The following is a 252,539-nucleotide window of genomic DNA, read 5'->3' on the forward strand; positions in this document are numbered from 1 at the left end:
GCGGTTTTCGGCGGCAGTTAAACATGCCCGATGTGTCCCGCTGTGTCTCTCATGCCGCCGCTGATCTCGGCTCGACGTCAGAAGGTGCGCAGCAGTGCAGCACAGCGCCTGCATTAGGCGAGCGGAGCTCAAGCACAAAGCTCTCACCTCCTGCGATCCGCGCTGAATTACGCGACTCGTAGTGGATCTCCAATATCCTTCTCGTTGCTCTCTTGCAGGCTGCTCGCGCATGGATTTCACCCGGATTTGTGCCGCCTGACATGGATGGCCCGCCGCTCGCCGAGTCGGAAGCCTGGTCCTTGGTGCAGTGAGAAGGAAGGACACGCGGCGCTTTTCTCGAAACGGATGCGGGACGCGAGCGCGCGACTCCTCCGTGACCATGCCGTGATCTCTGAGCGCTGGCCTTCACCCCTCCTAGACGACTAAAGAACAAATTTGCGGGGAGTTTTTGCAATCCAAAGGAATTAAACGCTGTACATTGCAGGCATCATGAAGATTACCTCCCCGCTGATAACTCATGCGAGGTTCAGGCGATCCGTCAAGATCCTACTGCTGCTTGTGTTATGTGTGGGATACTCTCGCGGGATGCCACACGTTTTAAGATTCGGTAAGAGCATGCTTCTGTGAGTAAATACTCTACACGACGGCGATTTGTTTTGGTCGCCATAGTTTTGCGCTGCTTCCCAGTTCACGTGTTGCTGTGCCACTCACATAATATTATTGTAACAGGTTGGCTTTGTGTGCCATGTTCAACTGCATTTCTCTTATCTCTTATTTATATCGATACATTTTACACACTCCATCTTCAGCTACTTCGCATGTACTTTGACGGTATTCAAGTGAATGGCAGTACTTTCTTCGGACACACACACACACACACACACACACACACACACACACACACAAACAGAGTTTATTCTCTTATTATATTATCACTCTGTTAGCAGTTATACCACTGATAACCTTCAGTGCCTTTAAGTGAAATTCTAAATCATAAAAAAGAAATTAAGATAATTTCATATAATTCTCATAGATTTATTGTAGAATTACAATGTTGTACATAATTGTTGACAGCCGTTTCAAAGTGGGGTCTGTTTCTTCATAGTATACCGTTATGTGCCATCTTTTCAAGTGTTATAGCAGTGTATTACCTGATCTTGGAGTAGTGTGTGTAAGCTCTGAGCAGAACCTCTGAAGTGCAGTCTTTATACAGCAGCTTTTCCTCTCGCATGTTGCTATTAGCAACCCCTTCAAGGCATGCTTTGTTCCTGCTCATGCGTTACCATTAGCGCTCACACACAGGAAGTTGGATTACAAACAGGCTTAGACTAAAAAAAAATAGACTTACAATGATATTCCAGTTAGAAAAGCTAATATTATGTAGCTTAACCTAAACGATTGGGACACTGCAAAGAAATATTCTATGACCATGCAGTGTAAATGGAGCTGCTGTAGCTCTTAGGGCTAGGCCTGGGTGTGAAGTTCTCCTATTTTTGGTTCTCACTCAGTACAATCATTTTTCTGTCAAACACACCCAGGGGAATTTAGCAGCGCAGCCTGTGGTTTGCTTTAATTATGTGCCGTGTCAAAGTGATCAGCCTATAGCACCAGCTTTAAGGCTTTGCTAATTTAAGAAGCACAACAGCCAGAGCAGGCTGATGCTGGACTGGACACAGCCTCCCAGTCTGATTTCTCTTGCAATTTCACAGAGGGAGAGTATAGCTACAATCTTAGAAAAATACTTTCTTCAAGAGTTTTTTTTAAAGGTTTATTTAATAATTAACCCTTGTATTTTTGCTACTTAGCAATGGCTGTATTGTTCATGAGTCATCTTGACTTTTAGTAGCTGAGATATGTTTTTTTGGGGAAGAGTAAAGACACACAAAAGTCCCTCTCATGTCTGGGGATGCTACCAGCAAGTGTGTAATCAGGCACGAGTGCAAATAAGACACGGTGGTTATGTAACAAAGAATGAATTCACTCATTTGTGTCATTTTTTGTGTCGATTGAATTTTTTGGGGTCAATTGATATTTTACCGCTTCTTGTAATCTGCTTTTATTCTTGGGTCGATAACCTGTGTAATAAAAATCGTAAAGAGGTGGAGTTGGGTGTATCCTATATCAGATGCAGCAGAAGCTGGCCAAGCACATCATTTTTCATGTCTAAAAAAGTGTATGGTCCTTCAGTATATAACATTTTAAAACAGGTCAGATTGACCTGAAAAGAGCATAGTGTACTCTTGGAGCTACATGGAACTACCTTGTTTTGGGCTTTTATGTAGTGCTTGTAAGGGCTCTCCCAGAGAGACAGCACAAGAAGTCTTTACCACTTCTAAACAGTAAACAGTGGCCTAGCTAATCTCTCGACTGTAGTGTCATTTTGAACAGATAAAGCATTAGATCTACTCACATCACCTTTCACACATCAGTGTAAATGTAACTCGGTTCAAATCAAACCCTTATTTAAACTCAGAGCATCTTGAGGGATAACCCTCATTTGCAATGCAGGCTCATAATGTAACTCTCAGCCAACCTGATCCAACTCATGAATTATTTGTTCATTAGCAGAAAAGAACTGAGCAGAGAAGTGGATCTCCAGTGCTGGAGTTGAGGTTCTTAAATCATTCAAACCTCAACAATCAAACTGTTATCTATCACTGCAAGTTTAAAACAACCGGCCTACACCAAGATACATTACTAGATTACTAGACTTTATAACAATAAAATGATCATCATATTTTAACCACTACCTAGTTGGGCACTGTTGTTTCCCTTTTTGCTATCTCGTGATTACAGCTGTTCCAGTGAGGCACTGGAACTCAGAAGCTCACCAGACCATAGCAGAGACAGATCCTTAAGGGTTCTTAGATTTCTGAAGCACTCTGTTGCAGAGTTTGATGTAGAATCTTTAAGGGCTCTCCCAGACTTCTTTGGTCCAGTTGAAGAACCTGTTAGTGTTCTTGATTTACACAGACTACTTAGACAACTTCCTTTGAGATTTTGACCATTTCACATCATCAGACACAGAAATCCGAGTGACTCATAGTGCAGTGATGTAAATAATCAAGCTAATTATTGAGTAATGTGCGAACATTTTTGTCTGTTAATCTATAGTATGAGATCAGAACATGTCTAATAATCTATAATATGAGCTCATGTCTCAGTTTAATGTAAGTTGTTGAACATAAATACCAGTTGTATCAATGGAATGATCCATTTGAAAGATTTTAGGCCACTGCTGCTCAACTATTTATTGCAAGAGTACTTTTCAAATGTTACATAAGCATATACTTCTATTTTATATATGTATTAGTATAACATGTTTTTTTTTGTAATAACAAATAGGTATAGTTATTAGATAATGTCTCAAATGTCCTGGTAGTTTTACATTAAAATGCACAAATATGTTGTGGTGACTTATTACCCTTAGCTGAGCTACTAGTGGAATCTCATGGCATTTAACCACATACCGTAAGAAACCAAAAGAAACCATTCTAGGAGGGAATTTAAATCCTTTGCACTATTTAACCTTTCTACTCACTACACACACACACACACACACACGTTCTATGTTGCCAATGTCATTTTATCCAAACTGACTTATTTTTTTCCAAATCCTATTGAAACTGAAATGGTTGAAACGTCAGCCCTCCAAAGAAGATGTACATATTTCATGATGAAAGGCATAAAATATAACACTGAATTGAAATATGTATTTGCGTGTGTAAAGGGGGTAAAAAAGTGATTTAATGGCTTTGGAGATATTTTCAGCCATCACCTGCCCCAAACATGGTGTGTAAATAAGAAGATTTACAGAGAATTAAAGCTACTTAGAGACAAGGTGTGGATAAGCGGATCATAGAGCCACGGACTTGGATACGAAATCAGAATGATAAAGAAGGGAATGTCTGTATTTTACAAGCTCAGTTAATCTGTTTACCCTGATCGATCACATTAAGATCATGAGTATTGATGAGATGCTGAGATCATATTTTTTTTTAAGTAAAGAAGGTACTTATTAGATAAGAATGTGAAAGCACTGGAAAGTGAATTGCATTAGAAACCACTATTTTCTTCCCCGCAATCATACAATGCTTTAGATAAAAAAATCTAATAAACTCTATTAAATTAAATGCTGTATTTACTGGACAGAATATTTCTTTTGGTAAACCTCTGTTGCTTGACAGGTCAAAAGAGTACAGGGGCATGGGACAGTGGATGAGAGAATGTCATTTTTTTCTGTCGTTGAGTTTCATCTGTCCTCTGTAGTGCTGACCATTCATTTGGAACGCCAATGACCTTGTGACTCCTTTCTCAGTATAGGCCTGCTTCAACTTCTACATCAATGAGCTGTGTGTTTGTGTGTGTGTGTGTGTGTGTGTTTAGTCGTTTTTAGTTACTTGCCTACGCATGAGGTTTACATAGCGCTTAATTCTTTGTCTTTGTCCAAAAGGGAATTTTGACTCAAAGAAGCTTTCTCAAACCAAATCATTGTGATTTTATTATTTAGATGTTTCAAATGGTAATCAGATATACACATGGAAAGAAGTGTGTTTTCCCTGAGTAGAGATCACGGTTGAAAAAATAAGTAAGGATAAATTCATTATACTTCGTCTGTGAAGAAATGTAAGACATTCTAATATAGACCTCATTATTACCTAAGTATCTATACATCTTCATCATTTTCCTTTGTTTACTTGCACTATATAATTTCCAGAGTTTCTCTGTGCCAACTTTCTCTGGATTATGTGCTTATACAATTTCTCAAAGGAAGAAAAAAAAAATCGTTCAGTTAATTCAGTTAATTGACTTTTTGCTTAGTGCTGCCAGTGTAAATGATCAGCTCTCTCAAATAGACTTTTTTGGGGGGGTAGAAGGTTTTTGTGTGCATTACACCCTGTCCTGGCCTGGAGCCGGATAACTCCGAGTCAATATAGCTATTTAAATCACCAGTAAGCTGCTTAAAGTAGTCATTTCCACTTTAAGCTAGTTTAAAGAAATGTGAATTTCTCCCTAACTTTGATATTAGTTTTATACTTGAAAAAATGGTTCTATTTTTAGAAACAAAAAGAGTAAGCAGTGATGCTGGAGTAAAAGACTTGCACAAAAAAGACATAGAGTGAGTGACAGAGGAAGAGAGAGAAAGAGTTCTGATAATGATGGATTTGTCTATCCAGCATTAAGGATTGTGTCTTTTTCAATGACCTTAATTCTTTGATGCGTGAAGCAATTTAATGTGCTTTTCTGAATGATTACTCTAATACGTCTCTCTCTGATGTGAAATGGAACTACACCTCTATGCTAGAAGAGATCTACTAGTAACAGTTAGAGGTATTTGTTTTAACCACAGCGCAGGAGTGGCTCCGTGGACTCAGGTCTATCAGTCACTGGATTAGCAGTGGCTCAGTGGGCAAAGAATTGCGGGTGCCAATCTGCCAATCATGGACACGGATCTGTCGGATGTGGAATTCATACCGAATGACTGCAGAATGTAATGTTCCTGGCCTTCCTCTGACCCTGCCATTATGCCCGTGAATAAGACAAGTTGTTCTTGGCTGCCTTAACATAACACCCTTGTCACTACACTTTCCTTCACCCCAAGGGCTTGCTTGTAAATGACGATATGTTTTCAATGGGCTGTCGAAGTAAAGCACACTGCTATAGCCTTGCAAAGATGGTCACTGGGCTTAATTGAATTTTGAAATGGCCCATGGGATTTTAAGAAGGTCATGCTTCTTTTACAGCATTTGTTAAGCTTTAGCGCTCTTTTTGAGAGGCCCTCTTTTTTTAATTTCTTTCCAAACAGAGCAGACGTTTCTTTTTTTAGCATGTGCATTAAATCATCACCGTGACTCTGTTATCTTACTCAATTTTAAATCCGCTGGCTGTTGCATTGATCAAATGCAAATGCAAGCTTTATACCAAGCTTTATATATTGACCACTGGAGTATGTTATAATTCAATCAGCAGCTAATGTGATTGATATTGATACAGGCATCACCATATGATATTCCCACAGAATAAAATTCAACACTCGCACCAAATTGAAGGATACACCACCAATTAAAGCAGGCATACACAGTTTTCATATACAAATAACGCAGCACATCAGTCTATAGAGAAATATCACTTTTTTCCCCAAATGGATTAACCGTTTTTGGTTTCTAAAGAATCTTTTAATATTTTTGCTGGTGCAACAGAGACCTAAAATTCCTAGCATACATTTTACTATTAACATGGAAAAATGGTTATGTTGGAAACTGATTCTTTTTTTTGAAGCCTAAAGGGTAATGGCTAAAGGATCATGGGATAGGATCGCTCTCTCTTTCTCTGGGTTTGTGTGTGTGTGTGTGTATATCATGTATTGGTTGGAATGGATGTTAGTCTTTCCAAATTTACGTAATCTTATTCCTAATAATGTTAAAAAATCTGTAATCACATTGGAATAATTTTGGGATGTCTCTCTCTGTAGATAAAATAACCATAACAGTAACCTTAATAGCAACCACAATGTGATCATGGTAGTGAATAGACATATTTAAACAGAAAGCACAGATTTTCTGATCTTTCCATTTATTTCTTGAAAATGTTTCACCTCTTACAGCTTCCACATTACACACAGTGCATTTCAGCATACCTGGAAGCTTGAGAGGAGTTCACACTTTGTATCCACCCACACATTTTACACTTTAAAGAGGATCTGGTGTCGGTAGAAGTATAGTAGCGCAGCTCAATTTGTCCTGTAATAACATAAAGGCTTAGTGATCAAACTGCATACTATAGAGTTAATAACTGACATGAAACTTATTCTTTTTATGTCTATAGTACGATTAGAATAGATTACATGCTTATACAGAAAGATATCAAGATAAATCTTGCAAGAAATTGGCAACAGTTAGTTATTTGTTAGTGTAATACTCAGTAATTGAATTGGCTTGAGAAGTGTATGAGAGAACCAGTGGCATGCTTCAGGCTGATATGACGTACTGCATTGTTAGACACACTAGTGAAGCTGCTGTACTGGGCATCGTTGAAGAGGTTTTGGCACATGATCATCCATGATCTGATTGACCTCTCCTGACCTTTAATCCCAAGCAACAAGGGGGATGCTATGGATCACAGCATGCCATTCTTTCCCTGCAAACTGCAAAAACCGAATCTGGATTTTATTGAGATATGATTAAAACTCACATTTAGAGACACAATGGCTTTTGAAGCATGAGTGCACAGGCAGCGTTGATGACAAAAGTTGCTGATATATAAGTGCCGAAGGACTATTTGTTGTAATTGCTTTTCCTGGTGTGTTATTTTCTTTAACTTATAATCATATTCATGTACTCCTGAGTGCTGCATCAAAAAGAGCTCACTCTATTGTCAAAAGATCGTGCGTTTTAATCCGGAATAGTCCGTAGCCATCTGTGGTCCAAAAATCCAAAATTGGCTGTGCTCTCTGGGTGGGAGAGATGACATATCCATGTCATCTGACAGTAAACGATCGTGGGCATCTGTGAGCTCATGTATGCAGAAGAGGGCAGGTATTGCTTTTCTCTAAGTGTGTTCAGCATGAGCAACAGTCCTAATCTGGTACTTGCCTCCATGGGAATTGAGAAATGACCAAAACTGATTTGAAACAAGCTGTTATATAACCTGTTAAGGCTGGAAATTGTATTTCCTTTTTTAAATTAAGTTTTTTTAAAAACATTTAATCAATACCATTTTTTCCTAGTATTTAAATGATTTGTTTCCTTACAATCACGACCCTATAAAACCAGACACATAGGTGTTTAGTATTTTGATTGGAATAGTATACATTTTATATTTTTTTTAGTGTACAATTTAATGAAATGCATATTAAGTAAAGTAGTCTCAGATAGCCTGCAAAGCAGAGATATCACATTTCCATAGCCATGCTTAAAAAAATTAAACATAAAGTCTTATTGTAGTGACTAGGACCTTCAGAAGCTTTATAGGGTTTTTGCAGAGTAAACAGTGTGTGTGTGTGTGAGAGAGAGAGAGAGAGAGAAAGAGAGAGAGAGAACATTGCTTGTGACTTGGCTAGCCATCACAATCATCTCTATTCAGTTTACGAGAAGCTGAGAGAGGAAGGAGAGGAGGCAGGACAAGGTCTCAGCCCCCATCACACCCTGCCATGGGGCATCCCTGAGTCAATAACTCATTTGGAGGGTTATGAATTAGAATGATCTGGCTCAGGGGAAGGTAGGTTCTGGACCGTATCCCACCTCTAGTCCCACAAGAAATCTAAATAATAATCTACTCAGGAAAAAAAAATCGAAGTTGAATACAATGCCAAATTGGACAGATATCAGAAGTCCTATTCTCTATTATTTGGTCCAACCAACCAAATGAGCAAATTTCTGCTGAAGTGGTCTTCAAATTCAATTTTGAAAAGTCATTAAAAACTATATTATATCATTTAGGTTGGTTTGAGTGTTCAGAGTGACAGCTGTTCTCTTGGGGCCAAAGATTATGCAGCATGTCTATTTCAGTCTAGCTTGCAGGACTTTCTTTTAGTATGGTACTTCTAGTGAAGTATTGCTTTATTAAATACAAACACTAAAGAAAGACAGACAGACAGACAGACAAATAGACAGATAGATAGATAGATAGATAGATAGATAGATAGATAGATAGATAGATAGATAGATAGATAGATAGATAGATAGATAGATAGATAGATAGATAGATATTGTGTGTGTTTTGGAGGGCGAGGTGGGGGAAATTATTTAATCCTTTCTTTATTTGCTTCATCCTCAATTTTTCTATTGTACTCTCTTCTACCTCTGCAGTTATCAGTGACTATGGCCCAATCAATAGCTGTGCAGAACTCTAAGTTGGGCTTGTCCTGCTCCCTGTCTCCAAAGGAAAATCATTAATAGTGCTCTCCAGCAGATGGAAGAGAGGTCAGGGTGCTTATTAAATGCCAGCTCAGCTGGGCCAACAGTCGTCCGCTGAAAATTTCAGCTAATTTTACTGAAACATTGAGACAAGGAGAGCAGTTCAGGAGGAAGGAAGAAGGGAAGGAGGTGAAAAGATGTGTAGTGTGTTTTCCTTTCCTTGTCCATCACTCATGGTGTGAGCTATTCTGGCTCTAGCATGTGTGAGTTTTGTTTATTGACCATTCTTTCATTATGAGTGACCAAATGGCTACAATTTGAATGCTATTCTTTTAGTGCTTTGAGTTAAACTCAGACCGTGTGCCACACACAGCAAGAAGGTAGAGCAATTGTAATGGTTGCTTGTCTGAGCATTTAAATTCAAGTCCTGTATGATCACAGGAAACTGTATGACTCCATCAACTGACCAATAAATTGGCAACTTTTATAATAAACACTCATACTCTATAATGTCATGAATTATTTGTTTGTTTGTTGCGTATGGGGCTGCATAGCCGCAGACCAGTCAGGGTGCCCATGCTGACCCCTGTGCACTACTAAAAGTGCCAACAATGGGCATGTGAGCATCAGAACTGAACCATGGAGCAATGGAAGAAGGTGGCCTGATGTCTGTGTCCTCTGTCAGCAGGATAATGCGCCGTGCCACAAAGTAAAATGGTTCAGAAATGGTTTGATGAGCACAACAACAAGTTTGAGGTTTTGACTTGGCCTCCAAATTCCCCAGATCTCAATCCAATTGAGCATCTGTGGGATGTGCTAGACAAACAAGTCTGATCCATGGAGGCACCACCTCGTAATTTACAGGAATGAATTGGATCTGCTGCTAACATCTTGGTGCCGGATATCACAGCACACCGTCAGGGATCTAGCAGAGTCCATACCTTGACGGGTCAGGGCTGATTTGGCAGCAAAAGGGGGACCAACACAATATTAGGAAGGTGGTCATAATGTCAAGTTATGGCTGATCAGCGTACATTGTCTGGATGAAATGTGGGAACTTTAAAACCATGAGCTTTAATATAGAGTTGTTCCCTGCTTTGCTTCTATAATAACCTCCACTCCAAGTGAGAAGGCCTGGTGTGCAGTCAGTGTTCCAGTCCATCCCAAAAGTGTTCAGGGGGGTTGAGGTCAGGGCTGTATGCAGGCCACTTGAGTTCTTCCTACTCAATCTTGGCATGGCATTTCTTAATGGACCTCACCTTGTGCACAGGGGTGTTGTCATGATGAAACTGCTTTGCGCCCGTTAGAGCCAGTGAAGGCTTCAGCTCAGAGGCAGCAGTTTGGGGAAGGCTGACATGTTGTTGTTATAGTCAGGTGTCCACACAGAATTGGTAATATAGCATATATTACAAGGTATGGTTCTGCACTCACCAAAATCTGAGGCATTGACTACATGTCTACAAAATTTTTTGAAATTGTATTTTTTACCCTAATTAAAATAAAGCAGTGAATAAAAATGATATAAAATAATAAAATAACAGTCCTGTTCATGTACAGCAATGAACAGAAAAAAATGTCTCTGTCCACATTCAAAAAACAAAACAAAACTGGTATTTCATGACCTAGAACATCAGATGTATTTAAAAATGTAACATTAATATCTGAGATTATTATGATTAATAACTGGGCAATAGTGAAGATGATATATGGGAAAAAAACAACATGCCTCTGCATGAGGTTGGAATAATAAAGCGAAGTGAATTTATATTGCAAAGGTACATTCATAACACATGAAAACTGCATTGGGCAGATCGATGCTTTGAAGTCAGTATTTTTCAGTGATCAAAATGGCATTGTCATATACTGGAGGCCAAAAATGCAAAGAAAAAAAACCCTAGTCTTTCAAAAATACCCAGATGCAAATGACATGCAGATGAGGGCTGAACTGGTATCTATCTGTATGTGTGATTGTGTGCATGTGTGTGATTGTGTTTTTAGAGCTGATGGGTGGTGGGTGGTTGAGAGTGTACAGTCAAGTGTGTCTGCCTCTGCACTAGATGCTTGTCATGCCTTTAAAAAAAAAAAACTCCCAGGGTCCTATCTGATTTCCATGGTAGCCCGTGGAGAATGCTATCAGACGCAGAGAGGCAGAACTCAATATGACTCCTCTGGTGTAAGGGCCAGGACTGGGAGGATTCGAGGGATTTGTGTGTGTGTGTGTGTTTGCCTCTGCCTTTACCATAAGGGAGGGGTAAAGCTTTGATTTCCTCCTATGTCACAGTCGGGCTTCATCAGTTCTTTTTAGAAGATGACTAGGATAGAGAGAAAAAAACCGACAGAGAGTGAAACAGAGTAGAAAAGATAGAGATAAAAAGAGAAATAAATAAAGCATGTTTCCCTTGAATTAAACATGATGTTAAAATGCTCTGAGAGACGATAGTGACTCTGTTCTTTTTTGGCTAGAGAGCATCCCGGCAGTAAGCTGCTGCCTCAAGTGCTTTGGATTATTGAGGAAGATGAACTGATGTGTGGTGTGTTGGAGTGTGTGTGTAATGGAAGTGAAGAATGTTTGTGGGATGTAAATAAGTGGTGTGTTCTGTAGGGAATATGCTAGAGAAAATGTGAAAGATTAGATCACAGAAGCACAAGAAGGCCCCTTGATGATTCGAGAAACACATGCTCTGCACAGATAGAAAGCCTTGCTGCGTCTGATGAATTCAACTAATCTACACTAGCAGTGGAACAATAGCAAGGGGAAAACTGGGAAAAATTGCAATAAACAAATATCCTTTTTTTCTGGGTATCACTCCTGATAATATTTCCATTTAATGAGAACTCAATTGTAAAATAAGCTGAAAATACTCTGTTGTGCCGTGCAGAACATTTCCAGTTGATGACTTGATTGGTATTTGTTTAAAAAAGGCTTATGTTTATTGTAAACATTAATTGGCCTTTGTTCCTTATTAGCAGAAATTGTTATTATAGGGACATGGTTTAACATTCGCAAATGTATAGCAATTTACATGACCAAGCAATATGAAAATATGCAAAGGTTAATCTTAGGGGATGAGCTACAGTAGTGGTCTTTTAGATCATTTTCAAGTGTTTTATCCTGGTCAGGGATCCAGAAATGATCCTTGGACGCATCCTGGGTGCAAGACAGTGAAGCTTTATGAGAGGCTAGAGTCTGTGTAATGTAATGCCTTGCAAAAGTATTTGTATTTTTCCATATTTTGGAGTGCTATCAACTATTAACTAGAACTTAACTGGTATTATATATTACTACCAGGGTGTATTCCTGCCTCGCACACAGTTTTCCTAGAAGAGCCTCTGGATTTACCATAAGCCTAATCAGGATATATTGGTTACTGGAGATAAATGAATGACACTACATAAAATCCTCTACAAGTATTAACCTCTATTGCTGTGCAGCACCTAAATAAGTTCTAGAGAAATCAGTTACTGTCAGAGGTAACATCATTGTTGAATGGTGTTAACCTGTAAACTTGCAAATTGTTACATCTGGAAATCATGAAATCCAAGAAGCTATAAAACAAGTTCTGGAAAAGGGCTGGGTTATAAAAACACCCCAAACTTTTAACATCTTGTAAAAACAACATTAAATCCACTAAAAATAAATAGAAAGAACATGGCGCAGTCACGAGGAACCTCCCAGAAGTTAGGGCTTCATGGAAGAGTGATGAGTCTTATAAAAATCCAACTGGAGTTTAACAAACTGCATGCTAAAGACTCAGCAAATGTGTGGGGAAAGATTCTCTGTTCTGAAAAGACCAAGTGCTATGTTTGGCAGAATCCTAGTACTGCTCATCACTCAGAGAGTACCATACCCAGAGTGAAGCATGGTGGTGGAAGCATCATATTTTCATCAGCAGGGTCTGTGAAACTGGTCAGCATTGAGGGCAAAGTGGATGGAGCCAAATACAGGCCAATCCAAGAAGAAAATCTGTTCTGGTCTCAAAAAACTTAAGAATGGGCCTCAGAGTCACCTTCCAGCAGGACATCAGCCCTATACAGACTGCCAAAGCTACACTGGAGTGGCTTAAATCCAAGATTTTGAATGTGTTAAAATTGCTCTGTTAAAGCTCAGACCTCAATCTGGTTGAGAATCTGTAGCAAGACCTTAAAGTTTCTGTTCATCAACAGGTCCTCTTAAATGAAACAGTGTGATTTTGTGGAGAAGAATGGCCAAAAATATGAGCCTCTAAATATGAAAAGCTGCTAGATAAGTCACAGATGACTTAAAGCTGCTAAAAAATCCTAGTTAAGACCATTGCAATTCCAGGTTGCTTCACATTATTGCCTATACTTTGTACAGCAACTTGAATATATGTTATGATACTACCCAAAGTAATAAAATTTAACTTCTGCAAGTCTGTGAGGCAAATTTCCTAAGCTTATTAAAATAAAGAAATTCCTTTTGTACCTGAAATAGAATATTTTTGAGTTGATTTTTATGAGTAACAATACATCACAACATGTCAGAAAGATCTATTTAATAGTTAATATCTTGTTTCTCATAAGGTAAAATAATAGGAGATGTATGGTGCTGTAAAAGGCTTGTCTGTAAATTCATGGAGAGCTAATCAAGGTAAAAAATGTTTGTTCATTTCCCGTGATATGAAGTGCCCTTTAGTCATGACATTATTTTTGACAATAAACATTGCTCAGTGGCTGTTAAGTCACTCTTTCTGTCTCTCTCTCTCTCTCTCTCTCTCTCTCTCTATATATATATATATATATATATATATATATATATATATTTCAAAAATCCAGCAAGACTTCCACTAGCTCCACACGGTTGACCTGTCAAATTCACTAGAAGAAGAGATCGATAGAAGTATGTCAAAGCATCACTGAATCAAATGAGTTTGACTTCATTGCTTTCAGAGACTGAGGATAAAACCTAACATGGTCTTTAGGGTCAGTAAAACCTTTTATGAGTATTTTCGAAAATCTTTTCTCTTAAGGATTTTCACATTATTTACAAAAGCCAAAGTTTTCGGAGTATGCTGGCCGTGTCGAGAGAAAAAGCAAGTAAACTCTCTATTTGTCTAAAATGCTTGTACTTTTCCTCTCTCGCTATCTATTCAGTGACCTATCTTCCTTCCTCTTCTCATCACTGAACTCTTTTCCTTTATTTTCTTTTCACATTTTATACCCAGTACCTCTTGAGTGCTTGCGCAACACCATCTTTTAGTTGTTTCATAATGTGTCAAGATTCAGGAACCACTCCATGAAATCATCTTTTCACTTACTTTGAATTTTAACATAGGTCTAGTTGAATGTCGACTGTCAAAAATAATAGGTTAGTGAGGTAATTCTCTCTCCATTAATTTCGTTTTATTTTCACTTAATGGCTAGCCTTAGGACATGTGTTCAGGGCTTTTTAAAAATATATTTTTATATCTTTGGGGAAAAAGTAGAAAAATTCAATCAGAAATTTTATTTAATGGGGCTTAAGTTGAATTTCTATAACTATTTCGCACAGTACACGTAAGTTTAAATGGGACATGTTTGCAAGCTGTGCAAGCAACATCTTCAAAATATAAAAAAAAAACAAACCAAAAGACAATGAGTAGGTACATCAGTGGTTTGTTTTAGTTAAAACAGCACTATGTTGTATATATGTCAATGTACAACTATGTGAATGCTATGGAGCTCTGAAGAGGCCATAAAACACCTGTTTAAGCAGGTGTAGATCAAGTGTCTGCTATGGGAATGCATGTTTTTTTAATTAAAGCATACTTTGGCATTAAGATGCCATATGGAGACACAGTGCCAGTGAATCTCGTGGCCTTATTATGAGTAAGAGTACTCTAACGAGGATATTACACATGCATGAGTTTCACCATCATTAATATTTTGATTCAGATGAGGATTTGACTTTATTAAAGTTCAGTTAAAGTAAGAGAAGATCATACGCCTACAGTACAGTGTACACAGTCCACCCTTACCCTGTCTAGCAGTGGAATGGGATCACTATGAGAACACCACTGAGCTAATATTTTTTGGCAGTGGATCATTCTCAGCATAGTAATGAGACTGACATTGTAGTTGCATGTTATTGGTGTTGCTCTGGTCAGTTATTGCCAGTGTGGTTTGTTGAATTTAGACTTTTAGAAATCTGGGCAATGTTTGGTTTTTAATAACATTTATTTTACATTTTTGTGAAATTAATCTGAATTGTGATTGCAACTTCCAGACCACAGAATCTGGCTCCTACAATAGAAAGATCTACACAACTCCTGCTATAACATATTACATTTTATCCTACAAAGAAACTTCCAAACACATATATGCAAAATACAACATAATTTCACTCTCATCAGACAGAATAATTGTAATTTTAAGGCAAAGGAACATATTCAGTAATCCATTCCACTGAAGAAATTTAATAGAATATCTTTTGTGGTTTCATCTATTTAGTTACATCTAAATGTTAGGCCTGTTGAACTTTGGAAGGAGGGATTTGGGGTTCTTACAGTGCTGCTAGATAATTTGAAAATCTCTTGAAAGTAAATATTAGAAGGAATCTGAGCCTAAATATGATCAGATCTCCCAAGTCATAAAGTAAGTAGGTAAAGGAAATCCAATATAGCAAACAGCACAAAATTACACAGCTCCATTTTGAATTTTTAGAACAAACAGTTATTAAATGTTTTGGGTTGCCATTTGAGCTTGGTTGGAGTGTTTGAATATTCTCCCTGTGTCCATGTGTGTTTCCTCCAGGTTCTCAGATTCCATCCCACTTTCCAAAAACATACCAGTATGTGGATTGGCTCTAATTTTACATTTCATTTACATTTCATTTCTGCCATTTGGCAAACACTCTTATCCAGAGCGGCATACAAAAGTGCTTTGAAGTCTCTATGAGTACATAAATACATTAACACTGGTTCAACAGGTCACAGACTTAAGATAATATCAGCCTAAAATCTCTGTTGGGAATTTTTACAACATAAAACAATACATAAAACAAAGTCACTTCAGCCAGTGACTCGGCTGTATGGACATCTAGCGGAAGTTCATTCCACCACCTCTGAGCCAGAACAGAGAATTTAGATGTATACCTATCTTGTACCCTGAGAGGTGGTGGGACCAGTCGAGCAATTTAAATTCATCTTATGTGTGATGAATGAGCGTGTGAATGTGTGTACATGCATGGTGTTCTGTGATTTGGAGTTCAGCCTCATGCCCAGCATTCACAAAGCAGGCTCTGGATCCATCTGACCCTGAATGATGAATGAAAGAATTAATGATTAAATGTCTTCATCAGGCAAAAAAAGTATGTGTACCGCTGGGATCATCAGTTCAATTAAGCAGATAATTAGAGTCAGGATTTTCAATCAATAGAATGGCAGTGAAGTGTGAGTGGTCTTGTCCTATTTAAATCTGAATATAAATTTGAATCCTTGAAACAAAGTGTGGGCTTCACCACTCAGGTTTGGGAACACATGCCCTATCTAAATGAAATGATTTTTTGACAGTGTTAAAAAATGACTATCGAGGACATTGGTAACAGGAGTTACAAATCATGTTTTAAATAAATTTTGGGCTTGAAAGTTCACTGTCAAAAAAAAAATATTAGAAATGGAGATTCAACACTATTGACATTCCAGAAAGAGATCATGTAGTTAAAGAAAGACAGCCACAAAAAAACTCAAAGACATACAATGTTCAGATAGACCATAGCGTAACATCTAAGACATAATAAAGCATTCTAACGTAAGAATGATTCTGATTTTGTGGTATTGCTGGAACTATGAATTCTGGGTGTCTCTCCATAGACTCCCACTCAACAGACAGTGTGATTTGAAGCAATCTGCCTCTTAACACACATCAGCAAGAAATTTTACATTTTGAAATGAGGTTTAGATTTTAAGTGAATAAAATGTTTTTCTTTACTGGGGGTTAGTGAAAAAAAAGATTACTGGGGGCCAAATGTGTGAGACAGAAAAAGAGATGTTGTCTGTGTGATGGACAGCAACTATCTATCTTATTACTTGCTTCATTTTAATATTTTTCCATTGAGTTTAATTATATCCTCAGCACCGGCTCTCTGTTGGAGCCCCTAAATAATGGATGCCAGCAAACATTAAACTCTTTAGCACAGGAATTAGCATTTGACCTTTTATGTTCGGAAGTAGATAATGTCTGACTAGTGACCAAGAAGAGAAGATGTTGCTGAAAGGGTAGATATTAAAGTCGTTGCAGCAGAGGAAGGGTGGGAGGAAGAAAGGAGGTGGAAGAGTCCTGTATCTACTTCTTATTATAAAACACTAACCTTTCTTTGTCTGAAAGATATCTCTCACAGGGGCCTTACTGTTAAGACCAATGGTTTCAGTAGTTCATCAGACGCACTCATAATATCTCTGATAATATTATAAGATATAAATCAGAGAGATAGCCGAGAAACAGTCCCTTAGAAATACCAGCTTCTGACATGTGGTAAAAGTATGGGAACATAAACTCAAATAGTGCAAGAGTGGGGAAATATGCTGTGGAAAGAGAGCTGCAATGAAGGATAAAAGAAGAGAAAATGAATTTAGAGTGAGGGGAGGGGATGAGAGCGGAGAAAACAGGTGGCTTTTATCGGCCCACACGGCCTTTGTGTTAGGATTGCTTCTTTCAATGCTTCTGTACTTCTATACTCCTGCTACACTCAAACAACCATGTAAGGTTCTGTACTGTGATACTTTTATGTAGAGCACAGGGAATAGCGCTGTTTCATTTGCTGAATAAATAATAATACACAAAGGAAGAAAAATACAGAGGAAGACTAAAGCTGGGACAGGGAAGCATGTTAACTGAAATATGGAAAGAAAGTTTATAAAAACAGTGAAAAGTAAGAGGATGAAAAGCAATTTTCCCCCCAAGGAGTTTATGCTGAAGGTGCTAAGTAAAAATATGTGCAACAAATTTTAATGAAGCCTTAGTGCGATATTGATATTTATTAAAAAGCTCAATTCAATCGTTTTGTTTATTGTTCACCAAATTGTAACCTTAATTGAGTTGACTGGAATAGCAGAAATGCAGAATTCTGTTTTTTTCGTGCATGTAATGGGGCTAAATAGAGCTAACTTGTGTAGATCTGTAAGACTCTTGGCTCTTGTGTTCAAGCTGAGTGCCTGTTTTGGAAGTAGAGTGTGTACTCCATATGGCCTGGGCAACATCCCTGCAAGCTTGTCCTTTGCCTCATTTGCATTCTGTCTGCCATAGCAAATTAGCAGCGCTAGCACTTGTTTAAGCCTAATAAAAAATCAGTTTAGTGAAAGCACGATGATGAGGTCACCATCTGTCACCTGCCCACACCATTCCACTTGCATTAACACTTAAGAAGAAAGGAGAACATAACTTTCCTCTCGCTTTCCATAATTCCTCCATAAATTTTTTCACTACTGTATATAAACACATGCACATACTCAATCTCATGCAGAGAGCTCCCAAGGCGAAATACAGAAGGATGTGATTGATTTTCCTTTCTGGTTATAGTTGCAGGGTGAAGACGGGCCTGTCATATTTTTCAGTGCTTTGTGTTTTAATATTGCATACAAAAGAGAGCATTTTTCATATTGGCTTGTGGCAGTTATAGTAGCTGCATTGAAACAAGGTCATACGTGAATGAGAGATGTCTGTGTGGCATCTATTGGCCCTGCTAATAAATGCAGTTAAAAACCCAACCATGATTATTGCAATCACATGGGTGCCATTTCTTTTTATTAATTTTTTTTCCAAAACCTGTTTTTTTTTCTGTAATATTAAGCAGCAGTAGAATGTTAAAATTTTAAAAATGAGCATGACATGGAAAAAGCAAGCCAATAAACCAAGAAAAAAGGACTCACAGAGGAACCCAAAGCACTTTGGATGCTTGGTACTGTAGAAGTGAATATAGAGACTGTCTGTGATATTGATTGAAGATCTTCAGGTTTGTTTTTTTAATACCTGCTGTCTGTCAGAAAGGTTCTGTGGGGCGTCGCTCATCTGTGACTCAGAACACAATATGAAGAGCGTAGCATAGAGGCTCCATTAAACATGGGGAAAACGTTGTTTTCTTTGTGATGCAGTACTAGAAAGTCATAATGTGTAGAACAGCATGTGCAGAACAAATTCATTTCAACAATGTAATGTTCCTAGAAGAGGAAAACAACAAACTAACAAACAGAATGGTCAGTAGCACATGGCTAACCACCATTTTTATTTTTATTTTCTTTACTGACACATTATGGCTAAAATTCACACTCAATTTACACTTATATAAAACATTCCATCTGCAGCGTGGACCTAATTATTATAAAGTAAAATGTGCATGTAAAACATGATGAATTTAGGACAGTGGATGTTAGTGTAGCTGTACTTAGAATAAATTTCACTTAAATATGTGTTATTAAGTGGTTTTTTTGTGTTTAGTGCTAACACAATACATCTACAAACTAATACAATCATGGAACTGTTATATATGATGACTTGTCAGTACATAAACAGTACAAGTGTGGAATTTATAATGTATCATTATGGCCATAAATGCACAAAGTGGAAATCAAACATAGCGTGACATGACAGTTCATTTGTTCCAGTTTATGCTCATTGTATGGTATTATATCCAGTTTATTCAACTGCAAAGAAAGCATGTTTAGTACTAGCTCTTCTTCTCAGAATGATTCACATGGTCAGTACGGCACCCTGTATTCAATCATGAGCATTTCTTCCTTGCATGAATACACCAGGCATTCACAATAGGCATCAACACAATTTCCAAAAATTGTTTTGTTCACTTCTCAACCAGACTTTAGCAAAACTGTGTAGTTCCATAGCTAAATTGAAAACAAACTCGTTTTCAGCTTATTGAGTCACAGTTGCTGTATTGGATAACAAGCAAAGCCCCAAAACAGTTCATTTTCATTGACATCTTACACATCTGCTGTATAATACAGTAAAAATGTCACATCTGGAGGTACTTAGTGAATTTCTTCATATACATTAAAAATGTGCATTTTTGGACCAATCAAAGAATAATAAACTAATTAAAATATAAAACATGCCACATTATTTACTACTGGACAAAACTTGAGTTTAGGTAAGATAGTGGATGTTCGTTAATTACGACAGTTTTTAACATTTCTTAGGTAATTAAAAAGTATTCTTGTTACAAGGATATTAAAGCAGTGTCTGTGCTGTTGTGATTACTGAGTTCACAAAATGAACTGTTGTGCCAAACAGTGTTTTTCTGTAGAGAGGTGTGTGAAATGCTGTCCCACAAATCCTTGTTAGCAGTTGTAAAAAAAAACAACCTGTGAACACATTTTTATTTAAAAAGCAAACAAACGAACAAACTCAAACACAAATCATACACTAGTATCAATTTTATTGGCCCCCTTAACAATTCTTTTTTTTTAACATATGCCCTGGAGAGAATACTGTAGTTTCAGTACTTAACAGAAAGATACAATGCAACGTGTGACTTGTGAGACGCTTGTAGAGGTCCACTTGTTGTCCAGTTCTCCATGCAGAATATTCTAGTCTCATCTAGTCTCATTCTAGTCTCTGTTTCTCTTCTTTTTTAAAGCTGCTTTGAGACAATGTCTATTGTGAAAGGCGCTATACAAAAAAATTGAATTGAATTGAAAAAAATGTATATAGTATGCTTAGGTTTGGGTGTGTGAACTTCCTTCTTCAATTTAGACCAGAGGTTTTCAGCAGGGTTCAAATCCAGAGACTAAAGTGTTTAAACAAGCTGGTTAAACATGGATTTGTGTTTCTTTAACCATTTCTGTATAGACGTCAAAGTTTGCTTGATTTTATCTTGGTGAACTCTCTATGTATGGCCATGTCTGAATCTACTGGCAGAGGCATCTAGGATTTTGGCTGAAATATTTGGTTCTTAACAGAATTCTTGATGATTCTTTCGTAGCCATCAGCTACAAAAGAGTTCCCCCCGTCGTCTTCCTCTTTCCACACCGTCTTAATTGCTCTCTACCTCTCCCTTCTCTCTGTCACCTTTTAGCTCTTTGCCATTTCTGCAAACATAGCAAAGAGCTCAGCTGACTTCCTTTATATATGTATTCAAAGTGTAATACTTTAGAGCTAGGTGTGAACGGTTAAGCTTGTTAGTGCTTATTTCATCGCAGCTGTGTGTTATTTGAGGTTCAGTGTAGTGACTGAAGTGTTGTGGATTTTCAGCATGACAGCATAAGGTTAAATGTGTTTTGTGGTGCAAATTGATGTTTAAGGTTCATGGATTTGATGTTCAAGCTGTTGGGATTTGTGTGAAGATTGCTGGAATAAACAGCTTTAGCTAAATTGTCAATTTGTTTCTTTGGCTATAGGCACGGGTAAAGCAAAGCATCGGGGGCTTATAAGAAGTGTTGGCACCTAAATACAGCACTGTATAGAGTACTAGCCCACACTTTAAACCTTAAAATAAACCATTTGTAATGTTATCATTTATTAGCTTTTTGGGGGTTCTTGCTTTGATGAAGAACAGATGACATTTTGAGTGAAATTTTTGCATGATTTTAAAGGGTTCACAAACTTTTAAGCACCACTGTAGGGTTGTATTAGAGCCTGTGACTCTAGCCTGAGCTGCTGTTTATTATGCAGATTTGCATAATCATTCCATTCAACATTAAGTGGCACTTCTCCAGATTACAGGCTTGACTGAACCTGTGTATTTTTACAGCATCTACAGAAGGAGGCCATAGAGCCTGCAATATTGACACAACACAGGTTTCACAAGATAGCAGACTGCAGATTGTGCACTAGCACACCTTGCATATGTTATTTTCATTACAAAGTTCAGGCTTGTCATTTCCTGTTTTTAATGCTACAAAATCAGCAATGCTTTTCATCAGGTGACACAATACATATATTTACAAATCTAGATTTTGAACAGAAAAAAGGCATACTATAGATCTCAATGCTGAAAATGCTACAACTATACAAATTCATTAGCCTCTAGGATTAATTAAAATTGATAGGCTATATCAGGATTTGATTAACACTGAGAATTAAGATTCTTAATTGTGAATAAATTACATTTCATTTTATTATCCTGTGATAATGAAGCCATCTGTGACATTATACTTTCGTGTAAGACCATGCTTTTAGATGGGAGTAAAGTAATGTGCTCATATTGCCATAGACTTCATTGGCTTTTTTTCTTCCAATGTCTTATAGTCATGTTATTCTGCTTGATATCAGATGTCCTGGAGGGCTACAGTATATTCCAGCAGTGTAGGGATTTCCCTGCTCAAACACGTCCTATATGTATGATATTCAGGTTAAAATGAGATTTAAACTAGAAAATCACAAAATTCGTAAAAGACATGAGACACATAAAACATTTGCTAACTAACATCGTACATAATTCTATTCTTAGGTCAGATCTTAAAGATAGATTAACTATATTTGCCTCATATGTCCTGAGTGGTTAAATGATTGTTCAACAAAAATCAATTGACATTTGTAGTCCTTCCAAATGACACTTGAACTTCATTAGGGCTTCTTTTAGGATTCTGGAGGCAGAAAGAACCCTGAAACATCTTCCGACATCATCAGACTACTGAATTTTATTATTTTAGTAGGAAAGGATAGAAAGTACACTATAATAGATTTTAAATGCTTAATAATGGTCCCAATGCTTTTGCTTTGGACAGGACAGGACAGGACAGGACAGGAAAGGAAAGAAGGTAGAGAAAGAAATAGAATATAAAGGAGTGTAATGATCTCAATGATCTTGAAAGCATAGGAAAGGAAAGGAAAAGAAAGTGAAAGAAAGGCAGGGAAAAATACAGATGGGGTAAAATTTCTGTTTATATTTAAGAAAAACATATTGCCAAAAAGGCATAATTTTTTATTTCTTTAAAAGTAAATTTAGATTTATTATCATTATCTTAGAAAATAGTTTAGAAGCTAGCTTTAAAAAGCTGGTTACAGTATACTCACTAACATGAAACATACTCATGTCATACTTTGTAATGTTACAAGCAAGACACACATGCTGCTAGTTTGTGGTGCTTCGGATGCCAAATGCCAAAAGTTAACGCCACAATACATTCCTATAAATGGGTGATGGTTTCAGAGCTCTCTATCTCTGCACAGTGAAAGGTTGCAAACAAATATGACACATACAAAAATATCAGCCACACATAGGAAAGGTAAATTAATTAGAATGTGATTAGTGATAAAATGCAAAACTTTTTCTTGCATGGCTGAACCCAAAACCCTAGAGCATTGTTCCAAGGTTAGGGTGTGTTGCGAAGCTAATCACAGAACATGTTGCAGTTGGTCCAAAGCTGCACCCTCATTAACCTACAGATTGTACAGCAGGAAAGAATGACAATCGTCTGATTAAGCGCGGTCTTCCTGTTGCCTGCTGTTTTCGCTGCTCATTTTAACACCTTGTTGCATTCATTCTTGCTTAGAACATTTGCTTCCAAACAATATGCCTCTGGGACAAATGGTACCAGGTGCAATGTTTTCAACCAGAGGTCATTCTCTATACCTCTGTCTAACTTACTTTATTTTCATCTGTCTGTCTCTTTTTCTCTCCATCTCTCAGTGTGGTGCAGTGCCTGGGCTGTAATCGCCTGCTGAATTGTGATGGCTCTGTCAATTGCAGAGTCCTGCTGCTTTCTTCTTATGCCTTAGGCTTTGCTAGATGCATTTCGGCAGGACAAAGCATGGTTTACATCACTCTAAGTGCATATGACATAAAGACTGCTCAAACTATGGACTGCATTTACATTTGACACATTTGCACAAGGCTTTTGACAGGATTTGCTCAATTATTCATTTGCTCTATTGGATTTCCATGGCTTTGACTTGCCTTGCTTTACTAGTGAAAGCTATTGGTTTTTCGAAAGGGTAGAAGGGCATCACTGCTAGAGGGAAATGTCCAGCAAACCTGTAGACGTCTCTCTTCATTACCTGACTGTAGGATCAGATTTCTTTAGCAAGATGCCATTATACTGATGTCTGTCTACAAAACGTGATTAAAGGGTGCAAAAGAACACGGATATGCGGCCAGTTATCCAGCAAGATTTGGTGAAAGCAACACCTTTCAATGTGGTTTTACTGTGTGGTAGCATTGTTTGATCGTTTCCTCTTATTATGTGTTTTGTATGTTATTTTACTTAAGAAGTATTGAAAGCAGTTGTAGACATTGTAGATTTCCCTCCCTTTACCTCCCCCTGAACTCGCAGGCCAAAGCTGACTTGATTCTCATTCTTTTCAATTTTGTAGGGAAATTGGTTTCTTGTTGAAATATTAATCCAGTCTCTCTGATTCTAAATCCAGTTTCCTAATCTGTGCTTCATTAAAAATACATTGCATCACATGCTTTATTTCAATGGAAGGGAAGCATGACAAGGGCACATGTGTAGGCAGTCTGGAAGGAGAAGCCAGCTTGATCCAGTCTGAGATGGTGGATTAACATGAGTTTGAAAAATGTTGACTTTTAAGAAAAGAATTTCTTTAAAAAATACCCTTTATGAATGTTAGATTTATAGAGAATCCTAGAATTTTCTTTTTCTTTCAATATGCCTATACTGTTCCTTTAACTAACATCACTCACTACATTACTTAACAGCAGCAAAACATAACTTTTAGCAATAATTAACTGCATTATTGTTACATTTCCATAAATTGCCTGCTGACAAACATTTGGTTCATTTAAGCATGTGCAATCTGTCTTGGAAAGTCTTAACACCTTTTCCCTCTTCGTTTTTGCCTGTGAGAAGAGAAATATGTCCCTACACAGAGGTGAAAGGTTACCAGATAGTGGTAGATGAGTGGTTATTGACTTACAAGGTGAATAATGAATCGACTCTCTGTATTGATTAATGTAACAGCTTGTGGATGGAACGTGTGATTGAACTGGGCAGTCCGCACTCAACACTGGTTAGAGTAGAAGGCAAAGTCATGGAAGTGGATAATCAATATTGAGAATATGAGAGCTCTGAACAGGCATTTCTTTAGGCGGACAGCCTAGAGTGCAGTCCATCTCTTTTCTTAGTTTCAGCTCTTTCTTTAGCTACAATCTTAAATCAGACAGCTCTCATCGCCCTTTAGGCTTCACATGCCCTGATTTATCAAAGTGTGCTCTTTCTTATGGTATCTTCACACCTTCACTATGGTTTAGGAAACATTTAGAAAGGTTAGGCTGCATTGTCTGGATGAACCATCAACATTCTGCCTCATTTTTGAGGTAAAAGTCACCCGCGGCATTTAATCACACGTCATTGTCGTCTTTCCACTGGACTGACCTCTGTCTGCTTGTAGATGAGTGCAGAAAAAATCTTTAATTAATTTAGCCAGATTTTATTACCTGTATTTCTTGCCTTTTTATTAGGTCATATGTACATTTTGACCACTTTATGACCACTAGGTCATATGTACATTTTGACCACTTTATGACCACTAGGTCATATGTACATGACCACTAGGTCATATGTACATTTTGACTGCAGTCATGTATACAGAGCATTTAAAATTCTTCTTGTGACAGAAAATCTGAATGATATTTTCACTTTTGACCCATTTAAGTTTTCCAAATGGTCTCAGATCCATAACTTTATTGTGCATATGTGACATAACAAATGAACCCAGACCCATCTAAAGTGACCCACAAGTGATGTATACTCAGACCATCTGAGTAGAGTTTATTCCTAGTTTATTTTGTGGGCCACTTCATCTGAGCATTGTGAAAACAAAGTGGTCTCAGTTTGCTTCAGAATTTGATGTATTTATATAGAATATAGAATTGAAAGTTGCTGTGTACACAGAGCTAACAGAAAAACAACATAAATGTCTTTCCATGAGGTCATTTAGGCCCAAAACAAGGTCAGCAGTGTTTGGTAGCAAAATGACAGATAAACTATTAGAGTAACTGTGGCACTAGCAGTCAAACTATAGAGCTTAAGTTGTCAGGCTGCAGTAATAATAATAATATTCTGTCAGTGACGGAAACAATATTTATTGTATACAGTATGTGTGTAAAATATGTAGTGTATGCATGTATTTTGCCTACTCCTGCCACTCACATCAGCTACCACTATAATCAGTAGCTCTATGACACAAGTATATTTTTTTGATGGTTCAGTGTCAGAAATGTTCCTAGTATTTCTCTTCAAATCTCTTTCTGTCTGCTCTGTCAAATAATAGCATTTCAGCCAAATGATAGTATCACGTAAAGCAATCATTTTGAATGTCACTATTCCATGCTACACATATTGGCTATAAAACTATGGGAAAGGAGATGTGGTCTGAGATCTCATCAATGCTCAAATTTCCAGAAAGTCCCCTCTGGAGCCCACTTGTAATGTGAACACCCAACATACAGGCCATTTGCAGTTAGTTCCCTTTTGGGATCACTTTAACAGGACTGAGTATGCTTAATTTAACAAGAACTATATGTGAAAACACCCTAAGGGTTTTGCTATGGCCCAGAGAGCTAGAAATTTGATCAAAGCATGAAATTCATCATGTGAGAAAATCAAACACTGGAATCAAGATTTTAGACAGCTTTAGTCAGACTGACTGTATTTATCACTGTATTTGTTAAACCTGCTTATCCAACATGATCTTTTCAGGCAGACACCAAGGCAAGGTTTGAAAGTAAAATTATTTCTAGCATCATACTAATGCACTGTTCTATACCATTTTGTAGTATAAACAGAGTGAAACAGTGAAAATACCAAGAAAAAGAAGTCCAATTCAAGTGTGAGCATTAGAGGGGCGAGGCAACAAGATGCTGATGCTGGATGAGATGACACTCCATTGGACAAGACATCTTCCAAATGTCTGATCAATGTTTGAAAAATTCCCCATATGCTGCTAAAGCTAGTGGCATTGCATTACATGATTTATGTGACGTGATTTGCCATCAACCGAGAAATGGTTTATACTTCTGTTAGTGTTCCATTTGAGATGATATCACCCTTCTAAAATTTGTACACTAGATGCTATAGTGCATACTGCATAGTTTATGTGTATATTTTGTAGTAATTCATTTGGTACGCAGTTTATGTCATTTTATATATCATAATATATATATATGTATATATTTTTTTTTAAGTTGAGATGTCAAAGTATATTTATAGAAGAATGCTTAATCTTCCATCATTTCCCAGAATTTCTGACAGGTTTTCCCTTTTTTCATCCAAGTATATATAAACACTGAATATCTACAACTCTTTTTATGATAGTCTTTTAACAGAAAGAGTAGTTATTGTCATTTAGCAGTACAGCCATAAAGTGTCCATGATCTAAAAGAGATGGCAGATGATTGTCTACTACAGTAGCTAGTTGCCTCATATAAAGTATGTTATTAGGTCCATGTAATGTCAAATTCGCCAACACATTGTGACAGTCTGTCACAGACACTCTGCCTTTCCATGGTGAGACATGATGCCACAGCGAATGTGTTCACAGCCTGACAGCACTGTGCTTATGAGAGACCCAAATCTACAAACACATATTATTATCTTATGTGGGTGAGGTGGCATAGCAGCTCATACAGGGTTGTTATTACACTGTCTGGGCCTGCAATGCTAAGAATCTCCTCCTGCACCTCCTGCAGTCTGTGTGTGTTTCTCAGTTTGGGTTCATGCTTGGATAGAATGTGTTTGTATTTCAGCTCTCAATTATGTGTGTGTTTGTGTGTGTGGGTAGCGGAGGTGGTGTCAGGAACAGCTTTAAACCCAAACAGGTGGAGACGAGATTGTGTAGGAGGTTTGAACTTGCACCATGCTGAGGACTTGGTGGCTGCTGGTGACTGTGTGGGTTGTGGTGTAACATGGCTTTAGATTTGACTCAAAAAGTCCTCTGGGCAAGAGAAGAGGTACCAATGAGTGTGTGTGTGTGTGTGGATTATAAAGCTTTTTATAAAGCATAACTGATAAGATGAAAGTGAATGAGACATTGACATGACATTACATATATATGTGTGTCTGTGTGTGTGTGTATTGTAGATATGCTCTGTAGATATGCTTAGATTTTGATCTCACTCCCACTGTGAGTGTGACCCTTAATTGCGGGCTGGTGATCTTCAGTTTCCGAATGAATTAGCACCCATAATATGCCTATGTGACTGTGAGACTCATTTATTTACAGCCTTACACACAGATGCCACTTAGAGGCTTCATGCCACTTAGGGGCTTCCCACCTCCATTTACAAACCCCAAACATTAAAGCGTTTTCTGTGCCACACACTCCACTCTTCTGTCTCTGAAGCTCACTGATTCCACACAAACACGACTCACGCAGCAAATTTTCCCCACACGCCCAAGCATTTTGAATAAATAGGCAACATTATGCAGAACACTGAAAGTGATTACCTGCTTTTAAGAGCCTTTATGAATATTTATAAAGGACTACCGTCACTACGTGTTTCCGAGGGGTTTTTTTTTGTCATCAGGCTCAGGTCTCTTAACATTCTTTGAGCAAATCTTTGATGTTTTGTCTTAAACATTAAGACAAATCTGGGGTTGACAAAGGCTGGGTGATATCACTGAACACTGAGAGAGAGAGAGAGAGAGAGAGAGAGAGAGAGAGAGATTCAGATGTATTTAGACTTTGTGTAGATTTCCATGGGGAAGTTGTCATGGCTGGTTAAAAGATTTGTTTATTTCTTGGTCTACACCCAAGGCTTTTTGATGCCTTGATGATGAGAACCAAACTATTCAAGATCTGTCAAAATGAAAATCACAGCCCCTGGCGTATTCTGAGGGGAAATATTATTACATCTGTAAAGAAGTAATAAGAACAGCTTTATTCCTTGAGTTATATACAGTGACAAGGCTTAGTTGTTTATGCGTCTTTTTCAAAAGTCAGTGCAGCATCCTCTCTGCATAAAGAAAAGTCTGAGGATCTATGAGATGTGAATGGTTTCTGCAGTTCATGCTTTTCATCATGGCCACATGAACTAGGGTACTCTGTTCTACCTGTGCATAAAAAAGGCTATTTGAGGCTACATGAGGATACATGAGGCTACAGGGAACAGAGGCCTAACTATGGCAGTCATCAGTCTTTTAAAAAAAATCGGAGGAAACGAGTTCATTACTGCTGTCCTTTTACTGCATCCATCTTGAAGATTCCCAAAGAAGCAGCTAAATGAAAGTGGAGATGGGGGGTTGGAGTGTCAGTTTGCTATGGCCTGCCCACCCGTGCAAAGACCTGCAAAGGTTCCTCTGTTGCCATGGAATCCACCTGCCCATGACCTTGCAGCTGATATGTAGTTCATTAGTTAAAATGAGCAGCCGTAGTCCATTCAGTCAGCCAGGGCCGAGCAACCAGCACAGAAAGCCATGACCCTTGTCTTGTTATGAAGGAAATGTGTGAGGAAACATGCAGTGCACATTCTCACAGACACACACACATACACACACACACACACACACACAGGCAAGTCCAGCATGTTGGTGAACACAGCTGGAAAGAAACAATGATATCTGCATATTCTACTGAGAAATCATGCTTGACGTTTTGTATTTGATCATGCCACAGAAAAGAGCCTTCGGTACTTCAGCCATGTTGGCCTGACATTATAATTCAGCACACACACTGATGTTTCTGTTTTCTCTACCAGAAAATAGAATTTCTGTCAATTTGATTTGCTACCCTTTGTTTTCTCATTATCTCTCATCCAAACACACCAGCGACAATTTTATAAAAAAAAAGGGAAAATATTCATTCTGGATTTATAACCAAAACCCATTGCTCTCATATCTTGACACACACACCCACACACACCCACCCACCCACACACACACACACACACACAAAAACGCATCGGCTCAATTTTATCCAGGTACCTTTAGAAATTTTCAAACGGATAAATAGGGTCCTGGCCCCAATTCACAGGGAAATGTATTCTGAACAAGATGACAAATGTGCTGGGAATAATTCTCGACATGATGATGGAAGCACTTCCCTTTAAATAGGGTATGTCTTTGTAATGCTAACCCTCTTTTTCTTCCAGGCTTACAAAAAATAGATCTCTCTGCTTCTTGGGACTAGAATAGCTCTTACCTGTCCAATTGTTCCGAGCTGTGGATCGCAGTCATGGGAATCACAGAGGCTTCTTTGTAACTGTGAAAACCAACACCACTTGTTTTTTCCCCGGGAAAAAGAAACAATTTAAAAAATATATAAAACAGGTAAAACAGTCTGTGGTCCAGGATTTTCTGTTTATCCTTTTATCTTGCTGTTCCTTGCTGTTTAAGAGTTGACCCTTGAGGCTAAGCTTCAGTAAGTGTTCAGAAGGGAGCCTATGTACAGATACACTATTGATCTACTCCTGGCCTATGAGCCCCTTATGGATGATTTTGAATGCAAAGATGTACAACTAGATTAATCTTCACCACCAAGAGATAGTGTGATCATTTACCCAGACTCCCACATGAAGATGATGAGCCTCATGAGACACATATTCATATCTCATTAGATTTAAGGCTGATCTTATCCTGGACAAGGATTATCACACGGTCCTGTGTCAGGGACTAAACCATCTAAGAAATGAGTGAAAATGATATCTGGGCACTTCTTCCCAATCATATCTCTATCCATGCTGCTGAGATCATATCACACACTTGACTGCGAGTGGAAAATCAATAAGCTACGGCCAAGTTCAAAAAGAATGCTCATTAAAAAAGAAGAAGAAAAAGGCAGCATTTTCGAGACGCTCGTGGAGTTGATCCAAAGTGGGGGAGTCAAGCTGGAAGAAGTCGTAGCATTGTTAGGCAAATCGATAGGCTGAGGGGAGGCATGAAGAGGAAGAGAAATAATAGGATTTATGCTGAAGTCTATTCACAAAGTGGTACCATCCAAAGACAGAAATGAAAGAGCATACGGCCAGAGCGACTAATTGCTCACCTCAGCAGGTAAGAAATTAGCTGTGTTAACACAGTATGTTCTGGTGTGCTCTCAGCCATTTTGTCAGCTTTGTTGCTGAGGATCCTGAGCTTTACTCCCTGGTGGATTCACAACTGTCTAAAGAGCACTTTAAGCTAGAATTCCCATTAATCTACGGGTCAGATACATTCTTTAGAATCAGCTTTTCAACACGTGGGCAACAGATTCATTTTTTTTTGTGTGTTTAGTTTTTTGGTTAGTCACACTCTGCAGGCTTTCTGAGATCTGACCTGAGACCTTTTGTTCATAACCATCTGTGGGAAAAAGATTTTTTTTTTCATAATTGAAGTCAAAAAGCCAGTCTTGCTGTGAAGTTTTATTTTACTATGAAGCTTGTCAGTTGAGGAGAAAACGAAACTCCATAAACTTACTGTATTTCATTTGTTTAAAGGGTTGTCTCGCAGAAACAGATGGTGAGATGGTGGTCGGTTTTTAAGGTCTCACTTCGGAAAGGTTTGCTATTAAAACAGTTTCAGAAAAAAAAAGGATAAAATGGAGATTGCATCAGTGAATCGCCAAGTGTCACATTGCTCCAAATGGTACTTAATGTTTGTGGTATACACTAGTGCATCTTTTCACTTATCCAAAAGCACCACATTAAAAATAATTAAAAAGTATTATTGATTAAAGTGGTTGCTAATGTGGGGTCTGTGAAACATTTTGTTACAGTGGTGGAAATCATAACCCATAGTTGAATAGTTGCGCTGAACGTGGCAAAGGATGTTGTCTCCCATCAGCCACTGCATTTCACTTGTGTTTTACACAGAACTCTAGCTTTTGTCTTTTTGTCTACTGTTTGTGTTGTTGCACCTAATAATTCCTGTCATATTCATATTTTTGCCTTACTTCGCTAATCCTTGATTGTATCTGGGCCTTTTGTTTCATATTTTGTAACTATTAATAAACTTCAAGTTCAGGAACATCTCTTTAGCTTCAATAAATAGGCAACATTTAACTGTGTGCCTTTATATAATAAATGTAATATTACAATGGTTAGATTATGTTCAAATTATGATCTGTGGAATTAATTTTACAGGATCCCTGGCTGCAAAAAGTTATAGAACCTCTGATTAAAAGCTTTGGAGATGAATGACTTGGTGATTGTAAAGTGAACAAGTAGGTTAGGTTGTATTTTGGATGGGACATCAGTCCTCTGACTATATTTATCCTCTGAATTTGTGTCCTTAGTGTTTCAAGACTTTTTCTAGTATTTAGGGGAGTCAAATGAATACCATATAAATTTTCTGCAAGAACAAAGGAAAATAGATTGGGAATGGATTCAGGTTAATGTTTTAACCTTTGAGAACTACTTGCAGGAGTCGGGAAAAGGAAGTGCATTAGTGTAAGTCTACTAATCTCTAGGTTTGGTCAATATTGAGGTCTAATAAAAGCCAGTATTGGCACGGGCACCAGGTTTCCTCACATCCTTCAGCCTGCTTCCTGTCTCCTGCATCACAGCCTCAGCTGTGATAAAGATGGAATGTGTCCTATAAGCTGGTTACACTACGCTATGCTTCTCGTTACGCTGGGCAGACACTATGACACTGATAGCCATCAAGCTGTCACTATCAGGGAAAAAGAAAGAGGCAATGAGAATATCCTATTTTCCACATAAATAAGCTCTAAAGTAACATCAAGCAGAAACTAGCACTGTAATTAATTTCTCTGGGGATTTTTTTTGCCTTCAAAACAAATTGAGATGGATTATACTTCATTTTTGAATCTCTGCCTAGTCACTATGATAGACAGATGCAGAGATTACCTATGCATGTCGTGCATGCTAAAAAATACTGAAAAACAATAGATTAGAGAGTTCCCATCCTCCTCATGACAAACATACTGTACATTTTGAGGAAAAGGAAAATGTGGAACAAGTTTTCCATGAACTTTAGATGCTGCAGCCCATAAGTAATTTGTGCATGAGCAGTTTATGGAGCTACTGAGTAATTATTAATGTTTCACACTCAGCTGAGATCACTTCTATGTGGTGTCTTATTAGGGTTAAAGTTAGTTCTTGGAAAGCCATCACAGTCTCTTATGTTGTGTGGAGAGGAGCTAACTCATATAAACAGCTATTAGCAGTTAAGAGGAGGATATGTATATATATAGATGTAAAATGTGTAATGCTAATAGCAAAGATCCTATAGTGAGCAGCCATCATTATGATATTTGCGAGACATTTGGCAAGAAGATGAAGATTGGATCGGATCAGATATCCACGTATTAATCGCATTCAGAAGATCAATAGAGGATCCTAGTCATCATCAGTCAATCTGTGCATTTGCCCTTGAACAGGGCTTTTAAACTGGGTAAGAAGCTAAGGAAGAGAGGGATGCGTGATGAGTGAGACAGTTTCCTTAGACATGATGTCCTTGATTTGGAACAAACACAATATTGTTGAATTCATCATTGCTTTTCCTTCACACTAAGCTATTATATGAGAAAATACTATATGTGGGCTAGTGTAGGAGGCTGCCTGCCAAGAGACAGGTTTTCTAAAAGCTAGGCACATATAGTGGAGAAATGAACATACAGTAGAATCTAACTGGAAGTATACATGTATGTGGGAGTACATGTAAAAAAAAAATCATCATCATAATAATCTTTAAATTCTCCTTTTGGTACACCCCCAAGGAGAATCACTACAGCAAACATATATTCTATCTCTAAAAAATCTGTACTGATACAGACTATTCCAGTGTCCATTCATTTATACCAGCATTGTCAGAATAAGCCTCATAGCCAACTGAAATCTGTGTTCAAAGCTCTGTGTGTGAGACAGACATACAATATTTATAACATTAACATTATGGAAAAAAGAGAAGGGGATCTAACAGTTACAGTGTTGCTAGAGATATTTCGTTTGGCATAGGGTTTTATTAGATGTGAAGTATAATTACACATTAATAAAATATATAGCAATAAAGAAGGAAGTGTTGTGTGAAAATTCTAGAACAAGCAAGTTGATATAAAAGATTATTTATCAATCATTGGTCTTATTTAGCTATCTAGGCTATGGCTCTGAGTATCTGTTTTCTCAACAGTGCTCTCCATGTCATGACTATTACCAGCAGTATGTTGCTGAATATTTCATTTATTTTTCATCACTTTTCCTGCATTTGAGAGCAAAAGCTTTTACCTGTTTCTGTGCTTCCTCTCCATTGTTGCCTTATGTACATGCATACACAAATGTCTTAGTGATGGGGTGATGACCGTCTACATTGTGTATGTGTGTGTGTGTGTTTGTGTGTTAGAGAAAGAGAGACAGAAAGAGAGAGAGATATGAGAGGAAAATGCAGTGTGCATCTTAACCCAATGCGAAAATTCCCAAACTTCCTTGTGGCCTCCTTGTCTGGACATGAAAAAGTGCCTTCTTAACTGGACAACACTTGGTCTAAGGACAGCTTTTTTATTGTAGGCTATATTTTGAGTGCAGGACAGTACATTCTCTTCACCTCATTGAGCAAATAAATACCCCTAATATTCATTGGTCACTAAATCTGGATGGTACAGTTTCCTGCAAAGACAGTATGGTCCTATATTTTAGAAAACAAGGATAAAATGACTACCAGTGGCCTCATTACCACATTCTTTATATTCTACAGGTTTGCTGAGTTTATGTGAACTAGTCTTATACTTTATGTGAAAGATTGTGCTGGGTAGCTCTGACCCTGTTTCAATTATATATAACTGCTTACAGCTATTTTCTGGCACATAGCCCATTGAGACAGAGGTCATGCTGGTGATCTCTCTTTAGTTTATAGTGGTTCCCAGTATAACTTGTGGCTCTGTGTTATTTTAGGTCATTTTGAAACTGCACAGCTTTTGTACATATGTGAGCAGCCCTTTGTTTTTCAGTTCCAGACACATGGTAAGCCAGAGTGTGAAGTGTTATGCTAGAATATTCACATAGACACCACAGTTTTACTAATTTTCTTTCAACTTTTACGGTGTGAAGCTAAACCACTCTGAAACCCTTAGTGCTATGCATCTCAGTTTCACTGCTCAAATAAAGTGGTAACCCACAATCAAAGCTATTATAGTTTGCTCAACGGCATTAAAACCTCCCGATTGACTGGATTACTGAATATATTCATCAAAGGTAGCCTCCCTAGCCTTTTATAGTGAAGAGCAGACATGCCAAGATAGCAGCAAGTGCATCTATTGATTCCTGAGGAGCGTGTGGAATCTTAACATGAGGAAAAGAGAGAGAGAGAGAGAGAGAGAGAGAGAGACTGAAAGACAAATGGATACTAAAGATAGAAGGCCCATAGTGCCCATAGTGCTTTAGCATTAAGTAATAATGATGCTTCCACTAATGATGTTTCCCTGTCCACTAAAGACAGATGCACAGTAACTCAGTGTCTATTAGGAAAGTCACTTGGTAATTCATAATGAAATATAGAGATAGCTTCTTAAGTACCACATTGTTAATTATCCTAAATGTGTCCGAGTCAGATTTGCAAATGTAATCTTAACTTCTTTAACTTTATCACCTGGAGCTTAAGCTGTGCACACAGTAGAATATAAGCCTAAACTGGGAGTCTCACACTTTAGCCTATAAATGCTTTTTTTTGGAGAGTGAGTGTATGTAAATGGCTAATCAACTAAACCATTTAATTCTCTGTGAATTGTAGTATAAGAGTCTCTAAAATAGCACAATTGCCTCTTCTTTGTGGGTGAGAAGAATCACTTTATTTCCCCTTTTCCTCTGTCAATTACAGCTACACTGGCCAAATCCCTGTTGTCTATTTGTTCACATAAACCAACCACATTCCAGGCTCAGACACTATAAGCAGTAGTTCAAAATAAAGAGGCTCAACATCTCAAGTCATCAACCTCCTGGATTACTCCTGGATCTGGTGTAAAGGCCTAGAAAATGAGATGGGACTAAATTGGTAGAAAATTCAATGTCATGAGTGAAACAAAATGCTTATTAAGCTATTTAAACAAAAAATAGTCATCTAAAAAATCAGAACTGGAGCAGACATCAGTTATTTGTGCATATTGTCAGATATCTGTTTGGCTGGAGAGGTCATGGCAGAGATATTTGTGTGTAAAGGAAACATTTGGAGTGTTAATAATAATGTAACATTACACATTTTGTAAGAAATGTATTCATTATTGATTCTTAGTGGGAGAAGATCCTTCTGCAACTCCTGTCTTACAGTAATTGAGTAATTGAGTTTTCTTTGTGTTGTGTCAATAGTAATTTCTCTAAAGTATATTTACTCAAATAAGTCAAATTGCTGCTTTATTAAGGCTTAGTGGTTAGCGTGTTTGCCTCATACCTCCAGGGTTGGGGGTTCAATTCCCTCCTCCGCCATATGTGTGTAGAGTTTGCATGCTCAGTGCCTTGAGGGTTTCCTCCTGGTACTCTGGCTTCCTCCCCCAGTCCAAACACATGCGTTGTAGGCTGACTGGCATTTCTAATTTGTCCATGGTGTGTAAATTGGTGTGTGATTTGCGCCCTGCAATTGACTGGCATTCTGTTCAGGAAGTACCCTGCATCGTGCCCCGAGTCTCTCCAAGTTCCAGGTACCCAGTAGGATAAGCAGTGTAGAGAACAAATTGCTGGATGGTTGGATAGATGAAGTTTTTGTTTAATCCTAGGGCCTTTGCTGGTTTAATAAGCCTTGTGTGCTTCTTATGTTATTGTATGTTATTGCTATTCTAGCAGTAATTCAGTGGTAAGCGGTTTTAGATCATAAATAAGCTAAAAGAAATCTGACGTATTGTTTTATTAACAGTGGCATGAAAAGACAGTGGAAAAGCTAAGAGTTGCAGAAAAAATGTCTGTAGTATTTATCAAAATGGGTATAAATATAATGCTTAGTTCCTGCCTTCCACTTCAGCTGTAAAATTTGATACTCAAGGCGTTCAAGTATTGATCAGTTTTCAGTGTGATCTAAGCATGATCATAACAGATTGATCATCTGTTAAAATGATGATTGCTTTCACACTGGCTTTCAAGTTTATTGCTCTTTATTGTTGCAGTGGAAATATCCAATTGAAGACCCTTTTATCCTTTTTTATGAAGAAAATCGCTGCTTTTCCTTATTCCTTTGCCTGCTGCTATGTGAAATATAAACACTGGGAAATCGGTGCCTCTTTTAAGTAAGTGTTTCCATTCAATGCAGAAATGAGTCTATTGTGCTATTATTGATTGTGTCGCTGCTGTGGTTGAGAAGAATATGTCACGGCTGCTGAGTGTACTATTGAACGCCGTGTCACACATGGGTTTGACACATGCTGCGGGCGGACACAGGGCATTGCTCACAAGACTGGTGCCCAGCCGAACCAGATCAGTCATTGCTGGCCTTCAGGCTAGAGGATACCAGGGCAGTCAAATAGAAGCTCAACTGTGAGACTATAATGAGCAAAGGTATAATATTAAGCACACATGAAACACATTACAATGGATGGTGTTTTTTTGTTGTTATTTTGGTTGAGCTTCAAAGCTACAGCTTAGAGACATTTAGAGGTTATTGATTAATGAAGGCATGTTATGTCATGTCTTTTGGTGACCTCTGAATTGTTAGTGATATTAGGGTGAAGTATATGTATGTTCATGTCCTTATGAATGACATAGAAGCTATATAGTAATCACTAAGAGTAAAAGAAGTTACCCACATAACATTAGTAGATACCTATCCTCATGTATTTACATAAGATGAATAGCATGGCACATTAATTCTTAGGGTAGCGAACACAGTTAAATTTCTAAGACCTTCAGAAATAGTTTCTTTATAAAGGATTCCTAAAGACTTACATTTTCTCTTCACAATAAGCATAATCGATCATAATAATAATAAAAAACAATAATCGAGTGGTGCCACTTGTAGTTGGAGGAAAAGTTGGCTATGCCCTCTAACTTGTAGGACCAGGTATGTGGAAAAGGGCAGAAAGCTCTTTTCTCTGAATGTGTTAAACTCTGCTGTTATGCAGACGGTAGCTGCCTTTACATGTCTTGAAGGAAGCATGTGTTATCCTTCACTGTCCCTGGTTGTTAGCTGTCATATGAGATGGGAGAGCTGGCTGGTGGAAATGGGGAAATTCTAAACAACAACAACAACAACTCAAAACAAAATCAAAAACAGTGAAAAAATATTCCAAGTTGATGTTGTGGTGGGTGAAATTGTAATTAAATGCTTAATCGCTCATTGTTAAGCAGGTGTTATGTTTATATGAACCCAAATCCTAAAACAATGGGAAAGTAGATGTTAATGATCATGGCATAGGATTGTTATTTTTATAGTGTTTTGAGGATTAAAGCCCTAAAAGAGAAAGAGAGAGAGAGATTAAAAGAGACATCTCTTTAAAAGTCGGTCTAGAATCTTCAACATGAGTCTACTTCACTTCAGTACTCATCCAGCTTCATACTCCTCTAGTCATTTACTAGATCCGTTTTACTGCTCTTTTCACTTTCACTAATGTTTCCTCTACTTGTCTGCATTATCACACTGCATTATCATTTCATTGGAGCCAGAGGAAGGACTTTAGCCACAAATGTGCTCCTTCTGTGTGAAAAGATGGTTCCAAATGCAGGCTTCCAATTATAGAACATCCCTCTTAACTGATAGTTATTAATTCCTTCAAACTCATTATGCCATGCAAAATAGGCTTCCCCCATGGGAGGAATATTAATGAAGGAGAAACTTTGCCACATTCTTGTTACCATCACAGACCTTCTCTGTTTCTTTACACTCTGTGTTACTATATAGATAGAAAATATTATGAGATATTATTTAAAAGGGGAGTAATATATAGTATAACTGTATATTACTTGGCTGTGAAATCCACATATGAGCATATTTCCTGTCTATTCCATACACATCTGAGCCAACTAAATGTTAAGCTGTCCTTGTTTTTGTGGAGAAAATAGGTTGCCTACTAGAAAGGAGAAGATATTGCAGTATGGTATGAAATGTATATGGGAGCACTGGACAAAATTTGTGCGTGACAACTTACTATGAAAGCTAATAAATTAATTTGATACATTTATTGGGAAAAATCTGCATTCACAGAAAGAAAACACAGAGCAGCTGTATTGTACAACTAGAACAATGCAACATTTGTCAGATTGCACTCTGTTGGTGATTCATTAACCGATTATTCTGCATAGCAGCCCTTAAGATCTAGTTGTGTTTTTTTATCAAATAAATTTTGAAACTTTACATATCACATCAAGAAATGTGGTTTCATGGGGATGCAGTGGGATGTGTTTTGCCTCACAGCTCTGGGAATCATGGTTTGATTTTGGGCTTGAATTACTGTCTCTATGGAGTTTCATGTGTTTCAAGTTTGTGTAGGTTTTTTTCCACCACCCAGGATCAAGGTGTGAATGTGTGTGCGAATGATGCCCTGTAGTGGAACAGCATCCCATTCAGGGTATATTCCCACCTCATACCTAGTATTCCCTGGACAAGACATAAAGGATAAAGTGGTGAAGGAACGAATTAATGAATGGTTGAAATGAATGAAATTACCTCAAGAGTTCCCTCTAAGTAGTGCAAATAAAAATGGAGTTCAGCTTTGCACTTACTTTACACTGAGCAAACAGGGGTAAATCACAGGCTGATCCCAATAAAACACTTCAGTCTCTACTGGTCATGTCTTTCTGCTCCCTGAGACCTGAGCCACTGGCCAATCAGGTCCCATTGATTTAAGAGTCTCCAATATGGCCAAGATCAAGTCATCTATTTTCTGTCAAAACAATTCTCAAGACAATGGCAGTGGTGTAGATGACTCTCTTGAAATGATGTACAAAAAAAATATGCATTATAATATATTTTCACCTTTTTGTAATGGCTCTATTTCTGTACCCTGTAATATATATATATATGTATATATATATATATATATATATATATATATATATATATATATTTTTTTTTTATTTTTTTTTTTAAATATATATTATTTTATTTATTTATTTATTTATTTTTTGAACAACAAAAAAAATCCTTGTTTAATAAAGGAATCATTAAGCATAATGCCTAAATGTGAAATTAAACCAGTTTTCTCTCTTTTTTTCTCTTTCATTCTAGGAGGAATATTTGAATCCATTGAAAGTGGACCATCTGGTGCTGAGGAGCTAGCCTTTAAGTTTGCTTTAAATACAATCAACAGAAACAGAACCCTACTGCCAAACACAACACTAACATATGACATCCAAAGGATAAACATCCATGACAGTTTTGAGGCTTCCAGAAAAGGTATGCCACTCAGGATATTTGTACTCAGTGAATCACACTCATAAAACCCACCCACCCGAGCAGACTTGTGCACTTTATAATAAGCCTTGTTAATAGGCAATACATTGCTGGTGACTTAGCAGATAAACAAGATAATTGGAGATAATGGAAAAGGTTATTACAGTTTCCACACCAGAGATAAAAAGTGTATTATTGTTAACATTATACAGTACAAATTATTTTTATATTGATGTATAATTACATAATAGGGAAGTTTTGTTTGTTCGTTTCAGTTAAACTAGTACAAAAATATATAATAGAACTGTGAACTTCATGTTACATATATTATAGAGTTGGTAGATTTATCTTAAGTAATGGTAGATTGTTATTAATGGTAGGGTGCTGTTAAATATTAGGTTTATTTATTTTATATTTGACCCTTTAAAGTGTTGTATTCCTTCCCTAGCCTGTGATCAACTCTCTCTGGGAGTGGCAGCCATTTTTGGCCCCTCTCATAGTTCTTCAGCCAATGCAGTCCAGTCCATCTGCAACGCACTGGGGGTGCCACACATCCAGACCAAATGGAAGCACCAAGTGTCAGACAACCGTGACTCATTCTACGTCAGCCTCTACCCTGACTTCTCCTCCCTCAGCAGGGCCATCCTAGACCTGGTGCACTTTTTCAAGTGGAGGATGGTCACTGTGGTGTACGATGACAGCACAGGTGAGAATTTGCTTGTTGGCATCCTATAGTAGCCCTTGTCCTCTACAGGCTCTTAAGCAGCTTTATCTTTCCCAAACCTGAATCTGAGTTATAGCATGGGATTTTAAACGATTTTTGTCTGATCTTTGGAGTAGCCAAAGCCCCAGGATGACAGGTTCTGTTATAACAGCAGGTGCACATACCTCAGCAGTCAGGCTACATATGCCATATGCCAGGGTTCAGCTTAGTAGCCAGCAGACAGGACATCTTGCCAGCTTTCCTGGAGTGTATATACAGGATTTCTTCAAGCTCCCTGTAGCCTACAGCCATTCTGCAATTCATCGCTCTTATTTTATATTCACTTTACAGTAGGCCTGCTTGCACAACATTGTTCTATGCCATGGACAATGCAACACTGTTCTATGCAATGATAACATGCTAGCAGACTTGTCTAGAGCAGGAAATGTAAGGTCACATTGCCTATGGCATTGAGTTTTGCTGCAGGCACTGAGGTCTCCTGGCAGAGTCTGAACTTCAAGATAGAATTGATCACTGTGTTTTTTCAATGCTTAGATTAATTAAGGGATAAATGGACATGGCCAACTTTCACCGGGGTTAATAGTGCCTTGATTTTCTGTCACAAGTCCTGGATATGTGAGTGTAACACCAGCTGAGGACCAAGAGCCACTTGTGCAGATATGCTGCACAACATGCAAGAGCCTTTCATTGTGAGAGGGAAGTAATAAAGATGTGCCTTGCTAGTTGCATGGATGAGTCCACCTGTAATTAGAATTCATGAATTAGCTATGTTTGCTGCTAGATTAATAGCTCATTCAAGCATAATGGTTAACCATGAACAAACACCTAAACAAGCAGATCAATAGACATTACTGCATTCATCTAATGTCTTAACTTTATATATTGGAGAAGCAGAGCAGGCAGGACTAGTCTCAACCTGCCATCCTAAAGCTCTGTCCTCCATGAGAGATTGCTGAATGTAAAATTATTCATACGAGGGATAGGCCGGTATGCGGACTGTCTAGAAGCAGAAAGAAACGACCCTTTTCATCTCGTCTGTTCTTATCATGGCAGTACAGAGTGACACTTCCCAAACCAAACATAAGCCCTGTTTGAGACCTTTGAAACTGGAAACATGACTTTAAAATTTGCCTTTGAAATGCTCCCTTTTTTCCCCTTGTATTAAGCTGAGGTTCCCTCTGAGAGGGAGCATATAACTACAGGCCAGAACAATAAAATGGAATTGGCTATACACACTGCACTGTGGCATACTTTTTTCCTTAGCAGAAAGGTAATTTACTGTGTCCCCAAAGCATGTAATTCATTTATATGTGTGTTTGACCCACATCAATTACTTTTTTCTCTGCTAAATTGCGTAAAGGTCAGTATAGACTACAGACTAACAGTAAGGCTGACTGAAGACAGAGCTTGATTGTGTGGCTGAAGGTGTAATAGACTTGCAGTATAAAGTTATCCTGGATGATTAGATGCACTAGGAGTTTACACTTACAACATGGTACAGTATATGGTACATAATATATTTCAAATAAATACTGTAAAATGAGTATCACAATCATGTACATATTAAAACACCTTAAAGCAAATTATAATCGTATCATGGTTGTGTTTACATTTAGGTGTCTGTGATGACTGGATTTGCTTTACTGATTGGTTAGGTCTACGTTATGTAATATATATATTCATTATATATATATATATATATATATATATATATATATATATATATATATATATAATAATGCATGAATAGCTTTATTTAGTTCAACGACAATACCATTACATATATACAAAGTTACAACAATGACAATATATTTATATGTGTGTGTGTGTGTGTGTGTGTGTGTGCTTACATAGGCTAAAGCTGAGTGTTTGAAATATACTTCAAGCTTGAGGCAAGAGCTTGAATTGAGACAAGCGCTGCTGGAGTGCACCCAATGTCTCCTAGGACCCCTTCAGTAATCTGTTTCAATTTGATCTGTGTGAGTGCACCAAACCAGCGGTGCCATTCACAGTAATGAAGGAGCTAGCCCATCATATGCTTGGCTAGTGTTCCCTAGATTGTTTAGAGTGTCACGCTGCCATTTTTCCTAAGTGGCATTGTAATTTAAGGCTTCTGCATTTGTGCCCTAATAAGTGCTTTGATGATTTCATCTCTATAAAAGAGCCATTTTCACGAATACTCGTAATGACATTTTAATGAACATTTCCACAATTTGCGGTTCTTCCGTCTCGCTTGTTAAATACAGCCTTGCCGTAGTTTGTTCTAAATCAGCGTTTTACCAAAAATAAAATGATGCCAATTTTAATTACTGCTAAAAGCCCATGCTAAAGCAAAATGTCCTTGAAAGACTTACTTTGGTGTAAAGATGCTCTAATAAGGTGTTGACATCTTAGATTAAAAAAAAAGACAGCGCCTTATGGTATAACCAGCAGAGTGTCTATGTGGTACGTTGACAAGATGTTTAAGTATACACCAGGCATGACACTGTGGTGCAGATGTTCTTCTAGACTCGCTAAACGTCTTGTGGATATGCTCACCACTCCAGCCAAGGCAGCAGTTTGGTGGAAATTCTCTCTTCACCCTCTCGTTCGCCGACATTGCCGACTGCTTATTTTCAACTCTACTGCTGCTGAATGTGAAAATGGGAATGAAAAATTACTGAGAGAATGCATGCATGCATGTGTGTAATTTCCACAAAGTAGAATGCCTCTGCCCTTCATACTGCCTATTAAAACCTGTGACCGGAAACTTGCTTTAATCTGCCTGCAATTTGTTCAACACGTTTAATTGAACTTAAATAAGGCTGCCCATGCAGCAAGGGGGCTACCTTCATGTCTGACCTGTATATCTGCAGCTGGCATTCACTTTTCTTTTTGTTTCTTAAATATTTAAGACTGTAACACTGCAGTGTTGTTGACAGCAGAATCTTTTGCTTAATCTGCATCCATTAAGGTACATTCACTGTGTTTCAGGCAGTGTTTTTAAATGGTTTGGGAGGGAACATTTAGACAATGTTGCCTTCTCACATACATTTCACATCAAAAGCTTTTATGTTTCTTACTCAAGAGCCTTCTAATAAACAAGGGAAGAAATGTCCACTGTGAGTTAAATATGGAGCTTAGAGCAGGCTTCTTAATACAGATCAGTGGTGACAACGGATCTTTTCCTTTGTGCTCCTGCCATGTTTTCTGTGAGCATCTACGTGTACTGTTTTACCCTGACAGGGCAGAGAGAATGAGGAGGCATGACAGGATAGCAACAAAAAAAAACAAAGATACCCAGACCAAAAGAAACTGATTATTTTAGTGAATTGGTGTCATAGGAGGTGACAAAGCTACGACTTAACTAAGTGCAGTACAGTGATCTCTGCAGTATCTGGGGTGCACCTCTATATATCTTACATAGCATAAATCAATGACTGGACCTCAGAGCACTTCCAGCACATGCCGGACTTATGTGTTTAGTATTAGAGAAATGTTGGCTGCTCAGCATTAAACAATGGCATCTATTAGCACATTTTTGTGTACAATGTACACCTGTGAAAATGTCATTGCATTCATTTGCTGCCATGACTGACAGCTCGATTCAGGAAACCGGTGTCACCTTTAATTATTACAGAGGCCAAAAAATGAAATTTGCACCTGTTCTGTTGTTCCCGTGTTCAACATTGAATTACTGGTGATTAATGTCTCATATGAAAGTAGACACTCAGGGCATTTCATAAGTTTAATTTTTTATAAGTATTTCTGTTATTACCCAGCCTACTAGGGGGAATTTTTTTTAATAAAATATAAATAATATAGGATATAGAAAATATTCAAACAAATATTTATATCTTTAAAATGGTGATATCAAACCCATTTCTATTTTTTTTCCAACCACCAAAATTATTTTTGAGACAAAAAAACATCTCAAAGCCAGCAGTGTCCTGACTAATTTTATATCAGACTTGCAGCGGTAAAGTAATTCGCTTGTTTATATTGATTGAAAATGTCTGATAAGTCAATTTCAATTCCGCTGGTGGAATGGAAGGCCTGTGTACTGCTAAAAAAGGGTTAATGTAATGTTTAAGATTTTTGTACAATGGTACATGTTCACGGCTTTACAAGATACTGTATGTTTCCATCATCTGTGTAATAGACTACCATGGCTGAACAGTCGTAAAAGAGTAAAAGACTGACCATAATCTTCAAGGGCTACACTGAGTCCTGATGGGAATATCACATCTCTTGAGTTAGTCTCAGCTCATGATTTGGCTCAGCTTGTCAATAAAAGTTGACACTTTCAGCTCCTAAATGACTCAGTTTTTCTTCTTTTTTTATTTCTAAACCAGATGACATTTCACAATATTATGACTGGTGTTTTTTTCTATGGCTGAAATTCTTTCATGTAATCTTACTCTAACTTGAATTTAATACAAGAATCCTTTCACTACCTTTATTGTGCTTGCTGTAGCTGGGCTTTGTTAAAAAAATTAATCTATATTTTCTCCAATAACTGCTTGTGTCCCATCATAACCACGTACATCTTTGCCTGATACACACAGTCAAACACACACCTTACCATTCACACTGTTTAGCTGTTGAAAGAGGTTTCCATGTTAGAATTTAGACTAAACTGCACTGCAAGAGTAACATGGGCAACAGGTTAATGAGTTGGATCACTTTAGTTGGATAGCTAATGTTATACTGTAGCATTAAAGTAAATTTAGCATAAAACATTAATGCACCTTGCCATAGATTCTGCAAGTATCTGAGTCTCTCAAGAACTGGTCTCTCTAATCCAAAAATCTATAGACAGGAATCGTTTGTAATCAAAGATCAGTCCAGAAAACACTAAGATCAGGATTACATTAGTGTAGGAAAAAAAATAGGCAGAAACAGAGAGCAATGGACAATGATGAAGAGTGAGAGTATAGCAGTCTGGAAATTTCAGAGAGGGATGAATTTCATTAAAATTAAACTCATCCATCCATTCATAAGGGCTTCCTTATCTTCTTCTAATTAAAGTGGAGGGAATCAAATGAATGCAGAGTATAATTTCAATTATTCTAGATCCATACTTGTAATGTGTATGTTGAAACTCTGAGCCAACTCTCTGAATGATAGTAAAATTGTGCAAGTTATGCATTTACAAAATCTCATTTCTCTCAGACTTTGTTAGTAACAGTGTTACTAATGATCTCTCTCTCTCTCTCTCTCTCTCTCTCTCTCTCTCTCTCCTTCTTTATCTCTCTCTGGCTCTGTTCCATTCTGTCTCCTTTTCTTTCAGGTCTTATCCGGTTACAGGAGCTCATTAAGGCACCCTCTCGTTACAATATCCGGTTAAAAATCCGACAGCTGCCAGCAGAGACAAAAGATACCAAGCCACTTCTTAAGGAGATGAAGCGAGGGAAAGAGTTCCATGTGATCTTTGATTGTGGCCATGAGATGGCTGCCACCATTCTCAAACAGGTGAGCTTCAAATGTAAAGTACAAGCATAAAAACAATCTTGCTCATTAGTCCAATATTGCAAAAATTTTTCATTTTTTATACACATTAATACTGAAAATGGACCTTTTTAATCCAAAGCTTCAGTATCAGACAAAACAAGACTTAATCATTCAAACCCAGCTAAATGTTGTCATGTTTTAGAAGAGATCATTAAATATTAAAGATATCATGATTCACTCTTACAGCAAGATTTCTAATCCATTATCTGAATATAAGAAGTGTAATAAAGGTCAAATGTGCTCATCCAAGCCATTTGTATTTCTAACAAGAAACATCATAGTGTCCTAGTTTCCTCTATACAATTTCTAGGCAACTATTTATCTATTTTTGTTTTCCACTGTGAGACTGTGGGATTGCTGACAGTAAGTATTACTTATGCTATGATTAATATGCTTCTGAATGAGGCTCAGTCCTCCTCTAAGTCACTCTACTGGCCACGTGGTATGGTGAAGCCCCTTGGCACTGGAAGCCCCTTGGCATGCTTGGAGGCCAAGAAAACAAAACTGGCATCAGGAGGTGAAGGGCTTTTGCCATCCAACGTTTAAAATGAGGATGTGGCCAGTTGTTTTCTCTCTGAGACCCTGCTCACAGATGGCACACAGTCAGAATTAGGCATAGCTAAGCAAGTGTGTTAAACACGTGAGACAAATATGGGGCAATAATATGCCTTATATGACTTTCTGGTGATTCTTGCACTTCTTGTTTTCCTTTGCAAGAGAATTTTAAATATGCTTCGACTGCTGAACTATTGTCCCAAAGCCATATGGCTTAAAGGGTGAGGATGCACAGTCTTAGACACTGTAAGAGACACTGTTATCATCAAGTCCATTGTAATGATCAACTGTAAGAAAATTCTAGTAGTTAAGACAAATCTAGTATTTATCAGAATTTGCTGATTTTAGTTTTAATCATGTTTAAAATATAGGATGCATAAAATAAGATACTGGAGCAGTTTGTTTCTATTAAACACCACGTTGATTGTTTTATTGGGCTTTTAAATATCATTGGTAATTTGGGAGGTGTGAAGTGTGTTAGGAGTGCCACTCAGACACTGATTTACTAATGCTTTGTGTGTAAAAACATTTTTTTGTAAAAAAGCCTTTTTGTTCAGAGGTTTGCACCTAGCATATTTGTATAATAGCATATCTTGTCCATTTTGTTTGCTTGCTATAATGTGCAATATATATGTGCAATGTATATGCAATTTGGAGCGTTTCTGATTACAACTGCAAAATACGGGTCGTATTGATGCAAATTAGTTTATTTTTACACCGACACAGTGGGAAGTCAAGAATGAGAAGTAAAATGGCCAACGGGCAGGTATTAAATTTGTGGAAACCTTTTTCTGCCAGTTGAGGTTGAATAAAACTTTTATTAATTTGTGGAAACTTTGTCCCAGTATCTTAACAATAGCTTAATGTTAATGTAAAAGTGGTTTCATATTAGGTAAATATTAGTTACATGTACACATGTCAATCCCATTAGCATGTGCAAATTAGTATGAGGAAACACCCCACTGTAACATTTTGGGATAATCTTCCATTGTTAAATCTTCCATTTACTTATGCTTTAAGAACAGAAAGCACACACCTGTCTACACTCTTTTATTTTGCATTCATATTGTATATTTTGAAGTCTACAGCTATTATACATCACACAGTTGTGTATAATAAATGTGTGGCAGGTTTCAGTCTTCTCAAAGTCTCTGAGATGTGAACATGCAGCACATGCAAAAGCTTGATTTCCATACTGGGCAACACTTCATATAACATGTTTGTGAATTCACTAATGAATAATTCTTTAATAGTATATACACACATTCCTAATGACATGCTCTATCATAAAAAAAACATTTAATAATGCTTAAATTCTGAATATGTAATGATTTATTAAAGTCTATTATTGTCATGTATTGATGATTATTTGAAATGTTACAGTGGATTGTTTCCTCACACTTTGTGCATGTAGACATTTATGCAGTTATACCTGCAACATCAACTGGGGGTGTGGTAGCTTAGTGTTTAATGCACTGGACTACTGATGGTAAGGTTATGAGTTTGAATCCCAGGTCCAACAAGCTACCACTGCTGTGCCCCTGAGCAAGGCCCTTAATGCTTAACTGCTCAGTTAAGTATAAAACGCGATAAAAATGTAAGTTGCTTTGGATAAGGGAGTCCTGCTAAATGACCGAATTGTAAATGTAAACTATACACACAGCTTTGTCAGATTAGTGATCTTTAATTGAGATTTTTGTAAATCAGAAGACATACGAGAATTTGCCAAATTAACGCTTGAGTTGTGAGGCTGTAAGATACAGTATTCATTTGTGCCCAGCTGAAATTAAATGAACCGTTGTTGGTGTTTACTCAACATGTGAGTGTCAGTCCAACACTGGGGATTTTGCTGTGTACACCGCTGATATGAATGCAGCTTTCTGTATATGAAAGGGTCCCCTCCATCAGCCACAATTGTCTCCTGGAGTTTTTGCAGTCCACCTGGACACTTAGCCGCCTGACACAAGCTGCAATTACTGTCCTGACCCTGAGCCATTCTATTCGCCCTCGCCTTTTCCTCGCTATAATAATAATCTGTGATTCATAATCTGTTCAGCGCTCTGTTCTGCTGTAGCACTCACCTGCTCATCTACAAGTGCTGGTTTATGCTGCATGGCACACAGCCAGACTGGCTAATGGCAGCCCTACACCAACGCAGTCCAGAATTGCACCCACTGTAATGCCAACAGCGATGAGTGCACCACTAACATTTCCATTTGCGTTGGTACAAAAGCAGGAGGGCAGCTTTAGCCTACTTGTGTGTGTATTGCTGCCGTTCCAGCCAGCTGCTCTTTCTGAGTGGAGCCTCCTGAATTTTTCATGCCGCCCCCAAGAGGCACGCTGATGAACTGAATGATTGGAACAGATCAGACACTTAAGCTCGCCGATTGTTGCTGTATCGTTCCGCAGCACAACAGCTTGGACCACAAGCTAATTAGCATTATGGATTGAGCCATCTATCTGTCTGTGAGGGATGCTAGCAAAATGCAGGTTTGGGTTGGAGAGTAAACCTGAGAGCTCGTTATCATTATGGAGACATACTGAAGAAGAGCCAAATCAAATCCCATCTGCTCGGTTGTTAGATTACTCAGTCCCAGAACCCGCTGGCTGTAAACAGGAAATCCACACTCATACCTCATGCATTTCAGCAGCTCTACTCTGTAAATGAAAAAAAAAAAAGCAAACTGTAGTTATTAAGTGCAGGTGACTGTTCTAGAGGGACAGAAAGGAGGGGGTGTGCTTCAGAGGATAGAGGACAGACATTATTTAATTCGACTCTGGCTTAATTCATATTTCAATTCATAAACAATACTGCAGTACAGAAAAAATGCAGTATTTTCCATTGTGATTTCCATATAATGATTTGTTTCAGATTTATACCATAGCAGCAATATTGCTGCTGTAAATTTTATACATATACACAGACCGGCCATAACATAAAAACCACATACCTAATATTGTGTAGGTCTCCTTTGTGTAACTAAAACAGCTCTGACTTGTTTAGGTTCAAACTCTGCAAGACCTCTGCAGGTGTGGCAGCAGATCCTTTAAGTCCTGTAAACTGTGAGGTAGGTCTCTATAGGTCAGACTTGTTTGTCCAGCACATCCCTCAATGTTTGCAGGGCGCATTATCCTGCTGAAAGAGGCCTCTGACATTAGGGAATACCATGAAAGAGTGTACTGCAACAATGTTTAGGTAGGTGGTATGTGGAAAAGTAACATCCGCATGAATGCCAGGACTTAAGGTTTTGCAACAGAACATTGCCAAGAGCATCACACTGCCTCCACCAGCTTCTTGCCTTCTTATCATAGTGCATACTGGTACCATTTCTCCCCCAGGTAAGCAACACACAAACACACACACACACACACACACAGACATGGCCATGCACTTGATGTAAAAGAAAGCATGACTCATCAGACCAGGCCAGCTTCCTCCGTTGTTTCATGGTCCAATTCGGATGCTCATTGTTGGTGCTTTCAGCAGTGGACACAAGTCATCATGGGCACTCTGACCGATCTGCAGCTACACAGCTCTGTACACACCAGACAGTAATGCACTGTGTTCTGACATATTTCTATCACAGCCAGCATCAGCATTAGCTCTTCTGTGGGATCGGACCAGATGGGTCTGCCTTCACTCTCCGTGCACATCAGTGAGCCTTGGGAGCTCATGAACCTGTCATCAGTTCAAAGGTTCTCCTTCCCTGCACCACTTTTGATAGATACTAATTCTGCATACCAGGAACACCCGAAAAGACATGCTGTTTTGGAGATGCTCTGACCTAGTTGTCTAGCCATTACAATTTGGACCTTGTCAAAGTCACTCAGATCTTTTTACTTGCCCATTTGTGTTTCTTCCAAGACATCAACTTTGAGAACTGACTGTTCACTTTCTGTGTAATGTATTCCAATCCTTGACAGGTGCCATTATAACGAGATAATCAATGTTATTCTCTTCACCTGTGAGTGGATTTAATGTTATAGGTGATTGGTGTAATCTCTCTCTCTCTCTCTCTCTCTCTCTCTCACTCTCTCTGTGTTTTCAGGCTCTTGCTATGGGGATGATGACAGAGTACTATCACTATATTTTTACTACACTGGTAAGAAGCAGTCTGTTCACTCAATGCAATTTATCCATGTGTTTAACAATATTCATGTTTACACTTCTGGTCAAAAGCTTGGAAACTGCTGGTTATAGAATGTCTTAATTTTTTTTTTTTTTTTACAATTTTCTACTAATTTTAAATGATGATGTACTGTAGATTATCAATCATAGAATTAAAACTATTTATCATTTAAATTCTTAACATTATTCCAAATGAAGCTTTACACATTCTTGGCATCTTCTTAACTAGACTCGTGAACGTGTCTCACCTTGAAGGCTTTTATTAAAGCTGCCAAAGAGCTATTTTTTCGAACACGTTAAGAAATATATCAAGAAATATATTTATACACAGTCTTTAATTTCTATTTACTTTTTCAGAAATTAATGTTAGATGTAAGAGATGATCAAAATGTGTGTCTAAAAGTTTGATTGCTAGTTTGTTTTTATTTAAAAGACAGGCAGCAACTTGAAGAGAAACAAAATATTATTAAGAAAGATGAAAATCTTTTTAAAATATATATATGGGTCAAGAGATCATAATATACATCATAAATATTCATGATCATATCTGGCAAAAAGGAAAGGGTAATATTGGGTAAGATTAAAATGAGAACAATAATAATAAACATTAAAGCGATCCCATCCTGAGCAGGACTAGTGTGATGTGAAAATGAACGATGTGTCCGTGTTTCTCAAGTGAAGTTCACGTCAACACCAGCTACCTGTTCAGTTACAAACCACATTCCGTCTAAAAAAGGAACCTTTTTGACAAATGATCAAGCTGCAATATTTTTATATGCATTATAAATGAATGAGCAATAAAAAAGTGCATCCTGTTTAGAAGATTATGTCTGAGAATCTCCAAGTCCTGATGATTCCTATTATCCGTGTCTGAATGAGGCACAGTTATGAAACTGAGAAAGCGAGCCACAAACTGCATTCATCAGGCTTCTCTATTAGTATCTAATGACAAAAATCATAACAGATCATGTATATTGTCTTGGAAGGATTTGGGAATGACAGCGCATAGAGAGTTTAAATGTGTGAATTGCATTTTGGTGGAAAAAAAGAACAATGTTGAAACCCATATCAACATTTGGAAAAAAAAAAGAGAAGAAGATAGAAATATATAGCTATAGCAAAGTTATAGGGATGTTCTGTAGAAATCAGAGTTTCAAGAACTGTTTGTGTACAAATGAACGAGACATCTGTGTGGATTTACAGGGCAAACTAGCGTTACATAAAATGTTTTTTTGCTAATTTCTTTATGATGTGCATTCTCATTACTGTTTATTGTGCAAAATTATAAGACATCTGTAATGTTACTATAAACTCAATATAAAAACAGCTGCTATCTTAATGGTCAGGAACGATCTCCTGTTCACTAAAAGAGTTATTAGCCCTTCCAAGCTCCTGAATGCCTACTGGATTAAAAATACACTATTTGGCCAAAAGCATGTGGACCATCGCACTCATATGTGGGTTTTTCCCCAAATGGAAAAAATGGAATATGGCATGCTGTGGAAATTTGCCGAAAGTAGCACACTGTTAGGAACGGGCAAGAGTAAAAAGGTTATTTGTGCTGTTGCACAACAGGGCCCAATGTTCTTCGTGAAACATGACAATTCGCACAGACTCTGGTCACAAACAACTTCTAGTCACGCACACAGAAGGCCAGAACTTCACAAACAACTTCCCCTTGTAAAATTTTCCATCACAGGGGTCAGTCAGACATAAGAGAACATACTGTTTCATTGACATGATTTCAAAACAAAATGTGATTTAAACTTCATTTAAACAAGTTTATAATTACTAGACAGAATGTAGAGTGAGTGTGGCATTAATGTAAACCACATACTCAGGTGGTCTGCACAATGTCCTGACCTCGACTCCACTGAACACCTTTGGGATAAAATGGAACGCCAACTATGCCCCAGGCCTTCGTGTCCAACATCAGAGCCTGACCTCAGTAATGCTCTTGTGGATGAATGAGCAAATCCCCACAGCCACGCTCAAAAATCTAGTGGAAAGCCTTCTGAAAGTGGAGACTGGTTTAGCAGTAAAGCAAGGACAAAGTCCATATTAATGCTAATGAATTTTTTCTTTCAATGTTTAATAAGTGCATGTGGTTGTGATGGTCAAATGTGTACATATACTTTTGGCTATATATAGTGCAATGTAAAAAGCCATCAGTATAAGGTTTCGTTTTCGACATCCACATAAGGTCATTTGCTGTAATAAAGTGGATTTTTCCGGATTTTTGTGTAATCAAGTGCAGCAGCACCACCAATGGTCATTACACAGAATGATATGAAGACGATTTCTTTCGAGTTCAGACCGTAGATTCTGGCACATTTATCAGGTGACATGCCCCATAGATTTTCTGTGCATTTGGGCTGATATTTTTCACAGCTCATGCTGCTGACAAATGTGTAACATGATTAGCCGTGATTGAGTGGGAACACATGAACTACATTAGATGTAACAAAGTGGATTATTTCCCCTATCATCCTTTCCCTCTGCTAAAATTCTTCTAGAGAAGAACTGTAAATGTAAGATGCCTGAGAATGTCTATGTTGTCCAATGAAGGACAAATTGCACAATAGGACAGACTGAGCTGTAATATTACTGTTTTATTTTTTTTTTAATAAAAAGGTTACAGCTTTTTTGTTTATTAAATTTTGTTTTCAGAGGAAACATAGTGTGATCCCTGCAGGGCATGATGGTCTTTAAATGCTTCAAAAATTAGAAATTGCTACTGCAGCTAGCTGTCTGTCTTTATGCGTGTGTGTATGTGTGTGTGTGTGTGTGTGTGTAAAATAGTTTTCCTTACATCATAGTTTAAATTTTCAAGCTTGTCATAATTATTATGGTTTAGTCCTCCCATTTAATATTTAAACCAATACTGTAATGGTGTTCAGTTGTTCACCAGTGTAACTTTTGGTTTTAAAAAGAGACTGAAGCCACTGATGAGAAGTAGCTACAAAGACAGAGAGAAAGAGAGATTAAAGAGAACTATGCTGACACTCAGTGCTTGTGTAACTGACAAGGCCCTTGGCCCAGTTCAGAGGGCTCTTCCCTTCCTGAATATTTTTTTTCCCTCTCCTGAAATTTGACAAGTATTCTTGCTCCCGGTCTCCATCTCCCCATCTTCTCTCTACGCTTCTCTCCTTCCTTTCCCCTTCTGCCCTATTTTCATGACTTAGACATTATTAAAATTAAATTTTGATTAAGGCCATATCTCACATATATCAGTCAGAAGCCTGCCCTTCCGTTTCTCTGTGCTGCCCGGCAAATTAAAACCCTCCAAGCCCTCTGACTTACACTGATTATGAAATCTATCCTCAGGAAAAGCAACAATACATTTACCTGCTACGAGAGTGACATTTTTCTTTCATTTTATTAAAATAAACACAAGATAAAAAGAAAATGTAATTGATACACATGGACAGTCATATTTGAAAAATTAAAACAGAAGAGGGATGTGACTGATGATTGAACGTGTCTGACAGCCGAATAATTAGTTTTGCCAATAGAGAGCTTGGCAGATAGAAAATGCAGAACTGTGAGCTTAATTCACCCAACAGAGTGAACAACCGTGCTCCGGAGAAGCTGCATATGGACTCCATTTTCTGCCAGATTTTCTTCCCCTAACTGCTATCAGTTCCCCGTCTGTGCGTGCGAGAGTGTAAGACGGGCAGAGAGAGAGAACGAGAGAGAGAGAGAGAGAGAGAGAGAGAGAGAAGAGACCAGACCATGGTGAAGTAGTAAATAATAAGGTCACATAGCAGCACATCTACTTTCGGATTCTTTTTTCTGTGCATCATCTATACCAACAAGCTGTAGTATAATAAGTGAGCACCACGATGCCACTATCAGTATCCTTAACAGTTTAGTCCTCCAAATATTCATATCTCTATCTCATACCTCAAAGTGGGCATAGACATTTTTAAAAATAGAGATATGCATCCGACTATATTTTTACACTTCCACAGTTATTGTTTTTGTTTGTATATTCAGCAGCATTTTCTAACAAGTGTATTTGGAAAGTACAAACCTTCTGCTTGTGTGACTTTTTTGTTCTCTGCAAGATCCCATTGCCAATACACACCTCTAGTCTCAACCAGATGCTCTATGGACATTTCTGGCAAAACAACAACAAAAACAAACAAAAAAAATGCACAAAACAAAAAATTACTGCCGAAAAGACCTACAACAGTCAGCCTTCTATTCTTATATGTATTAATCTGTTTAAAAGACATTATTTGTACATTCCAAACAACACATTTATATTTAATCTTCATTTATCCATATAACATACTGTATATGTGTATTAATGATGACAGCTGAGTCTAATTTGCGCGAGTATATTGCTAAGTCTTGTTTTCTCTTTTCCTGCAGGATCTCTTTGCGCTAGACGTGGAGCCGTATCGCTACAGTGGTGTGAACATGTCAGGGTTTCGTATTTTGAACACAGAGAACAGCCAAGTGTCCTCCATCATTGAAAAGTGGTCCATGGAGCGCCTGCAAGCACCCCCTAAACCCGACTCTGGCTTATTAGATGGCTTTATGACGGTAAGGCAGAGGTTGTCATGTTTTTTTGTTAATTAAAAAAAAGTAAACAAGCAAAAGATTTTCATACTCAGGGCAAACTTCATTATATTCTCTAGCATTTGCATTGTCAGATCTTATTCTTTAAATGGCTACTGCAGTTGGATGTTAAGGGAAATCAATTGAGGAAATAGTAGAAGTCTTTATTGTATAATTGATGCTGAGGCCTCTGATGCAATAAGCGGTTTTGCCGTGAAACACAGCATTTCCCTGAGGACTCGAATGCGCAACCTCCGGGGGTGTGCTGAATTCTGAACCTCGTGTGATAAGCAGGGCCTCTGCCTCAATGATCTAAACGCTGTCTGATAGCGGCATGCTGGCAATAATGACTTCTCCACAGCTCTCACTCAACACTGCCTCTCTGATCTGGGAACAGCGCCAAACCCTGAACTCACCAGAGACACCGAGAGAGGAAAAACATAGAAAATCTGCCAACACAACTGCTGTAGGTTATAAAACAGTGACATGGCTTACAGAAGTATGGAGGACCTTTGAGTTTGGATTGCGCTTGTTCATCTAAATTGATAAGTCTTTGATTGTAATGCTTTGATTTTGACACAGTGAGAGATAGCAGTATTGAGATTTAACAACTGAGAGTTGCAATGAAGTAAATTTTCTCTTGGCATTTTTAAACACAGTCAATTAACAGCTGAAAGAGTATGGATTAGCTGAGTCAGTCCTCAGTCAACACACGCACACGCACACACACACACACACACACTTGTCTTACTATCTGTCTGAGAACCTTCAACTGCCATCACTTTTAATGCAGCTATGTTAATGTTATGCCAGACCATAAATCTAAATCTAACAAAGGAAATATATTTGAATACTATTGTTTTGTACATAAAGTCTGCAGTTTTTAGAAATTAAAAAAAAATTCTCATGGGGATCAACCAAATGTCCCCACTAGCCAAAACTGTCAGATATTCCCATGTTAGTGAGGACATTTGGTCCCCACTGAAATTTGGAAATGTGTCATATACACACACACACACCCACACACACACCTTTTTGAGTAATTAGTCTTTACTTGTCTATATAGAGGGAAAGCAACATCACTAAAGATGATCTCTCACTTAGATCTGTTTTTTTTTTTATCACAACGTTGGCTTGATTTTTAATTATTAATTTTTTTTACCTTCTGTGGTTTCTGTGCAAGAGCTATTAGGGAAATAATGGTATGTGCAGTTGAAGGTGAGAATTGATTAATTAAACAAATGACAGTCAGGCAGTGGCTAATGCATATCGACATACAGAAAGGTTCTGTAAACATTTGATTGACAGCTTCATTTGCTTGCAGTATTTATAGTCCTGTATGCTTGAGTACTGGCGTGCTGCAGTGTAATGTATGGTCCAGAGATAATGACTTATCACTCCAATGGAAACAAAGAGTCAGGAATTTTGAGATGGATTCATTTCTACATGAGAGTACAGTAAACAGTTCTGTGAGCCATTGTGACCCAAGGAGAGATCCTGCAATGCAGACTTTTCCATGCTGCCCACCTGGTGTGGCACATTTGTCATTTATTTACCCACAGGTTTATTTGTCTCTCTATGCTCAGAGTAACTCACAATTCTGCAACTTGTTTTTTTTTTTGTTTTGTTTAAGGCAGAGAGATTTTTGTGGCCGATAGGACTGTTTCCAAGAGTTGCTTGCTAGCACTGCTTATGAAATCCATTTCTCCACCTTTTTTCATTGTACATAATTAATCTTCCTTTGGAGAAACCCTGCCCCAAGTCAAGGCTTAACATGCATAATGAAAATGACCTAACAAGCTCCTCAGGCTTATTAGCATAATTTCTCTCTTTACTAATTACTTTAGCTTCTGTTTGATTTACTTGGAGAGAGTTAATCTTTGGCAGATTTGGAAAACACTCAGGGATGGAGTCCCCAGTCTCATTTTTAAGAGGCCCTTTTGGGAAAGAGGGGAAAAAACAAGAAAGATTTTAAGGATGAAAATATTTTTTGGGAATATGGAATTCTTTGGAATATGGATGCTAATTATAGGTGACACGCTATTATAATTACAAATTAGTAATTAGTAACAAATTAGTTTTTTCTCTAAATGGTTTATTCATTTAGTTGCTTTATTATTCTGTTTATTGGGGTCTGTCAAACATCAGAATGGCAGAAAAGTGTGATTTCTGTGACTTGGTATTGATGTGGTAGCAGATGTGCTGGTTGATTTTCTGGGATTTTCACACACGACAGTTTCTAGAGTTAATTATACAGAATGATGTGAAAAACAAACAAAAAAAAACGTCATGAGAGATTTTGTAGGTGAGAATTTTGTAGGTGATCACACCTTCAGAAACAGAAATCTGAAGCTATTATGGGCACAGGCTCAAAACAAACTGGACAGTTAAAGATTAGAAAAAAATATCATGTGGTCTTTTTTCAATTGTCTAGTTTGGGAGTGTCTATACCCATGATGGTCCAAATTCTTGTTTTTGGCTGCAATCTGGTCTTCTCCTGTTGTAGCTCATCCACAAAGCTTTGACATGCAGTGCATTCTGAGATGCTTTTCTGCTCACCATGATTGTAAAGAGTGCTTATTTGAGACTTTCTGTCAGCTCAGAGCTATCTGGTCATTCTCCTCTGATCTCTCTCATCGAGAGGATGATTTTTTTTTGCTTTGTTTTTTGCACTACTGTGTGTAAACCCTAGAGACTAGAGACTGTTATGTGTGAAAATCCCATGAGAACAGCAATTCTGCAGAAATACCCTGGCACCAACAACCATGCTGAACTGAAGCTCATGGCTTGCTTGTGCCAAATGATTAGATTGCAGTAATGTGCATGTGTACATGTGTTCCTAATGATGTGGAGGGTTAGTATGTAGATAGATAGATAGATAGATAGATAGATAGATAGATAGATAGATAGATAGATAGATAGATAGATTAGATTAGATTAGATAAAGTGCAGTGGATGGATGAACATGCAGAGAGGACGTGAGGGAGATAAAATTGCTGTAAGATTGAGAGATGGATATGGAACTGCACTTCCAGTCTGTAAAATCCTCAGCTCAGGCTGATGTTGATGGACCTGACTAGAGTGTCTCACAGGAGAACTCTGTGAATGGCAGCGCTTGGTAGGGAGCAAGCACCACACTGCAGGGTAAGCAGTGACCCTCAGCACAACCAGCATGACTTCCTCTTGAAGCTAACCCTACTGCATGACCCTCCCCCTTTTTTCCTGAACCCAACTTGAGTTCTCTGGATTTTTTTTTTGTGTGTGTGTGTGTTAGCTAAACTGTCAGAATGAAAACAGATGGCCATATTAACTGCTTCTGCCATCCCTTAATATTATCTCCTCTCATCATAACACCTCTGCTGCACTGTTGAACTGATGTTTAATCACAGTCTCTGGAACCAGAGATCACATTAAGCATGAAATAAATTCCACAGCCCTCCTCAGTACAGATTTATTGCGTGAGCATTATTTAAATTTCTACAGCACTACAGTATTTTGTATTTTGTCGGTTTATTAGAGCCGTAGAGCTTTTTATTCCTGAACTTTCTACTGACAGAACACATTAGGTTCAATTTAATTTTATTTATATACCTACTTGTTATTGGATTAAATTGGGTTTTGTTTGATATATTTGTTAGGAACTCAGTAATAAATCTAATTATTGATCAGTGTGCACAACTGTAACTTCTGCAATGTGCAGTTAGTGAAGGATGGATTCAAGTGTGAAATACAACAAAAACCAGGAACCATTTAATACAGAGATTGGATGTAATGGGACAAATGGACATAGATGGACATAAAAGTTCAATACAGGACAAAATAATCAAAGGCTTAACACAGAACAGGAGAGAGAGATTCATGACACTCACTGATACCTGAGTGTTCCTAGACCCCACTTAGAGAACCAACAAACTGAAAGGCCTTGGCTTTCTTTCCCCAAGCAAATCTATAGTGGTTAAGATTAAGGTGTGTATGACAGCATCTGCAATATTCTAATTCAGAGTTGCACATGACGTCTGATGAACACTCCAGAGTGAGTGGGTGATAGCGTGCTGTGTCACTTTTGGCTAAGAGTTTTCTCTGTAGTCACTTGGCTACATCTCATGCCAGATCTTGGGTATGTGAAGAAAGCTCCCTAGCTGTTGCTCTGCATGCAAAGCCCATTTAATCCCTTGTCCGCTTGCCTGTTCCTCAGTTTGGAGGCTGAAGTGGTCTGATTTGGAAGGGGGGACTGAGCTTTGGCACTTATTCAACCCACATGCTATGGGAGGTATTTGGGCACGTCTGTTACTGAAGCACTATTCCAGCAGCTTGGTTGGCAGGAACATAGCCTGGGGTGTGCTGTACCAGTCCTTCACAGGCCAGGCCAGAGCATTTTGCCATCGGGCTGACCCACAGCTAAAGCCCTGGTGCTCGGCTCTCCAACAATCTGCCAAAGGTCTCATGACACCGCTTTTTGAGTGCAAATGCAACAAACATTTTGGTGCTTTAAATGACCTGATTGCACTCCATTTCATTACAGTTGTCAATATGCGTGCCTTCTGTTAGCCTTGATTGCATGTTAGGTCAGAGTGCATCTTCCATGTTTAAGTGTTTTGAAGCGCATTCAAAATGATATGATTCTATGATGCCAAAGTGACACAAACAAAATGGAAATGACAGTAATATATGTCCCAGTGTGGTTATGTTCAGCTGTAATTATGTTTTTTCCTGATTATGGCATTACAGTGCCGCACAGATAAGTGTTGTCACATGGTGAGCAAGCAGACACATGAGGCACGATTAATGACTCTCAGCCCTCCAGTCTCGCCCAAAGGTAGCTGGCAAGGCAGGTGTCCCTGGAGAAGAGTTAGCCTGCAGACAGAAGCCATCATGTTGATTTTGGGAGCAGAGCTAGCGTGGTGCCACCCACCTCCTTCATTTCATTCTCTCTTGTTCCTCTTTTTTTCTTAGTTTTATAGGCTGCTCCCTAGAGACGATGCTGTGTTCTGATGCACTTCCACACTCAAATCTTTTAGCAACAGTGTCTCTTTACCAGAAAAACCAAGCAGCCTGTAGTTAAGTTTCAGAACAGAGATTCTGATTCAGCCAAATTTAATCATTTGTAATTTATCATGAATGAAGTTTTTATGAGGCAATTGTTTTTCTATCCATTTTCCATTTTTTTTCTATCCATCTTCTGAAAAACATTCATTGAATAGCCCAGTGTCAAGGCGGCTTGAAGAAAGTAGGACATGGTGTCAACAAGAAATCTGGCCGGGCTCCATTCAGTCAGTGCCATCAGACATCATTAGATTGGTTATCCTCTCTGAATGGCTGGAAGGTTTATCTTGCTGCTGTTCTGTCTCCACACAGACAGTTTTTACTAGTCTGACGCATGCCAGCTCACTGATCCTGCAGGCACACACACAAAAAACACACATACACACACACACACACAATCATGTATGCATGTATGTGTGTATATATATATAAGAATAGGGCATGGTGCAGTGGTGAAGGGGGACTGTATTGTCAAGAGAATCACTGTTCCATATCACTGCACTGAGACTGAGCCGTCTTATTGCAGCACTATTTTATTATCGCCATGACATTTGAAACAGAAGCAAAGAAACAGGTAGAAATGTCCATCGCTCAATTTCAGACCACATAGCCTGAAAGTTGGGTAAGAACATATGTTTGATCTGCATGATATATGACATGTCACAAAAACCTCACTAGTCACTGAACACCATGGGCCACTCAGAATTGAGTTACATGCATGTAGTGAGGATCTAATACCAAAATTGCACATTGTCTTTATCTTTGTTACGCACAAGTGTGACCTTGAAGTTAGCAATTTTGTGTGCATACAGGAATGAACAAAAATCTGCTACATTTATATGTTTGAATGCATTGTTCTAGACACTATTAATAAAAAAGACACCTCTGAAAAAAATTCAAACCTTAGAGACTAAATGGAGAATCTAGAAAATCTATTTCAGCACACAGGTTTTCCTCAGGAAATGACATTTAAACAACGTATATGTCTCCACCTCTGAATACTGAATATCTAAATAGTTTTATTAATGTCCTTTGAAATGCAGCTCATATTGTCCAGTGTGCAGATTCCTTCATTTTCTTCATTATATGACTTTGGGATGAAGAGCAGTGGGGAGTTGGGGAAGCATCAGATGCAGCAGAGTGTTTAAGGCTATTAGTCCTTCTGACACAGCATCTTAGTCACGCTACTGTGGTTTCAGCTAGTTAAGCACTCTGGTAAAGGCTCCATTCAAGTCCTGACCACCCATGCAAGCAAGCACACAGTAAAAAGCACGGCCATTTATATGCCTGACAGAGTGTGGGCCTTTTTTTAATTGGAAAAGCTACCTTTAAGTCCTAAACTCATTTGTGTCTCCTAGAGTGAGATCAAACAGTAAACTGAGAGCATCTGATCAGCTAGGCTTGGCCTGTCATATTCTCTCAGTGATGGGAGACTCAGAAACAAAGATTTGGATGTAGGTTGTGGTAAAATGTATTGTGGCACCTCACTGTTAATTCCATCCCCAATGTGTGTAATAAGGTTGTATTGGTTGTATGACTAATGCAAAAAATGAATGACCTTTGTATGACCTTTATCTGCGGTGTGCTCATGCAGAGCGTGTCGTAAAGTTGTCTACTTGATAGGTGGCTCAAACCTGCTTCATATAAGAGTTGGTTAATTTTTTAAATATTAAACCATGTTTTCTTCCACTTCTTTGTAACAGATGTAGAGTGTCTCAGTAATCAGGAAACAGGATGCGGTACATGATGCAATAACAACATTAGAGAGTTGGAGCTGAATGAGCAGATGCAGGTAGCATGTCTCACTGCTGTTCACAGCAATTGTAAGTACAACTACCTGAGAAGGCTGCCATGTCGGACCGCGGCATCTGCATGGCATAACTGTCTCCACTAGCCCATTTCAATACCACTTTCTTCATCTTTTTCAACGAAATCTTGTTACAAAATCACAAATGCCATACAATTTGCAACAAAACGAGCCATTATATTTTTTAAAGACAGAAGTGTGTGAGAAATTCCTTTATCACTCTGATTTTGAGAGTCAAATGGCTTCCCATTTACAAAAGAATGCAGGAAACCACAGCGGCTCATTTCTATGTGAATGCCACATCGTATAAAACAATAACCCCAAATGTTTACTACCAAAGATGAATATCGGATTCAGAGAGAAAAGGATTAGACTTTTTCATATCCAGACCCCTCCAGATGGATCACAGGAAAACAAATAGTGCAGTTGTGTTTGTTCTCTGGTCCTGCTTTAGATTAAGGGCGAGGGACTGAAAAATGGAATTCTGGGTTATATTGTTTGTGGTTTGATGCTAGAAAAGAGTTGCACAATGTAATATACGTAAAAATAAAAAAAATAAACCTATAATAAATCAGTTCTAAAGAAGAAAGAAAACCATAAAGGGAAATGAAATCATCAGGAAAGAATGAACAGGCTAAAAGAGCTTATAGGTGTAGAATTTCTTGCCTCAGTCTCATAACACCTTGTTTGCACTGCACAGATCCTCATAACAAGAGGAATTCAATTAAGCAAATTAACCATTTACTCGCACTTAAGGTATAATGATACTCAGTGGAAACATTGGAAATTTCAAGTGTGTGTGTGTGTGTGTGTGTCTGGGTGTAGGGGAGTTTGGGCTTTATGGGGGGTGACAGAGAGACAAGAGCAGACATGGACTGTTTTTACACACACACACACACACAACAACACAAATACACTGCAAAACATGTATGAGTGAAATTCCCAACATAAAATACTCACTTTTTTACATAGTCAGTCTTATCAGAACATTTCACACAAAAACTTGTTTAATTCCCTGTGCCGTTTAAGCTCACTGTAATCGGAGCCTCTTGCTCCCTGTTCTGTCTTTAGATGATACAAGAGAAGTGCCAGGCTGACAACACAGTGAAGTGAAAAGGTTTTGCTAAGCCAGAGGCTATCTCTCATGGAAACAACCTGACAGCAGTTGTTGGAAATGTACAGGATTTCTTTTTCCTTTGGTGGTTTTCTTTTTTCTTACTGTGATATTTTTTCAAACAAAAGTGGATATACAGTGTATTAAAAACACATTTTAAGAATACTGCTATGGGGGGAAAAAATCTGATAATGACATTCCAAGAGTTCAAAAGTTTATTAAGACTTCAGATGATGAAATTATTAGATTATCTAATCCGTGTGTGTATAATTAGTGAATACAGCAGTCATTTAGTAACATAAACATCTAGTTATTGCTTTATTTAGCCTTAAATTGTGGTAGGTCTTTTTTTTCTGCTTGTCCTTAAAACTGCTGATTTTGGAATTGTTACAGTTGAAGCATTCAAATTAATTCCAGTAATGTAAGGTGATATTAACCAGTACTGAAATCAGTCTGAATATTCAGTTGACACACTACATTTTCACTAGTGTCTCTTTTAATAGTTGTGCATGTGAGAAACTTTCATTTAATTATTGAATTTCAAGAAAAGAATCCAGTACTGTGCTTTGTGAAACCTTCCAAAGCATACATTTCCTATTTTTTATGTCGTGTTGTGACAGTGTTTTAAAAGCACAATTATCATTACAGTTGCTTTACTAATCAGCAAATTCACACTGCTTTCTTTTTAAAACCTGTAATTCTGAGGGACAAACACAAAATTAATGTGTTTAAATGCTTAACATGCTGAAGTGTTACACTACTATTGCTTGTTTGATTAGTTATATGAATCAGTGAGTTAATGCCTAATCTGGATTTTATTATGCGTGTGATGGTGGTGGTGGAATCTGCTGTTATATCTCAATGCAATCCTCTTGCTGGGAAAAGGTGTGTGTCTGTGGTGTCCAGGTAGGATGACCACTTCAGATGCGGCAGCCTATTGTAAACACAGGTAGATTAGATAACACTGAGCCCTTGCAATAACACTGGGTCTATTGTGTGTACATATATATATATATATATATATATATATATATATATATATATATATATATATATATATATATATATATATATATGTGTGTGTGTGTGTGTGTGTGTGTGTGTGTGCGTGCGTGCGTGTGTGTGTGTGCGTGTGTGTGCATCTAAGTGCATATAAGGAGGGCAATGACATTAAAGCAGTGGCAGGAAACTGACAATTTCCCATTTAACACCTCATTGAGTTCTGGGTTATTCCATGTCGTAGCTAGAACCAAGATGGTTGCAGTACCTCACCCATTTCACAATAATGCCCCTCCTTCTTTCTCCACAATGGAGTTGGGGAGAATAGACATGCTGCGCCATGATGGGAAAAGCCATCTTGCCCTCGTTCTTGAGAACTAACAGTGATCTACTTCCAAGCCTACTGGCATTATGTAATGAAGAGAGCAGCATCTATACAGCAAACTCAAACCACCAGACATTTTGATTATCAGTGTGGTAAAATGTCTGGGATATTTTTTTCCTTCCAGGCAACAGTATCATCATTTGTGTGAAAATCTGCTTCGAAGGAGAAAGATAAGAAATCAGAGAAAGAGATGTTGAAAAAATATCAAGATAATTATTATAAATAGAAACAGTATCTGGCCTAGACCTGTTTGCCAAACAAAGAACTGGCAAACTCAATTAAAGGGCCGATTTCCCTCAGGAAGCAAGGCGATGTGAAATTATCCCTGCCTGTTAAACCTGTCACTTCATTTCACTCTAATTATTCCTTCTGATCCCAGGGACCTTTTAGCTAATTGTTTTTCCTCCTTCTACTTTATCATGTTTGATGTCAGAAAAAAAGCTGCTGTGTCACATTAAACATGTACACACTTTAATAAAATAGGGCTTTTCAAGGCTTCTTTGAGGTTTCAGTAAATAAAGAAAGTTTCTTCTGCTCTGAAAAAGGTTTTTGATGAACCAAGTACTAAAACTGGTGTCTTCTGCTTTTGTCTATTCTGCTTTTTATGCATTTGACAATTTTCATGTAACAATAACCATTTTATTTAAATATTCTTTGTAATATTTATTTATATGTTACTGTCGGATGATCACATGACATAGCAGAAGATATGCTCCAGTGTATAAAAGTAAAGCACTTTCCCAGCTCAGTGGCTGCTCTGAGCCTCCATTAGTCACTATATAACTGTAGTGTCTGAATACTGATGAGGTTTTCTTCAGCTCCCATCAGCCTGCTCACCCTGAGGAAATATGGGCTTTCGGATTAGCCTTTTTTTTTAATTCAAGAATTGAAACTCAAATCATTGTTTCCGAATTTAGCCCTGGCCTTGTTCTTAAACTGCCAAGAAAAACTGCTTGGAAAAGATGGAAGAAGGAAAATGTGTTCAGGGGGGAAATGATTAAAAGTAATATTTTATTTGTATCTGTTAACATGCCCTCGTAATCTCCCAAAAGAAAGGTGTGAAAGGCTTTCATTGAATTTAGCATTGTGCATTACACAGTGGCAATTTAATTTAGAGCATAACTGAGGTCCCTCAGGTGCTCATTGCCAGATGTGCATTGGTGTGTTTAGAGCCTCCACATGATTTTATTGTTTCAGTAGGAGACATTGTATCAAAGCAGAATGCTGTGTCTTGAATTGTGGAACCTTCAGTTCTGTCAAGTCATTGCCGGTGCTTTACGTTGATTAATCATTTTGTAAATCACCTTGCTGATTTAGGGCATTAACGTGCTTAGGGAGGAATTCCAGATTGAATTCTTACTCTTCTACAGTGGATGGTGAAACTTCAACACCCATTTACAGTCATGAGAGTGAATCACAGGGATCTAAGCTACGTAGACACTGTTCCTGAGTGCTGCTCTGGGTCAAAGCATTGTGTGTTTATGTAGGAGAGAGAAAGAAGGAGGGTAATGCAGCAGTGCAGTGTGTTCTCCTTGTGTTTGCATGGGTTTCCTCCGGGTTCACCTGTTCATCACTTAGAAACATGTTACGGGGTTGATTGTCAATGCTAAATTGCCTATAGGTGTGAATGAGTGCATGTGTGGTACTTTGCATTGAACTGGCATCCCATCAGGGGTAAATTCTCTCTCCTTTATTCAAGTGTTGCTGGGATATTCTTCACTGTGACCACTGATCACGATGAAGTGCTTACTGCAGATGACTAAATGAGTGAAAGAGGAATATGGATAAATTGTATGCGCTGTTTTTATTAATGTTATGGATGCCTTTGATAGTTCATTTATTTTCTCTTTTCTCAAGCATTAGGTTTGTGAGATATTGATTTTCCCAAAACACAATTTACTGATTTAAATAATCTTGATTAATGATTTCATCATTTGGAACATCAAGATTAATGTAAAATCCTGTTTTTATGTAGTGTTTCCACCTCTGGCTGCTTCTATCATGCCTTGTAGCATTAGAATAGGTCAGGGACTGCTTGCTGGCAGAGACAATCATGAAAACTCAGCTGGATGGTGAATTTTTAGGTGACTGAGTAGACAGAGAGGTAGACAGTCGATGGTAGTGTTACTATGTTTTGTAATGACTGCATGTCACTTCTTTCAGATTGACTGATTGGCCCTTTTCAGTGGGTCTGCAAGCTCGAAGCATGACAAGTTTCCTTTCACACAAGATCTACCATTTTCTGCCTTTTTGTTTTCACAGAGTGAAAGTTTTATGTGTAGCTAGATTAATTGTGGTTTTGTCTAAGTTAACCCCAGCCAATTACAGTCACCATTTATGGGTCCAAAATGAGGTCACAATGGTGAATGTATTATGTGCAGTGGTTTATGGGTGCTGTAGTCCACTGCCATATCAGCTATGACATGACAAGTAGTGAATGTAAAACTAACAAGAGACAAATTAAATTGAATGCAAAATCTCTTTTACAATGCACTCTTGCAATTTATAAAGAGCAAATTTAAAAAGCTTTTATTGTTATTTCAACCATATATAGTGGTGCAGTATTTAGTTAAATGAAATAAGGGACTAGGGACTAAGAACTATTACACAGTTCTATATAAAGTGCATATGTGGAAACTTGTGCAAGACAGAAGACAGTGCAAGACAATACACTATTAAATGGCAAAACTGCACAATTATTAATTTAATTAAATTATATCACATGAGTAAGTCACACATACATGACTCTGAGAGCTGACCCCTGACTGATTTGTCACCCACTTCCATCGACCTTCTGCTCTCTCTCCATCTCTCTGTCCCATAGCCTTACCCCAAAAAGTCATTCCCTGTACTCCATCTCCCTCTATCACTGTATTTCTTCAGGGATCATTTCCCTCTATCGTTTTTCAGACAAGCATGGTGATGAGGTGCATGGAAAGCGTATTGTCATTACAACGGAAAGCCAGCCATAATAATACGTTTTACACAGTCAATTTCCTTCCCCATCGAGCAGTGTCCTCGTGAAACATTTTAAAACCCTAATGGCGAGGTGCGCCGGTCTTTTGCATCTTTCCATACTCTTTAATACTCTTGATAACGTCTTCCATCTCGAAAACTCGGAACGACTTTGGGTTTAAGACAGGCATTTGTGTTTTAAGAGGCGTAGAGGAACCAGGAGGTGGCAGAGGCAGTGGGAGCCATGGGAGAGATTGCAGTGAATGCGTTCATTCTAGCAAAAGAAAAGAGTGCAACGCTCTATCTGGAAGATTGCCTCTGGCAGAATCAGACAAACAAACAACAGCCTGAAGGTAGTCCTCTTTGGTTAGACGTACACAGGCAACACACTTGTTTGTGTCTATTTATGCTTTCCTTTATCTGCTATCTGGTTTTCATTATATGGAGTAAAATGTACAGGCAATTAAACAGTTTATTTATAATAATCATCCCCATTGACATGTTCAGATAGTAACCATACTGTCAGGCAGATCCACTGGTAAATAAAGCGATCAATCTGTCAATCCCAGCATGAGCCTGGATTCTCTATATGCAGGTGCTTGATTGACAAGTGAGTGAGTATTATTTTGTGAGCGCAGCATCCTGGCTGTCACCTTCACTCCCACCAGGCAGCCACAGCGCCATAACAAACTCATTACAGGGAGCACAAGCCTGTTATAACACCCAGAGCCTAGGCAATTTTATGATTCATTTAGTTCAATAAAGGACATTTATTAAAGTTTACTTAGTTATCAATAATGGCTTCTCTATTTTTAGACTTTGAACTGAGGACTGAAGTGGATTGCAACTGATTGGTGAAGATGGAGATGTAAATGAGTATGACGGAAGGGGTGGGGGGTGGGGGGGGCTGGGATGCAGCAAGGCAGATTGAGAAAAGAAGAGCCACAGATCTTTGATGATTCAGAGGAAAGAGAGTTGAAGCTCTGCCATCTTATACCACCTCTTATATTATCATTTCAGAAGAATATGTAACAAATGTCCTGTGGAATGTAGACAACGGAGAATCAGAGAAATGTCACTCTCTTTTTTCTCTTTCTGGGCGTGTGTGTGAGAGAGAGAGTGCGAGAGAGAGAGAGAGAGAGAGAGAGAGAGAGAGATCAGCTCCTGAAAATGGCATGTGTGTTTGTAGAGCTCTGCTGTCACACTGGGCAGAGCTGGAGTGAGATTAAAGAATGAACAAACACACTCCTTGGATTAAAAGCTGTGAGCTGTTCTGATCACCCAGCCAGGAGAACAAGTGGCATCAATGCCCAGGCATGAAGACCCCCCCAAATACACACACACACACACATGCCCTTTTTTAGGAGATGACATATGTCTAAGATGCATTTTTCACATTAATTCTATAGCAAATTAAACGTTAAAGAAAAATAGTGTTAGCTAGTGAAGAAGATAATATTACATAATAGAATAAACAATGAAGGATGGCTATCAGGGATTTCCTGCAAAAACACAGAAGAAAGGGTGACAGTCAAAGTCTGCAGTAGAACTGTGGTAGAGTCTGCAAGATGCTCAGAAATGTACCAGCCATGGCCCATATAAAACTGAAGAAAAACTGCTGATGCTATTTTTTTTTTTTTTTTAAGAAAAGGTTGTCACAACAAATATTGACTCTATTGACTTCTGTGCTGTTTACTGGACTTTATAGTAGATTTTGTTATGTACAGGTGTATAATTGTCATTATTTTCTAAAGTATCTTCACTTTACATCATTTCTTTACACACCCCTAGAACCTTTGCACTGTTCTGTATATATTGAATAAATATCTCCTGTTTTTTTCTGGATTTTCTAAATAGTCATGACATTTCAGTCCTGAGAATTCATAAAATAGCACACACTCAGTGCCAGTAATACATTACCATCCACTCAGCTGCTGTCTTAATCTGCCTCTACCTAGCTCATTAAAGAAATTAACTGAGGGGATTAATGATAAACTCCTTCTCTTCTCACCCACTTTCTCTTCTTCTCCCAACACTTTTCACTGACTCATATTAGAGCTCATATTAGAGCTCTTTAATCAAACATAAGGATCTCTCTCACACAATGATGTAATCTAAGGTGGATCTTTTTATTCCTAGTGCAGAAACTTGTAATATATTCTATTGTCTTTGTGTACAACAGTAATTGTGGGATTTACCAATAATAAATAGACAGACAGACAGACAGACAAACAAAGAAACAAACAAACAAATATAATAATATGATTTGGCACAGGTTTTACGCCGGATGCCCTTCCTGTCCAAACCTTCCCATTTTTATCTGGGGTTGTAACCAGCACTGAGAGTTAACTCTTCAGTGGCTGGGTTAGCGCCCTGCCCGGGAATTGAACCTGGGCCGTGGAAATAAGAGCGTGCAATCCTGCTGCTGGACTACAAGGTGGCCAAATACATAAAAATAAATAAATAAATAAATAAATAAATAAATAAATAAGTAAATAAGTAAATAAGTAAATAAGTAAATAAATAAATAAATAAATAAATAAATAAATAAATAAATAAAGGGAATTAATACAGAGAAAAAATCCAAACACTATTAATGCATTAAATTGAGTTGTAGAGTCTCCATGTGATATAGATATAAATTTTATTATATTTATTGTTATATTTATAGTTGAGCTACAAATATAAGTTGCTACCAGGTTGTTGATAAATGCACAATGCACACACACACACACACACATACATACATAAATACAGACGTACATACAGAGGTCTGGCTATGATTCCCATAATCAGGCCTTCTCTGTACAGACGTTCTCTGGTAGTGCAGCCGTGGGTGACAGCAGCATTGATGCACAGTGAGCTGAGGGCTCTCAGAGGGAAAGTTTCCGTTTGTGTGCGTCTGGATGCTATTGATCAACCAGTCACTCTGGGCGTGGCGTTCAATACGTTTGCGTAGCCTGAGCATCAGATGTGATTAAAGAAACGGGGAGTGACTGTCTGCATGTTGAGCTACTCTCTATTCATCAGCACACAAATCTCTCCCTCATGTTTCTGCAGCTGCTGTATCTCCTAATCACTCGCTGATCGCTTCACACCAGAAAGACGCACTGTTGCCCTCTGAAGATTCTGCTCATTTATGCACAGGGCTAGAATAAGCAGGTGTATTAACTTAGGACAGCATTTGGTGTATTTGATGCATGCATATCTCTCTCTCTTTCTCTCTCTCTCTCTCTCTCTCTCTCTGTAGTTTTTTTTTATCTTTTGTCAGCACTTGGTTTAGAACAGAGGATCTTTCAGATTAAATGTGCTCATAGATCTGCTGGAGTATTCTCCTTGACTAATCCAAAAGCTCAGCACAATTATTTCATTGTATTTATGAAAAATAGCAGCAAGGTCTTCTTGAAGACAAATGAGCAAATCTATGATGTGTATTGAGAACTGCAGTGGACTTTGATTATTGTTTGCAAGGCTGAAACCAAACAGTCACCCGTTATCTTTGAAAGAATGCAAATGTGTGTGGTGAGGGTTCTAGTCACCACTGACCAGTCCCCACATCAGCACATTTAATTGCACAGCTGCTATTTTGTTATATCAGTGTATTTCTGCATTATGGTGGTCATATTTCTTATTTCGCTCTGTTTCTCTTGTATATTTGCATTTATTATCTACATATTTTAGGTTCATTTATTAAAGGTTACAGATCAGTGCACAGCAAAATGAAAGCAAAGCACACAGTTCTCTGCTTTCTTAGTTTGCTCAGTATAAGCCTGTTATATTCCAGAAATTTATGCCCATTTCCTGATGCCTTACTTCCATATGACAACCAGCGACCACCTGTCAGTTTAAAAAACAACAACAAAAAAAATACCCTTGCTGATTTCTGCATAGCTTCTCGATCATACAAGAATTACCAGCTAGGAAGAAAACTAACACATGGTTCCTCTGAGAGGATGTGACACCAGTAAGCCACATCTTTTTGAACTGCTGCTCAGGCTGAAACACAGGACAGTGTTACACACTGGGAGGAAAGAAAGTGCTATGTGCGCTCTTCCACACACATGAGCTCACAGACACTCAAGATTGTCTGGTGTTGCTGTAATTGACAGGGAGAGAGTATCCCATCCCTCCTACACAGAAAGCCCAGACAATTTTGCTCCCTTGACTCCAGGTCAGGAATAGTCTCCAAACAATAGGGCAAATGTTTTTTTGTGCTGCGTCACTTCAGGAGCTGTGATACTGGCGCTTCAACACTAATTATATTTTATCAAAATGTTGTGGATTTTTAATATTGATTTCTTTTGGTATATTGTGCTATTTACCTGTTAACCTTGCCTAGGATAGCTGACTACAATATTAAAATGTTTTGAACACTTTGATCCTGTAGGCAAAATGCTAGGATCCTGTAGGCAAATATCATCAGACAGATATCATCCATCCATCCATCCGTGGGGATCCACACAGGGTCACAGGGAGTCTGGATTCTATCCCAGGGGACTTAGGGTACAAGGCAGGAGACACCCTAGACCCTGAGGTGTTAACCCATTACAGAACACAATCACAGACATCCATTCACACACTACAGACAATTTAGAGATGCCAATCAGCTTACAACACATGTCTTTGGACTGGGGGAGGAAACTGGAGCACCCAGAGGAAACTGCTGAAGCATTGGGAAAACATGCAAAATCCACACACACAGGAGGGAGGCAGGAATCAAACACCCAACCCCGGAGGTGCGAGGCAAGCGTAACCACTAAGCCCCGGAAAACAGAAATGTCTAACCAATTAAGTTTATGAAAAGTATAAATTGGTATCAAATTATCCACGATGCACATGCTCTGTTGCTAACGCAGCAAAGATGGCAGCAGAAAAACATCCATTTCATATCAAATCACAAATATCCTCAAATCAGGAACAGAACAGAAGTGTCTGAACTAATCCATAATTATTTCACCACTGATGTAAAAGCAGACGGTGATCAGTGGAGTGAAAAGACAGCATCCCATATGCTTCAAATGCCATGAGTGACTTTTATCTCAGATGATGAGAGAGACCGTTGTGGAGAATGCTGATAATCAAAATGATTACTCGTATTAAAGATACATTTTCTGATAAAGTAACACTAATGTGACACTAAAGCAGTTTGCTCTAAGCAACTAAATAGTAGGTGTAGAGAAATAAATGCAGTGATAATACAGCGATGACAGCAGTAATCAAATTTATGATGCAAATACTTTTAAACCATTGCTTTTTATTTAGATATAATAAAGGATGCTATTATTAAACATGGAATGATTATTGGTTTTATGAAGAGCCTGGCAGTTTGTGACTGCAGTCTATGAGTAAAGGCTGTTATAAAGACAGGCTTTTAGACATTTTATTATTAACCTTATTCATTACATGTGGAATTAAACTAATATAAATATAATTATCACTTGCCTTCGAGTCTTTAAGTTGATTCAAATCATGTAAATTCATTAAATGTTTACATACAATTTTTATTTCAGACTGAAATCAACCTCAAAAAGAAGCTGAATGAGGGCTTGGGACTGTTTCCATCAGTGAACAGTTAATAACTTCAACAAGATAGATGTCATTTATAAATAGATTTCATTTCCTGTGTATGCAATTGTACTTTATGGTCATATATTACACAGTTATTGATGAGAAATTATTCCACTATTCATGGTCACCCAGATCTACTGTACATAAGAAAACTGAACTGAATTGAATTAGGTTCTAAAATTAAATGTAGTGTCACCATTTGAAGGTTTTGTGATGTATTGCAGTTTTAGCAGGTACTGTGAAGTGCTTGCAAATTAAAGTTTGGATAAATATGCAACAAAGTGTTTATTTGTAGTGTTTAGCTGTCAGTACACTCAATCTTCTGCTTATTCTTAATGTAATAAGAATTGTCTCAGATTCATTAATTACATATTAATAACACATTAATAAAATTGCCAACTTTGATTCCATACAGCGGGGGTTGTGTAGACTGTGGTAATGATTGTGGGCAGCAACACACACGGGTCAGACCTCTGAATGTGGGTCTGCTGCAAGAGACTTGCTGTTAAGATTATTCTGTGTTTTCTGTGTGTGTGTGTGTGTGTGTGTGTGTGTTGTTTTTTTTAATTCCACTGGGCTGGCCGTAATGGCATTTCAGCAGAGCCTGTGGCAAGCTGGAGTGTTCCTTCTCATTGCTTCAGAGTGCATCTACTTTTTCAGGGTGTTTATGTTTCTTTATGTTTCAATCAAAGGAGTCAAAGCAGTGTGACTGTGAGCAAGCTGTGAGCGAGCAGTGCAGCCCCTACTCACAAATAAATTCTGCCCTGTTACACAGACTTAGTGTGGCTGCCTATATACTGAGATAGCTCTAGACTCAGGGGAACACTAGCCTACTTTATGGTACTATAACCTGAAATGCATGTTGCTGAAAGGGCGACAGAGATTTCTTTCCATTTTCTAACCCACACAAGCCGCTATGGTTCGGCTTTACTGCTTAGCTTGAGCTACTTAAATCAACATGCACAAGGAAAAGGAAAAGGCCAGAGCTTTGACAGTGAACAGATTGCAAAGATGAATATCAGGTTTTTAATTCAGTTCAGTTGGGTTTTATTTGTGTAGTGCTTATAACAATGGACATTGACTCAAATGAGCTTTATAGGAAAATAAAAATTCAGAATAAAGTTTAAAATTAAAATGTACATGCATCCCTATCAATTTATCCCCCATCCCTTTTTTTTTCAACCTATAATGTCCTCCTGGATTATTTGGCATGCTTGAGCACAAGTGATTGTATAAAATAAACATTAAACCCTATAATTCAATTCTTCCACTAAAGCAAGAAAAAAGAAACCTTTATATGCATTCTAGTAAGTCATTCTCATTAGTAATATTTTTTAAAGAATATGTTCTCTCAGAAATAAATGTACCAAGGAATATTTTCAATTAATGCTAATTGTTTGAAATCCTGGGCTTTCTCTAGGATAGAAATACTACGTTACTCTCATGTAAAATCCCATTTTCTGACTGAAGTATTATGGCAAATACCACACAACTTTAACTTTAAGCCAGATAAGGGATAAATAAAATTCATAAACAGCACTAACAACATAAAAAAATACTTTCATGCACTATTAGGGCCTAACAGAAAGGTTTTTTTAGACATGAGCATGTTGTCTTGCAGAAAATATTACTTGCTGATCATTTTGAAGTAAGTGTTTGGTAGGAATCATAGTACTCAAAAGAAAACAAAAAACATGTAAATACATTTATATTTAGGTCAAAACAGCAATGATTCTTTTTATATATGGAAGATTGTCAGTTATTCTGGAGGGCATATTTAAAAGTAATGATTGTGTTTTATTTATTCAGAGTATGTTATTTAATCAATATGGCTGCAATCAGCTCAGTGAAAAATAAGCACGTCATGTTCATCGTATTTCTACAGCCGTTTAGGTCATAGTTACCACCTGTAACATGCTGTAGTTAGAGGCAGAATGCAAGTGTATGTGCACCGTCATCATCTATCAACTCCCCTCTCCTCACGCAGCAGTTGACAAGCTGGGAAATCTGAATCCTCCACTTCAGACACCAGCATTTTAACAATTCATAATAGTGTTAAATCCAGCTGAAGCTGGGAGATTTATTAAATCTATCGTAGCGGCATGGAAAAGTAAGCAAGCGTGAGGAGTAAAAAGGCATAAAAAAAGGGAACTCGGTAGGGGTAATACTTACATCGGCTGACACATTTATCTTTAATTTCATTCAGGAGTGACATAATTGATTTTAATGAGATGTTTATAGATTGAAGTGGCGGTGTTGCTAAATCATTTGCCAGTCTGCCTGTTGGGCTCTGCTGAGCATTACGCTGGGGAAATGAACAGCACACTCCAGCTCGTACAGCCCAGATTCACTAATATCTGCTCTCGCTGTCGTTCTCTCCCATCTTTCTGTTTATCTATCTATACAGCAGTGCAACACCACCATATATAACAAAGTTATCTTCCACTGACTGGCTTAATTCATTTTAGAAAATAATATAGTTCTGCTCACAGTTGTGTTTTTATCAAACTTTTTGTTTCAATACTTTGAAAATCACATCTTAGGAGGTGGATTTCCTTTAACAGATATATGAGATGATAATGTGGCAGTCATATTAATCTATAGCATGCTGATGTTATGTGTATCTCAGATCCCAGATGCAGTAGATTTAAAAGCGTAGGCTACAATGCGAGAGAATATGTGAGTCAGGAACCAACTATTCCACTGATGCCTGACACACAGTAATACACAATCAAACAAACAAATAAATAAAAACACACACACACACACACACACACACACATATATATATATATATATATATATATATATATATATATATATATATATATATATATATATATATATATATATATAATTTGAACATATCTAAGCTTAGCTAAGTTATTTAAATAAGCTGAAGTGCCACCTGTTTAGGCCATTAATACAGTAAATTTATTTATCTCATCATTATCAAATCAGATTTATTCATACATACCTCTTTCACTGAGCGCTTGAATTGAAATTTTGAGAAGCACTGCATTAATTATCCAGTGTTCAGCGAGGTGAAATCAGTTCAAACTGAATGACTTTCAAACTTATTAGAGTCTTAACTAAAGTTTAGATTAGGTGCATGTTTGTTTTATATGGAAAAAATACAACAGTATCTTGCTGGTTTGTCACATGTATGTTATTTTGCTGTTATAAAAAGGAAAATGAAAATAATTTGTGATCCATGGTTACTTAAGGGGAAAAACATGCAAACAAATAAAAACATACACACATACTGTACATACATGCACACATACATACGTGCATACACATCCAATGTTGTTACAATGTGTTGTTGTGCCAGTTTGTCTTTATAATAGTTTATAACCCCACCCCAAATATTCAGAAACATGCAAAGACATTTTTAAAATGCAAGGGATGGGCTTTCATCCCGCTCCCTTTTCTGTTAGTGATCCCCAGTGATCAATATGTAGTTCTATCCCTCTGTCTGTCTTTTGGCCTGCTATTCTGTCTGGGTGTTATATGTTTTAAAGACATTATGAAATATATTCAACACGTTGAAAACACAACAAAGCTTGCCTCCCAGAAGAGATTGTATGCACCATGAAGGCTTTGATGATACACCACTGTTCTACACTGGTAGAAGTCACAGAGGAGAGAATGACGGTGTTCGCTCAGTATTCAGTAGGAGGCCTTGTCTCCTGCTCCTCTGGTGTTATTACTTATTTATTATTCATGATGCGCGTGCGGCTCTCATCGACTTTTTGCTGTGACTGAGTGTGACGTGTGCTTTCTGCAGATGGGCAGCTATGCCTCTGAGAGCTAGTGCCGTCTCGTCTGACAGGCCAGCATACACGTCTCCCCAGGGACCCTTTGGTGTGATGGTCACTGAGGGTTAGATGAGGTGGTGGATGAATAAAGTCTAGGGTGAAATCATGGCCTCTGACGTTATCTTCGTCTTATCCCAGACTCTTTCTCAGACTAGCAGCTGCCACTTACAATCCAATCTAACTTTGATTGATTGAGAGGCTTGACATCGCAAACAAATGTATAAGACACTGCAGTCTGTATTAGTGAGAGGCAGCTCATTCATGTCCTTTCACACTCACGTTCACAAGCACTCACATCGCACAGCTTCAGTCATTCTGACCTGCAATTGTTAAGAAATGGTCTTCCAGGCTCTGCTTTAGGGGGTGTGTCTTCAACCCCAGCTGTTTTACATCTGCTCTATTTCATCAACACATCTCATAGGCATTATGATTAATACCACATCTTCCAACCTGCTCCAAGTCTCACCCTCAGGCTAAATGAGTGCGACGGGGCCTTCAGAAACATTTCATTAGGCAAAATGTCTATGATAACTGTCTCAAAACATGTCCACTTTCTCAAAGACCTTCAAGATGTGAAATTCTTTCATGATCACTCTGTTTACCTGACCTGTTCTGTTGGAAGATGTTGGTGTACTCTCAGACCTGATTTGTTGCTAGTTTCCTATTTGGGGACAGTTTGACTCACAGTGCTTTATGGAGGCCCAGGTTCAGATGTGCTTTTGGTAAGGGGAAGCAGTTTGCTCTAATAATGGGGCTGCCCAAAGAGACTGATGAGCTTTCAGCCAATATATCCTCAGCCATCCTGATTGTTCTTTGATTGATATCAGCACAAACACAGAAACATCCCCCAAGTGATTCTCCCATATTATTGCAGCAGAGCTGTCTTTAGTCCTAATGCTTGCGGGCAGACAATCAGAGAGAAAAAGCTAGAAATGACAGGTTTGGCCATGATTTATTCAACAGGATAGTGATTTCTGACACACCCCTAGGCATGATTTCCATACCAACAAATGTTGAGAGCTGAGGTGATTGCTTTCCAATCATCTGAGACAAACACTAATTAGATTTTTTTCACGTTTTTTTTTGTCCTATGAAATGACAGTTTTACAATATTAGATGCATACAAGCATGTCTGACATTGAACTGTCAGATACTTGCACCTACAGCTCTTGCCAATCTGCTAATGTCATTATTTCCCTTGGAGTGACTTTTTTTTACAACCTCAATTAACATGAGAAGTGATGGATTAATTTTAACAGAACAGAACAGGACTGATATTGGTGTGTATGAGTGATCTGGATGTGTGTCTTTTATCCCTCCAGACGGATGCAGCACTGATGTATGATGCAGTGCATGTGGTGGCTGTAGCAGTCCAGCAGTCTCCTCAGATCACAGTCAGCTCTCTACAGTGTAACCGGCACAAACCCTGGCGCTTTGGTAACCGCTTCATGACGCTCATCAAAGAGGTCTGTACCTTCACCACATTTAACACTTATTTAAAGTATTTACTGTGAAACGTAAGACTGTATGTGACTGTTTCTTCCAACAGATGTAAGTCTTAACTTTACCTGCTGCTCCGTAAGACAGCTCTCCCACTGAAAATGAATCTTAATTGTCCATAATTACTCTTCTACATGTCAGTTTAAGAAAAAAAAAAACAAACAGGTTGCTAAATCTGAACCCTGGCTGTCAGTGTAGGATTCTAGAGTTTATATTTAGTCTGGCTAAGTCTCTGGGCTTTCTGTGTATGATATCAAAGGTTGGCTTAGACCACTGCACTGCATAGGATTCTAACACACTAAAGCACAAAGAACAGCTGCAGCACAGATCAGTTCAAATCTCTCTACTTGGGCCTAACCCCAGTGCACTCTCAGCTCTTCTGGCCTCTTTTCAATCCTTTTGTGCTTGATCTAGAAGCATAGCCATGAACAGTGTGCTGGAGTAGAGCTGCGAAAAGAAGTGCTTTTTAGCTATGTACACCTGAACACTAAATACACATGGAATCTGTGTAAATAGCTGGTATTAAGACAGTGTATTACTGAAACTGCACGATTCAATTTAAGGGGTTGAAAGGAGTTCATGTTACCCCGGTTTAAACAAACAACTATAAATGTTTCCTTTGTATAACTGTTGCACTCTTTTGAATTCATCTTTAATGCCATCCATATTTAAGATTTACACAGCAAATTCCCGTGGATGCTATTAGCAAGCTGACTAGCTACAGAGCAAAATATTGGACTGGTTCAAATAAGATTACCAGATAAATTATGTTAAAAAATAGACCTATAAATAATCTGAAAAGCATTGCTAGCTGCATTTGGAGTGTGTATAGTCTGTAGCAATATTCATTTATATAAATTCAGGAGAATAATTTAACACCACTGTAGCATGAATTCTGATGAAATTCATACTAAATGAAAACCCAAAATCTCCCCTCACACAAAGCCCCTTGAATTTTTTCAAACAATTTGATAACTGGTGAACCGTATGAATCAAATTTAGTATCTAACCAATTTTTCAAATATTTATATAAGCAGCAAAGCAATGAAATGAAAAAAAAAAAAAATCCATCAGCATGGCAGTACAAAGACACTGGAACATTAAATTGCTATAATTCTCACAAGAACACTAAAACACAGTAGGAGCAAATTGATCTCTTATCTGTTCCTAGATCTTTTTCTATGTTTAGAAATAAGCCTACACTCAGAAAAGTCCTAGAAAAACAATCCTAAAAGTCTCTTTGTCTCCGTCTGTGTGTGTGGACTATTGTGCTTGATCTCTATGTGTGACTGTGAGAGCTGTTTCTGCTTTTGCGGCCTGCTTGAAGGTGAGCTGTGTGTTTCAATGAATTATGAATTTTTCCCGTTTTTGCCAAAGAGGGATGGAGTCGTCTTATCCGGTGCTGCCTGGTAACGATGAATATTTCTCTCACACCCGCAGGCCCACTGGGATGGTTTGACCGGACGGATAAATTTCAACAAAACCAATGGCTTAAGGACAGATTTCGATCTGGATGTGATCAGCCTGAAGGAGGAAGGACTGGAAAAGGTAACAGGGTTTAACTGGAACATCATTGGAAGGAGCACATATTACACATTTGCACACACACATATACATACCCACACTCACAGTCTGACAAGAGTTTCCCTCTCAGCTGCCTGTGACCTCCCATCTCACTGGCGCATGTCTCGGCACCTCCATGAATAATTTACTCGATTAATAAAAGAGCTTCAGAAGCCCTCCAGTGTCATAAAACCTGAATTAAAGAGTTGATTTGCAATTACAAACTACAGCTTAGACATTTTCTGAAGACATCTGAAGCACTTTGTTTTTGAATTGGTGAGAGTGTGTGGCCCCTCTGTGCTCTCTCTGTGGAGTGTACAACCCTCAAGTGCATCTTCAGGATTAATTGTGCCAGGCTTAAGAGAGAACGCAGTGTGGTTCTGTCTCTCTCTCTCTCTTTGGACAAGTTTACGTCAGCCATCATTTCCTGCAGCCATTATTGCCAGTAATGACTTTAACATTGCAATATTTTCTAAAGCTTAGCGCTACATATAATACAGAAAAAAATCAATGTAACATTCCATAAATGTTTATAACATTTGTAACACATGTAACAGTTTAGTATTACATGGCCACAATTCTTAGTGACATTTATGCGGATTATATCATATTATCAAATCTGCCAGGCTCTCCACCAATTATCACTCACACACTGTATGTACCAAAAAAACAGTCTATTTCTCCCCAACAAAACTGGAGCTGAGCCACCCCATATTTTGTTTTGCACTCTCTGATATCTCACACCACACAGAGGACACTTTTGCTTTCTGTAAAGGCAAATGAATCAATTTAGCTAATATTCAGTATATATGTAGTAAACATCATTTGGATTTCTCCTGAAAAATGTGAGCTGAAATGGTCAAAAACAGAACTTTTCATGTTTGCCCGAAAGAGATAAAAGGTACAAAATAAATGACTAAATGGATTTATTAGGCTTACACTGAAGTGTCAGATCTAACATGTTACAGATATTGCTAATAGTGAAGTGATTAGATAAGCTTGTTGCATTTTTTTTTTTTTTGTTTGCTCTCTTGTGGCAGTCAGCATTTAGGTGTATTTAACACATTGATTAGCAGCACGAACAGAGAAACAATGGATGTTGGACAATAAATTTGTAAAATAATTATATAATATAATGTGTATTACCGTAGAAAGACCTATAAATCCAGTTGAGTTTTTGCAATTGCAGCCAGCATTGCTACACTAAGATTACTACACCCTTTCCAACTTTTCTTAGGATGGAAAGGCTTCTTTTTCTTCAATTCTGAGCGTGTGTTTGTCACAGTGGTTTATTTAATGGTAAATTGTGAGCAGAGAAAGAAACACAAGGCCAGCTATAATAATGTCACTGTATTAATGTCTGGTATGATTTTTTATTTTTGCAGATTGGCACATGGGACCCTGTAAGTGGCCTGAACATGACTGAAAATCAGAAGGGAAAGATGGCGAACATCACAGACTCACTCACCAACAGGACGCTATATGTGTCTACAATACTGGTAAGTATAGCATTATATTTTGGAGGAGCACATTAATGCCTGTTTAAACTTGAAATGAATCACAGCCAAAATAAAAACAATTAAAACTTCAAGTAAATAATAATTTTACCCTGTAGCAATTTAAGATGTTCTATCAGTGTGTTTTAAATGGAGAATGATTTTTGGGGGAGTTTTTGCACACTCTCTGGAAAATGACTGTCCCAGTCAGGAGGCAGCTTCCCACTGTGGTTCCTGTTTTTTTGGCTAAATTGGAAAACAGCATTGTAAGTACCTATCTCAGTGTACCAATCCCACTGGGCTTCTATGCAGGTTTGGGGAAACATGGCAAACAAAACTGTCTCACTGATGAAGCATATGTTTTTGCAAATGTCATTTATTGGCTTGTTTTACAGATAACTAACATTTATTTCATGTTTTATTAACTGAAACAGCAGTCACTTGTGTTTGTTAAATTGTCAGAAGTACATACTTCAGTTTTAGTGTGGACTAGCAAATTTTGACATGTTGCTGTCTTATGTGTGCAATTCGTGATTAATTTCAGCAACAGTAATGCTTGTTGACATTTTAGTTAACATTCTGCACAGTGAGGCAGCTACATTTAAAGAATGGATTCATCTGATTCAGGCTGGAATATATGTTATTTCTGTATGTTTATACTTTACAGAAAGAAAGGAATGAATGAATAAATGAACTGATGAATGAATGAGTGAATGAATGGATGGATGGATGGATGGATGGATGGATGAAAGAAAGAAAGAAAGAAAGAAAGAAAGAAAGAAAGAAAGAAAGAAAGAAAGAAAGAAAGAAAGAAAGAAAGAAAGAAAGAATGAATGAATGGTTGAATGAATGAATGAAATAATGGATGGATGGTTAAATGAATGAATGAATGAATGAATGAATGAATGAATGAATGAAAATAGAGAGCTTAGTGAATATCAAAATTAACCCATGGACCCATATAAAGCTTTCCCCAAAATATGAAATTATTTCAAAAAGCCTTTCGAAATTTCTGCACTGTTGCATCACTTTCAGCATTTTACTGCAAAGGCTGGTTCTAGCTTTTATGGCCTCTATGAGGTTCTGTTAGAAATAATGTGAAGGTTTTAAAATGATAACATTAACAGCTACATAGCAGCACATGGACTACATAATAAGTGCATGAGTATTGGGGAGTGTGGATTCAAAACAGGAGTTTACCTGAAGGTTTTCTGTAGTTTTCTGTACACTATATATTCAGCAAGGCCACTTCTCTACTATCCAGCTCTCAATCCTGGATAGTTAGGAGGCAAAAAGATATTCATGATTCTACATTTGTCACCCACACAGTTATAAACAGTATACAACTTGCAGTGAAATGAAAATTCAGCCACTCCACCTAGACTGTAAATAAAAATAAACTACATTTAGGAACTATGTAAAAAAAGAATGAATAGAAATAATAAGAAATGGGAAGCAGTAGTGGAATGTGATGTGCGATATATTAAAGGTAGCTGCATGATGGGCTTTAAGGAATGGAAAGTGATATATTTAACTTGCTGAAGTGTTACATCCAGTAGGAGAAAAGTGTAGGGTGAAGAATTTTAATGGATATCTGGACTTTGCTGTTTTTAATTGATAGCCTTAGCCATGGTTGCCATGTTGTTCCATTTTTCAGCTTCATTTATGCAAACCAAAAGAAATGGAAACTGCTTGAATATAGACATTAGTGTTGGCTGATTGTTCACTGGTACTGGTATGATGTTGTGTTGTCAGGAAAAGGAGGAGTATTTAGCAAGCACACTCCACAACAACACATCAATGTGATCCTACAGTCTGCTCTTTCTCCCAGTAGGACTTGCATCATGTGTCCTAAACAAGAGAAACATTTAATTCAAAACTGAATCCACTATGTGGTGTCTTATTTACTCTGTGTACACAATGTTTAGATGGCCGATCAGAATGAATTAAGCACTACAAATCCCCGGTTTTGAAAGGTGTCTAAGGTTTAGAGGCATTTCAGATGAGCAAAAGAGGAAAAAAGAGACAAATGCAGGGAGAGGAAGGTAAAAGGGGCGAGGGCTAAGCGATAAAAGTGAGCGTTTTCATAAAATTTTAATGCGCTTGGGTTTGCTAGAGCTTCCACTGTGTAGTTCCTTTGTAGAAAGTGTTTTAATGGGCTGCTAGTGAATGCAAACGATCTGGAGCTCTGGATGTGTCATGATCAAAAAGACTTTCCCAGTGCAGAAGAAAAAAAAAATCATATTCTTGTTAGGTGAAAATAATAACACAAAAATAATACAGAATAATAATAATACACATAGTTTTGCTTAATATTCATGGTTATTTGCAAAACAAATTAAAACCAGAGACTTTTTATTTCTATTATAAGTTAATATGCTATAGCTGATTAATGTAATGTATTTCTATACTCTACAGTATATGTAGGAAATCCAGATGACCAGCCAGATTGTCACTATTCGTTACACTAAATCTTTCGTCTTTTGAAGGTGTTAAGCTGTGACTCAGACAATAATGGCTTTGAATTCAGTTTATTTTCTGATGACACAGTAACAGCATTGAGCATGGGGACTGATCTGGGATACACCCTTCAAGCCCCAATAGTTATGAATCTGTATTTAGTATCTTGTATATTATATTTTTCTTATTAAAATCCCCCAAATGCATTCAAACAACCCCGCAATCAGAAGCCAGTGGCTTATTCTTGTTAATTTTAAGTGCAAGAGGGCTATCGATGAGCAACACACACAGGCGTGTTGGCACATGATCAGTGAACCTAAACTCAGTGTCTTAAAATGGCTCAAATGAACCATTATAATTTGTTCTTATTTAGACACAAAATCCATTTCCTGTCTATCTTTGGGGGTCATGGAATTTTAACATTCACAAGTACCTTTGTCACTTTCTGCATTCCTTGTAGCTCAGGGAAAAAATGAAAGAGAAAACAGAAAGTGAAATGAACTGAATTTACTTCATGAAATAGCAGAGAGTCATGTACCAAATTTTAGATGTGTAGAATTAAATATGCATCTGCTCAGTTGAAGATCAGAAAAAGACCAAGCAACATTTTTCTGATCTTTATCTAGGTAGATTTGGTGAGCCAGTGCCCACTATAGAGCAGATTCCTGTTCTTTCTCTGACAGGTTGCTGTTGTAGCCAATCAATATTGTGTATATGTGCATTCAGAGATGCTTTTCTGCTCACTACAGTTTTAGAAATTGTTTTTTTGAGTTACCATAGCCTACCTTCTCATCAATGAGGCATTTTCACCCACAGACTGCTGCTCACTGTGTGTTTTTACTAGTTTTCTTTTTTTTTCTTGCATCATTTTGTGTAAAATCATGAGATCAGCAGTTTTTGAAATACTCAACCCAGCCCATATGGCACTAACAACTATTCTACGGTCAGAGTCATCAAGATCATTCTGATGTTTGATGTAAAGCTCTTGACCTGTATCTACATGATCGTATGCATTGCACTACTGCCAGATGATTGGTTGAGAGGATAAAAGCATGAATGTATAGGCAATCCTATTAAAGTGACCAGTATGTCATTGTTTAGCCTGCTAGCCCTATGTCAAAACACCAAGAACATCTAATATTACAGCTGGGTCTGAATTATCAAGAATTGTAAAGTAAGTCTCTCATTACCACTGAGATTTTTTTTTGGTCTACACTTACATATGAGATTATTCATTATTTTAAAGCAGCCATGTATAATGTGTCTAATGGATCCTGGCTTAAGGCTAAAGTGTAGAAATAGCATGAGAAATGACAAGTTTTGTGAAGGTCCTTCTGGCACTCTTGAATACTTGAAAATGGAATCTTTTTCCTCCTATTGCTATTTTTAGCTCTACGCTCACAATCAGTTTTTGCAATGTACGCAAGCTTTGTCGGATATAATGCTGATATCAACCCTCTGTCCTTCTGAACGTTAAACACAGAGTCGCACAGCTGTTTTATGACTGCCCTTAACTACTACACAAATCTGCATTCACACAGTGTCCTCTTCTTTCTGCCAGCTTACAATTCACAAACACATCCTTGCAGTACATGTATAAATATGAGAAAGATGGATATTTCAAAAAGAATATTTCAGCCTGCATCTCTTGGGTCTGCATCTCCTTCTCTCTGAAGGGTTTGAGTTATTCAGGAGGCAATTGAGAGACAATCTGCAGTCATATTTTCAGCGCTTACTTCAACGGCATGGTGAAGAGTCCTCTATGTTTTTAACACCGTGTGGCATTCTGAATGCCCTAAATGAGAATGTTTCTCCCACCGCTCATTTCTGTTGCATTGACAGGTAGGCCTTCTGAAGCTGACTCGGTTCAACCTTGGCAATTGAAATCATGAATAGAAGACTCATTTTTTGGTTTGCCTTTTTTTTTTTTTTTTTTAATAACTGCAGCATCCACACACAATTGAGCTCAGTTCATGGTGCATCCTCTTTTCAGCTCCAGAGATGAGTCACTATATGATGTGTGTTTAAAAAAACCTTCAACCACAGTGATTTATTGCTGCCGCGCGTCTCACTCAGTGCCGTGAGACACACACTCGACTGCGGCTTTGTTACCATGGCGATATACACATGTGCAAACAGAGCTTGCTGACACACAGAGCACAGGGGGGACATTTGACAGTGCTTTAGGACATGGAAAATCATATCTGTTGCTGTATTAGAGACAAGATGCCCATGGGAATAGGAAGCTAGCATTTATAAACAAAAGGCCATTCAGACTGTACCTTAGAGGCCCCCAAGCTCACAGCAAAGCTGCCATATAGAGGAAAAGGTTAATACCAGCTCCACTTTAATAGACAGGCCCTAGGTACATATTGCAAAAGAGCATAGTGGCACTATGACCTCAATAAAGAGGAATTGCAGTAAAGAAGTAAAATTGGTAACATGCAATTAGCAGTTTACTTTAGATCTGTTTTTTAGCCCTTGAGACACTAGTAATTCATGGAATTTTGGGGGGGTAAAGACCTAAGTAATCGCTGTATATCCTGGTGGATTAGCACTAGCCTTGCTTAACACTTACCTTATTCATCATTCATCATGTTGGTATCTACAGTAGCTGCGTTTTTATGCATGCAAATATTACTGATTGTACAAATATACAACATTATGAATAAAACCCTACATAGCTCTTTAAAATTCTCAGCATCAGTGCTGGTTGTAATTTAAATCACAAGTTTATTATTACCTCCTCATTTTAATACGTCATTTAATATGCATTAAACTCATTCACAGGTATGTGTGTGACAGATGCTCCACATTAGCTGAGATTAGTAATACACATATAAACTGTTCTCCTGTAAGGAGAATGTTTATTTAACATTTGTGAACAGAGTTTTAACTGAGGTGTAGGTACACTGTATAGTAAACAACAATCTTAGTCGTAGTTGTATTTTTACAGGTGGCGTAATATAACATGGTTTCATTTTCTGCAACATTAACTATAACTTAACACACAAAACATATGATGTGTCTTTTGCTAGTTAATAAATAAAAGAAGTTAATTTTGAGTTAAGTTAAATGTGGAGTAGAATTTCCTACTGTAGGCAAGAATGATAAAGGAAACTAAACGGTTATCTATCAGAAGTAAAAGGAAAAAAATAATAATTTTCAGATCATTTTGCCCATTTTCATCTGATAGTTTCTAACATAATTTGTATCTAAACATACCATCTAATGCCAGTAACAGCATAGGAGGCCAGCGATTGCACTGGCTTTCAGTGTATCTGGTTCTGTTGTACAATATTGAAACAGGCAATTTTGTGTTTAGGGACCAATTCTAACCGCCTATATGACTACAGTACTGAGCTATCGCTTCATAAAGGGCTTTATAATCTTGTAACACAGGCCATTGGATCCAGAAATGTTCAGTTTGGCTTCAATCAGTTGCATTTCTTGCTGAAAAGTTGCTAACATCACCGGCTTATCTGTTGTCTCCATGATCTAAGTGAAAGATATCTCACTGTGCTGTATGCAGAAGTGGAAAGCATAAGCGAGAGATGCTGCTGTGCATTCATATTTGTAAATAATAAGTTCAGCTCTGCGATAGCTACTCATCATTGGTTCATCTTGGCTGTGGATATGTGGGAGCTGGGAGGGGTGAGTGCGGATGAATGCTTATCTCTCGTTTGACACGTTCCACTGGCACGACACACATCCCTGGAGCATCACACTGGGGGTGAAGGACTGCTTGCAGAGGCATCTGATAGCGTAAGCTAAATGCCTGCAGTCTCACTGGGAAATGTCGAATGCAATCCAAAACAGTGGGATTCACTGCAGTTATAAAAGAAACATGACCTAAGCTCTAATGGCCGAAGAGTATACATTTTTAATCATTCTTATGTAGCGCACAACACTTGCTACCCTTTCAGAAAAGTCCCATGAACTTACATGTGAAATTAACAAGTGGTTTTTAGACACATCACATGATATTTCACTCATTGTCATTTTTGTAAATGATTCATTGATTTGTTAGTTTTATATACAATTCACATGTGATTTTATATTTATATCATTTATGTGATTAATCTATTTTTACATATGAGTTTTAACATTTGATTCATTCAATTTTACATGTAATTTTCACATACTGTTTTACTTAATTCCTTGTTGAGTATTTCAGATGGTGCAGTCATTTTACAGACATGAATTTCTCACATAAATAATACCTTTTTTCCATGTGATTACATTTAGTTGAGTTCACACATACAATTCCAGAGCAAAATGTACCTTCACATGTGACCACATTATTATTCAAATAATCACATTTGTGAAAAGCTTATGATGAGGTATGATTTTCCTCCCAGAGTTGATGAATATGTTTACTGGTCTTAAACACTAATGGAGAGAGAGAGAGAGAGAGAGAGAGAGAGAGAGCCTCATAGCTGTTGATTCCTGAAAAAATCATCTGTATCCTGTGCTGTTCACCACAGTATCAGCACATCTTATCTTATTTTGAAAGCATCTGCTAGGACAGAACAGCTCTAAGGTGCACCTCTGGTCCTCATTGGGAAGTGAGTGGAAGAGTGGGTGGATTTATAGCCACTGTTTCCTGTTTTCTTTCTTTCTTTCTTTTTTTCACTGATACTGAGAGTGTGCAGCTGGGAATGTGTGTGTGTTTTTGTATGTATGTGTGTATACGAACATGTGTGTGCAGCTCCTTTAATAGCAGTGGGGTTCCATCCCTTCTGTGCCAGTGTAAGTTCATGCAAACAAACCTCAAAGCCCTGTCAGACACACATCAGCCTCTTCTCTCACATGGTGAGTAGAGCTCAGAGCTGCCTCTCACTATGCAGGAGGAGCCCTACGTGATGTTCAAGAAGTCAGACAAGCCTCTGCATGGTAACGATCGTTTCGAGGGATACTGCATCGACCTACTGCGGGAGCTCGCCAACATCCTGGGCTTCGTCTATGAGGTGCGTCTGGTTGAGGACGGCAAGTACGGAGCGCAGGAGGAGAGCACGGGCCAGTGGAATGGCCTGGTGCGCGAGCTCATGGACCATGTGAGTTTCATCTTTTGTTCAATACACAGCAGACACTTATTGACTTATCACATTGCAAGACTGTTGTAACTGTGAAGGAAATGCTTAATCTACTACCTTTAATGATTGTGCATGAACTGTATGTGAAATATAAGTGGAGTTGAGGATCTAGTAATGGGAGAAACTCTTGCACTGGCTGCAGACAGCATACCAAGTGAAGCTTCTGGCATGCATTTCCACCATAGAGCCACACACACACACACACACACACACACAAAATAAGCCCCAGATAAAAAAGAGCTCTACACAGGCAGAAAAATAACACTCTTAGCACACCCAATATCTAACAGCTGACCCCATTACCAACACACACCAGTCTTTCTGCTCATCTCATTGCATTTCAAGCAAGCACACAGTTCTTTTTGACAGCTGATCTATTGATCACATACTTATTGCATGCCACAAAAACAAAGACACAAAAGAGTAAAAAAAGCAAAGATGATCAGTTTTCCTTCATTTCCCCCTTTCCCTGTTTATCCAAGGATTTTTTTTAAATCATTTTTTTTCACATCTCTGCACGTCAAACGTCATAACTAACAGTCTAGGAGGGGTTGAAGTGGGCTCCTTGCCTGTGCGCTTCCTCTCCCCAGATAAGAGTATGACAGATTCTAACTGGCCCAGACAGGCTTCCAGCAGTCTGCAGTCTGCAATTTGCAGAGAAACAGAAAATGCATTGAAGTGTAGGATATTAAAAATATCCCGTCAAAGGAGTGACTGAAAAACAAGAGGTAGGGGGAAAAAAAGGAGCGAGACAGCTACCTGATTACACTTTGCATTAATTTACCTCCCATGAGAACAGTTACAGACAATCTAATTTACATTACACAGCCTAATTTTGGCTAAAAATATAATGATCTAAATGGTAAAAGAAATGAGCTGCTGTTTTGTTGTTGGAACTCATTTCATTTGGAATAACATATGGCAGTTTAGTGTTATGGTGTCTGTTTTGAGTTAGATAAAAGCTATTTATTTATTTATTTATTTATTATTTATATATTTATTTAATACAAGGTGTCCCATAACATTATCAAAGGAGACAAATTAAAAACTGTAAAACAAAAGCCTTTATTAACAGAACTGGCTTTGAATTCCTATGAATGGGATTATTTGGATCCATTTGTCCATGACTTATGCGACACCATATAGATTAATAAACGTCAACAGTGTAGAATCTCATCACTTGACCTTGGGTGAAGATAAGTATTATAAGCTTTAATTACTGCATTATGAAAATGGTGTTCAGTTCTACACAAAAGTTATCCACAAAATTGCCTGATATTTATTCCCATGTGGTGTTTGATACTACAGTTTAAACATGAGAGAAACTGTTTTTTTTCTTTGCCATGAGATTCTCGGTATGCTGAACACTTCACTAACTGCTGAGCCAGTAGCAGTTAAATCAAGCTTCGGAGAGAAAAGACTGAGAAAGAAAAAGGAGAACAGGAAGGAGGGAGGAGGGAGGGTTGGCTTTAAATTTAATCTTAAGTGCTATGGGACAGTTGGTGGGGTGTAAAGGATCTGTTTTCTTAATTTGATTGCCTCTAAATACTTCCTCTTGCCCTGATGGACTGCATATCACTCTTCTGCCATGTCTTTTGTATTGACAGAAAGCTGATCTTGCAGTGGCTCCCCTAGCCATCACCTACGTGCGGGAGAAAGTCATCGATTTCTCCAAGCCATTCATGACTCTGGGGATAAGTATTCTGTACCGCAAGCCCAACGGCACCAACCCGGGGGTGTTCTCCTTCCTCAACCCTCTCTCCCCTGACATCTGGATGTATATTCTGCTGGCTTACTTGGGTGTCAGTTGTGTGCTGTTTGTCATAGCCAGGTAACATGTCAGTTCTGCCAGTCTCAGCTACACATGCAGACATAACCCCCACATTTTAACTTCATTCCATTAATAGACTAATCTATGACTAAAAGCATCTTCCCTTGATCTATTACTATTACATTTTAAGCTTAAAACCCCACTCACTTTAGATAGAGCTTCACTTCACTGCCCTTGGCTGGCGATGAAAGAAAATGTTCAAATGCTGAAAGAACATTCTTCCAATGTTCACACTGATATGCACTATAAGAACAGGCCAAATCCACAGGGAGGAGCCTCCTCTGACAGAGCACAAGAGGAAGAAATCCGGCTACTGTGAATAGCACAAAAGAGAGAGGTGACTCCTCTGACCCAGTCTGAGAGAGAGAGTGAGCCGAGTCCTTTTTGGACAGTACACTGGGGGATGTTAAACGAATCCTTCACTTTCTCATTCTATTTATAACGACAAGCTGCTGCCTGTAATGCTTAGCAGCCAAAGCTCAATAGCACAAATCACACAAGAAAACATGTGCAATCAAAAAAGTGTGTATGAATGCAAGAGAGAGAGAGAGAGAGAGAGAGAGAATGGGAATACTTGAGTGTAGGTGTGAGTTCGAGTGTTTGGCATTTCCCGGTATGAATGGCAACCTCCCTCATCCCTCGCCGTTTCCTAGTGTCTCCAGCTTTTGTTTGCTTTTCTCTTTGGATGTTTCCACACTCTGCTTCAAATGTCCTTGGCCACGTCCTTTGTGATTACTGGAATGCATGTGTATTTCAAGCTGATAATCTTCACTCATGTTTCTGTGCTTGTATCCTAAAATACCGGAAATATGAACACATAAATAGAACAGAAATGATATTAGAAATCAATTATTGCTAACTACTCAGGGGTATTAAACAGGCATTGGTTTAATTGTGCATGCTGTCAAATACATTTTTAAACACAGATCCAGGTTTATGGTTTATGTACGTTTCTACTCTTAATAAAGCCATTATATGAGACAGCTCCAACACCAAACCTTGATGATGATATAATATATAAAGCCAACTATCATATGCTATCATTCCCAGCTTGGCACTAGAGGCATTCAGATGTATCAGCAGAAATACTCTTCTTCAAAGCGTCGCACAAATCTAACTTCTAAATAGCCTCTATGTTCAGACGGAAATTTGGAATGATGGAAGGAAATTTTGGTAGCACTTTCTTTGAAGCTCACAATGAAAAAGAAAAATCATTAGGATTGTGATTATACTTCTTTGTACGATGAGAATGATTCTTAGTGAGCATTTTCTTTTTGATCAAATAATGCCCCATAAACCTCTAATAATGTGCTGTAAATAATTTCTTGATAACTTTTGATCATGTACCACAGTTGTTATTATTCATTATAATGCAGTATAATGGTGTACTGTACAAGCTTTATAATGTATAGCTGTGTAATTAATCTAAAAAAAAACAAAACAAACATTTCTGTAGTGACAGTATGTGCTTTATTTTTGTAAAGTAACATGGAAACACTTCATTTTGGATTAATTACCAAAAAAAAAACCCCACACATATAGAGACATTGGCAGACTGAAAACATTATTATTATTATTATTATTATTATTATTATTATTATTATTATTATTATTATTATTATTATTGCTACTTTTATTATTATTATTTGAAGGTTTAGGAAGCATCAGTAGTGTCCATAAAATGCTTACAAATAATCATTATCGACTTATAGATTTCAAACAATAAGCACTCTTGCACGATCTACACAGTTATTAAAAACTACAAGCACATTTTTGTGCATGATAAACACATATGTATGAATATGAGCTTCATAGAATGTGTTACTGAAATGTTTCCACCTAAACAGCTATAACTAACTGATGTGTGAGATTAGAGAAAACCACGCCGGTCTGAAACAATGTGTAACAATGGCACACAAAACACATTTCTTCATATTTGCCTGTGGTCATCATTTGAAACATGGTGGAGAAAAACCAAATGAAAAAGCTTCAAGTTAACTCTAAAACTTCTGGGGTGGCTCAGTCATGCTCAGGTAGCCCAGGAGTTTTATGGTTAATGCACTTGTGTTTTCTAAATGTTACTGGCGATATGATCACATACAAGGATTACAAGCTACAACTGTCATCTAAGTTGGTTCAGAATATGCACCCATCACCATTACTGATTTAATTTTATGCTGGGTAAGTCAAAGAAGGTAATTTTTTTTCCCACATTGCTTTACACTCGTTTGAGAGAAATGCCAAGCTTAGGCGCATTAGTAAGTAGCATGTTAATCTAGCCGCGAAACCATTCTAGTCTTCACAAAACCTTAACACAAGAATGCGGGTTTATTGTATGTGTCTGTGTGTACACATTTATTTGTGTGCATGTGTTACTGCTTTATGTGTATGAGCTTTAAATATGGTGTGTGTGCGTGTGTGTGCGTGTGTGTGTGTGTGAAAGAGAGAGAGAGAGAGAGATAACAGGGTGACACAATGAGGCCTGGTTGAGGGCTTCCTAACACTTTATCCTTACCGTGAGGTATTTAGAGTGTATCCTTTTGGGTGCAGTATGAAAATCAGATATGTACCTACTCAACATGGTGTTTTTTGTTTCATAAAACCAGTCCCTTTCATTGCCACTGTTGTTGTTGTTTCCTCTTCTCACAAAGTTCCCCCTTTATTTCTCTGTGACACAGGGGATGAAACAGCTGAGTAAGTCTAACATGAATTTATCAAAGCGATAAGCCCCCTCGCTCCTGCCCTTATAACCCGAAGAAGTATTAGGCTGAGACTGTGAACGAGCACCAAAGGCAATATATACTTATGTCAAAATGCTGCACATCTTTTCTCACTTTGTCTCCCCAAAGAAACTGTGCATGATGTGTCAGTCTCATCAAAGGCAAACTCATCACCAAATTGAGCAATGCATTAATAAAAGCTACTCAGCTGGATACAGCAAATATAGTTTGATTTAGAAAGAAACTGTTGAAGCTGCACACAAAGTATTGAATGCCAAACAGTTTCATCTGACTATGTTCTCGGCTGGGTTCAATTTGCTATTATGGTTGCTGCAGTGCAAACATCTCAGGCATAAGAAACAAAAGTGTGAGTGCCTGGCTGGAAGAGTAATGTCCTCTGCTGAGCTGCTGCAGGCCCTTATCAGATCTCCTTCATGTCCAGGTGGAATATGCTATAAAACAGCTTGCAGTAGAAGGGATTTAACCGATCAAAACAGAAGGCACAGGGGATGCTAAACATAGGGCAACAAATGAACATTTTAACAGAAGATTAACGTTTCACCTGCAAAGTAATGCCTACGTTGTAAAAATATTTAGGCTGATGGCAGATGACTCTTTCATATATATATATATATATATATATATATATATATATATATATATATATATATATATATATATATATATATAGTAAACACTTCTATTTATTGGGAATGTAACATTAATTGGAATGAACAGATACTGTGATAAACTAATAGAAACACAAATCAGGGGTTTATTTTTTGTGGAAAGTTTGCCAAAACCACATCAAAAATGACAATAGTGGGAGATTTACAGTCTAAATCTGATGTAGCTAAGGTTGAGGGACTGTCAGAGCCAGAAGTCAGAGAGCCTACTGACAGTGCTGGCATTTCTCTGAAGTTATTTCACAGTGTTTCTGAGGGCATATTATTAAGCAATATCCTACAACATCCTTGAAGTTTAAGCCACACCCACTTTGGGTTCTGAATCCAGGTAGATACATGAAGCAGTAAATGGATAAAGATAGTGAGCCTGGTATACTGTAGAGTGTATATTAAGTCACTTTTAGTTATACTGAGCAATACTAATGAGAGCAATGGTGATGTGGTTGATTTTATGAGGTATAAATATTACACCAAGCTATAATCTTCATGCGCTTATTTTAATCTGCTTTATTTTGCTCCTTGTTAAGGCTGAGCCAAGGACCATTACTGGGACAGTTATCCATTCTACCTTATCGTAAAAATAAATTAATGTAAAATGTTATTTATTTTCAAGTGCGAAAGCATATGAGCAAAAAGTAATGACTCTTCTACTCGCTATTGTTATACATATTTGAGATCTCCTAGATTCCTTTCTTTAACATTTGAAATAATATCCATAAAGATGAAATTGATAATGGCAGCTCCATTTACCCTCAAATAATAAATACATTTATTTCTTACCAGGAAAAGCTTCAGTAACCCTTTCTAATTAATTTGCATGCATGCACTTTCTACACGAATTCTTGGAGTTGGTATTTAAATTGCTAAGGGAAAATGACTGTTTTTATGTTTGTTGAATCCTTGATCCCATGAAAGCAAGGTAAGCTACTAGAGGTTCTATGCATATCAAGCTGTCAGTCTTTGAAAGCTGTTTTAGCACATTGATTACTGCGGATTACTGAAGTCTTTGAACCAAGGTCATCCTTATTAAAATGTATAAATACAGCACATTAATATTGCTGCCTGAGTAGGACGGAATGATTATATTGGATTAAATAACAGAACTTCAGCAGTATTCTGCTCTTCAGTTTCTTCATCTAACAAGCCTGTGTCACTCTTCTTACTCTGCCATGAACATAAACAACTGTGCCATCAAACCAATTCTTGGAAACAGATAAAAATGCCGAGCATTGTCACCACCCAGCTGTGCGCATGTTTCCTCATTCATGGCTTATCTCTCTAGATTGACCTTGCTCAAAGTTTTTCCCTCAGAGGCTCAGATGACCTGAGATTACAGAAGGTCAGCGTAATTGGAACAGAGTGACAGCTAAATGGGCTTCGTTTCATGGGCAGGCTAAACTGCTAAACTCCATCGTTCTCAGATGCAGGCTGCTTAGGTGTATCCTGCCATCTGCAGATGACAGCCTCACTCATTCTTTCTGTTTTTTTTTCCCACTTCCTTTGGAGCTGTGGGCAGGTTGGTGGGAGGTAGCAGTCCGATTTATTGGAAAGGTCACAATTCATTTGCAAGTTGACAAACAAGCAAATCTACTGTGAACAGTAAAAGCACACAGTTTCATTTAAGGATCCCTTAAACACTGAACCATATGGACGTTTGTGTGTCCTTGAGAATTCACAAACGCGGTCACGCAGCAAATCAAATGAATGGGGTCGATCTTATGTCAGGAATAAAACATGATAGGAACTTTTATATGAAAATAATCAAGGTGGTATGAAGTTGATCTGTTTTTATAGCAGCACATCCCAAAGTGTTTTAATCTTCTTAAACCAAATCAACTACATTTTTATTAATTAGTTTAAGAATGGTACATTAAATAGGTTATTGTCACATTATGGAACAACTGCAGGACAAGTTACATGTTATAGTTAGATGTTATAGCAGTTACAAGCAGTCATTCCCTCACCAGCACGCTTTTAAAATAACGAACAACAAAAACAGCTTGTCAAGTAACTAGGAAACTGGAAAACTCCACAAACTCCTCTAACCTGAAGACTCTCCCATGGTGGAAAACTTCCTGCCCATTTCAAAGTGCTGACACAAGCATCTCCTTCCATAAATAATAAACAACTCCGTACAGAAAACTCCACCGTATAAAGATTGTACCTTTTCTTTGTTAAATAAAAGCACCATTTTTAAATCCATTCATTGTTAGTCTTTCAGTATTATTCAGCTTATTTTGTGTCATGTCCAGCATACTGCATCATCAAAATCCCTATGAATTAGCTGTTGATGTGATAACATATTACATCAAGCTCATTAATATAAACATTTGCCAGCTGGGACTATATTTGAGCTGCTGTGATAGGAAAGAATTAAAAAATTTCTGACCTTCAAGATTCAGGAATTCCAGACCACTGTGGTACACAGTTAGTTAAGCTGTTAATATAGTTTATAGGCAGTGAGCAGTAGCAATAATTTAGTTAGATAAACAACAGCAACTTCAGTGGTCTTAAGCAAATCTGTCCTTGGAAAGATAACTACATAGAATTCTTTATAGAATGTGTAGGTCTTACTTGAACAAAAGTTCAGTGCTTGTGTTTGTATTTATCATGGCAGACAAAAAGACATTGCATCCAAACCTGGTCTTGATTGCTTACTCTTGAGCTTGTGATTACTTACTCTTGTCTTGCTCTCAGGCTCAAGATTCCTTCTAATTCTAGCACTCCAGCACAAACCAAATCAGGTCATGATGCTTAATTGTAGCCCAATCAACCTTTACTAATGCAATGTCACTTTTGTTTAACATGAATAAATGGGAAATCTTTTTTTTTTCTCTGTGAAATGCAGAGAGAAAGAGAGAGTAGAGACCTGAGACGATGGGACAGACTCGTTTGATCTGCCACATTTTAATAAGCTTGTAAGATTATCTGGATTATTTGATTTTCATGTGGATAGAGTGATTCAGATGGCATCGATTAAATTACAGTGCCAACTGCCTTCGATGTGAAAGTGTCAACATGCACAATTCTCTGAGGAAATGAAGAAGAAGGGATTATGGTCAGACTAAATGGGTTGCTTATATTAATGTTTCACATCAAAGTACAACTTCTGCAGCAAAGGTCCTGCTTCATGCAACTCTAATGTATACTAAAGTACATCAAATTAATTTACATGTCATATGTCTAACATTTAAACCACCAAAACACTGAGCAGACTGATAATGATAGACTCTTAAAAGTAGTTATTTTTAACGAACAATTAATGTGAAAGGCCACTGTTGATACTAATCTGTGTCTCTTTCTTTATCTCTTTAGGAGGATCCTCCTTTGTTGAGTATTTTCTCTTTGTGTATTCTTTTTGACTAAAAAAAAAATTGTGTTCTCTGTTGATTGCCACAGGTTTAGCCCCTACGAATGGTATAACCCCCATCCGTGCAACCCCGACTCGGACGTGGTGGAAAACAATTTCACCCTGCTAAATAGTTTCTGGTTCGGAGTTGGAGCTCTCATGCAGCAAGGTAGACGCCTTTGCCTGCCCACCCTAAGCACATGTCCCACTCTTTTGCTGGGGGTCCAACTTGCTCTTGTCAGGCCCAGAACCCTGCATGGGTGCCTCTGTGCATGTAGCTAGATGCAGACCGGTTGCTGGTTCATGTTACTGAGGGATGGTTGTGTGAGTTAAAAGAAGTGGATGTGGATAGAGGAGCTAGGTGCATCTACTTTATGCATGATTTCCTATCATTATCACTGTTTCTTAAGGTCCTGAGGCAGGTAAGTCTAACAGCTCTGCCATAGTTTGCTGGAAAGCAAGAGCCAACACCCTGTGTTTTAGCCTGACCCTGCCTGTAGTTGTGTTTCTTCTTACTAAAGCCTGATGCCACATCTTTTTCCATTACCATATGCCATAAAGTGAGATTGAAAAAGAAATAAAATAGTCCTGATCTAAAAGTAAATGTGGTGATTTTGTTTGGCTATTACTTTACAAACAAACTACACGTCCTTTTGTTTTATTATAGAGCTTAATGTCTGTTTACTAGGGAAACGTAACATTCGAGATCATAAAAGAGTAATAGGCTCTATGGCCAAGCAGCATGGGGTGCATTCGCACTGCATTTGATCACTGGAACAAGGCACAGAAAGGGAAATCTGTATTCCTTTCTCATGAATGTTTGAGATTTTAGTTAAGTTATATGCAGCATCAAGTGCTTACTGTATGGAGAGAAGCTATAGCATGGGTATGTGTTGCATTTGAAGAAACAAGTTATAAAAGACTTTTATACGGGGGGCAATTGCTCATCCCCTATATATTTTGTGAGGGTGAGGGAAGTCTTTCTAAACAGGTAATTAAATAATCGAGCATGTTGCATTTCTAGATAGTAATGCACACTTATTTCTGTTTAAAAGCAGCAACTCATAATTCATAGTTCTATAGAATTTCATTGATATAGATAGATTTAGTGTTACAATGCTTTATTTTCTGTTCATTCTTAATCCATATTCTGTTAAAGTCTAAAATATATATTTTTGGTTTTGACATGTAGCTAATTGATAATGCTAGCTCTGTGCTTATCATCCAGGAGATGAGAGTGATGTTTTTGCTTGGTATATAAAAGATTACATTGAGCAGCAGGAATTCTGACCTTGCACATGAGGAACAAAAATTGGAAAACTGTCAAACAGGACATTGTCACCTACCATATAGAAAGACTTTAAAGAAAGTAAATGACCTTTTGAACATTGTGATATGATACAGAATTATACTTTCCTTATAATGCCAGCATGAAAAATCGGGTACACTGGAAACATTCTGATGTATGGTAATACCTGATAATGTTTTATAAAGAACCTTCATGAGCTGTGACAAAAGATACCCTGAGGGTAATGATAATTTAATGAGGTCATTTATTGACACTTAAAATAGCATTGTGCATGGGTTAGGGGACGTGTGTGTGTGTTGCATCAAAAGATGTGGTGTCAGGCTGAAGAGCAAGGTCAAGGCTTTACACTTTGTGCTACTCTGCATGAACATTTCCATACTGAGTGAGTAGCCCTACATTGTAGAGAGGCTCCCCTGCCCGCGGCTTGCCAGCCCCCAGAAAACTGTGGGATGAGGTGTTTGGACATGACGTTACCTTGGGTACATGACAGTCAGCCCCAACCAGGTTTTTTCTAGGTCAGGCCTCACTGTGGCCTGTTAGGATCAGAGTGGCCCCTAAAGTCCAGTGGGGCAAAGACAAAAAGAAATGTGACCCCTTTCTCTGACCTGTGGGTCCCTGTGTGTGTGTCCCTTGTGTCTGTTCTTTTTATGTGACTGTCTGTTTGTCTGAGCCATTTTGCCAGTAAGCAGTGTGGACTGCAGGGCACCTTTTAAAAGGTGATGATGTGATTTGCTGAATCATGTCTAACTGTGCACTGACCTGAGTAAAAGCGTTGTGTAGTGTAGGCATGTGCTGATAATCAGTTAGAACATATAGCATGATAGTATCTTCATTTTGAGGTTATAGAGAACACCTCAAATACTGTTACTGTTGATCATGTGTACTGTGTACATGTGTAAATATCATAATCTCTGATAAAAGTTATATCAGCACATGCCTACAAATCCAGAGAGGCCAGAGAGGCTATAACTTAGTATTCTTAGTATTAATATTGATATTAGTATTTGCTCAGTTCTTTCACAACCATGAGTCAGTTTCCTTTAGGGAACAGTGAGATCACAGCTATTAAAAGAGAAACTGTGTAATTGTGTAATTCAGCATGCAGACACTATGTGGGCAGGGGTCTGGACCTGGATTCGCTGTCATGTCCAAACTCTGGGCTTGAATGATGGGTCTGTGAGAAAGTCCAAGTGGAGCCTGATTGAATCACAGACAAAGCTCAGCCCTGATTCACAGGAAGCACATCTTTCCCACAGTCCATTACTTATTGACTTTACTGAATGCACAAAACCAAAGCTTACGGTTGCTTTTTAATGCTTGAGAATAAGTGCTCTCTTACCTTTCCTACTCTTCAGCTATAAAGACCTTTTCTTTCCCTTTCCTAACCCTCTTTTGACATATCCCACTTCCTATGCATGCGACTTTAAAGAAAGCAATGAGGCTAATGTTTAAATAATATTGTGTAAGAGAAGTTAAACCGTGAAAATAGCATTTGATTTAATCTTTATATTAGGCTAGTCATTGTTCCAAAATAACACTCTAGAATATTAAGGAATGCAGACCCAGTGTTAGATAAACACAAGAAAACTTCTTTCATGTCTTTTTGGACCAGTCCAGAGCAAGTACACAGTTAGCATGGTTGTTTCTCCCAGACTATGATGTTCTGTGAATTAGCAGTCGTATCCTTGCCCTGCAGCTCTACTCTGCTCTGCAGCGGGGTGCTCAGACAAGACCACGTCTGGTTCCTCACAGGCAGACCCTCTCTAACCCTGATGTTGATATTTCTCTGACTACTCTCTCTACTCCTCTCTACTAGGATCTGAGCTCATGCCCAAAGCCCTTTCTACCAGGATAGTAGGGGGTATCTGGTGGTTTTTCACCCTCATCATCATCTCCTCCTACACAGCTAACTTGGCCGCTTTCCTCACAGTGGAGAGGATGGAGTCTCCCATCGATTCAGCTGATGACCTGGCCAAACAGACCAAAATTGAGTATGGTGTAGTGGAGGACGGCTCCACAATGACCTTCTTCAAAGTAAGTCCAAATGTGTTAAACTTTCAACCAAACAGTACCAAGAATAAAATTTGACAGTGAAGGTTGCTGAATGAACATCACGGTGAAATTTCAAAAATTCCATTTCCCTACATTTTTTGCTTGTAGAGATATAATATAATGGATTTGGAACAGTTATAAATCTTAAATTTGTTATAAAGTGAGCTTTTCTCTTTATAATGCATCTATGTATGGTTACAGCATGCAACTATACCTAAGTGACTTTCTCAACTGCAGTATATTAGAAAATAATGTAGCCCTGATTGTACCATAGTGTGCAGCTCCCTGGTTCAATCCTGTGCTCAGGTGGTGTTTAAGTGCATGTTCTTCCTGTTTCTGTGTAGGTTTGCTCTGCTGTCCTTCCACTATCCAAAAAACCTTGCTGGCACTGAATTAGCAACTCTAAATTGCCCCATGAGAGAATGAATTTGCGCTTATGATATCTTAAAATGTTCTGGCTTCTCAACTTAACTGTATCATGCCCAATATTCCTGTCTAAAGCCTAATATATCTGCCTCATGCCTAATATTCCTGGGATATAGGACCTGATCAGGATACAGCAGTTACTGAATGTGAATGAATAATTCTGACCCTGATTTACTAAGATTAAAAATTTGCTTGTGCAGTGGGAAAAATTGCACGGTTAAATAAGGGGAATGCTGCAGGTGATTTACAGAAAATAATTAAGCGCATTAAATGTTCTCAGTAGGCATGGTAATTTCAGGTGTCAGAGACTCTCGGTGTACTATGGAGTGAATTATTGGATGAAGGAGTGGTGAAAAGATGGATCTTAAATGTGTTGGGATAACTGAATATGGAAGCATTTGGTCCTGTGGTGTTTTAAAGAGCAAAGTCTAAAATAAAATAAATCTGTACATTCAGTTTTACAAAAAAAAAAATCACCCAAACAAATGATAGAGATATAAGAATGCTTATAAGCAACCTAAGCTAATTAGTCAGGTTTTTTTTTTTTATTCACAATGGTCTGTTGCCAAGCATAATGCAGTACGTTTTGTTCAGCTGAACGCAGTGTTAAGTTCTGTATAGTATTTGGGCCACATGCTAGACTTGCATGTAATCCCAGAATGTGAGATGTTCACTGCTATGCATAAATGATTATCACAATGGCAGTATTTTAGCTGACAGACCGCTGTTTGGAGATCATGCCTGCTGTGGGTTTGAAATTACTCATTACCGGCTCACATCCGCTAAAGGAGAGAGATGAAACACATGGCCAGCTCTATGCCAGCAGGGAAATCTTGCCTATCTGCAAGGTCTTGTGTCCTTTCCTATCCCATTCTCCTTTACTCTCTACAAAAATTGAGTGACTTTAAGGTTCATGTGCTTATAAAAAAAGAACGCTGCAGCCATCAAACACTGCAGAAGACATTTTGCCTTGGCATAAGTTTAGAATACTTTCATAAAATGGGAATGGGCATAACTTCAAGGCTACACTTTACATGCAGGGTACGCTATGTCTGATGAAATTCTTCCCAGTTGCTAGAAACCTACATTTTCTCTTTTAACCTGGTCATGATGTAGCCACACTGTAGCACTTATTGACACAGCGGCAGTAAATGTGATGAGAGCTTTTCCCGAAGCATGGCCACTTCTGCAGGTGCTGATTTATTGATGAATTGATAGCCTGGGAGACTGATTGACAGCTGGATGAACTGGCTAATAAACCAGTAAATTGAGCTGAGAGTATTGAGTGAACATATTGCACTGTTGATTTACAGCCAGTCAGTGCTTCCCTGAGTGAAAATAACTTTTAGGGCTAAAAGAAACTTATATACCAAATGGAACAACAACAGAAATCCCTGTAGTTCATGTAATTACTGTGTTAGGTTTACTCAACAAAAACAGATGACTAATGATACCTGATTATGTAAATGTCAGCATGGGATATACTGTGAAACTGAAAATGAGGTGCCATACACACATACACACACACACACACACCACACACACACCACACACACGTACACCAGCCAGTTTGAACTCCCAATCCAAAAACTATGAATTATTCAGGTGAAGAATCTCTGGTGTACTATTATTGGATCTAGCTTGTGAGATGTCATTGTATGGCTACTGCGAGAGGAAAGGTCTTATGCCAACAGATGAGAGAATTTCGTGTTGTGATAGACCCTGATTATTACAGTCATTTTACTTCTCTTACTCAATAGCGTTTGAACCTGACAAGTGTGTGCCTTGGGTCCCTCATTGTTTATTCACAGAGCAAGTGGAAATAAACAGACCGACTTTCTGTTTACTGTGGTTCCTCTATTGATCAGGTAAAAAATCAATACAAATATCTTGCACATTTTAGATCATCTTTGCTGTTTGCTGTTCTAAAAAAGAAAACAAGGCAGTCTGACTTCAATGAATAGTGAGGCACTGATATGAGAAACGTCATGTCCATCATACCCAGCCACCCTGTCAGTAAGGTGTATGTATTTAGCAGAGATGCTGTCTAAACTCTATTAAGCCTTTTAAAATGTTTCATTTTTTAAAACATCACAGATGAATTCTTTCTCACAAAACTCACTCATATTGTACATTTAATAGATTAAATAAACTATATACCAAAGAATAATGTATAAATATAATAAAATCAATCCCAAGAAATGGAAATATATGTAAAGAGTTCAAAATATGTTTAATCCAATGCCAGTGACATAATAAGAAAATAAATATTTAATATATTGTAGCATACACAATATCTTATAATGTCTGGAATATTGTCAAATATTATGTAAAACATTATAGACAATAACCATGTTATGCACAATAATCGTTATTCTGATATAATGTTATGCATTATAACATACATTTTGGTAAGTGACAATAAAAGTGTTTTCAATTTATACCTTAATATACAGAATTTCTAATTAAAAATGTATATTAAAACGTTAGCATTTAAACATATTAAAATCACATGTCTAATTGTGTAGGTCCTTTTTGTGCTGCCACAACAGCTTTAACCCTGTCGAAGCCTAGACTCCACAAGACCTCTGTAGGTGTGCTCTGGTATCTGGCAATAAGACATTAGCAACAGATCCTTTAGGTCCTGTAAGATTCGAGGTGGGGTCTCCATGGATTATCCATCACATCCCACAGATGCTCGATTCAGATTGAGATCTTGGGAATTTGGAGGCCAAATCAAGACTTTGAAGTCTTTGTCATGTTCCTCAAATCATTCCTGAACAATTTTTGCAGTGTGTCAGAGAGCATTATCCTGCTGAAAGAGGCCACTGCCATTAGGGAATACCATTGTCATGGAATGTACATGGTCTGCAACAATGTTTAGGTAGATGGTACGTGTCAAAATAATATCCCAGTGAATGCCAGGACCCAAGATTTCCCAGCAGACCTTTATCCAGAGCATCACACTATCTCTGCCAGCTTGCCTTCTTACCATACTGATGCATCAGACCAGGATATTTTCATCCATTGCTCCATGGTCCAGTTCTAATGCTCACATGCCCATTGTATTTGCTTTCAGTTGTGGACAGGGTTACACAGCTCCATATGCTTCAAGCTATGATGCACTGTGTGTTCTGACACCTTTATATCATAGCCAGCATTAAACTTTTACAGCAATTTGCGCTGCAGTAGCTCTTCAATGGGATCGGACCAGGTGGGCTAGCCTCCACTCAGTGAGCCTTAAAAGATCATGACCCTGTCCCCAGTTCACCAATTGTCCTTCCTTGCATCACTTTTGGTAGATACTAACCACTGGGACATACCTGGAACCCCCCACAAGACATGCTGTTTTGGAGATGTTCTGACCCAGTCGTCTAGCCATCACAATTTGGCCTTTGTCAAAGTCACTCAGATCTTTTCATTTGCCAATTTGTCTTGAGTCGAACACATCAACGTCGAGAACTGACTGTTCACTTTCTGTGTAATATATTTCATTCCATGACAGGTGCCATTGTAATGAGATAATCAATGTTATTCACTTCACCTGCGAGTGCTTTTAACATTATGGCTGATGGGTGTATGTATGCCTGAGAACATTATAAATTATTTAAAGAATGGAAGGAATGAGTTATCCAATAAGTGCAATCAGCTTATAAAATAGTCAATATGTTTAATCTGGTGTCCTTCAGTCATCACCTGCTAAAGAGGTGCACCTCCTCTTACCCTCCTCCTAGAGGGAGAAATCCTGCCTCCTCTTGCTCCACTCCTCCTGCTGCTGTCAACACTACACTAATTTGTTGCAGAGGATTTCACACAATCAGATAAAACCTCTTTGCTCTCTTACACACACAATATACCCCCCATACACTCCCCCCAACACACACACACACACCTTTTCTTTTCACACTCACTCATGCGGATGCATCTGTGTATTTTCAACATTCACATATTTTCTCGCAGTGTTCTTCTTATCAGGCTTCAGTGCACCTTATTTTGCCATGGCCCATGAGGTGGATCCCTGCAGGACTGCTAGTGCTCAGCACTGAGTTTATAAGCTGTGATAGAGAGTGGAGCTGAATCACTGCCACTGATGCAATCTGGCCAGCAGGCATGGAGAGCAGCTACAGCCACAGGGGAAGGAAAGGGTCTGAGAATAGAGCCTGCTCTGTGAGTCAGCCTCTGTATAACTAATATGACAAATACTCCAGAAGCAATACATTTAAATACAGATAAAAATGTGCAAGAAATCACAGGTGAAGAGATAGCATTATATGGGCAGGTCATATATTCATTCTGTGACAATATACTGACTATATGAATACTCGGTTTTGCTATTTATACCACTTGTCAGTGTTTCTTTGGATATTTTTAGCAGGAAATAAATTTCCTGCCACCATGGTGCTCTGACATATCATCACAGGCTCTGTATTACAGATCTTGACCATTGTTTCATGCCACTGTTTTTGTTCTATGAAGCGTTCTCACCTCATCTCATCTCTGACTGATAAGAAGACAACAAAGCCAGACATTTCCCTCATGCAGTCCTTTCATTTTATCTACGTACAACATGGGCCAGACCACTTAGCTAAAGGTTAACGCCCAAACTAACCTAGTTGCTGTATGAAACCCTGCATGTATTGCCTAAGAAACAACTATAGTCACATGCATGTGAACACACACTGCTTCAAGGTTGGAATGTTATAATATGTCTAGTACAAACACTTGGCCCATTAAATTGTGTGTTTTTAATCCTGTCTTGGAATTCAGCAATTATTCTCCTTTCACATGCTACTGCTTCTATTTAATTTAAAAGCAGTGCCTAATTATTATCATATAATTAATACTTGAAAAGGATGAAAAATATATAACAAAAGCAAGCATCTTGCAGTGGATCCGCTGCTTTTTGTTATTTTGTTATCTAAATTCCTAATTAGTGATTGTTAGTGACATCGTAGGGCCACTGTTTAGCACATGTGCATGGGTACATATAGTTAGGTTAATTGTGTTGCATTTGATTTCTTGCCTTCTTTTCCTTTTGATTACATCCCACCAAAATATGTTTAAAAAAAACTCCAACCAAAGTTCAATTAAAGACAAACTCCGTAATAGCCGCCAAATGCTGTTCACATCCTCATTTCACACTGCTAACACAACAAACTCATTTGTCAAGCAAGCCCAATAGAAAATCTATCTGTGCAATTGTCTCTCCAACTGACATGCTCTTGCACTCAAGTAAATCATTCAGGGTGCAAAAACCATCCATTATGTAGAAACTGAAAGCAACCATTTTACATGCTCCCACATTATCCTAATGGCTGCAATTCAAAACTATTTACATGTTACTGAAATGGTGGCTAAATCTAGGGTGGGGTACTTAAAATTCTCAGAATACCCAAAATCAATGACACACACATTTTCATTGCTTAAACAACAAATATTTCTGCAGTTACACGCAGTTGTACTTGACTTCCATGAAAAAAACAAAAAAAAAAACATGACAGTTATTAAAGATGCTGTAAATGCACCTCTGTATTTGGTTACATCCCAGAAAGACAGATTTAAATTCTTAGAAATACATAATAAGCAGACACTGTACCTCCCCATGCTATGATGAACAAATTCAGTCATGAATTGGCTCATCTATGCAATTTAATTTCCACCACTGAATGCATTATGTTGGTTTCAAGTGTCCCGACCACCTGCTAAGCCGCAGGAGAGCCTGTGTAGTTAAATTGAGAGGCCCTAATGGTTTATTGTTGATTAAAGGTTATAACTGCATGTTGTCCTTTAGTGTTCCCATTCATCACTGCCACTACCATTAGCATTACAATGCCAAAATATTGGATTTGCAAGAGGAAATGTCCTCAAAGCAGCAAGCAATAGCAGCACCCCAGTCTATCTAATTACCTCACTGAACACATGCAGATCAAGGTGTCAGAGACTAATAATGGCATGTTGTGGTCTTACAGGTCTCACAATGAAGGCTTTTGGAGCTAATTACAGACTTTTTCATACCATCACAATGCAGTATAATAACATTTTTGTCTTCAAATTAAATGTAGACCATAATGACAGGTAGTGAAAATCAGAAGCTATAGTTTGCTGAAATGTGAAGACCTCTGTGAGGCCAAAAGGGGGGAGCGATGTCATCTATGGAGCAAGTAGGTGGCGCAACATCTTCAGTGAAGCAACGTCCTAGCATATAGGGTTGTGTAGTGATGTCTGAGGTGGAGCAGTGAGTTGGAGTGATGGCAGTGGTGATGCCGGTAGTCGTACTGGTATCCTTTTCAGGGCAGCAGTGTAGAGGGACTTCCTCCGCTGAGCTAATTTCTTTTGGAGTTCTTGTTGAATGTTAAAAAAAATCTGCTGTATCGATTGTTAGGTCAAACGTCCTGTCAGCATCTGAGGCACAGCAAGTGCAAATAATAAAAAGCTATACTGTATATTTTATTTTTATGTATGTGAAGTACAAACAAAGCAACAAAAACTGTGAAAACAAAAACCATAAACATAAGTATGAAGCAAAAAACATACAGACTAAAAGCGATACACATGTCAACAAACAACAATTGTGACAGAAGCTTGACAGTAAAACACTGAAAGACTATAATGATGCTAAACAGGGCATAATGAGACACAGGTGAGAGTGAGGCATGTGATGTGCTGGAGTTAATGGGTAGTACATTTCAGAACACATTGTTTCTACCATGGCGTTGTGTCATTCGTAATCTATGGCGTAATTTATAAGTTATTAATAGGCATATGAGTAGTTCAACCAGACATGTTTAGGTTATATTTACATTTATGACATGTGGCAGACGCCATACAGAGTGACTTACAGAAGTGATCTGAAGTCTCTAGCAACAAATACATCCTGATATTAATTTACTAGATCAGGATCTAAGAGTACTATCAGTCTCTGTTGCAGAAGTAATATAGTATGAGAAGCACACAAGAAAACACAAGTTTTATTTCATTAATAACAAAATTGCTAAACTAAGTACTTTGAGTAAAGTCATTTAATACTGCTAAAATACAACACTTGAGCAGTTGCTGCTAATTTAACAGGATTTTTCTGTAGTGTCATTTAAATTATGCTGCTTTATTAATTGTGTACTTATTATTTATGGATATCCATTTACACCTTAATTTTGAGACACCACAGACGTCATGTGAACCGAATATTCTCAGTAGTTTTACAGCCTGGAAGCTGTATGATTATTTGTAATGAATTAGTAAAAAATGAAATATACTGTATTTACATATGCACAGAGCTCATTTACTGTTTCAGCTTAATTGTACATGTCTTAAGTATTAGATAAATGATATAAAAATAACAATATATGCAACAATAACAATACAATGCGATTATGGAGATTTATGTAACTGTACACCAGGCAATTTTAACCCTCCTACCACTCTTATGGTCAATTTGACCCCATTCAATGTTTAATGTCTATGTTTGACATGTTTTTTGTTTTTGCTTCATATTTAATGATTTTTCCTCATTTAATGGGGACAACCAGGTAAACATAAAATTATCATGATAATAGGTTTTCAGTGTCCTGTACACATTTTTTGTTATCAGTGTTCCTTGGGGTCAAGTTGACCCTAGGCTGTTTTAACTGTGTAAAACACATAAAAATACATTCATCTGCTTTGGTTGATTTGGATAATATTGAGGTCATTATAACAATCAATTTCATAATCTTCAAGAACATCCCTCTGCTTTAGGACCCTAACCTAACATAAACCTACCTGTGGTATTGTGAGAACCACTGAGAGTTCACATGGCACGGGGAGGAGAAAACATAATCTCTCAGAGACCCCAAGGACATGTTACTATCCTTGATAACAGAACTACTTTACAAATGTGATAAATAACACAAATCTGTACTTAGAAATAAAATAAAACTAATAAAGCAAGGGCAAAACATGTTTGTAAATTTCAGGATAACAGGAGCGTTAAGCAGGATTGCTACATTCCAGAAAAAGACTGTAGCCCAACTACAGTTCAGAAAGCACATAAAGAAATTTGAACATAGTCCAGTGTGTTTTCTCAGACATTTCAAGGGAAACATGTTCACCACTGTGCACACATTTCTGATTGGCGGTGTTTACTAAAAGCTTTTTTTTATCGTCAGTTTTTATGGTTATTACCAACCCCATAATCCCCCTTTCCCTCTCTCAATCTTACAACAGAAAATAATCTGTACATGGGAGATATACTGCAATTACATTTTTTCCTCTCTTTATCATAGCACATATCTGCAAAAATTGAATAGATTTCATTCTGATGATATACTTTGAAACAAGAAATTATTATAAAACCAGCCCAAAATTCCTCTTCCTAAAGCCTTGCCATTTCTACCTTGCTCCAAAATGAGCCTTATTTGCCATAAAAACTGAGAGAAGGTGTATTCCTGAATCTGATTAATCCAGTTCAGTCTTTATTATTATTATTATTATTATTATTATTTATTTTATTTATTTTTTTTTTTTTTTGCTCTATGCTTTTATTTTTTAACAATTCCAGTAGTGTTGCAGACTTCACTTCCTGTCATCTCTAACTTGTGCTTGATATTAGTGTCATTGGAATGTGGTAGACACCATTGTTTCCTGAATGTTACGTCTCTGATTGTGGTGCGTATCAAATTAATCAAAGCCTCAGATCTGATATGGAAGTATGTGCAGTGCCAATCTGTGACCACTTGAACATGATCAAAAGATTAGAGAAATCACTTATAATCAGACCTCACACTCGGAGCTCAGATGAAATAAATCTGCATCAAAGATGAAAATTGAACTGTGCTAGAGAGAGAACACTAAGTAGAAAGATAATGAAGAAGATGGAGTTGATTATTAGAGAAGTGAAGAGACAGAAAGTGTTTATAATCTCATATCTTGGGGATTCTTGAAGTTTCTCTTGCCTTGTGTGTGGTAGGAGATCTTCAGGTAACTCTATAATAAACAGAAATAAATAACATCTTATTAATGTTTGATAAATGTTCATAAAAAATGTTCCAAGCAACGATTGCAGCATGAAAAAATACAGGATTAATAGGTTTATAGTTTTGTTCCCTAAATTCATAAGAGGATGTTCTTTAAATATTAAAAGCAATGCAATATTAGCAACTGGAGGTAAAAAATTAATAACTTTTTTTTGGCAACCTTTAGTGCCTCTGATTATATATGAGAAGAACATGATCTTATTAATTCAGAGAAGAGAATAATAGACATATTAATATGTATTTTGAAAAAAAAGAAGAAGAAGAAAATCCTGATGAAACCCGGTCTGGGAGAGCACTGTCCCTCTTCACACAGACTGAAGGCTCACTGAATAGTGTGATGAGTATTAAAATGATGTAAATCATATGCTATGGCCTTCACAGAGTACCAAATCTCAAGCCAATTAAACATCTACGGGAGATTTTGGTGCAATGTGTTACAGTTCAGCACATTTCCAGAGACTTGCATAATGTATGAATATAAGACACACTGAAGCTGTTCTGGTGAACACATCATGAACACCTTACTAAGTCACATTATTTTGATTGTTCTTTTTATTTGTCACTTATCTGTATGTGTGGCACTATGCCTTTCTGTTTCTGTGTTTAGATTTAAACCTGAAGTGGACACAAAGCCTAAATCAGAAAAGCTTTTTTCTGTCTATTTTATTTAATGACCCATAGCACAACAAATCACTGGAAATCACTGAGAGAAAACAGGTAAAAATGCCAGCACTGTCGGTATGGTTTGTGGATTCTAACTCAGAGTTTATAATTGGTCTTAACTAGAGATGTGCCTGAAACTGTCTTCTTTTTTTTCTTTTTTAATCTCACTAGCACAGTTATTATTTCTGTTCGTAAATGCCAGCAATATTTTTAAAACTAATTTAGTTGGCTTTATTTCCCAACATAAAAAGGAATAAGTATCCTAAATTAACCCAGAAGAAATTATTTAAACGCACTGTGAAGTACCAGCGTGAACGTAAAAACCTCTTGATTACATTATTTTTTTTTTTTGGAGTCTTGCTAGATCCCAGTCCCTGGTTCATAGATCTAGTCTCAACAAGATGCTCTTTGAAAAAAACTAATAGGAAACATTGTATTCATATCTGTTTCTGAACACATCTGTTTTATTCCAAATAATGCATCTTTATTCACTTACATCCCTTATGTCTTTCCACACACTATGTCTAGCTCATTTCTCTTGAGACATGTGGAGCTCACTGAATGTCCAAACATGCAGAGAGGAGATGCTAACCTGTCTATTTTTATACTGTATGTAAGCTCACGTGTATAAAGATGTGATGCATGTAATTGAGAGATGAGAGAGGGTATCCATCCTTCCCACTCAAAGAGCTCCCAATCAAAAAGTGAATGCCTTTCTGTTGCCATTTGGGAGCAATAAAATCAGCCTTTTCAAGTGATTTAGATTGTGGTTACATTTTTTATTGGGCATGAAGCTAGTGTTAAATGCTAACTTTCTATTTATGCAAATGAAACTGAATTGATATTATAATCTAAGCCTGCTGTTACACTCTGGCAAAATGTTCTAGGTCAAAATTGACTTGTTCTGCATATGATGAACAAAAAAGTAAAATGTCTGACAGTGTGGGGGAAAGTCAGGGCAGGGAAGATAATAGGAACAATGCAGATTGAATAGAAGCTTCCAGCTTTTGTGTTTGTGGGTTTGTTTGAGGGAGAGACAGCCATAACTATAACACAATTATCACACAGACTCACATTCTAACTGTGCTACCAGAGTGTCAGCTCAAATCAGAAAAAACTTTTTTGTTGTTTTAAAACAGGTCCATTTTATCCACCAACACATCAGGAGGGCTATGCCACCCATAAAAGGAAACTATTTTAAGACATCAAGCATTGCATGAGCTTTTTCAGAAACAGGGTAGCAACAAAACAACAAAAATACTTTTGTCCTAAACTAAATCTTTTATTAGTGAGAAAAAGTACACAGAGGTATATGATTCAAAGTTACAGATTTCACAGATTACATTTTTGTGTCTTTAGCAATATGTGAAAATGTGTGTGCTTTTCTTTTGTTGGGTGTCATTCGGAGAAGTGAAATTGTCTAAAGTGCTGACAAATCTTCGAACTGTTTGCCAAATTGTGCAGGATTGGTGTTGGAGGCAAAATTCTCTCTACTGTTTTCTCTCTCTTACTTTCGCTCTACCTCAGTCTGGTGGTTCTGCCTTATCAGCACTCTATATTCTGCATGCTCAATCGGCTGATTTGTCAAGGGTGACTCCAAAAGATTCTGATAGGCACTCGGAAAATCACCCAGTTGATCTAAAATATCGACCCACCACAAGAAGTCATTACACACAATAATAGCAGGAGGGACCTTGAAGATGTGACTTAATTAGGTTTCAAATGCCTTCAGTATGGCTTTGGAGGGAGAATAAAACTGTTCTCTTCTAAACAGCAGTTTGATCAACTGAACTAAAACATTAACTGGCATATTACATAGTTGTTGTTTTTTTCAGGAAATCTTTTACAGGAAATATTTATGCTTCTTATTGACAATCTCTACGTTCTAGCACATCTTTTTGGATGTCATTAAGCAAATGTTTGGATGCAAATTCAAGGCAAGAGTTTACTGTGCAGATCAAAGCAGACAAAGCAAAGGGGCAAAGCAGAAATCTGCAACATTAAACAGAAAGCATGTCAAGTGATCAAAATGAGGCAGGGATAGAAAACCAAGTTAAAAAAAAAAGGCACTGGAATAACATCACAATAAAAACTGAAGAAGGCTTAAATCATTGACAAGCCGCAAAAACTAGGAGACAGCTTTGACCAGATTATTTAAAGGATAGTTAGTGGTGAGTGTGATTAGCATGACTGAAAGGAGGTAAAGGCTAGTTGCGTTTAGTCATGTAATGGTTTTGTAGGTTGTTGCCTGGCTGAGAATTCTGGGAAATTGAGTTTGGGTTTTGAAAGCAGAGACTTCAGAGAACTTAATTTTGTATAATTGCCTTACAGACATAATATAACTAATATTATAATAATTAAATAATTAAAATGTAAATCACTGAACGTTGTTTAAATATAGTTACACCAAATAATAGATATCAAAGTAATTAATAAGTAATTATTAATACTGAATATAACTTACCTTTTTTTATTCTGATCTTTGCATAGTTGTTTAAATCATGACATCTTATTCCTATCAATTACATATAATCCCATTTATAATTTATGAAGATGCATGGTGTTTTTGCATGGTGAAAATGATCAGAACAGAAGTATATACCATACAATAATATTCTTTGATTACAGATTTACCAGATATTGTGTTATGTGTCTGTAAAAACAATTGAAAGCAATTGAAAGTGCCATTACCATAAAAAAAACAAATGTTTCCAAAAAGCATTTAAAATAAATCACTGTGAAATTGGCATTTAGAGCCCTGGATGAAGGGTCTGGATGTTTTATTGTGTTAACTGCTTTTCTCTTAATGGGTTGTTTTTGGTACCAGGAAAACACAATATTAGTGAATTTAGTCTCAGATTTTTTTTTTTTTCATACATGGTCTTGTGGCATTAACATATTTCCAGAAGGGTTTTTACTTTCACCGTAATTCAGTCATCTATGATTCCTTCTTAAAGTGAACAGTGTTCTGCTAGCTCGGTTTTTGAACAGTAATGACTATACCTCTGTGAACCTGGAAGATGCATGATTTGCAACATACTTTAACACATATGCTTTGTGTGTAGACTATATCCTGAGAATTGGGCTTCTAACATCTCTTCATTCTTTTCAAGTTTATTTGAGAACAGTTTAAATTATGCTGCTATCTTCGTCATTGCACCGCACTGCTCTTCATGATCATGTTATTGTATATTGTCTGTATTTCCATGATCATCCATGCAATGTGGCGCACAATTTTGAAAAGATTCTACTAATATATATTAATAGAAGCGTGGCAAGTTGTCTGTATCCGTTCAGTTCAGCTCTTCTGCTTCACTTTGTAAACACTAGCAGTGCAGCACAGTGTCATTTTCATAATAACATGCCATTACATTTCACTTATAGATTTCATAGAATATTTTTGAGTTAGTGTCACAAACACAGTGATACAGGTGTGAATGGTTTTAGTTATGGAAGCAAGCAAACTGTTACCTGGGTAATATAAAAGTCTGTGAGCATGAATGAGAGCATGAGCAGAAGTTCACAAACACAAATACATACAACGACCTAAAACAAGAGCTGGGTCTCAATACAATAAAAAAAAAAAAAATGCTACAAAAAGACATCACCTATAAACTGCACAATTATAAGCATGCTGTAGATTATGATTTTAAATAAAGCATGCAGAAGTGATTTAAATGGATTTATATTCAGTGTAGACTTTATTTATGAGCACAAAACAGAAAAAAAAACAGGACAGATGGGGCTGCATTTTTATGTAAGTGAGTTGCACCTCTTTGAGCTGGCATGAATTTAAACATTGGTTAAAATAGAAGCGCATCTGTTCTGTTAGATGCATGACTAAAATATGCTTCAGTAATGCTTTTGGAGTGAATTAGCCCTAATGAACACTGAGGCAGTGGCACTGTTGCCATAGGATGGACAACATATAGAAGATGATAACATGTAGAAAATGATATAAATACAATACAATCTGCCACATGAGTCTGGAACATACATGATGATCTATATACATCTACTGATGATCTACTGTAAATTGTTTGTTTTTATTTCTTAAGGTTAAAATGATTCATAGTATATTGTATATTCTTTAGCAGTTGGTAACGTAGCTTATTTAATGTGATTTGTGGGGTGACAGAAATGGTGCACATCCACAAGGCTGGGCTGTCAGAAATGAGACAGCTGTAGAAATTTAAGCCTGCTGTAGGCAGGAAAATATCATTTTAGCATAGTGTTTGTGCTACAAGTAAGTTTGGGACCAAGGTTGGCTTGGAAATCTCACTGCACCATCAGATTTTGAATGTCACCCCCACTGGTTTACCCATGTCTGTATCTGTGTGTTTATTTCTGAGAAGGAAAGTAGTGCAATATATCAACTGAGAGCTAAAGTAGAAAAATGGCTTGTAACCAAACAAATTAGCAACATGCTGGTGTTAAACCAACATATCATGCTTGCACTGGGGTGGAAATAGAGCCTTCGAAGTTTTTTTTTTTTTTACAACTAAAATAAAAAGATAAATTTGTAATATTCATCTTGATAAAATAGTGCATACATTGTATTGTACAGAAAGAAACATATACTAATGTTTATGTAGGCAAATTGCCATTTACGGTCTAATCAACGAATATCATATATTTCAATCCAGTCAAAAATATCAGCTGTCTACAAGCACAGAGTGTGTCGCTGAATTGTGAAGAGCACACTACAAAGTGTGTTCCGTGTCGGTGTGTTTGGTATCACTCCTCTGTGAAATCAGTCCACATGTAAATGTAAATGTTTCTGATAATGGAATTCTCACAGTTTGCAATAACCTATTGTGAAGATCAGCAGCCCTCTAGGAGCCATCATTTCTCACTGTTCCATAATGACCTGTAATTTGCCTAATGTTTTATTGAAATCTCCTCTCCAGAAAACAAAGATCTCCACATACGACAAGATGTGGGAGTTCATGAGCAGTCGCAGGCATTCAGTCATGGTGAAGAGTGTGGAGGAGGGCATTCAACGGGTGCTTACCTCCGATTATGCCTTTCTCATGGAGTCCACCACAATCGAGTACGTCACCCAGCGCAACTGCAATCTCACGCAGATAGGCGGCCTCATCGACTCCAAATCCTACGGTGTCGGTACTCCTATGGGTATGTAAATAATTACACAAATAGCAATGTTAAAGTTGCATTATTTACATTTTTTACATTTTACATTATTACATTATTTACATTTTTATATTTTATATATATATATATATTGCGTATATGCAACTTTTGACATTATTTCAATGATAATGACATCTCTTTGCTTTTAGAACAAATTAAAACCATGGCATTATGGCAATGGGAATTTTAAAGACAGAGCTTTTTAGCAACCTAGATTTAGAAAAACAGGATTTGTCTAATATTGTAATATAATATAAAGTAATATAATATCATGTTGTTCCTTAATTACATGCTGCATAAATGCCATAATAAAGAGCCTTTAGCTTTTTAAATGGTCTGGATATAGCTTCTTTCACATAATTGAAAATAATACAGTCCAGACTGATAAAACTATACAGTGGTACTACAACATGAAAATACTGATTAATAATCAACTCACACAGTGTGTGTTACAATTGCACTATAAAAAACTACATTAATGTGCAGTAGTACTGAATGCTAAATATACATTTTTTTTAAGTCCAGGAGCTAATATTTGTCTGAGAGGCTGGTCCTCTTTCCAAGTGTTGGATCAGATTTTATTTAATGCTGATAGTCTGACTGTCTGATTAAATTAGCCTGTGTGGTCTTTGCACACAGAATAGAGTAGGAGGAAAAGGGGGGAGGAGGGTAAACATGCACTGAAATGGGTAATGCATAAAATAGTAAGGAAATAAAAAGGGTGATGGCAAGACATTTCCTTTGCAATGTGGAGGAGCGGGATTTGATTACCAGGCTTGGGCGCAGATTGTCTTAATCCTGTTATACATGCAGCCCCCTGGCTGAATTACTTGTAGAAATGGGGAAAAAGAGTCACTGCTAAGTACCTGTGTCTGGAGAAAAATCCAGCCTTGAGACATTTTCACACAATGACCACATGTATAATCTTTGCTTATCACATTTCTGTGGTGAGGGAATTAACAGCTTACCATACTACTGTTAGAATCCTTATTACATAGATTATAACACGCATAAATGCTCAAATAACACATCAAAAAGGCTTCGATATATTTGGTAAGCTGTTGCTGTATATGGTTTCTCTACTATGATCATAAATCAGTGAATAAACAAACCAAACACATGCACTATTTTTGGCATTTTTAATTAATAAATTTTAATGTGTAATAATTGTCATTGGAAAATTAATCTGTCACAACTGTGCAGTTTTGAAAACACAAATACAACTGGCTTTCTGTTCATTTAAAAGGAGTTTGTATTCGTAATGTCAGTGATAGATTTTCACCTTGCTTTAGAGTGATATTTTAACCAGGGACATGTGTCTGTTTTTTTTTTTTTTTTGTTATGTTTTGAGCTCTGAAATCTGCTTCATCTCCCATAACTGCTTTTGTAGAGGCAGTAAATCTACTGAGCATAGAGAATGTGTTTCTTGTTTTTAAATTGTGTGTCTTTGGACGGTGTTGAGAGGAAAACACACAGGGCATTCAGAAAAGGGTGCTTAGTATTATCTTTCCCCTGTGAGCCTTTTCCAGGCAGCTCGGCATGAGGCATTTAAATTGCTAATTGTACTGTTTTCGTATCTGTTGCCATAGGCAGGCAGTTCTCCCTACCCTAGGTGCCATTTAGTATATATATTATTGACTTTAACAGAGCATGTTTGACAGGCTGCATTAATAATATAGCATTTGATGCTGCTAGATGCAGAAAGTTGTCTGGCAGAGTGTACTATGCTCTAGTGGACAGGAGCAAAAACGTGTTTTGAGCAATGGTGGCTACCAACAAAAATACTAAACTGTATTATGATATTCGTTGCTTATATTTAATGAAGTAACTGTGTTCGACTTGAAACTACATAAATGGGATTGTTCAAATGAATGATACATTTCACAGCAATACATATCACAGAGATCCTTATCACAGGGTTCCTTATCACACTGATACATGTCAGAGTAGTAAATGTCAAAGTGATACATATGAAAGATATACTTATCAGAGTGACACATATCACAGTGATACTTCTCACAGCAAAACTTGTCACATCAATACATGTCAGAGTGGTATACATAACAGCAATACTTAGCACAGGGATACTTATCACAATGATAGATATCACAGCGATACTTATCATACTGATACATACTACAGCGATACATATCAAAGCAGTACACGTAACAGCAATATCTATTGCAGCGATACTTATCACAGTGATACTTATCATAGCCTTACCTATCACAGCAAAACTTATCACAACGATACTTATCACAACAATACTTATGAGAGAGATACTTATCATAGTGATACATATTACAGTGATACATATCAGAGCGGTAAACATAACAACACTATGTATCACAGCAATACTTATCACAGTGATAGATATCACAGCGCTATATGCCAGAGCAGTACTGTACATATAACATTGTTACATATCAGAGTGGTACATGTTATAGCAGTACATATTACTGCTATATTTATCACAGCAATACATATATTACAGTGAGACCTATTACAGTGATACTTATCACAGCAATCCATGTCAGAGCAGTATGTGTCGAAGTGATACACATCACAGCATTACTTGTCACAGTGACGCATATCACACCGATACATAACACGGCCATAATTATCACAGTGATGCTTATCATAACAATAATTGTCACAGTGATACGTATAGCAATACATATCACAGCAATACTTAACCCAGAGCAGCAATACATGTCAGAGCAAAACATGTCACAGCAGTAAAATTCACTGCAATACTTATTATAGCATTCCATATCAAAGAAATATATATCATATCTATAATTATCACAAGGATGATTAAGGATTATTCCTTAGGAACATCTGGTTGTCTCTCTGCGGGAACCCTTATAGGTTCTATGTAGAACCGTATAGCTAAGAGCTGCCCAATTAGAAAGGGTTCCATGAAGCTAATATTTCAGCTCTATATAAAGAACCCTTGAGGTTATTTTTACATTTATGACATTTGGCAGACACCCTTATCCAGAGCAAATTACATTTATCTTATTTTATACAACTAGGCATTAACAGCCTTGCTCAAGGGTTCAGCAGTGACAGCTTAGTCATGCTGGGATTCAAACTCCCAACCTTCTGATCAATAGGCCAACTCATCCACTGACCTACCACATCCAGCGGTTATTATATTGAGTATAGTTATTTAGATATTTTAGAGTTTTATGAGTAATGATATTTGAAATAAATCTAAAATTATTCATACAGTATGTCAATAGCTCACAAAAAAAGATTCAGTATTGACCACATTAAGGGTACTTTGCTTGGTACCTTTAGGAGAACCATGTTTCAAAGAACACTTCAATTGTTTAAAGCTTTCATCCCTTGAATAGCTGTTAATTATGATGCTGTTTTATATTTCATGTTGTAGGAGAATTATGTAAAAATGGGAATGGGTTTTCGATACACCTCATCTATACTCATACAGTTTTCATATAGTTGTGAAGAAGTTAACTGAAAGTTAATTGAAAGAAACATAATAATGTTAAACTACCTTCATTAGTAAATAAATTAGAAAATACAGTCACAAGGCAGCTCTGCATTCGTAAACAAACAGCATCTATGACAACAAATGAATCAATAAATAATATCCTAATAGAATATTCAAATGAATCAAAATTCCTCTAAATCACATGGCTCTGGATGCAATGTCAAACTCTCCCAAAGAAAGTCAGCATCAACTTATAACTTTTATAATACCAGGCCTTTCAAAAACATTTATACCTTTAGATCAGTTAGACCCTCACAATTTCACTCTAAAACGTATCACATTATCATCACTAATAATAATTGTTTTTACTGCATTGCAAAGCTAATTATTATCTGTCATTTCAGATTAGCAATTTAAATAATGATATTTTTTTCAAGCTGCAAAAACTGGTAATATGATTATCTTTCCTAGGCATGGATTTTCACAGTGAACATTGCACATTTTGTTTTGTTGTTTCTAATCCGACTAATAAGTAGGTCAAGGAAGACTGAACTCAATAGTTTGGTTTGTGTTTTATGGATATGGGTATGCCATTTGAAAAATGGAGATTGCTTCATCATTATCCATCGATAATTATACGATGCATGTCAGAACTGGTCTGCTGGTTTTTTAGACCATGTAGTTCTGCTGTGTCTTCTATCAAAGCCTCTAAATCAATATTTCATCCAAAATAATAGTCTGATATCTGAGTCATTGTGATACTTATTCATCATGCACAGATTCGAAAAATCTACCATACATCGATCATGCGTGCCTGTAGCTGGAATTGAAAATGAGCTGTCGAGTTCGTATAATGGAAAGTAAGCTTGCATGAAGCGAGAATCGTCTCAGTATCTCAGTAGTTTGAAGGGAAATAAATACTGCAAAAATATAGAAGCCATACTGCTGGATAATCAGTATAATCACGACAGTATCAAACAGATGAAACGTAAAATCTGCTATGATTATATTAGGCAAAATGCAATCTCAGGTTGCAGCTATATGCTTTACTCTTATGTTTCTCAGGATAAAAAACACCCAGTTATAGTTTGGTTTGCTGGCTCTTTGAAGCAGAGAATTCCTAATCCTCAAAGGACCGAATCAAATGAATCCAGCATTTACCTTCGCTTGAGTCCAAACAGTTTTTAAAGTAAGAAATTGGTAGCACTTTTTTAAAGTTCTACCCACATTCAGCTGTCATAACAATCATAATTATTTCATGATTCTCTTTACAAATACATTAACGCTGCAGATTTTCTAAGATTTATGACAAAGATGCTGTGTGCCAACATTTATGTATAATAAAATATGAAGCAGGAAAGTATAAGTATATAGCATTACTTATAAAACATGGAAAGTATATTACAGTCATTTCAATCTGATTAATAATAATGATTTTCCTACTTGAAGCAAATTCATTAAATACACTTACCAAAAAGTAAGATAACAAGATGATCATTTGAAGATTACTCAAAGCTGATAATGTGCTGTTAGGAAGTACAAATTAAAATAATCATCTTATTTTTACAATAAAGAAACCAGCATTAAAGGAATCTTATATCTTTTACTCTTGAACACTATAAAGTGTATGTAATCCTAATTGAGGCCTTTTCCCTCTTTACAGTCACAATATAAAAGTATTCTCACAAAATGTTTTGACATAAGCCTTAACATAAATCCTCTAGCTTTACTTTCTAAAAGACAAGTACATTGCTTGTAAATGTTGTATATCTTTATGTCTTGGATAAGAACATGTGCTAAATGCTATAAATGCAAATAAAGCAGTTACTAAAGATGACTGAATGAATTTTAAGTAGTCCATATATACCAAAAGTGTTTATCCCATTTAATTTAAATATAAATGTGATCCCATCTAATATTAAATGTAATGTTTAACAAAACAGAATAACAAAAACACACTGAGATTAAATCTCTTTTACAAGTGTGTCCTTGCCAAGAAGGCGGCAAAAAACAATTAGACAAAACAACAATTAACATATTAAAAACAATTAAAAAAAAAAAAATATGACTTCAGTTTCTTGAACTGGAAATTATTTAATAAATGTAAAAAAATATTTATGACAAAACATACTGATATGCACCAATATAATTCTAGACTGTCTCTATTTCATTCGGTGCTGTGCAGAGATGGCACTGTGGTGTAACAGGTACCTCCAGGTTCTCAGGTTTCCTCCCACCTCCTAAAAGACACACCTGTTGGGTTGCTTGTCTACTCTTCTCTACTCTACTTGGCTACTATAAATTGTTCCTAAGTGTGAATAAGTGTGCAAATATGGCTATGAATTTTTCACTCCTCTTGGGAGCCTGGAAATGACTGAATAATATAGTGTAGAATTCATAGCTGAATTCATATACACAGATGTTTCAAATAATCAACCAAAGCTGAAAACCTGAATACCTGAATTGTAATGAAAATGAACCAAACCCTAAGTACATGAACGGAAGATGAAAACAAGCCTTTCGAATTTTCATCTCATCATATATATATATATATATATATATATATATATATATATATATATATATATATATATATATATATATATATATAAGTTTACTCTTTTCTTCCTTATTGTATTTGCCTGGTATGTCTAATAAGTGCTACTGGACAGTTGTGTTTGTCCTCTGTGTATTGCAGAAATAGAAAGCACCCCAGTCAGCTTTCAGAGAACATGGCATGCCTCTTCCCCAGAGGGGTCATTAAGAGGAGTCATGTACAATACCATGTCATCAAACATCTGCCAGGGGTGTGTTGGTTCAAGCTGGATTGCTAGCGTACAAGTAAACTGTTTTCCTCCTGTCTTGTCTGTCCATTTCACATGGGAAACACACCCACCTCCTCCAACAATCCCTCTACTGATAATTAGTATAAATCTGCATTGCAGTTTACTGGACTCTCTTAATCACTTTCTGGTTAAGCAAAGCACATCTTATTTGTCAACTAGTTCCCAGTAGGCCATTCACTATGTTTAAAAGATTCACAAGAGAATCTAACAGTTGCTTTTTTTTTCTCTTGATGCAACAGAGCATCAGTAAATGACTGTGAGAAGCAGTAGATGAGACATTTTGAGACGTCTTTCTTTTCCTGAGATACTAGAAGAAATTGATCTGACTGAAACAGGCTGAAACAGGCCAACATCTCTGTTTGCTGTTGTGATGAGGCATTTGAATTACTATGAGATTTGATTGCAGGACAATGCCTTAGAGAGTCATTCTCTATTTTTCTTCATTTATATGACAGAATACAACTGTGGGTCTTATTTGGAATTCACTCCAGCCTGGCATGAAGTACCCCTCTTTTGTTTTGAGTGGAAGATTAGTTAATGGAGCCCAAGCTGCGAGGATCATCTCATTGCTCATTTAATATAGAGCATACAAACCTGCTGCTTGACGAAATTCCCAACTCATGTCCAGTAATATGTCATACAAATCTTTATTATCCTTTCAAGTCGTAACAACAGTACTATAAAGAATGCATTAGTGTTTGACCTTGTTTATCTCACCTTATTATAGAACTATAGACGCATTTGTGCCAGACTTCAATATACCATATTCTTCTAGTAGATTTTATTTTTGTTTTCATAAAGAACACTTTTCTTTTTTTTTCCAAAGCTGTTGAGTTCACAGGCAAAATAGCAAATAACAGAAATAACAATGAACAAAACAAAGGCTGTTATATATGAAAAAGGTGTCATTATCACAGGCCAGATTGCACATGAATGAGACAATTGCTCTTAAAAACTCTTATAACGTTGATATGTATCACATATTAGCTAAAATTGTGTTTGGGAGCATTGTCATAATATATATATATATATATATATATATATATATATATATATATATATATATATATATATATATATATATATATATAGGACCACTCTAAAAACAGGACTACATTCAACCATAAGTAACTTACAGTTAAATCCAACTAAAACACAAATACAACAAAAGAGAGTAAACACAAGACAAACTTATTTATTTATTTATGTAGTTAATTAAAAAAAAGTACCATATTATTCCAGCAAAAACACTCTTTGGTTATTCATCATTTTATAAATACTCAAGTATTTAATAATACTTAAATGAAGAACTTGGATTTAGATCATAATGTTAATGACTTGGAATTTTTACACACATTTTTTTCAAGCAATCAATGACAGCAACAGCCCCTTAATCTCTTCTTACCTTACGACCCGAATCAAGACTAGTCCTGGACCATTATTTTTGTGTGTTAATGGTTGGGTTTGTAGTTTTATCACCAAATAGAAGCAGGTATCCTGGTATTTTTACTGTCAATACTTAGTGCATTTCCCAGTGACCTAGAATGCTACACAATATTTACTTAAATGATTTTAAATAAATAATTGGGATTCAGCTATTAACCAGTTCGCTTAGTCTCCTTAAAGTTGAGATTTGTTGCCTGACAAACATGGTTTCAATAACAACACTGGATCTACTGCTGCATTGCATTTCCTTTCAGATTAATCTCAGTTCTATAACAAAGAGGATATAGTCAGTTCAGGCAATCAGTGTTTCACAACATCACAGTGTGTGGGCACTGAGGTGGATTCAGTGTGAGTCTGTTTGATGTGGGTGAAAGCACAATACAGTTTTAAATAACTTAAAATGAACAGCCATATTACTGAGACCCAAGCACAGGAACATTACCATCATCAAGACACTGATGGCTTGTAATGAAGAAATGTAAGTGTCCTTGTGCTGTTTCATGCCAGTTCAAATAAAATAAACCCTTTTCTGATGGGTTTTAATGAATAGAGCAGAATGGATGGATCATGGCCTGTTTACCTGTGCATGCAGTAATGGGATGCTGGGAATCTAGGAGGTTTCTCTCCTCACATGCTGAGGCTTAGAACAAACAAAAAACCTGCTGTGGTGGAGCACTTCAAAGCTCGTTTTGAGAAAGCATTTTTTTCTCTAAGCCAAAATGCATACTAGAAACACTAAGTCAAATTAAGTATGGCAACTAGTTTAATTAGACAGAAAATAAATAGATAAAACAAAAAAAAATGCAGATGCCTGGAATGTAATTGGGTTTTATTGGTGTGTTATCAGTGGCACCCTGGGAGCTATGTTTCAGCAAGCGGCGTTCAGCCAGAGGGCTTCTTGTGGCTCACACTGTGCTCTAGTTGCATTTGCTCTCTATCTTTCCACATCTAATCACCAGGCTTTCACAAAACATGCACTCTGTAGAGAAGCACAGCATTCTTACCACAGCAAATGATTTTATTTCTTAGTCTAAATCCTTCTTTGTCAGTTACCCAGCTTTCTCCCAATTTGATAAATTTGTATTTAAAATAACAGAACAAAAAGAGTTTTCTGCTCTGCAAGTCATAATTCTTCTCTAGTCAAAAGATGTTGATTATGTGCTTTTTTTCCTCTCTTTTTGACCTCCGCAGGCTCTCCATACCGAGATAAGATTACCATAGCAATCCTGCAGCTCCAGGAAGAAGGGAAGCTGCACATGATGAAAGAGAAATGGTGGAGAGGGAACGGCTGCCCGGAGGAGGAGAGTAAAGAGGCCAGCGCCCTGGGTGTGCAGAACATTGGAGGAATCTTCATTGTTCTGGCCGCTGGACTTGTTCTCTCTGTCTTTGTGGCAGTCGGAGAGTTCCTCTATAAGTCTAAACAAAACGCACAACTCGAAAAGGTAAAGAAATATTTTCACATTTCTGGACTGCAATAAAAATGTGACAGTTGTTTGACATGATGAACTGCAGCCATCCATTGCAACATTGCAATACAGAGCTTTCAGTTTGCTCCGTTGTGGGATTTTTGTATTGCTGACATGCTTTATTGCTTTTGTGAGTCCATTTTTTCTTCTTCTTTTCCTTACAAGACTGCATTTATACACTAATGCGGTTGAATTCACTCATATGTAAGGGTTACAGTAAAAAAGAAAAGTGAAATGCATTTAATTAACAATATTTTCCAGACTTTGCCAGCTGGAGAGCCAACAACTCTCCTTGATGTATGTCTCTGAAGACAGAAGGGATTTGGTTCATATGCTCAGATGGCCACCATGCTTTTCATCTTGTCTCTCCTCTACAGCCCTGTCTCACACGCCCCATTTCACCTCATTATTCCTCCCTTGGTTTACTAAGTGCACGGGTTACGTAAGGATTGTTGACACATTTGAAACAAAATCAGTCGATCAAGTAGCTGGTATATTTAAGAACATTTTTCTTTTTCACATAATGAGCACTCATGTGATTTTTTTTTTTTTTTGTAATTCAGAAAATGTCTGCTGATTTCAATTTTATCATTTAAATTTGTCCACTGGAAATATATAAGTTGTTTCTAATAAAATCAAATGCAGGTTTTGCAAAATAGTGAATCTGAGAATCATCAAATCACTTTAATAACCCAGCGGTCCTTGTGGACTACAGAAGTCTTCAGCACAGATTTCAAGCTAGGCATCATGCGCATTAACTTATCAAAATCTGTATTTGACCTGGTATTCGTGTAACAACATGAAAACCACGACTACATCCTCAGCTTTTCATGTTGTAACCTGGTGAAAGCTTTGACTACTCCAGTGAGTTGCGAGTCCCACATAGCCCCAATTAGCCCCTCTCAGCAGGGCTCTGGCTTTAAGAGCCATCTCCAGCACCCTCCATCGATCTCTTACAGTGGTATTGTTTGTTCAATGAAAGCCACCATATCGATGTTTCACAGTATCCTGTTGTGAGGTGTTATTCTGTAGGCAAGTCCTTAGGTTGACTTAAAAGGAGATGTGAGGCACTCGTACACAGCACTGGCAAATAATCAGCTTTAATAAGCAACTCCAGTGAATTTCACGTAAAAATCAGACACAAACATGATGAAAAAATGTAGTATCTAATATTTAGATTATTTCTGACTTACTGAATGCAAAACTAGTGTATTTTATTAAAAATTCAGGGTTTAGCTTAGACGTGAGCACTGCCTGTTGATGTGAGACATGGAGGCGGGGCTTACTTCGTTCCCCCTCTGTCAAAACCCATCTTTGTGATGGTTTATCTGACACAAACACACTCATCAATCACACACTAGTAAGATGGCCCTGAAATTCATGCCTCTTCAGGAAGTGGTGGGAGTTTTACTGCTGAAATGAAGGGATTAAATTATATTTCTACCACAGCAGTGACAAATGCAACTTATGCACTTGTTATAATATATAGCTTATGGTAAACCAGCTGAAGTCCTTTTTCCCCCAAACTACCTGAGGTAGATTTTTATTTTATATAGTTATTCATGTATCTTACACTTTAAATACAAGCTCCTGAATGGCGTAACAGGAAGCTTCCGGAGATCATGGGCTTGAATCCCCTTGCTCTCCATGGCTAGAAGCCCAATACATTAAAATCACAGTGACACTAGCCAATCATGAGTGCTTGTGAGCTCATGCATGCAAGAAGTGGGTGAATAACACGTTCCTCTGAATGTTTCACATCACCTCCTGACATTGCATGAGCAGCAGTTTGAAAAGGGACAGTTGGAGGAAATGTGTTAGTTTTTGCCCTCCCGGGTTGGTAGCTGTTGTGTGATAGTGGAGAATTGGCCATAACTAATTTAAAGTGAAAATTGAGTTAAAAAAAACAAGAAAAGTTTAAAAGCTAGAAGCTTTTACCTTGACTTAATCTTTTGTACATCTCAAGCTATTCATTTCACACTACCCATGATTCCTATTTATTTCACACCGGCTGGAATGTTTTTTTATTGGAGCTCTATGCTTAATGCTAGGTGCTTTCACACTCTGAGTGAGTAAATACATCATGCAAATTGTCAGTACTGGACTGTCAGATTATCATAAACATGCGTTACCGCTGCATACGATCAAATAAAGTTTATTAGCTCAACAAAATAAGCTTAGTGTGCACGAAGCCACTTTCCATGTGTTGGGTGTAAAAGGGACATTTATTACACAGATGGTGTCTGAACATGGGGGCGTGACAACAGGAAAAGAGGCAGCTGGAGTTGCTCTTTAATGAACAAGGCAATATGGGCTTTTGAAAGCAGGACATGATGTAAGAGATGGATATTGCCTAAAAACATAGTTCTTTTAACATGGAACAAGACACGCTTAATGTAGTGAGAGTGATGGTGAGAAGAATGGGGAAAAAATCAAATAAAAAAATAAATAATAATAAAAAGAACATGTTAAACAGGATTTCTTCTGTTAGGAGTTTCTGAAAAAATATAAAATGTTCCAAGAGGCAGGAGAAAAAACAAAAGAGTAAATGAAAGTGTTAATGTTAATGAGATCTGTATGACTATGCATCTCATATATATATATATATATATATATATATATATATATATATATATATATATATATTAGCAATTTACCATTTTCATTTTCTTTAGTAGTCAATAGGATTGGTTGAGGATTTGAATGATGTATTTGTTGCATTCGCAGCTCTGATTACTTCATAGCTTTGCACATCAAATTCTTTTTTAAAATGCTTTCATCACTCCATTGATTCTGTGCATCTATGCTATACTGCCCTCTGTTAACCTTTCATATGCACTTAAATAAATGTTTTACAACAATAATGGCATTTTTTCTTGTTCCTCTTTTTAATGCATTTTGCCTCCATGCTTTTTTCTGTCATCCTTCTTCCATCTTCCTCTCTTTCTGCCACCCACACTTTCCTGTGTTAAATCTGTGCTCACTGCTCTCTGAACTGCTTAAAAGTAAACCTGTCTCCTGAGAGTCAGAAACAAGCAGCTGAGGGTGAAGAAGTGAAAACACACACACACACACACACATACAGAGTGAGTGAAAAAGAGAGAGAGAGAGAGAGAGAGAGAGAGAGAGAGATTAATAACAATGTAATAACATTTCTGTTACAAAACCTATACCGTCCCTAGTGTACAGGCTGATGTTTTGCTTTATAACGACCATTTCCTAACAACACATATATTTGTTCAACTTTAAACTTATTACATTATGCATGGCTACAAATATCTGATTTCACGATAAATTCCTTTCAACAGCTGAGAATGATGTGATTAGGTTTTTGAAATTTGACATGACTAGCACATGACCATCATAGATTATGTCCAGTATGTTTACCATTGCATTCTAGCTATTGTTAAATAACACCCCAAGGGATATTTTACAATATCCCTTGGAGACAATTCTCTACAAGGTAATATTACATCATGAAATTTTACATTAATTAACCAATTTGTCTTGCATCCTATCTCAAATTCTGAAGTAGTTGAAAATTCCATGTGTTATTAGTCAATTATACACACAAATAATTATGCACAAAAAAAGTTACACATAATTTCTTTGGTAAACTTTTAGTGATATAAACCAAGTCATTTTCTTGGTCACTTCACCATTTTGTCCTATCTTTTACAAAAACAAAAATTGAAACATAAAATCGAACTTAAGGCACCATAGGGTGAACCTGACTTTAGGACACTAGGGTATTTTGCTCAATGTTAAAGTTTAGAGTTAAAATAAGATATTAATCTAAGAGAAGCTTATATTCTGTAACACATAAATGTGGACTGAAATAAATTTGCATGGTTACTAAACAGATAACATGAGATTTCACAACATGTTGGGTTGACACATTTTGTACAAATATTATATCACAGTTACACTTAAAAGGAGGGGGATATTTTTGTGTAGTAATGTATCCTCACATTACAAGCTGGCTGAAAGCAGTAAAACAATACAAACAATATAGCTAGCTACATGCAGCAAAAAATACAGTTCCTGGCAGGTTGCACTGTAAATACCCTAACCTTAGTTACTCTATACTAACTAATACTAATAATCAAAACAGGAAAACCAGCAGTTTATATTGTAAAAAAAATATCTGTATCACCTATAACAATTACACTGTAGCCCAATGTGCAGCTATGCAGGTGTTAGAGCCGAAAAAAAGTGAGAAAAAAAATATTTTCTAAAAAAAAAAAAATCCATCATTATGAGACCAAGATGTAGATGACAGTCTTATCATTCTTTCCCCCAAAACACAGTCTATCAAGACTGAACGTGGAGAGCAGATGGATATAATGAATTCACTGTCTAAAAAAATCAGTGTATCCATATAAGAGAGCTTGATGTTCATTATGCTGGACTGGTTCAATTGTAGTACTCTCAAAACCAGAAAAAATACATATTAAGTGGAGTGATAAATACTGTGCTATCAAACTAATAACACTTCTATTAATGCACAGATCTCATAAAATAAAAGTGCTATCCAGTGTGTATCCCTCTTATGTAAATGTTTGAGTCTGCATTAGCATAAAAGCTAGTGTGAATGTTCTATTTAGTCAGTTAATGAGTATTCCATCAACAGCAATAGTGCAAACCAACAGAGAGAAGATGCTGTAGGTGGTAAGAGAGAGAGAGAGAGAGAGAGAGAGAGAGAGAGAGAGCATGAGAGAGAGAGAGGGAGCCTTGAATTCCAATGTGCTACATTATCCTCTCAATCACAAAAGTATACCAGTTTAAAATACTGTAATAATGGACTTCATTTATCAAACAAGATATGAATGAATCTATGTGTAAATCATTAGTAAAAGTGTTTATGCAAGAAATTTGGTATTCATGAAAATCCTCTAATAAAACATCCACATCCTACTCATGCTCTGGAGCTCTATGTAAATCTATGCATAAGACAACTAACTAATACAAACCTTGACTTGATCAAGTTAAAAACATATAATTTGCATAGATTACTGCTCTTTAATATACAGAATATACTGCCACATTTAAATTGTATATATTTTTTAATGTTTCCAGCATTTCTGCATTTAATATACACAGTGCTTTGGATTTTGTGAAAACCAGTCATATTATTTTTGGCATTAATTTAAAAATATAAAAAAAAAATAAATAATAAAGAAAGAAAGAAATGAGCCAAAACAAATCTATAAATTAAGATAAATAAAACAAATCATTTGATTATGACAAAAAGAAATGGTGCCAGATAAACAGAGAATAGACCATTCTGTCTGTGTCTAACCATAAGCCAGAAACAAATGCCTCAGCAGACGGAAGATTTAGCACTTGTTTTTTATTTTTAATATTATATTATTAATCGTCTTTGTTTTTTTTTACTGGCACAGTAGTCAGTCAAAAAATTTCCATGTCTGTATTTCAGGCTTTACTCTGATTGATCATTTTGTGCTTACAGCTGTCTGTACAGTTTTTTTTTGGCTTCACTACATGCAAATGTGTTGTACCGTGCACATGCTTGGTAATTTATGGACGATTAGCATTCATCAGCATATACATGCAAGCATGAAGAAAATCAGTTCCTGAATCTGAAATTTAAACAAACATTTTCAGAGAACTAAAACGTTGATAAATGAAGGCCATTATCATTATATTGTTTTATTACAAATATGTTCTTATAATAATAATAATAATAATAATAATAATAGCTGCAAGCAAAAACTGTTGGGTCCAAGCAGCCTTCACATATTCTTACCAAGCTGACCACCAAATGATTATTTATATAGCAGAATTTATACTATCATCAAATATAAACATTAAAATGAAACATTTTAGGCACTTTATGCAATCACTGACTTCTATACAATTTTACTGTATTCATATCCACATAATAACATATTCAAGCCCTTGTCAGCCACTCTGAATTTTCATCTCATTGTTGGTTGTTCACTAGATTAAATGTTATTTTCACTTGTCTGATTTCTATTCAAAAAAGAAAGTCAGTGAGAAGAGTACAGAAAGGAAAATATTGAATATACAGCACACAATCAATTATTTATCGGGGATATTTTTAGGCACAGCAAAGCATCTCTCTTTGTCTGATTGTTGAATGCAGCACTTACAAATGCCACAATGTCTCTGGGAGAGCAAACATGAGGGGGAGGGAGAGGAGAGGTAGCAGCTTAATTGGCCATGCAGCTTCATGGGATTTGAGTCTGAGGAAATGTAATATGCATCAACAAGTCATGGTGCTGCAGCAGCAAGGCAGGGAACGGCAGGGTGAAATCTTCCGTAGAGAAATCGCTTTAGTTATGATGCGCTCTGTGTGCATCCAGATGGACAGCAGCATTGATCATACTGTAGCTCTCTTCTTCCCTCATACCTATTTCTTTTCCTCCCCAGCATTCTATAATCACTCCTCTGCAAATACACATCCGCTTAGTATGTCCATCAGAGCATGCATGTTACTCAGACTCAGCATCCAGTATCCAGTGTGTTTTAAATGAATAGAAAATAACTTTCTTTCATTTCTTTCTCATCCCACACAGAGGTCCTTCTGCAGTGCCATGATGGAGGAGCTGCGAGTGTCCCTCAAGTGCCAGCGCCGGCTCAAACACAAGCCTCAGCCGCCTGTCATGGTCAAAACAGAGGAAGTCATCAACATGCATACCTTCAATGACCGGAGATTACCAGGCAAAGAGACCATGGCATAAAGCAGACATTTGCTCTCTCGCTCTCTCTTTTTAAAGACGGAGGAAGAAAAAAAAGAAGAGAGTCATAGAGCAGGGTGATAGTTACATTTATACATGGGGGTGGGGTGGGAGATTAGGAACATGATTGTTCAGTGTTAAATGTCATTATTGTTTTAAAACAATTAGCTACTTGGGGGAAAAAAAGAAACTGCAACATATTTCCTGTGGAAATAACTTGATTTTGGGCAAAATTAAAGTGAGTTACCGCATCACTCCTGCCACCAGGGCATGGGCTGATTGGTACTTGTGTTCTGGATATTTTGTGAAGAAAATACCATGCTAGATAAAGGAATGGGATCAACCTGTATATGGCTGAAGGTGGACTATCCCTTCATTATGTTCATGTTAGTTTAGGTTTGTGAATCTGTAATCTCTTTGGGCAGCTTGACCATTCTCTGTCTAGAGGCCTCATAGAGAACAGTTGAGTACATTAAAGAGAACTAAGAGACTGATGTAGACAATATGGGGATGGGAATTCTCTAATTACATGGACAAAACAGTATAAAACATTTTTAATGTGTATATTTCTGCTGATTTTTTATGGTCAAAGTCCCAGTCATGGTAAGAGAAACCAAACATAGTTGATTCAAAATCCTGAAATATATTTAGAGTCACAGCAGAACTTCTGTGTATTAAAGACATTTCTTGAACTCAATCAACTGAAAGGAGGAAATATTTCAGGCATCAGGCAATAAACAACTTAATTTGCTTGCATTTCAATTCACTACCACCAGTATTATTAAGGAAGATGGAAGAGAAGATTCATCATGGTTACTTTGTATTAAGCATGTACATTAATAGAGTAAGAGCGTACCAATAAAAAAGGAACGTGCCTATTACTGGCTCATGAAGAATCCCAGGACGCTCATCACCACTGCAAAATATAGATCAGTTTCGTTAAATGAATAAACAAACAAACAAACAAACAAAAAAATGATCCACACACAACTTCCCCCAAACCCCGCCCCCTCCCATACACAAAAAAAGAAAACAAACAAAAAAAAAATGAGTCACAGCTGTCACGCTATATTTATTCAAGTATTTATTGCTTTATTTATTGTTTTTAATAATTTGACAAACTCTATCTACATACATTAATTAAACACCAGTGCATTTTTCCACACAGTCTAATTCATTCCAATGTCAAGTTTCTTGTTTGTAGGTTTTTGTGGATTTTATTTCAGGAAACGAGAATCCTCACAAACTTGTGCAAATGCAAAATTTATATGAAGTGTTTTTTGTATGAAGAAAAACAAATCAAAATTTTGTAATAATTTTTATCAACACAAGATTGACCATGGGCATCTTTCTCTTCTTCTGGTGGAAGGGATGCCATCAGGAATAGCCAAGAGTGTAAATTTATGGAGGCTCTGGGACTGCTGTGTGTCAACATGGACCAACTTCATTAGATCCACACAAACACACCCAAGACCATAGCACCAGGTCTGTGTAAAGAGGATACAGAGCCAGTGTCCATGATACATTGCCTCCATGGACATGAGTCACCTTAAAGGTCCATGAAAAGAAAAGTGTGCTAAGCATGCCAGGCAGTGTTGAAGAGACAAACATTTTGGACAAATCCTATTTTTATCATGTAAAATAATCATATTTAAAGAAAGATATTTTTACTTGGGGTAAATGATAGTAACGATAATACTAATGATACTAAAATATATACATATATATAGATATATAGATATATACAAAGAGATCAAATGATGGGGACGACCACCGTTGCTTTTCATTATACACCCCTGATTTACAATAGACTGCTAGGAGTGCAGAGAACATGTGAGTAAATGGTTAAAATGGATAAGATGTCTTTAAAATATTTCAAGATTCTACACTAATTTTGACCATGTTGTGAAATCAGAATCAATTGTGCACACAATTTACTGTCTAAAGTTGATGCACAAGTTTAAAGAAAATCATTAAAAAGTTCAACAGACTTGCCTCTTAGCCTCCATCATTTTCTTACATGTACAGAAAATATAGCTGCTGGTGGTTTGTATATGCTATTTCCATTATACTTATACTTTCTCGCACATGAAAGAGATAAAGAAGCCTTTATTCATCATATATGCATTACAGACCAGGATCATTCTTTTCTTTATCATGATACTGCACCCCTGGAGCAGAGAGGGTTCAAGGGCCTTGCTTAAGGCCCAACAGTGGCAGAGTAGGTAGCTTGAACCCATAACCTTCTGAACATCAACCCAGAGCCTTAATGATTGAATGCCTACCATATATATATATATATATATATATATATATATATATATATATATATATATATATATATATATATATATATATATATATATATATATATATATATATATATCTATATACACCATATACAGTCATACACTCACCAGCCTCCCTTTGTTTTTCGAGTTCAAGTAAAGACAAAAAATGAAAAATATGTCTTGTTGTATTACTGAAATGCCAGACAGCAGAAAGATTCTCCTGTGGTGGAACTTTTACTGATTACAAGCACTGACACTAGAGTTTCCTACTAAAAATGTTAAATAAACTTCTCATAATGATGCTTCACTTTTATGTATTTCTCTCGGTTAAACAAAGCATTTTTCAAAGCTGTTTAGTATTACATAACATACAACACTGATTACATGAATATATCATTGAAAGTATTGTCATATATTAGTTATAGAAAACATATAGAACATACTGTATATAGTTATAAAAAAAATATAGAGAGAGAAAATTGTAAGGCTGTTGCAGAAAATTAATTATCCCCTTCTGACCAATCAGATTTGTAAGTACAATACTGAATACAACTAAAAATAACTGAATTTGTTAAATCTTACACGTTAGATTAGAATAACTATTGTAATTTCTAAAGAAGAGAGAGAGAGAGAGAGAGAGAGAGAGAGAGAGAGAGAGAGAGAGAGATTGTAATTATGTATAATTTTAATTATATGACTATAAAATGTAATAATGAAAAAATATTCAGTAAAGTTTTGTAAATGCCAAATACTTTTAAAATCAAGAGATCAGGACAATGACTGGAGATGGCCCAGACACTTAATTTAAATAAATAAAAGCTAGTTTAATGCCATATTTCAGTGTCATTACAATTGAAATAAACTGAATGAATTTATGCAAATCCTTAAACAAATGAGATTTAAACATGTGAATATTTGAAATATTAAAGTAAATTATATTAAATGTAAGCGTTTGGATAAAATCATTACACTTCTGAACTGAAATTATGCAATTATGATCTTTATACAGAAAGGGAGAGAGAGAGAGAGAGAGAGTGTGTGTGTGTGTGTGTGTGCATGTGTGGTCCTTCAGCATGTTTTCAGGGATTTCTTTCATCAGATTGCTGTCGTTTTCCACCACATCCCCACTTAGCCACAATCTAATCTTCCTGCCTCTGGCTTAGCAAACATAGATAATGAACCTACATGCAGTATATCGTTAATTGGCTAATTATCTTGGCTGGTGAAGACTGCCAATGATCTAGGGATCAGGTATAAGCTTTGTTATTTTCTTTGTCTTGGAGTCAGTTGATGTGCAGTAACAAAATAGAACCACTTGAGCATACGATACTTAAGTATCTACATCCAAATCTACATTTTTTTTACTCCTGTACATTTTAAAAAGCAAATATCTGATCACGTTTAACCTTCAAGTCCAAATAATTTCTCCATCCAGCTCTCTCATTGTATTTTATCATTGACTAGGTTTTGTCAAATAATTTCATGTTATCCCAAACACTATAATTACATAAATGTTGTTGACGTCCAGCATCTTACATAAGCAATTTAGTCAAAGTGTGAAAACATTTGTTTTGAACAGACAAGACATTGTGCACTGGTGTTTGTTGCTTAGTGTTTAATATTCCACCTTTCCTTTTTTTATTTTTTCTACAGAAAACATTATTTATATATTGATATATAAATAGAGAAAGTTACTCATTTATTTTTGGGTTACTGATTATTTGAGTGCCACATCCAAAATATTAGAACAGCCTGTATGTAGTTCACACCATTAAGGACCTCTCTGAGGTTAATTTACCTTAAGGAGAGGTGTCTGACGGGGGTCAATTTTTAGAAGATGTTTTGGGGAAACTTGGCAAATGTGCCTGAATGAGTAGAGCAAAAATCCATAGCTACAGATATACACAATACATACTGTGCACTTGTATCTCATCTCTGAATACAGCCCACAGATTGTTTATAGAGCTTCTGAGAATCACTGCTGAAACCTAAAGATGTCTCTGAGCAACTACACTACGTTTTTTTTTTTTTTTCTGGACCAGCAGCCTTAAGTGGGTTGACTCTGCATAGTTTTCCCTCAGAGGCATTGTTATATGCTTCAAACTGTGCACAAATGGCTTTTAGCACATCTGGGAGGGGGACATTACTGTCACAGGCTAATAGTGTTGTTCTATAGTCAGTGATGGCATGAATACCATATACACTGTGGGCTAAATATGCGCATGTCAGGAGGCGCAGCTTGATGTGTCTGGAATTAACAATCAATTTACTAAAACTCATCTCACAAACCCAGATTGATTGTTTAGGTTTGTATGCAAGTTTCATATATAATATGCAAGGGTTTTTGCCAGAACACATCCTAATCACACCTGAAAATAGGTGCAAACTGTGTAACATTTTATTTTTTTATGTTTGTATGTTTGCTTCTCTGTGCTAGCAGTGGACATGCTGGCTCTTGCTGTTCTGATTTGAATGTAGTTTCAGGGGTTTTCAGCAGTGAAAGCAGCTACAGCTACTGGCTGGCACTGGTGATGTCTTGTAGGCAGTAACCCCATCTGAAGTTGGGTCTGAATCTGGAAGTAGAAGCATCCCTAACCATATTATAGTCAGTGTGCTGAAAACAGCTGAGAAGTGCTGAGATGGCTCCCTCAGGCCTCACCGGTTTCATAACTTTTGCACTTCAATACAAGCAGACATCTTTGAAAGCAGTGTTTTGGTGTCTGTGATGTGCATACCTTCGAATAAGGGCTTAGGGAAGCAGTTGGAGTTGGAATTGGAGAACTGGAGAATAAATCATATCCACTGGTTATGGGGAACAGATGAGAGAATGTTTTTCTGGCAGCAGTGGTACGTTCCCAAGGATGTTTTCACTCAATTTTGAGTTTGTATACTTCATTTGCATTTACTCACACTGTATTCTGATTGTAACCATGGGCCAATTAGATTAGAGTATGTAAATATTATTCAAATACAGCTCATTAAATCATATAAAACTCATTAACATTTACAATTTTGAAAGTGAGACAGGAACACAGCCGCAAATTTTCTAATTATCATTGCCAGCCATGTTGATTATGTCCATTACCTGACCTGCCTTTCTCTCCTGTAGTAAAGCAAAGGACAAGTTGTGTACAAATTCCTTAACACACATTTTCTTTAGCAAATGTAACCTGGATCCCTTTATTAAATTATATTTGTTTAGATTTCTCTGTATTAGACACAGTTAATGTGATTTACAATAGCTTTTGAAAGAAAGAAAGAAAGAAAGAAAGAAAGAAAGAAAGAAAGAAAGAAAGAAAGAAAGAAAGAAAGAAAGAAGGAAAGAAGGCCAGCGGAGCACAAAAACAACACTACATGGTACATTTTCTCCTCTCAACTCATTATAATCCAGTGTCAAATTTCCTCTTCATTGTTTTTTTTGTGCCTTATGTAAACTTCTGCATTGCTACAGTACATTATGTATGCAAGCTTTAGGGGCTGAATTAGAGTCCAGTACATACTCTCACCAAATTACTCAAAATATGTAAGCAGAATATTGATGTATTGTTCAATTAGTAGATTAGTGAACAGCATACAGTGCATCAAGAATTGCAATACAGCAATCACAGTTCAGTAGTTTCTACAACATGTCTAGTCTTTATATAGATGCACACATTTGGCTTAAGCTGAGAAGCCCTTGAAAAAACAGGGTGAACCGGAAAAAGTAGGTACAGAGCTTGGAGCCAGCACATACATTAAGTAATACAGTGTGGTATAAAAGACAAGAAAAATACTGGCTATTGGATAAATTGTAGATTTAACTAGCCAATTAGGTCATATATATTTTATATTGTTTTCTCGAAAGCAGGAAAAAACAAACAAATAAATTTGTGTTGACTTTTTTTTGTAAATGCTATAAGAGTAGTTGATGAAAAGTTGATGCTGGAAATTGCACCTGTTATGTTACCTACAGCTGAAACGAGGGAATCTGGATTTGGGAACACAAAAAAACTAATTCTCATAAGCATTCTCATGCTTATTATTTTGGTTGTCAGTACAAAGCATAAATTTCACAACGGTAAACATGGGAGTAAATAGGCCTATTCTTGTCATATTGATGTGCATGTTAAAATGCTGAGAGAAAACAGGTCCTCTGATACATCTTCCACATTAGATCCTGTGTTAAATTCAGTCTAATCATGTAACAAAAGTAACAACCTCACACTTATGCCTGTAACAATGTGATGTAAAGATACACCAAGCTTAATCCCCTAAGGGAATACGAGTGAGAAATAAGAGCAAAGGAAGACCCAAGACTGTTCTGATGCTGCACTGTTCTTACTGCGAAAACATAGTGGGAAAGACGAAAGACTTACATATCCCAGATGCAAAAGAATATCAAGCTCAACAGGGTAAAGCCACATGAGCTAGGCTTGGAAAAAGAAGAACTGACAAAAAATGTTATATTCTCCCGAGACATGGGTGTTACAGACATAATCCCAAATTACACTTGAGCTAGGTCCAACAAACCCTGTAGAGCGTGACAGCTTAAGCTAAACCTGGTCCACATACATCTAATGGAGCATGACCAGATTACGCACAGCTGAGTGTCACTCCCTCAGTCCAAACACGGAGGTAAGCAACAAGGCTTTACAGAAAGAGGGAGTCTCTTGAGCTAGAGTACATACAGAGGCTATTAATTGCTGTCAGAGGCAATAATGCTGCTTTCGATAGTTGAGAAAGTCAGTGTCAATGGTTCTTTAGTATTTAATTTTAGTATTTATCTTAGTAATTGTATGTGCGTTGTGTGTATGGGTATGCAACACTACTACTACTGTTTTATTCATTTTACATTTATTTATTTATTTATTTATTTATTTATTTGTTTGTTTGTTTGTTTGTTTGTTTGTTAGTTTTTAATTTAAACACAAAATACTCTAATATTAACTCTTAATATTAATGTTTATTCTGGGTAACCCAGCTATTGAATCAGTATTAGATGCAGTATGTGATTAACACATAGATACATAGATGCAACTCAGGAAGCATGTACATTTGCAAAATGTGCAAATTTAATAGGCAGAGCTTAAATGTACATGTGTATTGTATTGTATACATACATATCTTGCAGGGTGGGCAAGAGGGCACTGATAATCCTCTCAGCAGGCCTAACTGTCTTTTGTAGTTTCCTTCTTTCCGATTTGGTGACCAAACCAAACCAAACCATGATAGATGTACTCAGGACAGACTCAGTGATGGCTGACTTGGTTAGCAGCTCATGTGGCAGGTTGAACTTCCTCAGCTGGTGAAGGAAGAACAACCTCTGCTGTTGTGGGTCAAAAAATAAAAGAATAATAAAATGTATCATGTAATCTGAATGATGATGATGCAAATATTTTATTCTACCGATCAAGGTATAGAATTGTTGAATTATTAAGCACATTCAACAAAGCGTAGATCTCAGGTCTTCAGGTGAACTTCTCAGTGTTTTCTTAAAAGCTTCACCTCTGTGCAACATCAAGTATTTTAGCACAGTGGGAGTCATAGTGTGACCTCAAGAACACTTTAGCACAGTGTAGGAGTCATAGTGTGACCTCAAGTACTTCCCCGCAGGGTTACCCCTCCATTGCATCAACATGCTGTGAGTGAGCTTTAATGAATCCTAAATTTTTCTGTGAAATAAGATTTTGACCACCTGTGCCACCTTACATGCATTTTGCAAAAATGTGAATGAGTGAAAGTCCTTTTAAACTCTCTCTCTCTCTCTCTCTCTCACTCTGTGTGTGTGTGTGTGTGTGTGTTGTTTGCTGGGAGTTGGATTCATGGATGACTGTGACATGACACTCATGACAAATCCCCAGATCCAAACCTCACAGAGCACGTATTAGTAGATGGAGAATGATGCAAAACATTTTGAGATGAAATTATTGGTGTTTTTAGCACGTCTTTCTTTGTTCAATATGGAGGATCAGTGTGAGTTATAAAAGTAATCTAACACCAATTAAAGTAGCCTTTATTTGTAACATATACATTACAGCACAGTGAAATTCTGTCTTCACATATGGAGGATGGGCCTTGAAGGTTGTGGTCAGAGTGCAGGGTCAGCCGTGCTAAAGCGCCCCAGGAGCAGGGGCAGGTTGGCAGTGCTGAGGCTAGAACCCCAATTTTCCGATCAAGAACCCAGATCCTTGGTGCATGATTATTCATGTACTGTTACTGTAAATTGTTTTTGTTGTGTTTCATAAATTTGAAAAATGTGACAAATGTTACTCCTGCTCCACCTTATTCATTTAATCTTGTTAATCTGTTTATTCAATTTATGCAATTGTGAGAGCTGTTTATCTGTTCAAGAACATTTGAAATGTATTACATTTCAAACTATAATACATAATTCAAATATATAGCATCGTTTATCATATAGCAAAATACATGAGTACCATATTCAGTTGTCAAGAATGGTAAATAAATGTGAGATGTGGTTCTATAGTAATGTATATGTTTGAACATGAATTATAGATTTTGCATTAAATATTTATCCTCAAACCACCAACGCTAGATGATGTGACCTTTTCTCTTATATTCTTTCTATTCCATAACTTTTTTTCTGGTATACAGAGCATCTCCAAATCAGTCCAGTCTCCAGAGTTACTCCTTCTCCATGATAATTCCATACTTGCTGCATTCTTTATTTTCAGCTATTTTGTACTGAAGCTTAAACTGTTGCTCTTTCGCACTGAGTAACGTTAGAGAGCATAAACCGTAGCAACACAATACAAGCCCCAGCTTGTATTATCCATGCTTAGAGGCTCAGCATTTTATTGCACTTCAGTCGTATCCGAGTTACACACACATCGGAGCAAACACACAGTAATAAATCAGCACATAAGCATATGCAACATCTATATGCCTGATAGGCATGCAGTGAACTTAGGTGCAGTATATATAATAATCTGAGGATTCAGAGTTACTGATCACTCATTGCCCTGGATATGCTACAGCTCTTGACGAGCTTATGATGGAGTATCTCATTTTACTTTCAATAATATTCCTAATTTGAGGGTGTGTCGAACAATACATTGAACTCATTTGCTGTTTCTTACGCTGGAGTGTCTGTCTGCTATCCATCTTTAAGAAAGATGAGTCTGTCTGAGAGTCATTTTCTCACACAAAGAAGAAAAGGCTGCTTTCATCCTGTTCAACTCTGGACTTGATAGAAGTTCAGATTTACATTCCTCACTCTTGTAACTGCGTTTCTTTTCCTTCCATTCAATCCATTTAATTATTGGCAATACATAATGAAAAATAGTTATAGAATAAAACGTTTTATGGTAAATAATCCAATCATATATTGGAACTTTAAAGAGATAGTAGTATCCATAAAGGGTTTTAAATGCAGGATAGCCAGTCTCTGCCCTGATCCATCTCTTATCATCTCTTTTCAAGTGCTACCAGAGCATAAGAAAGTATTTTGAAATATGGACTGTCTGGAAAAAAAATCTTGTGAACTGTACTATGTCATTTTTGCTTAAGCATGTCTTGTTTATGCATCACTTGTCCTTGTGTCCTGGCTTCTAGTAGAAATGTAGATGGACTCTGGATGTAATAGATGTCAGAGAGAAAGAACAGGAAAGGCAAAGCAGTTGATTGGATCCTACGGAAGTTTATCTCTGTGTGTGTAGCTAGGAGATGACTGCAAAGCCACAATTAAAAGCAGATGCAGTCGCTTCATCAGCTTGATATTCACTAACTGCCCTGTAAACACAACCATTAAGATTATGCGTACCCTCCTCGCTTTTGGACATTTGCATTTTTCCCCAAATCCAGCAGTTTGTGTGAAGAGATCACAGTCAACACAATGCTGTAATAGCTTCTGCATTGCACTATAATAGCATGGCATTGCAGAGGTTTATGCCAGATCATTGCATAAAAATAGTCCCCATCAAACAATTTCCTTGCAATCATGCTCTCGTTTCTCAGCACCAAGGGTGTGTTAACATCATCTCACAACAGTGATTCAGGATGTGAATGAAGAGACCTGTAATGTTTTGGCTCATATCCTCACACTCCAAAATTGAACAAATTCCAAAATAGCCGAGTATTGCAAGAAGATGAATTTAATAGGATAGAAAATTCTATCCTAGTTAGAAAAAAAAAACGAAATGTTGCATGCACTAATGGAAGTCTAACCAACAAAAAATTTTGTAATTTCATCCCATTAAATCCAGCATTTTGCAATGCCCAGCTTTTTCTGCAGTCATTCGATTTTCAGTATTTTGTTGATATTTTTGATACTGCTTGAGTATCAAAAATATTGGTCAAGTTCAGCAAGACATGCTCATTTACAAATGGCTCTGATATCTGCCAGTGTAGCTACCAACAGTACTTATGTTGAGAATTACTTTGACACTAGAATGATCAATAATCGAATATCAATAATCAATATAGGAAGCTCTATCTTGGCATACTATATCATATTTCATCATATACCTAATACCTAAAAGACGATTTATTGAATTATGATTCAGAATTTCTCGCGTATGACAGAAAGTCTCAGAATGGCTATGTAATCAGTAAATGTGTGGGACATCACTGAGATTAGTTTTCTGTCATATATTTTCCATTAAACATTGGTCTTGGGGAGATATGTAAAAAGAGTGTATATAAACCGTTGTGCTGGAGAAATATACTCCTCCTTTATATCTCCCACAAGAAAAAATGGCTTTTAATATTCAGGCAATTTAAGTATATCAGCTTCTACGAAGTTATTGCAGGCCGAGGCCCTTATCACTGCACTGTGGAAAATTACAACTCTATCTTCTACCCCAGAAGACATGTCACTAGGATGGTCATTGGATCTCTCTCTCTCTCTCTCTCACACACACACACACACACACACACACCACTATCTTTTGCATTATTGCATTACTACACTCTGGCCCTATCTGCCAAGACATAACGACATAACCTCAGCATACGAAGCTTTCTAACTGCAACCTCCTGCCTTTTTATCTGCTGGGAGTTTACACTGATGCCAACATGGTGCAGGGTAGACAGCAAATCTCACAGCCACCACTATCTATACTGCTCTGACAGAATTATTAATTGATAGTAAATAGAAATTCTCAGTAGCTGGAATATGCATACACTATGAAGGACAATTTTTGTTTCTGGACAGTAAGTGTTATTTTCTAATTGCCTATGCTTCAAAAGTATAAAAAATGATAAGCTTATAAAAAATATAATTCAGATTTCTAAAACCTTCTAGCAATGCTATTTTTTTTTAATTAACAAGCAAATTTGTAGGTAACAAAGTCAGAGTCTCAAGTCTCAACAAAAACAGATACACATTTGAAGTTTTGATGTTTTAAGAGAATAATAGCGAATGTCTATAGTTTTGCAGTATAAGCAATTATGAAATAACACTTTCAGGAGGAAAGAGAGAAAGCTTTACACCACCAAAAACCCACCATGGATACAGACCATTAGATTCAGAGTGATTTTACACAGCAGCCTAGTGTTCAAGATATTACACAACCCAGCCAAACCTAAACAAACAGGTTACTGAGCTAGCTAAATATAGAGAACAGAGAAAAATTCAAAATAGTCTTTTACATGCTCTTTTAGATCTGAGGAAGTGTCACATATAAGTGTCAAGTTGGCAAAACACCTCCAGTATGTACCTGTCACAGAACCATGACCTCTCACAAATTCCTCCTTTTTCAAAATTGATAAATTCCAACTATTTTTACAGCAACCAAGTGATAGTTTAAAAAGGAAATATTATGAAAATCAAATCAAATTTACTGCTAATAAATTAATACTACTGCCTCTGAAGAGCTACTGCTGTAGAGCAAGCCCTGCCTCTATTGGCAGGATGCATATGATTGAGAGATCATTGGATGAACATGAAAATACTAACAATATATGATTTTCTCAATGTGACAAGATATAAATTTACAAGAAGAATACTGCCAATTTTGTATAATACAATAATGGCCAAATCATCATTATTGTAACTTTAGCACCATGAAGAGCCACCAAACCATTAACAGAGCACATACTTCCAGGACAGAGCCTCTTTCAAGATTTCACGGCTGGGGGGCTAATAAGTGCATCAAGCCTCCTAGGGTGGCAGCCAATGCACACCAATAAAAAAAAGGCAGAGATTAAGACTGCATGCACCATAGACATTTCACATTTATGTTTGTATTCTGATAGTTTGGTCAATCCCTAATTCCCACCCAACATACCAGGGAGGATAAGTTCGAAGTCATGCTTCCTCTGAGACATGTGCAGCTCAGCCAGTGCAATTCAAATGGATGCTTATGAAATGTATGAAATGCATTGACCTCTCCTGTATACATAAGCTTATAAATCTTTTGATCAGTTACTGAAGCAGTGGCAATAACAAACATGCCCAAACACAATAGTAATTTTCAGACATTTCTTCACAAGCAAATCTGTAATCAGTTTTGTTAACAGCTCTGAGATTTGGGGCGAAACATTTTACAGTTACTGTTTTTTTTTTTTTTTAATACGTACAGATTGTGTGTGTTGGTCCATTATTTCTTTTGCAAAATGGTTACTAAAGGTGACCTCAACATTTGCAAGAAAGTCCCTTTATAGATAAAGTATAGATTTTCGCCCATTCTCTGTAGTCTGTTATACTGCAAACAAGGCAATATTTATCGTGCTCAGATTTGAACTGTTCATGTTGCAGCAGCTGTTATTAAATGGCCATTTGCATGTGAAGGATGAGTTTTAATGCCATCAGACGAGATGGCAGGAGCTCAGTGAGGTGAACAACAGAGACCCCATTAACACCAAAGCAGCCTGCACATATCTACCCTCTCTCCTAAAAAGGCTTCATTCATCACAAGCTGAAATTTCCTCCCTCTCCTTCCATTTCTCTCTCATCTCTCTCTCTCTCTCTCTCCCCATTATACATTCACATCCCCTCGTGGATTTTAAACTTCATTCTCTGCTCATACTTCTCATCTTCCATCAGTGTAATGGATGTCATTTGGGCATCATTTTGAAGCACTTGACAATATCTAGACTCTTTATACTGTTTTCACAACTTCAGATACATCCCCAAGTCCAATGCACATTAAAATAAGGATGAAGCAAAATGCAATAGACCAGAACAAATGCAAACGTATGATTCATGTGTAAAACATGTCAAGTATTTTTGTCAAATAGGTCAATAGATTAATTTCAACTATTTTGTATCACTTGATCATAAAGATATCAGAAAGACCTAGGTTGTGTTAGTGCAAGGTTGAGCTATGTAGCAAAGCTGTCGGTGTGCACAAAATTAAATAGAAGAAGGTTCAGCAGGGGCAGACTCCTCCTGCCTGATTAGGCCCAATTAAATTCTGTACTTTTACCCTCTAATAAAAGTGATTGATTTGGCAGTAAGTGGAGAAGTGAAGACATAAACATAGACACACAAAAGGGCAAAGAAGACACTAACACTAAGGCTTATGCTTCAGCTTATATGAGCTCGTTTGTAGTAATGCTATTCTACTGATGAAAAGATGAAAAGTGGAAAGAAAAACAGCATTAAAAGTTTTTTTTAAAAAAAGCAGTACAAATCTACTGCGTGTTCTGGAAGCTTACACTTTACATGTGGTGGAATACACACACACACACACAACAAAAAATAATGATGGAACGAAAATTTAATGGGAAATTACTGAAACGATTCGTACATTTTGATCCTGCTAATGTTTGTGCGTTCTATAAAGTGTGGTGTATTCTGTCTGCAAACAGATGCAATCTGTTGTAAAGCATTACTTAATTGTGCATCCTGGCATGTGTCAGCCTGCACTTCCTTCAAGGATCTTCAGAAAGACTGATGCCTTGCTGCCATCGTCCTTTTCCATCACATTAATGGCGCAGCTATAGCAGTAATAGGCCTTTAGCTGACAAGAGTATATCAGAACATACAATAAGCTTGCTCTTTTTTCCTCTTATTCTTCTATTATTATATGATAATGCACCCTGAACCCTTGCAGTCCCACCTCGTCTAACATCAGCATCCTATTTGCTGTGTCCTTGGGGGGACGGGGCTGGCGGTGAGAGCTGGCTTAGACACAGCCAATCTTTCAGCTGACCCGCATAAACAGCAACACGGCTCTAATATGTTTATTTACCCCTTATTTAACTGGATGCTAAATCAATCATCTGCCTGCAGCTACTATGACTCTGCACCAATCTATCCATTCGAGTTTCCTACAGGCTGACAGAGGAACAGGCAGCTGCACATATGTTTTTATCTAATGTGACTGCAGCAGGCTGTGCTGTATCTCCCTCACTCATTCTCTCTGCCTCTCATCAAAGCATATACAGTATATCTCCCTCTATCTTCCACAAAGAGATATACACATATGAGACTTTGCATTTTTGCCTATAGGAGGCTTCACATACTATATTATGCGAATGTCAAAAAGTTTTATACCACTCTGCATGAGGCTGCAAGAGCATCTCACTGTGTTTCACCACAGCTGCAGGGGTAATTGATTGTGTGTGCGCATGTGCATGGTTGAGGATAATTTGTAACCAGCCTGTCCATCTAGCCAGTAGCTTCTTCTAGTAAGCTAACTTCATGGTGCACAGCAGGAGTGATGCATTCATCAAGTGCATCTTCCAGTAAAACAAACCACACTACTATGAAATGCACATTTACTTGCACATTTACTTGTCAAAGTAGACATTATTTTACTTCTTGAACTTGATTTGACTTCTGCAAATACACTGCTCAAAAATTTTAAGAGAACACTTAATCATCACATTATAACACCGAGTCAGTTAAACCTCGGGGATATCAATCTGTCTAGTTAGGAAGCATAAGTGATTGTGAATCAGTTTTATCTTCTTTGGTGCAAATGAAAGTGACAACATGTGCACTGCAGAAGCAACAGCAAGCCAACACTCAAAAAAGGAATGGCTACTAACAATTGAGTTCTTCTTATCCTTCCTGATTGATTTGTCATTAGTTTTGTGTTTTAGTAGGGTTCCTGTCACTACATATAATGTTAGACAGTGCCTTGCAAGCAAAGGTAGTTGAGCTCCTTGAGTAAGGCACACCCATACATGCTCTCACAAGGAAGTTTGATGTGCCAGCACAGTTTAAGTAGTTACCAGGTTATGGGCTAACTGGATAAGGCTGAAGAAGGACAACAAACCAGCATCAGGACTGGTATCTGCTCCTCTGTACAAGTAGGAACAGGAGGAGCAGTGGCAGCGCCCTACAAGGTGACTTCCAGCAGGCTACTTGTGTGCATGTTTCTGAACAAACTGGCAGAAACAGAAACAGCCTCCTTGAGGGTGGCATGAGGACCCAACATTCTCTAGTGGGACCTGTGCACACAGCTCCACACTGTGCAGCTTGATTGGCATTTGCCAGAGAATACCAGAATTGGCAGGTCTGCCATTGGTGCCCTGTTCTCTTCACAGATGAGAGCAATCTTACGTCCCAGATATAAAGAGTCTAGGGTAAGGGAGTAAAGTGTAAATAAAATTGGATGGGGTGAGTGAGTACCAGCTCCCTGCCCCGCATGACAGACACTTTAAATTTCTAATTCAAATAATTTATTAACAAAAATTACAAATGACTTTACACTGCAGTTGAGCACAGGTGACAGAAGTGAAAGAGTCTGAAGATGACTTTGGGAATGTTATGCTGCCTGCAACATCATCCAGCATGACTTGTTTGGGGGTGGGACAGTGATGATCTGGAGAGGAATATCCTAAGAGGGACACACAGACCTCTATGTGGTAGCCAATGGTACCTTTACCGCTGTTGGGTACCAGGATGACATCCTCAGAGCCTCTGTTAGATCTTATGCCGGTGCAGTGGGTCCTGGGTTCTGTCTGGTGCATGACAATGTCCAGCCTCTTATGGCGAGTGTTTGTAGGCAGTTTCTAGATGACAAAGGAAATGATGCCACTGACTGGCCCTCATGTTTCCCAGGCCTGAAGCCAATTGAGAACCTCTGGGACATTATGTATTGGAGCATCCAAAGCTGCCAAGTAGCACCACAGACCAGGAGCTCACTGGTGCCCTGATCCAGGTCTGGGAGGAGATCCTCCAGGACACCATCTGCCATTTCATCAGCAGTATGCCCAGACGTCATTGGGAATGCATACAGGCATGTGGGGGCCATACACACTACTGACTTACATTACGAGTTGCTGTAATGAAATTCATGCTTCATCAATTCATCAGGTTAGATCAGTCTGTAATTTAAATTTTTCACTTTTATTTTCAGAGTGATTTGGAATACGGCCAGCAATGGGTTGATGATTTTGGTTTCTTTTGACCAATATTTTGTTGTCAACAAACTACACAATTTTGGGAGCAGTGTAGTTATGCATTAAAAAGTATGTTTTATAGGTTTAGCACAACACACACACTTCAGGTAAAGACAAATGTGATGCTTTGCAAGATATTTGTGTTTGTTGGATGATGAAGTGGCCTGTCCAATGGAGCTGGCCTCTGCCATTTATGAAAAATATTGGCAAAGCACATAGACCACACTCCATGAACGTCTGTTGTGATCAGTGATACAGACTGGAGTAAGATTCTATAATTTTTCACCATATATAGCTGGGGGTTGTATATTTGCCATACTTGTGTCTAATTGCAATATTAATCTCTCTGCACATAAGTAGAAAGTGTCCACTTACTGTATGTTCAAATACATCCATGTGCAAGCTTGTCTAAATTTCCAACTTAATTTTTCATTCCACGTTTAGGAATCTTGATAATGGCTAGTTATTGAACAGACTCACAGTTAGCAGTTGTAAATGTAATCAGCAGTTAAATATAGCAGTGAAGGAGGTGAGTAGAGAGTTGTGGAGAGCATGCTTATGCCTTTGCTCAGCATAGAGTAAATTTGTCTTTTAAACACATTCAGTAACATTTTGAAAGAAATAAATGTACAAGCTCTTCTCTTTCATAGAGAGTGTTGCAGCTGAACTAAGTAGATTGCAAATTTGCTAGTTTTATGGGAAAGTAAAAATGCTCAAAATGTTAATTTATGTGATGTTTTCCTAAAACAGATGTGTTAGACAAACACCCATCAGAGTCCAGTATGATAAACACACTATGAGGAAGCTCTTAGTGCCACCTGCCCTCAAGAATGCCCATGGACACACATTTTAATTGGCAAAAAGGTTATTTACATACAGTACATCTAAAAAAGAAAATAATGTGGGACATCTGGGTGAAACACAAGCAATCAAGCAAGCTCTACCAATGAAGACTGCATTAGAGAAAAAAAAAGCACATAGTAGTGAAGAAAATAGAGGAATACATATATATATATATATGAGTGCTTTCTGATAACTAATATGAGTGATATTATGAGTGATATATATATATATATATATATATATATATATATATATATATATATATATATATATACACACACAGAGACTCACTAAATATATATGAAAATATATCTAGGCTAAAAATGAGAGATGAAATGTCTCACCAGACAAATATTCCCTTACCCACTAAATCCATTTCACTATGCAGATGATTTTTTATCTTAATGGAAAGAACATTAGAGTAAATATTATGCAAATGAAATGTCCCTTCATTTTTGAGGCCTTGGGGTTTGACAATGACTAGCCATGCTCTCAAGGAATTACAATTAGCCAAGGCATACTGATGGAAGGATGCCATGAAGTCATGAATAGTTTCAACACAAATGTCATGCTGTTCAGTGTATGTAACTAATATGTCTGAGATGCATTTGTATACAAGTTTCAGCAAATTAAATAAAAAAATATTGATACTGACAACCTATTGATCATCACATTCGCACCTTTACAATTTCATATTTTTATTTCAGTGCTTGGGATTTTACTACATTTTGCACATTTGTGACTTTTAGGGTTAGATACTTATTGTTTGGTGCTTGAATATTAACTAGAATAGAGAGACTCTCACTCCACCCATTTCATCATGAATGCACTTAATTCTGTTATAGGCCCTGGCAATATGATGCAATGTGTGGTTTTGGAAGAGAGGAAGAGTATGCAAGTGATTTCATGAAAAAAAAATGCTGAATTAGAGAAAGTCATAGAATTAGAGTTCATGGCTAAGGCAAACAAAATATGAATAGTGTAATTTATCCTCAAAACTCCAGACAGGCAGAACGACCAGGGCTAATTTTTTTTACACCTACAGTACTTCACAAATGGAGGCAAACTAGAGAGCTGTAACATCAACAGGACTAACTAATTAACTAATCACCATGACTATTAATTTAAGAATAGAAAACATTGACTATATAAGGAATAAAGAAAGAAAATGGAACAAAATCAGAAGCAAGGTGCTGTAGGCGATATGACAACACACATCAATCTTCCTGAATGCTGATTTATCTTTTCAAAAACATATTGACAGCAAAATCCCACAGCAAATCCCAAGTTGTAGTGTTGAATTCTTTCCAAAACTTTCTATATAGACTTTTTAGTTCGTTAGGAAACATCTAGTATCTCACGTAATGAAAGTTTGATGGGAAGGAAACAGCTGTCTGATAGCAAATCTGCCGCCTTTGATTTGAAACACATGTAGCTTCAGGGAGACATGATATATCCTAAAGAAAATACTATACAAACAACTTACATGTCAGATGCAACACTGAGGCATAATCTAACTTTGGTCTATATAAATTTTATCCTAGAATGTCGTGGTTTTATTGCTGGTATCTGATGGATGAATGTCCATTAGTGTGTGCTGATTGCCCCGAAGCAAGTAAGATACTGTACCATTCAAAAAACTATTAAAATGTAATGCCTGAATACAAGTGATGTTGCACAATAATGGGTGTGCAGATTGATGTTGCTATGTTATTTACATGTTTGCAGCTGTGCTTGATGGTTCACTCATCAGTATAGAAATTATAACCTCTGTACCTATTCTACACATAAAAAAGTATTAGGAGTAAATTTGTTTACATATCTTCATGTCTTCCTCAGTGAGTTCAGTAAAAACAATGAGGTAAAATACACTGAAACCACTATATTTGGCTAAAATAAGTTTTATGTTCTTAGCACCACAAGTATAGTACAGCACTACATTGTATAGTGCTGCCATGTTAAGATTTTTTTTGTAATTCCCTGTTGTTACATGGCTGCTATTTTCATGGTGATAAATAAATGTGCCTACAGTGATGTAAGCAGAGCAGCGTAACACAGTGTGACATTTGTAATCAGCTGACACAGTTGTATTTTTAAAACCTACTTTGGTCAAAAACTTCATGGCCATTGACTTTCAAAAGCCCTAAAAACAAATAACTGTTTAACCACACTGAGCGCAGTTTTAAGCTTGCAATATTTAGGAGTCTTTAACAGCAGAACCAAAAAAATAAAAAGGTTTTACAACAGAAGCATGTGTGCTGCTACATGTATTTTATTAGCACATTATAACCATCCTCATTACAGAGTAAATGCATGTAATTAATTTGCCTCTGGAAGATTATAAGTCAGTAATGTTCAGTAAGATCTATAAACAAAATTTATATAATTAAATTTCGAGAGACAAATCTTATGAATGTTTACACTTCAGACACCTAATGCTTAGAAGTAGCAATGTCTGAGACAGGGGAGACAGATCACCATCCCTGCCCCAAATTTATTAGGTAGCTTCTGTTTAACTGCTTCTATGGAAACATCATTAGAATGAGCTGGAAATTATGTAAGCAAAAACCTGTGATTATATCCGCATTGTACAGATAGCATCCATTCCTGACCAGATGAAGCATTCTTTAGCTAAGTTAGCCAAACTAGCTAGCCAGATCTTTTGGTGTTATACAGTATGTGTTATACAGTGAGATGTCACTTCAGTTTTCTGGAGCAACTGAATGTTAAATATATCTAAGGGATGCTACAGCTTATAGGTAAGGCTCAGGATAGTGCAACTAATTTCTGAAACTTTATGAATTCACATAAGCTAGAAGACTAGCTAAAAAACTAGAAAGCTAAAAGAATCCCACAAACATAGCTAGCCAACTAAAAGAATAATTAAACTCATAGTTTTTTACAAGGCACTATATTTGCTCTTACTTTTAAGGTAATTTTCTTGACTACTTTAACATTTGCTTGAGTGGATTATTACTAAAGTAGCTTTCATTTTACTCAAGTCAGTGTGTTTTTCATACTTTTTTCACCACTGGATGTCATATCATCAAGAGAATTTATCCCAGCATCAAAACCCAGGGTACCTTTGAGGAAGCAACCATTAGTTGAGGAAATTAACCACAAAGCTTTTTTGTGTATATGGGTTACACATTTTGGAGGAGATCTACTTTTTTAAAGCTTTCTGTTTCTAACTTCTTTCTAAAGTTTTAGAATGCACAATCAGGCACCATTCCAGTAAACAAAGTAATGTAGACAAAGCCACAAAGCCCCAATTAGGAATTACTGCAGCTGGCAGGCCAGCTAGTGGTCCTGTGACAGCAGAGGATTTCAAATAAATGAGTGGAACACTGGCTGTGCCCCACGTTCGAGTAATTCTATAGAATTTCTCATACAATTCTTCATATTGTTTAAAAATAGCTGAAGATTGCATGCAGGAAAATGTTATGTCATGATTCTTTTATTAAGCATTTTTGAAATAAAATTCATTTTTGAATGATGAATTTTATTTTAAAAAATTTCCCCCTTAAGCCTTACTTCAGTCTGTCTGCTCTACTGAATTTAAAGTTTTTGTTTTTTGTTTGTTTTTTGGCATGTACCTGAACAAACCAAAAAAAAAAGTGGTGGTTCTCGAGCTGTCTTCAACCAGAACAACAACCAAAAAAAAAAAAACCTCTTGTAGATCTAAAGAAATAAACGATAGATTCATGTTTGTTGAACTGATTGAAGGTGTTGAAATGATAGACTTTATACTGAGTATGTTTAGAATATCCTCTACTGACAGCTAAGAATTGCAAAGAAAAAGATTACATTCAGCCCTGACTATATTATTACATTTACAAAATCAATAAAGCAAATACCGGACTAAGTGGGAAGCATGGCCTTGTGTCATTTGTAATTTTTTAGTGAAGGTTGTTTATTATTTTTCTCTTAGCACAGTGCTGGTTGCTGCATCCTTGATCAAGCAATTTGTCTGTTACCTTGGTTACCATTTTCTTTCCCAATGCTTCTCATGTCAGCAGTTTCAGAAGGCTATTGTTTCTCAAAATGGGATTCAAGGACAATATTACATTCCAGCTAAAGTGGGATTCTCTATAGCAACTAGTAACTACAGTAGGTCCTAATTGAATCTTGTACTTCATAAAGTTAAGATAAAAGTTCAAAATCAACTAAAATTGCAGTGGATATACAACATGATATCATACAGTTCATACTGTACCAATAACAGCATATCCTTTTTTTTCCTTTTATAAGACAGCAATTAGTTAATGATTAAAATTTTTAAGGTATTGATAATTTATTATAATAATGCATAATAAATGCTTGCCAGCTATTCTTTTTTCTATTTAATACAAAAAAGCACCATCTGTCCATAAATATTAAATAAACATCTTTTTACAGAAAACGTCATACAGTCAGTGATTATACATATTAAAATGCATTTAATTAATTATTTATGTAATCTAAGTCTCATAATAATAATAATAATAATAATAATAATAATAATAATAATAATAATAATAATAATTGTTATTATTATTATTATTATTATTATTATTATTATTATTATTATTATTATTATTATTATTATTATTATTATTATGAGACTTAGATTATATGGGCTGTCCCTCATACAAACCTCTTTATTACAAGTCTGTGTAAGTCACCATAGAATCTACAGTGTTTTAGGATTAGTGTATTAATGTGAACCTGTTATTTGAATCCCTGAGCTGTGCTGTGCAGAGAAAATGAATCAACACTTTCTGACCAATCAGACAATCTTTGCCTTTTAATACACTGATACAATGAGGCAATCTGTTTTCTTATAACACACCTGTAGTCTATTCTATTAATAAAAGATAAAAATATGCTTATGAAGAACTATTTCATTAAACAAAATCGTGGTTAAGGGCAGAATATATACTATAAAATATGGATAATTAAGAGCAGAAAGGCAGGATTGGCACCACCCAGGACTGCATTATTATTATTATTATTATTATTATTATTATTATTATTATTATTATTATTATTATTATTATTATCTGTGCAATACTTCCCTATTTCCCTATAATGCCTGTTTGCACTGCTACTGTTTTGCATTCAAGATTCAAGATCCACTGCACATATATTTTGTTGTATAGATTGTTATATTTTATATTTTACTGCTGGTCTCTGAGAGCTAGCAAACAAATTTCATATCACTACAATGATAATAAAGTCTCTCTGTCTATCACAGACACTGGAACTCTGAACCTGTACTTTATAATTGAAACAAAGGTGCTTTTAAACAGTGCTAAACAGAACTTACTAATCAACAGGTGAAGATAATTGGAAGGATGGTGACTAGGAACAAGGGAGTACAGGCGGTTGCTGGGAGTCCAGCATGGTCATGTTTGTAGGGTGCGATGAAACAGAGTGTATGATGTCTGCAAATGTAACAGTCTATAATAGTTGTGCCATCAATATGTATCAACAATTTAAATATTATTTATTGTCAAACTAGTCTGGAACCATATCAGTAACATGCAGTATATTCTCTGCAGATAAAATGTTATTTTCTGGGTCAGTTATATCCAGCAAAGTAAGCTGTGTTGTTTATATTTAATTATTCCTCATATGACAAATGTGTACTGAAGTGAGCTAGTATAATTAAGAGGGCAGTATGGTGAGTTAGACCTTCTCTATTGCACACAATACTGTGAAGGTATAAATGGTACATTTACTCATGAGTAAGAAAGGTCTCAGGCAAATACTCAATGTTTATTTTCCTTACTCACAGTGGAATAGTGTGGTAGGGTATAGCGCAGGGAGAACCCACACCATGTGACTGCAGCCTGAGAGCAGCTCACAGGGGGCACACAGCATGCAGCCATCAGTAGTCCTAACACATCCTCATGTTCCAACCACAATTTCCACCGTACACAATAGTTGAGAAAGCAGAGAGTGGGAGAGACTGATAGAAGACAGAGAAAGACAGAATTACAGAAGTCACCTCAAAGAAGGAGGGTACTAATGGAATAGCAGGAGCCTGTGGACTGTGCTGAAGATGCGGAATAAGGGGACACCGCGCAGGTGGTAATACAATAAGGCCCAGGTAATTGCACCCAGGCCAAGACTGAATGACAATGTCTCAAAAAAAAAAGATTTATTCTTTGATGCTCTCATGGCTGTAAAACAATTCTCTCATTTCTGTTCAGGCACAGCCAAAAAGCAAGAAAAGAAATTTAACACAAATAAAACTCCAGGGCTTGGTAATTCTTGGACAAGACATATGAAAAGGGGGAAATCTGTAATGATTAAATTGTTATGCTCAATCATAAACAGGAAAATATTTGCCATTTCACTCTGCTAATTGCAATACTCTTACTCCCTGTTCTCTGGTGCACTGAATAGCCAAACAAAAGATCATAACAGGGGGATAGAGAATAAACTATCACACGGCAAACAACTGCAGGGCTGTTGCAGTATAACTGTGGTCATTTTGAAAAGAGATAAATCAGAAAGACACTGTTTTGGTGTGTAAGATTATAGAGGCCAAGTCAACAAAATCTGTTACCTAACCTTATGTTACTTTAATTTTTTTTTCCTTATGGAGCGCACTCACATTGTAAGTGGCTTTAAAGAGTCATAAACTGTAAGGCTAATTACCTCTATAGAATATAATTGTTTTGTAACAATGTTTCTGGTCATGACTGTAGTTAGTATATTTACACCCTTTGGCCGAAGTTTTGTAGACATCTGTTCATTACGCTGTGCTGACGAAGCTGCCTCCCACACGTAGCTCAGCACTGCCTTGTGGCTGCTCAGCCCCTCTTGCCACCTCACACCAGGAGGATGACAGCACTCCTCATGTCCACTCCTCACTCCCTCACCATCCCTAACCATGTCTGTGTTCAGCCCACTGCAGCCTTGAGTAGCTACTTACACCCATATGTGGGTATTCCCCAAACTGTTCCAATAAAGCACACAATTGTATAGAATATCTTTGTATGCTGTAGCATTACAATTTCCATTCACTAGAACTACGAGATCACAACCAACATATTCCAGCATGACAATGCCCTTATGCACAATGCAAGTTCCATGAAGACATGTTTTTCAAGGTTGGCGTAGCAGAATAAATGTGTCCTGCACAGAGCCCTGACTTCAACCCCACTGAACACCTTTGTATTGAATTAATTGGTATGCTGACTGCATGCCAGACCTCTTCATCTGACATCACTGCCAAATCTCACTAATGCTTTTGTAGCTGAATGAGCCACACTCAGAAATCTAGTGGAAGGCCTTCCCAGAAGACTGGATGTTATTATACCAGCAAAAGGAGACTAAATCTGCAATAGGATGTTAAACAAGCACATATTTGTGCTATAGTCAGATGTCCACAAACTTTTGACCATATAGTGTACTGTAACTTTGTGTCAAAATAGTGCCATATATATTTCATTTTTGTGAATGCCACTACATGCACAAGACACTAGACCATTTTCTAATAAAACAAGCATATATTTGGTCTCCATGTTATTCTTGTCTTTACTCTCTGAAGAGTTTTTCTGTCTTTGTAGATTACCACAAGCTCATTGTTCTTGTGCATGTGCAACTAATAAGACTGGTAAGATATTTTGGTATTTGGAATATGTAATTATATTACATTGTTGCTGATCTAATGTAGAAATATTGAATAGTGTTCAGAATGTGAGCTTATGTGGGCTGAAGGAAATGAGGTGAAAAGCCATATTAGGTTTGACACCTGTGCTCTAATAGGGCTCAAACACATTGTGTTTGACTGGTAGAGTAGCATCAGTCAGTTGCTATGTGTTAGAAATATGTTTTTATGATGTGGGTTGTAGTGAAGTATTAAACTTTGTTGAAAGCTCTTTATGAAAACTAAACTGCATGACTATAGGAATAAATACAGTTTAAGAATTTTGAATGCTGACTTAAGGGTAAAAACAATATTGGTAATTATTTTGTGAGCTGTATTTAAGGTTTATTTTTTGTTTGTTTATTTGTTGTTTTATATGACGTGCTTGTAGTTCAGTTGTCCCTTGGTCTGGGTACCAACACTGAACTCTAGTATTAAACTTGAAGGCTGAAGTGTTCTTGTCTAAAATTTAACACTCAAGACAGTGCAGTCTTTGATTATTCATCTTCAGTAACCACTCTATCCTGGTCAGGAATTCCAGTCCGTTGCAAGGCACCATGCACACACACACACACACACACACACACACACACACACACTTGTATGTTTGTTTTACTATACTTTTTAGGACCTTACATTGACATTAATGCAGCTATTTTTTAAATAAAAGCTGCAGCAACTGTCACAGCTTCCTGTGGGGCACATCTTTATAGCAAGACACACACACACACACACACACACATGCAATTATTCAGGAGCAACTGAGAGTTGCTAATCCAACTACTAGGATGATTTTGGAATGTGAGAGGAAAAAATATTAGAAAAGGAAAAGAAATATTATAGAAGGAAACCACTCCTCTGTGAGAAGACAAGTGCTCATTCATCTTGCTCAGGGAACAGTGAATCAGCATATTTATAATATAATAATCATGCTAATAAATATAATGAGTAATTAATGACTATAGTGACATACGCTGCTGCATATTGACAAAATTCAGTATGCAAAATTCTGTTAATGATGCAGAGGATCTGGAGCCTATCACAGGAGCACTGGCTGTGAGGCAGAAATTCACCCTAGGACTGGCTAGTCTATCACAGAGCACCATGCACACACATTTACACACTTATTCACATCTAGTCAGTACACCAAGCAGCATGGTTTTTGGAGGTGAAAGACACCCTCGAAAACCCTGAGCAAACCTACAGAGACATGGTGAGAACATGCACAAAACCTCCATATAAACAATAGCTCAAGCTATTGAACTGTGGACCCCTGGAGCTGCCAGGCAGCAAAGCTACTTGTAGCATCACTAAGTCGGACATCACTATGTCACTAAGGATTTTTTTTTTTTTTGCATTTTAAGTTCATTGCGAGACCATCGCATATGAATAATATTTCATCAAACATCAAACTATCACAGTCCTATTTTGAGTTCTTAATCTTTACATCCCTAATAGAATACATCTAAGCAGAAGCTCATTTCAAATATCTCAATAGTGTCGCATCACACAAAAAGCATTTACGTGCTTTTTGATGTTGCACATATCACTAAGTTGTACCATAGCTTTGATCTCACTTTCTCAGACTTGTTCAAATATCTTTCATCACGGTGTATGCCCTCTGTGGTTATTGTCTTACTCCAGTATAATTATTTCTGTCAGTCATTGTAAGATTGAAGCTCAACACAAAATTACAACTTGCATTGATCTTTGTGTCGTGCTGTGAGCTTGATTCTAATCATGAGTCTATGACATGATGCTCTCACCAACAGCCTTACTAATGACTTCTCAACAGCGTACAAAAAAAAAAACATGAAGCGCATAATTTGTGCACATATTAGTATAAAAGGTATTACAATGTGTAGCAAGAAGACACAGAAAAATATTTCACATTGCTTCAGAAATACAGATGAAACTGGGAAGTGTTTTGTGCCAAAGGTACAGTAATTAATTGTGGAAATGCCAAGGACTATCCTCCAGCATCAAACTCAGGTTGTGTTTAACTCTTACAACTTTCTGTTTGCCTTCAGTCTTCTTATCATTAAACATGTTTCCATAGCAACAGAGGTATTGCGTACCTCTTCAACAGGCCTTTAAACAGGCTTAATAACAAATGAAGATTTAAAAAGCACTTGTAAAGGTTAAACTGAATTGAATTACAGAAGAAACATCATCATATACTTAATCTATTTAATGTCTGCCCTAATAATTACATATCCCTGACATTATTAATATGGGTTAATGAGTTCTATTTTGAAGCCCGCACAAGTGTACTTTCCTGGCTAATGTTGTAATATTTTTGTTGAGTTTAATACACATATCTATGGTTGTGCACTGTTTGCTTTTTTTCCCCTCATTGGTCATAAATTAATATGCTGAGCTGAAATAGATAAATCGGTACAAATGGGGTTGTGACATTCAGAATCTGCTGGGGCAGTGGGATTTTCAAACTTATTTACTGTGGCACCAAAAATTTGTAACTGCCAAATAAGACAGCCTATTAGCACAGATGTAGAGAAGACAGTAATTTCATGTGCAGCTTAGGTAGCAAGTAAGCATTCATTCATTCTTCAGTAACTGCTTTATCCTGGCCAGGGTCGCAGTGGATCCGAAACTTATTCCAGGAACACCAGTTATTTAGCACAAGTAATTCACCCTAGACATCATAATGCACCTTGTATACACACTTTTGATTTCTTTAGACAATTTAGTATAGATTATCCACATTTCAGCATATTTTTGGGAGGCAGATGGAACCGAAGAACCCGGAGCAGTACAGCAAGCGCAACTCTGCCTGAGCCATTGTGCCTTCCTGTAACAAGTTGCCACTGCTGGACCCTTTAAGCAAGGCCCTTAACCTTCAACTTCTCAGTATAAATGAGATAAATGTAAGCCACTGTGGATAAAGGAGTCTGACAAATGCTGTAAATGTAAATGTAACATTTATCATATATTTCTGCTTACATTATTAAGACTCTCCTAGTCTTTGTTAATGCGAATCAGTGTTATAGTTCAAGGTTTATAACCCTGTAATTTTCAAAAATTAATTCAAATAAAAATCATTCATTAGAATGTATTAAGTATTTATAAGGACATATACATATGTAAGACAGTGGTCAGATATAAATGCATTTGAGTTTATTAATGTCCAAAGTCCTGCAACATTTATGTTATTGCTATATTTAATGTTATAAATGCCCATATATTAACACTTTATTTAAAACACAGACCAGAAGACAAAAGCAATAGTTTTAGCAGCCAAGTAAACAAATCTGAAACAAACAACAGACATACATACATACATACATACATACATACATACAAACAAACAAGTAAACAAACAAACAAACAAACAAACAAACAAACAAACAAACAAACAAATAAATAAATAAATAAATAAATAAATAAAATTATTAACTGAAGGGAAAGAAAAACAGGATTATGCATAGGAACTGCCAACATCAAATAAATCAGAATTGAAAATTTATATAAGAAGTGCAAAACCTCATGAAAAGGTACAAAAGAAAATCTACACAAGAGAAACATGAAAAAATGGGGCCAATAAACAGAAAACAGTGAAGCAGAGAAACTGTTCAGAGGGGACAGTGAAGGCATTAAAATGTACTATAGGATGGGAAATGCATGACAACAAGTCTTATTTATCTATACTAAAAGCATGTAATATTGTTTAAGGATAGGTTAAAGTGAGGCAAGAATATAGTAGACCAATAGATTGTGAACTACTTCTTAATAATACAGATGAAAATGGATATATTATACTGGATTAATGACATCTGAGTGCTATCCAGTGCATTATATAGAACAAAGCCCATTCCCTGGAGTCTCAGAAGATTAATTTAGGTTCAATAATAATTCCAGCTACAGTGGAGGAGACTCTCAATATGAGTAAAACTTTTTTATTGACAAGGGGATTGTCAATAAAGGTTTTAATTATGATAAGCAAGTCAAATCAAATTTGTCATGCTCTTACCCTCTCAAATAAGAAATCCAAGGGGTAAAATGAACCCCGGAATGATGAGAGGAAAAAGAATATTTTAAATGAAATATAACTATAATATATGCTATTTCTTACAATATGGGATTTTACTAACATTTTAATTCAAGGGTTGGTAATATAAACTATTTAGATATTTATTTGTTTAGTAAACTTTATTAAACTGTTTATTATTAAACTGGTTTTTAAGGGATACTTAGGTCCATAATCCAGTCCAGTTCTAGGATTCCACCTCTTGTTTTGGAAAGATTTTCAGGTTTTATTTTGCTCCCTCTGTTGGTCTAAGCAGCCATTTAGCAATAAATTCAACTTCAAAACATCACTGAATGAGGAAACTTTAATTCTTAGGTTTTTAATCATTTAAACTATAAACAGTAACTATTAAACAATCTTTACTTGATCAATCATGTATTTTAATACACATAGTTCTTATAAATATAAATAGATTATTGCAGAACTGTTTCTCCATTGGTTAAGTAAAATCTATTTATGAGGAAATATGGAATTGTCAAGTCAGCATTGGTTACAACAGCACATTCGGTCAAACACTGGGATTGGTTGTAGTGAAACAACTACAATTAATTAGCAGTCACTTGTCCGGTGAAAATTGAGGGACTATAAACAAATTGCTGAATTAAAGCTGAAAGTCTATACTTCAATCAAATATTGATTGCTTCATTGCAAATCCATTGTGATGGTGTACAAAGGCAAAATTATGAAATTGTGTCACTGTTCAAATACTTATGGATATGACTGTTTCTATGTAACCCTAATCAGACTCATATCTCATATCTCAGAAATTCTCACATTCACTGACAGCTTATTTTTCTCTCTCATAATCATGACCCCACCAATTAAATATTTAAACTAAGCCAGTCGCCCTCCCCACTGCCCCCTCCCACGAAAATGGAAAGAAAATGAAATAGACACGGGTCTTCTAGGACTTTTCTTCTCATTTCTACTTACCAGGCATTCTGCCAAATCTCACTTGCATAATTTCAAACACCTCTAGCTCAACACATCTCTGAAACTCTGCTATGCCATCTGTCAGAACTGGACCCTCATATTCTTGCAGCATCTTGCTATTAAGACCTTGGCACTTAGCTCAGTTTGTTGAAGATATCTTCTTGCTGTGTAGTTAAAGTGTCTGGTTTAAACAGATTTTTTTATGTAGTGAGAATTTTGTAGGTATTTATAGCTCCAATGGTTATATTGGATTCACCCATATTTATAGGGGCACAAGTTAATGATTTCTATACATCAGATAACCTTAAAGTATGTGTTTTAATCAAATTTGATCTCATGAAAATATAATTTAAATTAAAAACTGTAATAAGAGGTCAGGTATAAGCCCAACCCTTAATATAGTTTTCAGAAATAACCATAAAGAAGAAATTGCGAGTTTTAATTTTTACACCATGGTGTACACTGTTCAGGATCTTCTTAAAAATGTACTATTCATCTGTAGATTCTCCATAAAGTAACCAGCTCCTGCAAATTTTAAATTAAAATCTTTTTGGGTCAAACCTGCCCTACAGTTACAAAAGATCACCAAACTTTTTGAACTCTGGTCCATTTTATCTTGTGTGTAGAAGAAAACTGCCAAATACCACAACACCAAAAGATACTCTGATATCCTACATATCCACCACAAAAAACATACAATGAATAAGATGGAAAGCAGCTATAAATGATGAGAGCTGATTTGTTCACAATAAATTTGATTAGCTTTATATGTCTGTAAACTGAGTAGCTGATTAAATCAATTAACTAATTGTTTGACTGACTGATTGCAAACCATTATCTTTCTCATTTCTATTAGTACAATACATTAAGAGCAAGCAACGTGCAACATATGACTTGTAATCACTAATACTACTACTGCTGCTACTATCAATATTACAGTAAATTTCAATGGCAACAATTGTAAAATAGGAAAGTAGCTTGATGAGTAAGTATTCTACAGTAGATTATATGTACCTATCAAACAAAAAGCAGTCAAATGGATTATAAAGTTTGTGGGGCCTAAAATCATCAAAGGAATAAGGGCTTAGCAAGAGCCATTCATTCATTATAAATTAATCTGAAACAAGCCAAAAAGTATAAATGCCATGGCAACAGTACTGTAGATATTTAGAAAAGTTTGCAGATGAGAAAAGAGGCAGCTCCACTCCCCAGCCAGTGGTCTGTAACAGAAACACATTAATTGGAAGTAAATCTGACAGCTCTATGGGGAAAAGAATATATATGTGTGTGTGTGTGTGTGTGTGTGTGTGATACTTTTAAGAAGTAAAATATGGCAGCAAACATGTTATCCTCATTTTTTGCCCATTATTTGTATGATAGTGTATGCCCCTGCCTGTTCATGTATCTGAGAAAGGAATTAAAGGAGGAAGCCGAGAAATTCTCTGCATTTGCTAGTTTTGATGGTAAGAAATATTATCTTTTGAAGTATAATTAGCTATTTTCGCTGGCCTCAGTGCGACTTCACAGGAGACTACCGATTTTAATCAAGTGCAAAGCTGATGGAGGAGTAAAGTCTTCTTCTTGACAGGCTGAGGAGGATGGAAAGTGCTGCTTTGGAGTTTGCAGGCTGGACAGAGCTTTTTGAAGCTGACAGTTTCCCTGCCACCTAAAAGAGCACTCCAAGAAGTTGGAGGGAAAATACTGTGTATAAAAGAGAAAGAAGCCTGTGCTGAAACCCAGTGCCAAAAAAGTGAGAGATAAAAGCAAAAGAAGCAGTTGTGGAGATGATGATGGGGGGAGAGCAAGGAAAGCCAACAGATAACAACCACTGGGGAAAACAATAAAAGCATTATACCTTCCGCAAGAAAGATGCATTTAATTAGAGGGATAAAAGAGTATCCACTTAATAAACAGGACTGAATGTACCATTTATTGTTTTTTAAATGAATGGTTCCCAGAAGAAGTAAAAGAGAGTGGTACATACTCAATGTAGAGATCAAGTGCTCAATTAACTATGGACTATTAAGTATACCCAGCTTGTGAAGAATTGAGAAGTGTGTGCACCAGCTTTTATCAAACAGAAGTTATAATAGTGATCCTTTAAAAAATGTCTAATGTTGTCATTGCACTACTGGTACTTCATTTTTATAAATGCCAGTAATGAGGGGAAATTGAGTATAGTACACTCAAACCATTTCCTTTCATGTTCAGTGGAGCAGTGCACCATTTACACAAAATATACATCACTGAGAGTTCAGATTGAGTGTAAGGGTGAATGTTCAAATTCCAATTCAAAAGACAACACACAATCTCTGTTGGCTGTGTGCAAAATATTGTTTTGGTTGTAAGGAAGTGTCTTTAAAATAAAGAGGAAATTTGATTTAGAGGCAACATTTACCATTATTTATTTTGCATTTGGCACTTGCATATGGACACGTGAAAAACTCCATATGAAAAGAATTAAACATTCAGAGCAGAGGATGCCAGAAGTTGGCAGGTTCTTAAAATGCAGGCAAAGGCCAATAATTTATATCACTTAATAATAAACACATATGTGATTACACTTATGATTATTTAAAGCAGGTGGACAGCGCATTGTCTGAGCAGCTTTCTGGACACTGAGCAGTTTTTTTTAATTAGCAATGTAATAAAGAAAATGCATTAATTGAGACAGTGAAAAAGATGGGCTTCTCCAGATGGCCAATAACTAAATTTCATTTAATCAGTAAATGAAAATACAAAAGGAACAGAAGCACTTCTGTAAGCCTGAATAATAATAATAATAAAAAAACAAAAAAAACAAAGGAATCCTTAGCTAAAAATTCAAAATCATTACGCTGTCAGAGGGTGAAAGAGAGGAAGGTAAAAGGAAAAGATACTCTGAGAACATTATGCCCTTCCCTCTGTTGCTAAGCAGCAGTCAACCGAGCATGGCTGAGCTGACAGGCCTAAGACGTCCTGAATATCATGGGGCTAAAACATAAAGGGTGTGTGTTGAAAAAAGTCAAAGCATGCCAACATGCCATAAGAGGGGGGACGTGACTTGTCTTTGGCTAGAATAAACTTGAACGTCAACTTGCAGGTTTATATGAACTTACAACTTAAATGCAAAGAAAATGTTGTTAATGTCATAAAGGTTCTTTCAGAGTGATGTCACCCATTAAATGACATAGTTACCCACACTCCTAGAAAAAGAAATGTTAGCTGAGGGATTTTAGGATAGTAAAAATTTCTTTAATACAAACCAATATTTCTGAAACCATTCCTGACAGGGAAATCCTCTGTTGTAGGGCTCTATACAGAATATTTAAGGGTTTCTTCAGAAGGACAAGCTAAAAAATTTTTTTCCTTTTTATTTGTGCCTTTATGATATTTTTGAAATTGTGCAATCAATGTTGATAGCTACTCAAGATAGATACCTCACTGTGCACATGCACATGCATGCAGAGACCTTCAACACAGTCAGTATAATTTATTATTTGATATAAACACCATTGTGTTACAGCAATGGCACATATATTGTTCGGCACATGTCAGACCTTTCATTGACCTTTTATTTACCAAATTATTGTTTATGTAACATCATGTGACTAGGGTAACCTGTCTTCCAAAATAGGCAATAGACCCTATTTTCAATTATTAGCTTCATTCAACTCTTCAGTCTATAGGAAGTTTATTCTAAAATGTTTGTATTTATCTGAAATGTCATGACTTATACCTTGAATTGGATTCCATTTTTAGCTCGTCCATGTTTGACGCAGCTAGTCCATTGCCTTGATGCCTTTGCTCTATCTTCCCACACTTAGCCATATAGCCGACCACTGGGGTTGGAGCCAAGCTTTCTTCTGCTAACTCCTCTTGCTATTCACCGATCCGTTTCTTGCCGAAAGCTAGTAGTTCTGTGAACGTATTATGCTAACATATGGGATATTTTTCTTCTATTGTTTGTATGGAAAGGCAGCAATTCAAGCATCAGATCAACTGTTCATCTACATGCCTCTACTGCGATATGCCACTATACAATGAGTAGCTCCTCATTATGAACTTTAATTTGGGTTGTGTTGATCTAGGAAGTCTGTGACCCTTATTCAGGGTCTAAAACGTTAACAACACCCATCTCAGTGGCATAAGTATGACTGTCTTCTCTGTGTACCTTTTAAGTCAGTCCTAAGTTGGGCTGAGTCTATATGACATGCATTATCCAGGTTATTCCCACCATCCCTGGTAAAATTGTTGTTCTGTTAATACCAGATTCTATATCAGCGTCAATCTGGCATTGGTCCCATAATAACAGAGTTTATATCAAAGATCTTTATCATTTGGTCATTTGTGATTTCTTGTCTTCTTATTTCTACAAAATTGGTATTCATTTGTTATCTGCACCTGACAGTTACCCAGCATTCATAGAACATAGGTATATGTGACTAGAACTTTTTGTCATGAAATTCTAAACTACAATGGCCCATAACTGTATTAGACAATGTGTGCAGCATCAGGACATATTTGTAACTATTGCAACAAATACTTTGGATGTATTCCCTAAGGTTCTCAGTTGTTATACTTCAGTATCCATCCTGAGACAGATATGGATGAACCAACTGAAAGGCAGTCACTAAGTCCCTGTGCATGGGGCACTTCATACACACACACACACACAAACACAGAGCATTAAAAACAAAGCCATATGACACCAAACAGCTTACATTTACTTCAAATAACCCTCCCTCTGTCTGTGTTGGATATCAGAGACAATCCATCAAAAGGCAGAACTACGTTTCTATCAGTAAAAAGACTCATGAATTTTTCAGCATTCAAATACCTTCAAGCATCAGAGATGGATGTGGCCTCTCTATCAGCACCATGACAACAAAAGCATGATTCATTTAAAAAGGGAGAGAGAAAAAGAGAGAGAGAGAGAGAGAGAGAGAGAGAGAGAAAGAAAGAGAGAAATGTTTCTTCCCTGGCCTGGCTGGAATAAGGTGGCAAAAACCACATTGTTTGTTCACTACTTTTGAAAACCTTTAGTTGATGCGTAGTTTGCACTTCTCTGAGACCTCTCATATCTCTGTTCTCAGTGAAAGAACAAAAGTATAGAAGCTTGTATACTGTTTATGGTTCAATTTGGCCAGTCATGTGCTTACAGTGCTCCAGTACTGCAGGTGGCACTATTAAATTTTTAAATAAATGAAAATCACAGTTTTCATGACAGGAAGAACATGAGCCACTCCTTGTGTCATCCATTTGGGAATGAATTTTGTGCAGTTTCCATGTGCATGATGTGGTATGTGAAGCCTCCACATAACAGCCATTTGCTCCTCAGTTACATCATGTTGTTCATGTAGCCATTCAGACAGGATGTGTGCTCAGGCCTTTAACCACTGAATTTTGCTGTTCACCCAAAATTGTCTGATTGTACTTTATTATTATTATTATTATTATTATTATTATTATTATTATTATTATTATTATTATTATTATTATATGTAATTTGTTGTTTTTAATAGATGATGCAATTATAGAATAGAATAGAATAGAATAGAATAGAATAGAATAGAATAGAATAGAATAGAATAGAATAGAATAGAATAAACTTTATTGTCATTGCACATAAGGAGTACAACAAAACTGTGGGTGCTCTTCTCAACAACAGTGCACTGAAATATAATAAAATGAAGAGCATAAAAATAGTATAGAAAAATATAGATCATCCAGTAGTGTTTCTCAGACTGCAGAATTCGTTCTGTAAAGTGTAACATTTCTGATGATTTTTGCATGCAGGGTTATTGCAATCCAATGATCTATGTCTGTTCACTTTGTGATTTTTAATGGCAGACACAACAAAGCAAAACAAGTCTAGGCTCAGCTGTGAGGTGGAGTTTTTTATTTGTTTCCTCCAGTCTGCAGATGCCACCAAATTCATAGGAATTTCCTCCTTCCTCTGGGAGATTATGATAAACGAATGCCTTTCCTTCCCTTTTTCACAAGCTGACTACACCTGCCCTATTTATCACCACCACCAATAAAGATAAAAGATGGCCTGGGTGTCTTGTTACTTCCATGCAGTGGAGGGGGAGGCGGATGACTAATATGTTCCTCCAAACCTGTGGAAAATGTCAGGGCTAACGGTCATGTTTAAGCTGTTGGTGTTCTTATGCTTTTACTGACAGTCAGACATACCTTACATACACAAGATGTCAATTTCACTTTCATCAAATCGTTTTTCTTGCTTGTATGCTTCAATGATTGGTTGAATCTGTTGAAAATAAATAAATAACTGAAGCTCCAGAGATGTTATAGCTTGAGATTGTTTAGCTAATGGTATACGTCAGACAGTGATATACAAACGTGAATCCAGCACTGGTACCTTAGAAGAGAAATTTGTTAGACTTGATATATATTTTACGTATATAAAATAAATAAAATGCATGAAAAAATCTAATCATCGTGGAGAAACTGAATGATTAATCCACTGATCTTTAGTCTAGTAAAAATTGTGAATTGTACAGATTGAGATAAAACTGTCCCTTATTTTGATACGTTCCTGTAGATGAAGAGACCATAGGTCTCAAAGTTTCTAAAGCTCTTTGTATGAGGTTTATTAAATATACTAAACTCCAGTATCATAGCTGATGATGGGAAAGCATGGTCACTGAAACTTTTAAAGGAGTTATTTGATGTATGCTCACAGTCGCTGTCAGGCTGATGAAGCCAGATGGCAATGACTTGTTTCTGAAATTTTATTCCAACTGTGGAGGCTTATGTTCAGTATAGTACATGACTTGAATGCTGTTTCTAACATCATAAATATGCTTGCTACTGCAACCTTACATCTGATGTTAATGAGTAAGCCATATGCCTTTAAGAAAAGGTTGGCCAACCCCAATCCTGCAGAGCTAAGCTTCACACAAACCTAGTAATTTCATTGAGAACTGTGCTCTGTGACTGGGACTGGAACTTTACTCCACAAGATGGTTGTTATTTCACTGTGTGAAATTGCAATACAGTCGCACAGAAAAATTCTGCTTGCATGCAACTTATCTGGAGCATCTTCTATACATTGCAATTCCAACTTTCTGGCACAAGCAAATGTTGCAGACCAAAATATAGTATAAAACATTTATGTATGTCACGTTCTGTAGCAATATAATTAAACCAAACCCACTTCTACACTACATTATTTGAAGATCAAGATATAGTACAAATTCTTTTTTAATTTTTCACAAAACGTAATTTGACTTTTTGTGCTGTAAAATCTCTAGGTGAATTCTAGGTGAATCTAGAACATTTATCTTCAACAAATAAAAAGTGCTGCAATTAAGTTGCGTGCAAATGATGGTGTTTTTTTTTCCCTGTGAGTCTGGATTGGAATTGTACACAACTACTTGGACAGCTGGATGGGAAGCACTGGAGCTTGCCAAAATTCACATTTGGACATAAATATGACTCTTTTCATTAACAGTTATATGTATTGGAGGAGATAGGGGGGGTTAACATCTTAATTTGGGACACATATCTCAAGTATCACATTTTATATGAATTCAATTATGAACTACATTTACTGAGCTGTATCCGTAGCAGATGAGTGTTTGGTCATCTTATCCTTTAAGCAGTTTAACTAAAAGGGTTTAAGTAATTTCAGTGAAATACTCATTTTTAAGAAGGAAACTACATTGAATATTTGAAAATAGGAAAAAAAGAGAGTGCTATAGTGAAAGTAAAATGGCGTTGAGATGAACAGGCAGATGGTTTATTGTCATTAGCCAATGTGTTTAAAATTCAAATGGCCTGTTACAGCAACTGTTCTATCCACAGACCATTGCCCAAATTATCTGGTTCTATTTACCAATTATCTCAATGTCACACATGTTGAATTGATGGCATATTGTATGTTTTGACATCTATGTGCAAATTAAAAAGAAAAAAATATGTTCCTTTCACATGTTTTAAATGTGTGAAAGAAACAGTGAAAACGAACTGCCATCTAGAAATAGATAAAGACATACTGAAGGTTGTCTCACTTCCTGGTCTTTAAAATAGCCAAGGTGAACCCTTGCTACTGTTTTCATTACGATCAATCACATTCAGTACTAAAGAGCATATGTTTAGCATAAGCACTAATCATTGTGAGCCTTCAGTCTTCTACAGTCACATTTCATGCTGGCAAAAGCAGCAGCATAATGATGGAGTGCTTTTCTGGACTATAATTGGCTGCAAATACTATATGTACTTTATTTTACCTAGCAGTCTATGAGGGTGTACTCACAAACAGAGAGTGTTGAAAACAAGGAAAAGATGGAAAAATCGGAAGTCTGTTTCATCTTATGTAATCCATGCTAGGGAGGAAGAAAAAGGACTTGTGAGAAAATCAACTGTCCAGGGATGATTATGAAGACTTCAGATAACTTAATAAAGCCACACTTCTCATAATATTGACAGGAGGGAGATATTGATCCATTTGGTTTTCATGTCTGTGTGGTTTTCTTTACATTACATATAACCCGTGGCTATGAAGCTGCTTATTATTTGCCTCCTGTGAAGAAACATGGCATACATTCTCCAATAACATATGAATAATATAAAATGTTGACATTATCACATGCTGCTTTTCTATGAATTTCTGAAAAAAAAAAAGAAATCTGACAACTGCTAAAAACTGCTTATTCTATCCATATCTAACGCAAACAAAAGAAAACTAGAAATATGAGATAATCTAGTTAGAATATCACAACACAGAAAAAAATATAGTTGATCAGCTTGACAGCAGCATCTCTGGTTGTCAGAACTAACCCTGAGGTATTTATGGTGATAAAAGAGATTCTTCTATCTGCAGATGCTAGTGTAAGCTTCATGCCTGAAGAAACTGGCACGAAGTCTTTCTGACTAATAAGTAAAGCACGTTTAATCCCTCTAGAGGGATCTATTTATACTGCTGTATAATTCACTCCCCTCCCAAAAGAAATCAGTGACTTGTTCTGTGAGATGTTTTCAGACCACTGTAGCATCATGCTACTGCTAGCACAACACTGTTACTGGAATTTTTACTGAGCCCATGTGTTTCCACAATACTGAAAATATATGATTGATAACTTTTACAAACAAATTGTCCACAGTTTGCTGTGTATGGAGCTGTGTAGCCGCAGACCAGTGAGTTGCCTATGCTGACCCCTGTCCACTGCTAAAAGCAAATACAATGGGTATGTGAGCATCAGAACTGGACCACTGGGCAATGTTCTGCTGAGAACCCTTGGAATTCATGTGGATAATACTTTGACATGTATCACCTACCAAAACATTCTTGCAGACTGAATACATCCCTTAATGGCAACAGTATTCCCTCTTTCAGCAGGATAATGCTCCCTGACACACTGCAAAAATTGTTCAGGAACGGTTTGAGGAACTTGACAGGTGTCCAAGTTCAATGGATCTCAGTCCAATCAAGCATCTATGGGATGTTCTGGACAAACAAGTGTGATTCATGGAGGCCCCACCTCCCAGCTTACAGGACCTGCTGCTAATGTCTTGGTGCCAGGTACCACAGCACACCTTCATAGGTCTCGTGGAGTCCATGCTTCGACAGGTCAGAGCTGTTTTGCAGGCACAAGTGTGGAATACACAATATTACGCAAGTGTTTTCAATATTATGACTGATCAGTGTATAATGCCTTCGTTTATAAATCATCAAACTTGGTGATAGAACACATTGTTCTCGCTGTTGGTTTCATGCTTTCATCATTTACGGTTGTGACAGAATATCTCTAAAAAAAAAAAAATAAATAAATAATAATAATACTTTAAAAATTATGGACTGAAAGGCATGCTGATTTTTTAGGTTAATTTATTCTGCCACATTACTGATGCAGAACTCTGTAATCAACTTCTAAAACTCATGAATAAGGTATGAGAAGGATGTTTGTAAAGTCTAACATGCTCTTCAATAAATATTGTCAGTATAACTGTCACACCAGATGGTTTTAATTGTGTAAACCTGTTTCTTTTTTGCTGCTGCACTATAAATGTTTTTAGTCTGATGTCTCATCTGTTTTACTTTTAAAAATCAAGTACATTAAAACGCTGGTGGGTAAAATGCCTTTATGGTGTTCCTTACACCATGTTTACATCTGCAGAATTTATACACGGGACTCCATGGATTCTGATATACAGATCATGCTGCTTAGAGAGAGGGAAGACATGCTCATGACAAAAATGCACCACACTGGCAGCTTTGACAACAGCAGGTATGAAATGGCCTAGCTTGCACTTACACACAGTGTTTACACGATTTACACAACCAGCTACAAAAATCATCACACATCAGCTGCTATAGTTGGACGCCTCATGGGGTATTACTAGTTTATTTGTCTGTGTGTGTGTGTGTGTGTGTGTGTGTGTCTGTGTTGATGATCTCAGCCTTTTGTCCTAACCAAACAAAGATTTTAATCTAAGAAGGTTGCAGGAGTCATTATCATAGACATCTTTTAGGAAACAACATTCCGTCAAGAGATTTTAAATATGGCAATCATTTAACACTCATCTTAATTCAGTACACACACACATACATATACACACACACACACACAAGTGTCTTACTACCCTTGGACCTTCCACTGACCTTCCATTTTTTAATAAATGCTGTAACAACTGTCACATCTTCCTATTCTAGTGGGCACATCATTATAGGAAGAGCTGACACACACACACGCACACACACACACTTCCCTTGTTACTAATCTTCCAAACATCCTCACAGTATTATGAAGTTAACCATTAGAGACTCAGTGGTACAGGTACTTCTTCATGTGTCATTTGATTAATAGATTAATTTACTGGTAACATGTTCTTTTTCATTGTTTTCTCTGGTGGGACATAACAGGGAAGCCTTGATTAATGGGACTGGGTGTAGAAATGGTAATCTGCACTTTTGAAATTCCTGACCTACTTTTTTGCACTAGTTTAATTATCTAGCACTATAACCTGGGCCTCCTATATCATACCACTGGCAGTCACTATACATTATGTGGCATTCACAAGTTGCCTATGCCATAACTAGTGATGAAATACTGCTATTGTTTAAGTAGGTTTTGATACTATTTCTATTCCGTGTCACTACATTAAGAATTGTCCCATCTCTGTACTCTTTAGAACAGTGTACTTTTGTTAGGCCAAAGTTATGCAATAAATTATGCAATCACACATTACAACTTTTTGTCGCTTTTTTTCTCATGCATAAATATTTGTTACAAATATGAAACTTGGACAAAATTCTAAATAGAATTGTATCATATTTTGAAAACCATAAAAATTCATATGGGTCCATTTGAGTTCCTATTCACCAAAAAAAAAATTATATATATATATATATATATATATATATATATATATATATATAAAAAATTTTTTTTGTTATATATATATATATGGACATTTGAAGTCTGGAAAAAACTGTAGCTTGATCTGATGAATTTCTGATCTCAATTTCTGTTGAGGCACACAAATGGTAGGGTCAGAATTTGGCACCAACAGCTTTAATCCATGGACTCAACCTGTCTTGAGTCAGCAGTCCAGGCTGGTGGAGGTGGTGTAATGGTGTGGGGAATTATTTCTTGGCACACAATAGGCCTGATAATGCCAATCAATCATCAACTGAATGCCACAGAGTGTTGTTGCTGACCATGTACATCCCTTCATGGCCACAAATTACCATCTTCTAAAGGCTGCTTCCAGCATAATAATCCACCAGGTCACAGAAAAAAACATCATCTTGAACTGTTTCATGAACATGACAATGAGTTCAGTGTACCTCAGTGGCCTTCTTACTGTATCTGAATTTAATAGAACACCTTTGGTGGGTGTGATAGAATGGCAAATTCACAGCATAAAAGTGAACCTGAAAAATCTACAGGAACTGCATGATGCAATCATGTCAACATTGACCCAAATCTCAAAGGAATGATTCCAACATATTGTGGAATTCATGACGTGAAGATTTGAGGCTGTTTTGAGAATAAAGGAAGGCCCTTCCCATTGCAAGTATAGTGTTCTTAATAAATTGGCCAGTGAGTCTGTATTAGTAATTGGATAAAATAACTTTCGAAAGAAAGAAAGAAAGAAAGAAAGAAAGAAAGAAAGAAAGCTTTTTTGATTTTAAAACTCCCAAAGCACCCTCTGTAATTTTAAACTTTTCAATAAAAAGACATTATTTCCAATAAAATACAAGTAGAGTTCTAATAAGACTGCAGTTCAAATAACATCCTGCAGGACAGACTGTAATTCCAAAAGGATTTTTTGACAAGGGTGAAATCTTTAAACAGTGTTTTTGTGTGTGAGCAAGGACAAACCATGACTAATTTCTCCTGCTATTATCATATCAATTATGGAAGCAGTGTGTGATGCTGTGGAATTTAAATAATGCATATTTTCTGCAATCACTGAATAATCCTTAAAAGACGATGAGATTAAGAAAAAAACTTGTCTCAACTGACCTTGTTTCTGACCACTCCTTAATTTGCTTCTTTATCCTCTTGGTGCTTTAGTGTTGCTTGTATCTTTCTATCTCTGTTTATACAGTACTGGGTTCTAGAAGAATGTGCCCAACATTGTGAAGGTTGAGGCTTAAGCTTGTTTAAGCTGAGATTTGCACAGGACTCATAAATACGCAGTTTTTGCACATAACAGTTTTTGGCACATCAACTAGGTGTGTAACCTTTAACACTTGTTTTGCACATCACTTATCTTGTTTTTCATCTCATTTTACATATTTATTCCTACATCTCTGTATTTCTTATTTAGTATTTTTCTGCTATATTTTGTTATATTATTATATTCTGCTATATTTTGTAATATTTTATATTTTATTATATTTTGTTATTTGATATATTTTTGTTATATTTTTGCTGGAAACTGTGAATTTCCCTTTGGGATAAATAAAGTATCTATCTATCTATCTATCTATCTATCTATCTATCTATCTATCTATCTATCTATCTATCTATCTATCTATCTATCTATCTATCTATCTATCTATCTAAGCTCGTCTTTGGATGGAGGTAAAGGGTTAACTGTGTAGTCCACTCTTGCACTGCATATTTAACAATTGTGATTGTAATGATTTATGATTTTTTTGACTGATCTGTGTTTGATGCTGTGCAGCTCTTTTTAGAAAAAAAATCGGATGTATTTCTCACTCGTTTTTTTGTAGTGTCCAGACTGCCAACCATGAAGCCTTCTACCACTGATGCTCTCATCTTTGAGTGACAGAGGAACAAAGCTGTCTGTCTCTCTACCATCACTGATTGTCCATCATTCGGAGCATGACCATAACAATCAGCTCTGCAATATTATACAGTACATCCAACAGTCATGTTTATTTTATGTTCTTTCATTTATGTTCTTACATTATTTACTGCCCACATAGAGATTGATTCTTGCAGTCCATATCAAGTTCCCAAGGTTTTCAGGGCATAGTGCTAATTAAAATTCCCCTGAAACTCCTTCTGACATCTGCAGTATTATTTTAGATCAGCATAACCTGAATTCTGTGAGCATTTTTCCTTCCTTCCTTTTGTTCCCTTGTGTTCTGAAATTGATTGTGTTTCTTCTGCATTTAGAGGTAAACTGTAGGGAACTGCATCAATGATAACTGGCAAAGACACTTTATGGTCTTAAAATAAAACATCTTAAAATAGCTTATGCAGTATTGAAACTGCTGCATTATACCTTTCTTTGATTTTATTGTTCTAATCCTTTTATAGTTAGTGAACACATCTGAATGATATTGTCAGATAGATTAATATTAAATTTAAGATTTTGTTTTGCTACAAATGGCCTAAATTTAAAACACTTAAACACTTAAAGACTTTAAACTATACAGTATTAAACTCCCAGTATCAAACTCCCAGACCCAGTTTATCAATCAAAATCTCATGCTATAAGCTTTTAATAGTAGATGCAAATAATCTGAAGAAACCCTGCACTATATAGCTCATATGATATTATGATTATTAAACATATATCAAGGACTTTTTTTTGTATTTTTTTTATTCTAGGCAGTGGGTGGCAGAGGAAAGTGTTGCTGCCTCACAGCTCCCAGATCACTGATTCAATCCTGATTATGTGTGATAGCGTGGGTTTCCTCCAGGATCTCCAGTTTCTTTTCACCTCCCAAAACATGGCAGTAGATTGATTAGTTATGCTAATTTTCCCTTGCATGAGAAGGACTGTGTGTGTGTGTGTGTGTGTGAGTGTGTTGCCTTGCAACCACATTCCAAGCATTTTAGCATTGCACCCAGTGTTTCTGGGATATACAGGCTCTGAATCCATAAAGCTCTTTCTGACGACCCAAGGATGACATTCCAAGGATGACATTCCATTTTCGGTAATGTATTCCAAATAGTGATTAAGATTTGGAATAACAACATTCAAAATCTGATTCCAAAAATGCTATATTGTATTTTATTTACGCATTCCCTTCTACATTTGGCTTTTTTATTTTTTATTTTTTAAATAAATTTCAGCTCAGGAAACTGTATAAACCTATCACAGCCCTTTCATTTTTATACCTAATTTGCTTTAATTAGTTATGACAGAGGCAGACTTTACCCATCAATATTCATTAGATGTAAAAACACTAAATATATTTAGCAAATTAAGATGTGTCTAGTGACACATCCTAAAGGATGTTCAATGCAATTTTCGTAATGCGGCTATTTCATTACGCACCGTATTCATAGCAAATCTTACTGTGTCATCTGTGACTTGTGTTTAATGGAATGACAAACCTTGACATGCTACGTTTAAAATTTTCCCAGATGGCTGCCGAAATGCTTCCAAAGTTTGTATTTATTTATAAAACAAACAAGCTGCCAAACATATCTGCCACGCGAAAGCGTGTGAAATAAGTTTAGCGATGGCATCTTGTCAACACTACTGCTACTACTGCTACATTAGCAGTAGACAAACAAATTATGGCATCTCAAATGTAACAAACTTTACTTTCACTACTCAAACACGAGTAAGGCAATCAGCGTAAGACACATAACATGCTAGGAAACATCAATCAACATCAATCAATTCTGAGAAAATAACACATAAAACGTAGGTTATATTTCTTAACTCTGCATTTGGAAAAGTATAAATTGCAAGTTCTAATTAAAAAAATGCTCAAATTTCCAAATCTTGAGCAATCATTCACCCTAAACCTTCAACCATTCAACCTAAAACCTCCAGTTTGTCACACAAAGAGTTTCTTTAAGCATTATTTTTTTCTTTTACAGTTAACTATGCCAAAAGACTACTGTTGGTAGAGTGCATGGCACCATCAGCAATCTGTTTACATCCTTTAGGAAAAACTCTTCTTCTGCCAAATTCACCATATACTCTCACCATAAAAGACTCCAATCAACACTATTATCCACTCCTCAGAAATACGCTGGTGGAGCAGGAACACAAAGATGAGCAGCTGAGAGTGATGATTCTGCTCAGAACAAATTCACAGCTGTGGTAAACAGATAACAGCCTGACTGACCAAACAATTTGTGGCGACACTGTTATGCACACATACATACATACATACATACACTGCAGTTGGTCAAGAAGTAGATTTGGACTCAGCAAAGGATGATGGATGAATTAATCCCTCGAGTTTCTTTATTATGTTTCTTTGATAAAGAAGAAGAACACATAAGTGTCAGTTAAGCAACAGGTAAAAACACATTTTTTGGGGGGTATGAATAATGAGGAGACTGTGTGATGGTGAGATGAGAGCCTTAAAATAAACCATATACACAGCTGAGTAAAACCTTAAAAGATATTTGTAGCTCATTTGAATTAGATAATATTTTTAACATGCTCCTTTGATATGTCATTGCCAACATCATTCTGTGCATGAATTATATGACATTTTGCAGTTAACTAGTCTACCAGTTATCAAATGTTTATTGCATTCAGTATTATTATCATGGCTCTGATGTTAATCCGAATGTTTCTTTTTAGGGCTACAAAAAGGATAATGTTAAGCAAAACAATCCACAAAATATTCTAAACCTTCAAATAGACAAAAGATGTATTTCAATGCCTATATACATAGATAGCAATGTTAAAGTCAAAGTCCAGAACCAATTGATTTTTTTTTACACTCAACTGAAACTCCACACATTTAATATGCTCAAAGACTATGTTCTATTTGTGTTTAGAGAAATTTAATTTCAAAGTCTTCTATCTAGATTTTACCGCATTTGGGTGTGAAGCCCAGGAAGGAAGAAAATAACATCCTGTTTCACACAAAACACTAAATCCAGCACAATCTCATTCACCACTTCACTAAAAGGCGTCAAAAGAACATCTTGGATTATTACCATCTAAGACGGAAGATGCACATTGAAATGATCCCACTAATCTCTAAACATGCTGGAATGCATTCAAGTCAATTTCTTTTAGGAGCCAAATCATCTTAGTGCCTAACATTGTCTTAAGCAAAACTGGGTCGTTTTACTTAATTTACCTATAACACAAGTCGTTTTAAAAATGTATTTCTAGAGGCAGTTGCTTAAAGTGGGTTTCTAAAATGAGAATTTAATTATAAACAGAACTGTGAAGCCATGCCAGTCAAAACAAGCAGACATGGCAGACCCGGCTGGAATGTAAAGATATTTATTGTTATTTTCCTTGCACTGTATTGTCCTGCACTGTTGTGTTCAGTATAGTGCTTTTCATATGTAATTAATAAACACTGGGTCATTTTAAGTCCTGTGTTAACATTTCACACTGCTCATATTTTACCTGGGCTTAACCTGGATATTCATAATCTGATGGCACACACTGTATTATTTATTTGAAGATTTGTAGTGTCAATATCCAGGGTTGGATAAAAAAAAATGGCACGCTGATGTAAATGCAATTATATATATATATATATATATATATATATATATATATATATATATATATATATGTATGTATGTATACACTACCAGTCAAGTTGGACACATCTTCCATGGACTTTCCTGATGTTTATTTCTTTCTACTTTGTAAAAAATTGTAACTACATTGTAAAACAATGCTGAAGGCGGCCGAAATACACAATAATCTCGTTTGAACAGTTGATATTGAGATATGTCTGCTACTGATGCTCTGTAAAGCCTTCATAATGGCTCTAATCTGAGGTGCTGTTAATTGGTGATTCCTGAGGATGGTAACTCTAAATGAACTTCCCCTCTGTAGTAGAGGTAGAGGAATTTTGGTCTTGCTTTACTGGGATGGTCTTCATGTGAGCCAGTTTCATCATGGTGCTTGATGGGTTTTGCAAATGCACTTGACAATACTGTTCTTGCAAGAACTATTCTAGAACACCTGACCTTTGTGTCTTAAAATAACAACTAACTGTTTTATTGTTGTCATTACATATGGATTACTTAAGTCCATGTGTGTTATTTCATATTCGTTATTTTGCGTTATTTTTCATAGTTCTCGAGTATTGTTCTAGAATTTAGAAAATAAATCCCTAAACAAAAAACATTGAATTAAAAGATGTGTCCAAACTTTTGACTGGTAGTGTATATTTCAACAACACTCTTTTTATCCAATCCTATACATATACTGTATATATATATATATATATATATATATATATATATATATATATATATATATATATATATATATATATATATACATACATATATATATATATATATTTATATTTATATTATATATCATTAGTATTCTGCTTCCACAAATTTTTTAGTCAGCTACTTAAATGCTTGGTTATTTTTTACTTTTTTGACCATAACTGTAAAAATAACACTGTCTTCTTTTCCCTCCAGTTACCATGTTTTCCATCAGCATTTGATGTTATTTGTACAGTTTTACCTCAATCACTGCAACTACTGTTTACAACACGCTGGTTTTCTGTGACTGTACAAAGCATGTGACATGAGCACATGCTGTTCGCTATCTGATTGGATATCTGTTGCTAAGCATCTAGCTGTACCATTCTAACACTGCAGCATTTTACACTGTACATGTTTGGCACCACAATGTGGGCTTAACTCCGCAAAAGCTGTGCTAACCCTGCATCAAAATTCTTAAAGTGGAACGTGAAATGTTCCTATACCCAGAGTTCAAAGTGAGCTTTAGAACAACGATAACCCAGGGTTAAGTGCAGTGTGAAGAGAACTTATGTGTCTTATGTGCCTTAAGCGTCTTGTGATTTGTATTTATACACAGTTCAGGTACTTGCTAGGACGTATACACTGCATACAGTGTATAACTCCCTACATGAGACAAATAACGAGCGTGACAAACACTTTGAAGATGTACTGTACTCTACATATTCTTCTACAAAAGTACATACATCTACATTTTCCCCCCCAGAACAAACAAGATGTGTGAAGCTATTCCAGGGATGCTGAAGTTCTCTGTGACCACCCTGTGCAAGACAACATTCATTTCTATTTTAATATGCTTGTGCTATTTTAACAGCCCACATGCTCTGATACCTTCTGCCAGACAGCAGGGAGCTAAAGAGTCAAAAAATGGTAAATCATTTATACATATTTTCTTTTCACATAAACACATAACTTTGCATCATAATAATAAATGCCAAGAATAGCATCAAATATTCATCTTGAATTATTTTTATTCACTAATATATTGTTTTTTTAAAAAAATAATGTTCCTTTAAAACACATTTTAAAAAGATATTTTGTCACTCGAATAGTTAATGTGTATATAATATAATGACTTGTGCAGTGTATCTGTATCTACTCTAAATAATAAAATATCCTGTCCCAAGTCATCAAAGAAGTGAAATAGAGCTATGCATGAATAACTATATATCAATTTCCTGAACACTAGAGACTTTTATGTAGCAGGAAATTCAGGTCATCAGTGAGTACAGAGTAACAGCACCTGCCTGTGACAATGATGCCTTCTTCTCAGATACAGAGAATCACTTCTACTCACAGCATGAGGCACAGAACAGCATGACTATGAGGACAACCTCCCTTCCTCCTCTCAGTGATCTGCTACTCTGCTTGTCCACTTATGCATGAGACAACAGACCTCATTGTTGAGCTCACAGGATGTGCTCATCAGGTTACAGATATTCTAATAGTCATATTTAACTTCAGACTGAATTGATCACTATGCGTGTTTCAAGGTCATCAGCACTATGCCAGTGTCAAAACAGTCAAGCATGTTCTGTCTCAATGTCTGCTGGCCCATAGCACTCACCCCATCATCACAATGTGCTTTAAGAGTCTAGTCATGAGGCACATAAAGATCAAACTCCCCGTCTCTTTGAACCCCCTGCAGTTTTCTCAGAGCCACAGCAGGTATAAGGTCATACCCAAACCCCCAGAGCTCAACATGGACAAAAAGGCACCATAAATAAGATTGCTCTTCTTTGACTTTACTTCAGGATCCAACAAAACAATCTCACAGAAATTGATACAAAACCTGAGACTTGAAACCCCCTGCAAACCGATCACATGCTCCCTTAACCTGAGACAATAATGATCAACAGCGCAACCTCCAGCAACACCAAACAGAATCCAGTGTATTGTGTTAGCTTTTCATACTCAACTAACCTCATCAACAATGTTTTAGACTAACTTAGTCTCAGACCATGTTTTTCCAACTATAATTTCGCTAAAAAAAGGGAGACACAGCTGAAAGAAGACCTTGGTGCACTAAAACTCCAAAAACACATGGCTCATTGTTGCCTTGGTGGATATGAAAGCAGCTTTAAGAAATGCATCGCAGTTTAAAAAAGGCTTTTAATAATCTCTTAATTTTTACCCATAATTAGTTAGCTTGATAAATTACTGTAAATTGTGTTTAGGTGTGACAGGGTGTGGCATATCTCAAACACTATAGGCTGTTCAGTGGCTAAATCAGTGTGTCGAAAGGAAATATGTCAATATACAGAATTAAAATGTGTCTCTCAAACAACTTTTGAGCATAAAATGATATTTTAAAGGATTTGCACATCAGTGGCAACACCATGGAGGCAGACTACAGATCCAAGTTCTTTGGAGATTACTACCACTGTGGCACAGTAATGCAGCAGGTAATGTTGGTGTCTAACAGCTTTGGGGTCTGAGATTTGATCCTGACCTCTAGTTACTGCCAGTGTAGAGTATGCATTCTCTTATTCCTTGTGATTATATTCACACCTTGGATATAGAGTTCCTGGGATAGCTTCCAAATCTGCTGACCCTGACTAGGACCAAGTGGTACAATTAAGTGATTTTTTTATCTTCGACACACATATGTTCACTGAATATGTGTATGTAGATGACAACAAAATCCACTTCATTTACTAATACTGCAAATATTCAACAGTATAATGCCACTGAAAAATAAACAAAATAAAATGCAAAATCTATTAAACTTGATTGAACTCTCGCATGTAAATAATGAGTAAATGAACCCTGGTGGGAAGTCGTTCGTTGCTTGTTCCTTTAGCTCTTTAACTCCTGTGGTAGAGTGTTATGGTGCGCCTGACTTCACAGGCTTTGGCTGTCCCCTGTGGGTCTGCTGCAGACACACACGTAGGATGAGGCTTCACCACAAGTGTCAGCTCACATCTGCCCACACAAAAAACATGCTTCCGAGTTTACACACGACCATATTCTCTGTTTCCGCTTTTTCCTCAGTTTTTCTGTACTCTTTAAGTCATGCCATTTCTGTAACCATGTTGGTGCAGTAGCTAGTGAGAGGCTAAACTCATTGCAGTTTTGTTTGTCTGAGTGCAATCAAGTGTCCTAATCTCTGAAATCAGCAGGCATGGGGGTATGAAAATGAGCTTCTTTTTTACACAGTGTGCCACACAACAAGCATGATGGCAACCTACTGCCATGATTATTGGAGAAAAAAGCAATATGGTATAATGTGTTGTTCTACCAAACAATATATATTTATAAAGAAATATATTTCATAAACCCAGTGTCTTAGTCCTCCTTGCAAAATTTTAAATATATAAAATACTTCTTAGTGTCTACAAATAGAAATTATTTTACAACACAGTTTCTATTCTGCTGTTTTATTAAATTGTAAACGAATAACAAAAAGGTATTGTGTTAAAGACATGTACTTGTTATTGTTTTTTTTTTTTTTACTATATTACTGAGCTCTTTTACTGATTCTGTGAAGCAGAATTGTGTTTTATTTTTTCTTGTGCTGGAATAGGGTGGTCTCTGGGCACTGAAAGCTTAAGGCAGAGGTCTAATAAGTGAAAGCATGTAAGTATAGGTTCTGCTACTACATATGGAGTAAAGTCCAAACAATACATCTCTTTGAATTAACAAAAATAAGTATTTACAGATACGTGTGAAGTTTTGGTTAAAGTATCAAGTGTTTTTTTTTTTTTTTATCTTATATACAGCTTGTATCCATTGGAACACATGTTATTTCTTCAGGACCATGGTGTAACACCTCGCAATTCAGTGGCAGAATACACAGTACAACACAAACAAACAAAAACCATACAATAAATATAGCTATGGATAGTTATAGCTAATTAATGCATTCATTTGAGATTTTGAATTTAGTATTTTTTTCAGTATTTAGGAAAGGAAATATTTATTTGAATTGGATGAGCTTGTGGACCAAATTTTGTAAAGTAGAACAAAAGGGGTGGGTGGAGACAAAAATAACTAAATACTGTGCAAATGTTTTAGGTATATTTAAAGACATGTTATTAGCAAATATCCATTCAGAGATACAGTATATATATTTTTTATCCTAGAGTTTGTCCCACACAATGGCAGGGTCTCCTGGTTTTAGCGGATTATTTTTGATCTACATGATTTAGCACAGGTTTTACTTCCTGTCATAACCCTCCCATTTTTATCCAGGCTTGGGACCGGTACTGAGAGTTAACTCTTCAGTGGCTGGGTTCTTGCTTTGCCCAGGAATCGAATCCGGGCTGCGGCAGTGAGAGTGTAGGATCCTGCCGCTGGACCACCAGGAAGCCAAATATCCATTCAAATATAATTAAATAAAATATTATCTAAAATAAACACTATACTAAGAAGTAAACATCAATGCTAAAAGAATCTGTAAGGTTGTTCCAGGCTTCTTGTACATGTCCATCAACATTATTTCCAATGCCATATAACTGTTTGCTAATAGTGGTGAAAGTGGAAATTCATCTCTGCCTAAAGGGAATGATGCAGCAGTGCTTTAGTTCTGCAATCTCTTCAGCTTTCACAACGTATCTGTTCACTCTGCTTTAAACAGATATGGGCCCAAATTCATCTTGCAGATCGTTACCTAGCAGAGCTCAGTCTTCTTGTTGTATGCATTTGAATCTGGAATTTGGGGTCTCCTCTACTGTTCTGTTTGTCACTGAAAAGTGTTTCACTTTTAGGTGCTAACAGTTAAACCTGACTGTTATTGCTTATGCTTGATATAATTTTTTTCTCATGTTAAGGACCACTGTGATTCTGCAAGCAAACAGCCACTAAACTCTAACAGGAGTAACAAAACACACTGCGAATAGCTCTATATAAGCACATTTAATGTGTTTCATAGTAGAGGTTTTTCTATCAAAATGATTGTATTACTTAACAAAACAAAAAGAAATTCTCTGTCATTGAAGCTGATATACAGTATAACTAGAATTATAATCAAATGAATATTTGTATGATCAAAATAAAAAATAAAATAAAGTAAGGGATATTGTTTTCTGCAGAACATGATCTAACTATACAAACATAGCGCACAACCGTCAGATTATCATATTAAAGGAAAATTCAATTTTATATACAGACAGTGTCAAAAGTGTCAACATTTGATGAATTAATGTGTTTCATCCACCAGCTAGTTACATGCTATTTGTCAGCACATGATCAGTGGTAAAAGCTGGAAGAGAACACGTGAGCTTCTAATCAACAACCTTTCCACACACATCATGTTTAGTTGTACTTTAGATAATAGCTTTTGCTGCTGTGATGTATTTGTCATGAAAACAAGCTAAAGTGTGTAATATAGTTGATGCCCTGCGATAGTGTGCTATTAATTGCTGACAATTCATTCCATACTATGGCTTAGAAAATTACAGCCACCCTCCCCATGGTTGTTACACCATCAGCAGGGTTTGAGAGCACTGAAGCAAGATTTTGCAGGGTGTAAGCACTAACAGGAGGTAAGTTTTAATGAGTGTGGCATTTTATCAGTTTTTCTGAACTTCATTGTTGTTTTCAGGGCAGCACTGACATCTTGAACTAATTTGCATCATTATTCCATCCTGCTCAATCACTCTGTAATTCTGGTGTGGGTTCTTATTGAGGACCTCATTTTCAATCATTGCACCATAGCAATCATGAGACTCGGCTCTGATTAACTATCCATGTACGAACACAACTCAAAGTGCAGAGACTTAGTAAGCATTGTGCACTGCCAATGCAGTTGCCATGAGAGGTAAAAGCCACTCTCCGATCCCTCATTAATATGTAAATGTTGGCTATAACTGTGTCTTCCTGTCATTAGTGAGTCAACAAACTTCTTTTTACACATTATGTTAATGAAGCATGGAAATTACAAAAGAAGAAGAAACAACATTAAGCACTAGAAGAAACACACAAGCCTATCCATTCTTGCTTGAGGTGCTATCAAAAAGTCCAAGTCAACAAAGTAATGACACAATCTTCTTTAAGAGAGATAAACCTGACATTTGCCAAAATGAAATATACACACCTAGTAATAATAATGTCAAAAGGGAGGTTTTATCCCAATTCCTGCCACTTAGCACTCTCAAAAAAATAAGTCAACATGCAGTGGAATTGGGAATAAATGAGGGATGGCTGGTGTTCAATAAATATTATTTATATTCAATAAATAACACACGCACACAAACTGATTAGATACAATAGACTGAACATATATTTTTCATATGCCGTAAATATTTTATGGATATGACTTGACATGTCCTACTAAGACAAATGTATAATAAATTTAATGTTACATTCATTCATTCATTCATTCATTCATTCATTTATTCATCTATCTTTATTAACCACTAAATAAGGTAATGGATGCAGGGCCTATCCTGTGAACACTGGGTGTGAGGTGGGAATGCACCCTAGATTGGATGATAGCACATTGCATAGCAATCAAAATTTATGTTCAAAAATTTGTTTCTACATTTAAAAACTACTTGTTTCCCCAAACAAATTAGGAGAAATACTCAGCCTTATTTGAAAACTTTGAGAAAATCCTCCTGAGTGAAGTTCCATTTCAAAGCTGGCAGCGATGATGTAAGGAATGTGCAAAGCTTTATCATAACTGCTCTATGTGTGTGTGTATGTGTGTGTGTGTGTGGGGGGAGGGGGCATTGAGGACAAAGCACATAAGATCCTGAAGGAACAAGTTTTATTAGAAATGTACCTCAGTGAATCAGAGGAAGTGAAACGGAGGAGGATCGTGATGAGAGGAATGCTGAGTGCTGACTCCATCGATGTTAAGCTATCAGCAGAAAATGCAGACTTTTCCTTCTATCAGGAGAGCAGCCACAGTCCTGTAAAGAAAAACCTACCAGCTTAGAAGTGAGCTGCAGCAGATACTTCACATTAGTGAGAGTCAGAAGTATCCACTTGGGGAATCATGGCCTGCAGTTAAGCTGAAGTACACCAGAGGACCCAAGTGTGATGCTGATCTATATGATATATTACATTTAGATCCCAAGGATTTTACTCCTTATTATACAAAGTCTAAACATATTTCATTTTGTACACGAATTGCATTTTAATATCGTTTAAACGTATTTGCTGATTCCTTAGGCACTTAGTACACATTTTTCTGATTCTTAGCTAAAAATACAATTTGCCAGTGTCGTAGTGGTGAGAGGTGTGAAGTCATTTCTTAAATACGTTTCAGCTGTATGTAAATTTCTGCTGTGGGTACTGGCTCATCTACTGTAGGTTTCTAGGTCATTTTACTGTATGAATATTGTACATCTGCTACATTCTTGCTTCTTGGTCAAGCCAGTCTTCAGAGGCTCCTAGGTTGTGCACATCATTTGGTGTATCCCTATGTGTTTGAGATGGAACTGAGGAAAAAATGTTTTTCACAGCTGTAATTATATCTGTTTATTTGTCGTCTCATTAGCACTGGATACCCATTCAGTTTCAAAATGGCTTCCATTCAGAAAATGAAATTTTACCAAAAGTCAATGTTAGTTTGCCATTTTTTTATGGAGGGTAATATTTTAATGGTTACTTTTTAAAGAGACTTATTCTGCCAGGTTTTTTTTTTCTGTTACAAAAGTACATAGTTTCTCCTTTTGTGTCTCACAAGGTGTCTCTTGCAGGATAGAGATAAGGTTATCTGAAGATCTCTCCATAATTATGTGAGGATTCTGAGATTACAGTCTGGACCTCTTCACATTGGGAGATCTATATCAACAGATTATGGGAAGGTAATCAGCCTGAGAACTGCCTTTGGGGGATCAACAAAATAAAGGAAGCTGTTGCAATAGTTTATATCATATTCTACGAGGGCTATGATTGGTATGTTTGGTATAACTGGTATGACTGCAGCAAAGTTGATTGAGGCTGCCGTGTTGTATTAGCTGAGTGAAATATTAATATCTTAGTGTGTTATTATTTTCCTTCATGTCTATTTTTAAATATTTAAACATGGTGCTTCAGCAGCAATGTGTAAATGAGTGTGTAGGATAAACCTGCAGTTTTTATAAGGAAGTTCCAAGAATTTTGGAGTTACATTTTTTCTGCAAACTTTGCTGACCTTACTTACTTCAGTTTCTGTGGGTAATCACACACAACTTGCATTATGTTTTTTTTCTAAATGATTATTTTTTTCCACTAACATGCTAAAGCAGAAGATATAAAATATTCGTTCACAAAGATACATGTTTATATATCATACATATTATAAAGGAATTAACTGTAAACTTTTTTTTCCTGTTCAGTGAACATCTCCAGGGTCTTTATAGGGTCTACTACTTACTAGAACATTTATATGAAAATAAATTAGAGCAGTACCATATAAGCAGTTATAATGTCACTTTTGAAACACAAAATATCTGGTGTTTCCACCATTACAATGTGCAGCTTGTTATGTTGTTTTGATGTTCTGGTTAGGTCCACCTTCAGAGGGTATTTGTATTGACATTTTGCAGTTGTGACATGTTAATATTATTTTAATAGACCTTTTATTCAGTAAGTAGCTTATTGATATTAATTTCTACAAAGTTATTGTAGAGAAATCTTGGTAGTTGACCTGCCATGTGGAAAGCAGGTTATTCTTGTATGTTTTTTGCATGGTCATGTAGGTCTGACCCTTCCCCCATCCTGACTGTGTTCTACAGAGGGACCATCAAGAGCATCCTGAGCAGCTGCATCACTGCCTGGTTTGGGAACTGCACCGTCACGGATCGCAAGACCCTTCAGCGGATAGTGAGGACAGCTGAAAAGATCATTGGTGTCTCTCTCCCCTCTATCACGGACATTTACACCACACGCTGCATCCGCAAAGCTAACAGCATTGTGGCTGACCCCACACACCCCTCACACACACTCTTCACCCTCCTGCCATCTGGAAAGAGGTACTGGAGCATTCGGGCCCTCACAACCAGACTGTGTAACAGTTTCTTTCCTCAAGCCATCAGGCTCCTCAACACCCGGGACTGAACTGTTCTACACTCTCTCTCACACACACACACACACACACTCTCACTCAGGGCTGAACTGTATACAACTCTCTGTCTCTCTCACACACATATACACACACACTCTCTCTCTTGACTGTGTGGACGCGCACACACACACACGCACACATAATTTATATTGTTCATTACTTATTGCACTACCTCAACCTGTCATCCGCTGCTATAGTTATATTTATGTTTATTTCTATTTGCACTACCTCAACCGCTGCTGTTGTACTTTTGCACAATATTTTTGCACAATATTTTTTTATATCATTTCATTTTATCTTATTTTATTTCACTTACATTCCATTACACATGTTCTTTTCTTTCTTTTTTCGGCGCTAAGTGTCCTGTGTTCTTTTTGTGTTGTCTTTCTTGTATTTATTGTCTTTTGCACTGTCTTGTCTATGCTCTGTTTGCAGCTAGCTGTACACTGTGCACTTTACGTGGCTAAGACAAACTTCTGTCCTAGCTCTGTGGTGTTGTTTTTGTGTTGAACTTGTTGTTGTATGTTTATGTAGCACCAGGTCCTGGAGAAACGTTGTTTCATTTCATTATGTACTGCGTCAGCTATATGTGGTTGAAACGACAATAAAGTTTCTTGAATCTTGAATCTTGAATTATAAAGCTGTAACCTGATGGCCGTGCCAAGCCTGTATGCATGTAGGCAAATTGTTTATTATTTTTTGCTGAATGGTAGGGATATAAATGCGCTTTTATTACATTCATAAAAAATGTAGAACCCTTATGGGATTGTCCCATTGGAGTTCTATGTAGAATCCTACATCAATGTGGTTCCGTATTAGAAAGGATTTGCAAAGATTAGAACCCTTAATTATATCCTTTATACCAAAAGTGCAGTCTTTGTAAGTGCAGGATCTATTAACATCACTCTCAGAATATTTTAACAGATTGTCTATGGGCCCAAGTCCATCTTTGATTGAAACTCTCTAACATCATTACTCAGAAGTGTTAAATGCAACAAATTGCAGATACAAATAGTGAACTAATTATCATAATAGCCCCATGTTATCTTTATTTTTTTTCTCAGAATGGGAAAAAGGGCGGGGGGGGGGGGTGCTAATGTCAGTGATTGTGCTGTAATAAGTCTCTCCACCACTAACTCAGTTGAATAGGTTTGAAGTCCTACAGGCTATGAAGCCTTGTCCCTTTAGGTACTTAAAGCAATTTATATGTAGATGATGTCCATTATGTGTATCTTTTTATAAGTGAGCCTGTAATCTGTAAAGCTGTGGGATGTACACTGTCTCCCTGGGGAGATAACACAGGCTATATGATACTTACGTATCCACAAGGTTTGTAAAAGAAAATGGAGCCTTTTTTAAATTTTTTTAAGAATCCCCTTCAGTGATGAACGTTTCTGTGAATAATATGTGAATAATATTTAAATTGATTACTATCCTGTGGTTGGTTCACTCTTAAAGTTTCAATCAGTTGATCTGCCACATATATTTGTTGGTTCTTGGTAAGATTATTTTAATCATTTCATGCTGAATTTGGTCTGATTTCAATGCCTCTGCATTATGGTTATTAGACAGAAAAATAACAAGCATAAACAGGCATTCAATGTGCAGCCGGTTATTTCACCCAGTTCTCCTAACTGAATTTTTCATTTGTTTCAAATTGCAGCCAAAATTTTTAAGTATGTGCTGACACAGTTCCAAACTTCAAAATCAATGAGTTAGTCATCCCTACAAAAAGGCAATCACAGTAGCACAGTACAATTCATTACACTATTCAAGATTTACTCTGCAGATCCAGTTAAACATATTTGAGAAACCCTAACATCCTCATACATGCATTATTAGTTGCCATTTTAACATTATTAAGAATTATAGTTATTACATGAGTATGCAATTTCTCTATTCTTCGTATCGCATGTGAAATGTGTGAATAGCTGAAGCATTTGTCAGACTTTTCACATTATAGCGAATTAGTGTCATTGTCCCAAATCATTTTGAATGAATAGAGTGCATGATTATACAATAGTTAAGGAATTTTCATGTGAATTTTTTGACAGGTAGTAGGATTTTCTTGTACCAGGATGAGTTAAGTCTTCAAATGACATCTTTGCCTTCTTCTCAGGCTATTGTTTTATGCCATTCTGAAGAACAGTCATACTTGCTTCTGGTCTTATTCCAGCTGGAGGCAGCATTGTGATTCATGGCCTTTTGTCTGTTGTGTGGGATCTTGAACAAATGTGTTCTTAATTAGAGAGGGTCATCAATGACTATGGCATCTGTGTCCTTTGTGGCCCAGGAAAGCCTGTTCAGTTCACACAGAACAATGGAAGCCTTCATCTCCTTCACCTTAGGATTCTACCACAAAATAGATTCCTATTACACTACACAAAGTGTAGCTTGATCTCTGGCACTGACAGTGGTCTGTCTTTCACAGATTGCAGCCTTTAAAAGAACAATATCATAGGTGCAAAGTGGTAAGGCTCAAAGCAGACTCAGTCAATATAGTGGACATGGGTAATGATTTCCTAAAGGTAAAATGTGCTTCACTAACAGGACCTGCAGCTCATTACTGTATATCTGTCACATGAGCAAATTAGCATATACTGTCAGTTTGGTGCATTTGCTTTTGAATATGGAATTTGTGACTTTTCTACCTTTAATTTCAAAATACATGATGGTATATGTGCATTCGTACAAGGATAAAATTAGAAAAAAACTAATTATATGCATAAATCAATTTATCTGCAGTATAAGTTTTACTTTTGTTGAAGTCTATGTATATTCGTAAAACTTTCATTACATTTTTAATTATTAAGTATGTTTTCAAATTATGTCCATAATTCTTTAGCAAAGTTGGTTTAATTTTCTGTATCCACCAAACACTTTCACTGCCAACACTGTTAAAAGAGAGCAGGTAAGTAGATTTTTTATGCATTTAATTGCTTCAGTATTTTCTAGCAAGTGCAAATTGATTCACCCTATCATCCAGAGATAAGTTCTCAACAATGCCACAGCTTTGGCCAGGAGAGCAATATTGGCTATGTTCCTTCTCTCCCCTTTCAATCACAGTGACACTCGCCAACTGCTGGTGTCTGTTAGCTCATTCATGCAGAAAGGCATTGGTGGCAAAATTCTGTAACCAAAATTCTGATAAAACAGAAAAACTTATGTTAGATACTAAGTCTGCTAAGACTGCAGTTTGTGAACCTATGAAGGTCATCATGTAAGAACTTTTACTTGGTCTGCTATAATATTAAGGCATTGCCTATGCCAGCTTATAGCTCTTCTGTGGGATTGGATCAGACAGACTGGCCATTGCTCCACATGCACATCAATATACCTTGGGCACCAATAAACCTGCCGCCTGTTCATCGACAGTCTTTTCATGGACCTCTTTTGGAAGATATTAACTACTGCAAACTGGGAACAACCCACAAATCCTGCTTTTTTTGGAGATGCCCTGACCCAGTCATCTAGCATCACAATTTGGCTAGTGTCAAAGTCACTCAGTGTTATACTTGGTCATTTTTCTTGTTTACTTGCTGTCTAATATATTCTACCTGACAGGTGGCATTGTAACTTGTAACAAGATAATCAATGTTATTCACTTTACCTGTCAGTGGTTTTAATGTTAGAATATAAAGTGTTGCAACACTGATCGAAGGTTTCTTTCTTCTTCTTTTTTTAACTGTACTTGCCACTGACAACCAACTGTGTGCTTTCATAATCTTTTTATTGGGCTATTGTAACTTGTTGCAGGCTTACTGTCCTGTTTCAGGTTGCATAGAATGTAGCAGCCCAGTCTTATACTCCAAACTAAGCATTTGAAACAGCAGGCTATCATTGGGAACCCTTACTCACAGTTACAAAGAAGTCTCACAGATATGCAGATAGATGATGTTATGCAGGATACACATGCCACATTGGGGACACCATATAATACTCTTCGAAGCACTGGAAAATTCCAGCATCAGGTTTGTAAATACTGAGTCAATGTGGTTTGCATTAGCTGTCTGCAATTAAAGCATTGGAGGTTAATAACATCAGATAATGAACACACTTTCCTCAAGGCATCATTTAGAGTTTCGCCGTCGATCACTGATGAACACAGGGGTCTGCACTACAGAGGTGCAAGGCCCAAGCTAATTGGCCATATTGACCGTGGAATGCAACAGGCAGTAGAAAGAGACATACACAAGCTCAATTGCCTGGCTGAATGATTTTCTAGATATGTGGGATCTGTCACACATTTCACATTTTGCACATATATTCAGTTTTCTCTAAAGCTGTCAGAGAAATTATGTCATGACCACAAACACTGCTAATTCATCTCCTCTGTCTTTAGATACACAATCCAGCAGTGAAATGCTCTATATGGTACTAAATTGCCATTTGACCAAAAAAAGAAAGAAAAAAACACTTCAAGAATGTCTGAATTAGCAAATGTAACCAGGAGAGACAGTGTTTGAATTTGTTTTAAGCAACTAAAGACAAGCCAGCAAATCTGAAAGTAAACAAACACACACAGAGAACAATCAATAACCAGGCAAACATCAGAATGACAATGAATTAGAATCAAGGTTAAGAACATTAACCCAAATCATGACAGGACAGTCTATAAAGCAAAAACACATAGACTGGAGAAAAAATCTAATATATGGCATAGATTGGTCATGCAAGACAACATGGACTATACAATGCTGTGTAATGACAAAGTGAAAAAGAGTGCCTTATAAACAGTCCCTAATTGACTGGAAACAGGCTGCAGGTGCTAATATAGGCACACTGCCAAGGAGACAGGAGGAGACACAGAGTTTATTTCACTCGTTCAATTTGCTTTCTCTACGTTATATGTAATGTGTTGAAAGAAATGTAATTGTTGCCTCTTAAACATACTGCCAGTGATAGTAAGAAATAACTAAGTAACACCTTTGAGACTGGAGTTTTCACAGAAAATGAAGACAGTTACTCACCGCACTATCATAAAAAAAAAACTAATATACAATTACTAAAATATATCTAGACATGTTTACTAATTTTCCCCTCTATATTTTCTTATTCCATTGACAGATAACTTCTTTCTGAAATTAAATGTTTAAAGTTAGCAAAATTATCTGCCAAAAACAAAACTAAGGATAAAATGTCAAGATGAGAATAGTTTAAAACAGTTCAATAAATTAGAATTAATATATTGTACATGTAGTGTATCGTAATCATACAATAGGAAATACTAGGTAGATTCAAAATATTTTCAATTCAAGTCATTTTATGCATTTTTTTTGTTTATAGATGTTATTTCTCTTGATTAATCATAGGTAATGCCACAAAATTTTCATTGATATCCATGTGTGTATCAGATATGTGCTGTCTGCATGCTGTGAAATGTCAGTTGTTTTAGAAAAGATTAAAACCAAAAGACCAGCAATGGACTAGTATCCTATACAGGATGTGTTCCTGCCTCATATCCATTTCAGGTAAAGACTCAGGATAAAGCAGTTAAAGATGAATGAATGAATGAATGAATGAATGAATGAATGAATGAATGAATGAATGAAGATGAAGAAAGGTGTTGTAATTTGTAATGTTGGTGAAAATACTAATCTACTCATAGTATTAATATTAATCTACTGTGTCTCCTAACTAATAAAACATGTTTAAGTGTTTGTATCAATGCCACCTAATGACACCACAACCTGGTTAAAGCCTCAGCTTGGGTTACTGTCTGTTTAGAGCTTCTGTGCATGTTCTTCCTATATCTAAGTAGACTTTGTTTTCCTTCTAATATCCAAATGTTTTGGTGTGTGTAAATATGTGTATAGTGCCTTGCAATGGACTGGCATCACATCCATGATGAACACAGCCAGAGTTCCCATAGCAGGCTCCAGATTCACAATGACTGTTATGACTGTTTTCTTTTAATAGTTTCTATTACAAGTGCAAATCAGAGGCTTCTAAGGGGTGTCCACCGCTATTGTGTTGAAATCACAAGTTAAAATTCAATAATGCCTACAATGGATGGGAGCAAAGAGAACAAAGCTGGCCATGCACTTTGGGTGGAAGGGATGGGATTCTCTTACTGTCTCCACTGTTAATCACACAACACTAAGCCAACCTTTAGTGTCTGTGATATTGAGGAGGGCAGTGTGCTGGTCACTTTGTCTGTGGAGCAGTGTACACTGACTTAGCATTTTATTCATCTGACTTTTATACCCTGGCAAACGCAAGTCCTGGCATTTTAAACTACTTTTATAATAGCTGTTCTATTATACACTTATGCACTGGTCCTGGGAGCTAAAAACAGTTACTCACCCCATTAATATGTTCTTTACTCAATAATTTTGACTCAGTTACTGGAGCTCTTAGCACCATTCTGGATGCTATTATCACTACACCACTGAACAGTTGGAGACAGTCCAGGAAGAATGACATTTTTAGACAGAGTGATGTGCATTTAGGAATAGGCTAAAAGAAAATACACAAAAAGCATAGAGAAAACAGGGAACAGTAGAAAATATTTATCATAAAATTCAAAAAAGAGAGTATAAGCTTTGAAAAGGTCCCTACAAGGTCAGGAATACCTGACACTTTTGACCTTGTGTGGACATTTAGCTGGTCCCCATGAGGAAGCTTTTTTGTTAACCAAAATTTTGGTTACTATGGTTAAGGTTCTGGTTAGATTTAGACGTAGGTGTAGCAAGGTGCAAGAACAGTAAGAAAAGTGTGTGTGTGTGTGTGTGTGTGTGTGTGTGTGTGTCTAAAACTTTATGAGCAATTCATTGCACTGTTGAAAAGCGACATGGAGAGGATGCAAGTCTGCAGGAAGCATATATTCAGAGGATAATTAAACTACGATCTTTGTGCTGCCTTCAATATGGTGGCAATCTGCTCTGCATTAACAGTTAGCCCTGGGTGATCATTACCCAGACATCTCCACAGCAGGAGCCCAGTGCTGAGTAACTGGCATCTCCATAGAAAAAAGCTGAACAAATCTAGAAAAAAAAACCCAGAAAAGAAATATTTTCAGCATTGTCTGTCTGTGTCTCAAGTACCCAGCAGCTATAAGATGTGTGATATAAGCATGGCATAAAACCTGAATCTAGGAAAATGTCTGAAAAATCTATAAATATGGAAGAAATGTGACTTGAGCACCCTTGTTTAGACAAGCCGCCATACTGAGTCATCTCTGTGCAAATCTGGTAGATTCTCCTCTCAGGCTTCTTTTTTACGTCTGAGAAAGAAAGCCAGAAAGCGGTGCTGATCAATCATTATGCCACAAACAGACTGCAGGTGACAAGCATGCCAGGTGAACCTTAAAATATACATGCAGCCATATATCAAGGGCATGACAGGTACATTAGAGGAAGCCACCGGGGTACGACAAAGCCCATGTTGAGCTGCTCTAGAGTCACAGGCTCTGTCAAAAATGTACTTTATTTTCTGCTGGCCATGAATGCATGGCCATCTGAAAAAAATATGATAAATATATCCCATTCACCCTTTCTGCTTGTATTCTACTTAGTAGTCCAGTATATCCATCACTTCAACACTCAAGTGCAATTAGCAAAAAAATGTTTACATATATGTCATATTATTGTACGTTGCACACTGGTATAAAAATATAAGAAATATGGAGGACACTGAAAACAAACCTGTGTTACACAACCAAGCAGTGTTCGCAGGTTAGGGTGCAGATCCAGGAACTAAGATGAATAAGATGGATACAGAAAATGAACAAAAGAGTTATCCACTGCCCTAAAGTGGTAAAGTGCTTTATATCCAGCAAGACTACTGCTTGACTGGCTACGTGTTAACAAATTATTTTCCTGCCTAGAGCATGTAGAATTTAATCGTTTAGTGTTTTTTCTAAATGACACCAATAAAAACAACAAAAGCACCTTGACTATTTGTTAAGTGATGCATTATTACCAACACTGCACCGAATCATTCTGAGCTTGCTTGCTCCCAGACACAAACTGATCGAACAAATTTTCTGTCAGTCAGAGTCCAGTGTAATTGTAAGTGATGGATGATGAAGTGCAGTGCATGGACGATAGGGAGGGTTGTGCTTGTGGTGCTGTTATTGGTCAGTGTTATTATCCATTCACTATTCTCTTTTCTTGTTTCAAGACATTCCCATAAAAATGATGATTCTTTTCAATCGACCAGTTTAAAGATGCCACACCCTCTTATACCGCCAGAAAATATCAATCAGAAAAAACATAGACTCAAAATGCTGCTTAAAAGAATTACTTTTTCAATATGGCACATTAGCATAATAGAGAAATAGTCAATGTGATTTAATTAAGGGTATTACTGAGAGGAGGAATTATTGAAAGCATCTTTTTGCATTCAGTGGTGACAGATGTGCAGTTATTGTGATGGCAGGGCCTTGGCTTCTCACAAAGAGCGAATGGTGGAGGCATTCTCCTGTTCTTTCCGCCCTTCTGCTATTGATCTAGATACAGAGGCCAAGAACAGCTGAGTGGTGTGGCCTCCACCAGAACAGATGATTATTGGACTTTATACCAGTATATGAATGGCCCTTTTTTTCACATCAGCAGAATAGGGAACATCAAACTGTAATGCATCAAGCTGGCATTTGCCAGAATTATACATGAGGAAGACTGCATGTCTACTTTATTTTTGTCGAGACCTAGTCTTCTGAAGCTGAAGTCTCATAATATATAGAGACTGTTCATTCTTTGTGACCAAATAGGTGACTAATTCCATTTTTCTTGTCCCTTTGTTTTGTCACAGTGTGATATATAAAAATAGGATGTAATAAAGTTTTCCTTTCCAATATGCAAAATGCTGCAGTAATTTTTATGGACACCTGACTATCACACACATATGTACTTGTCGAACATCCCATTCCAGATTGAATTCCCTCTTTGCTGTTATTATAACCTCTACTCTTCTGGGAAGGCTTTCCCCTAGATTTTGAAAAGTGGGGATTTATGTGGAACTCATTCAACCTTAAGAGCATTATTGAGGTCAGGCAATGATATCAGGCGAGTTCTGTGCAGGCCATGTGAGTTCATCAACACCAGCCTTGGCACACCATATCTTCATGCATTTCACTTTGTGCACAGCGACACTATCATGCTGAAACAGGCTTGGGTTGCTTACTTCCAATGAAGAGAAACCTTAATGCTGCAGGATATCAATAAGCATTAAAGATATTATGACATTATGAAAATATAATGAAGTTATATATACTGATTACTATATTTTGTCATGCAGCACAGCACTGCCATTTTAGAATGCTAAGTGCACTAGCACTAACAAAAATAGTGCTGTCACATGTGTAGGAAAATGGGACAGCCTACAAAGAAAATTCTCAGAACTTCTCAATAGCCTCTGTAGAGTGAATGACACAGAGTTCAGCAGCTGTGCCCACCGATGCAAAGAGCCCATTTCCCTCTTAGCTTGGTCTCTCACTAATGCTAATTTGTACATCATAGAAGTAGAATTCAAGCAGTATAAATGTATGGTGATAAAACATTTTTGTTTTTATAAACATAAAAATTCTCAGTACATCAAATGCATGATGTTTAAATAAAATAAAATAAAATAAAATAAAATAAAATAAAATAAAATAAAATAAAATAAAATAAAAGCTAGAGCTAGGAAAAATAAAGACCCTAGCTCAAAAGGTTTATCTATATAATCTGATTCACACCAGCTCCAACAGTGAAAAACAATTACAGACTACAGTAGTCTAGTTTATCCATCACTTCAGCACTCAGGTGCAATTAGCAAAAAGTTTTTTACATATATGTCATATTATTGTACATTGCACACTGGTATAAAAATATAAGAAATATGGAGGACACTGAAAACAAACCTGTGTTACACAAACAAGCAGCGTTCGCAGGTTAGGGTGAAGATCCAGGAACTAAGATGGATAAGGTGGATACAGAAAATGAACAAAAGAGTTATCCACTGCCCTAAAGTGGTAAAGTGCTTTATATCCAGCAAGACTACTGCTTGACTGTCTACGTGTTAACAAATTATTTTCCTGCCTAGAGCATGTAGAATTTAATCGTTTAGTGTATTTCTAAATGACACCAATAAAAACAACAAAAGCACCTTGACTATTTGTTAAGTGATGCATTATTACCAACACTGCACCGAATCATTCTGAGCTTGCTTGCTCCCAGACACAAACTGATCGAACAAATTTTCTGTCAGTCAGAGTCCAGTGTAATTGTAAGTGATGGATGATGAAGTGCAGTGCATGGACGATAGGGAGGGTTGTGCTTGTGGTGCTTGTGGTTCTTTTCAATCGACCAGTTTGATGCCACACCCTCTTATACCACCAGAAAATATCAATCAGAAAAAACATAGACTCAAAATGCTGCTTAAAAGAATTAATGCATGATGTTTAAATAAAATAAAATAAAATAAAATAAAATAAAATAAAATAAAATAAAATAAAATAAAATAAAAGTTAGGAAAAATAAAGACCCTAGCTCAAAAGGTTTATCTATATAATCTGATTCACACCAGCTCCAACAGTGAAAAACAATTACAGACTTTTACAGTTGCACATGCAGGCATATGTAAAGATCGTCTGAGATTTTTGAGATCTTTTGATTTGATTGGCCTAAATGTGGAGGAGCAAAGTGAGTCAATGAGAAGGAAAATATGGATGAAGTGCAAATTTGACTGAGAATGATATTTGTATCCTAACAGCACTGAGACTATTGACTGTTATGTAAATAAATTGGCTATATTAATAAAGATATTTTAGATAATTTTAAAAAGCACACACATTCAGGTAATCTCCATATTGGGTCTCATAGTTAGTATAATAGTTGTTCATTCATGACTATTAAACACTTCATTAAAGCTCTCAGTGGGAATTAGCCTTTAGTAGCTACAAAAGTTTGTTCGTATTTATTACTAGTATTCAAACTATGTAGATTATTTATGATAGGCACTAGTTATAAATTGTGGTTAAATAAATTGTGTACATCAACAAGCCAGGGTTATAAGAAATTTAAAAAAAATAATTAAAAAAAACACTCTTGAGGACAATTTTATCCCTGTATCTGCTGTAAGAGGGGATCTCAGGAGATAGTAAAATACATTCAAAAAAATATGTTCAAAGATCCCACTACAATGGTGGATTGTAATTGCCAGTCCCCTTTTGCACCATTTCACCCAAATGAAACATATGGCTTAAAATACCAACAAGCCAACATTAACCAACTAATTACACTTGTGCCGTTACAAAACTAGAGCCCTGTATGCTACCAAACATAGGCTCCATACAGTATTTATGGATTGCAATATTTAACTAACAAATAATTATACATGTACATGTGACTATCAGTGCAAGAATTTTTTTTACAGGTGATTGTTACAGACTTTTCTACACTTACAACTAATTACAATCAATTGAACGTTATTATATTTTAACCTGAGTCCACCTGTGAAATCTTTTCCCCCCCTATATATGTAGTAATCACTGCATTTTAATTATTTCTACCCTCACTTCATCTTTTAGCTTTCTAATGTGCCTTGAAGTATCGTGTTCACTAAAGTCTACCATGTTTCGCTATGATGAATGTTGTTTTAGATTGTGTTTGATAAAAAATATACTAATGCTCTATGTTGCCAGGGCTGCAGCCACACTTTTGAATGCTAATGTATGCAGAGCTTGGCATTTGGCCAGGTCTACTGGCTTTCTAATATAAAACAAAGTTGCAGGAGGCTATGTTTTATGCAAAAGACTGATTTGTCTGCCAAGGGGCTCACAGTCAAAAGGATTCAATCCATGCAGCAAAATGTAATACATGAAATTTGCTTCTTAATATATTTTTTTTCCCTTTTCTTGTTTATGAAATTGGAGATACTAAGGACAAAAGACATGTCATTTCTATCTCTTAAAGTAAATCAGAGAAACATAGAAGTGTTCTTTGCAACAACGCTGTTTCCCTGGAAAGACCTAATGAAGGGATTGAACTCCATTGGTTAAGGAGTAAAGATAAAGCAAAGCGATGTTTACTTTCCAGCCAATAGTGCAATATTATCTCACCATGCACAGGAAATTTTACTAAATAAAAACTGAAATCAGTTCTTCCATCTAAAGCACTAGATCTCCGCATCATTTTATGTGTGTTTTTTGTCCTGTATAAAGGAAAATATTTCAGCAATCATAAAATATGCATCAAATAATATACATGCAGAGCATCTGTGACTTCACATCCACAACATAAGACTATAAGCATATGCTTAAGGGTGTGTCCCAAAGAACTTACTACTATACCAAAAAATACAGTATACAATTGCACAATTGGTGTCTTTGCTATTTATGCACCATATTTAAGGCATGGTGTATGTGGTTTGGAACACATCCCTGAATGCTCACTGAATGTATTAACTTTCCACAGCTGTGAGAATAGTCCCTACAGTACAGAGAGGTACAGCGCAACCTACATTATAATATATTCTTCTGCAATAAGCTTTTTTCCTTTTTTGTAGAGATTTTTTTTATCTTACAACCAGCATCCTTAAATACATATCCATATACATACTAATCTATACTAAACACTCTAGGAAGGCAATGTGAACCATGGTGGGTAGCACTTCTGCCTCCTAGCTCCATTGTTACTCTCTGTGTGAAGTTTTGAATGTTCTCCACATATTTGTGTGGGTTTCCTCTCATTTCTCAGGTTTCTTCCTGCCGCCAATGAAGATGCAAATAAAGGGCTTATCTACATTAAATTGCCCATAGGTGTGAATGGGGGTGTAATTGGTGCTTAGTGAATTCTTCTCCCTTGCATCAGTGTTACTGGAAATGGCTCCAGGTTCACTGTAACCATTATGAAGTGATTGAAGGTGAGTGAGTGAATGAATATAAGCATTGGTAAACCTACTGCATCATAAATTGCTAGAGTGTAAAGTTTCTTATTTTACTACACTGGCTTTTTTATGACAAAGCCAAAGCAAGAACATTGCCTAATAAATGTTAGAAAGCACAAAACTGAAAAGTGGATCTACTTAGTTGCAACATCTCTGTGGTGTGAAATGAATAATTATTTAATTAAAGGTGAATCTATCTCATCAGCTCCTCTCTCTTTCCACCACTGTGGAGTAAATTGTGAACCTGTGTGGTGCCATACAGAGAAGACTTCAGGAGAATAATTAATTAAGGTTCTAAGAATCACAGTGGTTATACAGGCGCATGTCAGGCTAACTGGAAGAATGTTAACTACAGACCTGCAATAAACTGCCAAAACAGAAGCTTTAATTACTAGAGTCTGGATGTCGCACTTGCCAGACGCTTTCTTTTTTATTATATACAGATAGCATTATATTCTTTAAAAAAAAAAGAAAGGAAGAGAGCTAAATAAGCAGCTAACTAGACAATTGCATTTGCTATGGGGCATAGAAAGAAAAGAAATGTGACCTTATAGCTCATTTTTGTCTGTGGCTGCCAAGTCATGTGGGGCCTGCTAAGGTTCTGCTATATTAAAATCAGGCCTTACTAAGAGCAATAGAGCAGCAGGATCCTTCCAACGTAGCTGATTTGGGTCATTATTCTGTCTACAGCTCGGCCATAATGACTACATACAGTGGGGTTTATTCATCCAAGGAACACCCATCCCTGCAGAGATTAGGAAAATGGACAGACACAAAAAGCAATCAAAAGGCAAATGTGAGCAAGAGCAGATAATAAACATGCTTGTCTAAATCAGATACAGCCTTACACTACTTTTAAAAAATGTTTGCTGTGTATCATAAAATTCATTCTCACATATGGATTTTTTTTATTTTCTGTTCGTAAGATGTAGTGATATGATGGTCATCTTGTTAACTAAATATGCAAAAAAAAGAGAGAATAATAATGTCAGTATTCTACAAACTGATAATAAAATATCAGTGTACAGAAAGATATATAAATACAAATAATGTCTCATTCAATTAAGGGAAATATAACATAACAGAGTTTAGTAGCTGCACATTTCCAGCTTATGATAATGTAAACAGCCAAAACTCTTTTTGACATAAATATATTTTTAAAACAAAATTGTCATTTATTGTATTGTTATTCAATAAACACTAACTCCTCTTTGACATTACCTTAACCATTCTATATTTTGGGTCATGAAATTGCATATTAATTCGCAAACATTAAACTATTTGAACATTTTAACATTTCTCACATTTTTAACATCTCTCAAATTAGAAGCCTGTGATTTGAATCAAATTCACAGTTGACAGTCACATATTCTAGCTTCTTCTAATGTGCCAAATGCTATTTTCATGCCCTTTGTCTAGAAAGGCTGCTGTTTCAGAACCTTTGCAAGTCGTAATTGACAATGGTGCTGATGACAATGTGTCAGCAATGCAGACTCCAGTTCTACCATCAGCTCCCAACTTTCTTGGTGATCAGGTTCTTGCTGATGTCTGACAAAAAGATCTGATTTCTAAAATCCCCTGCTTTCTCTACATTTAGTTTCGTTGAACTAGCTCTAGTTTCTTATAGATATTGTTTTTACAAATTGGCTAGCTAGATAACCCTGTTTTTATCCCTGTGTAGTAAAAAAGCTAATATTGACTAAAGATAATCCTGTAAAAATGGAGTCTTTCTTTTACGTTATGCCAGCAAACAAAGATAAATATTTTGTCCATATATTAATAAATGTTATATTATTGTTTGTTTGTTCTTTATTTAATCCAGCCATTGGTGGATGCAGTTTTTCAGGCTCAGTAGAACACAAGCTGTTATGTTACCAGGCTGCATTTTGCCAGTGATGTGATGAAGAGTTCTGTTTATTTCTACACAACAGTGGAATTGTGGGATCAGACACTCTTTGATTGTGATCTCTCAAGGGTGAACAACCATGTAGTATGTGAATCTCATCTGTACTCAGTCATGTAGTATGCACAGTGCTACATCAAGTCAACAGATCACAAGTCTTAAATGTCATGTAGTGTGAGCGGTACAGCAATTCTGAGATTCTGAAGTCTTGTAGTATTCACTAGGCCTTATTTAAATTTAAATAAGTGTCAAGTGTATTTCCTGTCAGTCATCCTGCCCTTTCCAGCTGATAGGGCTGCCAGAACAAGTTGTGCCTTTACAGTGGAAATTTCTTTCTTTTCAAGCTTTGTACAGCTTGCCAATGAGATTCATTCTGTTCATGTGACTTCAGAACAGAACTCACATTACAGCTTTATTCATTTAGCCAAAATCTCAAAATACAGTATAATTTGTCCCTGGATTTTTCTTCTTTTGCTTGATTTACTGTACTTACTTGATTAATGTTGATACTTTCCCACTGTGAAGGAACATCTTAACCTCTGACTGTTACAAACCACAGACACTAGAGAGTTCTCTAGAGTTTCATTAAGCTTAAAATTTGTGAAGCCTCCACCAGACAGTTCCCTGTGAATTAGCTGTTACTATAGAAACAATAGCATATTAGCGTGAGCGTATTAATGCCTGTGATTTGCTTTGTACCCAGCACTAGACATTCAAGAGTCAAGAATTCAACAGTGTTGTGTTATAATAGGTTCCAGACTGAACTAACATTTTAAATTATGTTTGAAAAATAAATTTTAATTTTCAAATAACATTATCTACTGTGAAGCACTTTAGTCTGCATATGAAAAGTGACTTGCTCAAGCAACCAGTGAACAACAGGCAAAAAATACTTTAATATCAGATAATATGTCCATGAATGGTGCAGTGGTACCAGTGGTACAAGTATTGAGCATACTTAGAGCACCTATTGACATATTAATGTTTTGTCTTTTCTGAAGCAAATTCTCTTATTGAAAACTAGTGATGATTAAAATTCTGCTTTTGAATATGCCACACTTCATCCTGTGAAGTGTTATATGAGGACTGATGAGGACACATGAGAGTTGATGTATGACAACCACTCATATTTTACAGGTTTTTTTTAAAAAACAAAATATTTAACCTTAATAAAATCTAAAATTAAGCATTTAAAACTCTTATAAAACAAAGCAAAACATGAAGACACCCTTACAACTGAAAGGCAAAACATGCAAAGTCATTAATTTAATTTTATGTAAAATGATTGTCCACCATTGGCATTGTTCAAAACATGGTCCTCAAGTCAGCAATAATATTTAGCTTTGCATAGCTGGATATTAAACTTGCCAGACTGTCAAGCAATAAAGATAAGTAATTTAGCATATGTTTAATAGCTTATGTTTATCACATCATTAGACCAACAAATGCAGCAGACAAAAGGCAATCCTGTTTTGTACACTTAATTTTTCATCACTCTCAGTGAGTAAATGCGATACATCTACAGATAAACATTTCTTTTTCTGTCTATGTCCAGAGAAATGTCAATCTGATAATACCTTTGATGAACTTGTGTCTCTTGTAAATGGCAAGGTTATAAGCCACAGCCTCTTCACACAAAGTATGGCCTAAGTGAAAAATCTTTCTTTGCAACATGATTACAATGGTGTTCATTTCACACCATTCACATCAACTGCTCAAGTGCTTAAATTGTAATATTAACCACCATATAATGAGAGCCCTGATTATTACAGACAACATCCAAAACTCTAGTGATCCTCAGTATGTGACTTGACATCCAGCACTCATCCACAGTACCCTTAGCCATCCTTAGAATGAGTATAGTAAACTATGTGTTCTATATTTTGAAGAGAATAAATGACCCACATTGGTCTAGAGTAAAAAAACACAAGATATACAGTACGTAAGAGCTGGGAGGATTTAAAATCTCAAGTGTATCCTGTTTGAGGATGAGCTTTAAGATTATATAAGTCAGCCAGATCTGCCACCATGAAAATTGTTTAGCACATCAATAGGACTCCTGAAATTAATAGTATTTCTGAAATACCTTTTATGATATTTTATAGTGTCTTATTTAGAGGGTTGTACTATTATTTAGAACAGTCTTTTCTATTTTTTTTTTATAGGAAGCTAAGCTCAATACATACAAAAACAGTAAAAATGTTTCTCATTAATTTTCATAAGACCCCACCTCCACATCAACCCCTGGAAAAGAATGCAGACTACGTAGTAGGTGGGGTCATTCCAGGGAAGCATCATCTCCAAAGACATCAAATAGGAAATAACACATCAATCATATTCAGAAAAGAGCATCAGTGACTGTTTTTCCTATAGAAGCCCGAGAAACACAGCATCTGTCATGCAGGTCTATCTTAGTTTTACAGATACATTATTAAAAGCATTTTATCACCAACAATATCCATGTGATTCTGCTCAGCCTCCTGTTTAAAGACTCAACTTCAGTGAATTGTGCACACTACAGACAAGCTGACCGGACAGTATCAGCTGTCTGTTCAGGAACTGAATAACATCAGGTCCATGAATCAAGCTGAGGAAATCCATGGATCAGACACTCCTGGGGAAAGTCCCTTCAGTTAAATGGTTCCACTATGTAAGAGCCAGTACTACATGACACCTGAACACTCTTCTCAACAAGCCATCCATAACAAATTCACAGAACTGAGTCTGCTTTCACCAGACATTGTAATTGTGGTTTCTGGATTGTATTTATTGTGCTACTGTATTGTATGTGGACTTGTATTGTATTGTTTATAGTGCAGTATTTGTATATTAAGCTGGTAGGCAGTCGATAAAAGCTTTATATGTACACAGACTGTGTGGCATTTGGTCAGTTTCTCCTCAGCTAAACATATTTCATGTGCTTTATTCATCAATCACACAAATGGACTATAAAGTTTGTTTCTACCACATCCAACAGACAGGACTTCAAGCTCATGTCTTGTGATTTATTCACTGCCTGTTTTCTGACCATCTGTGCTCAATGGCTTTAACCTACAGTCCTTGCCAAAAGAATTAGAAAAGCAAAGCCAGATCCGTTGCCTTTGTTATACATGTAAGACATTTATGTTTGAAATTAAAAAAATAAAAATCTAAAATATAGCTATGAATTTCAGCTTTTTTTGCCCTGATATTTATATCTACAGGTGTTAAACAGCTTTGAAAATGACACCCACTCACTTTTCAAATGATCAATAATACTGGAACATGCGACTGTCATGTATTGGTTAGATTGACCACTTAAACAATTAATAGCTCAGTATATCTTCTTATGTTTTGAGCACTGGGCTTCTACCGGGAAAATGGTATTTGTTGTTAAAAAGAATAAACCAACATGAAGACCAGAGAGCTATCTATGCGAGAAAAGCAAACCACTCTCAAGCTGGAGAAAGTGGGAACAGCCAATGCAAAAATTAGGATTGTTGAAAGAAACAAAGCACTGATGTACTAACAAACAGATATTGAACCATACAGTAACATTTCCAACATCCTCCACTGGACAGTAGTGAAGTTATCCCAATCCAACATTCAAAGAAGCCTTTAAGAGAAGAAATGACATTTAACAGTTATACATTAAACCTAAAACTAAATATTCTTATTATACTCTTAGTCAAGTTCCCTCAAGATACTTTGCACAGTTTGACTTTCTTATATACAACAAAGAGAAATGATTTATAATCACACTTTCTGGTGTCACTGAGATGAAGGTGGTCAAGGTTTCTTCTTGTCACCTCAGGGAGGTTTACCTCGCCACAATCGCCTCTGGCTTGAAATTAAAATCTAGATCTCTGCAAAGCTGCTTTGACAATGTCCACTTGTAAAAGTGCTGTATATATATATATATATATATTTAATAAATGAATAAATGTTTTTAAGGGATTCATTTATGGGATATATATGTATGTGCATTGTAATATTGTGGTATGAATCCCTTAAAAAACATTTATTAATTTATTAAATGGAATAAAAAATGAGAATAAAATATTTTGATTGTAGTTTGTAAGACATGCTGAGACACATTGCTTATGGCCTGCCAGCTACAAGCAGATTCCACAGATTTTTTTCAGTGTAGATTTTCACACACAAGAGAGCAGAGTGTGCCAATCACACCTGGTATTGTGTACAAACCAAATTAGCTGAGAATCACCCCATATCCTGGCCCAGGTGTCTTGCCTCCAGGAGTGAGGTCTCAATCAACCCCCTTACATAGGATTCAGTGCCTTTAGACTGAAAGGACTGCTCCAGTGCTAGTAGAAAATTAGTTAACATATTGCTAGAGCATGGTATATATAAAGAAATAACTTCTCATGAGGGAGTTGTCAGTGACTCTGCATGTAGCACTTGAGCAACACACATCTGGGTATATTGCTAAGTCTGGTAAGACCACCACTGATGTCACACACATCAACTTGCAGAATAGGGACAAACCCAATCTGTTAAGGTTTTATAGTTTCCAACGGTACTGCAAAAGTCTTCCTGATTAGGTTATATGCAGTTTAAGATCTATGTTGTTGCTTGAATTTTTTTTTTGGAAAATTATTGCACTACTTGATAGTGATTTGGTTGAGACTAGATTATTAACAGGGACAAATACCCCCTCTCTTTTTTTGGAATAGAAGAACCCTGCTATTCCTGGTGACACAAGGAGTATTTTGTAGCTTTGTTTCAGGATTTCAGATATCTTCTGTGGTTATGTTCTCAGGGAGGTATAAGGGGTCTATGCATCATCTATGGCATAGTCATAAGGTGAGTGATGGGTAGAAGGCTTTTAGTTGACTGCTCAGGCTCAGGGCTTCTTAACTGTGGTAGATGCTGTATGTTGGGGGACCAGGTCAGGAATTTATTCTTTGCCCAGGGCATTTGTGGGTTATGAGTCTAAGGCAGTGGTAGTCCAAATACAGTAGGGTAGTTCTTGAATTCTCTTAAAGGGAGAGAGGTCAACTCACTGTGCATGACACTGACATAGATGCAAATATCTGCCATCCACAATTTAAACATGGATCACTGATTCCTGCAGCTGCCTTGGTAGTCCAGTTTGAGCGATGAATGGTGAAACACAGAAACACAGACATCTGAATGTCTCACAACAGGAATAAAAAATATTTTTTTATTCAAATTCAAATTGTATTTGAATAAATGGAATTTAAAAGATTAAATTAAATTAAATTAAATTAAATTAAATTAAATTAAATTAAATTAAATTAAATTAAATTAAATTAAATTAAATTAAATTAAATTAAATGGAAGTTGCTGTACAATAAAATGGAAAGTTGTACTGTTTAGAAAAAATATAGGAACATATAGCTTATAAATACAATGACTGATATATAAAGTGCATAGTGTTTGCAATGTGTGCGGTTAGCTTTGCAAAAAGTCTGGTTGAGGAAGTCGGTGCTCCTGCTTGTTCTCTCTATGTATGTCTTCAAGGACCAGAAGCACTTCCCAGACCACAACACAGAGAAGAGTCTGTTGTTTGGATGGTTGAGGTCCTTCACTATCTTTCTAGCCCTGGTTCAGCACTGCTTGCTATAGATCAACTGCAGGTCAGGGAGCTCATTACAAATGGTACATTCAGCTGATAGCAGCACCCTCAGAAGAGCTCACCTATCCTGCTTTGGAGCTGTTCCCAAACCTGGGATGTCATGCTTCTTATCAGGATGTTCTCAATGGTGCAAGTGTAGGATGTCCTTAGCACCTTAGAGACAAGTTTATAGTCCTTTAAGCTTCTAAGGTGGTAAAGATGCTGCAGGCCTTCTTCACCAGGGTGTTGATGTGACAGGACCATGAAAGGTCCTGTGTGATGTGAACACCTAGATACTAGAAACTGTCCAACTCCACTAAGGTTCGAAGTTGTTGGAAGCTCCTCTCCTGCTTTGTGCTGGAGTCCACTATCAACTTCTCTACCTTGCTGACATTCAGGATGAGATTGCTCTTCTGGGGGCTTCAAATGGAGAGTGAGACATATTTGCCCACCTGTACTGCTTGTGGTGTGTTTGTCAGGAAGTTGGAGATCCACTGACAGAGAGAGGAGCTAAGTCCCAAGACCTTTAAGCTGGAGGTGAGAATGGAAGGAATAATGATGGTTGACAAACAGCATTTTGACATAATTCCCATTTCGGCTGTCTGGGTCACTGAGGAATGTATGACTGTATTTTGCATTCCTGTTGTAGAACTAAATTTATATTTGGCAGACACTCTTATCCAGGGCAACTAATATTATATCTTTTTTATTTTTATACAACTGAGCAGTTTAGGGTTAAGGGCCTTGCTCAAGGACCCAGCAGTGGCAGTTTAGCAGTGCTGGGATTGAACTCACAATCTTCTAATCCAAAGTTTATTGTCTTATCCACTGAGTTGCCCTTGCCCCATTAAATAGGTAAAAGCCTGAATAATGCAAGGGTTGAACCAGAAAAAACAGGCAAACGTAAAAACCCATTAACATAATAGACAATGTTACTGCAACCAGACTTTACAAAGTCTAAAGTTGTGTGAAAACTGTAAAGCAGTGTGTGTGATCAGATATCCAGAGTAGCCTTGGGTTGCTTAAATGTGGGCGCTGACATGGAGTTTAACCAGGGATCATGAACTGTGAGCAGGTACGGAGAATATGTTTTATTATTAGTGCTTAGGTTCACCTGCACCCACTCAGCCAGGAGCTTGACGTATGATTTCACTAAAAAGAGGAGTGGATAAGTGGATTAATAATAAGTATCTATCTTCACATATTTTTTTAAAAAGACTTGCTAAAATGATTATTTCTATTTTCATTTATCATTACATTGAACAAACAGCCTCGCTGTTACTGAAATTGTGAAAAACCGTGTTGCTGTCAATAAGACAGGGTTATCCTTCCTTGTTCACCTCCCATGCCCGAACTTTCAGACACACCAGGAAATGAACAAATCAAAAATTCATTCATAAGCACACAGTATGAAGTAGGAAAGAGTTTTCCTATGCCAGAAAGAAAAAGAAGCATAATTTGCAGTTACTTCATACCAATAAACAATAATGAATCAAAATGTGAAAATGTCAAAAGTCTAATCGATATTGTGGCATTACCACAAACTTAATAAAACATATTAAAATAAGTCACACTACAGAATGTGATAAACTTGTGTGAGGCAGATGGGCTTTCTGAGAGTAGTCATTTTTATATGGCTTTTAGATATATTGTCACATATATTGCAGGACAAATTTAATGTAGGAAGTATTTTTTCTTTCACATTTTCTGTTTTTCATTTTAATTATTGAGGTAAATGTAATAAATGTGCATGAAATGATAGCTTATGCAGTGCAGAGGTCAAAAAGTGCAGGCAGGTAAATGCAGGTACAGAATTAGTTTTATTTTAAGGTCTAACAGGAAGTAATCAATGTAATCATTAAGCCATTAGCAAATACACCTAGCAAATTAGGTGAGACTAAAGCTAACTAAAGAAACTGGGTTGAAATTAAGAGAATAAGACTAGCAGCTAGAAATATGCTAACTAATTTGTTAACAGTGACTCTAGGTTATATAAGTGAGGGAGATTACAAACACCACGCAAAAAAAAAGCCTGGAGTCACTTTTCCTTCATTTCAACACAGACATCTGCCGATTAGGAAGGGAGATTGGGATCATTTGACCTCTTGCCAGCTGACATGGAGTTGGTTAGAGGCTCTTGGGAAATTAGGTTTATTATACCAGGCACTGATTTTGACATGACATGACAAACAAATGGCCAGGAACTAAGGCTTTGAGCAGCGAAGTTTAGAAACTGGGTGACAAGTGGCATTTGATTGGTAAATGCAGTTCATAAGCTAGTTCATTAGTGTCAAGTTATTTTAAAGGAACTGGTGTAGCAGAAATTTCAGCCACCTCTAGACAGATACAATTCTTAGGCAGAGGGCTACATTCTGTCCTCTGGTTTGTACTTGGATGTTTCAGGAAGGTTTCTGTCTGCAAATTATTTTGGGTTGTTGGATTGACTGAACGATTGGCAGGCCTCCTTCCAAGTATCTTGTTTATGACACAATTTTCGTACTGCACCTGCAGGGTGGGGTATTACAGTGAAAAAGTTTTGGTTAAAAACATAGAAAGGCCATGATTTAGAAAGCACCAAAAGGAAAATATAACCATTGCTCATGTTAGAATGTGCTCAGAAACCTTCAGGATATTTCCAAATGATTACATTTAATTTCTCCGTAAGCAGGTACCTAAGAATCTGAGGTGGAATCTGAGAATCTGATGGACAATCCACTAAATCACTGTTTGCTACATCTGTGATGTGAATTGGAGGTCCCTGTAGAACACTAACAGGATCGCCCATGTTGCTACTAAACTTGCTAGAAATGGCAGTGACGTTTTCAAAACAGTTGATGTGGACAGGAATTTGTAACATTAGCTAGCTATTGAGTCATTTGTTTTAGTTTTCTTGTATGAAGTACATTTGGACCTCACGTGAAGTATAAACAAGAAAATGTTAGCAAATGAGCCCTAAAAGTTTAAGTGCTTTTAATAGAACTCAGTCATTACCAGGTAAGCTCAGCTAATCAGGTTTAGACTGGTTCTGTAAAGTATTAAAGAAGCTCTGTAAATGTTCTGTGATATGTTTTCCACTTCATTTTGTTGTTTAATTGTCCATGAACAAGTTGACTTTCCTAGCCAGCCATAGCCTGCTTTGTCCTTCCCTGTATTCTGCTGTGAGAGCTTAATTTACTCCATATATTAGTCCATATTCCCTAAAGTATGTGTGCAAACATACACATACTCTATACTTATATATGGGTACTTATATATTTGCCTTTTTGAGCCAAGTACCATCATGTGTCATTCATAATAAACAGATTTACTTTACCCGTAAATGTACACTGCACACAGGCTACACACACGACCACTTAGGAGCACAAAATGAGCAGTTCAATGGCTTATTGGAAAATAATGTTATTCACTTAAGCTGTTTTCTTTATATTATCTCTATATTATCAGATTTTCCATACTGTGGAAAAGTCTGCTGAGTCAATTGTATTTGTGAAAAGTCTATTGAGGTTTTTAATTTAATACATGTAGATTTTTTGTAGATCAAGTGTGGGTTGTTTTTACATATTAACTGTTGGACTAATACCTTTACCATTTATTATTGCTTTAATTATTTTCCCTGGAACCTTTGACTATTTGCTAAACTTTAATGTTTATTCATGTTTATCTTCTTTTCTTTACTTTTATGTTAAATGTGTCCACACAGCACATACAATTTTATTACAGTTATTATTTTACAATTATAATGCAGTTATTAATCTGACATGTTAATTTAGTAAGCTTTTAAATGCATTATATTTCATATTTCTCTTATGACAGATTTATTCCTATACTTTCTCTGAATATGTTGTTATTCCTTGTGTTTCAGTATGGTGGGTCTATGTGACAACATTCCAAGGTCAGAGGTGATAATACTCCCTGGCTCAGCCTGCTTCTCTTACCTCCGTATTCTCTTCTCTCTCCTAATTTTCTCCTCTCCACATAAACAAGACCTTTCCAATGTTTGGACTAGGCTGGTGCAGAATTTCTGAAGTTATACTTCTGCTGGTGAAAAACTTCTGTTGTTGAACAGAAAAAGAAAGTACCAGAAAATAAACATTGGGAATCTGAAAATCAGTTCAACCTCCTGACTCATCTTAGTTTTTAACAACTTGGTCACTAGGTCATTATTTATGAACTAAGAGAAATGCTGCTGAGTTTGCTGAACAATAGATATGTCCTAACTTGTGTCATCCTCTGGATAACTCTGCATAGCATTGAACCTAACAAAACAGTGTAATTGTTTTAGTGGTGTTTTAAGGTTTTGCAGTCTACTGTTTTTAACTGATGTATTTGAATTTTATTGCGGTGTGATAGTGTAGTTTAAGTATTTATTACAAATATCATAAAGCATTGAAATTAAAATAATAATGTATTAACCCCATAATCTCAAACCCAGATCCACTCATATCCAAGCATTAGTTATAGCTACTAATTCTTGGATGCCCCTCATCATCTTTATAGGATACTTTTCACTGAAAAAACTTCTTGAATGTATGTATTTAAATTGGTTCCACATGATTAACACTCACTTATTCAACATTAACACCATTCATTTATGTACATCCAACATGATTTGAGCATGCATTTTCAAAGCCCTAAATAAAATAAAAGACAGCGCTCACACAGCTGAGAATCAATCCCACAATGCTGGTGTTTTGCAACAAATACATTTAATCCCCTAAATTTAATACTATAGTTATCTCCAATCATTGCCAATCTCCTCATGAGATTTCACAGTGGAATTGGTTTACATTAATACTATGTTAATTGATTATGCTTACTCTGCATCATTCAATCTAGTAACTGAGAAATATGTTTAAGTTACATGCAAACTATGCATAATATTTTTCTTTAATCTGACTGATATATTTATTTTTTAGTGTATTAATACTAGCATATAAACACTGTCTATTTACCAATACACTTGCCACTGTTGTCTATGTACCACAAACCAGCACTCTCTGCAGATTCAAGGTCTATGAGATGACTATAAATAGTATATAGCCAAGGGAAAGACAGACCATTCTGCCAAAATCTTGGATCTTGACTCCCTGGATCTTGACCTATCTACCCAAAGCACTGTGGGAAAGATTGTTACTATGGTATTGCATCCAGCTAAGTCATACAGGGACATTGCTGGTGGCCTACCCTAGTTCACAGTGTTACCCATGCAGCTTCTATGACACCACTAAATGACCTTAGCACCTCGCACTCTTGCAGCTCCTTGCAAGCGAGGAAAGTCTCTATTTAATGTGTTTACTACTGTTATAGTGGTTGTAGACAGATTTTTTACGGCCTGTCACATGATGCCTTTTAATGTGAACCCTATCACTACATCAGAAACACCGGACAAAAAATCACAGTGCTGCTAGAAAACTGAGTCTTTCATCCACAAAATTATAACAACAAATAGCAATTTAGAAAATAACACTTTTTACAGCTTCTGAACAAGATTCTCTGTGGAACTTTCCTTTATTTAATGTGACTGAGTAAGAAAGCTAGCTATTTTTCAAAATAAAAAAAAAATCTTTCTCATATTAAGAAACTGTCATTTATAGTTGACAACAATAGCTATTATATTTATTTTAGTTTTTATTTTGGAGGGTTGTTGCATTCCAGAAAGTTCATAAAGGTTCACTGGATATGCTATCAGAATCTACTACAAAGCTGAGAAGCAGTGCTGCTGTGAGAAAAAACATGACTCTTTAATGGACATTTTTCTAAAAATGGCAGCAGGATTTTCAGATTTTCTTGGATTACAACATGCATGAGCCCAGCAAAGATTTGCTACCATGTGCACAGACTACATTATTACCACAATACATTGGCCCAATGATTTAATAACTTTTTGTCAAGACGTTTAAGACACATAGTCGACTCTTTCCTAGGAATTCAAATAGTCATTCATTCCAAAATCTGTTAACACAGGGTGGCACAGTGACTAGTGTTGCTTCCTTACAGCTTCAGTAATCGTCCCTGAGCTTGGATAATTGTCTTTATAGAGTTTTGCATGTTCTGCCTATGTCCACATGGATTTCGTCTAAGATCTCTGGTTTTCTCCCACTTCACAAAAACATGCCAGTAAGTGACCTGGCTAAGTTACATTGCCCCTAGGAGTGAATGTGTTTTTGCAGTGTGCTCTGCAATAGACTGATATTCCACGAGGGTGTACACTTAACTAACTAGCTTGCCATGTGTTTTTACATTACATTGCATTAGTTACAACTGTTCATTAAGGCAACTAATCAAACAAAAATAAAAGTCTGGGAAAGCACGCCGGAGCTTTCACTTATCATGGGCTGGCTAATTTAATATTTTTGTTTGTTTACCTTTTTCTTCCTTTATTTCCTTTGAGGTGAACAACATGAAAAGGATAATATTTGCTGTAAAGATATAGGACAGCAAGAAGTACAAAATATCTAGTAAAACAGCATAAATTCTTAAAAGAAACAAAGCACAGTGTAAAATCAAGAACCAAATTCAAATTGTCATATTTCATTACATGTTCCATTGCTGTAAGAAAAAAATAGATGTTATTTTTTGAATCAGGTCATTTGTTATAATATACTTTTTGCAGAAACTCAGTTTTAGATTCATGGAGTCCGTGCCCACATTGTTCCATTCTTTTGTTAGTGTGGATCTTTTGTGCTGCTGACCATTCATCCATAGTCACATCCATTCAGTGCATTCTTCATCATTAAGCAGGTCTACTCCTGCAAGTCCAGCTCTAATGCTTTTATTCTACAAGATTCATTTGGCTCTCAAACAGTCTGCCTTGTTTGTTGTATTTGTACAGCATTATCAGCTAATTGGCTTCCTCTGGGTTTGTTTGTGGTCTGATGAACGGACTGGCAGTAAAAAAAATCCTGTGTCACCTACTGCAGTGAGAATAGCATGCAAAAAGAGATTCGGGGCTTGTAGTGGACTATGGATATGGTGAGCTAGGTGTGAGCAGACACGCTTTCAAGTTTTTAAAAATTTTACAACTCAAGTCATCTGAAACATTGGTACAGAGGTTAAGCTAAATGCACTATATTAATTTAACCAAACCATATTGCCATTGCTCCTTTACACATATGCCCTATGTTACAAGATATTTCTTGTCACAGTAGACTGACCTTAAAAATTGGCTTTAATTGTGACAATTTGTGGCAATAATATCAAAAAAGAAATTGCTGAAAAAAATCACTACACAAAGACAGTCCTGAAAAGTTTTTCCAATTAATACTTACGTCTCAGACCCTCAGACTTCAATGTAAAAAAAAAAAAAAAGACTAACAGAAGATGGCAGGGGCAGAGCTGCCAGGGTGCAGCTGGTGCATTTGCATCAGAGTCTGCAACCCTGTGTGGCTAATTATTTACTCCAGACTCTGGAAACACATGGATAACAGCATAATCTGACAGCTAGATTGTGCCAGTTATCCACTCAAGTTGTTCTATGAAAGAACTTCAAAAACTTAAGGGAAAAGTCTCAGCTGAATGTAAAGTTGTAATGCATTAGGTTTGGTTGCAAAGAAAATTGTAATCATCACGTAGATTTCTTTAGATTTCTTTGTCCATGTCTAAAAGCAAATAGCAAGAATCTCTGTTGAGAAATAATGCAACAGGCAAAGCTCCCATTATTAGATACATTTTATGTTATTTATTTATTTATTTGTCTCTCTATCTATCTATCTATCTATCTATCTATCTATCTATCTATCTATCTATCTATCTATCTATCTATCTATCTATCTATCTATCTATCTATCTATCTATCTATTCATTAATTTATTTGGTCAGTACCCCATTTCCTTTATTGACACTGAACTCTTATCTGAATGGTAAACTTTCAGGAGTTTTGTTTGTTTAGTTAGCTTCCAGGTGAATTGTATGATATATTGATCTGTTTTGTTGTGTGTTATTTGCTTAACAAGAACATGTACTGTTTGGTCAATGAGAGTGTTACAGCAATTAGGTAGAGTACTTTGCTAGTAAAAATATTGTGAATCTAGATTAAATAGAATTTTCTAAAATTTCCTATTAAAAGATCACCAGAAATCATTATAAGATTGTTAAACCCTTTTATAACCCTTTTAAATTCATACTAATTTAGAATTTAGTAATTTAGAATTTGTATAGATTATTTTGCTTCCTTCAAGGAATACATGCATAAAACTAGCAAAATGATCTGCTAATAGAAAAAATATATTTGCTTATGGCCTACTGCAAAGATCTGCAAAAGGAAAAAGGTCTACCCCTTCCATAACTAAGTGCTGACATTTTACACTCACCTTTGATTAAAATGCATTAAGTAATTAGCAGTATTTTGTTAATTTTCCAAAACTGAATTGGCACTGAAGATGAGACTGGTGTCATATTGATGAGACCAAAGTCAGTAAGTCAGATTTTCACCTTTCATTATTGAAGCTTCACACTGATAATTGGTAGGTACTAACCACTGCATACCGGAAACACCCCAAGAGTTGCTCTGACCCACCATCATAGTTTATCCCAAAATCTCTCAGATCTTTACGCATGTCCATTTTTCTTGACTGTTCACCTCCTCCCAAATATATCTGACCCTTTGACAGGTACCACTGTAATGAGATAATTAATGTTATTCACTTCACCTGTCGGTGGTTTTAATGTTATGGCTTATCGAAATAGAACACTGGCCATTTGTAAGAATTCAATGATTTGAATTTGTATAAAAAGATATAAAGGCTAAGGTTAGGGTCATTTTAGAATTCAGCTATTTTTATTGCCTTCTTTCATTTGTAATACAATAGAAGCTCGCACAGTTGGCCTTGCTGTAATTCTAAGTATTAAGTTCAGGCTGTATAAGGTTGTATGAGGTAAATGTATATATGCCCTTACTTGTCTTTTTTACCTTCTTTTCTCAGATAGGTTACAGATTTGGCAATAAGCTGAAGATAAAATCTGAATGTATATAATAGGCATCCCTATAAATGTGTTGAGTAACAGAGTTTAGTTACAGACATTAAGAATTTGTCACACAAATATACTCATCAATGAGAGAAGCCTTAAAAAGTTGCCTTAAATTTTGGATTTGATCACATTCAGCCCCATATTATATTTTATATTAATATAAAATATTTAGTCATATTTATGCATGAACTGTTCAGTAACCAACCTTCAGTATTTGAAACTGTGAACAATTATGAAATGGCAAATCTGTGCAAAACACATGATTCTAAAAGCTGTGTCTGTATTTGAATTTCAATGTGGAAATGTCAGCAAAGAAGTTCAGACATACCTCCACCTTGAACTTCTCACCAAAGCATTCACCAAGGGTCAAGTAATTCTCTTTCGATTCCATTGTAAGAGAATAATATATAATTACAGGTCTCTAAGGTCAGCTATCAGAGCATAAAAAGGAACAGAGTAGGATTTCCGTGAACTAAAATGCAGAATAGATGTGGTGAAAAGTGAAAAAAGTCTACTATTATGAACATAACAATAAAACAGCATGATTTTTGAGAATTTACCACTAGATGACAGGCTTTACAAATGGTCAGGTTAAAAAAAAACCATTCTTTAGCTCTGTAGGAATGGTCTTATGGGAAGAAGGAAGTTAGATCTTAGTGATAGAAAGAAAATGATTAGGGGGGAGGTGCTGAGGCTGCATACTATACAGAGCTACACGACATAGTATGAGCTTGTACGTATATGTTTGTCAGTGGAACAGACCAGCATGCTTTGTTATTTAAGCTCGTAACTGCTGTACTACAGAAACCCAAGCAGGATCAATTCAGAAGCATATAGCCACAGTATTTACGTCTTTGTTTTTACCTTTACTATTATTCCTCATCAAATCATTTTTGTAACAATGTTCCATGTTTTCATCCAAACATTACACTCCTTCAAACATATTAATCCAGCAGCAGCAACACAAACCAGTACCTTTTTAGTGATCCATGTTATTGGCTTCCAGTTGCTTTGACAGGCTATTAATCTTGGTGGGGCTTTTCGTTCTCTGCTGCCGGCTGCTATCAGTGGCTAAATTAGCAGTCTGGCTTTGTGTCCCCACTTTAGCATGAAATTGAGCATCATTGTTGTATTCATCATCTTTAAACTTCCTATCTGCTTTGCAGCACTGCCCTTCAAAATCAATAATAAGGATTCTTTTCCTTCCTAAAAACATACCAAATGGTGACACAGTGTCAATTGTCCTTGTATTTCCACCATAAATGTTGACAAATATCTATTTTTAAGGTTATAAAGGCAGAATCCAATGGCAGCAGTTTTTGCTCATGCTCAAACAATAAAGCAGCTGTGTAGTTCTTTCTCTTGTGCCTTATGAAACCAAACTTGGTGTCATGATTGTAAATGTATAACTATACATACCAAACAATTTGTATGAAACGCTACAAATTGTAGGATTAGGAGAAGGGTTGCCATTTGGAGCTTCTTACAACTTAATTTGCATGAACCTCTACAATATTGAACTTCATTCTTGTTAATTTCTAATATAAATATAGTCACTTTAATAAGAACATGAATATAAAGAGCACTTTTTTGAGTTAGCAGAGACTTGGCAACTCAGACCAGTCTATTCATTCTCCTCTAATCTGTCTCATCAACAAGGTGTTTCACCCTAAGCATACAGGAGAGTTTTTTTTTTGTTATTTGTTTGTTTTTATATATATATATATATATATATATATATATATATATATATATATATATATATATATATATATATATATATATATATGTATATATATATATATATATATATATATATATATATATATATATATATATATATATATATACATATATATATATCCCAGGAAATTCTGAAATACTCAAAACAGCCCAACAGAACCATGCTATGATCAAGGTCACAGAGAATACACTTGTTCTTCATTCTGATGATTGATGTGAGAATTAACTGAAACTCTTGACCTGTATCTGCATGATTTTAAACATTATGCTGCTGCGACATGATTGGCTGATTAGATAGTGCCATAAAGGAGCAGGTGTATAGGTGTTCCTTATAAAGTGGACTTGAGTGAAAAGGTCTCTGTTTCAATATTCTCTGAAACATATCATTACTATTTTAAACAAAGTTTACCGCTTTGTCAAAACGAGGCCTAAGCATCTTTAGACACTTCATCCACTTTTTATAAATTCTCTCATGCTTTCTTTCTTCAATCTTTCATTCTCTCGGTTCAATCCGAATGTTAAGTGATAATCATAAGTGGAAGAATTGATTATTTCTCTTGAGACACAGTCTGGACCTAGATTAAATCTGGCCCAATCTCAAAGCTGATGGGCTCCCAGACATTATGCATTAAACATTCGGCACCTCAAGAGCATCTTCCACTCGGTTGGTAGAGAATAAGAAGGCAAGGACAAAATGACCATAAGTCTGTACATGGGTGAAACCTGTTAAAATTGAATAGTCCCAGCTGATTACAGATAAGGCATTTTCAGACTATGAACGAAGCATTCTTGATGAATCACCTGTATAACGCAGGAAAACTATTTCGTCACTTGGATAAGATTCAAGAAGATAATGATCTGTGTCAACACACAAACTAAATTAAAAAGGTGAAGACTTAAGATTTGATACTACTAATACATAATGCAATTCATTCTGATATTACATGTTTAACATCAAAGGTTATGGAAAAGAGCAGAAACTGATGAATAATAACTGAAAAGATGATTATGTGATTATGAAAAAAGCATGCTTTTAATAATTTAAATGCTTATTAATTTTGTGGGTTTTTTAATTTAATTTAATTTAATTTAATTTAATTTAATTTAATTTAATTTAATTTAATTTAATTTAATTTAATTTAATTTAATTTAATTGGACTATTGACCACATATTAAAAAAAATATTTGTATGTATTCATTTCTTGTTTGCTTGTTTAGCATTTAATATTTTTATTTTGTCTATCTATCTATCTATCTATCTATCTATCTATCTATCTATCTATCTATCTATCTATCTATCTATCTATCTATCTATCTATCTATCTATCTATCTATTTTTGGAAATCTAATCTAATGCAATCTCAATTATCTCTCTCTCTGTGTCTATGCACATTATATACATCTGCAGATGATAGATCTTCGATATATAAAAACAGCAACTTATCTTTGCAATTGAAACAGCACTGAGGCTCACACTATCCACAACCAGTTGTTTTTCAAGCAACTGCAGTAGAGACAATCAATAAAAAAAATAGCCGGCAGCTACGGCAATATCAAAGCTCAAAAAAGGACATTGTTGCAGGAATCTAGCCAGCTAGAATCTCAATTATCCCAGCATTAACAAGAGGAATTGCTATTCATCTACAAACTGCAGGCATGTGTGTGTAAACTCTGTCTGAATGTGATAAAGTGCTTTATTTAACATTTATTGTAATTTATTTACATATGGAAATAATTATTTAATAAGTCTTGAAAGCCTTGATGTTTTTGATCACTGTGACTTTATTGAATGCATTATATGGACAGTAATTTGTGTCAGAATGCAATTTCAAATTGTCAAAAAGCTCCTTTCAGACATAAATATTCAAGTCACATGTGCTGCGGCATGTTGCTTAAGAAAGCACTGTAATGGTTGAGCATCACGATGCACTAGATTAGCAACAACAACTGTGTGTTGTTTACAACAGCAATAATTATTGTGATGTGTAATTTCGCTTCGTGGGTTGACTGGCTTTAATGTTTGTATTTATGCAAATGTTTGAAACATATAACATTATTTCCTTGTAACTGTGTCAGCAGCTGCTAAGAGCATAAAATCCTATGTGACCAGTGCTTCATAAATTATACTGTACATATTATACATATTTTTAGGATGCTCTAGTGTACTTGGATTGGAAGAAAATATTTTACAACAATGCATAAATTTCACGGATAGTTCCAGTCTGCTGGCAAATCATTGCTGGTAATGATGGGCTTGAATTACACTTTTATCCAAATCACAGACAGACAGCTGTTTTTGAAACTGAGTCAATAGAGTGTAACAATGCCTGCAAATTGTGTTCTGAAGGTTCTACAGATCAATACATTTCTTAGACAAAGTCTGCATTATGCCATCTTACATGAAGAATTACATGAATGTTGGGCTGAAGACTGTTTTGGAACTAGTCGTGTTTTTCTATTCTGAACTTTCAGGCCCAGTCTCAGGTTGAAGAATCAATACTTGTTTACGGCACACATTTTCTGGAGACTGGATTTTAATGTGAAGCAGAGCCTTTTCTTTGTGTATCTACATAAGGAGCTATCGATTATGTTAGTCTAATCCTGTGAGGTGCATAGCACAAATGCTTGATAACTTTGTTGAAGTTCATTCAAGTGTTTGAAGCACTGTTTTTCAGCAAAGAAATAGGATATTAAAGGTATAGATGGTGTCTGTTACATTACTAATCTTTCAGATTTCATGTATTATATATTTCAGGGAAATGAAATTGGGGTCATTTCTATATAGACTATGAAGAGTTTTCATTCAACTCATCCAGTTAATGACGAGCAGTTCCAGATGCTTTTATGCCTTACATTTATATATGGTATTCAGTGTTAATGCACCATACACCACAGTAAACTGCTACTGGTGTGTGGATATGTATTAAAAGAGAAAGGTGTGTCTTTGTACTGAGTTAGATCTCCCACTGATCATGCTGTGTGTACTATGGGTTGTGTTGTGGGCTGTCAGGGTGTTGTTTTTTATTAGGGGAATCAGGGAGTTGAATCTGCAATTTTTTGGTATATGGAACAATGAGCAGCTTTGCAACAAATGAGCTCCCTTGACTCACATGTTGCCCCCATAAACACACACATACGCACACAGACACACAAATAAAAAAATAAAAGACTTAGACTTATGTAGTCTTGACTTTACGGGAAAACTAGATAAATTAATTGAAAATCGAATTCTACATTATTATATACAATCATAAACACATTATATTAACAGTTTTGTGTAATAGGCAACATAAAAAAAACATTTAATGATTTGCTGTTCAAAAAAATTAATAAAATAATATAAATATTTATGCTATAGAATTAACAGCTGTTTTTCACTGTCTGGGAATGGCACAACAATTCTTTAAATTTCCTTGACTGGCCTTGGAGTTAAGCTTAACAAACATCTTTTTTTTTCACTTAAAATGTTTTCATTTCTAAAGACTGCAGAGAAAGAAGATATAACGTCCATCATAGATTCCAAAGCTTTCTCTTTATAGCATCTTTCTCCAATTAAATAATGTATGGAAGTATTAAACTTTTTTTCATGTCACACTTTGGCATTATTTAAAAAAAGACAAATGTTTATACCTTTTATATATTGATCAGTCCAATTTCTGCTCTCTGAGATGCCCCAAGTGCTGGTTCATAAACATTTAAACTTTTAAGGCATTAAATCATCAACCACTGTATTCCAATTCTGGGTAAAAACATCTCCAACAGTGTTCTGACTAATTTTAAAACAGACTAAATAATTCATTTATTTAAACTGATTGATAATGTCTTATATGTCATTAACTTTCTTCTTAAAAATGATTAACTGAATGTATATTATTTGATAAAAATATAAAATGTATGACTAATAGTTGATTAAAACAATATATATATATATAGAGATAGATAGATAGATAGATAGATAGATAGATAGATAGATAGATAGATAGATAGATAGATAGATAGATAGATAGATAGATAGATAGATAGATAGATAGATAGATAGATAGATAGATAGATATTAAATATATATAGATAGCATATTAGATTTTTTAGTTCTGTTTTTGTTAAGGGAAAAGAACAGTCTGCCAGTGCTTTTAAATGATTTATTCCACCATTCAAAGAAGCAATCCAAAAATACAAACATGGCTAAAATATAAAATTCCTTTGCAATATGAATGATGAACAGATAGACTAGCATATGAGGAAAATGGAACAGCATCTGACACAGATGGAAACAGTGTCTATACTATATGCAGTAGTGCAGGAAAAATGTCTCTATGTGTAAGGGAGTTTGAGATATAAATGTGTGCTTCCATTTATCAGAATATTAAAATCAAACAACCCTAGTATTGTTTTAGCAGAGAAATATATTTGACAGGTACCTGGGTTAGAGCGCAACACGGGTAGAGTGTTACCTCTTCACAGTTTAAATTCTACATGTGGGTTTCCTCTAGGTACTCTGGTTTCTTTCTGCTGTCGAAAAACATGCAGGTACAGTAGGTGGTAGGTACGTACACCAAACTTCCCAAGGTGTGAATGAGTGTATGATATACAGGCACATCATCCACGAAGAATTCTCCTGCGTATCACTCAGTGTTACTGGGACTGGCTCCAGATTCACCTGGCTCCACCCCAAGCTGCCTCTAAATGTGAAGTAGTGTGTGAATGTGTGTGCATTGTGCACATCTAGGGTGAATTTTTCTGCCTCGCACTCAGAGTTGCTAGGATTGGTTCTCGATTCACCATGACCAAGACCCAGATAAAGCAGAAAAAAGTCAATATAAAAGAGTGAATGAGCCAAGGTGGACCAAATCACCCTGGATGATTCAAGAACATTTATTAAGTGTCATTTGTCATTTTGTGCAGATCAGTTGATCCTGTTACATACATATATGCCTCCTTTTATGGAAGATACAACATGCAAAAAAAACTAAAAAATTATTTTTGTAATATTATTTCCTGAATCTATATGTTCCTGTTGAAATCACCATAGTGTTTACGTCTCTTAAAATGACACTGAACATGGTAGAAAAATATAAAGAACAGAACATTCATTTCATTTACTAATGAGGGAACGACATTCCCTTAGAACCATCATCTAAAGGTGTGTCACAGGGTATAGTCACCCCAACTGCCTCCACACTTACAAACACCAAATATATACCATACCAAATAAAAGATGCTGGGAAATAACTTGTTTGTATTGGATACTGTTACATGATAAACAGGTAACTAACTAACCCTGGACTGAACAAAAAAAAAATAGGTTGCTTCAGGAGAATTGGGGAATGGATTTAATGAATTGTCACAATGAATGTGTTGTTATGACTTTTTTGTTAAGGCAATTTAAATAAACCAATCTATTAGTGTTGCTTTAATTTAAAATATGCAAACAGCCTCAGTGTAGTACCCTATTAATTAGTATAATTGACTGAATTTAAATGACTCTATATCTGTTTTCAGTAAGTCACACATTAATGGGCCATTTCTGATTCAAAACAGAGCAATAATGCTTTAAACAATTTAAGCGATACTAGATTTAAATGAATCTTGGGAGCTTCTGCACAATTTCTCAGAAACAGATTATATTCAATCTGATGTTGCAGTCACACTCAATAATAGGAGATCCAGTAACCCAATAACAGGAATATAATAGTTTCATGTTAGAAAAATAATGAAAACAAAATAAGGGGCTTGAAAATTATAAGTATTATTATATCTTTTTTGGGTTTTAAAAGATATGATTCAATTAAATTAACTATCATCAGATGATTTGACATAATATATACTAATAGCTCAGAATGCATGCAAATCCAGAGGTGGGCTGAACCCCTGGAAAATGTCTCCAGTGAAATAACACCACACTAGCATGGTCTTGACTGGGGTCCAGATTAATTAGTTAAAGGAAATGTAAGAAGTTACAAAAATGAGGACTGTATTCTGAGCCTGCAGGAGTTCAGGAGTTTCACGAGATAACAACCCCTGTTGAATCTTTCAGGGTAGCTTTATTTTTTATTTACTTTTACAATGCCTTGTTTTTTTTCTGGCATTTTGTAACTGATGTTTATCCAGCAGTGAGTAGCACACTCACTAAAAGTCTGTTACTGTTGTCTGGTTTCAAGCAAATGGCAATATGTTTTGAAGCAATCCCTGAAAGCTCCCCACTTGTTTTCCTTCACCCACCCACATGTCACCACGATAACTTTCTGTTGGTGTGTATGATACCCTGAACAATTAGATCACTAGAAAATTCATCCAGTATAAAAAAACACAAATTAATTTGCATTTTGTGATGGAAATATGAAGCTGTAATTAAAATTCAGAGGGCTGGGAGTGATATTTAAAATGAGGTTGACAGAAGGTCTTTAAATTCATCACAACCTCTGCTCAAACAAACCAACTGTTTACAAGACTGCTAATTAATTCATCAGTCTTAATTAGTGGCCATTTATAGTTATGGGGAAACAATCAGAGCCTGACACTGATGTAACAGGATCACCTCTTTCTCTGAGGTAATAAATGGCAGACAGGACAACAAACACCCAAAGGCCAGCAAAGGAACAAAGTAAAAAAAAAACAAAAAAAAACACATAAACAATAAGCAAGTAGGCATGTACCCAAACACTGTAGTGGGCTGCATTGTTATTCAGCTGATGGCCATGTTATCTGAAGTAATTCTTTCAATCACAAACCTACAGGAATGCTGTAAAAGTTAGTCATTTTCTCTGAATGGACTCATACAAAAGTGCCTAGAATGGAGCTTTGAAAACAATGGCTACTAACAAACAATAACCTGAACATACAGACATTCAAATGCACAATAAGAAAATAAATTACATATCCACCCTTGAAAATGAAGAGAAAGGTTATTAAAGTATACAACAGCCAACAATCCTCGCACTGTTTTCCGTTGCATCTCTCACTCTTGTTTCTAATCTGAATTTTGAAATTGCTATAACCACAGTTCTCCAATCCATAACACCCTTCTATTATCTCACCCTTTTCAATGTCACTTCTATTCATATGAGGTTGTTTTAGGGAGTGACCTGGACGTGATCCCCTGTCAAGAACAACTTCTCAGCTCATCACAAACCTGCAGTCGGATACCTTGAGCCAAAGCTGCTGCTGTTCAATATGTGAAATGAAGCATTGGTGAGGGTGAGCGATGAGATGACAAATGCCATTGCTTTTAATGACAGAGGAACTAAAGCAAGATTGAATGGTGTTGCCTTCCATATAGAGAGAGAGAGAGAGAGAGAGAGAGAGAGAGAGAGAGAGAGAGAGAGAGAAAGCATAAGTGGAGAATAACAATAACAGCTAGAGGAAAAGACAGATCGTTCAAAACCATTATGAGTCACACTTATAAATGGCTTCATCAAAAATATATATAATTATAGTAATCAGCAAAAATATAATTGATGATAAACTGAAATTTCAGAAGAAATACAATAATTAAGAAGAAAATCACTGTTACTCTTTAGAGACCATTATGAGATACTATAACATTTTGCAGGAAAAATTCAAATACTAGACTTATCCCACCTTTAAATGTTTATTTATTAATTTCTATTGATTATTTCTAATCAGTAATTTCAGGTGTTAGTAGGTCTATTAAAAGTGCATCTAATCAGTACTAGTAATGCTTTAAAGTTGTTTTATTTGATTATTTATTTGAATCTGATTGGCCAACACGTGTGCAATATTTTTACATCACTGTATGACTCGGACAGTTCGTGCTGAAGGTATGAGAATGCACTCATTATAATACATTCTTGTTTCTATAGTAACAACTCATACGCAGGGACTTTTATGGTGGATGATTCATGTGATCTGAGACTGAGAATAAAGAGATTTTTTAAACTGTTGTTTTTTTAAGGAAGAAAAACTTGAGCACACATTTATTTAACATTTATGTATGGAGTCTTGAGTGTCAGCACTTATGGTGCTGTAATGGTGCTTTATATAGTTTCCCAGGAAAGTCTTCAGGATAAAGGTTTATGATTTTCTGTTTCTCAGTAAAATGACAAGCATTTTTTTCTTTTCTTTTCACAGAGAGAGAGAGAGAGAGAGAGAGAGAGAGAGTGCTAGTGAGGAAATGACTTTATCATTGCCATAAATGATAACTAGATATAACTTGTCTTGGGGGCTCTATAAAGCCTTACAATGTGTAATATATTAATAAGTTGCACATTGCAATCATTGGTAAACTGCTGTAAAATATCTCACTTCAGATTGTGCTTTCCATCAGGCCAAATCACATCACCTTGGAGTAGATTTTTGTGTAACAACACAGATTGTTGTATGTTATACCTTACATGATCACTTCTTTCATATGTTTAAATTGCTGTTATTCAGGCAATCCTAAATAATCGCTTTGTTTTGCTTTTAACTAAAGGATGTAATAATTATGCTCTCTCATGTGTACCATCAAAGGGACACTGTGGCTTAGACTGACCATCACACTCATATGTTATTTTTGAACATGTGACTACAGATTTATTCCCTTTTAAAATATTCTGTTTCAGTAATGTCCACTCTTCTGGGAAGGCTTTACATTAGATTTTGTATTGTGGCTGTGGGTATTTGTTCTCATTCAGCCACAAGAGAATTAGTGAGATCGGGCAGGTGAGGAGGTCTGGGGTGCAGTCTGCATTCCAGTTTATCCCAAAGGTGTTCAGTGAGGCTGAGGTCAGGGCTCTGGGCAGAGCACTAAAGTTCTTCCACTCCACTCTTAGCAAACCTTGTCTTCATGAAGCTTGTTTTGTACACAGGGTCACTGTCATGCTGGAACAGGTTTTGGCCTGCTAGCTCCAGTGAAGGGAAATTGTAATACTATAGCATACAAAGACATTTCATTAAATTGTTTGGTTCCAACTTTAGGGTAACAGTTTAGGGAAGACCATAATATATGTGTGATTGTCAGGTATCCACTAAGTTTTGGCTTTATATGGCTATGGCTATATAAGTCAAATCTCCTGTAGAGACTGCATGAGCTTTCAGTACTCACTTAGTCTATATCATTGAGACAAATGTGCTTTATTTCCTTATGAAACAGCAAGTACCAACTTCAGAAGAAATAGTCCAGGAAAAGTTTTATACACATTTCTATGCTTATTCAAATTTATATGAGACTTAAATTTTCTTATATACCCATAATGACTTATTCACATGAATAAGAATGCAAAAGTGAGGATCTATGATTACTCTCATTTTCTACTCCTTGCTCGTCTTGCAGTTTTGTCCTCCTGTGGAAAACAAGTCTGTAGACATAGTGTCAGCTAAGTGAGGTGAAAATAGTCACACAGCATGGAGCTTTTCACTCTACTTTTATTCCTCCCTCATACTCCTCTCTGCCTAAAAGGTTACACTGAGAATAATCAAAGAAAACACCTCACAGTTCATTTTCACAGAGGGCTGGGCACAATCACTGTGAAAAACAACAATAAGAAAAAAAAAAGTACAATTTCAGAACTAGTGGGAATTGGGTTGCGCATGGAGTGTGTGCTTGAAGACCACATCTCTGCCTATATCCCTCGAATAAACAAAATACGGTACCAGGGTCAAGAGCTGCTCATGCATCACAAGGCTTTATAACTCCACTGCTGCCCTTTGCTGTTTACAGAGCTGCGAAAGGCAATAAGTAGCAGTAGTGTTAGAGCCCTGGAGGAGCAGCAAGCATTCTTCTAAACTTGTTTATTTCTTTATTTGATCTTCAGTTCTACAAGTGCTTTTCTTAGTGGGTTTATACATTTTAGGAAGTAATATGTGGTAGAAGGGACACCTCATTTACAAAACAAAGCTTTGTTATGCATTTATTTCTTGTTGAGCTCTTCTTAATGTCTGAACATAGAACTCCTCACTGAATGCAATCTGTAATGTTTATGCTGAGATTACAAGAATATCAAAATGCACAATGCATAATTCAAAGGACTGAAAATGCTCTGTATTTGTATCTGCAATGAACTACTTAGATTAGTCTTAGATTCTTAAAAGAGAGACAGATGCCACAAAGTCAATGCGTGTTTGTAGATGTAAGGATACATGCAATATTTGATCTTAGTTGAGGTTCAGTTGACAACGAAACATGACAAGGCTGTTTGCTTTAATTAATGTTGCTTTAATTCAAGGGGATTAGCAGCCGAGCACCAGCCATGACCCCTTTCTAGGGTTATGTTTATTTGCTTCTGGTTCTTTAAAGAGATTAGGCATTAAATGTGTTGGATTCTGATAGTATACCCAGTATACATGCAATAACCTCCAAATAAAGCCGAGGTCCTGTTAGATGTTAGACAGCTTTTTTACAAAATAACTCTGCATATACACCGATAAGACATAACATTATAAGCACTGACAGGTGAAGTGAATAACACTGATCATCTCCTCATCACAGCACCTGTTGGTGGGTGGGATATATGAGGCCGCAAGTGAACATTTTGTCCTCAAAGTTGATGTGTTAGAAACAGGAAAAATGGGCGAGCGTAAGGATTTGAGCAAGTTTGATAAGAGCCAAATTGTGACGGCTAGACGACTGGATCAGAGTATCTCCAAAACTGCAGCTCTTGTGGGGTGTTCCCGGTCTGCTAGTGGTCAGTATCTATCAAAAGTGGTCCATGGAAGGAACAGCGGTGAACCGGCGACAGGGTCATGGGTGGCCAAGGCTCCATTTATACACGTGGGGAGCAAAAGCTGGCCTGTGTGAGGTGAGCTACTGTTGCACAAATTGCTGAAGAAGTTAATGCTGGTTCTGATGGAAAGGTGTCAGAATACACAGTGCATTGTTTGTTGCGTATGCAGCTGCATAGCTGCAGAGCAGTCAGTGTGCCCAAACTGACCCCTGTGCACCATCAAAAGCAACGATGGGTAGTGAGCATTAGAACTGAACCATGGAGAAGAAGGTGGCCTGGTCTGATGAATCACGTTTTCCTTTACATCATGTGGCTGGCCATGGAAACGGTATTCCCTGATGGCTGTGGCATCTTTCAGCATGATAATGCGCCGTACACAAAGCAAAAATGGTTCAGGAATGGTTTGATGAGCACAACAACGAGTTTGTGGTGGCCTCTAAATTCCCCAGATCTAAATCTAATCAATCATCTGTGAGATATGCTAAACAAACATATCCAATCCATGGAGGCCCCACCTCGCAACTTACAGAAATAAAAGGATCAGCTGCTAACATCTTGGTGCCAGATACCACAACACACCTTTAGGGATCTGCTGGAGTCCATGTTTCGATTTTTTTGCAGCAAAATCAGAATCAGAATCAGAATCAGAAAAATTTTATTGCCAGGTACAGCAAAGGGTCAGCAAGGAGCACTTTACAGTACTAGGAATTTGTCTTGGTGTCAGGTGCAAACATATACACAGGTAAATAATTTAAATAAATACTGTATAAGGTGATTTGTATGAAAAATGTAAAAAGTGAAAGTGACTGTAACATATATACAGATGTGAGGTATGTACACAATCTAGAATGAGATAAATATTGTGTACAAAAGTGTTAGTTTGAATGAACAGTAGTGCAATTTAGAATGTGGAAGTGAGTGTCCGGGTTGGGGGGTAAACGAGGCATTGTTCAGCTGGCTGACTGCAGTGGGGAAGAAACTGTTCTTGTGGCGTGAGGTCCTGGTCCTGATGGACCGGAGCCTCTTGCCAGAGGGGAGGGACTGAAAAAGTTCGTTTCCGGGATGAGAGTTGTCGGCTGTGATCTTGGCTGCACATCTCTGGGTCCTGGAGAGGTACAGCTCCTGGAGAGATGGAAGACTGCAGCCGATCACCTTCTCAGCAGAGTGGATGACATGCTGAAGCTTGGCCTTGTCCCTGGCTGTAGCTGCAGCAAACCAGACTGTGATGGAAGATGTGAGGATAGATTCGATGATGGCAGTGTAGAAGTTCACACTTCCCTGGTTCCATTTCCCTTTGATCCTGGTTGCTTTAATTCTGTTCATTATAGGTCTTAATCTGAAGGCAAGAATTAGACTACTAAATATTGTTATTGCTGGAGTAGTTGTTGTTGTAGCTGTTGTTACAGAGGAATAGCATAGACAATGCATATAAACGCATATAAACTCATAAACACTGACACGTTAACCATTATCATGGAACATAGAAACACACGCACAAGAAAATAAACAACAATAAGTGTATTCTTAATTTTTCTAAACTTTGCAGTAGGTAAGGGCATAGATGATATATATATATATATATATATATATATATATATATATATATATATATATATATATATATATATATATATACAAAGTGATATTAAGGATACTAGAAACAGCTCAAAACGACAAAGGAAAATTCTAATAACATGACAGGGATGAGCACAGGACAGAAACAGAAAACCAAAACATAGGCACATGGCATTCGTTGCCACGGGAACTGCAACACACAGCAGGAAACTGTGACATTAAGTCTGATTAAACTGGAGCACGCCGCTCTAAGTAAAGCAAACAATGACCTATTGGGAGACTGGACTACAATATGTGTATTTAAATGCAACCTCTCCCTTTTCCCTTGATGATACAAATTGAAAGTGACCTGTTTAAAGTGGAATAAATAATGTATTGTAATTCAATTAGATCTAAAGGCTGGTGACAGATAGCGGTGTCTGCTTTATGCAAATAGATACAAATGACTAGGAGTCTAAAGAAATTAGCCTATATTTCTCCTTCCAGCAAAGCCAGCAGTTAGAGCTTGCAGTCAGTCACCTAGACTCAATTTAGCAGGCTCACAGAAAATACACTCTTACACAAAAAGGCCCCCGATAAAAATATCATCTTTAGGCCCTGGCCAGGGTGACAATTTGTGGTGTCAAGTTGAACCTTTTCAACAGAGCTCCATGAAGTGAATCATCCAGAAATTAATTATACTATTTACAATCACACTTTGTTAATTTAAGCTTGATTTAACACATTTTAATTGATTCCCAAAAGGAAAAAAAGTACACAATCCACTAATAATATTCTACTGTGAGTCGAAATATTTAAGATAATTATAATAAATCATTCTGCCAACACTTTACTTCAAATAATACCTATTTCTGGCTCCATTCTCCAAAGTGCAGATTTATGGATCTAATGTGTAGATTCATAAATGCATTACAAAACCATATTATATAACATCATAAAATGTTTTCTGACACAAAGGAAATCAGCTTATCAGACATTTTAATAAGTATAAATGAATTATTTTACTGTGATTATTTTATCAAAATACTTTTACATCTGTTCAGATAATCTTACACAGAATTTTAGAGGTTGAAGATAATGACTTCAAAATTGAATGATTATGAACAAGCACTTCTGAAAGCAAAAATATGTTTGATATTATAATTTTGAAAATATAAACATAAATAATAATAATAAACTAACTGGTTAGTTAAAAACAGCAATGCTTGAAAAACAAATTCTTAAACCCTGAATATCTACTTTCATATGAGCCATTAACCACCACTGTGGAGTGAGAAATGGCAAAGAAATGTAAATATAGAGAAATGTTAAAAAAGGTGAGCTTTGGATAAACAATAAGCCTGTGTACAAAATGTTTTAGATATTAATAATAATATTGCATAACAGGGATTGTATTGGAACTAACTATAAAAGGACAATTTGGTTACAACATGACAGACATCAATCTAACTATCCATTCTCTCTTATCCTCCTGGATCTCAGGGAACCTGGAGTCTCTCTCAGGAGACTCGGGGCACACGGCAGTGTACACTCTGGACAGCATGCCAGTCTATCACAGGGCACACACAATCACACACCCATTTAAACACTATGGATAATTTAAAGATGTCAATAAGCCTACAACGAATGTCTTTGGGCTGTGGGAGGAAACTGAAGTGCCCGAAGGAAAACCTAAAGGCACAGGGAGAACATACAAAAATCCACACTCACAACATGGAGACAAGAATCGAACCCCCAACCCTAGAGGTGTACTAAGCACTAAGCCAACGTGCCCCCCGAAGGTAAACTAAAAGGTAAGAATATGTCTAGAATGTTATAGCCACTGTGGGTAATGTGCACTGAAGTGAAAAAACAGCTTGAGACTTGTACCTGATAAATTACATCACTTTATTTTTTATAACAGGTTACAGCTTTCCACAGCTGTTTAATTCTCTATAAAACCTCATAAAAGCATTAAAGCTTGCTCTGTCTTCACCTGGTGTACATGGGATGTGCAGTAAGATCTGCATGCTGTGTACTATTTATTTCCCTCTTCCCTAGACTCTTTCTCTCACTCTATCTCTGTCTAAAACTGACCTTCAGTCTGTCCTCTACTTCTCTCCGTATGCTAATGTCTTACACGAGCTTGATATCAAAAGCTGCTTTCTATCACCACCTTCCACAATTTTCTCCCCTCCCCCAGCATTTGTAAAGTTGCTCCTTCTCGCCTGGCGGTGGAGCATCAAGAAGCATATATTCATTATCTGTCATCATATTCATTTCTATGATAATGAGAACCATGTCTGCTGCAAATCTGTTTCACTCCTTCAATTTGGAATAAGTGGCAATCAGGTTTTGTTTGTTTTGAGGTTTCTTTCGAAATGAGTGAAGACATTTCCAACATCTACTGATTTGTGCAAGCTGTACTCAATAAATCACAGTGCATAAAAGACTCATAATGCAAGAATAATCTTATGCACAGCTGTTCAACGAGACAGAATATTTTACTTTGAAAACATGAACCTGTGCTTCTCTGAAGACAGGATACCATGACGATTGAAGGCAGATGATCCATCCAGGAAAGTTTACATGACAAACCACTGAGGTATCAACATTTGTCAGATGTAATGAATGCAGTATAGACTCCAGTTAAGCCTGCTGGATTTAACAGTTGACCGAGTTATAGATACGGCACAGACATTTCTGCAAGAGATTTATAAAGTGTGTGTGTGTTTTTGACAGTTAAACATGAATGAGCATTTGTTAAATTATTGATTCTTTTCCATAACTAAAACATTTAATTAAATAATTTGAATTATGTGTGTGTGTGTGTGTATGTGTGTGTGTGTGTGTGTGTGTGTGTGTGTACCTTTACTGAAACCATATAGACATCTTAATGGCATTTCCATTAAATCAGAATGACAAAGTTCGAGTCGTGACTTCCTATTTAACGGACCAATACGGATCATAAACTCTGAGCTCTGCAGCAGTAGACCTACATAAAATTTATTATTGTATAATTTCACTGTTATTATTTCTGAACTTGTAGTGATATTAAATCATTAGGGTCAAAATTAATAGTTGTGAGTCACTGATTACAATAAAGTACACACTGTCAAGAAAAACTCCCCATTCTGTGTGTGTGTGTGTTACTTAAAATAGAAAGTAGAATTAGTTTACTCCACTGCCCACTGACTGAAGCAGCACCTTTCCAGACAGCTCTGTCTAAAGTATCATATTTTTACAGCATATTGAGAGCAACTACTCTTACACTCATGCTCTGTAATTATTTCAGCAGCACTTGCATTCCTCAGTTTGAATGAGTGAATATCAGCCTATATTTCCTCTGAATCACATCATTTAAGAGGCTTTTTATATGTTTAATAAAGCGAGGCCACCACCCTCTGTTACTAAGGAGCGAGTCATTTCCTGGGGAGGGAGAAACATCTGTTCCCAATTGAGGGGTTTGCTGACGAGAAATAATGCTTTTTCATATTATAATTTAGGACAGAATAGACATAAATGGTTGTGCGGCAGTGGCACAAGCTAAAGAAATAGCAGCAGTGTAATGAGGCTTTACTTTTCTACACTGCTGCTGTGTTCTATACATAAGCATTTACTATCAAGTGTCAAGAGCTTTTTATCAGTTATTTACCCACCTGTTCCTATCAGATTTTGATTGGATTGGATTTATTACTGGCAGGGCTACAGGCTGCAATCAGTTTAGCTCTGGCAAACCATCACAATCTCAGCCCTGTTACGCATAGCAATCACGCGAGTGATAACAGATACTTGTCATTGCAAGCTCATATCCTGCAACGTATGCCTATGCTTTTCTCAAACAATTTTGTCAAATAGCCACATGATGCTAGTATATGTTTAGTCGTTATTGTGGTAAATAGCATTTTAGGGCAGGATTACCTCCAGCCCCAGTACTCTGAGGCAAGCCTCCTCACCCAGGCACCAAACGCTGGCCATACAAAAATCATTCTTATGAGAGAGAGTCAATTCTAGACAGGCAAGCAGCCCACTCCTCACACTGCCCACAGTCACACACGGACACACACTTTGCCTCACTCGCTGCTCTGTTCTCTGTGTTTCAGTTGCCACCTAAATTACTGCAGGCTCTGCTGCAGAAGCTAAACTACACCTACAGGCTTGACTGCAAAGGTCAACAAGCTGCTTAAAATGAAGAATAGCATAGGACAGACCAGAGTAATCTACACTCCCATCTCCCCCCCTAACCCCCCCTCCATCCATTCCCTTGCTCTGTACTATTCCCACCTTCAAAGGATGTAGTGGTGTCCTTAGTGATTTTGACATACCTAAAGAATACATTCCATGAATCTACTGGACTGTGAACATTCATTATCTACCTACCTCTTTGTTCTAGCTTATAGTCTAGATATATTTATCTTATATTGCCTTTTCTTTCATTTAACACCCAAAACTGATCATTTGTTGTTCCTATTTTTGTCTTTATTCTGTGTCTGGGTGTGAGGAAAGCTATGAGGTGAATATCAAACAGAGATCATCTCAGATCTGGTGCTTAGCCTCTTTCACAAATAACAACAGCAAGTTCTACAAATGCCATTGATTAGTTGTTCACATTTATATATTCAATTCCTCCTCCTCGCTGTCCTCAGCGTGTGCGCACACACACACACACACACACACACACACACAGAGCTACCCATAAATTCCTACACATCTGATATACTTATTATTATTAGCTCTCCATAAACATAAAACTGTGCAGGGCAGTGATGTAGAGAATCTCTCTCCCTCTCTCTCTCTCTCTCTCTCTCTCTCTCTCTCTTTCTCTCTCACACACACACACACACTTGCCTTACTATCCTTGTAAGGACCTTCCATTTATTTATTTACTTACTTACGTATTTATTCATTGTTTGATTGGGGAAACAGTTTTTGTGGGGACAGGACATCTCATCCAAATTCTCAAATATTGCTGTCCTTGTGGGGACATTTGTTGGACACACACACACACACCAGTTACTCTCACCAAACTATGTACCTGAAAACAACAGATGACATTTTTGCAAAGCACTGAGAATTAATGGCAGAAAGTCACGAATATGCCTAAATAATTTATGTTATATGTTTTATGAGTGCAGAATGATGTTGCCCCCTGGTGTAGGCATAGTCCTATGCAGACCAGTAGTCACTCTGTTAACACTATTTATATCAAAAGCCTAAAAAAACCTCTTATACTTTTCACATGAGCTGTGAGGGAATTATTGATTGCATTTTTTTTTCAGTTGAAATGCAAGTCTGAGGACTAAATGTCAATGAATTCCATATGAATTCACAGTATGATGGATTGAGTGTATGAAAGAGTGCTAAGGGACCAAACAAAGAAATTGTTTTTTATTCTCTCAGTTTATGTCTACATTATGCCTCCTATTTTACATACACACTCCTACATACAAGCATTTAGTCACCCACACACCAGCACCTCCATTGAGGAATTTGTGATGGGGTGTGAGATCATGAGTGTGTGCACCTAATTCTCTACACCCATCTGCTCTAACAGCTTGTATCTATTTTGACTGCAGGTGGACCATCCTGTCTTTCACTCTCACCTACTCTCTCTGTCCCCTCTCTCATCTTCTCTACTCATCTCTGGCTTACATAAACATTTGGTCCAGATTTGTGTGTGTCTTGTGCCTGAATAAGCCATGCAATGCCCACAAATATGGCATGCTGAAAGAAATCTGTGACATGCTTTCAACCATCACTGCGCATCATCCTAAATGATGCCGTCCCCCCTCCACCAGTCAGCATCTGCCTGCCTCAGCCCGGCCAGCTGTGATTTGTGTTCAATGATGTGTGAACAAGCGGCTCGTTCCTCCCGTCACCCTCCACAAAACAGCCCAGCCAGTTGGCAGAACAGGAAGACGAGCACTCCGCACCCTGACTTCAGTGCTTCAGTGCTCCCCTGCACAGATGCTGATTTATTGCGCTTGCGCTCCAGCTTGGAGCAGGTGTTTAAGCATCATTCAGGCTGCTGTGTATAACTCATAACAAAGAGACGGAGATCGCTGGAGACCATGCACGTCAAGACAGTCAGCAAGCAAATCGTCAGAGGAGGGGGATCCCTCATGTTGGAGCAGAGCAACACCTGGTCATGCCCCAAGGAGAAACTGGAGATTAAGAGTCGCAGCAATTTATTAGAAACACAAATTTAACTCTCCATGGGTGTTTCTTTGTGGTTGCAGAGAATGTTCCAGGTGTTAGGAAAAATGTGCATTAGATTTCTTTCTTCAGCTGGGAAAGTCGCACTAACCCACTGTGTTCCTGAAAAGGGACAACCACAAAAGTGTCTCCTCCAATCAGCTCAGTCATCAGGAACTGCTCTGATGCCGACAGTGACAAATATGGCTTTTAATATCCCGCTGTTCCATATTAATTGCATTTTGCTGGAGTTTGGAGTGGCATCAAGTGGAGCATGGCATGAAGCAACAGTTGCCACAACAATTAACACCAAGCAGGCTGCCATGATCCAGGTTCCGCCTGGAAGGAGCCCAAAAGTCACACAGATTCACACACAAACAGCACAGTGAGGGCAGGCTGTTGCACTCAAGCTGTCTCTCTGAGACACTACTGACTAGCTGGCAAGCAAACTCCAAGATGATGGCATTTGGTTTTAAAGTGCCAGATTCCTGGCCTTGAGAGAACTGTCTAAATGTGGCACAAAAAGAGTCAAAATGTGTTAGGTAGAAGACATAATGAAATAAAAAAATAAAGTACCTTTAACTTGATTACACTCCATATTACAAAGATTCACTCAAAAGATCCCAAAAACACAACATACCGACACTGATTTACTTGAAACTCAAATACAGAGCGCTAAGTTGTTTGTGCAAGCTGCTCAGTTACGTGCACTGAATGTGTTGCAAGGAATAATTTTGTAAATCATGCCATGTGCAAAGTAGTGGAAAAAACACAATTTGATTAAGGTTTTTGTGCATTCCTATTATTATTATTATTATTATTGTTGTTGTTGTTGTTGTTGTTGTTGTTGTTGTTATTATTATGCTTAAATAAATTATTATGGCCCTCAAATAAATCTCCCAGAAGTGTAACATATAACCTGCAGGACATATATGTAATTGTGTATCACATATAACATGATTGAAACATGATGAAAGTCAAAGACATAAGTCATAATCTCTACAAAAACAACATTAATACAAAATAAGCATGTGTAGATACGATCATATATTCTGCTTGTGAGCTACATGAAATTCATACAGTTGATACATATCTAATCTAAAATCAACATTCTCACAGTATTAAGATACTAAGATTCTAAAACTTTATTTTGAGAAACTGTATATAAGCTTGTTCATTTTCTCAAATGGAGGCCATTTGGTGGTACTGATTTGTGTACACTGGGTCTGTGGCCATTTCTGAAGTGATCTGATGCTTTGTAAAAACACAGTGCTGATATAAAATGAATCTATATGCACTGACATAATATTTTGCACGTTAAGGTAGAGACATCTAAAATTTTTGTTAAAAACAATCTACAATATAGACAAAGCCTGTTTTTTTGGCTCATCTGAAAGACAAAGTCATCTGGAAATGCTGCTCGGTAATCAGCTAACACATTTTTACAATCTTGCATCTGTCTGTACAAGCCAGAAAACACAACCTGTTCTTTTGGCAACCTGGTCTTGTTTAATTGGGATGCTTAATACTTTAAAATACTGGACTAGAATAAATCAGAATCAGATCTTCAAGTCTTAAGTTATCTCAAGCCTTGGATAGAAACAAAAATAAGAGAGTTAAGAGGGCTGTAGTCAAACTGATGATAGTATCTTGTCATAAATTGGAACAAAAAAAATGAATGGCCAAGTAAGATTTCACTTTTTTTTACTTACAAGTTCTTCCATTAATGCGGACTAAATTGAAATAAAGCAATGAATTAGGCAAGTAGATGGGTGAAAGATATAAAAAAAGCAATAGATAATGAAAAAGGATAAAATAAAGCAAAACATCATTATTTTAAGCAAAACTCTGGTAGAATTTTACTCTCTTTTAATTCTCACTGCTGCTTACACCACATGGATAGCCTAAAGATCCATGAGATTACTGTGGACCACTTAGAAACCTTGAAGATGGCTTTGGTCTGTAATTGATACAGGCAGTCCTGCTACAATGACTTAGGACGACAATTACCAAAAACAATTTTGCACTGAAGTCTCAGTCACTGACCAGTTGATAACTTTAACAAAAAAGACTTCATGTTAAAATTAGAATGAATTTCCTGGTTTCATAATTGTACTTTTTGAACATATAGTACAGAGTTATACAGGGAATTGTTTATAATGAGGATTGGTCCCCATTTGAGACTGGTTCTTCTTCATATTATCTCAGTTTTTTTCCTTGCTACCATCTAACTTACTCATTAGGGACACGTTTATGCATTTAAATATATATACATTGATATATTACACATACTTCATATATTTCTGTAAAGCTGCTTTGTGACCATGTCTATTGTTAAAAGTACTACACAAATAAAACTGAATTGAATTGAATTGATTCAGTTTTTCTCTTAGTAAGTGGTCCAGTTTGAGTTACAAGTGGCAACATAGAAACACATATAAACAATAATATAAACAGTGAAACAAAACAGAGCAACTCACCCTTCACATTATGTGTTGCAGACATGGCTTCTGGGAGCAGATGCTTGCAGAACATAAGCATTTTATGCCCTCACCCAAAACCAGGACTTACCAAACATACAGCATGTGTGTATCTGAAGTGTCAGTTTAGTTACAACTTTTAGCTGTTTCCAGTTTATGTAAATGATCGCTGTTGTGTTTGGTTACGTGGATGATATGTTTTCTCTTTGATTTGTGAGTGGGAGATGGTAGGCTCAGCTTTTTGCTCCACAGTCTTGTCAGGAATGTCATGATTCACCCAGCCTCAGGCTAGCCCCTGGCCATCAACTTCTATAAAGCCGCTACTTACCAATGGGCTGTACAACTTTCTCCAAAGTGGGTCAGTGGGCAGTGCGTGTATTGCAGTATTTTATGTAAAATGAAAAATGTACCCTTTCGTATCCCTCCAAATAAGCACTAAGGTGTCCTAGGCATGAAATGTTTCTTGAAGTTTGATTGTGCTTGCTTGCCATTTTTAGAAGGCTTTTTGGTTAGCTTACATAATAACACACGCAAGCAGAAATTTAGCAAGTGGTAAAGTGAGTGCACTTTATGGAAACATGGTCACAATGCATTCTTCATTTTGCAGTAATGAAGGCAATAGTTCAAAGCCACTGGACCATTTACTCTACAGCAGGGTTTGTGTTGTACATGTTCTAAACACATGTATTTCAGGCAATAATAGGATACTGTTTGATCAATAGCGCAACACTGCACTCATGCTTACTTTTTGTCTCAATTCATTGTCATTAAATTGTACAATTTGTTTAGTTTCTTGTGGTCAAATATTGAGTTGAGGTTTTCCTCGACATAGCTCTCAGTGGACGTTATGACTCATGTCTGGGAAGCAAACTGCAGCACTGTAGTGGACCACTATAAGGTGCAAAAAAAGCAGCAAGTCTAAAACAGAGACTTGGGCTTGAGACTGGTTTACAACCCTTTCTAGCGTCTCCCTATCGTGTTGCCCCCAACCTCCCCAGCTTTATCAAGACGGATTCCCATCTGCTTCTCCGCCAATCAATCATGAGCAGCACCATGTGCCTTGACCAACTCAGCAAGCACTACACAGAGGCCTGATGACTCCATCCATTACCTTCCCACTGCGGATGACAGAGATGATTTGTTTGATTGCTGTTTTATTTGATCAGTGGGTATAAGCAGATATGGGGAATTGAATGAAGCAGATGTGATTGAATCAGATGCACATTGAAGTGTTGTGAAGGGAGAGGAGACCGGGTTGCCCAGGCCTTGTGTGGCATTAAGAGCTGCTTGTGACAGAGAAACACCTCAGCATTCCCCGGTGGAGACAGCAGGCAGGCCTATCAGCTTAATGCACAGTGACATCACATTAGCAGCAGCACTCAGCACCTCTCCTCCACCACTGTCTGCCCCATTAATTAGGGCTGAACCAGCTAATGCTCCATTCCCCATTCCAAAGTGAGAGAATGCAAACTGCACCATGCCCTCCCTCTCCTCTTACCCATGTATGTGCACAGCCACACACACCCACACACTTGTGTATAGATGATTGGGCTATACCCTGTCAGCACCCTATCACACTTTTGAGGTGTAAGAGCTCCTTAGCTGAGCTGAGGACAGCTACCAAATCAATACCCTATTCCTTCACTTAATGGCTATTTTATCAATGTATTAAAGTGTGTGTGTGTGTGTGTGTGTGCATAGTTAAGGTTGATGGGGTTCCACCTCAACAGTTGCTGCCTGGCAGACCTGACTAACAGCCTGTAAGAGGTTCTAAACTGCAGGTATGGATTAGTTCTGATAGTTGCAAGATTGTCACCTTCACCTTTTCAGTACTAGCAGAAATTGCATAGAATATGTAAACAATCTGTATACTCTTTTCTAGACATTCCTGGCAAATTAAATTGAAGTTATTTAAAAGCAGGGGTTTAAAACATAATGTCTGTCTGGTATTTTGAGGATGTTAACTGCAGGCCTAAATATTATTTATCATTTATTCATTTATGTTAAGTAATCACTTTACCTTCTCCAGATCACTGTGGATCCACAGTATCTTGTGGTAACTGTGGAATTAAGGCAGAATATTTTATTTTTAACTTTAAAAAAGTTACAACTTATAGTTTTTTTAAAACGTTTTACAACTATTTTATAACTTAAAGTTTACAACTATAATGTAGTATGTTAAAGGAAGAAACAGATGAACTATGTTGATCTATATTAAACAGAAACAATTTAACTATATTTAATGTATTAAACATACTTTCCCACACTTTTCACATTCGTTGCATGTTTGTATTTTACATGTGGTTTTACACATGAGCAATTACTTTCGCATTAAATTTTTAGGGTTGAACATGATGAAAAACACCTTCACATATTTTTTAACATATTGTGATCACATTACTCATACATTAATGGGTTGTTCTGTGATGTTGCTTCTGTAAACATACCTTGCTGTTTGTGGGCTGTTTTATTCCTTAGTTTAATTCAGGTTGTTTTGGCCTGCAATACTAAACATCAGTTGTGTTTTCTGTTTATCTGGCATACCAAATCACAGTTGACTGACATAACTTTAGCCTAATTTAGCTAAATTTCACATCTCTCCCGAAACAATATTTTGCATATACACTTGTGATACACAGGTGATTTAACATCATTTTCTGCATGTTTATATGAAGCTTATGAAATGAGGCACTGGGCCTTGACATTTACACCTGTATTCATTAATGTGGAAGAGGATTAACTTCCCAGTGTGTTTACAGACAGCATTGTTATTGTAGCTTACAGTGTGGATAATTGTTTTAACTGAAACGGTCTTTACTTTGTCTGTTAATCATAGGTCTTGCAAGATATAAATGCATCAAAATACACATGTATACATACACCGAATCTTCTGAATGCATTTGTTACAGGAGAGAAAAGCTCCTATATATTTTCCAACAGGCACCATCATTTGCCTTAATGTTTATTTACTGAGTGAAGGAGGCAGAGAGACAAATGTGTTCAGAAGAATAAGGTGCATTAGCAGGTAAAGCAATCCGTTAAATCCTTTGGTCTTGATCATTTAGGTAATGTCCTGTTCATTTTAGATTCATGGTTTCCAGTCTTCCTGGCCATCGACTCAGTTCGGTGTAAATCACTGTCTGGCTGTTACCATGCTCTCACTTCTTCTTCTTTTTCTTCTTCTTCTTCTTTCATGTTAACTTAGAGGATAATTAACTGTGTAATGGTATCCAATGCTTCTTTACCTTCAAATCTAACAAGAGTGAACAAAATTACCTTTTTGTGTGTTGAGATTCAATCCTCTCTCCTTTCCTTTCATCTTGAGCTGAAGTTGCACATGCTTTCATGCTTTCTAAAGTGGCCAAATGAAAAGTAGATGTCATGCAAGAAAAAGCCTAGCAAGAAATCATGTAACGCATAAAAGCTTGTGTATCTACAGTAGCAACTGCATATATAAAGGATATTCAAATGCAAATATTATGTTGGTCATTATAATAGAATTCCGGTCAGAATTATTTAGGAACACACAATGCTATTTACAGGTTCCCTTACAGACCTTGAGTAAAGATGACTAAAAGTTATAATATCTAGAAATGTCGTAGCTAGCAACCACCAAGGCAATTTTAAAATCAGAACAGTAATCGGGGACATTTTATTAATACGGGTTTTAACAAGTATGGACACTTTTCAGTTATACCCAGCTCATTTTTTTACCAAATGAAAAGTCTCAGGCATTTGAGAATAGGATGTATTGCATAATATTTCACACACTGAATCAGAAAATCCAATAGAAATAGTTCTAAATTCACTGAATGTGACATGGAACCTGTGTAATTTCATACATGAGGCACATAAAAAAGAGCTGATACTTATTCAAAGATTAAATCACAACACATGCATTTCTTCCCTGTCTGACACATAACAAAATGTGACACTAAAAGCTTAAAGTTTTAGACTATGACAAACTAGTAATGAGTTGAGTATGGTTTAGTGGACTTGTCTGTAGCCTAGTGCTTTGCCTACTTAAATATTCATCTTGCTGCGTTCTTTCCGAACAAGTCTGCCTTTCTCTAAAAGGACTTCTGTGAAATCTTAATATTTTAACATGCCATCAATAATGAACATAGTGACACCGTCTTTCTTATTATAGATTTTATTACATGAGTTTTTAATAATATATATATGACAAAATATCATCTACTGTAAGCTGGGTATTTTCAGATCTCAAGCTTCGGAAAACAGATATCCACAATATTTTATGCAAGTTTTAGCTATTATAATACAGTATATAGTACTTTCGGGTAACTTATTTTTAACATTGTTTTGCTTCAAATATCCAGTTATTCAGCTATAATGACATAAATAACAGACTAGTGGCATGGGCATGAGTTAAAACTTCACTGAGGAGGCACTCCTCATATAATATTGTCTGTGGCCATGGGCTCTGGAACGAGATTTTGTTCAACTCTGCAGATGTTCAGCAGTTAAAACTTAATGAACTAGGTAGCCAGGATCACATTCAAATCATTAATGCTGCTATGGATATTATCTAATCAGAGAAGACAAGGATTCTCACTGCATTTTGCACATAAATATTAGACAATACATGAACAGGGAGTGAAATTTCACCTGGATGACAGAGCCAAGGATAAACATTAATTATTGATATATCTTATGAAATATATGACAGAGGATTTTGAGATTGATAAAAAAAAAAGTTTAATTGTTGCTCAAAGCAGCATGCATAATCTAAGAATATAAAAAGCACCAGAGTCTTTAAAAATGTAAAGGGCTTGAAAACTGATGCCAGTTTTTTTTCTTTGTGACAGGTAGTGATTTTGTTTCATATTCTCTACTGTAATTTGCTGTATTTGTAAACTGTTACAATTTACAGTCATATACAGCACATAACTAGCAATTTTTAGATGTTTCCCAGTCTCTTAGCTGTGAGTGACATTTGTGAGTGATGTACAAAAGCATAGTTTTGAATAACTCCTCATTCAAACATCAGTAGCACACACACACCAAGATATTTTTTACAAATTAGTGCAAGAATCAGAACTAACATTGTGTCTAAGAAATACATCTTTGGATGGAGGGAATTTGCAGAGAGGTTATGGGACTTTGCCAAGTCTAGCCGAGATTACATACAGCTACTTTAAATTCATACAGAGGGCCTATAACCTATGACCATGATGCCTGCTTCCCTACACTACACGTACACTTCCCACACTATAAGATGAAAAGGTCAACTAATGTACAAGAGTGGTTTGGGTTGCTGGAAGGTTCACTCAGGATAACCTTGCATTATAAGAATTTTCATCCCAGGGTTTGTTAGTAATCATGTTGCTCAGTACAGAACTGAACAATTCTCAGAACAGTATCACTAAGAGTAACTGGAAAGATACAGTGTTACCCAGGCTTTCTCAGAATCTTTTCCTCAATGTCATTTTTAGTATCCATGAAAGAAATGTTCAGTTTTGGGCTAAAATACCCATAATTGGAGAATGTATGATTAAACAAGTACAGATTTTCAGTAATGACTGTAATCATTGTTGTTTATTGCCTTGCTAAGTGGCCTTCGGAAGAGCCTTGAAACATCCTTGAACATGTACATGCTTTGCTATAGCCCATACAAATGGAGTGTATGATTCTCCAAAGGGACCAAGAAAAGCTGTATTCCCAGCCAACCTGACTCGTTTGACCTACCAGTGTCCCACAGTGTGGGGGCAGCCACTATGATTTATTTGTTGAACATACAACTCTACTCAAGGTGTATTAAATGGAGCTAGAGTGCTATCTTCAGTCTCTTCTTGTCTCTCTTTCTCCCAGTGTAAATTTCCTCTTAAACTCATACTTCATTTATCATGTGCGCTGTCTACTGAGGACATTGTTGGACAAACACTAATATTCTCATTCTTCAACTTTCTGATAAGTCTTGAGGCACATTAATTACTAACTATTTAGTTATTATTCTTGTAGGAATTTTTTTGCATACTGTAAAGCAAAATATCCAAATTAGTATAATTAAGCATTCATTCATGCACTACAGTAATTACCTTGGGCCTTTGTGGAATAACAAGCACCCATAACAAGTATGTCCTATGAATGTTCATTGTCAATGCTGTAAACAATGTAAAATACTTCTATGCAGGCTGTCATTAATGTGTCACGACTTAGAGGCTTTGTGTCCAGAGGGTATAAAATGTTTCATAACTGGTAGGAAGAGTTAATGAAATATAGCCATGGACAATTAGCTGCCTAGCTAAATAGCAATATGGGAATTTTAAATATAAGACATATCATTCTTACAAAATCGAAAAGCGCTAAGTATTTTTTAGTACTTTTAGTATTATTAGTCCCCATTTGTTGTCATAATAACTTCCACTCTTCTGGGAAGGCTTTCCACTAGATTTTGTAGTGTGGCTTTGGGGATTAGTAAGATTAGGCACTGATGTGCAGGCACATTTCAAATTATACCAAAGATGTTCAGTGAGGTTGAGGTCAGGGCTCTGTGAAGTTCACTTAAGTTCTTCAGCTCCATCCTTGGCATACCATGTCTTCATTGAAATTGGTTTATGCACTGGGCATTGTCATGGTGAAACAGGTTTGGGTCTCTTAGTTCCAGTAAAGTGAAACTATAACACTTAAGCAAACAAAGGCATCCTATACAACTGTAACATTGTGAAAACTATATTGCTGTTATGTTCAGGTGTCCACACACACCTGGCTATATAGTGTATATCTAGTCAGAGCATCAGTCTATTAAAAGAAAACAGAAACAGATCTTGGTTCAATGTGAATAAAAGATGATTTTTAACTGCTTCTGTAGGTCTGATGAAGAAGTCCATACAGAATGAAACAGTATAGTACATATTACATGTATATACACCATTACATAGGCCAATGTGGACTATTTAGTCCTTAGATCTTACTATAATTAGATACTAAAATGCTGACAAAAGCTATAGGAATGACATTCAAGTGTCCTAAAGTCGAATGTTCCTCAAGGTACATAGCAAGTCTTGCATTTTGCATGGACTCAGCATTTCCTGGCAATTGTGCATATTTTGCCTATGTCCCGTTTCCATTTATTACACAAAAACGTCCAAATGAAAAATAGTTTCCTGCGATAAAAAAAAGTTCTCCACAAGAATGGCACACACACATAATTTTATAGAAATAGTTCTTGCATTCTGGTTAACTCTTCACTTTCAGACATCTTGGTGGCTGCATGGGAAATATTTTTATCTACGTTTTACATCAAGCACTTCGTACTAACAACTCTAAGGGGACTTTCACATTGGCAGTTTAGTCCGAAGCAGAGCATGGTCCTCTTGAAAAATTGGTCTTGTGAAAGCTGTGATGTAGACTGGGAAAGACACTGCAGTATCAAACCTGAGACTAGCTGTAGGAACTGAGTTTAGTTGCACTAAAACTGAACCATGATTCCCATGAATTTGAACACAACTCATGCTCAGGTTTGCACTTGTCAGGCAGTAAAAGAACCTGTGTGTGTGTTTTAGTCAAGGATGACATCATTCACAATGCACATGTACCATGAGTACGTTGTGGGACACAGAAGAGGTGACATGCTTTACATAATAGCACCAAAATACTATGGTCTGTATCCAATCTTTAGAGGTTGGTAGAATTGGAGATTTGTAGGATGAAAGTGCACCTGGAAAATCTGCAAGAATGATGCAATCATGTCAACATGGACCAGAAGCTGAAAGAAATTTTCCAACATCTTGTGTAATCCATGCCATGAATTACCTAATTACATAATGGCCCTACCTGGTATTAGTATAGTGTTATTAATAAAATGCTAAGAAAGTGTATATACTTGACTACAAATTATATCACACAGTAAATAAGTATTATTTGTGCTGCCGCACAAAACCTGTAAAATAGAATTGTTCACCTTTCTCATTGATTAGATACTGATGCTAGTCTTCAATGCAATAAAGCATGTATGGGGGATGTTTAGCTTGAAGGATTTAATTTTATTGGCATTACTATAACAGAGTCAAAAACAGAGTATTGAGCATTCTACAAATGATGGAATCAGATCTTATAATCCCTGTTCAAAGAATGGCACATAGCAGTATTGTGTACATTGTTTTCATTATTTTATTTTATTTTTTTCATTTTTTGACAAAAAAAGAAATCGGTGTCTTAGCACTTATCAGTCATCTGTTTCAGCAGCTAAATACAGCACTGTACTTTAAATCAATCTTACAAGTGAATGCATCTTATTCATCTCTTGAGAATTAACAGCTGGAATTTAGATGGAAAGTGTCAGTCATTGCGAGTGTTTTGACACCTCTTCTATCACTCTGTTGCACAAAGTGGTACAATAGAATGCTGGTACTATACTGAATGCACAGTCTTAATCTCGGCGTACTAATGTTATACGTCAACATCGTGTCGCTAAAACCTTCTAATAAAATTCTTTCATTGCTTGGCTGGTGGATGTCCAAAATTTTTGTGTGTGCTTTTCTTCTTGTATTCTGTAGAAAAGTAGGTATCATGGTTTGCACAACTTATAAATCAAAGCACTGAGGAAAACTGACAGTGACTTCTAATTCTACCCATGACAAGGCCCCTGAGATAGAAATTCTAATGAATAAAAGATAATCACTCATGCAAAGCTTTTGTCTAGCAGGCTCAACTCATTTTCAATTATAAGCAAGCCTCCCTCTTTACACTAGAAATGAAGAACACTGTAATATTTCATCTCTGACTATATTCCATCTGTAGCAAGTCATGCTTGTCCTTTGTAGCAGGCTATACTTTTATTAAAGGCAGATGGGATTATACTTTAATATCAGAAGAACTAATAGAACAGATCAGAACAAAAATGTTAAGATCTAATAGATATTTCTCAGGAAAATCTGCATTGTTGTAGTTATTGTTTAATGCATTGTGGTTAATACAGGGGAAAAGTGGTTGAGTCTGTGTAGAGAAGGGAATGAATGGCTCACAAATCAAACCACCTCATCTTATAGTGTAGGCATGTAAGACTGCCAGTGACACTTGTATCCTTGTATTTATTATGATGTGACTGCTGACCAATGCAACAGGATGAATTATAATTATGAAAATTACAAAGCTTTATTATTTGCTCAGATTCAATCAAGTGCATCAAAGCCAATGACCAGAAGCATATTTCAAAACCAACTCAAGACATTTTTAAGGCAAAGATGTGGAACGTACTACAATAACAAAGTCAATCACCTGACTTCAATCTAATTGAGGAGACATTTTACTTCTTGAAGGCAGGAACAAGCAATGTATCCCGAAGTCTGGTGATGTCTAGGGACGTCAGTCTTTAAATAATCCCTGACTCCAAATAATTTGCAATCATGTATTAAAAAGGACACTTTGATTTATATTTATGGTAATTTAACTAATTACTTTAGCTTCCTTAATGATATGTAATTCCTATCCCATCCACCCAATTTGGATGTAAATATACTCAAACCTATCCTGTACTTTACGATCATATTCCTTCTGTATTTATTTCCTTTAGTACAACAACAACTTCACTAATGTCTAAATATTTATGGATCTGACTGCAACACCTCCTCTTGAGATCAACTGGATCTGATCTGTATTGTCAATGTGTCAAGTGTTCTTGATTCTTGAGCTATGCATCTATCTTTGCACTGTTTCCGAACAGACAGCATGTACAAGTGATAGACATATTAGAGCACTATGAAAAGAGCTGAGTTAGGACACAATATAGAAGATAAACAGTATGCACATCTGATCAAATTTGATACCATAGTTTTTGGAAGCAACATAATTCAGGCTCTGAATGCTATGCGTTGTGTTAAGCATCACAAAATCATTCTTTTCCAGAACACACATATACATACACACATATATTATACACTATGTACCAGACCTAATTATTATGAATTATTGTCATATTGAGATTCAATCACTGTATCTTAGAACCAAAAATCTGATAACCACAGCATTTATTTAGTCCCGTAAGTGAAACTATACTCAATTCACAAGCAAATGTGCACATGTAATTCTTAAAATGAAAACTTTTGGAGTGCCCGATCTCTTTTCACAACTTCAGAGGATCAAAAGAATAAAAAATATATCAGTTCATTTAACTATTTATTTAAATATACCACAACACCATTTACATTTTAATTGGTGCTTATTCCCTATGACCACAGTCTAGTATCTTTGGTGAACTTTAACCACAAATACTTTAACATTTTTATTGTTCAAGGTTGTGTAGTTAACCTTTCTGCTAGACATCCCTGGGAACACTTATGCTACTGACATGTGTGAGCATGTGCTCCTCTCATCTGTTATTGCATTCACTTGCAACATTCACGATTTCCACTCTAGCCTCATTATCAAATGCATATGGAAGCCTTGTGATTAAGGACTATAGTCATATTTCTACTGTGACACCGGCTATCCTGTCAGCCAACACGAATTAGTCAGGATGATGATGAACACCATGCCTGCCATATTCAAGCTCAGCAACAGCACACTCCACACACATTTGACACGTGTGACTGACAGTTGCCCTGTTTCAATAATGAGCAAGACCTAATTGTGGGCTGAATTATTGTTATATTAAGATTCATCATGCCTGCATCCATCAGGCTGACTGAGACACATGGCTAGTCACTGATGAAAATGAGGCCAGTCACTGATGAGACATGGATCAATTTCACACACATTCAAGACAGCAGTCTCAACTACTTCTGCTTACATACATTTTTTTAAATAATGTCAAATGAGAGTTGTGTGTTAAACTGATCTTGTTAGATCGGTTTCTGTTTAGAATGACATTCGTTTACACACCTTTACCCTGTGGTCACAACATAGTAGTCTTGATCTTGATTTATTGATATATGTTGTAATGTGAGAGCAAAACAGTTGACGTCATTCATTTCTGTGAGTGCCAGATGGTTTTGTTTCTTCCTTCAGATAAACAATTTTCCCCTCCTGTCTTCCCTCTCCACCAAAAAAAGAAGTCATTCAACACAGTCTCTGACATTACAGCTTAATTCCTTGGTAAATACACCACAGAATACTGGCACCTGCTACCTTCACATCCATTGCTCCTATTTTTTTGCCTGGATAATTTTAGACACAGGGCTCTAAAGAGTCAGGGCTCTTTCACACATCTTTGTTTACAAGTCCACTTTAATCTGTGCAAGAAATGAGCCTGGTGCATCAGACCAGCACATACGCCACATGTGCTTTGTTTAGGACTACAGACAGATCACCCAGTGGGAGCAGCAGAGAGAATACATCAAGGACAAACCTCCTTGTTCGGGGAAACTTCTTTCCATAGCCATTCCTTGCTCTCTTCGTTTTCTTTGTTTCACATTCAGGGCATTCAGTCTTTTTATGGGGAAATGGTGTCCTCTAAATAAATATGTTGTTCATGATACTCATCTCCAAATATTA

General features: G+C 36.7%; 1 protein-coding gene across 1 annotated transcript; it reads left to right on the plus strand.

Moving 5' to 3' along the window:
* The first annotated feature begins 465 nt into the window (after positions 1 to 465).
* Positions 466 to 134,411, plus strand: grik2 (glutamate receptor, ionotropic, kainate 2). The gene is made up of 16 exons (XM_058395936.1): positions 466 to 607; positions 39,836 to 40,003; positions 40,449 to 40,706; positions 45,997 to 46,178; positions 50,822 to 50,875; positions 55,282 to 55,455; positions 78,485 to 78,628; positions 80,103 to 80,210; positions 81,611 to 81,724; positions 89,032 to 89,238; positions 90,885 to 91,108; positions 97,914 to 98,032; positions 100,989 to 101,206; positions 116,235 to 116,460; positions 125,422 to 125,672; positions 132,260 to 134,411. Exons 1-16 carry the CDS (start codon positions 490 to 492, stop codon positions 132,422 to 132,424), a joined length of 2,730 nt encoding a protein of 909 aa, XP_058251919.1. The 5' UTR covers positions 466 to 489; the 3' UTR covers positions 132,425 to 134,411.
* The last annotated feature ends 118,128 nt before the right edge of the window (positions 134,412 to 252,539 follow it).

Source organism: Hemibagrus wyckioides, linkage group LG01, assembly GCF_019097595.1.
Source record: "Hemibagrus wyckioides isolate EC202008001 linkage group LG01, SWU_Hwy_1.0, whole genome shotgun sequence".
Lineage (NCBI taxonomy): Eukaryota > Metazoa > Chordata > Actinopteri > Siluriformes > Bagridae > Hemibagrus > Hemibagrus wyckioides.

What these genes read in the sequence shown, in the direction of transcription:
- grik2 (XM_058395936.1), top strand. Translation starts at nt 490, where the DNA reads ATGAAGATTACCTCCCCGCTGATAACTCATGCGAGGTTCAGGCGATCC. An exon ending in CTGCCACCATTCTCAAACAG is followed by an intron (nt 46,179 to 50,821) that starts GTGAGCTTCAAA and finishes CTGTGTTTTCAG; the next exon opens with GCTCTTGCTATGGGGATGAT. An exon ending in TATTAGATGGCTTTATGACG is followed by an intron (nt 55,456 to 78,484) that starts GTAAGGCAGAGG and finishes TTATCCCTCCAG; the next exon opens with ACGGATGCAGCACTGATGTA.